Source organism: Meleagris gallopavo, chromosome 8 (assembly GCF_905368555.1).
Source record: "Meleagris gallopavo chromosome 8, MGAL_WU_HG_1.1, whole genome shotgun sequence".
NCBI classification, from domain to species: domain Eukaryota; kingdom Metazoa; phylum Chordata; class Aves; order Galliformes; family Phasianidae; genus Meleagris; species Meleagris gallopavo.
The window spans coordinates 7,958,172-8,173,341 of NC_139411.1; the positions used below are offsets into that span (position 1 = coordinate 7,958,172).

General features: G+C 37.7%; 2 protein-coding genes and 1 long non-coding RNA gene across 3 annotated transcripts; 2 read left to right on the plus strand and 1 right to left on the minus strand.

Annotated features, from left to right (window-relative positions):
* Window positions 1–82,190: 82,190 nt before the first annotated feature.
* Window positions 82,191–103,389, minus strand: TMEM26 (transmembrane protein 26). Its single transcript, XM_085229422.1, has 6 exons — window positions 102,784–103,389; window positions 99,342–99,420; window positions 94,615–94,728; window positions 93,920–94,140; window positions 92,811–92,887; window positions 82,191–90,607 (listed from the first exon to the last, which is right to left on the minus strand). The coding sequence occupies exons 1-6, from the start codon at window positions 102,972–102,974 to the stop codon at window positions 90,192–90,194; spliced, it is 1,098 nt and encodes a 365-aa protein (XP_085085548.1). The 5' UTR covers window positions 102,975–103,389; the 3' UTR covers window positions 82,191–90,191.
* LOC104911912 (uncharacterized) lies at window positions 96,289–152,885 on the plus strand. Its single transcript, XR_014884700.1, has 4 exons — window positions 96,289–96,417; window positions 145,352–145,511; window positions 150,287–150,433; window positions 152,750–152,885. It is a non-coding gene; the product is annotated as an uncharacterized LOC104911912 (long non-coding RNA).
* A 6,485-nt stretch (window positions 152,886–159,370) lies between these two features.
* CABCOCO1 (ciliary associated calcium binding coiled-coil 1) lies at window positions 159,371–214,764 on the plus strand. Its single transcript, XM_085229351.1, is given in 9 exon segments — window positions 159,371–159,522; window positions 165,573–165,685; window positions 168,486–168,655; window positions 171,734–171,878; window positions 177,325–177,397; window positions 207,453–207,575; window positions 207,964–208,068; window positions 208,070–208,105; window positions 210,225–214,764. Coding segments are annotated over 9 exon segments (921 nt in total). The 5' UTR covers window positions 159,371–159,405; the 3' UTR covers window positions 210,264–214,764.
* Window positions 214,765–215,170: the final 406 nt, after the last annotated feature.

Below are 215,170 nucleotides of genomic sequence, written 5' to 3' on the forward strand. Positions count from 1 at the left end.
ATGGGATTCTCTCATAAAGGTATCACTCTAACAAAAGCATCGTTTTTCTAGTGACTGTACACGTCAGTTCAAGTACTGCTTGCTGCAAAAGAGCTCTGGAACACATATTGGAGCTGCTGCGCTTGCTTCTCTGTGCCCCCATTTATTCTGTTTGTTAGTTAAAACAATTATGGATGTGAAATGAGATTTTGTTTCTGTCCTGACAAATATCTCACAATTCCAAAGAACTATGGCCAAAACAAGCCAAGTTTTTTCTCTACAAGAGTACTAGAAAAACAGTACCATCCGGTATCTCGGATATGATATGGATATGAAAATGGATACAGATATCTGAAAGCACAGCACTATTAATTATTCTTTGTTTTTGCAATGCCCTGTTTTTTGTTAGCAAATAATTACTGAGGGCATATGTCGCTGAAGTCAAGAAATTCTTTATTGTTTTTTATGAGATCAGTCACTGTGCAAGTTCTATCAGTGCTTCAAGTTATTGGTTACTACTCTGCTAGAACTTTCAGGAAGCACCAGATTGCTTGAAGAATCGTTTTTTTAAAATATTTGAGGAACATTCAGGCACTTTGAACTTAAAGAAAAGCACAGGACAGTTAGCATAAGCAGTGTTTTTGTTATTTGGCAGCCAGCTCTTCTCATGCACTGAAGTACACTTTTGACCCCTTGTGAAGAGTCTGTTTATTTACTCGTAAGTACGTGGTTCAACCTGTATAATTATAATTATCAATGATAGTACTTTTGTTTTTTTGTCCATAAGAAGCATAAAATGTATATCATTATGTATTGAACTTTTGAATATTATGTTTATACTTCTGTGTAGTTCAGAAAGCATGAACTCATTTGGTTTTTTAAGTATTCTATTCATTTATTGATCCATTTCTCAAATATTTTTGCTCATTTAATTGTAGTCTGTTGTGAATGTTTCATTTCTTTGTTCCTTGTTCAGTAGGCCTTTTGACTAATACAGTGCAGAAATATTTTTAAGGGGAGGGAAGATAGTAAAACTAAATCTGGCTACAAATTTTGAAAAAACAAAGTAACATAGGAGAGAGAGCACTGCCAGTTTAGAAGGCAGAAGACTAGATTTGCTAAGAGTAGTTGCTACAAATTATCTTTCATAAACCTGTTATTCCCAATTTTCTCTAAGTAGAAATTCTGAGATGTGAGATCGGAGTGTCAATGAATCTTAAAGTAAGCAGCCAGACTTCAGAGATGAAGGTCTGGTGTAGCAGAAATGCCATGTCATGGCTCGAACCAGTGAATGAGTACCTGGTGGGAAGGCAGGGCCAACCCAGGTGCATGCAATGCACTTGAGTGCCAGGAAGGGGTGGAACCAGGATCCAAATCTCATTTAAGGGTTGGCAGTGGAAGCAAGAGTAAGATCTTTGTTTAACTGAGGCCTTTTGAGGGTGAGTAGTTTTTTTTCTTGTTATTTGGTGGGATTTTTTTTCTTTCTCTTGGTGTCTGTGGCCACTGCACTTGGTCTTATTCTTACTTGCTGCAGCCTAGGGCTTTACCACCATGCTGTTGTTACTGTGCTTTTCATTGTACTGTAATGTTATACCTGGCAACTCTGATACTACAGTAGAGCCTACAGGATATAGTGGCTCTGCACTATAAAAATGTATTTGAGTTTATAGCTATGCACCAGTGCATATCTCTGCCAGGTATGGAGAAGGACGTATTCTATAAGTATGGTCTTTAGGAGTTTTCTTCTCATCAGCAGGTCAAATTCTAAGTTACTTAGGATCAAAGCATTTACAAGGTATTAATCTGGTAAGTAAGATAAAAGTAAGGAGTCAACATCAGTACTTCTGGCTATAGAAAGCTCTCTTTCCACCCCTGCATTTGTTTTTTCTCTGTGAAAGATAATGTAGCAATCCATACTATCATCTGTTCTGTCACTTGTGTTTGTACTGTGGCTCCTAAGAACAGAAAATATAATGAAAAAAGGTGTCAAAATCTGGAGTTAAAAGCCAGGTTCTCTTTAAATGTCAAACTTGTTTTGCAGGAGCTATGTCTGTCTTTTTTACTCTAAAGCTTGTCTCTGAGGATAAAAAACCTTCCAAAACCTGTAGCCTTGTTGACATGATTGACTTTCTGTGTTACTTGGCAAGGGCCAAGTGTGGTATTAATGTGGGTCATTAGGAAGAGAACTAAAAAATAGTTTGTGATTGGCCATGGTAAAATTGATTAATGAAGCACATACATTCATCTGGAAGTATTTCAATTTTTAGTCTGTGTTTTTGGGCTTTCAAGCACTCTTTAATTATTCATTGATAATTGATCCTGCTGAGGAGTAAAAGCAACGAGCACTGCTGACTGTACGGTGAAAATAATATAGATTCATATCTACTTTTTAGTACCAGAATAAGGCAATGAAAGCAGAAAAACCCATAACTCAAATAGTGGAAATCAGAGAAATTATGAAATACAGTGATTTGTTTTGTATGAAATTAGTATTTTTGATCATTTATCTTCAGTAGAACTGGAGTATAATAGACTGCTAGATCACAGTCCTGGATAATGAGGCTGTGGCTTTTGCAATTAGAAGGCTACCAGGAAAGGAAGTAAGAGAGCATTTCTGTGACTCTGCCAGGGCACCTTGTTTGTTTGTGTCTCTGTTGAATTCTGTGAGTAGAAGAACTGAGAAAGATCCAAGTTTTCAATAGCATTTCTTGGGGATCTGGCAGTGTCTGCAAAATTTTCCCTACGGTTGAGAACGAGAATTGATTGAGATTTGCTCGACGTTAGAATGAGGCTGGGTGCGTGTATGTAAAGAAACGGTCATGCCGTAAGACCTATTGGTTTTCAAGGGATTCTTTTCTCACTAGCCTAGTTTCTGGTAAAATACATTGTCTCTCATCTCCATTGTGTGACAGACTGGGGCTTCCGAGCTAAAGCCTGGTTTTTGTTGCCTGCTGCATTGCTGCAGCAGCCCCCTAGACAGTTTAGATTATCAGCAAGACTATTTCCACGGATTTACTAGCTTAAATGTTTTCTTAGGCTGATGTGGTTATGCTGCTTTCAGTTCTGGGGCAGTATGGGGGCTTCCTGCTTATGTGTGTGGTACAGATCTCTTCACCATGTTCTGTGGAGATAGTCGGCCCATTGTTAGTGTCTTTTTTTTATGCTGATGCACAATTACAGGCATTTTCTCAGCCCTAACTGACTTTGCAGGACAGGATCCCTAACAAAGCGTTTGCTAGTGAAAAAAAAGACACTAGATTTCTACGAATTTAGAAATGAGGTAGAATCAATTACTGTGGGTTGAAGGTAAAATAAGGTGTTTTGTAAATAAGTACTTTGCTGTTTACCAAGGCCTGCATACGGAACAGTTCAGTTCACTGCATTTTAAGCCCATTACTCTGCTGCCTTACCAGTCACTTTTTCCCCTATTTGCAAATCACAGGGTGACTGTTTGAAGAAGATCATGTGTCTCAGAGCGTGTGGGTGAATGGAAGGTTAAACATTTTGATTGGTATGCAGGTGAATCTTGTGCAATCAATCTTGGTGATATCCTGTGCAGACGAAAGAGTTGCCAGTTGTGGGGAGAAAGAAAGGGAGAAGGTGAAGGAAAGGCTGTTAAATATGTCTTTAATATTACACTGCGAGGGGGGGGGGGGGGGGGAAGACTTGGGATTAGATTCTTGTCTGTAGCTGGGTCCCTAGCAGATGTGTGGATATGCTGAGTGTTTGCCCAAATGTTCAGGAAGGCAAGGGGTGGGAGCTGGGACCCATAATCCTTCTGTCCACATTTTTCATGAGATGGCAGGAGGATGGACAAAGCCTGGAACTTGGCTGTATCCTATAAAATAGTCACTGTTTCTTTGAGCATAGAAGGGGCCAGATATTATTGACTTTATGCGTACTGTACTTACGTAACAAAGCAAGAACAGGAAGGAAAATGTTGCTTTCCCTGCAGAGAGATGCTGAAATGTGTCCAGAACTGTGGTTTCCATAAATAATATAGTCAGTGTTTTGAAAATCCAAAGATGATAATTATGACTGATTTAAAAATTCTTTTCTACGTGGAGCTTAGAGCTTAACTGATCAGAAAGTATTTTCATCAGTCCTTTACGGTCAGTCCTACCACTGCTTTCTGCATGGTTTCACTGTACAGTAGCTGAAAGAAATAAGTTTTAACAGTAAGCAGAGAGGCAGGGAAGCTTTTTACATTCTTACATTCACTGAATTTCTAGACCATTGCATATGATAAAAGGTTGTCTATTAGCAAAGGGCAAGAATTGCATGTTTTGGATATAGCTGGATATAGAGTTCCTTTTGAACATCTGGAATATGATGCTTGTGCAACTGGGCAGAGCTCAAGATGAGAGAAAGGAGCGGATCCTGTTGTTTTGTACAGCAGTTTACAAATGTATGCTTAACTGGAAAAAAATATCGCTTTGTGAGTAGTACAGGGAGTTAATAGGAAAGGGCATGGGACAGGAAACTTCTTGTCTGTAGGCTTTTGGAGGGATTCCAATAACGATTTAGATTCTGAGGTGTGGTAGGACATAAATTCAGTGAAACAGCTGTGGATGACAAAGCATTCCTTAGTAGTTTTGTGTGAGGAGGAGGAGGTACAAAAAGCAAGGCACAGAGGCAAAGGGATGTATAATCTGGTATATTATACTTCTTAAAATGAAGAGTAGGCTGGACACAGTTTTCTAGTGCACTGCAGCAGAGAGCACAGCTACCTGAGTACTTCTGCTTTCACAGCTGATAGTTACTGAGAGAATAGTGAGGCTCCAAGGTCATTCCACACCAGACACTGCGTAAATGTAAATGCAACTTATCTTAGAAAGCTAGTAAGGTGGTTTGCACTTCTCAATCTGCCCTGCCCCTCCCCACCCTCCAATAAACCACCTGCCTTTTTAGCAACTTTTACATCACAGAGAGAGGCCTCTAATTGCATTTTTTTTTTTTCAATTTAATTGCGCACAATAAGTGGGCGCAGCGTAGCGGAAATCAGCTATAAACTGACTGGAAGAATAACCTAATCTGCCTACGTATAGGTCTGGTCTGCTATAGTTGTTGCTGTATTCTAAGGTAGCACTGTTGGACACACAGATAGGGAGTACTGCCTCTATATACAGAAGCTTCCAGCCTCCAATAAAGGTATCTTATGTAAAATTTAATTTAGGATTTCATAGCCATCAACTGCTTCTTCTTGTACTATCATTCAAAGCACATATGTTCAGCAGATGCTGGCATGGTTTTAAAAGCCTCATGCAATATGTGCTCTTTGGATGTTTTCCCTTAATGTAAATCTTTCTTCTTGGAGTAATGCACCTTTTCCATGATCTACTGACTCATTACCTCTACTGTTAGTCATGGAGCCTTCTTTCTGTAGAGTGTGGAACACCTGTCCTTTTAAAAACCCAGTCTTTTCAAGATGTTTCAAATTTGGTTTCCCATAATTAAGGCACTGTAAGTTCATAACCACTCTTTCAAATTCTGCTATTGCTGTTACTCAGCCCATGTGACCCCATTTTTGCATGTTGGGGAATTTTCTTATAATGGATTTCTCATTAAGCCTTAAATCTCTGGTGGAGCTGTTATTACTGCTGTACCCAACTACTGCCAAACCTAAGGCAGTGCTGATGAATCCAGAATGAACATGGCAATTTAACTCCATAGGGTTGAAGTTACATTCCAAATCCATTTTTTTTTTCTGCAAATGGTACTCTGTAAAACAGCATGTAATTTGATTATGCCTTACTTACACATTTTGTACTTTGTGATCCTGGGCAGAAGAAATCTTACCTAGAAAGAACCTACCTGAGAGTGATGAGGAAAGAAGTGTTGCAGTAATAGGTCAGAAATTGTTTGTGACTGTTGGTATCTCTTATCTATCAGCCTTATTTTTTTTCTCAGTGTTATTGGTCTAGATAAAGCTAACTAAATATCTTAGACATGCTGGACTTGCATAGCAACACATGTCCTGTACTTCTGGTAGCTTTACCTAGCCCCTCACTTGTGTAATTATTAATTTTAGAGCATAATCCTTGAGTTAGATTCACAAAGACCATTTCTATATGAAAAATGTGATTCCTTTGACAGTGAGTGGAATACTATTTTACTCTAATATATTACTGTCTTTGGAATCCAAGGACGAACAGAAACATAAGGCTGAGAGGAAGAAAGCATATATTTTTGTTGAGGTTCAGGTGTTGCATCTAATTCCTTTTAGGACTTAATATGACAATCTTTTTCTCTGCCCTGTTTAGTGAACAGGTAGTCTAAAAGAATGTTGAATGTGGTCATATTACTTTCTTTCACCCCAGGGCCTGGCAGTATGATCCCAATACTAATATAGTCATTAACTTCTAGCTGTGATTCTGAGGTTTTATTCTATGTGTCTGGTTCTATCATTATTTATATGCGCGTGTATATACGTATATAATAGCACAGTTCTATATCTGCTAGCCTGGAATACCCTGCTGTATTAATTTGTAGTTTGACTACGTGTTTTTCCATGTACAGATAGACATACCAGATGATCACAACTACATTAAGGCTTTAAGGGAAACCACATGGAAAATCATAGGTCAGTGAGCTACACTGAGCTATACTATCAGATCAGAACTTGTTTTGTGAAACAGTGTAGCTTCAGCTGGCAACTTCAGGCACAACACTGCATTTAACATAATTATGTGAAGGAAACACACAGATACACAGTTTTTACCTGGAAAAACCACTAGCAATGGCACACTTCTCATATGCAGATTTCTATTGCTATATTCTGCTAATTCCACCTACCTTAATTAACATCAGCTGAGTATGAAGCAGATCTGGTCATTGTCATCTTAATGCAAATGCTGCAGTGGAATAAGTCTACAGTCAAGTTGAGTCTGGTAGAAAGCTCCGCTTTCTGGTTGCCAATCTGAGGCCATCCATCCCAGACTGGTCACCAGCATGCACAGTAACAGTCTTAGACCTTGGGATCTATATCAGCTGAGAGTTCATGCTGCCACTTGCAATTGAAGAGGGCCATTGAAGGAGATGGCAAAAGAGGTTACTGTGGCAGATCTGTACTTTCTGAGAATTTCCTCTGTACAACAAAGATCACTCAAAGTCAAATTCAGGAGACTTAAGGCGGCTTTGAGCATCCCAGAGAGCAAATTGGTCAGTGACCCATTTCTTCCATTTCATTTGATTGCTTTATTGAGCCAGAATTCCTGGTACCAAGGGAGACCCTGGGGTCTGATATGAAAAGAGATGTTTGAACCATCCCTTTGTGGATGAAGAAGGCATAGTGGCTTGAAACAGCTTTGGCTATTCTTCTTTCCATTAAGAAACTCTGGTAGTATTTGGAGTCTCCCTGCAGGATTTAAATGGGAAGATGTAGTTTTTCTGTATGGTGTTTAATACATATTGTATATTAGACATAACATACTGCATGTGTAAATCATCTTTTGTATGAAGAGCTAACTGAAATGTCCTCACTGCCATCGTGTTTGTAATTCAAATAATGCCCAAAAACTGAGAGCGCAGACGTGTGAGTGGAAGGTGGCTGTAGGAATGTGTTCTCCAATGGATAGGATTTGAGAATTGTTCTAGTATTTCAACAGTGAATGACAAATCTTTGCACTTGTATTTGTGATGCCCATAGTTACTGAAATGTGCATTTACTGGATTTGTTTCTGATGACAAATATTTGTCATCTTAGCCTAGTCCCCAAAGCATGATTTGTTCTTCATCAGTCCATCAATGATCTTCTATTTAAAAGACATTCTGAAAACCTCTGACATAACTATTGCGTTTAGCAGACTTTCTTTCGTTTACCTCTTTTTGCACTATGTCCAAATGCTCAATTCCAGTAAGTGCAGATTGTTGCTGGTATTCTTAGGAAGTGGTTATAGTATTGTGAATGTTAGTGAGAACTACTTTGAATGAAATCCTCGTTCAAATGCATGAGAAACCTTATATATATATATAAAAAAGTAAAGAAAAAAGTAGTTGTACTTCAGGAAAAGTGGGAAGTCACAGTAGATAATAATCTAGTGAGGTCATACACACGTAGGAAATTACTCGTGGTTAAATCTGGTTGTGATCCCACTGAACCCCAGCTTTGTCAGAAATTCATCATTCTCCTGTCAGAAGCTGTGAGTGCATCCATAGTACCTTTTGCAGCAAGCACTAAGAAGGCAAGCAGTTTACAACAAAGTTGGCTGGAAGACCTGTTGTGCGTTTTAGGAACGTAAGAGTTTATATCAGTCTGAAAGTCTAGAAGTTTCTGATAATTATACTTAACAGCTGGAAACAAAGATTAATGCAAGTCACATCCCAAATATACACTGTCACGCTGCCCTGTGTATTGTTTACAGCTTCCTCTAATTCTTCAGGACTTACTCACGGATGACTTATAACTCACATACCGTCTATGGTAAATTATGTAAGAAGATTGCACAAGGTGCCTGTCCTGTGACGTAACTTACATTAAATTGTTAATCATAAACCTAGGACTTCTCAGCTTCTAATAGCTCATACAGCTGTTATACAGCCAGATCGTCGTCTGCAGTCTGGTGAAGTTGCTCGGGTCTTAATAAATTTGCTGACAGCCATATCTACATGTAAACCAAGAAGAAAGTAAAACATTGTTTCAAAAAATGAAAGCTCTGTGTACACGTAGGATGCTGAATTTTGAAAAATTATTTTAGCAGAGACATGTATTTATTTGTTCTTTCCTGGACACAGGACAAATCCTGGCCCTAAGGGAAATCATTTGCTACAGCTCAGTGGTGTGTTGTGTTATTGTCTGAAGAGATTTGTTTGCTACGTCAGTTTTAAGAGCAGTTTATAAACCATTCATGTTGATCAAAACCAGAACAGCAAAGAGGTTCTTAAACATTCATTACAAGAGATGCTTTTGCCTTTAAACATAGCCTCCTTTTTGTTAGCTTGACTTTCATGAACTTTTCCTATACAGATGACTGAAAGAAAATTGTAATCTTTTAAGCTGAAGTTGTGCATGTCAGCTGAACCCATTCCCATAGTTATTAACCATAAACCAGCCTATAAAACACTACTAGGTTTCTCTGCATGTGGCTTGCTAACTAGCATTCAATTACACTGTTTTTTAGCCTGGCTTAGATTGACCAGTGACATAAATCTTCAAGGAATGTTTAAGCTTTCCTTGGAATGAAATATTATGTCTTTTGCTTTATTAAATCATTTTTCTGCTCTTTTGACGTTGTTATCCTACTAGAGATAGCTGTTATGCCTGGTAGAGAACTTGGCATTCTGGTCTTATTTCAGAGAAAGGTAAAGGGAGTGGGTTATGCCACCTCAGTTCTCACTTGATCTGGCAGGGTTGAGCACAGTTCCCTTTCTGTGCTGGGGGTACCCAAAGTAGCTAGATTCAGAAATGAAAGATTCTGGAGTTATTAGAAACTCCTGTGCAGTAAATGCTTGCAGAATCAATAAGGGGAGCACCTTCCTTTCCTGTTTGCTGCGAACAGTTGTTTATGGCTGAAGCTTACTTCTGCTTTCTGTCTACTTTGCTGGCACATCCTTAGCTACCAGCTGTTTGACCAAATAGCTTAGATAGTGCTGAGTCAGAGCTGAGCTGTGAAGCCCATGTTTGGGGTTGTTCTTTAAGCTCCAGCCTCTTTTGGCTGGCAGTGGCATATTTTGATGGGCTGCTGAACTCTGTACTTGATAACGTTCTGGAAATATGCTTAAAATGTTGCAGTAGGTGCAAAAGTCAATGTGTCACTGATGCCTGTGATTAGTTTACATCAGAGTAGTAATAACATGGCATGCCATTCTGTTTTCCTCCACTGCAGGCCATATATAGCCTTGTACACTTGAATATGGTCAACAAAACAGGATGAATTCCATTGTCTCTAAACAGCAGCTGGGTGAAAGGGCGGTGGATCCTGAAGGTATTTGACAGGCTAGTGCAACTTTGAACATATTCAGTATCAAAAGAACAACCCATATGTGTACTGCCAGTGTCAGTTTGCTCAGCACTCATTATTTCTAGAATGCAGTTATGGTCTGGACCAATCTGCTCTGATTTCAACGGGGGAAGAAAATGTGGTCTGACTAGACTTGTGTGGCATGCCTTTCTGTGACCATGTCATTAAATGCATTGCATTCTTTCAAATAAGACTACCTTTGTTCTTGGCAAAAACGACAATATATCCTTTGACAGATAGCTTGCATTTCCTGTTACTTTTGAGTTTGTATCTTCATGTTTTAGGAGTTTGGCAATGTGAATGGAACTGTTTTGTACCATTCACTACATGCAAAGCTGACTTGAAATGAGCATGCAGAGGCATATAAAGGGCTTGTATTGAAGTTGAATGTCTCTAAGAGTCAGGGAGGGCTGGCTAATTTACAGTGAGTACTTTCTTTTTAAGACAGCTGTTCTTGAAATGGAACAAGTATCATGAAACTTGGAAGATAGTGTCATCTTTTCTGGTGTCACTCCATATTTTCTAAGCAAGTGGTCATAATTCACACCTGGTTAATGTGCTACTGCCTGTCAAGTTTACTACATTCTTAACTTTTCTTTTTCTAATAAATAATATCTTTAGAAAATGTGGTTTGAAAATGTGATTATAATTCCAGGGCATTCAAACTTGTATTGCAATGAAGAAAAGCAAATCTTCCTGATTCATTTTGCAGGACAGAAATTGTTATCACATGGCTATATGAAGTGATAATAGAGCAAGTGATATTCTCTCTTTTGACTATTGAATTGTGTATTTAATAATGAACATGGGTTGTGAATGTGAAATTTCTAACTCTTGCAGTAAGGTGTAGAGGGTAAGATGGTCTGAAATTCTTAGCATAGTGCATGGTGTGAACTACATTTGAAAATCTGATAGTGATTTTTAACACCTCTTTTAAAATGAGTTAGATGCAGGAGAACCTAATCAAGATGTATATCCAAAGTATGAAATTAAATCTGCTATGAACACAACTTCCTGCATTCAGGGGCTACACATCCATGAAGTTATCAAGAATCTTTAAGCGTTGTAGAATACAGGCTTTCCCTTAGTGAGAAAAGGGAAGGTAGGATATTTAAGATTCTAATAGGCAAATGAGGTGTTTTGCAGAATCCTGCTTTAAAAGTAAATACTGAATGCAATTGAAAATACAAAGGCAAACATGATTACTCATGTGCTGTCCATTCATATCAAGTCAGCAAATTATGAGTAATTTTAAACATGGTTTTGAAGTATTTTCTAACCCTGTGAAAGCAAACAAGTTCTTCAGCTTCAAGGTAAGTTTGTTTCGATACTGGTTAATGCAGACTGAAAAAAGGTCAGCTCTTTCCTTAGCCACCAAAGTATAGAATGTTGGGGAGAAGGGTGGCATAGAAATGGTAGGATGGAAAGATCTTCCTTTCCCTTAGCAGGAAAGGAGTTGCATTACCTTCATTGCTTTCTGTCCTTTTCTGTATCTCAGATTTATACTATTGTCCTAAAAATCTTTGAACTGCACAAACTTTTCTATTTTTGCTGTGGTTGAAAATTTCTCTTCTAATTTTACTTGTTTCTAGACATCTACAGCTGCAATACACTGCCTAAACAAAGGCGCATAGTGCAGTTCGGATACTCTATAATGTCATTTCAGATGCCTGACTGTTACACGGAACTTAAAAGAAATCTTTGTGCTTCTGGAGCAGCAATGGTTATGCTATGGCATCTTGCATGAGATTAGACCCTTGCATTTAATCCAACAAATTATCTTGGCACCTTGTGTGGTTAGGGAAGAGAGAGGTTGACTTTCAGATGATGACTCTGAATACCTATCCTGAACAAGCCAGTTATCTCCTCAAATTAATAACCATTATTTTTGAATTGTAGGAGTTAGGATAAATCTTGTCCCTTGAAATCTTGTCCCTTGTAAACAAAATTGTGGACTTCTAATGTAAAGAGTTTAATAGTGTTGCTGAAATCATCACTTGTAATCACTCATAGATGAATTGTAGGAAGTCGTGAGGATGAAATTTTCTGAAAATCATAGAATCGGAAAATAAACTGAGTTGGCAGGGACCCACAAGGATCATAGAGTCCACTCCTGGCTCCACACAGGACCACCCAAAACTCAAGCTGTATGTCTGACAACTCCTTGATTATATGAATTCATATGAACTCATCTGAATTAAAGGCGCAACTGAAAAGCAGAATGAATTGGTATTGAAGGAAATACAGAAAGGCTTTCATTTGGTTATATTCACACACAGAATATTCCATATATATTATATATTATAATATATTCCATCTATTAAAAATGTTTTATCAACCAGGAGAACACTACAGTGTTGCTAAAAATATGTATATCTTTTAGCAATAAGCCATTCATCTCAGTTTCAAACTGTCTTGTTAACTCTTACATGTTTCAAGTATGTCTGTTGCAGATGTGATGGAGGGATGGTGCAAATTAAGTATGATTTCTCAAGGTAATGTATCCTATATTTTGTTAGAGCTGCTACTCTAGCAGGAGAGAACAGAAGAGTACTCATCTCACAATCCAATCCTTTGGGTTTGACAAGCTTTTCTGTTTTCTTCTAATAACTTCAGTGCAGCTATTTAAAGATATTACTCCCTGTACAAGACTAGCCTCATTTATTACTTAAGGAATGCAAATCTATTAATAGTGGAAATGAGGTAAGGAGGTCAGAACTACAAAGAGAACATGGAATATAACCTTTAGAGTTGTCCATGTCTCACTTCAATTAGACTTAAAATGATAAAATGATTAGTTTGACATTCTAAGCTGTGGGAAGTGTGGCAGTGAAGTTCAGTGTCACACAATTTCCAATGCCGAAAGCATGATTTTGAGGCCAGGCAGAGTTATTCAGCACAAAGCTCCTAGAGGGAGGAAAGGACTGTGTGTGTTCCTGCCATGCGTACCAACAGATTTATGCAGGATGTGGGATGGACACACACATCGTGTGCCAGAGAACTTGCCTTGTAGTGCTAGTGGAGTGCATAGTAGAATAAAATCTCAAATTGAAACTTGCCTATTTATACAAATGTACCTGTTTGCCTAATTTTGTCACCTGTAACTACTTTAAATATTTAGTCATCATTACTGATAAAAGTTCCGCACAGTAGTTTCAGGGGGTTCTGTCACTTTGCAACAAATAAATTTCTTAGCTTTGAATTTAAAAACCTAGAACTCCATTGTTATTTTTAGAAGGAGGTAAATGACCAGCTTCTTGGGTTAGAGCTGCCAGTAACAGCTTTGTGACTGAGAAGACTGAAGACATTACCTGGTGATGATCCTACAAAAGTGGGAAAAGCCTTTGCAAAGTAATCTTCAGGGTATTAGACCTTAAAAATGGAGTTTAATCAGGGTATAAGTGGCTTATTAACTGTCTATTGGGCTTGGTCTCAAAAGTGATTTCCAGACTCTTGGTATTTTTGCACGCTTGTATTTTAAGTATATGCAGATTCTAACATTGTTCCCTTGGTACTGGAAAAATCTTGTGGAATGACCACAAAGGTGCTGAATTCTGTATATTTACCCAGTGTTTCTTCCCTGAGGTTTTTTTAACTCACTTTCTTGCACGTGTAGGAGTAGATATGCATAGTATCTTTCTTTAGATTTCTTTTGTGTTCTTTTCATTGACTACTTAATGATGGTGTTTGGTTTGCTGATGATCTCTGGCCCACAGGGAGAAACACCTGCTCCAGAAAGGCTGGAAAACATAATTTGTTTTGTTAAAATGAGCTTATGACAACATTTGCTGGGATTCATTAATAAGGTGTCAAGGTGTGAAAAGTAATTAACAGATGAGATATACAATCTGCTGAAAATGACTCGTGTGAATACTCTGAGGGTTTTTTGGGTAATAGTGATGAGGCTAGGTAAGAGATCATCTATTGTAAAGACTGTAGGGCCTTTGTTGCTGGGCTGTGGCAGCAATTGTGTGAAAGATACTGGTGGCTGGCTGCAAAGAATCGCTCTTTCAGCAGGCTGCTCTGCATCCCAGGACTCTGTGTCCTATCTCTACTGTAGAGAGAGGGTTAACTGCAGCCCCTTATTTTAAAGGTTCATCTGAGAATGCTGAGTTAAATAACCATCAAAGCAGCATGGTGTTCCTAGTCATACTATGCAAAATAACTTGATTAATATTTATTTCCAGTGTAGATCTCAACCTGAATGCCTTATATAATGCATGATCCAGCAATGTATGTTACTAGTAAGATATATGGTGCTTTCCTGATATAAATTTTCAATCATTTTTCATTATTTAGCAAAGTGTCTTAGTAATACAGACGTTTTGTCAGCTCTGAATCTGCAGAGGTATTGATGTCCTCACATAGCAGTACTTTAGGTATGAATTGCCTGCTTTTGTTTCACAATATGCTAATTTTTTATCATGAAATTAATATTATCTGATATTACATACACTGATTTCTGACATTCAACATCCTTTGTAAGGTAAACTAGCAAAAAAAAAGATAAATTGTTATAACTTTTTGTGAAAACATAGAAAAATTAAAAAAATTGAAACAGATATCACTCAGAGCTCTCAAAATTCAAAGCATTCTGATTTCATTCAAAGCATTAAAGAAGAGAGTACATCCAGCTGGTTGAGGCAGTTGATCCTCCTCCTCTACCCTGCCCTGCTGAGGCCACATTTAGAATACTGTGTCCAGTTCTGGATTTTACTGTTAAAGGCAGGGATCTCCTAGGAGTCCAACAGAGGGTCACAAAGATGATGAAAGGCCTGGTGTTATCTTCTGTATGAGTAATCTGGGTTGTCTGTTCAGCCATGGGAAATGAAGACTGAGGGGGGGATCTGTTTAATGTTTACAAATTTCTAAAGAGAGGTGAGCAGTAAACAGGAGTCAAAGCTCTTCTCAGTGTTGCATAGCAATAGAGCAGGAAGTAAAGGCCTAAAACTTGAATATGAGAAGGTTCTATACTAGCATGCTGAAGAAATTCTTTATGGTAAGGGTGATGGAGCACTGGAGATATTGTTGGAATCTCCTTCTATGGAGATATTCAAGATCTGTCTGGAAACCTACCTGTGTGACCTATTGTAAGGAACCTGCTTTTGCAGGGGGATTAGACTCAATCTCTTGAGGTCCCTTCCAACCCCTGTGACTCTGTGAAATGCCTGACTTTTGTTTTTAATGTTAGTGAATGAAATGACCTTAGCCTTATTCAGCAAGGCTTTTAATATTTCAGGAAACTGTAACATTGCAGAAGATGTGTGTACAAATTGTCTGAGGAACGTGATGTTCTGGGGGTTCTGAATGTTCTCATGGTTCAGAAATCTTGAATTAGAGCATGAAACACAGAGCTCTATCTTCATGCTGTAGTTCTTTCAGTTTATTATCACTTGAAGGTTTTTTCCCTGTCATTTCCTACATTCAACTACTGCAGCTGAAAACCTGTTTTACACATAAAAGCAAACTTAGAGAGGTTGCAGAAGCCCGATGGTTTGATTCTGTTAAGGCTGAGATTCAGATTAACGCTTGTTCTGGGAAAGTTTGCTAATGTTTAGGAAAGAGATCAAATATAAAATTGCTTCAGTTCTGTGAATGAGAAATTCAGAGATTGCTCTGGAATGTACTAAAAGCTGTAATATTTTCCATTTTAAGAGTATGAGATTGCCTAATGGACTTTGTGGGCAGTAGAAAGATGCAGTTGAGAAGATAATACATAGCTTGATAGGGAAAATGTTACTTCTCTAAAGTTTACCCTAAAACAACATTATTTGTTATTTATGTCTATTGCTATTTCTGTTTGTTTATATTGCTGTTTCCGTAGAAGTGAGTTTGTTACCACATCTGAAATATAACCCTTGAGGACTAAACTCTGCTGTGGAAAAATTATAAGAAAAGTAATATATCTTTAGGATATATATGAAATGTTTTCAGGTGAGATCAGTGCTCTACATCTGAAATGTATTACAAATCCATTAAAAACAGTGTTGTATGAAAATATTTCAGGTGCAGTAATATGTAATATTTTCAATAATAAAATCATGATGTTTTTTGGTCTTGTTATTACTTCCACGTTTCCTGAGGCCAGGACATCTGATCACGTTGAATTTTCAAAGAATCTCCTCTTTCTAGTGAAGTCTCTCCTTCAGCATGTAGCTGGAGTGCTTCAAGACATCAGGAAACACTAGCTCTAGTCATGGGAATTTCCCTACAGTCACTTTAAGAGATGACTTCAGAAAAAAACTTGTGTGCAGCATGCATTGGGACAGTATAGTGCAGACTTGCTGTGACAGCAAGAGATTTCCCACTGAGTAGTGATTGCACTCAGATGGTTTATCTTATAAAAGCCAATAAGTTTTGACAGAAGGACAGTATGGCTAGTTGTATTGTGTACGTATCTAAGCATGTGCATATGCGTGTATATATATGTAGTGTAACCCTGGAAAACCTACTGCTCTGAATGTGTGAAGAAGCATATGCATAAACCTTTCCTTAGCCAGTGACTTTAGTCAGGTGAAAAACAGTGAAATCTGCAGAAATATTGACGTGAGTCATGAACTGTTTAAGTAATAATTGCTTTTTTGGGGAGTGGGTTATAAATTTGACCATTGGCCAGATTATCCTAATTTGCTCATAGACCGCGAGAGAGCTGCATGAGTACTTGGTGTAGTGCACACTTCTAATCCACGTTCCTGTTTAAAAATGGTAGAGTTGAGCAGAGGGTTTAAGTTTCCATGGAATCGGACTTTTATCATGCAACTAACGTTTTATGTGTGTGTTAAGTCGTATATACATGTATGTGTATAAGATGTTAATTCTTGAAACATGCTGTGGCTTATATAAATATAGTGGCTGCTAATACTACTTGTCATAAATATCTGTTGGAAAATAATCTTAATTCTTACTGCAATTTCTTGGAAACAAATGCTTCTGTTAAATCCTGGAAGATAGGGGAAAAAGTGTATTTCTTCTACTAACAGTAGAAGATAAGTGACATTAATGCTGTTGTTATCCACCATTTTTTGTTGAATTCTAATGAGTAAAGATGGAAAAGTTAATGACTTGGTAATCTGAAAACAAACTTTTTAAGAGAGAGTGATACAGTTATAGAAAAATACTAAATGATGGCTTCTTTTACTTCTTGGAACTCTTAAGTCTGGGTGCCTTTTGGAAAATATTTAGACAAAACAGTTCTCACTGATGTAGAGGTAGGATGGGAAACAATGTTTGTTTCAGAGGCTATATTAAGTGATTATTTATGAATATTGTATGTATCAGGTCAAGGAGAAAGTTAAAGCTCATCATGACTATTTTTATCCATATTGCATCAGGTGCTTGTGGTTTACTGCTTTGAGGTCATAAAGTTATCAAAGTAACCAAAGCACTGAAAGCATTCAGAACCACACCAGTTCTTCATCTGAGAGTTATGTGGTAGTCTCAGATGCCTACCAGTGATCACTGCGTGGTGCAGCAAGGGTGGATATGAGGAATGGGACTGGACACAGTGTGCCTTTTCATTCATGTTGTAGTCTGTCCATCAGGGTAGAACAGGACACAGCGTATGCGGGGCTAACTGAAATATTAGATTGGAGGAAAGCTTAAGCTGAGATCTGGGTTCAAATTGGAACTCATTTCTCAAATACAGTGTAAATGTGTAATATGTGGTTGCAGGCTCTGGAGAACCTAGACTGCTAGATCTGTGATGAAATATTACATCTCAGAATTTACAAACCATTACCAGAACTTCTCAGAGTTTAAAAAAAAAAAAAGATTCCAAGTAATATTACTTAAGCCATTCCCATGCTTTATAGTAGATAACTTTTTTGTTGGACTTGAACATTGTTAAGACAGCGTTCCCTGCTTAGATAGCTACTGCAGGAATCAACTATGCAAATAGACAATGTTCTATATAACTACTAAATTGAAAACAAATGTAGCTTAGTTAAGCAGGTCTTCTGTAGAAGACAATATTAATATTGGCTTTTTATTTATTTGTTCTTGTTTTACTGATCTGCAGAGAGACTGCACATCAGAGAGGTTCCATCCGTGTCCCATCTGTTTCTTTGCGATTGGGAATGATAGAATAGTTTTCTGAAAATTTGCTGACAAGATGTGGCAGGAGAACAGTAATCGATACGGATGATATTTCTCATTAAAGTCACTCAGCTCATCTGTGATACAGCAAACTCTTGATTTACACTGGCCACCTCTGGAGCAGGGAGGACAGTGACTGATAACATTTATTTTTATTGCACAGGCTAATGTTGAGGCTCTTGACAGGATCTGGGATTGCTGTCACATCAGTTTTCATGGCACAGACACGTTTAGCTAAGCAAGATTATTCTAGTTGGGTAGTTTATCAGATGCAGCCATAGATGTTTCTTGACCTTGGTTACTTCATGATGTCTTAATGTTGTTTGGCTATTGTCATATAATTCCTTGGGCTCTTGCTAGGCAGGGCAGGAGGACTACACAAGGTCCTTCCTGAATTAGAGCAGAGCTCATTTTTGTTTTCTCTTTGTGATAGAGAAGATTTTGTTTTCCATGGGTGCTCCTGGTCGTCTTTTAAAAACTGAGCCCAAATACAGATTGCTGTTCCTGCTTTTGTCAGTTTATGGCACATGGGCACACTTGGACATGTCAGCTATCTGACAATAGTTGTTAACAGACAAAGGAAATTGCTCTAGGACAATTTAAATATTATCTGTCATAAATGCTTGGTGAGGTGGAGAGAGAGCGAAGAATAATATGCTAGAAATGAGATGAAATCATAGATTGTGGTTGGAAGGAGTTCTGTGAGTCATTTAGCCCAGCTTCTTGTTCAAAGCAGCCCTACATACCTTGTAGGCTGAGAGTGTAGAGAAAAATATATAGCAGTGAGTATACCTGGACTTAAGAGAAACATGTTCTCCTCTAGTTCAGTATCCTTCTTCTTCCACATTAAAATGGAAGCTACTTCTAAGTTATGATCAGCACTTCCACACACCTGCCTACTGTTTTCTATACATCAGTATTTCGCAGCAAATGCCAGCTGTCTTTCAAGAGAATACTCAAAGTGCTTGAAAGTACAGAGTAAGCTAAGGCTCAAAGGAATCCATGATTGTGTAAATGGTTTGCTGGAATAAAGGAGTTATTTCTCTGCTCTGGTAAAGGACAACTGCTGTGGTGTTTTTTTTTTTTTTTGTTCACAGTGTATATGGAGCCTTGAGACAAATATTTTTGTACCTAATGCAAGTAAAAGTGAAGTAGTATAAAAACTAGTTAGCTTTCAAGCAGAATCATGTTTAGTCTTGAGCTGCCAGTATTACCAGATAGACCAGATCTGTCTTCAGATCTGAAGTTTGTCTGTAATCTTTCTGGTTTATGCATTGTTAACAAATGGGGGAAAAAAGTTGGAGTTTCTGTCCCAGCCTTTAAAAGTCTAAAAGATGTTTATTTTAATGTAAATTGATAGTCAAATGAACACAGTTCAGGATTACAGCTGAACTTAGGTAGATGCAAGAGTGCTGCCTTAATTATCCATACCAATGATTGGTGATAGGATGCCACACAGGAGTAACCATGAGTATTCTGCCATTCATCTGGCCTGACAAATCTGAAAAATAGTTTTTCATAATGTTTCACTTCAAGCTTTGCATTTAACAGTAGTTATTCTTCCCCTTCCTTCTCCTACCTGCTCAAAGGAAAATGTGAAACATGGCTGGACTTGGGAGGAAAACCTAAATTCTACCACAAGGTAGAATAACTAATCACAGTACCTGCTTGAACAGTAGGTTACATATCTTCAAGCAGCAGGGTTCATCAGTTAATACACAGACACATGAATGTGCTGGGAATGTGTAGCTTTGAATGGTGGTTTTTTTCTGAAACAAAAAATGTAAAACTGTACGTGAAGATGAAAGATGCATGGTTTAAATTGAAACCTGCAGAAGTAACACTGAAAGTTAAGTCAGTATACCTAAAAAATGAATCATAGAAAATTATTTTTGCCAATGTTTTTGTCTTTTTTCAGAAGTAGAAGGTATAACTAGCATTTATGAACACAGACTTCTAGCTTGTCCTTAAATGTAATAGCTGCCTATGTAAATGACACAAAGATAGTTTAAAACCATTTTTTTAAATTGTCATTCTCTTGCATTTGCAATCTTCAGTAGTTCCAGTGAGCAAAGTAGACCTCTGCCCTGAAAGGATGTACTTCCTATGTTCAAACTTGTAATTGTAAAGTAAAAATAAATTTAAAAAATGGTCTATACTTGGAATTTTATTAATAATCATTAGGTTTTTCATCATGTACACAATTTGAGAAGTTGCATGAGGTCTCAGCGGCCTTGAAAATGTCAGTCATATGGACAGAACTGTAACAGTAAAGCAGTGGTCACTGACAGTGTATCACCATGGGTCCTATTGCTATTTCTTGTCTTGCACTGGCAGTGAAGAGGCTGAGATGTGCAGGTAGTGATTTCATCTCTAAGGCTGGGTCCTTTATTGTGACAGAATTCTTACTACCCAGGAGGGGAGGCTGCCCCTCTTTAAATGTGCTCTTTAAATCTGGCTGATGCTTCTTTAAAAAAAAAAAAGTTTGCATGTGTTTAGGTATTTTTCTTGTTTTTTTGTCATCTTTGTTGGTGGATGCAGATGTGCAGATACATGTGAGGTGTGCTTAGGCAAATCCTACAAAGCACAAAGCATGCAGTTCGTGAAGGTAGGTGATAGTCTCTTATTTGACACCTAAAATTTTAGGTACATATTGATAAGCGAGGCACTCACATTGCTTTTGGTCTGAATATGGTCTATTTGTCCTACATGTGCAAAGACTATCAAATTGAACAAAATAGAGGCAAATGTTTGCTTTCTGAGACCATGCTGAAAAACTGATGGAAGAAAAGATATTCTTGAAAAAGGATTTGCAACTGAAAGGTACAGGGCAATATGACAACTCTTATGTACCAAGAGTAAGAAATTTGCTTTTCAAGGCTTCTGAGCCAAAGCTTACTATTTCTCTGGGGAATGCCTTGTGACTTGGCATTGTATTCGGAGGCCTTTTAAAATATGCAAAGACCTGGCATCAGTTAAGCAAAACTGTTTGGTCCTGTTGCTAATCAATAAGATGACTCGATAGTAATCTGAAAAATAGTGCCAGAAATTGACACTGGAGAAAGGAAGTCTAGCTTTTAATATCTTTTCACAGCTGGAGGATTCTGAATGTTACCTTTGGTTCTTACCAAGGTATTGGGTGTCTCCCACTTTGATGTAGACTGTAGGCAACTACGAAGAAATTTTTCCTGTGTTGAGGTTTTGCTTAGATTATCCCAATCCTTCAGATTACTTAAGTCCTAAAGAGAGACAGTTTGCTTTTACATAAAAAAAAAAAAATCCTGCAAGAAATTTTAAGAGACTTACAGTGCCTTTCTCAGGATTTTTTTTAACCATTTTCTAAAATAAGTGGAATAGATGGTGTGGTAGTAAGCAGTAAGACAGAAGACATTTTACCACAAGTACAGATTAAATACATCTTATTCATATCAGGTCTTGCCCCATGGTTAGATACTTGCTTGGAATGCATCTCTGTAAGTTGATCCTTACATCCTTAATGAATGTTTCCTCTTCAGGCAGTCTCCCCATTCTAGTTTGATTTTTGGGTCTTTGCACTTTGCATATAGCTGTAATTCTATTATACAAGGCCAGAGCTTATCTATAGTCTTTAATCATTAACCTCTCAGTGGCAGCCCCAATTAATCTCTTGTAGAAATACACTGTAGAAATGAATACACTGCTAAACTACAAGTGAGAAGTTACATGGCTGGAGCAGAACACTTAAATTTATTACAAGTGAACTTTTTGGAAAGCAAGCCTGTATGCACTTGTGAAAGGCACAGAATAAGGCAAAGGAGCAACCTCCTATCAATGAGCTTTCTGCACACTGCTTAAAATCTTATTTTCTTTGCTTTGGCAATAAAGTAATGGCATGTCCCTTTGAATTGCAGAACAGTAAACCATAGCATTGAATTAACAACCATGATCTGAATGATTTTGTAAAAAGTACTCTGCAGCTTGAGCCTTAGAACTCTGTAGTATTTTCTTTTAGTTATTCCACTGGGTGGCACAACTTCTTCATTGCCTTTTCAAAAATCTCACTCAATATTTGGATATATCAAGTTATTTACACTCATTTTATGTCTATTCTGACAGCTGCAGCCTAGAGTTCTGATCATGTTTCCTAGCTGCATGAAATAGAGACTTAAATGGGAGACAAATGTCATTTTATTCTCTCTAATCCACGACAAAAACCAACATGCTCCCCCTCCCTCCCGCCCCCAGCATCTGCCCTGCAAACACATGCATCCTTCAAACTGTGGTTATCAGGATTGAAAAAAAAAAAAAAAAAATGTTAGGAAAACATGTTGCTGAGGACTTCAGAGCAATGAAAGTTTTAGCAAGCAAAGCACTTCTGTTTCCTGAAAGAAAACAGTGTCTATTCCCTTTATATAAGCTACTTAATGAAAGCATTATATATAAAAAAATTCTTCTGAGATCCTTACCTTTCCCAGTCACTTAAGGAGGATCTGCATGCAGTCTTCTACTGAATACTTTTTAGCAACAAGCAAGAAGTCTGGACTTCTAGTCTGGACTTCCAAACCCTGTTTATTCAGAGAAATGTCAGTTAGAACTCCATGTAGTTGCCTTGCTGCTGCTGAGAATCTGGTTTTGGGCTTCAGTATTATAAAATGCTTGGAAAGGCTAATAAGACCTGACTGCATCAAAGGTCCCTCAGTTGTCATTTATTCCCCAGCCTTTCATCTCTTTAATGCTTTTTCCTTTAAAAAAAAAAAAAAATTAAATTGCTGTATTTCCCAACTGTACTCTGAAATGTAATTGATTCCACTGCAATCCTCATTTCAAAACCTTTGAAGACCTTCAAACACTAGAGCTGGTTGACTCCTGAAGTCAGAAGGCTATACTGTTACTTCAGCTCATCCTCAGGCAGAGGGCAAATGGTAACAATAACAGCAGAAACATCTCCTTTTAAGTTTCTGTCTCATGTATAATTATGATTAAGGAAATAGATTGTTTGCTTTTTAAGTGTTTTGTTACAGTGACAGGAACTCTGAGGTATTTCCAGATGTTTTCTCTGGGCATCAGACTTGCAAATAAAAAATAACATTTGTACAATTGTAGTGATTTTTCTCTATCAGTTCTGCCCTACCTCCATCTGTTTTTGAACCTTGGAGTTATTTTTCAGTGATATGTGAAAGGGATGTAGAAATGTTTAAATGGGTACAAAATTTGGGAGAACTGGCATGTGACTAGAGGAGAATCAAGCAAGCCAAGATTCCCCCTCAGAGAACTCCAGCATCATACAAAACATTTGGTTGTAGCTAATCAGTTGAATTATGCTTGACCATCCAATTAGCACTCATGCATTGTTAGATTGGCTACAGCTGCTTTCTGGCTGTCTTTTGCAGGATGCAGCTGGAAATACTTGCTGCAGGAATTGGGTCATGACAGTAGGGGACAAACTTATAAGGAAACAAGTTCATTAGTTATACTACTCATGTAACAACTCATTTTAAACCAAGTAAATGTCTCAGTGGTCAGATTCATACAAATCTTTCATGTAGGACCCATGCTTTTATCTTTCAATACGCTTTCTTTATTTGTCAAATATATTTGCTTTTTGTAGATTCATTTCTCTTTCTCATTAAGGTCTATGGTAGGTTTAGCTCATTTGTGACTATAAGAGGAGAAAGGCTGTAAGGGTATTCTGTATGGCAAATTTTGGATCCAGAGCAGTAAATCAAGACTTCTTTTAAAAGCTAATTAATTTGTCCATATTAGCAAAATTCTACACTTCATTTTTGTGTATAGTGCTTCAGCTTTTCTGCCTTTTTTTTTTAAGCTACAGCTTCTATGCCCCGAGTATCTTTAGACACATGGGATAAATTCCCCTTGACTTGAGTGTGGTTCTACCAGCCAGAAATTTTGCTTCTGGCTTCTTTTAGGACTTAAATTGTGTGTGCTGCAAGAAAATGTCAGATTCGACTCAGGAGGAAAAGAAATATAAAAAATAACCATGAGTCTAAACTATGGCCTGAAAAAAAGTCAGTTTTTCTGTACTTAACTCTCTCCTTCTTGTAGGGAAGCTTCAAGAGGCAACTTTAACAACTTCCTTTTATAGAATAATATGCTACAAATTTGAAATAGCCTGCAAAATAACTTTGATTTCTTAATTGCTCGTATTAGTGTTGCTTCTGCAGTTCTAATTGTGCTGAGGTATGCTAATGTCATGTGTGCAGAACATTATCTTCCTTGCTAGCACTTCAATTATTAGTTCCCCAGTTCTGTTGCTAAAGTGCATCTGCTGAAGGCATTTGGTTAGCTGGCCCTTGCAGATGGCCAGGGAGAAATGAGGTTCTGAGGAGGCAAACTGACAAACTGGTGAAGTGAAGCTGTTAGCACACACCTGTCTGTACAGTGGTGGATGAGTGAGTATGAGTGAAAGAGTGAGTATGGAGTAATGTGGATGACATGCAACTCCTATTGCATGCCTTTCAAGTAGTAGTTGGGCTGGGTTGCTAAGGGAATGTGTTAAGAAGAGTGTTTTCCCTGTGGGTACTTGGAAACTGTAGATACTCTGCACATTCTTGTACTTCATTGGAAGGCAAAATCTGTAATTGTTATGTGATCAACAAGGATGTTTGCTTGAAAAGGTGAGATTCAAGGCTAGGCTCTGTACGAATGAGAACCGACAGGCAAGGTGAGAATGTAAATGCGCATGCTAGGGCGTAGTGAAAACAGGAGACTTGTCTTGCTTTTTTTCCTTTCAGTTCTTCTCTCTCTTTTCTGAGAGGGGACAGACCTTCTTAGTCCTTCAGTGACCTATGTTTTATGAAATGTGCTTCATGCTGGCTGAGTATGGTTGCATGGCTGTGTCAATAGAAACCTTTTAGTGATATGGTTTCGCACTTTGTTTAGGAAATAGATGGAAGGTACAGCCAAAACACTTTCTAGGCGATAGTGTATCTCTGCTGACTTAAATCCCAAGGATTTCCACCATCAGCTTAATTTCTTCTTTGTCTGGGCTCTGTCTGCTACTTTAAACTTCAGATTTTTTTTAAAGAAATTAAGGCATTTTGTATCATTTACTAGCCAGGACGTTTTCTTTATGAACTACTATCTAAAAATAACCTCTACATTGTCCATCAGAACAACACTGATTGCTTATAATACGAAGTGACAGGAAGTGTGCCTTCTCATTAAGGTGAGAATCTAAACCTCTAAACCCTAAATTATTTATTTTTGTCAAGCTGTTTTTCTAGCTCTGATACTAGCCCGCCTAGCTAGATGTATAATTAGTTTCAACATCAGAAGGACTTCAAATAGAACAGTGCTGTGAACTGAGTGGTCTGGTTCCTTTCAAGTGCCCACCTACTGCAAAATAGATGTAGAAAGAAGTTTGGTTTTTGTTAGTGGTGGTGGGGTTTTTGTTGTCGCTTTTTGTTGTTGGTGGTGCTGTTTTGTCGGTCTTTCAGTTTTACACCCTTACTGACACAGGTAGCTATGGTATAGAATTAAAAAAGAAAAAGCAATGGACTTTTTTCTTCAGAGAAAATTAGAGTGCGAAACACGTTTTACAAGTCATCAAACTGCTTTTAGTAGCTATTTCCACGTAAGCAATACTAAAGAGGGGAATTTCCATTGGTTATAGATGTCTAGGGAACTAACAAATTTCATACAAGAATAAGTGATTATAGAGAATTTTCTGGTCTTAAATGAACCATTGGTAATCTCTCAGGCTTTTCTAGTGTGCTCTGTAAGGAGTAGGCCTTGGATTTAAGAATGTCTGTCATTAAAAGTGACCATTTAGGATATATCTGTAAGGTGTGATGGGTTTGCTCTTGGTATGTCCTGCTGTTGGGTTGCTAATAATGTTCTTTGAACTATCCAGCTGAAAGCTTGTTCTATCTGCAAGAAAGTTTGTTTCTCTTCAGTAATAGAAGATACATAAATAAGAGGAAATATAAAAGCAAGAAAGACAGGGAGGGGACACATAATGAACCTTGAAATAAATCCCAGTGCCTGTTGCAGCCAGCTATAAGCATTTAGATCTCTATCTATTATATTATATAGGATGTTTTTAAAGACTAAAGTTTAGTGGAATACATAGACAGAAGCAGGACCTGTGGTAAAAATGCCAGCAAACAAACAGTAAAGGATAATGCTAGCCATAAAGGATAAGGAATATGGACATTGTAGTAATTCAGGTTGTGTAAGAACTTGAAGGCAGAGATATAGGAAGGAACTTTACAAACATCAAGGGACAGAATATACAGAAGAGAAATTAAGTCTTGAATGATGAATTTGACTTTACTGAGCTTAGAGAGCAGAATCATTTTACTTATCCTGTAGAATTGACTTGCACAGTTTGTTGGGTTTTTACTCGTTTTAATTAAAAAGATAAATAAAATTATGAGGAATGTGAGGAAAAAAGACTGACATGGCAAGATCTTTGCTGATTGTCTGGGGAATAGTTCTAAAGACAATATTTGAAAGAACAGGAGACATCTTTATTGAGGTATGTTCTTTAAATGGATGTTGCCCCAAAGTACTTGCATTGGATTCTGTTTACTCACGAAGAGTGAAATAAATTTCAGACTGCTGAAGAATTCAAGGATGACTTTACAGAAAACTAGTAAAGTAGAGATCAGTCCCTGGAAGAAAAGGTAGTAGATGAAATGAAATAAAACAAGAATTTTGTGCTGGAGTTAACTCTTCCAATCCTGCAGTTAATAACGCAATTGTTGCTGCATGTGGATTCAGTAGTTTTACTGTATATATCAGCTTGCAAATATGAATGATGTGAATGATCTAATGCCCATCTTACATTTCAGTGTGTTCACATCAGTGTAACTGTGCAATAGTTTGCAGGAGATTTTCCTCCAGTGTTGTTCCCCAGTGGCATGTTGGCATGTGACATTAGATGTATGCAGTAATATCTTTTTGTATCTGTATATGAAGTAAACCTCCTACTTTGTTTAGACAGGGAGAGGTCTGAAAAGAAAAATGAATGAAAGAACCATGAAATCAAGAAGTTAAGGTTAATGGGTCAAAATCGTACCAAAATAAAACTCTCAATGAGAGTTGTGCCTGTGCAAGGGCTGTGGGATTTAGCCTTAAGAGAATTAACAAGGTACATCAGGTCTCCTGATTCTTCTGATTGCCAGAAACCTGTCTGGACTGTGTCCAGGTAGACATTCTTAATCACAGCAGATTAAAGAAGCTAGTACAGGAAATTATGTGTACTGTTTCATATTGTTTATTCTGCATCTACATAGACAGGTGAAGTAATAACTATATGAAAATGAGGAGAAAACAGATTATTTCAATCTGCTGGTGCTTTCCTCATCTACTTGTTTTCTGTTAGTTATTTTCAAGTAAGCTGAGGACTTAAAGATGCTGTTATAGTTCTTTTTTACCTCAGAAATACTTCTTGATTTTTTTAAACCTATTGTGGATCCCCCCTCCGTGGAAAAAGTCGTCTCATTAAATGTTTGCAAGTCTTGTTTATATTCCCATAACGTTTTTCATTACGCTATGACAGCTTCACTGAAAAATTATTTTAATTATCTCAAAATGAATCGCACGAAGAGTGAATATGGAAATATAAATCTTGTATCTGACTGTACTTTAATTGCTCTAGCTAATGAAAGAGGTGTGAGATAATCTGCTCAATGCAAAAGCTAAATTGCATGAACAATATAACCAGTATTAGAAATATGCTGAATCTGTAGTATTCACTCTCCTTCAGTGGGAAGATACGGGGACTGTACCTGTTCTGCAGTGTTTGCTTTCTGCTACTGATTTGACAAGCTAATTTCATTGGGAAATGGTGTTGAAAATACCTATTAACTATCTCCTGTTCTCTAGGTCAGCACCATTAGTGAACAAAACAAAATAAATGTGTTCCTGAAGCTGGGAGCTCTCTCCTGCCAACCTATCCACAAGAGTTCAGTTGTGAGTAGTTCATATGTGGCAGAGTAATGGGAGCCAATGCCTTGTATATGTTGCTAAAGCAAAATCTCTATTGACTGTAGAAATAGTAACATATTTCTACAAGTACGTCAATAATACAAGACAAAAATGTGCACCAGCAGACAAGAGGATGATTTTAAGTATATACACATGTAACAAATCATCTGTTGGCTTAATTTGTTTGTCTTTTTCCACAGTAGAAATCTTAGCTTTATCAGTTCCTAATCTTATAGTCTTGAATTTTATTCAACATTGCAAACGTGCCTTTTACTTTTACAGTCTTCTGAGCTTTCAGCTGTTAAGAATTTATTGGTTGAAGGTGAATTCAACAAAGAACAAGGGTTTGCTGGAAAACCTAGGTTAGAACTGTTAATTTGTCAGTGACTCTTCCACCAACATAATGCAGGAGAGCCGCAGGGTTATTAACCAACAAATCTCTCCTCTGTAGTCTAAGAATATCTCCCAATTGGGCGCCTCAGTGAAATGCTGTGTGTTATAAATGGCAAAGCTGATTTTGAACTTACAAGGATGGTAAGGAAGGACTACTGGAGCTTTGATATTTAGCAGAGTGGTAATGGACATGTTGCTGTACACGTAGCTATCCCTTAGTAATTGCTTTTCCCCCCACAGATTAGATGCTTCTTATCTTGTACTGATGTCATAATTCAAAATCCTGCTATTGTTTACAATTGTCTTCAGAAGGTTTGTGTTTACCTTTTTGTTTGTTTATTCTGTCTTTTGATAATAATCTTAAATAATCTTTAAATCTCAGAGGGCTTTTCCTTGGTTCACAAACACTGTACCAAGTTGCAAATCTGTGTGATTAGTGACAGGCATTAATGTGAGCTCGCTGACTCAGGAAGTTAGTAGTGATTAGGAGAGGCTTTCACTTAGGTCAAATCAGCAGTGACAGGATGTTTTTGTCATCTGATGGCTGCTTTAGGTTCTTGTTGCCTGTGGATGCTTTGAATTTGTATAGCACATTGAATCTTCTGCTACTATGTTTTTTACCTTCTGTATTTTTAACAATAACAGTTTTATCTAGAGTAGCAATGGGTCAGATTTGTCACTAGCATAAACTGGAGTGATGCTACTGTCCTTTATGCCAACAATTCATCTGGCTCAGTGTATCTCTAATCATGGCATGGAGGCATGAAACCAAAATTGTGGCACTGAAACTTTTTCTGGAAATGTTTTCTTTTTTCCTGGAAATATTTTTTTACAGGAGGGAAGATTTAGGTGCTTGCAATTCTGTCTTCTAACATGCAAAGAACCCAAGCAGAGTGATCTCAGATTGTTGCAGGTTCTAAGTTACCATGGTGTTATATGTGTTAAGAATATAGAGCATTTTCACATCCAGCTTCATTATATCAAACTGTTAAATACTTTTCCTCTAACAATATATTTTGCATCTAAGATCTACCTTTTTTCACTGCCTTGAACTTCGACTTTCTGTCACTTCCCTGTGTTACATTAACCTGTATTGGGCAGTGTGATAATTTGACTCTTGATAACATGAAATCTCTTCTTGCAGTGGGCATTGTTAACTTCCTCCCTTCCATGGTGATCTGATCTCTGGTTTGTAACTTCTCACATGTTACTGAAACTCTACTCAGGTTGCTAATGGATTTTCACAGTACTTTGCTGCTTTAAAAAAAAAAGTCCAGGTATTGCAAATATAGAAAATATATAAAGAAGTTAAATGAACAGTCAACAGTTTCACGAGGTTTTTTTGCAGACACCCTCTACAGATACATACCATAAACACCAGTTGAATTTTTAGAATGTCACTGCATGAGAATGAGTAAGTCTTCATCATTTGAATGTATACCAGGCTGAATTTGTTCCAGACTGTAGATTCACCTAAGGAATGTCCCACTAGGGAGCAGCACCATCTATATTCTTCTTTCTCAATATTTAAACTAACTGCATATTATTCATACTTGTCGAACCTTTCAAGGCATTATACTCTTTCTACACTGTTATTTGATACTGGTAGTTTGAAATCTGTTATAGTGTGTTCTTGCTACTAAATCTATTTCACCATAAATGTGTTTACTTAGCTCCCTCCAGTGACTTGATGAGCGAACAAGTCCATGGTGTGCTATCATTCTAGATATTGCAAAACAAATTAACACTAATAGCGAGTTCAGTTCTTTAGATGAAATTATATGTAGCGTTCTGCATCATAATGGCTAAATATTATGTGCTAAAGCCATTGTAGCTTATGATATTCAGCAGTGGCTGAGTTTTTCCACATAATTCTTTTTTTATTAGTAATGCTTTCTTAGCAGAATTAATGAGTGAATTTGAACATTAAATGGGAGCAAAAAAGCCCCACGCTTCTAAAAGAGTGTTAATATGTTTAGGAGAGAAGGGTGGATTCAGAATCTGAATTTTCTGAATTGTGTTAAAGATGCTACTTCAATACATATAATGCTATGCAGGGAAATACTAGCTATAATCAACGCTGGAAGTAAATACGCATCATATTGTGAGGAAAATGTGTGCTTTTATTTTTCTAGTGGTAGGATGAATTAAACAGAAAGAAGGTACATTTGTGAAAATGTTTCCATTTTTGATATGTATGAAGAACAACAAAATTACAGTAGTTTATGAGCTAAACTGAATCAGACAACAATTCTCTTCAAGCTGAAAAAGTATGGAGAATGATGTGCAGATAAATTGCTGTAGTATTTGTAATAGGAAAAGGGAAAATTACATGACAAAGAAAATTGATTAGATAATCAAAGGGAACTTTTGGTCTTACTGAAGTAAAAGAAAGTTTTGCAGCTGATTTCAGCTGTACCATGATTTAAATATATCTGAATGAAGCTTTGGAGGATATTTTTGTATCCATCACTGATAACACAATACTGAAGACTATAATTTTAGAGGATTGCATCTGCAGTGTAAGGACTTAATTTTTAATTTCTAATAACCCACCTCATGTGACAGCAAACTTAAATTGTTGTATTGAAATTATAGGAAGCTGTGAAAATTGCAAGGAAGAAATAATGTTTCCACAGAAATATGAAGAGTTTTAAACGACCCCAATGCATAGAGATTGATCTATAATGTCTCATTTGTGCGGCTGCGTGAGGGCTTCTGCGAGGCAGAGTGAGGGCTTTTACCTGACCACCTAAAAGGAAAACTTTCTGTAGTATGATTGTGAATTACCAGTAGGAGTACAAAGCCAGCTTTAGGTGATAGAAAAAATGTTAGTGTGCATATTCTATAAAAAGTGCATATTCTGTACTTTCTTATGAAGAGCTGATGAAGCAAATTCAAAACTATACTGGAAAAAAAATAATTGTTGAGGAAATAGAATATCTTTTATCTTAGAACTGGATCGTTGTTTCTTAACATTTGTTTTGTTAAGTGAATGTTAACATTTTCTGTTGGATTTTGTTTGTTTCTGTATGGAGGATGTTTCGTGTGTGTATGTATGTGTCTATAAACTGACCTCTAGTTTGCTGGAATACACTTAGAATACACTTAGTCATCATGTAAGGTATTTCAGTATAATTGCTGTGGGCTTGCACCATTTTTATTTAAACTCAAACTTCTGTCATTTCTTGTTTATGCATTCTCTGGAAAATTAAGCAGGAAAAGTTGGGTCAGAAGTTGGTTTTGTGCTGTGTTCTGAACATGGTGGGATACTGTTCATTTGTATCTCTGATTCAGCAGCGAGCTTTCTGTGTTTTGTGTTCAGTTACTGCTCTCAGAGCTAAAGAGGCACTGCAATAACACCAAGCTGAATGATGCAGCACATAAACAGAACGAAGGGACACCATTCAGAGGGACCAGGACAGGCTTGAAAAATGGGCACACACAAATCTAATGAGGTTCATTAAGGCCAAGTGCAAGATACTGCAGTTGAATTGGAGTAATCCTAGGTATGTGTACAGACTAGGAGAAGAACTTGTTAAGAGCAGCCCTGCAAGGAGAGATTTGGGTGTCCTGATGGACAAAAAGCTGGGCATGAGCCAGCAGCGAGCTCTTGCAGCCTGGACAGCCAACAGTATTCCAGGCAGCATCTAAACAGGGATGGCCAGCAGGATTCTGACCTTACAAGGAACCACCTAGAGTACTGCATCCAGGCCTTGGGCCCTCAGTGCATGACAAATGTTGGAATGGGTCCAGAGGAGGGCAATGAAGATATTTAAAGAGCTAGAGCACCTCTCTTATGAAGAAAGGTTGAGGAAACTGGACTTGTTTAGCTTAGAGAAGAGAAGGCTTAGGATGGATTTTATTGCAGCCTTCTTTACTTACAGGAAGCTTATTTAAAAAAAAAAAAAGGTGAATGACTTTTTTCATGGGCAGATAGTGATAAGATGAGAGAGGAGGAAAGGAGGAAATTTTTTACTCATGGTGGTGAGACACTGGCACAGGCTGCCTGAAGAAGCTGTAGATGCCCCTACAAACACATGGAGGTGTTCAAGGCGTGGTGGATGGAGCCCTGGATAGTCTGATATAGTGAGTGGCAACTCTGCCCATGGCAGGGCATTGGTATGAGATTATTTCTTCCAACTTATGCCATTCTATGATTCAATAACCAGAGTATTTTTTTTGTCTTTGAGTTCCTTATAGATGCAATTCTGTGGCTCAGTCTCCTGTACTGGCCAGTAACAGCCACTGCCAGTGGGATATTGGTACATATATTGCTATTTGGTGTTCTTAAGGGAAATGGCAGGAGACCAAACAGAGATCCTTGATTTCTTTTCTTCTCTTGTCAGTTTAATCTTTCAGGCAAGACACTGACAAGATGCTGAAGGGTAGCCGGCTGTTCCAAAGAGGGCTCAAAAATACAGAGAGAAAAGATAACTAATATGGCTTTCTAATCCATGAGGCACTATTCTGAAAATGATGTTAATAACAAAGTAGCAATGGCTACTCTGTGGGTCAAGAGGGGAGCAATTCTGTGCCAGCTCACACTTCAGATCCAGGACAGGTGGCCTTCTTGTTGGGGAAAACCTGTTTTGTATAACCAAGTCTGGATCAGGTGATATGGAATTATAGTTTCTAACCAGTAAGTGAAGAAAAATAAAAATGGATGTCTAATAGTAGGCCACACTACTTATTTTTGAAAAATGACATAAATGTGTTAGCTAATTTAGCCAGTGATTTAGAATAATTGTTTATACTGGTGTTACAGAGAAGTATTTAGGTATGTTTTTTTTATGTAGTCCAATCAGCAATGTCACCCATTGGAGTATTGCATTTTGATTACCAACTCTCAGAATATTGGAGTCTCTTTCCTCTGAAATTAGAATGCTTACACAGTTCCTAGTCTAAATCTCTGAATCCAGGTTTGTGCTGCTTATGTTATGGTTTGCTCATGATTAGTAAAATATTAAGTCTTACTTCCAGAGCAGAAGTGAACAGATGGGGGAATCAGCTGATCTGATGAACTCAGTGTGTACTTACACAGCATCAACAAATAATTGTAAAAGCAGGAAAGATCACATTCAGCTCTTACCCATTTAAAAATATTTATAAAACCACAAACTAAATATACTGCCAGAAAGGCAGATTGACTAAGGGAAGTTTATTAATGTATGCATTATTTATCTGCTGTTTCATTTATAATAGATTTAATTTTAAACTGCATTTTTTCCAAATATTTACTCAGGATGTTATTAAATGTAAATGTGGCATTTTACATAACATCAGTGTTAACTTTTTGAATTTAGAATTTTAAAAAGCAGTAAACAAGTCATAAGTATTTCTTAGGAAGCTTGTATGTGCTTCTCATTTCAACGACACGAAGTCAGCTGGCAAAATTGTGTAGAAAAGTATCTATGTGAGGTAAGAAAAGGCTCTGGAGCATGTTTAAGATTGCAAAACACCTCACATAAAATCACCCTGAGCTCAACAAAAGACAAAATACTCTTGAACTGATAAAGCAAACCTGCATAATTACCCAGTTTACCCTTTTCCCAAACAGTGATTCATGCCAGTGTTTGAGGTAAAATGTGTCACAGAGCAGAGTCGAGCCCCTGGAGCAGAACTGCCAGCCTTGGGGAATGTAACTGAGCCCAAGGGATGCTAAGAATGAGGTATTCCCAGACATCTCCCAGACCAGGAATGGCAGTCATTAATCCTGGGTAATTCTTATGTAAGCAGAGGCACAGTTGGTGTCTGCACTGAGGGAACTGGCCCAAACAAGATCTCTGAGAATACTAAACAAGGAGAGGATGCCCAAAGAGTCAAAGAGAACAATGCTACAACAATGCTGCAGCTCACATCAGTTTGTGTGGACATTCCCAGCTCAGTACTGAGGCTTCAACATCCAGTTCTGCCCCTGAAGTTCCCCACGTGCTGTGAGTGGCAGGTTTGAAGCCTGACCATGTGTAGATCATTGGGATGCAACTTTCCCAGCCTTGATGAGTACTCAGTATAGCAGGCATTAGAAAATATTTCTGTGCATCACTGGCGAGAGCATGTTTAGAGGATCATGGCTGAATAAAGGAAAGCTGTGTTCAGAGGACAGTTGTAATCATGGAATTTATACAACCCAAATGGCACATGAGGTTGCTTCTTAACCTTGAACAAGGACCACCCTCAGTCGATTGAATACTGACCAAAGCTGGAGATGTATAAAAGACATCTCTTCTTATCGGGTTTTTCTAACTCTTTGCATCAGCCCAGCAGTCTTTTACTGAAAGGTGATTTCCCTACTGAATGACAATCAGGTTGCATCACTATTAATAGAACAGAAGAAGTACACATCTGCTCTACCCTCCCCTCTTGCTGTCAAAGCTAAGCACCTATGAGACAGCAAATGGTTCTGTTTACTAATGGAAAAGTACCTGGACAGACTTCAGTTGCCCTGAGAAGGCTGAATAGTGGACTGCAGACACTTTCCAGATTAAAAAAGGCTGATTAGGAAGCAGGAGGAAAAAAAAAAAAAAAAAAAACAATACAGGAGAATTGTTATCTCTCTTCATCCCTATGAATTTCAGCTAAAGTGAGCTTTCGAGATGGCTTTATTGTCTAAGGTAACCCTTCCCATCAGAAGGCTTGTGATGGAGGAAATGTAGTTTGACCTTATAGAAGGTCAGAGTTTCTGGATTTGAGAAGCTGTCTTTCTGGGACAGAGACCCTGCCTCTATCCTGATAACATCTGCACTAAACAAACCCAATTCATTGATAGGGCACCTCATTTTGTGTATTCAAGGAGACAGAAGCCATGAGGAAAAGTGGTATAATAAAGGAATAAAATTTCAAGATAAATATCTAGCCCTTTGATAACTCTTTAGGAACACTGTTCAGAGCATATAATGAGTGAGATAATTTCATTGGGAAGGCTACTGAGGCAGCATTTTGCAGTGCCTTTGCAGAAAGTTGTAAGTAAAATCGTAAAGGTGCCATTAAAAAAAAAAAACAAACCACCACGCATGAGAATTAGTGTTTATGTTCTTTAGTTCCTGAGAGCCAGTGATAGACAGATCATTGCCTGTGTCTGTGTAAGCACTTAGTGAACTTACAAATGTCTTTTGAACGTAGTATACATAATGACTTGGTTTAAGGGCATTTTAAAGCTTTTACCAGCTTTGTCAGCAGTCTTGACTAAAGGTTCTTTGACCTTCCTAGGATAGGTAGGGTAGCGAAGAAAAGTTAAATTTAAAATGCCAGAAAACATTTAATGAGGATGTTATCCAGCATGTCCTTACTATGTCCTATTTGGATGGAAAAGTTTTTGTATTCAATACACAGACAGTCCCTTAGAGGGCCCAGTCTAATGCCTCAAATGCCTCTTTTCATGAAAAGAGATTTGTGTAAATAATAAAAAGACATTGTACAGGTATTGCTGGGTTTCGCTAAAGAGCGAAAGAAAGTATAAGAATCCTTTATCTAAAGTGCTTCAAGTAATTGCACCTCAAGTATGCTTTATAAGTATATAGATTGCAGCTTGACCAGCTTTTTTTAATATAGTAAAAAAAAAAAAAGCAATCTCATCTTCCTGAACATTAGTGTAACTTTGAGCAGTTCTATGCTGAGAAACCTCTCTAGCTTTCATGCAAAGTATGATTCAAGGAGTTTTGAAGTACCTTTGTTGAACAGATCTGGTGCCATAGTATCTAGTCTCTGCTTGACATACCTTGGTGCTGTCATAATTCTTGATTTTCTAATTGTTTTAAAATATGAGTGGTGAATATTGCAATAGTCAGAATTTAAATTTGCTGAAATGAGAACTTTCCTTTGATGCTACACAGAAGCAGTTTACTCTCAGTCTTGTTGCAGTTGCCTTTGTGGAGCCACAAAATGTCTGGCCAGGTTTGACTTCCTATCACCAGCCTAAGAAACACGCTTTGATTAAAAACTGCTTGGTATCGTATCTTGGAATATTTAAATGCAGCATAAACTGTGTTCATATGTGGCTACTATTTCTTAGGTACTGGATTTGGACACTGCACCTTTTGGCGGAGTGTAAGATGGAAAGGTTTTATTTCCTCATTGACTCTGTGATTTGCAGCCAGGCTTTTGGGCCAGATGGCTTCTGTGAGATTTGCTTTTCACTATTTCTGATTGTTGGGTAAGAACCCTTAGACGGACTTTCCAGAAGTCAAATATTACCACATGCTCAGAAACATCTTAGGGCATGGGAATTACTCCAGTCCTTCCACAAACTTGTGCTTGCACTTTGAACAGATGCTTCAGTATTTTAAGCACGTTGCTGAGAAACCGAATCTTGGAAATAGCTGTAATGGTGCCTGTTCATTCAGGGAGTGTCTCCTTTTCTATATGATATATCTTACACTGTGGAAACAATACTTACTACTGTTGTAATAACCAACTTAGTGCATCCCAAAACAAGTCCCTGTAATTTAAGAGTATAAGAACTATTATTTCACCTATTCCCTGTGGGCAAAGTATACTTCACATTTACTATCATTTTTAAAGATAATCTCTTATTTTGTTCCTTAATAAGGGAGCAAAAAGGTGGAAATTATCAGAGTGGCTAAATATCTCTCCTTGATTGTTCATGTGAATGGTTATGTTAACTTCTCATTTCATTTTACACAAATAGTTTATGCTCCCAGAGGAAATTGTTTGCAGCTGTGTTTTCTGTGTTTACTTTCTTTCAATTTCTAATTTGTTACACACAGCTGTAACTCACAGGTAAAGGTGAGAAAAGGAATGAAAGGAGAACAAACTGAACTTTTGTAACAGTTTGGAGTAAGAGAGATACTTGTGGAAAATCGTAGGCATTACCTAAGTCTTCCCTTTTGCCCACTGGGCTGAGTGGTGGCTGTTCTGCCAGATTGACACATCTTGAAAGCGCTTGTATTTGAATAACTTCCCCAGTATTTATAAACCTTCCTATGCAAAAATTTTGTGGCCTGTGTTACAGTACTAATTCCTTGTAGTATACTCTGATTTTTACAATTTTAAATGAGAGCTGAATCAGAGTTTAGTGAGAATATTACAATGCTCTTTGTCAGAATGTTGAGGCTGAGAGTTGTTGCTATCAGGGATTACGTCACTATTTTAGGTAAATTCTTTCAGATATTCTGCTTATTAGGAGAGTGAGTCTTTTTTAGAAGAATACAACAAAATAGTTCTTTATAAACCATGGTGGATTGGCAGACTACTGCATTTCTACATGTAAATATCATCAAAATTGCAGTTCCTGGAATGGATTGAAAAGGGGAAGTTAAAGGAAAAATCCATCTTTAATATCCAGAAAGGAAATGAACACTACATCTCTAACTGCTCTTACTTGAATCTGGGCAGAAAACTTGATCTTTTGTCAATGAGGGAAAAATTCTTTAGAAAACGGCTTGTCTATCCTTTGTATCACTAATTGGAATTTGTACAATACAAACACAGCATCAGGTTTTGTAATGATTGTGCTGAACGGGTACCCAAAATCAGAATCTGTTGTGCATCACAGAGAAAGACAAGCCTTAGAGTCATTCAAATGTCCAAATGACCTCACTGAAGTTAAAATGCTCTATGAGTAAAGGTATTAAAGTGCAGCTCAGAGAATTCTATAAGTGAGAACCCCACTCATCCAAGTCCTGCAATGTTTTGCAGTATTGTTTCTCAGAATTCTTGCAGGCGTGTTTTCCTTTTGAAGCGTTTAGCATCTATTAGAAGTGTTTTGAACAACTGTAGTTTGATGTATTCAAATTCTTAAATAATGCAATGGATTTCCACAACTGCACATAAATACTTCCTCAGCTATTCTCCAAGAAGAGCTGTTCTGTAAGAATATACTTGAGATGACACTTCTATCCAGGCACACCCTTGGTTTGACCAAAACTATTGTGAATGTTTACAACTTCCAGTTCACAGAAATGAACCATTTCTTCAAATGACTCTTACTGCTGTTACAGGTATTATAAGATTGTCAGGTTGCAGTAGCCCCTTCTACAGAATATAAGACTTTAATAGAGGGCCATATTAAATGCTGCATTTTGTACTAGGAAGAAAAGAATACTCACTTTGTTTATGCTGAAAATCTTCTAGGTTACTTTAGTTTTACATTCTCACAGCCAACTGTATGCCTAGAAAACATTTGTACTTCTGTGTCTTTTTCAGAATGGTGTGACATTTCAGATAATGCATTTTAGTTGCTTGTTTTGGGGCATGCAGGTCACTTTCATAGTTTTTCATGATTTTTTTTTTCTTTACCAGCCTGAGATACCAGTTAAGTTTTCAGTGGACTAGAATGAATAATTGATAATGAATGATTATGAATACTTATTGATATTCTTTATACTTATTGATATTATTGATGTTGGAAAGCAGAGAAAGTATTTGAGATCAACAAAATTCCAACTTGTGAGAAGAAAGGGAGAGGGAAAAGGAGGGAGGGAAAAAAGTGAAAGGGAAAATAAAGAGGTTTCTCTTGTGAGTAACAAACATTTAAAAAAAAATCATTTAATTTGTCTTAAGAAACTGAAGTTTCTTTCCTTAATTTGTAGTGATTTTTTTTGTCATATATAATAAGACTACAAGTCTTCTCTTGGTCTATGCAAATACACACAAATGCTGGTTTTAATTTTGACATGACTTTAACAAAATGAAAACAAGATCCAATCTCAGAACAATACTGGAGTCTGACCACCCTGGAGGGGTGGATTCCATGGGCTAAAAGCAGATTTTGAGAAGCAATATGATGAAAGTGAGCGAGGTACCTCAATGCAATTGAATGTTTGTAACCCTTAGAACCCAGACATCTGGCCCTCATTGTGCACAGAGCAATTAGCATTATTTATTATAGTGAAATCAGTGATGCCTAGGAGAGTTCCAGGAGTGTTTAACACATTTCAGAATCTGAATGTTCAATGTCATTTACCCTTAAGGTACTGAAAGAGTAATGAAAAAATCAGTGCACTGTGTGGAGCTACGCTTCTTTTCTACATTCTACACTTAAAGATGTTAATTCCTGCTGAATTCCTGTCAGCAGATGTAAAAGCAGATATTTCAGATAGCAATAGAAATACCTTTACAGCATTTGAACTATGAAGTTGAACCTGGAGGATAATGGCTTTGGTGTATTTCCTGCTTAATAAAGTAACCTTGTGAGATGGGTAATTGTTGCAGTAGGGCTCTCTGTTCAAAGACGTTTCTCTCTGCTCTCTTCCTGCATTCAACTTGGTGATCCTCAGCTTCCTGACGTCTAAGATGTTACTTTCCTTGTGTGAGATGTGATCGTGATGAGCGTAATTGCTCCATGTTACCTAGCACTGATTATTAGTAAGAGGCCCTGCATTATAAGTATTCTCTGCATGATTCCTACTGAAGTTAATGAGGTTGTAGGCAGTTTGTTGAGTAACGCTCACAGTTAAATAGAGGGACTGATCTTGCTTACAGGGAGATAAAAGGTTGAATTTCCTTTTCATTTGTTGGAAGCAAAGCATGGAAGAGGTAGTGGTCATATTGCTGCTGTTGTAATGAAAGCAACAGCTCTGCATGTTAATGCCTAGACAATATTCTGTTGTAGCACCATGCACGAACTAAATTAATGTTATGAGCAATTTCTTACCAGTGCTCTGGTTTACATAGTGAATAAAGAGTGGGTATAAGAAATTTTTAAAGATCTGTGCGTTATAGTCTACGTTCACATTAAAATGTCATGATCAGATCAGCTGAAGATATATATGCATGTGTATGTACAGGTATGTAGGTGATGAAGTACGTGAAATAGATGTCTTATTCTAAGCATACTGCATTCCAGCTAGGCTTTGACTTCATATTAAGCTGTAGATGAAATGGCATACTCATTTCTGTCTTCCTGCTCTTTCTCAGTACTGTCTAGGCACCCACAATAACTGAATGCTTGAAACAAACATTGGACATATTTATTCAGCTGAATTGTGTCCACAATTAATGTTTTTCTACAGAATATTTCAAATTGAATATTAGAAAATGAGGACTCATTGACATTTACATAAACAAATCATATTCCTTTGACAGGAGGTCAGGGGTCAGTCTCTTTCTGGAGTTTAGATTGAATGCAGTTGAGATTAGCCTCAGAAGAAAAAAGAGTTTGAAGTACATTTCAAGAAAATTAAGTCCATTCTTTTTTCATTTGAGTTGGTGCATTTTTTGAGAGTTTTGCTGATGCCATAAGTCATCTCCAATGACTTCTTATGGCACGAGAAGCCGTGTTTCATTACATGGCTGAAGAGTCAATGCTACTTTCACTTTGATTCAGGAACAGGGAATGGTTTTGGTTGGAAGGGACCTCAAAGATCATCTAGTTCCAACCCCCTGTTAATTGCTTGCTGTAGTAATACATGTGTTTGTGAATTCTGAGCTGGATCATTGCAATTTACCATGGCTTTAGGAATTTCACTGAAGATGAAAACAATGTGTTCTTTTACTTGGCAAGTAAAATTACTGTATATTCCAGTGTTGTATGCATTTTAGATTGTCGACACTTGGAATCATTTTTCCAAGGAATAATCTGCCACATCTCCTCAACAGTCCAAATTCTCTGGAACTGGGAGACTGGCCGTGGTGGAATGCTTGGCTTCCGCACAAGTGAGCATCATGGGAATGTGCAAAGGGGATTTTTCCTCCTCTTCCTGGCCTGCCTATATGAACCTCAAAAACAAAAAAGGACATCTGGCCACAGCTAAGTATTAAAAAAAAAAAAGTAAAGAAAACCTGTGCTTAAATGACCTATAAAGGATCTATAATGAATAAACATGTACTTTCAGGATCAAAATGTGGATTGTAGATGTGTAAAGAGAGACTGGATAACTGGATAGCTATAAAAAACTAATTTGGTTTTCTTACCATCTGCCCCTTGTTTAATTCTGGCAATCATCACATACTCTATATTTCCATTTTGGTGCATTATTTAATGATAAAGGGAGCCTGGTGAAAGAGAAGACAGTTTCACTTGGAAAGCAATCAGAGAATTTCTGTAAACATCTGGTTCTGTTTAAGACAGTTTTTACAGCATTTAGGTAAAAGGCTATTAGAAGGTAGCAAAATGAACACTGAGTGTTATCACTATGTAAGCAATGCATTTTTCTCTCCTGGGAGTTTGCGTACCATTGAACTTGGGTCAGGCTTGTAGATAGATTTCATAAAGATAACCTTGCATTATCTTGTGTAAGTGAAAGAGACGTGTAAGAACAACAGTTATTACAGGCATTAAAAAACCTCTCTAAAAAAAAGTTCGAAAGATGATAAAGCCCTACTGGATACACTTCAACCAGCTGGATTTCAGTAATTGAATGAACACAGTTTAATATGTAGTTAGAGATGAAAGAGAATAGCGAATAAAAATGGAAACAATGGAAAATTCATGGCACAGTGCTCTGGTCTTTTCTCATTTGGACAGGACTCAGTAGATAACTTGGAAATTTGCCTTTGTCTTTGATATTCATATATTAAGTGATAGATATGCTCAATTGATAACACCAAAGAGTATGTTTTTAGCACAATTCGTTTTTAGTACTATGTTTTTATTGCCTTTAAATACTTCAATCAGATATTTTGCTCACTAAAAAAAAATACTCCTTAAGATATAAGTAGGATTAATTGCACAGATGTAAGTAAATGTCTATGATTTAGAGATTATATAATTTAATCCTAAATTAAGGTCCAGCTTGCAGATGTAATGATGCTGATGAAACTGCACTTCAGGAATAACCAGATGCTTCCTATTTAGCTAGCTTGAAGATGTAGCACTGTGGTATTGCTGTCAACATACAGTCTCAGCCGTTGGCCATATTTTCTTAGCACTTTGTCTTCTAATTTAATTGAAGTTTTCTTTCATTTTAATTGGAGTCTGAAGTGCCAAATCAGGATTTTGTCACACAGTTCAGTAGCAAACAACAAGGGAACTACTGCAGTCTGTGTTAGAAGAGAATTCAGCTCAAAGTAAAAAGGGAAAAACAAAAGCCTCAAAACAGATACAACTGTCTTCTCTTTACAAGAGCATTGAGTTTTTTCTGGGTATTTATATAGGAGAGGTAACCCTATTTTAGGCTGTGTAGAAACGTATATTTGTTCTGGAGGCAGGAAATTTCACTTGCGCCACCTGTTAGATTAATTGTGTGTATGTTGGATACTAACAATCAAAGAAAACAGAAAAAGGAGGGCTGAAAATGAACCCCTCCTTCCTGCACTAGCACTGTACTTGTATTACCACAGGCTGTGGGACAGCATCTGTGTCAAGAATGCTACCCTTAGACTTGAGCCTAGCTTTGCCCAGGGCTCTGTTTTGAAGCTGAGGTTGGTGACAGAAACAGGCAGTGTTTCACATACAGTTTTGTTAGACATGCAGCCTTGTGATTGTTCAAAAGCCTAAGGGACAGTTACCTGTCTTATGAATGGGAGATGAAGGCTAAGAAGTGATGTAGCTTTGCTGTCTCTTATGAAGAGAGTCTTGGTCTATGGACCAGTTAACACGGGTTGGCTTATTTTCACACTGCTTAAGCTCTGACAAAATAACTTGTCTAAGCTGTACCATACTTGCCTGGGATCCTCGTGGAGTCTGATGGGGCATTTATGTGGCCCTTTGCAGGTATGTCCTTTCTTGGTGTTGTCTTTGAAGGGCTCAAAGGCATCTGATGTGGCAGGTCTATAATGCCATCCTTCCTGTCTGCCTTTGTGACCAGGTAACTGTTTCTGCCTCTTCCCAGTGTTTCTGAAGTGCACTGTTACATCAGTATGATCCTCTCTTCTTAGAAGGTAAGATTACATAAAAGAAGCCAGAAAGTAGACGTGCCTGAGTGCTATTTGCTGACAACTTAGAACCATTGCATATTCTAAGAAAGATGTTTTGCTAAACTGATATTTGAACTCTTACCAATATGGGCTCAGGGAAGTGAGATGGCCCAAGCAATGTTCCCTGGGACCTGTTATTCCACATTTCTGGGTGCTCATATTCACTTCTCTCTGCCCTCACCCCCTGGAAATAATCAAACAAAGTGTAGGGCTGAATCAGGAGATGACTGACCAGAAAGGAATTTGAAGCATAAAGGAGCACTCTGAACAGACTACATTTTTGTTGGATTTTAATGCTTACCATGTGGGAAGCCTGACAATTTAAAAAATTGACTGTTTACTTACACAAGGTGAAGGAAATGCAAGGAATATAAATTATGATACTTTGAAACTGCAAGACATGCAGTTGTCCAACATCTCTTGTATTGGTGTAGTAGTATTTGTAAGTTTTTCATAAGAGACAGAAGGGATTTACAAGACTACAGTTAAATTTCAAATTCCTAACTAACATTATTTCAATTAATTATGAGGATAATTTTGCAATTTAAAGGCACAGTAAACTTTTCTTTTACACTGTATTTTTCTTCTTTAACTGCAGTGGGGCTGATTTTGAATTTAATGCTGTGAGAACTGTGATGACCAAGCATGCTCAATGGCTTTTTTTATTTGCTCATTGTAATAATAAGCTCAGCCAGAGAAAAACTGTGCATTTGAGCACCAGGTATCAAGCAATGCCATGGAAGAAGATTAAGGGAATGCAACATATGCAGTGAATTTTGCCACCATTAAGGTACGCTGTAGATATTTTGCTAACAAACTGGTTAGTTAAGGGGGCTACACATTAGGTTATACATGAGAAACAGAGTGTTTCCCTTATGATGATATTCTCCATTGCCTACTGCGTGCAAAAAGATGGTACTGTCACAGTAGTCTTTTCCTAAAAAATAAATGTTGAACAGGTAAAGCTAGGAATGCTTTTCTATTTCTAGTTGTCTGGATCCATAGCGACAGGTAAGTTATCTCTGCAGGAAAATACACAAAAAACAGCAATGTCTCTCATTTTCATACCTGGTTTTGTAGAGATAACTACCTAACCTATAAGAACACAGATGGCTCTTGAGCTCAACCACAGTGACAACCCTGTTGCAGTTACAACTTCATTATCTGTGTTTGGCTCTCAGTAAAAGAAAAGACCAGCATCTGTCCTCCTGGATGTACTGTGAAATTTATTCTTGATTACATGCACTCTAGAGTTTATTAATTGTAAGGGATATTAAAGAAGCTAAAATTAACACTTTCAAGCAGTTTTTAAAATGTGTTCCATTGGTAAATGTTTGGCCTGCTTTATACATCAGTGTAAATATATCAATTTTAAACTTCAACAGCAGTTATTGGATGAGAACACATTATTTATTTAGAAGACTCTCTTCAAGTAATTACTGATTAATAGTTTTATTTAATGTGTTAAAAGGAGTGAAGTATCATGCATGGTTGAGTTTGAGCAAGGAAAATGGATCTGTCTTGTCTAGCATTCATGGCTTCCGGATCAGTACATGAACAGGCAAATAAGTAGAAAAGTGTTTATCTTCTATTTAAGTCTATTCCCTATCAGACTCTAAATGGTTCTTTTCAGCTTTTCCCTACAGATCTTATATACCTCAAAGTTTTAACAAGTCAAGCATGATGTTTTGAAAATTAAGTATACCAGAAATATTTTGGAAGACTTCATGAATATGGTTAGTAGTTGGTAGTGTCCTCAGAATTTTGTGTTTGGGAGTCAGGCTTGTCTTTGAATTTTGGAAACTGTGACCTCTGTAAGTCTGTGTATCTCCTTAAAAAGTGTTAAAGAATCTGGGCTATGAACTTCAAAGTTGTACTTAAGAACAAGGAGAGTGAAAGTCTTGAACTTCTCAAGATGGTTAGGAGGCTCAGCCCACATGCCTGTGAGCTTTGTGACAGTGAACTTGGAAGCCTCACCTCTGTAGCTGTGCTGGAGCACATACCAGAAAGCTTGGTGTACCCAGCAGACTGATGTGGTTCTATGCAGGATGTAGGAACTATGAATTTGACTTGCCAGAAAATCACTCTGATTACGATTAGAGAAAATTGCAAAGTTTTCAGCTTTTTGTTAGGACTTCGAGACTATTTGCTGAAAATTTTCTGACATTTCTAATATTCCTAGTGAATTCACTAGGATGACTGAGAAATCTGTGTCCCTCCTTTCCTCTCTCTATCCAAAGGTGCCCCATACAATACCAGATGTATGTGAACTGCTTTCTGTCACAATTAGGTTGTGATTTTGCAGTACTTGCACTCACGCTCATTCTGCACCTCTGTGTTTTAAGTCCTTAATATTAAATGCCTCAGGAATGTTTTCCAATTCTCCTCTGTTCCCTGAGGGTCCTCTTATTTGAAGGCAGATGGAGTAAATCTTAGGGTTTTTTAGTAGAAGGTGAGGATATATTTCACAGCACTGTATAGACTTTAGTTAGAGACAGAGTCCTGATAAACTAAATTATTTTCTGAATAACTGTAACTCATTCTTTTTTTCAAGCTTGACTGCCAAGCATAAAGTCTTGGTCCTATAAAAACTTCATGTATGCCTTCAGCCATGAAATATTTGCGATGGAATAGCCTTGCTGTCAGCAGCCAGCATTTGATGACAGAAGGAGAATAGTATTTTCTCTATTTGAGTCAAAGCCCACAAAGTTCTGTAGGAACCACAAGAGCAGCTTTGATTTCATTTATTTATTTATGGGTGGATGGGTGGATTAATTGATTGGTCCTCTCAGCTTGAAACTGCTTGAACTTTATTATAGTTCTATTATTTGAAACAATGGCTAATCATTCATCAAAACTTGCTGCAACAAGTTTGTATAGCTTCTAAAAATATTTTTTACATTTTAACCAGTTTCTGATCTAACTTCCACATCCTGTTTTCTTGCGAAACTTATCTGCTTCAGTGAAATTGTTCAAGAGAATCCCATAATCATTAACTGTCTGTCTGCATTTCCATGATGACTCTTCTTTCCTAGAAATGGAAAGAGGGCTGCAAAATTAAATAGATGCTGAAAGCTTCTCATTTTCTTGGCTACAGAAATGCATATAAAAACATAAACATTAGTGCTGGTATGTGCCACACAGGAAAGAAAGTAGCAATGTCAGCACATTGCTCATTTATCCCTGACTTCCTTGATACTTGCTTTTATTTCTGCTCCCCAAATGGAATGGAACAGACTTCAAAATTACATCTTACTGATACAGCACGGCATTTGTATCACACTGCCATATCAGGGGTGATATCTGATAATGATAATAGCAAATAAGAATAGCAGATAATGTTGCTTAGCAGCTGTAACTACAACTCCTAGGAGCTAGCCTCCAAGTCTATTTCAAAAGAGGCGAAGTGTTACCTTCTTAGTACAGTAGAGAAGTACTCATAAGAGCCAGAAAAGCCATGGAGAGTTTATTTTCACATAATTACCGCTCATTTCTTTCTTTCATCTAGTTCTTTCCTCTTTTCTGCTGACTGACCTATGCTCTTGTTTCTGGTTCAGATGTTGGAAGTTCCACATGTGGGAATGTTGAGCTGCTAAATTCACAGGAAATTCCTCTTTGTTACTTTTTCATAGAACTGATGAAGATCAAGTGTTATAAAATTTTGCTTCTAATCATGGAAATAAATAGTTCTCCCATTTAGAATCACATACCATAAAGAAAAAAGATAGTGCCTGTTCCTTTTAATAAAGATTATGATTGTTGTATTAGTATTGGTTCATGCTAAGACATGGTTCATGGTTAAGAGAGGAAAGGTTCTGTTATTTCTTGCAACTGACATAAGAATATTAGATTCTGAACAGAAACTAAAATAAATAAATTTAAATGTAATGTAATTCAATATACAAAATGTCACTCAGTTTCTTTTTATGGAGTAATTGGAGCAAATAAGATGTGGCGATGCTTTGGTTCTCATTTAAAATATTTGTGTACTAAGTAATGACATTAAGTAAAATCAGACTTTTTTTTAAAGGAATGTTTATATTAACTTTTAACAATGCCGTAACTGTAATAGTCTAATGTAAACATAATGTCAATCAATAAAATAAAAATACCGAGAATACTGTGAAGTATACTTGACTAATATTTACAAATGAACTTTAAGAATTATCTACTTTGAAATTATTTTTGGCTGTGATCTGTTTCTTACCTCTATTTTGTATCCAAAGAGGCAGAAGCAGGAATAAATAAATAAATAAATAAAAGAACAGGTAAGGCTTTGCTTTAATGTGAAGGCACATGAAACAAATGTACATAAAGAGCATTTAACAGGTGTATATCATTGATTTTTTTACTGTGCAAATAACTGATTTTTTTTTCCTGTAACAGTTTCCACTTAATGCTTTACATTGATGAATAAATTAAACAACAGACATTTGACTGGAACCTTTGTCCAAAAACTTATCAGTAAAGGATAGATTTTGAAAACTTGCATATTCCCCCAAAGAATATATTAGGAATTAGATAAAATTTACAAATAAGAATGGGCCTTATCATTCCTGTTTCTGAAACTGTCCTCAATTTATAGGAATACAAATTGTAAATGTATCAAATGTCAGTTGAGTCAGTTTTAACAAATGAAGCCTTACAGCCTTTGAAATAGCAATTACTTGGTTTTCCAGTTGACTAGTCTGTCCATTCAAGAGTAAACAGAAACAAAGGTGTTATTAAAAGGGAATAATTTAGACAAAGCTAGCAATGTTGGATACATTTATTTTTTCACTTCATAAACTCCAAGTTGGCATATTTTAACAGGAAATTTCTGTATTATTCTAGTTACAGTGAGTTTAAAATTAACTGTTGCTAAAACAAACAAACTCCACTGTAAAAATCACTGCATTTGTTCCATGCTGATATGTGAGCTATTATTTATATAACTAGTTTCAGTAGGGTCTACTTGTTACCACATAGGCAGTTTTCTCTTGGATGTAGTTGCAGCATTGGACTTATGGCCTGTATTTCTTCCTAGGGATGTTTTTTATACACTTATTGATAATCTGAGGTGAAAGAGCAGGGCTGGATTTGCAGTATTTTGCCACCTCCACAGAAGTGGATACACCTGGAAAGATGGCAGATAATAAAAATAGGACCTGAAATTCTTTGCCTTTGTCTTTTAATTGAAATAGACAAAATGATCGTTGCTTTTCTTGAGTGCACCTTCTGTCTTTGTAGATACCTTAAGAGTTTTTCTTGGTAATGCAAGTTCTCCCTTCAGGCATAAATCTAGATGATTTTTCCCAGGTTTGTTTTCTGGAGATATAGTATCTTAGCAAAAAAAGGCTGGTTGAAGAAATTTTAGATCGTTCCTGTTCTCCACTGGATCATCTTTTCAGAGCTAGAAAAAAGTATGCAGTGTTACTACTCTGGAATGGACTTGTTTTGTTATTCATATTATCCAGTTTTCTTTAAATTGTTTTCACTCAGAGCTGAAGTTACTGAAATATTACTTGAAGTCAGAAGTTTCTGGGAATATCACCAAAGATGGTGTGTTATTCTGGATGTAGATACTTCACAGGTCAAAACAAGCTAGAGTAGTTTCTATGGCCAAGACAAGGCACCAATCTATTTGTTTCTGAGTGTAAGTTTGTTCTTTCCACAACTTTTGACACAGGTCAGTGATTCCATTAATGTCACCTGATAAGCATGGCCTTTATAAATTAATGATCACATGCCCTTGGAAACCAAGTGCTTGTTTAATTTAAAACAGAAGTTCTTATTTCTTGGGGGTGGGTTCCATCAATCTGGAAGCAGTCAACTACATATTATCTTTATGCTACAGTAGTTTCTGAGTACATCCTGGAAAATATTTAAGTCCTGTGTTAATTGTTGGTATGACATATTTAAACATCGTGTCTTTTGGACTGGAAATATTTAGTACATTCTTCCAAATATAGATAAAAGACAACAAACACATGAAGAACAAGAGCATTAGAGTTGTCTTCAGAATAGCTCTGCTAGTGCATTCAGTAATGAAACTGCCCCCTTTTTCCTATTCTTACTTTATCGCAGATACTGATTGAATTGGAAAGATATTACTACCTAAGAAAATGTAAATATCGCTTTCTCCATTTTTTTCTCCATTATTTAAAACATTCTTTTATGTGCTTCATCTTTTCAGAAGAATTAGTAGCTTTGCTAAACTACCAAAGCGTGTGTCTGCTACTGCTTGAGGTGTGCTTGAGCCTTGATAAACTTATTGTTCCTCCATTAAGAACAAATATAAGCTTGCTTTAGAGGACAAACTTAATACGCGATTTCATTTTCAAATCTAAAACTTCAATTCCTTAGTGACTAAGGGGAATTGATTTTCCTTAGCCTTAGATTTTCCTTTTGCGTAAAGAGACAGTTAAGCCATGTAACAGGCTGGGAAGCAAAGTTAATGTTTTTAGCAAAAAGCTTTGACAGATTTTTTTTTTTCCCTCATCAAACAGAAACTGAGTGAGATTTTTAGGTCTATTTTGCATGGCTGTGCAGTATACAAGGCACTGCCTCAAATCCAAGTAACTGGTTGATTTGGACACAATTTACATAAGAATGGATCAGATTTGAATGTTTGCAACCAACTGAACAATTGTTGAACTTGGTAGGGGTCGTGTGTACGTGGTATGAGTGGAGCATAATGTTGAGAGCTATTGAATGCCCTGAGCTTACTCTAGGATGCTCAGCATCTGTTGAATTCTTAGTCTATGTTACAAGTAAGCATAAAGAATGGTCATTAGAAGAATACTTCAGCTGAACAGTTGCCAGGGACTATAAAAAACAAACAAACAAACAGCATGAGGACATGAATCCCATCCTGACCTCTTCAGGATGTGGTGGTGCTAACTTTAATCTTCCTGAAGTGCAAACTTTTGAGTTTAATTTTTTTTTTTACCAGTTAGTGAAGGGACAAGGAATATTCATCTTGGTTCTGACATGCAATGAAGTATTTGAAGACATCAAAAAAATACTCTTGTAGAGACAGTCCTCCTTTTTTTTTTCTTTAATTATTTTTCTCTTTCCAGGGTTTTTACAATTGGTAAGATATGGGGTGTAGTATAACTTCCTATTGTCTGTCTTCTGCTCAGTATGACTTAATCAAAAGGAAGTAGTGCTATGCAGCTAGATTAATCTGTTGACTTTTTCTGTCTGCTATGTTCAGTATCCTGGATAATGCTACAATTTTCCTTAATCATTTTGCTGATTGTATGTGAAAAATGGGCATCGTATGAGCTGAAGGTGCTCACATGCTTTCAAACTTGAAGATGTAAGTAATATTCTATATTTACAGGCTCTTTTAAAAATAATAATCCCAAGCAGATCTGAGAATAGAACAAGCTCAAGAATAAAATGATGGCTCTCATGTTTTCTAGGTTAGCCTCCTATTTACTTAAGGGACCTTCTATGCCTTCATGCTATCCATATTTATGCTTACCTATGCTTGACAGCACTTCATGAAAAACTTGAACAGTACTTGAGTTAATCTCAGGGCATAAACCTACTCTGTAAGCAAAGCAGTGAGTGAAACAGGCAGGATAAAAAGGGATGCAAAATCAAGCAGGTACCGCTCTCTTCAAGTGCTTCAAGTGCTGAACCTGGCTGCGTGTTAAAAAACGTCAAGTCTCGTATCAAAGAAATGAGAGGCAAAATATTTCTTCTTATGAAGAAGCTTCGTCCTTACTGCAGTTGTGGCCCTCATCACAACTAACCTTGTGAGGTGCACACACTTCTTAGATTTCACTGAAGCTGAGCTCTGAATACCTTGTACAATGGTCCACTACAAAGATGCTTTCAAACTGCACAACTGAGTTCAGAATACAGTTCCTACAGCAATTTTCTCAGTAAAGCATTGATGAGACAATAGATCCATTTGAGGCTACTGAAGTGAGCAAGTGATCATGTTATATTTAATAAATCCCTTGACACTCTGTTAAAAGGCCTTATGTTTAGCTGAAGTCTTGGCATGAATATACTACCAGAGGTTTAATGACCTTTTGCTTTTTTAGGTGTTTTTTATTTAAACTAGTGAAAATGAGCTCCATTTAAAAGGCTTTTAAATGCTGATTAAAAAATTAAATCAGCTGTTCATTATCCCCAGGTGGCTTTGTTCTAAGAGCAGTAATTTGGAGAGAGTCAAACAACCAGTCTTTTAATGTGGCTGTATCTTGGAATATGAGGGCTCTGTAAAGTTTATTAATCACCAAACTTTCAAATTCTATGCAAACGTCTCTGCCAGCCCAAACGTTCTCCCCTTCATTTGTCCATCCTGCTTATAAAAAAATGTGGAAGAAATTCAAGCTTGTTGCTCAAGATTCCTTGTGGTATGTACAGCAGAAATGTAAGCAGTGGAGGTGTTGTACAAGCAAACAAAACTTATATATCATCACAATAATAGCAGTAAACTGAGACATTAGCTTAGGAGGTCTCATTTTATTTATTGTTTACTCTGGAGTTGATGAAGTTTCAGAAGCTTTTACAGTACAAATCAGAATCAACAATTCAGACGGGATTATCAGGCTATATTCATTATGGCTGCTGAGAGAACTAGACTGGGATTTAAACTGTTAAAAATTATTTAAAATGTTAAGATAATGAAACTCTCAATCTTATCAACTATTATTTGGTGGAAAGACTTGCTGCTTGAACGCCAAGATTGTTTTACAGATTTTTAGCATATTTTCAAGTTACAGAATTTCACTTCATGATATAGTAATAACTGATCCTGAAAGCTTAACTAGGAATAGAGATGTTTGAACATAGCAAAGAGTTCATAATCACATTTAGAAAAGATAAGACAATGCATTTTTGAGAGTGTTTAGACAAAAGAAGAAAGGAAACAGTGTTATAACATGCAAAGCCCTGAGTTCCACCACAGATAACACTTCCCTTGTTTTTTTTCTACATGTTATGTGACTCTTTGCTCTTGGCTATTTGTGGTAAAAATGCGTGCCAAAAGGTTTTTGGGTGAAATGTGCTGCAGAGTACTAGGGGAGCTTTGCAGTTTTGTTACCTGGTTTCTGCTGCAGTAGAAAGGGTGAACAAAGGGAAACTTTGTGGCCCGAGTAGGTTTTAAAATGTTTGCCCTTAACAGGGGCCTGGACATTCCCTCCTATTCCTACTGACTATTAACTAGGAATGCACGAGAAGTACATCCTTGTATCTTTATGTTTTTTGTTGGAAAAGTCTGGCAGATGAGATATCCCACTGGCTCAGTGCTAGTAGCCAGCTTCTCCAGCTCTTCAGTGCCTGGTAGAACTTGTTGGTGGTCAATACTCTTACTCCCAGGTTGATGAAGGGGAGAAGAAACTGCACTGGCGATGTCATGAAGATAGGTCTGCAGAGACATAAATGTGTCCTCCTGGCTTTTGGATGGTTCATGCAGTCACACTCACGTGCCTTTTACCTTGTGACTTCTAATGAGTTTTGGAATTGGGCATGTGACACCAGGGAGTGCAGCATGTGTGTCAGAGGTAATGAGCAAACATCCCTAAATAGAGTTCCTGGCTGGAGAGTTAATCAGACTTTGTTTAGTGAAACTTTAATTTCCCTCTTGCCTCACAGGCTAAAAAGAAGCACTTCCCCACCTCCCCCTCCCCCCCCCCCCTGCCATTCTTTTTCTCCAGCCCTTGTTGGAGAAAGAATAATAATATAATCTTACTCTGAATTCAGTTTTAAATGTCAGCATCTAGGAATCCTGTCTGCTCCAGGGTTAATGCAGAACAGATTGCAATGCATGTCTAAAATAATGAAAACACTGATGTTTTGAAGAATATCCTTAGCTGATAGCTGTATTTAATTATCTAAAGTAATTGGAAGAATATTAATTCCCAAGGTAATGAGTATCCTTCCTAAAAAGTCCTGCTATTCATACCAATGCACTCTTTACTGTGTAAGAAATGTGTTTGTAGAAAGGGTGTTTGAATGGAAAAAGCAAAAATCTGTGGATCTGGAAAAAATATATTGAAAGCTGTGTGAAAGCATATGATAGAATTGATGTGCTGTTGTAGATGCAACAGAGCTAGGATTCTATTCTTCTATCAGTCATGTGGCATTATCACTTTTTAGTACGTGTATAGGAGCCTACAGGAAGACTTTGGGGAAAACTATACAGAAATGGCAGATATGTACACGCTAATTAGTAGAGAGCTGGGCATTACAATTTCACTTTGAATTCCTCTGCTTCCTCCCTGGCTGCTTTTGGTTTCATTAAAAAACTTGTAAGTTTTTAACCTTTTTTTTCCAAGGAAAAAAACAAACAATGAAATAATTGTTTTGAGTGACTATAATTGATTATCAATTATAATTATAATTGATATGACTATGATTATTTTCCAAGGGAAAGAGTATCTTTATGAAGGTCAGAACTGCATTATCAGGAAAATAAGGCTTACTGGGCTCTTTAACAAGCTCAGAAAGACTGGGTATGTGAAAATATCACAAGGACTTGCATTTTGCATAGCACATCTCTAGTCTTAAACAAAGGTATGATATTTTTTTTTCCTCTGACCTGCACCTCTGGGATTTTTTTCACAACTGAAGGACACTGTTGTTCTCACTGTTAGCCATGTGTTAGAAAAATAACTGTACATATGCAGAAATCCCTGCCAAAATGGAATTTTTCCTCAGTGGTCTAGACTTTTGTAGTTATTTGCAGTGTGCAATCTTAATTTTCATACATGGGAGCATAGCTAAATTAAAATAGTTCCTGGACCTCAGTCTACGTCCAAAGGTCTTGTGTTTTCAAGTGTTTATTGCTTCTATGTCCTGCTCTGATGTGCCTTGTTTGCTTACAGGAATAAATCACTGGCTCTTCTGAAGCATGTCAGCTCTCTAGATGATGTATCAGAGCAGTAAGGAGCTGGTCATATTTCAATTTAGTGTATTGTCAACCAATATCAAGCATTCTCAGTCTCATTTAAATGTCAGAAACAATCTAGTCAAAATAACAAGAGTCTGTTTAGATTTATTCGTACTTCAATACAGGGCAGATTATTCCAGTTAGAAAGTGGTGCTGCCCTTAAAACAGGTTAAGCTGGGCCTGAGTGTTTACGTGGGCAATTGTTACAGACCAACAGGTGCTGGGCCAGTTACAGCAGCTTTGTTGACAAGTGGTAATTTGTTTAGTGACCGTGACTTTTCTGCTTGCAACTGAACATTTCTTGTAGTTCAAGCCTAAAATGTGATGGTGTGTTCTGCATAAAGCTAGCATATTTTGTTTTTTTTTGTTCATCTCTTTTGAGTGTACTCAGAACTTATGTTGGAGTAGTTTTTACTTGGAAACAATTCTTGATTTTTCAGATTGTCTTCACTTAAACAGTACCAACATTTCTCTGTGGATAAAAATAACTTGATAAGCACATGCAATTATCAGAGCCTTAGAATAATTATTTGATTCAGATATCTAAAAGAAGAGACAAGACTCAGACTTAACTGTAGTCAAGCCTTCTGGTTTCTGTTGTTCCTATTTTGGGCAGAACACAAAATTCAACTTTATTTAGCAATCTTTTGGGAAATGCAATAAGCATAAGCAATATTCAAAAGTGATAGAATCTATGATTTTAATTCTAATTTTATGAAAGGGATTTAAAACTTCACATATCTGAGTTCTTTGGGGGCTTCCGCTAACTCCAGGATTTAAAAAAATAAATTTAAAAAAAAAAAAGTTGCTTCCGTAGATCATTTTGACATAATCTCCATAGAATGGCCATGGATCAATATCTTTCAGAATACAGATTTAAAACAACAGATTAATTTTGCCAAAAAAGTCTATTAGGTCCTAAACCACTGATAATTGTTGAGTTTCGTCACTACCGGCATGGAAGATAAAAGCCTTATTATGGAATTTGTTGACCTTTTAAAAAACACATTCCGGGAGCACAGAGACAGTCTTATGGAAGTGAAGAAACTCCCAAGTGAAGATGCAAGCAGTTGTGCCTGGAAGAACTGAAGAATGGTATTTGAAATAGGTCAAGCTATTTATATAGCCAGCGGGCAAAAACACCCTCATGTTTTCCACTGGGAAACTACAGAACACTAGATTTTGTTGCTGTAGAACAAGTTCAATCTCATGAAGTAATTATGACGACAAACTCAAGACCCTGTAAACAAAGAGGATGTAGAAGGAAGCTGCAAGCTTCATTTTTCAGAGAGGAAAATGAATGAGATAATGTTGACTGGATGAACGAGATAAGTACAGTCTGTTTGCCATTGTTGTGTTGGTCATGCTCCAGGTTTTCATAGGCATTCCAGGTTACATCGAACCAGTCTCATAGTTTGGAACAGGAGTATGCCTTTGAAGCTAATCTCCCACTTTGTACCACTTAATGTGCATCACTGACCACTCTCAAAGCTTACAAGTTGATTGTATATGAGGTGAAATTAAGCAGGGGGGTGTATCCAATACACTCCAAGCACTAACTTCCTTTAGGCCACACAGTCGGACTAGAACGTGGCTAAAATAATTTGCCATAGTACACACTCTGTGGTCATCAAGTCCTCTGCAATGTTTTGTTCTTCCCTTCAGCACTGGTTGATTTAGATATAGCTTGAGATACTCTGTTGGGATGGCAAAGAGTCGTGCCAGGAAGTATTCTTCTTCTTATTTGAGCATTTTAATATAAACCTAGAGTGCTCCTGCAGGCTCCACTGAGTGACTTACTGTCGCTGTTGGCTTCTTCTATGCATGTATGATCAATGGCAATTGAAAGACTTAGTAAATAATCTCTTCTGTCTGCCTATCCTTGCTAATGGAGGAATGTTTTACTTGTGTTTAGAAGAGAAGGTCCAGCCTATGTCCTCCAGGATCACATTCCAGCCATGCTGTAAATCTGGCTAATGGACAAGATGCAATAGATACCTGCATTTCAGCCAATCCACAGTTTGATCTGAATTTATGCTACAAAATTTCTTTCTTTTAAGCTCATGGGATTAATTCATTCAGGCACTGACTTGTTTGCTGTCTTTCTATTTGCTACTTAGTGTCAATATAAATTTCCAATACTGCTGTAGAAGCATCTATAAAACATTCTATGAATGTACAAGAATAAATCACTAAATAATATTATTTCACCCATCAATCTTCTGGTAGGTTCAGAAGATAGACTGCTGGTATCTTAGGCGATGCTAAGGCATTATTTTCATGAGGAAATGATTCCTGTCACATGTCAAACATTAGAATACAATGTCTGTACAAATGCAATAGAGGGGTTTTGTTGTGAGACAGTAAAAAAAAAAAAGTCACATGGATGAGTAATTAATCACTTGAAGACTCTAATTCATTTTGTTGCTCAATCAAAGCATGCCAAGCAAAAATGTGGCGAATCAGCCAACCTTAAAGACTGCTCAACATCAAAGAAGCAGGAGTATAGATGAAAAGTTTGCCCCTCTCTTTTTGTCAGGTTGGAGATGTGTTGAGATATAATCAACAAGTCCTCTTACATTCCAGGCTTTCACCAGAACATTTTAAGCCAATGTTCCATTTCTTTTTTCCGTGAAATAATTTGGCTTCTTAGGTTAGGTGCATACCTTTAGAACTGAACCCTTGAGTTCATCTCCTTTTTTTTGGTGCTGCAGTGAACTGATGCTCCTCGCTGTTTTAGTCACGCGTAGACCAAGAAAGCCAGAGGCCTAAGGGCATGTGGATGTTCACTTCTTTCACCTCCATGGTGATTCACAATTGAGGACTTGCAGTGGAGATTACTGTAACTACTTAGGTATAGGCAGAAATCAGAGAGTTCTTGATTTCATGGAAGATAAGGAGAAATACTAATTAATGGCTCATTTTCTAGCTTGTGAATGTTCTTCAGATATGAAAAAAATCATAACATGGCTTTTTTGTAAAAGAAAGAATTAGTTTTCTCAAAATCTTGCAAATGTTCTGGAATTTAAAAGTAATTTCTAAGTAGTGCAAAATGTTTTAGCTGAGACTTATTACACTTATCACTTCTTAAACATGATGTAAGAGTCTAGGCCTGTGCTAAGGCATAGTGTTAATGCTCAAATATTAAAAACATCTGCACCTAATCTAAAGGAAAATATTAAAGTAATAATTTTGCCTCAATCTTCCAAGATGCTTAAAGCTCTCTGTACTCTCTCTAGTAGTAAAATGTAAACTTGTGTGTCCAATCAAAGGTCTGCCAAGATGTGCTTTCATGGTACTTTCATGGTAGTTTCTAACATGTCATAGCAAGTCAGAGTAGCTTTATTAAATCTCCATAGGAAGTTCTTCCTGTAGTTACAGTCCCTGGTCCTTAGTTGCCTGATCTTCTTCTCTTAAACCAGAGGATTTCTATGGAACCAAGTTTTTTTTCTCCCTCACCTTGGTGGCAAACTTTTTGCCTCAAATGTATTCCTAAATGTATTCCTCCCTCAACATTCACCTGGTGCCTGTCTACAGTGAACAGAAATTAAGGCTGAGGAACTCATCTGGAACAGAAAGCAAAGAAAATGCAAAGCATTCGCTTAACTGTGGGGGTGGATCTGGGTCCAGTGGTGCTTCCCTATTGCACCCTTGCAGAAAAGTGCTGACTCCAACCATCTAGTCTACTCATTCAAGCAATTAACATGTTAGATGTTTATCTTCTCTCACATTAATTATTTAAGTTGCTGCTTGATGTGAAAGTTGAGACCATTAATGTACTGGGAATGTTAATATTTAATGATCGAAGGCATAGGGAGTAAGAGTGAAATCAATATTTGTGCAGTTTTTCTTCCTGCTAAGAAAGCCACAAAAAAAATTTGCTCTTCTATAAAGCTGTGGATAGTGCTAATGTTAATCGAAGCAAGTAGGTTTACTTGGTACTGAAATTGTGCTTTGCTTCATAGTTGTTTAATTCTAGCTCTTCCTACTGCTAAGTGAAAAACAGAGATTGCCCAACTTCTTAAACATAGACATATTAAAAGTGCTGAAAACAATTATCCTCTGAAAAAGTCTAATTGTTTTTTCTTATGAATCTTCCTGGGCTTGATAAATTCTTAAGTCTTTGAGGGTTAAAGTCTTTGGATTTCAAGGATTAGCATAACATGTTTCAGGAAGATCAGTTTTAAAAGCTGTGGAAAAAAGAGGTAGAAATCCAGCAACAAACAGGGAAACTCTTGAGGCTGAAATCAGTTGTATCTGTTCTCAGCAGTGCTGAACCATTACTGATCTGCTTTGAGAACAGCCTGTGCAGATGAGTTGAGTTGTTTTCTTTGTATGCTCCGCCTTCTTGTAACTGAGTTGTACACCAAGACTTCTCTTTTTCCTGCTCGTAAGAATTTATAGTACATAGCAAACTGGATGCATATGGATTTTGTTTTCATTTAGTCCTGAGGAACCTTGGAGTTAAGTTGGGATTAAATGTCTTTGAACACTGCTTTCTAGTAAGTGGGAATGGGAACAGATGCCATCACTTGACAAAGCAAAAAATCAATGAAATCTTATCTTTACAGCATTGTTTTGGGCATCTTTCGGCTAGAATGATCTCCAGAGAAAAAAGGAAGTTATTTTTCAGGTTACTGTAATCTTTGTAAATAATGAGCATAAATGTAATAAATAAATGAGCATAAACAACTGAGGAAGGAGGCAGTCATCTAGCTGCTATTCTTTGTGGGTTAGCAGTCTGCGTGAAAGAAACATCTGGTTGTGTGTAACTTGGTACCATAATACCACCAATATTCATGAGATTGTAGTTAATGGAGAAAAAAAAGAAAACAACAAAAAACAGAAAAACCCTACTGAAGGGACTTACAGAAAAATACTTATAATCTGAAAGAACTGCCAATCAGAGAATAGGCTGAAAAGGTTCCCAATTTAAAAAATCCTACAAAGCTGTGAAGGTAATAATTCTGTTAAGCTAATTTGAATTCTTTTTTTCTGCAATTCACAGTGAAAAGATTTGTCTTATATCTCATTGCCTACTTAACATCTAGAAAGCTAGCGGAACAGCTGTGGGGCAAGCTATTGTCTGCTTTGCTGCTTTTTGGGTATGGAGAATTCTGAATAAGGACTGAGCTAATCAGGACATTCATGGGAAATCAGCCAAAGCCTATGGAAAAGGTGCCTGAATACTTCCATAGGCCGGATTTACAGACACCAGCTGGAACATGTTTGTTGCTACTCTTTTATTTTATGATGGATTGTTGTGTGGCCAAGAGCTACACACGTACGTTGAGTACATTGTACACCAGTGGTAGGTTTGTTGCTATAACAATTGCATTCAGAAAGGCACCAATGCATCCTTTAAAACCTAGGTGTTAATATTCCTCATAATTAAAAACAGAAGGTTAATATTTAAAAGAAAAAGTGATTCAAGGTGGTATTGGAGGGGGTTAAGGTGTAGGGAACAACAACTCCGATCAGGGTTAGTCAATTATTCTGAGTACTATTGTGTCAGCATTACATTGCTGCAGTAGATGTGGACCTGGATTATCTTTGCCTTCTTTGTAGAAAAGTTAATTTGCCCAAAAGATCGGTTTTAGTGTCATTGGCTCTCAGGCATAATGGGAATCCTTAATCAGTTGCTCTCTATTTTTCTCTCAAAGCAGGACAGAAAAGTCAGTTGTTGAAAGAACATATTTTGCAATTTAGGAAACAATGTATTTTGATTGTGTTTTACTTCTCTGTAACACCAGTGGGGCTTGCCAAGGATCTTGTGTCCACTGGCCTATTAGCCTGCCTTTCCTTTAGATCTCTGTGGAACAGTTCTCTCATATTGCTGTGTAAATTTCTAGTAACCATTATAAAAGCAATCTGATGTTTGCATCAGTCTCTTTTCAGAAACATTGTCTTCGTTTCTCATCTACGCTGTTGCCTGCTCAGGAATTGCTTTTTGTTGCAAATGATTAGGCCTGTGACATGGGTATAACATCTTGGATGATGCTTATGAAAATTCTGAATAGCAGCATATGGGAAATGGCTTTTTTTCTCATTACACTGAGTCTGTGATTAAATTCCAAAGGAACTTTTCACATTCTCTTAAAATATATCTGGTTGCTTTTTTGGGGCATCTGACTTTGCTTCATGGAAGCAATCAAGTATCACATAATGATTAAAAATGATCCCTCCTTGATTTTCTAGTGTGTGTGATGAGACTGACCTGGGTAAATATGTAGATAAATGGCCCTTTGACATTGCGACTAAGAACAGAACTGGTTCTTTATTAGGGAAGCAAATCCATATTGATTCTTTCCTATCGAACTTGGCTGTTTCTGCTCGTCTCTGACAAACCCACTGCTTGGTCTCTTTGCTTCTAGGTTTGGCTCAGGGCTTTATGTACATTCAAGGCAGGGGCCCTTGGGAGGTCAGGTTGAGAGAGGTCCTTTTGCATCCTAGCCTGACTGACTGTACTGAGTAGCATTGAAGCAACCCCTTTCAGCATTGCCCTCATTCTGGAAATGAATAAATACAACTGAAATTAACAGGCTTTCCCTAGTGTACAACTGACTGTGGGACTCCATGGCTACGTAAAGGTCTGGTTAGAGATAGCAATCATGACAGTTTCTCACAGAAAGAGAAGAGGAGAACATATGCTACTTATGGAGCATTCACATATGTCAGATATGTTTTATATATTGGATTTAGGATGACAAGTGCATTCTTTTGTGTCTGTTGGCAGGATTTTATTTTAGGTATGTTGTACATGCTATCTCAAACTGTACATGACTGGATGTTAAAATACTATATACTGGTACTTGGGATCACAAACTTAGTACGTGACTGATTACTTTTTAATTACAGTAATTAAACATGTGGAAAATCACAGGAGTCCCAGTTTTGCTGTCATGTAGGAACAATAACGTTATGTAAGATATTACTGCTCAATATTTTTGTCAGTCCTGTTATTGAGGCTTAAGAGATAAAGAATATGCTGCTCCTACATCTAGAGTCTCAAAGAACTGAAAATAGTTTTGCTAATAATGTGGATAGTAACATAGGTCCCTGATTATTTTATCACTACTTTCATAGCTTTTGGAGCCATTATGCTGATACAGTTTTGAGAGTGGTTTCAAGAACTGTAAAACACTGGTTATTAAGCTTCATTCCAATATGTAAAACTCCTTTCATCATACTTTTGGCAGAAGTAATATGCTGTGCTCTCTACCCTGTCTTTCCTTCTCTACTGCTGTGTGTAAACCAGAGCAGCTTTTGGATGCTTCTGCCTCCCACTCTTACAGGTAAGTAGCTACAGTGAAAATACTCTATACAAAGTGGTTACAGTTCCCAGTGCCATCTAGTGGTTTTTTTCCTGAAAATAACTTAAGGAGGAGATGTGGAAAAGAATTTCCCTGTATTATTTCACATTAGCTTGGTGAAATATTCCTATGTGAAATGGTTTAGAAACTGTAGTAAGTATTGGTCCAAGCTTAGGAGGAATACTAAAAAATGTTGCACTGTGGAAGTGAAAAACTCTAACAGGTAAGTACATCCAAAATGTCAATTTGAAATAAAAGCTTGCTCTCTAAATCCTCATGTTTTAAGATCCACCCTTTCTTTGCCTCAAAGATGTTTGTAGAGGGGAGTGAAGAAATAAAACTAAAGATAAAGCGTGCAGAGGAAGAGCACAGGGCTGGAGAGCTGAAGGCACGAATGCAGGCTTTGTTCTGGAAAACAAAGTCGTCTAAACTCCTTCTCTGCTGTGGTCACCCCACACTCCAGCTTAATGATCAGGGAATTTCTCCTCAGATAGTTGCCCCAGCCCTGGTAACTGCTAAAAGGAGAGGCTGTCTGACTAGAGCACTGCTTGCACTGGGGATGTGGTGGAGATAGCAAATGCACCTGAACTGTGTGGCAGAGGCTGGGCCTGACACCCTGCCCTCACCCTGCCACGTTCCTTTCTCTTAGCTGCATACTGTTTCTTCTTCAGGAGAAAAAAATAACTGCATAATAACTGCATAAGTAATACCTCTTTTTATATGCCCATGCACATTCCATTTTGTGGGCCCTGAGGTAGAACTGGGACTAGGGAATGACCAAAGCCAAATTCTGTTACTGAAAAGGAATGGAAAATTGAAGGAATCAGAAACATATTGGAATGTCTCAGAAGATGTTTACTTTCTGCACTGTGGTGTGTTTCCATACAATGTCTTTCCATCCTCATCTAGTCCTTTGTTAGGAGCTAGAAAGTAAGCTAGCTGAACAAAAGGTGAGGGGTTGCATGTGTTCTTTTTACCTGAAAACTTCAGTGCATTCATTTAACCTGATGAAAGAAAACAGCAAGAAAGACCTGATTCTTTTCCTCTTGCTTTTATCCCCTGCCCCTCCCCTCTGCCCATTCTTCCAAGGCCTCTTAAAAGCTCCCTTTTATATCTCATAGGCATTCAATTTTCACTTGCTGGGTGTGATATTTGGTAACATAAGGGTGAGACATATTAATAACTTATTGAATGAAAACACAAACTCAGTCATTGTTAGATGTGCTGTGGCCTTTATTTTTGCAGTTGTATCTGTCCACTCTTAACCACACTGTGCTGTTTAGTGCACCTGGGCTTTTCTCAAATGCATTAGACCTAGAAACTTCATCAGTTTTAGCTTCAGCAGGTGTATCTCCCTGCTTTGATTTCTTGAAGTGAATTTTCATTTTAGCCCAGGAAAGATCTATGAAAACCCTTTAACTCAAACCAGCTGATAAATCTATTCTTTTAAGAGCAAAATGAAAAAAAGAAAGAAAGAAGAAAAAAAAAAAAAAAAGCAATGAAAACTGTGGGGAGGATCCATCTAAGTAACATTTTTACTTTCAAAATAAAATATGGGCAAGATACAATAAAAACGTTAACAAAATAAACACTGAAACATCTTCAGCATAGCCACATCTGCTGAAAGCAACATCAATGTTACCCTGTCTTAAATTGTAACAACCTTCCAGACCCTGGAACACCAAGAAATTTGTCTTCGAATGAGATCAGCCAGAAATCCTATCCTACAGTGCAGTGTATCATTCTTTCTACATAAAGTCTTCCTGCCAAAATGTGGTGACTCCCAACCAAGACTCAAAAGGAAATTTCAACCTCTTGAAAGTGTTCCTTCACTGTTTCTTAGCCAAAATGACACAGAAGAGGTACATCCTCAATAAGGAAAAATGTATTTAGTGATGACATACTAATATGAAAAGAAATACTGCCAGGGTAATAAGAGAGAGAATTTCATTTGTCAGAAAGACTTGCCTTCTGTTGGATTATGCATTACCTCCCTATTGAGTAAAGCATCCTCAGTTAGTGTTCTCATTTTCTTTCTTTCTTTCTCATTGGCAGTTTGTTTCCATAAGAAAATGCAGAGGAAGCCATACAGCACTTAGCTGGCAGGAAGACAAGAGCTGGGTGGTTGGTGCTTTAGTGTTTCCTGCAGGTTTGCTTCAGATGAGTTTATCTACTTTATTTGAAGTGGAAATTGCATGGAGATGCCAACATTCAAAAAAATGGTTTTTACCAAGCAAGTACTCCCTATCTCACATCATCTCAGCTATACCTTGAGAACTCACTCCTTTGGAAGTATCAGCAGCTGGCATCTCGGTTGAAGGACGGATGATCTTCTGAATGAGCAATGAGGAGATAACTTCAGTGCCTTCCCTATCAGCAGGGGACTTTCCTAGATGAGTAAAGTTTTGAATGGTCTTTCAGAGACCAACAATTAATTTATATAGAACCAGATTCATAAATAAAATGAGAATTTCTAATAAATGTGCCTCAAATCACTTGTCAACAAGTAATTGACTTTACCTATTGGCAGCATCTGATGTGCAAAAGTCTTACTTTAGTTTTGTCATGCTATGGTTGAACTGCTCACTACGTTACATTAAATGTCATGGTAGGCATATTGAGGAATTCAGCTGCAACAATTTTTTGCCCTCCTCTGGACTGATGTGCAGCCAGCCCTGAGCAGCCCACCTGAGAAATAAAGCATTTCACAGAAGTCACTGTTGAGAAGCAGTAGGAAAGACAAGAGGGAAGTGGAAATCGGCATCCTTCAAAGAGAATCCTCTTTGGTGGACAAATGAGAATAGAAAGCCAGGAAGAGCAGTGCATCTCTTGTCATAACAGAGATACAAAAGGATTTCTGGTGATGCTTCAACTGTCAAAAAGGAATACAGCCTTGTGCTGCACTGACTTGCATCTCACAGTCCCAATATTTATTAAATCCAGTTCCTCAGTGGAATAAAAATGGATTAATATGGTTAGTATCAAACTTATGATAATGAAAATACAGATGATTCTTTATGCAAGTGGTAGTTGCCACTGCCATTCATGACTCTGGTCTATCCCTAGGGTTTCTGTCTGGAGGTCATATTAAGTAAAGCTTGTGATTCACCTCCAAAACACCCAAACCCTTGGTTGTCACTAACATCTCCTTTCCCTGCCGTCTGTTATTTTCTCCTCTGTTGTGTAACATTGTAGTGCATTAGTAGTTGTCTATTCTGGTACCCATTGATGAAATCTGAAGGAAGAGGCAAGCAGACAATGGCAGACATAGATTCTGAGCCATTCTGTGTGACTTCTGATGTGAACTCTGCAATGTAGGATACTTAGCTTTAAAAAAAAAAAAAAAAATCGGAAAAAAAAGTTACTAACAAAAGGAAACACATCCACTGATGTCTTTTCACAGGCTGCTCTCCCTCCTCACCCTCTATCCCCCAAACTGTAAGCATCTGAAGGAATGTTTTGAGAAGTATTGCATGTCATTTCCCACCAAGAGGAAAATATGAAGCAAATAAGAAATACTTATTCTAGAACAGATTAAGGTATGTAGGAGGGTATATACAAACTCCTCGAGATCCTAGAAAGGCAAGCAGCTCTTTGGCAAGAGAGAAGCTCCTCACCCTGTGGGCCGGCTTTGCAGCTGACCCAGAAGAAAGAAAAGAGATCAAACATAGAATTGCTTAGATGAGGAAAGCTGATCTGAGAGGAACAGATCAGATACTTCTGTTCAGCATTCGCAAGCAGTTGTGGGTTATTGCTGTCCTGATTTTTTGCAAGGGTGGAGTTGCTATGTTTTTTTTATATGATGACAATTTGCACACCAAATAAGTTACAGTAATGTTTTACACAGGTTGTGTAATTGTGCTCAGTAGTTGCTTACTGTGCCTAACTGAACAGTACATTCTAACCAGGGTTAATACTTTGTTTCTGTTTCCCTTTTAAATGTTTTATTTGGAGATTTTTTTTTATTTTTTTTTTTCCTGTTGGCTGTTATAAAGCTTTGTTAAGCTGTGGGAGGTGATCATTGTAGTATCTTGCCAAAACATATCTGGGAATATATTTTAAGACAAAATCTTATGTTATCAATTTCTTCTGAATTGAGGTTTCCTTGTACTTTGTACTAGTAGAGGCAGTTCATGCTTTTATAAAGATTTTGTTCATTATCTAGAGCCAGTGGCGTTTAGTATTTTCATTTTCAAGGTTTTCTTTAAAGCTTTCATTTACACAAAGGGAAGGAGAACAATTTCTCTGTGGTCAGCAAAGCCATTTTAGCTTCAAATGAGGTCCTAGCCCTGGTCTATGAACTACAGTCTTTCCTGAGGAGAAATATTTTGCCTTTTTTGTGTAGAAGGGCACTCAGCCCTGACATTGGATACATGTTTATTCTCATTCAGTATAGCACAGATGTAAACCTGTTGCTGATTTAACTGTACTAGGCAGTTTTTCAGATGAGTCTAACCTTTATTCTGCGAAAGAAATTGCTAGAAATATTTATATCTCTTTTTATAACATCCGTGTTGTTTTTTGTTGTTGTTCTTTTTGTTTTGTTTTGTTTTGTTTTCCTGGGGGAAAGAAAGGAAAGAGAACCAAAAACACAAGAACAACATTCCTTTCCTTCCTCTTCTCTTTGAACTTGCTCTTTCCTGATAAAGTATTGAGCCTAGAATGTTCAACAATGCAAGCTCAAGCTCAAGAAATCTGCTCTTCTCTTAATTTACCTTTTAGGTATCAAGAAGGCACAACTAGATCATTTGGCAAATGCTTTCTTCATCAAAGAAGCCTTGTTTTAAATGATTTTTATAAAAACAATACAAAAACGAGCAAATAAAAAACAAACAAAAAAAAAAGAAAAAAGAAAAAAGAAAGAAAAACCACAAGGTTAATTTCCTAAATACTGAAATGCAACCAAAATTTCTTCTGGCTGGGCTGCTGAGGTATTCCAGAAATGTCATCAGAACAGGAGCAGTAAGAAACTATGAAAGATCACCGAGGTAAATACTTTTAAGCATTCCATGGCACTATAGCAACATATGTGGCTGCTATCAAGAGAATAGAACAGATATCCCTGTATGCTACTTATAGCCTATCAGAAAATCAAAATAGATGAATAAAGAAAGATAAAGTAGGTCTGGAAACCAAAGTATCATCCAGGAGAACCATACTGCCAGTTTCTGGAGAAGTGCTGCTGTGATCCTCCTGGCAGCACACCTCCATTTGGAAACGAGTAAGTCCAGGGCCAAATGCCAATACATACAGATTATTATTGAATACCATTACCACAGCATTGCCACACATTGGAGAATTAATCCAGCCTAAGAGAAGGCGTATCAGCTGTAAGGGAATAGACAAATGAAGCTATGAGATACTCTGCTGGCAAAATGAGAGTTTCATTTTTAATGATGAAATTCTAGAGTAACTGCAGCAGGTACTGATAGGATCTGAACCTCTAAGTGAGAAGTAAGTTTCAAGTATTTACTTCAATAGGCTAGTTCAGCTGTATTCACTCCAGGAATTTCCTTTCAAAACGCTCAGTTTTCATGACAAAACGCATCATCTGAAAGCAAGGTCTTAAAATGCCTTTTTTAAAATTATTTTTATCTAGCACATATCAGTTTATGAGGAAAGAAATGACTGCTTTCCTTAGGTTCTCTTGATGTATAATTGTATTCCATAGCAAAGATTGTGGTTATCAGTGTCTTTTGTTGAGGATGTTCGTTAGGTATTATGAGGTTCAAATGCAAGAAACAACCTTTGCTCTACTGATTTTTGTAGGAAAAATGGTAGCACACAATGAGTGCTGATCATCAGTATGCTTTCATGACAGTTCAGTGGTGCAGTATTGCCTTCAGGAGATACTTTTGCTTGAAGGAGAATTCAGCTGTATGTATCCAAGTGTGACCTATGGTATAGTGGAAAGTAAATAGGAATTCAAATAAGAGGTAGGATTTTCCAATTCCTGTTATGTCTGAAAGCTGTATGGATAATTAATGCTTTTTCAGGGATTGTATGTAAGTCTCTCCAAAAGTAATGCCTCCTATTTATTCCCGTAAAAATTGCATGGATGGAAAGAGCACAATAACAGTACTTGATACTGTTTTTATCTTCTGAAACTTCTTCTGGTAGCTAATAAATAAAATTCTACTGTTCTTAATTAGTGTGCTAAGGATTGATGTTAGATAATGTTAGTGTACAAATAGATCAATGTTAGACAAAATGATCTTACACGTAAATGACTTGCTGCAGTTTCAAGATCAGCCATTCCTTTTAAGGTTGTTCTGTTGTCTGTTCATTTAATCTGTACAGTGTAAAACAGCAATAATAATCAACAGGGTTTAGGTTAGAATGTGGTATTTCCTAAGAGGTTTGGAAAACACTGCTGAAGTCTGAAATAAGATACCCATCCTAGACGCAGTCGCTATAGGTAGACATTGAAGCTTTCAGTATTATTCAGATTTCCTAATTTTGTGTGTTTGGTTTTTGGAATGTCAATGTTTTGTGCACGATTAGTGAACAAACTCCTTTTTATTCTAAATTCTGCTTATTTGTTCCATTCATCTTAGATTGTTTTCTGAAAACCATATTTTAGTAGCTATGGAGCTGGAAAGGAAGTTAAGCTTATTGCAGCTTTAATGAAACAACTTCCTTTCAAATTGTGTTGTAAACAACATTTAGATTTTTTATCAGTTCGCCTTCTTTTGCAGATAAAATGTGAGATGTGGGAGAGACAAAGCAGGTGGATTTGTGTAAAGTACACCTAGAAATATTGCTACCTGGAGAGCATGGGGTCTTTCTCCTAACCCCCAGAGTAACAACTGTTACTTCAGTTCTACCTCAACCCTTATTCCCTGTTTACCTGCTCTTCCTCCTGTAATGTTAGCACAGACATATTTTTCGTCCACTCCCTTCTCCATGGAGGGATGAATGGGAATCAATAGCAAGCTTTTTATCAGTTACATGAATTTCATCAGACACAGTAAATTTACTTACAGATGGATGTTTTGTGGAAATTTTATGTGTCTCAGCAAGCTTGGAACAAAAGGCCAGGTTTCTAGACAAGACACTGCTTACCACCTGGCTTGCTCATGCTACTGGAAACATTCAGGTGGTCTGGTATCCTTATTCCAGCAAGCTGTGTTCCAAGGATCATGATCTTGTCTTTCTACTGAATAATCTGAGAGTCTCAACTTCATTGAGGGCCCTGGGTTCTTCTGGGCTCTTCTTACTGCACTAGTTTGCTATGTCCAAATATCATGAGTTCCTCCCAGAATAGACCAGCATACAGAATCCCTAGAAATGGGACAAATATGTCCTCTTTCACCCTCCATTAAAAAAATAAATTCAGAACAAATGTTTATTGACTTTTAAAATATACTCTTAATAATATTTTGTGTTCTTTGGAGTCTTTGAAATTTCAAAGTTTCATTCTCAGCTGGGATTAAGACTTGGAAGTTATAAGCATTGATAAGTATGGTTCTTGAGTACATTCTCAGCACATCATAATCTCTGCTCTTCACAGTCCGTGATGTTCATTTACAGTGGGCTATACTAGATAACAGTTGTCTTTCAGCTTCCATGGAACAAAACGTCTTTTTACAGCTGGGAAAGTGGCATTGTCTTAATCTTGTCTGACTCAGTGCCTTCCCTTTACTCATATTAGATATGTCAGAAAAGAAGGACACCTCCCCTTCTGTAAGGAACAATGCTGGTAAAAAATTGCAAAAAAAAACCAACACCAACAATGCTCTGCTTGTACTCCTTTACTTCTTCCTTCATAAGCAATCTCTGGAGCCTTTTGATGGCTTTGGAGCCTTTTGGTGGCTTCACCCTCCCATCACTTTAGTCCTGAGTACCGTTCCTAGAGAAAAGAGCAGTAGGAAAGGAAGGAAGGAAGGGAGAAAGCTGCAACCACATTCTCCCCATTGAAATAAAGGAAAATTGCCTTTGGCCAAGATATTTTTACTGTCATCCCAATTCTGTATTATGTTTTTTTCTGGGAATTTTGGTTTTGAGTGCAACTGGCAAAAGTTTTTGCCTGTGGGTTCCTTGCCAATGGTTGAATTTCTTTATGCAGCCATACTCTCAGACCTCACAATATAACTGAGCCTGTGCTAAGTAATGCCTTGTGGCCTCCTACATCTGCCTCTGTGGCCTTGATATGCAGTCGTGATGAGAAAGGCGAGAATTTTGTCCTGCAACACAAGCAGAGCATTTAAATATGTGTGATTATTTTTTTTTTTGTCTTTTTACTGTAAAAATGTTCAAGCAAACATACAAAGTAATGGCTTTATTAAAAGAGAAAAAATAAGTTTTTGCAGTCAAAGTAAGATGAATGTGAAAACAGCTGAAATTCCAAGCCACTTATGAGATGCAGAGAATAATAAAGGAAAATATTATTCATTACAAGAATAAGATGGTAGTTTTCTTATCTGGAAAATCACAGAATCATAGGGGTTGGAATCGATCTCCTAAGATCATCTAGTCCAACCCACCTACTAAAGCAGGTTCCCTAGAATAAGTTGCATTATGATTTGATGTTTGGTACGTGATATAGACCAGCTGTTGAGATGTGCAGTTGCTTGAAGTAGAGACCAAAGAGTGATATGTAAGTTAGATCTCCATGAAGATTCTCTGACATAAGACACCTCTTCTTTGGCCTGTTCCACAATTTTCCTTCTGACCTAAGCTAAAGAAATGTCTAAAATGCCTTTCCTTCATCAACCCTAGATGTGCAGGCTACTTGGCTTCTTCAGACAGTGATGAGCCAGGACTCCCTCCATCCACGTTTCTATGGAGTTTAGCTACCGGGTGGTGGAACTGTAGTAAAGCCAAAATGTTTCGGCATTTGGCATGAATTTCTGGAAAGCTGGCCTGAAGATTCAATTCTTGGCAGATTTACTATCAAAATAATTTTTCGAAATTCTATCCAGTAGCCCTGATTACTACTGAGCATAGATTGCTAAGTGGTGTGGAGAAGAGATGGTCTTTTTCACTCCGCCATCCAAGCATTCAGCTCATGTTGTAATGTAGTTCAAAGCACTTTTCATACCTCAGAATGAAGGTAAGGGTACCATGGCAGCAAGCATGCTAAAAGCAGACTAACTATCAAGTTCTGTGCCTCCTGCAATTATTAATTAATTAATTATATGTTGTTTAAAGAGGTATGTAGTTGGTCAGGTTGGCAGATAAACAGGACAAAAGTATTGTTGAATTAAAGAAAAAAATCTACATGGAGATCACAAATGTATAGTGAAAACAAGATCCTCCTTTGTTTTTTTCTTATAATCTGAATATTTGGTGATATCAAATTGAATAAGTATAGATCCAATCAAAGGAAGTACTGCTTTTATTTAATGTCTGGCAAGTATGTTTAATTCAATGTCAAGGACGATTACAACAATTAATGTGGATAGTTTTAAAAGGCTGAATAATTGTATGACCAATAACACTTCCTTAAAGTAAGTAAAAACTCATGCTTCAAAAAATATTTTGATAGCAAACCTCTTTTCACTGCTCTTTTCTTATATGACATGAATGGTTAGATTTTGATTTCAAGGTGCCTTCTGCTTTAAAGTACTAACTAAAAGCAGGATTTCAGGATGAGTTGCTGAAAACAATGTGGTACTTCCTTAGTTGCTGTATATTGGTTGCACAAGAGCTTCATACTATTGGTGTGTAGGCGGACAGTTGGACTGGAAGGTCTTGTAGGTCTTTTTTGAACATGGTGATTCTGTGATTCATTAGAGAGACTGTGAGTTCCATTCTACATGCAATAGTAACAGAAAGATACAAAGTTTTTTAAAACTCAGACATTTTAACATTATTAGATTCAGCTTCAGTGTTCTGTCAAGCTATGTAAAGGGTCGCTCCGAGTGCCTTACCTGTACAGCATATACAGTCCTTTTTTTGGACTACAATGTAAATTTCATCTTGCCCCAAGACTCACAGTTCTCTAAGATAATGGCTTGTAGCCTTATTTGACATGAAATAAAAATGGAAATCTTCTGTGATGCTTTTCGCACACCTATTTCCAGACAAAATCAGGAACAGAAATGTACTGTACCGAGTTGCTCTTTTTTATCAACATCTGAAAAGTTTCAGTTCATGTGAATTCTTCTACTTAAGTCAATCTTAACTCATTTCTTCTTGTTAAATCTTGGGTGCACAAAGCTTCTAAGTTCTTCATGTCTTTATAAATAGTTCTCTGACTTAAACTGTGTGACATTTGGTTTTGTAAGAGTCATTGGGGTTCTCATGTGCAGCCATGAAGGAATATGATAGCATTTTCTGTGTTAGAAACTTGAAAAATTTCATTCTAATTCTCAGATTGTGGTTATTTAATTATTGAGTTCAGGAAGGCATGTCAAAGATGGTAAACCTCTTAAAGTAGAATACCTCAACAGCTATTCTGTACCTATTGTAGCTGCACGTTATTGTGACTTTCACAGAAGTTCTTTTTTTCCCCTACATATGTCTCTGATATTTCTTTTCTATTAAGAAAGCTTGAAAAAGAAATAAATTGTCTGGTGTTTTGTGATTATATCCTTCAAAATTGTTCTGTTTGTAGAAAGCGTACCATAGCTGTGCAGAATTATGATATCAGATATGACTCAGAAATGGCAGTCAGCTGAGGTTTAAAATTACCTGTGATTTTCAATAACTAATATCAATTTCTGGAGGTTTGTAGGATCTTATTTTTCATTAAATTCACGTGTTTTTTTTTTTACATTTTTTTAGTGCTTTTGTCTCTAGGACTTCTGAAGTTGCAGTAGCAGTTTTGATTTCACATTTAAAAATAACAAAATTGCTTTGTTGCAGTCAGTTACTCTCTGGTTTAAAAATGCAGATACCAGCTGACTCTAAAATAGGTCATAATATTAAGAAATATCTGTCTCTGGTTATTCATTCTAAGAGGTTGGATTGGTTTGTGACCATCGTATTAACATAGAAGAAGGCAACTTTGGAAAGGATTGAATTCATAATTATCTCAGCTGCATTGATTTACCTGAGGTGGGGGAAAAGTTATGCTAAAGAATCTAATTTTTTGTAAGGTATGCAAACAACTTCTTAGATAGAGCAGAATTTCACCTTGTTACAGTTTCATTGGAATTTCTGTGAGCATTGCTTTTTCCAGGAATAATTTTGGTTTTGTGTCCAGAAGGATTTCCATTGTATTTGTGCAAAGGCAATAAGAAATAAAGTAAAAAAAGCCCACAAGGGTGCAATAGCGATAGGACTTTTCTTTGCCACTTATCACTGCTCTAATCTGATGATTTGGACTCTTAGGGCTTTTCTTCTAATTCTATCTGATTCTTTCTTTCCCACCTTGCTTGGCAAGGAACATTTCCATGCCAGGTATAACACGTGTGCATGTTCTACAGTGAAATGCAGTGCAATTTTTGGTTCCAAAATATGGATGTAGTAAGTAAGGCTCTTTGTTGCTTCCATAATAAAATGACAGCATTTTAAATAATAAAATGACAATACAAAGACTAGAGGGAAGAGCTGTCACAGCCTAATTGAAAGTTCGTTATGCTGCTTATACCATTATCGTAAAACTCTTTATCATGTGTCTGTAAATGTGCAAATTAAAAACCCAGAGGTAATTCTGTATTTTATCTGCATGTAAAAAGATTGTGAAATTATCATCTCTTTCATAGTTAAATAACTTTAACCTGTATGGTGACCTTTGAATATGCAAATAACAGAGCTTTGTTGGGTAGAATACATTTTGTTAATTATAAAATGATAAGTGGAGAAAATCTGAAAAAACAGGAATTCACTTTGAAGTAATCATAGTAGAAGGTTTATGTGATAAGGAAAAAGGAAATGTTTTATATTTATGGCTCAGAAGAATGATTTTCTACTGCTGTTCAAATCTGTGACTCTGCAGCTGTAATCAAAACCAGCAGGAGAATTTCTAACTTACATCACCAGCAGCAAACTTGGTGAATATATAATACATGGCCAGAGACCTAAAGAATTTCAATAGGCTCTTAAGTAGCAGGGCTTTTAATATTTATTTATTTATTAAGATTTTTTTTGTTATTTTCTGTTCTCAGTTTGTAAGAGGTCTTTGAAAATAATGCTGTAACTATGAAACTGAGTAATAATTAAACATTTTTCTGCAGGTCAGAATGATCATTTTCACGTAAAGAGGAGAGAGAATGTAATGAACATGGGGAGAGAATTAGTTGCTCTTAGGCATGGTGCAAGTTGTTTTTGAACAAATCTGTCTAGTCTCTTGCCAAGACAGGCATGCTAACTTGCAGCTTTGCCAACTCTAGGACTGCTTGCCTCTCTGTGCAAGTGCACACACGTTTTAACCATGTCTTAATTTGGTGATCTTTGGAATGAGGTGGGTCTCTGGAAAGTGTCCAGAGACTTCAGTTTGTCTCTCCAGAGTCACTGATGGGAATCATCAGCTGCTCTATTGTTCAAGCAATTTTGGATTACTCTCACATACCATTACACTCCTTGAGGTATCAAAACTTAAGTAAATTTCACCATTACCCTCAAGGGGAATAATTGCAAAACCTCAAGTAATAATGCCATTTATAACTGACTTGCAAGCAAAAGTAATATAATCTTAAGTTTGGAAAGAGCTGGCAAGTAAAACCTGCAAAATATAAAGCTTTACTCAAGGGATACTTACTTGAAGGTATGGTTAATATGTAAGGTAGAGGAAGTCTATGTGCTAGACCTATTTGCTGTTGGTATACCATTCATTAGCAGAGTTAAGAATTGTGCTTAGTCATAGTATATTTCTGCATATTATAATGGTGATTTCTAGGAATCTTGAGGTCTGTTGGATTATATAAAAAAAGAAATAACAGCATCAACTTCAAACTGTTAAGTCTACTGGGTGAAGTCTTTCTTTCACCCTCAGTAAATTTGCTGATGACACTAAAATGAGTGGTGCAGCTGATACAACAGAAGGAAGGGATGCCATCCAGAGGGACCCTGTCTGTATACAAACCTGGGATTGGACTGACCCAGCTGCAGAGCATTGCACTTTGGTCAGGGCAGTCTGAACTCTTGTGTACAGAATGGATGAAGAACACATTGAGAGCAGTCCTGTGGAGAAGGACTTGGGGGTTCTGGTGGATAAAAAGCTTGATGTGAGCCAACAGTGTGCTCTTCCAGCCCGGAAGGTCAACTTTATCCTGGGCTGCATCAAAAAAGGCATGGCCAGCAGGGAGAGGGATGTGATTGTCCCCCTTTAAGCTGCCTTTGTGAGACCTCATCTGGAGTACTGCATCTAGGCCTGGGGCCCCCAGTACAAGAAAGAAATGCAACTGTTGGAGTGGGTTCAGAGGAGGGCAGGTTGAGGGAGGTAGGGTTGTTCAGCCTGGAGAAGAGAAGGCTCTGGGGAGACCCCATGGCAGGAAGGTTGGAACTAGATGGTCTTCAAGGTCCTTTTGAACCCAAGACATTCTTTGATTCTGAGATTTCGTCTCTCTTTCTTTTTAATCAGAGTATTTGTTCTCAACTGAGCTGTACCTTGACCAATTCAGATTTGTGGCTTTGAGACTCTTTGCAATTCTGTTTTGAAAAATTAAAAGATAAAACCCTTGTCTTTTGTCTCATCAGATCCTGCAAAACTCACACTTTCCTGCAGTAGATCTTACTATGTACTTACTGCTTACTGTGTGAGTTTTGACAGGAAGTTAGATAGCCTTAGAATTAAGATTCTAAGAGGCTGCAAGCATGCTATGTTTTGACTATAACATATGAATATTTTTAAAGGCTGCAAACTATGCTGTCAGTCACAAATACATCATGTGAGCAAAATGTGGTTTCTCTGGCTAAAGCGTGAAGGGCTTTGCCTAGAGACATGGACATGTTTTAGGAGGAAAATCTCTAAAGACTTGGTTAATCTAAATTTCTTAAAGGAGCTGACAGTAATGTAAATAATTCTTGAAGATATTTTGCTGTAAAGACTCTGTTATAACATTCATGTGCTGCATGCTGCGAAGAGAAACCTCGTAGGTTATTTTGTTCCAAGAAGTTCAATAAAAGTATATGAAAGTAGAGAAAATTGAATTCTAACATGCAGGCAAGTTAAGGACCATTTGTTGAAAGTCTCTTATTTGTACTTGCCTTGGTAATATTTCTGATCTGAGAGCAAGTGCAGAAACATCAGTGCTGCCATCACATAAGTCACAGCAGTTGAATATTCTATCAGTTTCTCACAAACTTCTCCCAAAAGGTTTTCATGCTAGAGTGCAATACAAATACCTGCTTTTTGTCAGCATTAATTGTAGGCAACAATGCTGTAAAAGGACAGGGGCACATTTAAATGTAGGCCAGACTGTACTGAAGTGCAACTAGTTCTTTAGCTTAGTAAAAAAACTAATGAATGGGAATTGCTTAGCTTATATATTTCCTACTAAATTAAACCTGTTAGAAATTATGAAAACATCAAGGTCCTGAGGCTTGCTGTTACATACGAGTCTGTGATTATGCTTGGAAACTGTCCGGGCTGTGGATAATCTGGGATATCATACCTCTGACACATACCTTGGGATTATATAGGCAAATGCTGTCTTGCACAGGCCAGAAACATGCCAGGAATCATTCTGTTTGCTCAACCACACAAATGTTCACATTTGAGTGTCTGCAAGTGTTCAAGTATATTATCTAATTTGTTATTGCACTTTGGTGTGCTAGCTGCACTATGCTGAAGTGAAGAAGTACATTCCAGGTTCCTGGCCACTGCTTTATGTAGTCATGAGAGTACAGACTGATTTGTCTGGGCAAGAGAGAACTGTAGATGTATTGTGTCTTCTGGAACAGGATCCTGCAAATATCAGCCTCAGGAACCTTGACACCAAGTTATTTGCTGTGCTGGAAAGAGCTTTGGTAGATAAGTATCTATGTATTGTCTATTATTTAAGCTTCCTTGTTAAAAAAAAAAAAGTATTGTCTATTATTTAAGCTCCCTTGTTAAAAAAAAAAGAAAAGATTGCTGGTATTGTAATTAAGTTTTGATTGCTGTTTATGGAAAATAAACCTTGTACATCTTTATTAATTTTTGTGTTGCGAAGGCAGAAGGCTGAGAGAGTTGGACACATGAGCATCATAGCAACATCATTGACGTTGTGTTCTTGGGTATGTACGTATGCCACAAACTCATGTAGCCTCATCCTGAAAAAATACTTATCCCTTCAGGAAAGCCAGAGCCTGCAAATTTCCAAACCTGAAAGATTTGGACTCACTGATGTTGGTATCTACTGTTTCCTAGACATGTACAGAGGGAAAGTCTTCTGGACCAGAGTAGGTGCTTATTATAAGGACATCTGAAAAAGTCAATTTATTGTAGCATCCACCTGCCTTGTGTTTCCCAGTAAGAAGATATTAGAGGGAATACATTTATAGCTGGAGATGTAATGGTGAAAAGAGAAACTTTCCACATCTTATTCTTACTGTCTTCAAAGAATGTCAGACCTTGTTTGATTGTAGCTGATTTGGACAGTATTTTCATCCAGTAGGAAACAAAACAAACAAAAAAAAATCAGCACAAAAGGAATTCCTTCCTAACTTTTCGAGGAAGATATACCCCATTTGGGTGCTCATTTACCTTTTTCTAATGGTAACTGTACCTCTGAATCAGTATTATTTTTAATGTTTGCCATTATTAGCAATAATGTGTAGTATAGCTCTCGTTACAGGACTGAAAAGCAACTTCTTGTGCAGAAAGGCTGTGTTAAAAATGGGAATGAACTATTACAGAAACATCTTTTCCACCACCATATGGTAATGATATAACACAAAGCATATTCCTGCCAAGATATCCCATCACAATGGCAGGCTGCCAGTAGCTTCTCTCCTCCTCATTCAAAAGGCAAAAATATCCAAAAAAGAATTATTTGGTTGAATCAGGCTGTTGCTTATAAATATATACTATTGACTGGTACTCCATCTACAAGCTCAGTTTCTCTAGAGAGCCAGTCCATTTTACTTTAAAAGCACTGAAAAAATGAATTCTCTAGCTCAGCTGCTCTAGGACATTTCTTCCTATTCTAGCTCTTGGAGAGAAGAAATCTTGCATTGCTGCAGTCTTTAGTCTTCATTGCTAGTTCCTACTTTGACCCTGGTGTGGAACACAACCCATCTTACTTTTCTCTCCTTAGAACTACACTTAGAAATGTGCAGCTGGGAGAGGTGTGAGTTCACCATTCTCCAGACCCTGTGGATAACTCTATTTGTTCACTACAGCTCTAGGAAAAGCCTGCTGAACTAGGCCTGATGTGTGGCATATCAACAATTTGTCATGGATCTACAGCTCCTTCTTAAGACTAGACTGCCTTATGTGATTAATATATACGACATCAAATGATACTTTCTGTGTGTTATAATAAAGAGCCTTCTTTCTTGCTTAATTCCTACTAGTAGACAGCATAATTGTTTGATCACAGAGCCTGAGATGGTTAGTGATATCCCCAGGATGAAAAAGCAAGACTAGCTAGGGATACTGACTTTGCTTATGACAGTATCCCACGTTGCTGTTGTGTGTTCAGGAAGCATTAGATTGCGTCTAAACACTGCAGTCTGCTCCTCTGCCTGAATTATCTGCTTCTAGGAAGTGCATCTTTTAGCCTCGAGATGAAGTTTTTGAAGAGGATGCGGCTATATGTTGCGCCATACCTGATATATATTATCCACTACAGTTTTTTTGGCCTTTTTTATAGACACCTCCTGCTTTCTACTTCTCATCTGTACACATCTTCACTAAGTAAAGTGCCATCAGATGTAGTTACTGTGTGACGTTATCAATACCCATGGACATCTGGCATCATTATTGTTTTGTCTGCTTTTACCTTCACCTTTATTTCTTCCCTAGAGAGCATGGGAATGTATCAAACTGAATAAAAATCTGTCAGGGAGCAAAACAATATTTGCAAAATATTGAATGATTTGTCTTTTGGCAAAATCATTTCCTACTGTGTGTGCAAAGCATGCTGAGCATTCAGCCTTGTTGAAAATAAGAAATGGTCCTATTTTCCTTCTTGTCCTCACTTCCTAACCAGCTAGAGCTGAGGGCAGCCCAAATAGGTGTACACTGCACTACAAATCATTTTCTCAGTTTCATCTGTGTTTATATTGGTCATAGATAATTTTATTTTGTGCGGACAGACTAATCTGTGATTAACCACATTTAGATTTGTGTGTATGAAAAATAGAGCTTGCATGATGTTGTATAGTTCCTGGGTGCAAATGATATGGTTGTTGATGTAATCTTATGATCTAAATTCATATAAGTTTTTTCCTTTTACTAATAACACCAGTTCTTTTTTTATTTCTGTTCACTGAGGTGAAGATAGTTTACAAGTTCTTTTCCTCTGACAACAAATGGTGGTAACCTTTGTAAAACAACTAATGCATCATCTTAGATAATTCATAAATGTTTGACAGCCAATATTAACAAATAAGGAGTGATAATAAAGTAACAGAACACTGGAACAGGCTGCCCAGAAAGGTTGTGGGGTCTTCCTCTCTGGAGACATTCAAAACCCACCTGGATGCATTCCTGGGTGATCTGATCCAGGTGTTTCTGCTCCAGCAGAGGGATTGTACTAGGTGATCTTTTGAGGCCCTTCCAATCTCTGACATTCTGTGATGCATGGAATGATACATGAGATCCTCGTGGTTGTCAGTTAATCTGAGGAGTTACCATTTTCTTGTAAAGAATTTGAGGAAAGTGTGACCAATGCTGTTGTATGAGAGCTGTAAAAGGTCCCTCTATCTGCCAGTACCACAACTCTGGAAACCTCTGAAGTTGTTTCATCTGTGTAAACAGACCACCTCTCATTTGAAGGCTGCAGATTCTTTGCTCAATTTCTTCTTGCATGTGACTTCCAAGAAATTAATCTGTTAGTTACTGAACTTAATCTAACAAAACTGCTTTGTCTTGAAATGTACTGAACCAAGATTTAGCACCTAGTCTAACACCCCTAGTCTGCACTGTGACAGCTGGTGCTAGTATCATAGAAACCTAAGTCTAGAGTTAGGCTTCCCCTGTTAAGCACAAAGTAAAACAAAAAACAAAAAAATAACACATGCTGTCATTCCTTTTCCTTAGCATTATGCAAGCAATCTACCAATCTATCACAAGCTTGTCAGTGTGATTGTCAAGTCACTGTACACAATGACATTGGCATCTTCTCCATACCAGCAGATAAAATTTGATCTCCAGACTCAGATGACAAAAAGAAAGGACCCTGGGGGTGCGCCCTGCAGCCAAATACATGGGTCTCATGGTCCACTTGGTTCATCGTTAGCAGGCTGCAAGAGCCAGTGTGAAGCACAGCAGAGTAATGCTGGATAGAGAGATAATTATAAGATCAAACTCTGTCAAAACCAGAGAAGTTGGCAGTTGACAGGCACAACAATGTGTCCTTTATACAATTCATTACTGTCAAAAAACAATTTATCACTGATCTGCAGGCTGATTTATGTTTACCTGAATGTAAGGGTCTGCTCAGTATGCTGTTCTAGCTGTAGGGCAACATGAATAGGAAACTGGCCACAGCACATTACTCTGGGACTGTAACCCGACAGACTTGGATGATTCTAGGACACCCTGACTGCACAGCTGTGTTTACGCTCTTCATATCTTACCTCTATTGTCTCCCTTTTAATGTGGCTGAAAATGTGAGTATAAACAAATAAAAAACTTGCTGAATCACTCGGTAGTCATGCAAGCAAAGGAGCACTAAAGTTTGTGTCTTGTAAAAGCTGCCAAAGGAAAATGGGGGCATTAAAAGTTACTTGTTAAGTAACTTTTAAAAATTCCCTCACATCTCAGAGATGTCTCTAAAACAGTGATTTAATACAGGTTTTTTTTTCTTTTTCCCACAAGCCATCGAGACAGCACTAGTTGATCTTTTTTTTTTTTTCCCCCAGCTATGTTTGAATGCAGTCAGAGCCTTAAATGGATGAGGCTAATGACATCTGGACTGTCATTTGCATCTGGGATCTCGATTCTCTTTGTTATTACGGGAATACAGGGAAGTGGAAAAAGTAGCTGCCCTCTTTCGTTTTCTGCTTGCATAAAGGGTGCATCTCCTGTAGGTCAGTCTTCAGTTTCTTATCAATGCATTGGTTTCTTGTTTCAATTGCAAGCAGCTATTTTGGGTAGACTTGTTACACTTCAAATGGAAAGGATCCTGCTGCTGCAGCTTGTCCGTTCTGGGAAACTTTCCAAGTGCAGGCAAATTGGAAAAACTTTCTGCTCTTTGGTCCTTTACTGCACACCAGAGATACCATTGGTTTTCCTATCGTACTGTGGAAGTTGGTGACAGAGAAAAGAGATCTTCAACTCAGTAATGAACTGTTAAATGCAATTTAATAAGTTCAACTATTTTAATGTAGAAATGGTTCAACAATTATAGAATAATTGTTATATAGAAATAAAGAAACAGTTTCCTGGCCCTTTTCAATTAGGTTGTGTGACTTGTTCAGCTTGCAGTTAGGTATCACAGGTGAGTAGATGTAACACACAACATGGTGTGACTCCCTTTCCTCTACTTCTGCTTCTTTGTCTTCTGCCTAATTAGTACAGTGAATCAGGTGTTGTGGATTGCCAACAGGTGAGCCCCAGGTGCAGCGGGAAGGGAAGGAAGGGGCTTATTGAATGGGTGGCTGGTTACAAGCAGGGAGTGTAGTTCAAGTTTTACTGGGGCTTGTGAATGTTAGATGTGAAACGTCTGTTCTAATTTTGTAAGAATGTTGGTTTTTTTTTTTTTCCTCATTTCCTCTGTTGATAATGCAGAAGCTGGTTATTCTGTAAAATTTTCCTATGGCTTGCATCAGGGCTGGATTCAGAAACAGAAAGGATGAGGTTCTTAATTGTAATGCGTACAGTCTCTTAGTGAAGAAGAAGGAGTGACAGCAGATGATGGACTGCTTGTTTAAGTTGGTTGCTTCAGGAGATGTTGCTTGTATCTTGAATGTAGTAGAGGGGTGTTAGCCCTGCTTGAGTTTCCTGAAAGATTATCTGAAGGTTTTTCCTTCACAAGACAACAGAATATAAGGGTACGATTAGAGGAGGTATCAAATCCTACCTGCGCTTTGCAGTATTTAAAGTATGTAGTGTGATGCGAAGAGGTGTATGTTACTCTGTTGTTGTGCAAAACTGTGTTGAGATACTGGAGTAAGTATTCAAGTACAGTAACCCTGGAATTAACCAATTCTGCCTGCCCCAGAGTAAGGAACAAAATCAGACCTGTTTTAACTGTCCAAGTACCATCTTCTCTCCAGATGTCTGTGGCTATGTTCAAATAATTTGGAGATGCTTTGTATGCATGACTAGCTGTAGTACTGAAACAGTATGAAGCATTTGAAAAATACATAGCACCCCACTATGATATAAGCATGGAAATGGAAAGCTTAGTTGTACGTTGTTGAGTGAAACCTCCCTGCATTGCTGTCTGTTCTCACATGTGCCCCTCTGAATATTTGCGCTCCTTTCTAGCAGTATCTATACCCATAGTAATGCTAGCTTTCTCCAGGACAACAGTGCCTGTGGAGTATTTTCTGTTCTCCTTAATGAGTGTTCCTAGCTGTTATGACATGCAGTGGAAAGGCTGTGGTGCTTTGGCTCTTCTCTTTTTTTTTTTTTTTTTTTGTGAGTCTGAGGTCCATCTTTCAGAAATGACTGTATTTATTAAGGGGTCCTTGTCCCCTTAGTCTTGAGTCTTTTACTCCTTGGAACCAAGGCTGCATAGGAGCAAAAGGATGAGAGTGACCGCTCAGGACATAAACAGAAGGTAGAATGAAGAGGAATAATTTCTCTTGTTGCCATCATAATGCAGTAAATGAATTATTTATTTATTAGAAACTTGTACATGGTAAGATCCTGTTTCCTATTAAATCAATTTGCAGTAACTCATATTCTGGAATTAATCTCCAGTGCTCTAATTTGATTGGAATAGACCTTTAAAACTCATGTAAGACATTTTCTGGAAGAAACAGTGATGTTAAGGAAATATAAGTCTTCTTTTCCTTGGTAATTTTGAAAAGATATTTCTTGTATTCAGCTGATGAAGCAATGGGAAAGGCTCTCATTTCTTAATTATGTTATTGGTAAGTGTGTTGCCTGGTTATTTTCTTAGGAATTGCTGCATGGTGTTAAACACCACAGTAAATTTTCAAGAAATGAGAATAAAGCTTTTTTCAAACCTAGTTTTATGATGTTGACTGTCTCCGGTCCAGTGCACTTCTTGTGTTTCATTTCTTTCCGCAGTGGAAAAAATGATGTAGCTGTTCTGTTTTTATTAGGAAATCATCTGATGGAAGGTAGCGTTGGATGTAACATGGTTGGGGAAAATAAAGAGTCTGTTTAAACTCTATCCTCTCCTAATTGTGAGAGTAGTAGAAAAACTTATCCAGGCAGACTTGGTCTTACTTTCAAGCAGATAAAAATTGGTTACTGTGGAGCACAGGCTGATGTCAGAGTGTGAAGGTTGAGTGTCTTCTCCAGAATCCAGAAGGCTGCTCCTTCATAATAGTGAGCATAGGGCAAGCTTGCTAGACAGCCCCTTTACTTCCAGGGTTTTCCTTTGTGTTAGAACTCTGGTTTTCTGTTTGGATGTTTATTACGCCTTATTTCAGCTTTTGGTTGGACAGTGATATATAACTCTAATTCTATTTACTAGTCTGAAAAGATTTGCTGAAGTTTATCATCTTCTGATATAAAATTTCTTTCATTCTTCTCATATTTCAAAGAGATTGTCCTGTTCCAAAGATCTCTTTTGAACATGTATATTTACTGCAGGTTATAATTATTGACTTTATTTTATAATTATTTTCTGTTTGCAAGGTTTTTGGCCTCAAATCCTTACTACTACATTCAGCCTTTCTACATAGGAATTGGTGTTTCTTTGTAATGCAACCTTACAGTCAATATCTTAACAATAAAAGTAGTAGTCACTGAATCCTGAGAAGAACCTTGTATCTTTAGTCTCATTAACTTTCATTTATCAGCACCAATCATTCAAAAAAAGGCATTGAGATCTGAACCTCAGTTATGTGAATACATTTTCTGGAGTTTGATACACTTGTAACTTTGCCACATTTTATTAATTTATGAATTGAAGGCCATGATGATGGGGCTTTAAAAGTGTCTTTAGGCCCCTGCATTTGTTCATTTCTATTTCTCACACCTAAAGGTCCCAATTGCTAATTTAAATCAGCTTCTCTCCTCATCGCCTTTTTTGACAGGTTTGTGTTACAATCTTTGGTGCATATTCTGCAGCTGTGGTACTTAATTTATTCCTTTGTGTGGTCGGGACATCTTTGGCTGTCAGACAGTGTTTAGATTCCTTCTCAGCATTTCTGTCAATCCATTTGTTCTAATACTTGAAAAATAACAGTGCTTTCAAAAGAGATGGGAGGAACTGCCCAAGAAATGTGATAGAATTGGGATATAATATTTCATAGGAGGCATATACAAACTGAGTGTATTTAATAAAGATTATTATCCATGACTTTCAAACCTTTGAAAGAACATCGTACTTCTATTATAGTATTTGTGTCTTGAGAATGAAGTTTTATCCTTGTTCTGTATGTGCAAGTAGCAGCAGTCCCTACAGGGCTGTGTAACACTGTGCTTGAAGAGAATATGTTTGTTGTAATCAGCCATGGATGCTGCAGAGTGTTTGCAACACATTGAAATCAGCATTAGCATTTACTGATGGTGTGCTCTAAGAGGACCTCGGCTCTAATCCCGGCAGTTTAAACTTTGAAGAATATAACCAAAGGGAAAAATAATAGGGGAATCTGAGTCTCGTTAGGTCTGTTTTCAAGCTACGGATCACAAAACCTTCGCTTGATTTGTCTGAATGTTTGTGGATTTCTCTAACTTGGCATCTATTAGTCACTTAAGAATTCCCGAGCAGTCCGGACTGTCCTGTATAACCACCACTGTGCTATGACTCTATTTTGTTCTAGCTTTTTTTTTTCCTGAAGCCTACACACTGCAATGCAACACTGTACAGGGTGCAAAAATTTATATAACAGAGTTATGAGCGTATTCATCCTTCTAGAACATACTCTGCTGCAGCACAACTACCTTGTAATGTAGGAATTGCCATAGTAACTACTCATTTCTTATTGATTAGGTGGTTAAAAATTCTCATAATATACAAGCAGAGTAACTTGCTGGCATATGGCTTCAGGCTACCCCTGTGGCAACTCTTACTTATGCATTCTCTACTTTTTCTGTATGTAGGCGAATTTTTTTATATTTTTTTAAATGAATTAGTATTCCTTGGATTAGGTCACAAAGTAGCCTTTCCCACCATAATAGAGCTTAAATTGTAAATTAACTTGACATTGAAGCTTACAAGGCAGAATAGAAACCAGTATGAGTTAATTATTGGATTAAGGCAGGTAGATTTCACTTTAGTGTGAAATCTGGAAGGAGAAAAGGAAAGAAAGAAGAGGCTTCTCATTTTCCCTCATTTAGGGACAAAGCTAACCACTTTGCTGAGCTGATCCCTACCAAGTAAAAGAGAACACTATTGTTTTGCAGTCATGATAAATCTCTTTGGAAGATGCTTCTTTAGAATCAACTGCAAAATAAACTAAGTACTGTTTTTATGTTTCCTTAGTAATACTCTAGATGCGGTGATAGTTTTCAGCAGTGGCAGTGTGAATGCTTCCTGAAAGCAGATTAGGGCTGCAGTGAGTTGTGGTGGCTGACAGCTGTCTTGGTTCATGTACTGCTGTTGCTGAATGTACTGTTGTTTCTTACAAGCCTGAAAGATGCTCCAACAAAGCTTCTACCACGTTTATTTTGAAAGACAAGCTTTTTGTGAATTCTATCAGGGGACTGAAACTGCAAAGCACTTAGACAGGACGCCAGATAAAATTTAAGTCCAACACATTCTTCAAATGTGAAGTGTGAGTTTACTCATAATAATATAAAAAGAAAGAACAGCAACACTGAGCTAGGTTTTTTTATTTGTTTTTGAGTTTTGTTTTGTTTTGTTTTAAACTCTGTAAAGGCTATTCCAAAGCTGTCTGGGACACTTCTGTGATGCTTAGATGTTGGTTATGATTGTATCCATTCTGTCTGATTACTCCAGGATACTATTAGCTTAGTATATAGGAGATTGAAGACTTCAGAGCCATTTTCAGATCTCTGAAATTATTATTACAGGTAGTACCCATGCATGCCTGCTATATTTGACTCCAGCCCTCTCCCACCTTCCAAAGTTTGAAATTCGGGTTTAAAGTATTATTTCTTACATTGTACCACCTTTCTGCTCCTGTATTTTTACTTATGGTCTGACAGCCTTATTTCAAACATTGTATGACCATAAGAATGCCTGAGTGAGTTCTTAATCCATAGGGCTGCAGGAAATGACACTGCTGTTTCAATAAGCTAGTCTTTCAGAGAGGCTGCTCAGGAAAACACGCTTTTCTTTGTAGTAGGTTGCAAACAAATGGAGGAAGCTCTTTGGCAGCCACAGATACTTTCAGATCTTTAGCAGGAGGAAATAGGCTAGGCTGTTCTTAATCTTCGACTGACCTGAACTTTTGAGTGCTTTTGTAGAAGCTTACGCAGCCAGCAATAGGAAGTTCAGTGGTTAGTGTCCTTTATCTGTGTACCAAGATCTGGGAGACAGGCCCAGGACACTGCCTGAAATAGAGACGTATTAGGCATAGTCTGGTATCTAAATGCATACGTGTATTTGTGTGCTTTTATTCAATCTTCCCTGGGATTACCCTGTGATTTGCATGTTTGGAAGCAAAGGGTCTTTCTAGTGAAGACGTCTACCTAAAGTAGGGAAGAATTTACTGCAGTTAACTGTGAGTTTTCAAAGCGATGTCTGCAGTCAGAATCTGGCGTAAGTAATTAACTTAACGATGGGAAAGAAAAGCAGTGTGTGGAAAATATAATTAATTGAAACATATAACATTCAGTTCACACACAATAAATTGGCAGCTATGCCTGAGGTAACTGCCTTTTATTTTCAAATAAAGTTGGAATTTTTAAGAAGTAATTGAACAATTTCTTCTATTTCCACACAGTACCAGAAAATACAGTACAGTTAAAATACCAGCAGAAATGCAATAAAATAATGGTTATTGTTGCTTTTTATTTATTTATTTATTGGTTCAGAGCTACGATCTCATTTGAGCTGAACTCCAGAAGAAAGGAGAAGTACATTTTTAGCTGAGGAAAAGACAAGTGGCAAAACATTTTAGTGATTTTTAATATATAAGAGCTGGTCCAAAAGCAATGCCTCCTGTTTTATGATGTTGGCCCATGACATCAGAGGTGGATGGTGGTACGGCAGTAAGAGTTGAACCTCCCACCAGTATTTCAGTATATTTGATTGGTGTGTGATAGATGGCAGCAGATGGCAGTCTGACAGAATGGCATCTGATGTGCAAGTGCAAATGAAGTAAAGGGGTGGAATTGAATTCTTCTGTGTGGAAAAGATGGCACCGATTGACATTCATTGACACTTGCTGAATGTTTGTGGAGACCAATCAGTGGATGTGAGCACAATGAGGTGCATTTCAGCAGTGACAACAATGACAGTGTGTCTCCTCTGCTGCTGCAAATTTCTATAAGCACAGCATGCAGCTCTGGTTCATTGCTGGTGCAAATGCACAGCTACTGATGGGGACCATATTCAAAAATAGTGTTTTGTAGAATTTCAAATAGTGTTATGGTGCACTTTGTGTTTGTTGTAGTTTTCATGGAAATAAATAGAGTTACTTTTGGAACGACCTACATAGAATAATCTAGAAGGACAAAGCAGGAACAGTGAGAATAAATAACTGTAAGAGCTAGATAGCTGTTTGCCGAAGAGATTTAGGAATGTGATTCTCCTGACTCAGGAGATAACAGTTAAGATAGAAGTTCTGAAATCCTCCCATTTGGAAGGGTTGAATTTTCCCAATTCTGACAGTTTACTGCAGCATTTTCTGAATAACAGGCGTGACACCAGTTGTCAGATCTTCAAGAGAATATATTCTACCACTTACTTGCATAGCGTGGCTCTCTGAAAGGCACCACTATGATGCTATGGATCCCTGCACCCAGCTGCTGGTTCAACTGCTCAATTGACTCAACCTGCTGCAAAACAGCTCTGTTCTCCTCTTTCTCAAGAAATTTGCAAGAGGAAAGTGAAGATGATTTCCCACCGGGATTTGCTGCTGTGACCGAACATACAAATCACTAGACTTTTTAATTGCTATCCAGTCTTCTCAATGAATTAGAAATGCACTCCGTCAGTCATTCCTGTTGCTACCCGGCAAATGTGATTTCCCCTCTCTGCACAGGCAGGAGGGCAGGCTGCCTGCCACTTAAGTGCTTTGTTTGTCTATTTTTTTTTCTTTTCTTTCCCTTGCTTTTAAGTGATCTGTCTTTGCCCATAGTGGTGAGAAGGAAAAAGGAAGTCCAAATCTGTTCTATCCTAAGCATGAGGGTGTGGATCTAGTCTATTTTATATTTGCCTGAATAGCAATGGAATCTAATAATGAACCTAGCATTGCAGTGAGTTATTCTCAAAGTATGTCTGATTAAGAGCTTTACTGCTGCTTAAAATGAAACAGCCTGAAGACTAGGAAATATAGCTCCTTGTATAGCACATCCTGCTGTGATTAGTCTTTGTATTGTTGACTCCAGGGAATCTTACGTTTCCTGCAGGCTGAGCCTGGTAGGCAGCTTGTTGTTGAACTAAGTCCTTAAATAGGTAGCCAGTACTTGCAATTTTTTTGCTGGTGAATTTCAAATGATGTTCTAGGAAGATGAGTACACTTCAAATTAATTAGCAAGGATCCTTTTAACAGGTAATTATTATATCAGCAAGTGGTGAACTCAATGAATGTGAGTAGATCTGGTTTGCATCAACAAAGAAGAGATGTTACAGTGCTACCAGCTGATTCTAAATGCATCTTGGTGTGAAAGGCTTTAGACAACACAACAGTTGGTCAGTAGCAGCACTTTAGCTTCTTTGCCTACAAAAGTTGCATTCAACTCTAAATATTTCAACCTTACAACAGCACTGTAAATGGTGACTGACTTTTCTTCATTCTGCTGGAAAGAAGCTCAATGTGAGAAGAGCAGGACGTGTTGCATGTTATTACTAAGGTACAAGTGGTAGAAAGGGTTGTGAGTGTGTAAGACTTGTTTCTTAATGGCTGTGCATTTTGTTCTCTCTTAGTGAAGGGGCCTGATCCTACATGAAACGGATCACAAGGTTTAACAGCTCAAAAATTCAAACACAGGTTGGCGTGTTTGGGAAATTTTAAAATATGTTCATTGTTAAATAAGTACATCTTTCAGGGGATAAATATGTCGTTGCTTGTTAGTCTAATAAGCACATGACTGCTGTGGTGGCGGCAGGAATACTTCAATGCATTCCTAAACAGATTCTGTATTTTTAGATAGCTGAGGCCCTCGGTAAAACTGGGGCTGCTTAATATAGGAAATTGCCTTAATTAGGTCACTTCCTGTTTGTGAGATTTTTTTTTAATTAACATGCTTTTCTGATCTCATTAAAAGTAGATGCAGAAATCTGTAGAAAGTACCTGCCATTTTCAGTGAGCATATGATTTTGGGACGGATTTTCAAAACTTATTTATCTTTCGAGCTAAGCCCAGCAGGGTCATTGGTCTTAAACTGATGAAAAGAGTTCCTGGAAGAAATGAATCACATCTCATGTTATTCACCCCAAACACAGAAGTAAAAGCGTGACTAAAAGCCATTTTTTAAAAACAGACCTTGACACTAAATAGGCCAAATGATTCCATAGTATTTAGTGGTGCTTCATGAAATTTGAAGCTCAAGTCAGAATCCTTTGTCTAGATGGCACTGCTCACATTTGACAGGACAATTTTCTTTCTTATTAGATTGTACACCTGAGTCAGGACACTTAAAAGTAATAAAATACTATAAAATGCCAACACTTAAAATCTGCCCTCAATATCAAACGCAGTGTAGCAAGACATAAAAATTACAAAATTACAAGTTTGTTTTCTGTTTTTTTTAATATATATATATATATATTTTTTAATTTATTTTTTATGTAGGTGTTCTGACTGGTAGAAATATAAAGGCAAGTACCTCTGTAGAAAAATTACTAGGTGAAAAACAGGTCTTTGAGCATTTTCCTGTGTTTTTAATATATCTATTTATTTGTAAAGTTTAGATTATTCAGACTATGCAGGTCCTAAGAGACAGTCTTTTTTTTGTGACATTTCTTGGTGTTTTGTAGTTTTTATACTGAAAATCTAACTAGAAATGGGGCAACACTCAGTGACGCTTTTCCTAACTTTTCTGAATGAACAGTGTTTAGATGTCATGCTAACAGTAGGAATCTGTTATGTCCATTCCCTTGCATGTCTGCAATTGTCACTGCTGAAGCTGCTGCTTCAGCATAATGTTCATCTTAGCTGTAGAAGTAGGGCTAAATGCTTCTGTTTCCTCTTGGGATAGGCTTGTCCTTCTCTCTGAATACAGGCAAGTACATACATTAGCAAAGTGCCACCAAAGATTATAACCAACTCTATTAGTGTGCCAAACCTTTCTTGCTACTACAAACTATGACTACAAAATCCCTGCGAATAATATAGTGGGGACTGGCCAAAAACCCGCAAAAATGGGATACAAAATGTCCCACTTCTATGATTATTTTTTTTTTCTTCAGAAATTTCTCCTATGGTTTAGGAGAAATTATTAATCTCTTAGTGGAAGAGATGAATTGTGCTCGAAGTCAGTTTCACCATAGAAATAGGCCCTTCTGAACCAGCTGAGAAATGAAATTGGTCTTGAGTCAATCATGGTGCTTACTGCTCTTCCAATGGAACCTGGGATTCCTCTTTCAGTGGCAAAGCAACACACTCTTTCATTTCGGCGTCCTGCTCAGCAGTACCATGAGTAGTGGCTTCGTAAGGCTCACATGGGCAACAGCCAACTTCTCCCTTCCTGCTCTTTTGCAGAATAGTAGCACGAAAGTCTAATGTTATCACTGCCAAGCGATACAGTTGTAGGATCACAACTAAGATATTCTTAGCTGTAAAAAACACCAGCATCTGGTTGAATATTCGAAAATGGCCCATCAGGATTGAACGCACAATGAAGAAGGGTCCATCCTGTATGAACAAGCTCACCCCGATGTTCCACAGCTCTGCGCTATACCTGCACAGCAGCAGGCTAGGAATCTGCCTGCTCGATGCAGTTGGTTTGCAGCCAATATGCTGTACTGGAAATAAAACATATGGGTTAAAACAGCTCTCTTAAAACTTAGCTAGGATTGGGCTAAAGGGCAGCTTTTAGGTAGCTTGGATTATAAGTGCATTCAAATGTGAACAATTCAATGTAAACGTATCTCATTTCTGGGATCTTAAGTTAAGCAGGCATTTACATAATCTGTCAAAAAGAACCAAAACCCACTTCCCCTTTTCTGATCCACAAAGCTATCAGTATTTATACACTTTAAAACAAGAAGTTCACTTAATTTTTCTACAACAACTTTCCCAGATGCTTTTCTGTTAAATCAACATGCATTGTTAAGAAAGAGAAAACACCTTGAATGGGAAAACTTCAGCTGGTTCCAAGCTAAGACCTTGCTTGTAAGAGATTCAATTGCAGACTGTTGCCTTTTCCTTGTGTTATAATAAGTTTATGTCACGTTTGGTGAGAGGCAGCATCAAGCATTATGGATAGAAAGAAGCTGTAGTCCCTGCTTGCCTTGTAAGACTTAAACCACAGGTACTTGCTCTTAGCCTTCTGGACAGCAAATTGCATGCAACTCCTGGAACCTGTGTGGATGCACAGGTCTTTACCTATAGAAGCAGTGGTGGGCTGGAATGCTTTTGGTGGCATCTAGAGAAGGGTCATCAGACAGCTTTGTGTGTGGTAGGTATGGCTGCATGTTATGAAAATTCATGAAGCTAAACTAACCTATTTTTCTGGCGATGGGATTACGTTAGTATAAAACCAGTAGTTACTGTGATGCGGTACCAACCACCAAAATAACTCAATTGTTTGAGGTAGCACAGGGAAAAGGAAAAAAAGATGAGACTTAAGAGCGAAAAATGAGCTGTAGAAGGGGGAACACTTGTTCTGAATCCAGTAGGCAAAACTTCACCAGCAGCAGCTAATTTTTAATAGCTCTTACTTTTTTAATAGTCTTCATTGCTGTAGTTTTATATAGCATCTATGAATTGCTTTTTTAGGTTGCAGTTAAGTACAAGTAAACATTCTGATGTCTGAATGAAAAGTAGCATTTGTGCAGCTGTATAGTAACCTAAAATAAATTGCACTCATAGTCAACATGTTAAGAATTAAGTTATTGAGCAATAGTTAAATGTAACTATAGCAGAAAAATAAGTGGAAAAGCAATAGCCAGAGGAAAAAAAAAAAAAAAAAGCACAACACACATTTTGCTTTACTTAAATTAATGCGGGGTTTCTTTAAATAGCATTTGAATTTATTTGACTATGTGTAGTGGGTTTGGGTTTTTTTTTTTTTAACTTTGTGCATATTTAAGAGAATATATTTTACCAGTAACAAAAAAAAAAAAATTATCTGTGGTAAATTGCAACACTGTTTTTTCAGAAGGTGATGGGTGAGCTGAAATACTGAAATATTCTCCTACCTTCAAAATTGAAATCAAAGCCTAGTGCTGTCCACAAAAAGAGAGCTAATGAAAAATTTCAGGAATTATTTTTCATTATTACTTTATTTGTTCATTACTTTAGGTGAGTCAACCTAGTAGTCATCAGTTTTATAGAAGATGCTGTGTGGATAACTTATCTTCGGACTGATACAGTTGACTTGCAAACTTGGTGATATTGGAGGCCGAAAGGGTTGAAAGAAAAAGATTTTTATTATCTCCTTTGACCTTTGCCTTTCTGTCTGCAGGCAAATACCAGCCCGAGTTAGCTGGATGTTGGGCCTTTTAGTTTAGGATAAGAATATACAGTCCCAATACAGTGTGGTCTTGCAAGTTCCCTGTGCTCAGGTAATGTGTCTTGTGGTAACCCCTTGAGAGCCTGCGACATCTGTGTTTAGGCTGTGTTGTTCCCTGTGGCTGATATTTGCCTATTTCTCTGTGAGATCCATTCTCCCCAGATTGGAACCATGATAGATTCCATGGCCAGATCTAATCCAGGAGTTAACATAATGAAATTTACTGGAGTAACAGGCAACTAGAGCAATGCTTCAGTACTGCAGTTCCACTTTTTCTGGAAGTAGTATTTTATCCGGAAGGTAGAGTTTAGACAACAAGTGCTTCCTCGAAAGAGACCACAATAGGCTTTCTTCAGAAAGTGTCACTATCATATAAATTGCTCTTCAGCAGAAGCCCTGGATATAGCCTGTAGCCTGTGCACAATCACAAGACATGCCAGCAAAACCTTAAAGCACATGTTCTTATTTCTTGTCTATGTGCAAGTACTAACCTGCAAGATCAAGTGGAAACTGTAACATACTCCAGGTCCATACAGCAAGAATTGCATTTATGAGAATATAATTCTTCCTACGGGAGGAGAAAAAGTAGTAACAGTGAAAAAGCAGTTGTTTCCTTTTGTATTAACAGAAATGTTTTCTGTAGTATCTGGAATGTCATTTAAAGGGAAGTTGAGCTCAACAGTGATTAATGCATGTTTCCAAGTGATACTAGTAATACTGAGGAAAACAGAGGCACTTTTTGGTGTGGAATTTTTGCTGCTCAGTCCACATGTTCCAGCTGTGCAATTACACTAAATTCCTGATGCCGATGTTATAAGTATATGGAAATATCTCTACTTTGAGCTACAGAGTCTATCTTTATCCTTGTAATGATTACATATTCCCTGCAAGCCTGAAGCTTCTCTTCCAAGTCAGAAGGACCTCTTTCCCTGCTATAAAGCCTTTTCTGTGATATTAAAGCATGAAATAAAAAAAAGAATAGTGTCTGCAGGAGAACCTTTTCTGTGATTCTTTCTCCTTGTGATAGGTGTTCACAATTCAGCTCTCACTGCTGTGAGAGGGAGGTGGGCTTACATTCTCTGGGAGAGAGTGCAGTGTTGAAAATTCACACCAGAACTAGGCTGTTCCCTTTCTTCTTACTTTTGAATGCTGTTCTTCTAATGTGAAGAAGAAACTACAAATGAAGTAACCAAAGAAACAACGTGGATAATGAGTCACTAAAGCAAACTTGAGTTACTTCTATGTCAGTCTACAATAATTCATTAATCTGAGAAGTTCTGTGTGTAGCCAGAGTTCCAACTGCTATAGCTTTCCGACCTGATGCCACATGGCAGTTACGCTACTTGTTTGGCTTTTTGTACCCTTTTGCTGTGATGAATGTGATGTGTTTCTCTGTTAGCAGTGGATAAGTAATCTCTAACAAAGCTTGTAGGACTGTAACGTCTTTTACAGCAGAAAGAAGAGAATAGGAAAACAGAGCCCTTGAATGTAGCCTTCTGTTATCGGAGGGAATACAGTTCTAGTGGTCTGGATGCCACAGACAGCACAAACAAAGCTCTTTTGTAATGTGCAAATTATTATGTCAGCAAATATTCCTTACCGCACATCCTCAATGTCCAGGGTTTCACTAGCAAATTCAAGTATATCTGCTGCTGTTCCTACAAACATGAGAAGCAGCTGGGACAACTGGTCCCGGGTGATTTCAACCCCAATGGGGAGAAGCCATCTCCCAACTACTAGAAGTAGTAGAAAGGTCTGGTGGAGGGCCAGGGTCCATACAGTCTCACAGATTGTGGAGAGCTGATTCACAAAGACTTTAGCCTGTTTAAAACACAACAACAGTAACATGCTGTAACTTCAGGAGACTTAACTTAAAGATGGCATTAATCCTTCAGCCTGCCTTTGATCTCCTTCATGTAGCATTAGAGGAAATAATTTCTATGTGGTGGGTATAATTTGAAAAAGGCATGTTAACATTTTTGGATAATGAGTACTGATTCTTTCTCCATACTTTTTTTTCCTGTTATCATTTTTTAGCTATTATCATTTGCAGAACCATCATTCAGACACTCTAAATTCAGTTAAGTTTTGAGGAGAACGGTATGAGACTTCCTACCAACAAGTGTTAGTATTTGGTGACATGTTGGCCACTTTTACCATATGGCTTTCTGTAAGCTACATTTTCTTTTGGTCACTGTTTAAAGAGATTGCCTGTATAGATATGACAGTCCTCTCCAATTGCTTTTTCCCAACATTTCACAAGTTCACTGATAGGAACAGGAAAAGGTGTCCCACCGTCCGAATGATGTGGTGATCTATTCTCTCGCTTCCCTCACTGATGTCTGGAGGCTGACTGATGTCTTGATTGGTGACATTCAACTGAACAGCTTCAGGCTCATTACTGCAATACTGTTGTGAACAAAAACATTACATAAGCATTAATATCGAGCACAGGCAGCAGATGTATTCTGTGGCTGAAAGAGGCCTGCAGTCTTGATGGTGGATGATTAACAAAGGTACATGCTTGTTCTGAATGCAGTAACCCTCTTTCTCAGAAGGGAGGAATTCGTCTTCTGTAAACAGGAGAGATGTGTTGGTAGGCCCTTTGGAAGCTGCAGGATTGTTCTGCAGAAGCAGATGTAAATTCAAAGGCTGATGGAGCAGGTCATACCGTTTCTCTGCTAAAGCTGCACTCTGCAGCTCTCTTCAACAGGCTGCTGGGTTTCCTACATTGCCTCTTTCTGCCTAGAATGGTAGAGTAGGTAAAATTCGCTCAGTCTGCTATCTTATGTCTGCTATCTTATGCTTATGATCAGAGGCTCAGTATCCAAACTTGTTTTCCAAGTATCTGTTTTAAGCTTTTACTGTCCAAAATAAGTTCTCTAAAAATGCAATTGTTTTCTTCTGTGATTTCCCTCAAGGCTGCAATGAATAGAGCTGAGCCGCGGGGGCATTTGGGTTGTATTTTCCCTCTTCCTTTCCCTGCAACTTTGCCTATTTTGTAGAAAGTTCATAATGTGAGAGATGAGATTCAGGAATAACTAGAAAAAATGAGGCTGTGATGTTGCCTGCCCCTGCAGAGTACAAAAATTGGTGCTTTAGGTTTTGCAGGCATTGGATCCTGTGGGAAAGTAAATGTTGGCTAAAGCACACTGCTGGGTGCAGCGCAGTGACTCAGCGTGGGAGTTGCATTGCTTTCTGCCTTTGTCCAGCAGATGCTCCTGGGGTAGCTGGGGCCTGGCTCCTAACATCTGTCTTCATAACAGCCTTTAGCATTTCATTGTAATAAAAAAGGAGTAATTAGAAAATCAAACCAGGCTGTCACGAAAGTCTTCTATTCCGCTTTTGCATTTCTCCACTGGGCTCCCCACCATTTTATTGCACGAGGAGTGATTTTCTGCAACAATTGGAATGTTTGCGTGCATACTGAGCAGCTCTATTCAGCATAATGCCTGCCAATAGATGGGCAACATTTTCCAGCAAATGTCAGAGCCTAAAAAATTTCAGATCCCCTTTTACTTTGTCTCTGATGATACTGCTCATATCTGAGCAAGTGCTGCTTCTTGCCTGACAGTGTAGATAAATGGAGCAACTTCCTGTGGCCTGAAAAATCTGGAAAAAAGTCAATGCCTGTTCTTTTAGAATTGGTGATAAAGGCTCTGAAACTGAATGCATGGCTTATTGCACAATGGGTGTGACAGCATTGAAAGATTGTCACCAAGATGTTGGGGAAATATTTCCATTTGGAGAAGGGGGATCTTGAAGTTCTGGCCATGGAAACAGGGACAGATAGGGTTGGGGTTCTGCCTAGCCCTTGTGGGGCTGATCTCCCAGGTTTTCCCTACAGGTTGCTCCTGCACAGCCTGCTGTGGGCTTGTTTTGTTTTCTAGCTGCACATAGGCATAGAGAATGATTAAGAAAATAAGTTGACTTTATTTATGTCTTTCATAGGCTCCTAATACGCAATTTTTGTCACCATTCCTGACTTGATGGGAGATGCATGGCTCCAAGAATGTTGACCAAACAGTGTTCCTTAGAGCCAGATCTGAATCTCTCTGCCTGCAGGCTGGAAATGGAGAACTGCATCTGCAGAGTCAGGTATTTAAATCAACCTCCAATTTTAATTTCAGTAGGTTCCTCTCTTCTTTCGGTTTGTTCCTCTGAATATTTATTAAGTGGCAATTGTGGTGGTGATTCACTTGAAAGTTTGGAAAAGAGCCTTTATTTTACGTCATGTATATGCATGAAATAGGCCTGTTGGTGCCAGGCATATCTGCCTAGCTAATTGTGTATGCACAGTGACTTAATGGGAATGTGACAAGGAAGAAGCCAGTTCTAAGCTGCATAGGCAGATGAACGTAGTTTACCTGCTTAGCTCTACAGCCTTGTTACTCATAGGAGTCCGGATGTGTGTGTAGCTGAACAAAAGTGCTTAATGTTTATTGTGCAGAAATAGAACAGGAAGAAATTGTACACGTCTCACAGAAATTCTAGCTAGGTTTACTTCTTTTGTTTCTTATGAAATGAAGCTGATATTCCTCTGATCTATAAAACATCATCAAAATGGTAACTGTTTTGCATGACATATTTTCTTAGTGCCAGCCTGCAAAGATCTTGCTGGTAATGTAGTGCGACCCCCTGAAATGCTGAACTAATTCAGCAATTTTCTATTTGCTGCTTATTCAATGCCAGATAGAAACGAGGTCAGCTAAAACTTTTTGCAGCAGACCCAGCACTGAGGTGATAAAATTGCTGCTGGAATAGCAGGGTAGAGTGCCCTCAGCCCTATTACCGTGTGGAAGCTGACAGCCCCGGCTAAGCAACAGGTACCCGTCGCTCTGCATCACTGGAAGCAGTGTGGCCATCACTATGGCAACACACACGATGTCAAATTCAGTAGTGTGACTTTGCTTCATTTTGCTTCAACTAGAAAGCCAAAATGTAACATAGGAAGAAAAGATTGTTTAAGCTGTCTTCTCAATTGAAGAAGACAATGGGTGTGGGAAGGAGAAACGATGCACAGTATCTCTTCTGGAAGAGTGATACAGTGGAATTTTAGCTGGTAAGAGAATCTCATGTTAGAATGAGGCTGCGGGAATGGACAGGAAAACTGGTTATTTCCTTAGCGGTTAAATATATTTAAAGGTTCACCAAGTATCCATCGTACTTTTGAGCAGGACGCTTGCATGAATACTGTCCTGGCAGTCAGGTAACCTCTGCTAAAAGTGATCAGCTGGTGCTTTGTGGCACTAATATACAAGGTATTTGAAAAGCTAAGAGGCATTTGTTCATCTGAGGTTTTATGCATTTGAAGAATTATTATTATTTCTTAATGGAATAAATGGTTTTAATTTTCTTGCCACTCTGTTTTGCTGACAGCAATTTCTTTTGCTCGGTATGATTTAATTTATTTTACGGAGTCTCCCAAAGATGCATTTCATCCCCAAATGCTTCACTGCAAAGCAGCACTTTCTATGCACTCAATATTCCACTTTGATTGAGAATGGCACTACGGCACTACTTCTGTCCAGTTCTGCAGTACTCGGAGGCAGAATTGCCTCAGTCTTCAGGAGAAACTGTGCATTAGCACATGCCTGAAGTAACAGCACCAGCACATGTGGCTGATGTTCCCTCTTAGGTTTTCAACAAGAGATCAAAGTTCTGTTGCCTCAAAGACCACAAACTGTTCTGATGGTGTGTGAATAAAAAAGATGGAGCCATTCTGGTATTATTTTCATAAGAAACACTTCAGCAAAACTTTCACCAGAAGAGTAATACTTATCTAGGTGCTGTTTGATATTGTTACGAGGGCTGCTCCTCTTCTAGAGGTATACTGCTTTTGAATCTGTTTGATGGTGCATTTCTAGAACTCTCTATCCTATTTCTCCAGATATAAACTAAGCTGTTAACTTGATATACTCCCTCTTTAATTCATAGTAGCAGTATATCAATAAGAACAAAATATGCCATGTTCTAACATCGTTTTGGGAAATAAACTGCTGCCTCTGACTACAGAATTAGCCTGTTTTGTGGACCAGATTTAACTATGATAAATGTTCTCAATATCCACGTTACCTGTCTGTGACTGTTTAAGGAGATTTGGCAAAACAAGATGACAATAAATTCCTGCTGCTGTATTTAGAAAAAGCCTCAGGCATTTTCAGTGTAAACACAATTTTGAATATTTGATTATACATCTGTGGGCTCTAACAATATTTCAAAAGAGAAAATAAGGGACTGTGTCTCCTTAGTCTAATTAATGTATCATTTTCTATCACTTTCTCTTTTGCTCCTACCAGGTCATTTTCTGCCAAGGTTGTGTAAAAATCCTGGAGCATGCGAAATTCCCCTTTTCACTGCATGGAAGTTCTATGGGGACTTGCAAGCAGCTGGCACAGGGCAAGGGCTCACATGCTTGGCATGGGCTGTTGTCTTTGTCTTCATCCTAACTGGTAACCTCAGTTGCCACAGGAATCACTGTCTTTAAAATTGCTGCATTTGGATCCTGAAGTGGAATCCAGACTCCCCTTCCCAGTTATATAGCACAGAGAAATTACCACAACAGCTAATCTGTGGTAGGAATCTGTGAATATTCTCCTAGATTGCAGTAAACATGAGGTAATTTAAGAGCCTTTTAATTAATAGTTACTGCAATTTTGGCTTGCTTGGAGTTTGCCCGTAAATGCCATAAAACTCATATTTTATTTTACAAAGGCCTCTAAAGCAATGAAATTCTTCCACCATCCTGAGCAAGATTCAAGCTGGTAACCTGGGGCTGAAATGCTGTATTTCATACTCCTAGTCTTCAGTTTCTCAGCCAAATACAAATAGTCTCATTTTAGCTAGGAAAGAGGTTCATTACTTGATATTAGGAAATGCACAGTTGTCCATAGTCCCAGCCGGACTGGGAGGCCCACCAGCATAAAATGGAAAATTGGATCAAGGTCTGGCATTTTTATACCTAAACCCAGCCCATCAGATAATCAATTTCAAGCCATTCCATCATGTTTCATAATAAATACCTGTGTCCCATGGTGAATTTCCAGTAGCCATAATGATGGTACTATGCAAATCAGATACAAAAAGATTGCTGGGGAAAACCTGCAAAGGAAAAGATAGCTTGGTATTATATCACATTGTAAATATCTTGTATTCTCTATCATTATCTCAGTTGGACCTGGAGAATTCTACTTACATTACAGTTCACATTGGGCTATAACTGCAAATAAGAGTTGCAATTCTTGCTGAATTCCTCACACTGTCAATGTTACGAATTACACTTCTTTTTTTTTTTTTTTTTTGTAAGCCTAAGATTATATATAGTTTATTTAAAATCTCTTCTCAAAAACTATCCAAGTATTTTAGCTGTTTGTATTTCCACCGTGGCATTCTCAGTATTTAAAACAAACTAACAACAAAAAAGTCTAACTGATGTGCTCTTTTAGATTTCAGGAAGGATGAATCATAGAATCACTTGAGTTGGAAGGGACCTATAAAGGTCATCTGGTCCAAATCCCCTACAATGAGCAGGGATGTCTACATCTAGAGTCGTTCCACTGGATAGTGCTGGGATGAAGGCTGTTGATCAAGATCCTGGTGGCACAGAAAAGTTGGAAACAACATCAGTTTGTTGAAGACATTTCTTCAGTTAGATTTTTTCAGTGCAGACTAAAATGATTTATGAAAATGGGCCTTGCCCTTCTCCCCCACTTGTGCTTGCAACTGTCTAATCTTTTTAGGATTTCTTTCTCCAGTTTCTTTTTCTTGTTACTCTGTTCTATAACTTGTGGTGGTGAACCTTTATCATCAAAAGCTTCTTGATCTGAGTTTATTCAGACATGAGGGTGGTGAGACACTGGAAGAGGTTGCCCAGTAAGGTTGTGAATGCCCCCTGCCTTGGAAGCACTTAAAGCCAAGCTGGATAGGACCATAAACAACCTGTTCTAGTGGGAGGTGTCCCTGCCTATAGCAGGGGGTTGGAACTAGATGATCTTAAAGGTCCCTTCCAAACCAAGCCATTCTATGATTGTATGTTTTCCTATAAAACGTATGACTTTATTTTTTCATTTTGCAATTCTTATCATTTTGGATTAGGAATGAGGCTGTCCAGTGCCAGCCCTGCCATAGTATGCAGTGAGCATCACAGCGATGCTTCCGAGAGTGACAGCAGCCTCTGCACCACATGTACATCTCAGGGAGAAGAGTGAGGACAGCTTCAAGACACTTGTTTGGTTCCATCTGTCTTGTCAGCAGCAGACATGGCAGTGAACTTAAATTGCTTATAATTGTGTTTTGGTCAAATGTAGTTGGATGTATTATTAGCTCATATCTAGAATGTACCTTTATTTCTGTAATAATGACTTTTTCAGAGGAGATTGTTTTGAAAAACAACCAAAAATCCAGCTGCTTAGGAAAATAACTTGTTTGCTGAACTGCTCTGAAAAGTTTCAGTTAATCCCTCTAAATAAGGTGGTCTTGAGTTGTTGCGTGTTGTTTGGTTTTTATAATTGGTTTGTATTTCCTTTTTTACATTTTGGTTGTTCTTGGGGTTAGAAGATGTGCTTGAGTGTTTGTTTGTTTTCCTCTTCCTGAAGTTAGTGATTCTGTGGGGTTTTAGCCTAGTTATTTTGGGAGAGAACACACCTCTCAATTGAATGGGAGAACTACTTTATTTTACAGTATTTCCTATAGGACTTGAGCACATGAGAAATCCCTCCAGCTGGCAAGTTAGCAATGCTGAGCTAACAATAGCAGATCTGGCCAGGAAAGTTCAGAGCTTTAACCCTGCCTTTCTTTCAGAAGGAACACTGTAGAGCAAATATTATTTGGCCAGGCACACAATATTACTCTTTCTCCACATGCTCTATTTAATTATTTCTGCTGATGTAATCAACTGTCTTTTCTCAATAGTGTATGGAGAGCATGCGAGGCTTGTGGAGGCAGGAGAGTTCTGTGGTAGAGACTGTCCTTTGCTTGCATTAATAGACATGCATGGAGGCATTTCTATAAATGCAGCTGATGCTACTGGTTCTGAGTATGGATTTTTGCCACCAGAGCAGAAAGTTATCCTGTTGTGATTAGATGCTGCTCATTTGTCTGCAGTCCTCACCTACAACATCATTTACTGTGTTTCTTAAAGTGCTGGACTATGTCCATTTTCCTTCTAGCTAAATTTAGCCCTGACTTCTAGTACATGCTCATTAAAAAGAATCTGCTTTCTGTATCTGGTTGGTTTTTTTTTTTTTGATTGTCCAAAAATGGGCTTAGCAAGTATGCCTTCATGAAGTGTCTGCTGCCTCTTCCTCACCCCAGTGAACGGGCTCTGTTCACTCTGCCTATGATTTGCACATGTGCTCTGCTGTTGTTAAATTTTCCTCTATTCCAGAAAGAATCACTGCTTTTATTACATTTAAATTTAGATATAGAACACTTTTGAGAATTGTCATACAATGTTGCTTCTGTTATAATGAGTTTCACAGGTTGCAATAGACAGAAATATAAGGTCACGGAAATTGCTAGAGGTTTTTTTGTTTTTGTTTTTGTTTTTTTACCTTGAATTTGTCTTGGGGACACTGGGATAAAAAAACCTGCAGTTTGAGATTTTTACAAAGAAAAGGTCCTAATGAAACCTGGACAATTAGTTACGTGCCCACTTCCCTTTCACCAGCTATTTGTTTTTGGCTGACTGACTGTGCTGATGAGCTGTAGATGACTGCAGTCATTCCTTACATACGTGTAAAAACCCAAGAGCTTGGGCAAATTCTGCTATGACTAACTTATTTTGCTCATTTCTCAGGCAGTTTTTCCTGCATGAAGGCTTCCCTCTGGAATAGCCTCTTACATTCAAATCCAAACACTTAAACAACTCTTAGTGTAAGAGTTCTTGCTGCTCATCTTTTATTTGATGCTGAGCTTTTGTTCATGCACTAGCATGGAAATAGCACTGTTGTGGGTAGCAGGGACAGGGAATGCAGTCCCAGGGAATGAGATGCCTGCCAGGAAATGGCTGGCTGGGTGAGAGGTGTGGGGCCCCTGGCATCTCACTGCCTGTGCTCCTGACCGGCTGTGGCATTGTGGTGCCCAGTGACCCTGCCAGGGAATGCGTGCCCCCACTTCCCCTGCACCCTGGACTGGCAGCTCCAGAACACACAGCTTTTGGCTGCAGCAAAGTTCCTTCTTCTTGCAGCTGTTGCTGCACACTCACTATTGTACAAAGAGTGGTTCCCAAGTCATCTATTGCAAAGCTGCCCCTCCTGAAAGCCCTCTGGGTTTGGCCACAGACTAGCCAGGACTTCACCAATTTTCACCACCCCAGATGCTGCAGGAGGGAGACCGCAGCTCCCTGGAACTGTGGCAGAAAGGAAGCCAGGGCAGCTCTGCCCACAGGCAGCAGCCCCACATCTGCAGCAAAGTACATGCAAAGAAGCGAGAGGGGCTCCGTCGGAGCCAGCAGGATATGCTCACCATTTGTAGCCTCTGCCTTGCTTAAACTTGAGCGTGAGCCCTGTCTCCAGGCAAAGGAGAAGATTGAGCAGTGCCAGCAGCCAGTACTTGGGTTCTTTCTTCACTTCAGTCACTCTCCAGACCCCGATGAGGGAGTGCAACACGAACAGCAGGCGAGTAACAAGAGCGTTGAGCAGAACCATCAGCTCCATCCCGGCCCAGTCCCTCTCCACTCTCCCCACAGACAGGCCCAGTGCCTGTTAGGAGCACAGAGAAGCTGCCCTGGGAATCACAGCAAAGCCTGCACAACACAGGCACGCAGCTCTTTCCTCTCCCATCTCCACAAAGGGGCCCATTATAACAAAAAAGAAACGGTATTGCCCCTCCCCCAGACTTCCTGAAAACTTTTTGGAGAGAAGAAAAAAAAAATGCTCACGCTTCCAAGCTGTGGTGCTTTGCAGTGCTCTGTGCAGCTCTGACCACACTGAGCAGGAAAGGTTTCTGCATGTCCCCTCTCTATCATCTCAGGGACTGAAGGCCAGGGAAACTGCAGTCTCGCCCAGTTCCCATTTCCTTCCCAGCTCCACTTGATGTTCTTATCTCCTGTATGCCCTGCAAAGAGATAAAACATAAGAAATATGAATCTTCCTTGCTAAAACTTCCACTGCATTGCTGATGCTGCAAAAACCTCCTTACTCTCCCCTCCCCACAAAAGCTTTACTTCATATTTGGAAACTTCTGCAATTGTTCATTTAACAGTGCAATAAAGAAACCAGAGGCTATGTACTTCAGTATTGGAATCCCTGTGTGCAGACACATGGGTGTGGAGATTAGTGTTGAGCCGATTGATTGATTAAATTTCAGCACTGCTTAGCTTTTTTAACTTGCATTGGCTTTAATTTAACTAATGTATTGAATAATCTTCAACCTGCTTCAGGATGAAGAAGCAGCCCCAGTGTGAGGAATTCCATAAATCAGACTGAAATCTGGACTAACACCAGTGTTATCCAATAAGCCAATAGAGTCAGACACAAAAGACACATTTGAGTTTGTCTGTTAAGTCAGATACCTCTGGAATGAGCTTTAGTACCTTCTGGGGGCAACAGTTTATAACGTGCAGAATACAGTAAGAGTTGCCTTGATGTTTCTCATGGTAGTTACATTTTTATTTGAATTTATACTTCTGAAACTGAAATGTCACCTGCATGAGAATTGTTACCTGCTCCAATTTTGTGTTTGTTTCCTGCCAAAGCACTGAAGTTGAGATGTGCTATTGTAAAATACCAAAGCAGATTGGAAGACATGGAACCTACTACGACCCTCCAAAGGCCTAACTTCCTCACTTATTTAAAAGCATTGTTCTACTTTAAAGATAAGGAGATGTTTGTCTCAAATTTGTGACCCTTCTGAGAAGAAATTTTTCTCAAAGGTTTCTCATAGTGAAGCCAAGCCTCTTCTCTACAAACTGCTCCCACCAATGCCATCCAGCCAATATCAGTGGGGCTGAAGGATATAGTAGAATCCTGAAAAATGACCCTGCCCAGAAAAAAGAAGACCAAAGGTCCTTCATTCAGTGTAGGTCTCTCACTCAGGAAATGCCTGAGTAAATAAATGGGCTGTGCAGTGTGCCTCTTTGAAATAACAGAATCATATTCCCTATACTCAAAGCAAAATCAAGTCAAGAGCCTACCACTGATAATCACCTGCCAACAGCCACCCATGTGGTGTTGTGAGGGCTATAGGTTCATAGCCCTTCTGCTGGTGGTAAGGTCAAATGTAACTGAAAAGGAAACGGGAACAGACAGAACTGAGATAGCTTAAACAAGATACTCCTCTGTGAGTGCTTGTTGACGAAGAAATTACATGAGGGCAGCACATTCTAATTGTTCGTGGAGATTCTAACATCACAGACACATCATAAACTTGGAAAGATGATCGGTAGGATAGGTCAGTCCCATGACAGCATGTACTGAGGAAAGATGCAGTGAGATTTGCTGGTAGGTCAGTAATGCTGTGTGTTTAAAGATATCCTAGAGTTTGTTTTACCAGATAAGCCCATCAATGGACAATCCAGTCCTCATATGGATGGAAGTGCCAAACAAAAGAAGGAAGTTAATATTGACTTTATATTATATTTGTCTTGCTGACCAGTGGGCCATGCTGGCAATGGAGGGCTGTGTAAAAGGAGAAAGTTAGAACAATGTGACTCATCGGTAGCTGTTTAGAAAGGGCAATAATTACATCCAGTCATGACAGAGAATAGACTTTTAGATGTCTCAGTAGTTGTTTTGTGGAACAGCTGGTTTGGGAGTCCATTGAAAGCAACCTTTGAGAAGAAATACTGCTGAGGAAGTTAAAGTGGAGTACTGTGATTCAGTCTAGAGAAGAGAAAACTGAGAAGAGATAGAAGTGGCCAAATGAGCTGCTGCAGGGAGGCCAGCAATAGCCCAGATCCCAGAGGGGAGAATGCAGAAGGCTTAAGCAGCAAGAAAGATTACCATTAGGTGTCTTGAGATTTTTCCTGCTAGGAAGGACACGGAAGCCCTGAAACAGATTGCACAGAGATCTTGAATCGCCATTATGAAAGACACTTGAACACAGATCAGGGAACCATACATCAGGAATATCAGCAGTTTAGTTGATCATGCTTTGGGGCAGAGGGCTGACTGGAAGAGCTCTAGAGGTTTCTCAAAGTCTTACCTCTTATTTCTGTATTATCTAATCCTTGTCTCACGTCTTTGAAGAAGTTTCATGTTTAAATAAAACCTATTTTATTTTACTTCCAATAGAGGTTCTTCAAGAGAAGGAAACTGTTCAGTTTTCCAAATACTAGACTTCATGCTGAATAATTATGCCAGCCTTACAAAGAGATCGTAGTATGTGGTAGTTAACAGCTATGTTGAAACAAATGAGAATGATTCAGTTCTACACATGAAACAAAAAATTAAAAAGTCCAGTTTTGGAAAGGAAAACCTCACTCTTGCAACATGGGGAGAGGCAAATCTTTCAAAACAAGAGATGTGCTAGAAAGTACTAGCTAGATTAGTAAGGATGTGAAGGAAATGGATAAAGGAGTGAAAAAACAATATAAAGAGATTAGCTCTCCAGTAAAGAGCCAATACGACTGTAAAAGCATTAAAACCCCTGCAGGAGATATACTGAAGACACTGCCCTGGATTAGAATTTGATATAAAATAACTGAAGTCATACAGTTTCTATGCCATTTGTAGCTGAGTTAATAGCATATGTTCCTGGAGGATTACAGTCAATGATTAAGGAAATTAGGTTTTGTTTGAATTTAATTTAGTTGTATAAAGCTGCTACAATAATTTACAGCTTTGATATTTAATATTTAATAACACACACGTCTTAAAAGAATCCAAGATATAGAAGTGCCATTATATATTGAAATATTATCCCCATAAGTCATTCATATTTGCTAGCTGATAAGAACGTTCATCAGCTAGATGAGCTCAAAAGGAGCTATTTCATAAAAAAAAAAACAATGCAGTTTGATAGATAGTGGCGGGGAAATCTTTCTGTATCTATTATTGTGGTACAGAAATCATAATACATTTACAAAGAACTTTGCACTCAGTTATAATAATGAAAAGAATGCACCTCTGATGGCTTTCTTTCATTGAATCTTCAAATTTATGGCTTCATGAACATTATACACTCTTTTTCTTCTTTCTTACTAGTGTTTTCCTTGCCTCCATTCCTTTTTTTTTTTTTTTTTTTTAACTTTTAAGGAATATTTTCCTCACTCTAAATCAGTAAGCCATCCTGTCTCTGTTCAGAGGAAAAGAGGTGTGTGAAAGAACATCCTAGACTGAAAATCCGGCCTTTTAGAAAGAAAGGTGAAAGTACTTATTACATGGGCATGGTTCTATGATGAATACTCTGTCCCCAGCCACAGCATCAGGTGGTGCATGCTGGCAGAGCTCCATGGACATCAAAGCTCATCAGCCCCAAAGTATGGTGCAGAGATATTCATTTTTCCCCTTTTTAAAACTAAGGGAAAGATATGAGTAGTTTACAGCTCTTCACAGCTGATATATCTTTTCTGTTGGTTTTATGGTTTGGAAAAAAGCATTCTGGAAGGACTGTATTTTTCCTTAAAGGACTAAAAGAAAAGAGAGTTTCATTTATTTTATTAGGATTTGAAATTCTTTGCATGGTTTGGATTTTATTTCTGAGAACTCAAAGGAATTCTGTAGCAGTGCATATTTCAAAGAATAGAAGCAACCCTTTTCTGCAGGAACTATTTCATCCATGGTTGAAGTTACAAACACAGAAAAACTATGGTATTTGTCCTTGATAAAGAGCAACATTTTCCAACAATTTTGTTTGGCTAGGAATCCTTTGAATGATCTTTTTAATCATTCTCTCTTGTGCTTTCTAGCTTATGAATCGTGATGATTCAGGATGAATAAAATGGTGGCAGGCAGATGTTCCTGGTGAAGATATTGCTAGTGAAAATACCAGCTCCTCTCCCAGATGGAACATTAGGCACAAGGACAGAATATCTTAGGCTTTGTAAGACAGCCAGCCAAGATAAGTTTGTAAGCAAAAAACTAATGAGACTGCTTTTATTTCCACTGCTTACACTCCTCTTAATATCTTATAAGCAAGTCCTTTGTCCCTGTGATGAAGCTCCCAGGATAGTTATACGAGTGATTGTTATGGTGTAAAATTGGAGCTAACGGGTTTGAGATCAAGCGAATAGACCCAGTGTCTCACTGCAATTTGACTGCTCTGGGCATGGTCTCTTGCTAATTGCAGTCATATGCCTCTGATCAACTCATACCATAAGCAAAAAAGTTTGCAACAGTTGGCAAAATATCGAATATATAACGATCACTATAATGTTAGTGCTGGATCAATCAGTTCTGATGGAAAGAAGTCTCTTACAAAGTCAGGCCTCATTTCGTTGAGGGAGTTATCGTAGAACACTGCACATCTGTGCTTAAGAAATAGTGTCACTGATTATCTTTTTTGGTATTTTCCATGATATGAAGGTTGTGCGTAGGCCTTTACCATCGGCAATTGGCACAGTTAAACAGTGGTACTTGGCTGTGGTCATAATGAACCATTTTCCTCCTTGAGAATATTGGGGTTTGATGATGATCTGCGTGTGTGTGTATGTATATATCAGACTATGTATATGTACATATGCGTACACTATGTAGTCTGCCCCCTAATATTTGCATGGTGTTTGATAAATAGTACTGAAGCTGCCTACATAATTCTTTCATATTTCCATAAGCTTGTTTGTTCAGATGTTTTTTTGTTCTCCATGTTGGGAAGGACTGGAAGTCTGGACTGTACTGCACAATGCAAGTTGGCAGACTGGGGATTTATTGCATGAATGCAAAGAGGAGGGGAACATATAAAGGATACAATTCTCGCATCCACAAAAAAAAAAACAAACCAACAACAAACACCTCAGTTGCAATCTGCTAATCAGATTCACCATCACTGCAGCAAAAATGAAATGACACTGGTCTTTCTCTTCCATAAGGCTGTCAAGATGCTTAATTAATTCATCTCTTGGCTGCCACAGACCTAGATAAGTAAAAAAGAAAGAAGTATGACTAACCATACTCTTGAAATTGAAATACTGCACTGTCTTCTCTGCCCTCTTGTAATCACAGAAATCTTCCCAAGGACAAGAATTTCCACATCTTTGTTGGTCACAAAATATATTCAGTTTTACAACAAACTTCTTCCCAAAGGCTGCAGTTTCTGAACAAACCATCTGCTCAATCATTTGCTTTCCTGGCAAAAAGAGAGGCTGAGTGCCAGATTTATTTTTTTTTTTTGTGATGTTTACCCATAAGTTATTAATGTCTATCTGATACCCACAGAGATTTTTGACTTTTTTCTTTCATAGAGTAAAACAATATTGTCAAGTTGTCTGACAGTATAAAAAAATGAGTGATCATTGTTTCTGATCATCCTCACCGTATGGCTAACGATGGCAGCTTATTTATAAATAATGTCATCTGTTGCCTTCTCTTGAGTACTTTATCCCCTTGACTTGCCACATCCTTTATTTGAGACATCTGTCTATGCTGGTCCTAGTAAACATAATGACTTGAGAGACTTGAACAAAAAGAGCTTATATCATGTAATAAGCATGCACAAATATATTCAGGAGTTTAGACTCGGCAGTGTCACAGTACGTTCCTAATGATCTTTAACCTGTCTTGAAGTCAGAAGTCAATTCTGAGTATTGCTGATGGGAAAAGTCAAACACAGGAAAGCTAGCATAGTAGAAAGCCACACTAATGATCCCAGTGAATGGCTACTAGCTTTTACGAATGTGCTGAGTCTGATAAACTGTACCTGAAATAGCAAAATCTTACTTGACAGGAGAATCTTCAGCTTCTGACAAAAAATAATAATGCAAGGTTTTGGAGTAATTATCTGCTGATGTTTTTGTGTTTAGTACATACTAGTAACAGCACAGCAGGGTGTGAATGAGAAGACAAAATGAAAAGTGTGTTGCTAGAGGTCTGATATGTGTTTGGCTTTACCCTAAAATTCCTTCAGATGAAAGTTTAGGAGTTCATCAGAGTATTCACCATACTGAGCGCTAGGCAGAGGACAAAACCGATAGTCTTCTTTTTCACTGTTGTTTTGTTTTTAGAGCAAAGTTGACTGTTTAATCCAAGAGTTTATACTACAAAACTGAGTACTGTAGCCTCTGGTAACAGTTTGAATGGGGGAAGATGATCTTCTTTAAAATATCTGGTCTGATTAATACTATCTGGTACCTCTGCTGACTAGGAGCTGTTCTAGAAATGTGATTGGGATCTACTCATTTAGTGTTTTAATGTTAACTTTGTACAAGTCAAAGTTTGCCCAGAAGTCATGTTTTTAGAAAACTTGTTCTCTTTGCAACTGAATCAGAAAATGGAGGCATTTCTAGAACAGGAGACGTAGGATTCTGTTTGTTCTCTACTTGAAAGTCCATTTCAGCATCCTAAAGACAGACAGTGCAGTTTTGACATGCTTGCTGGAGGATTTGAGAAGGGAAGAGGTAACATGTTCACATATTTTTCATGGCAGGAACTTCCAGTGTTTCGGTTGCACTGAATGAAAACACAATCTCCTAGAATAAACTATTAAAATGTAGAGCTTGGGGCTGAAGTCCATCTTTAGAATTCTACAAAAGTGAGACATAGTTACAGTTATACCAGAAAAACCTTGCTTTACTAATTACAGATATTTCTGTGTTGTTTACTTTGTTGGTTTATTCTGTTTGATTTGTTAGGTTGTTTTGTGTATGTGTGTGTGCGTGTATTTAAAAGGATATGAACCAGAGAAAGAGAAGGTAAGCAAGGACATCAGAAGCTTGCTCAGGCTGTCCAAAACTACTTTCATTGCATAGAGGTAGTATAAATTATATAGTAAGGCACATTAATTTGAAATGCAGCACAAAATGCCCAGAAGATCAGGCTTCTGATTTATAGCACTTTATGAACTGAAGACACATTGCCAATTCTTTCATTCCTGTGGTGAGTCAGGAAATTTTAGTACATTTCTTAAATACTGGGAAATCTTGGACTCATAAAATACATGTCTAAATCTGATAGAGAAGAGCTTTGCAACTCTGAAAATCAGAAAAATCTTTAATTCACTGGAGCGAGGATCTGACTCCTCACCTTTGTAGCCAGGCATGTTACATTGTCTGTGACCCTTAATTGCTGCAACTGGTGCAGAAGTCAGACAGGTAGCGGTTACTCAGCTGTGGCAGATGCACAGGAGTGCTGAGCAGGGAGAACTGGTGGTGCAGAACTCGTGGCTGAAATTAGTATGCCAAAACTAAAGCAGTAGTATGAGAATGAATGGCACAGGAGCATATGATATGTAAACTGTGATTTGGTGTATCTTGAGGAAACATCATGTATGTAAATGATGTCCATGTTCTGTAATGTTGATACTACAGTATAGATATAATTTTAGCCTGATCCAGTTTCTGCATAAATTTCAGTACATATTTTACTGACTAATTCATCTTTGGGGGTTAGCAGATATTTTTTCTTAATTGTCATGTGTTTGTATGATGGCAGTAATTAGCTACAAGCCTGTGAACTGCCATGCACAAACAAAATCAATGGCTCTCAAATATAACACACTTTACAATGGAGAAACTTCCACCAAAAAAAAGAACACCACCAACCTACAGTGGTTTTTTGTGCTGTAATCATTTATCAATGCTTATTACATTTTTTTGGACTGTGTAATGCAGACTGTACCAGTACTTACATTTAGATGGTTCTCATGTTCTGTCATTTTACATTAATAGCTTTCTGGTTTTATTAAGTCTGATGTCAGAGCAGTGCACTGATGCCTCCCCATTCTCCAATATAAGGTGACACCATTTTAGTGTGTACAGTGTGTTTAAGGAAACTATATCCCCAAATGCTTTTCACTGCAGATTGCTCATTCACTGCATTAAAGGGTAGAGGGGCTGTGATTTGAAATAAGATGCAAAGTTGAATGCATTTCCTGTCTACTGTTACAGGCTCTGAGAAGTCAAGAGAGAATTTAGGGGTACCAGATGTAGAAACTGCATGGTGTTAACATGTCGCAGCAAGTGAGTCGTAGATGTATTAGAAGCACCAAAACAGACACAATTTGCTATAAGCTGAAAAGGGCATTTGTAAAGCAAAAAGTGAGCTTGGACAACTGAGGCTAGACTCTTGAAATGCCCAAGGTGTCAGTCTTCCAGCATGGTGGTTGGATGTGCATTCTTGAACTTAGAGCAACAGTCAGCTCATGAGCCTGACAAAACAGAAAAAGAAGACATGGGTGAGAATTCAGATGAAGCAGAATTGAAACTGTATTGGAGATGTTGATGGCCAGCGTTACAGATGTAGCATGGGGTGAAAGAGGACAGCATCGTTCCAGATGATGTCAGTACTGAAGCATGGGATAATATATTTAGCAATAAATACAGTACATTGTGCAGAATCCTAAAGAGTCATACTATGCACAGTGGAGGATGTGGATGAACTGTCGGCCCATTCTTGGCAAAATCCACGGTTTTTATATATCCACTATATACCAAGGCTATAAAACTAAGCATTTAAGGAATGAGACATTTGGGAACTAAAGTCAGAGCTGCATAATGCTTTGGATAAATATGTTTACAATCAAAGTGTCAAGTAAAATCAAGAAATAAAATACCTAGTCTTCATCTGAAGTCCCCATTTCTGCCTTTTGTATTCTTAAGCATTTAACTAAGGGAAACAGAGAAGTGATGGGATTACTGATTTAGTGGAAACAGAGATGTTTTACAAACTTAGATGTGGTGTGGATTTTTTTGTTTCTTTTATTTTGTTTTTGCCAGCAGCTTTGCCACAGGTTCCCACTGGCCCTTAAACTCATCCTTTTCCATCTTCTGTCTCAGTAAAATGAGACCTGACTTCTTTTCAATCGGTCACTGCATGTGTATTTGGCGGGAAGAAATTATGCGCCTACCCACACTTACTTTTGATGCTTTTTACCTCTTCATTTGCATTAATATCACATTTCACAAAAAGGATTGCCTTTTTCTTTCCTGTTCTTTTAAGAGCAAGGTATTTATTCACCATACCTGTGTGTACCCAAATAAAATTGGTAAGAGAGGAGATGACACCGTAAAGCAGATTAAGAATGGACATTTCATGGAGTATGGAAAATATCATTAGTCAAAATAATTAGTCTTAAAAACTATCAATTGCTTTAAACACAGCTGCTCCAAAGAAATTAAAGAGGTTTGTCCGTGGGGGTACATAAATGTATTTTAATACTTCTGTTAGCGCAAGTACAGTACCTCCAATTAGAGTAAACTCTTTCCATTCCAGGTTTAGTCCATCTGTTGCCTCCTCCAGAGGACGAGGCTGTACAATGAAGGTGACACATAAATTAGCTGTCTTTTCTTCCATAAGTCAAACACTGCCCCAATACCATGCTGTGCCACTGTAACATGGCACATTTAGCTTATGGTTGAAAAATAGAAGGTAGAAGCTAAATTTAAGCAAGGTGCCAATAAATCCCGTTAGCTGTTGAGGGCTTTGTAGATACCCTGGAAGTGAAACAGTCTGGTAAGGAAGCTCAGTATTACCTTCTTTTGTGCATCTCAGAATCTCCAGACACCACAGGAATCCCCTCACCTCCATGAGCTCCCTGAGCACATCAAGCCTGAATTCTCCAGTGTGCTGATTTGGATTTTGGACCGACTCAAGTTCAGCTTCTCAGCCCATCTCTTCAGAGACCCATGGCTTATGTCAAGGCCTGCTAAAGGGCAGCAGAGGGCACCATGATTGGAAATTTTCTCTTTAGTCCTAATGGAATTTTTTATAATTAATGAAAGCCTATGCCACAACTCAGACTTTCCAAAGAGGGCAGTGTAAGACCATGAAAAAATTTCACCGAGAACTAGGGGCCCTCACAGCTATCATATCCTGCTCCAACTGCAAAATATATCTTTTTGATCTTCATTCCTCTAAGATAAACAAGTAGCTGAACACAGTTTTTCTTCTAATTTCCTACCAAAACAAAACGCTTCACTGCATATGTTTCTCCTCTTGAGGGACGAGAGTACTAATGACACATGACAGATGTTAGTCATGGTTTCTTCTTACACCACTGGAAGGCACTTGGATGCTACATGGCATAGATGTTTATGGCATAAGAACAGTTTTAGAATAATGCAATTGGAGATTACATTGGTGTTTAAAGAAAAGTTAATTGCCTGCTTTCAGCCACTAAGTGGACAATTATTTTCAGGCCACGTGAAAATCTCAGTGTGCTTTAGTACTAGATGTTCAATGCCAGTAAGTAATTATGTTCAAGGAAATTTTAAATCCTGTCCTTAATGGTGAGGTATGAGAAGTGTGTGTGTACACAGGGATAGGAAATTCGAAGAGCTATGGAGGGAAGCAAGACTCCTCTTTCCTCCTCTAGCCCATTTGCTATGATGATAAAGATGCTAGTGGATCTGTATTATGTATGTATCTATTTTGATAACTATAATGCAAGGAAATAAACATTAAGCGGAAGTACTACTCTAGGGTATTTATTGAGCTATTCTACAAAAGCTAAACTGAGGTTCCTTGCTTAAACACTGGCTTTAGATGTCAAATTCTAGATATTATGCACTTAGCTTGACCACTGTCAGAGGGAAGCTTAGAGCTTCTAATTTTTACCAAGTCTTATGATCAGCTGCCAGTACCCAGGCTTGAGTTTATTTCTTATAGACAAGGTAAATGCAAAAACAGGTGAGATCCTCAGCATCATGAAGGGAAGTTCCCATTCTAAGATCAACAGTTCTTAAATTCAGCGTACTCTGTAATGGATCTCTCTTTCCTAAAGCCTTGCAAAAGATGATGGCTTAGCCACTAGATAGGGAGTTTGGACTGTCATTTTGGTTAAAGGTGCATAGCATGCCATTTTGCATGCCTCACAACATCTTTTTGTCAGCTTTTATATCAAATACCGCATCCTACCTTGACAGTGTAGGAGTTGGAGAGAGCTGTGGCTCTCTTCCATTTGTGTTGTGTGATCAGCTTACACACCAATGGGACACCCAGTAATGCAGAGTGCAACCACCAAGCTTGGCTGGAAAGTTCTTTAAGAAAATTCAGAATATGAAGGAAGTGTTTTTGAGATAACAACTCATGCTCATGTTTTGGGAAGATAGGAACTTATCCAGTACCATGGAAGAGTCTTGAACTTCTCTCAAATCTAGTAGGCACTGGAACAGGTCAGATACCTTGTGAAAATCTGCCTGCTTCTTTTAGCCATATGGGGTTTGTTCTAATTTACTCTTCGTAGGTAGAGCTAACCTCTGTGATATGGCATTGAAAAAAGGACTTGTTTGCTAGGTGTTTTGATTTTGTCCTGTTACTGCATTCATGGTGATCAAGGGATTTTCCACATAGCCTATGACAGCCTGTAGGCAGTCCAGGAAGAAGGATCACCCAGCAGTGCTGGAGGATGGTGCTGCTTCAGGGATTGCTGGTAGTGCAGTGCAGGAGCAAGCAGGGCACTATGGCTGATGTCCCTGGGCTTCTACTATGAGTCAAGCCTAGCTCCCTGCTTCAGTGAAGCTGTGGGATTGGAGAATGCTGTGGCTCTTCTCTTTGCTGTACTCCCAACATGGCTCCAAGATCTCTGTGCAGTGTGTGGCACTCAGCCATGCAAAGCTTTTGCTGCCCTGGCTTATACTGTCAGCAGTTATGACTGTTCTGCTGGTTCATTTTATCCTGTGTTGCCATATTTTCATGCATATAAATTGTATTTGCTGTAACTTTACTTCTGTCTCTAAGTACCACATACCTAGCCAGACTTTCAAATGCCTAATGTGAGGACCAAGGAGGAATCCAAGGCAAGGGGACTAGTAGGGAAAGGAAGATGGTTTGGAAAGGGAGGCGGGAGCTCTGAGGTGGATTCCCAGCATGTTTGCTGCTCATGGATATGAGCCCTGGAGCTACTGGTGCAAGGTTTCAGATACCCTCTTCAGATGGTGCATATTAAAATATAGTAATTCCTAGCATATACCACAGTGTTCAAAGAAGACAATGTTAAATGGTTTATGTAGTAATTGGAAATAAAGACTTATCTTTAAAGAACAAGATCAGAGATAGCTGATCCGTTCAAAGACCGATTGAATAAAAAAATTCCATCGTTCAACTTTCTGCCTGTTGTAAGTAAGTACTTGTTTGTCTAGTTTGCTAACAGTTGCTTGCTCAAAAGCTGGAGTTCATTTGTTCAGTCAGAGTTCTGAGTGCAAAGCAACTGCAGAAATGGATAACAGGTAGCTGAATGAGGCTTTTCCACTCACTTTCTCCATCCTCGTGAGAAGTACTTGCTGCTAAAAGGAAATTTCTGAAAAGATGGGGGATACAAACAACAGGATTAGATTTCAAACGATGTGAGGTTAGGATAAATGTTATCACAAGCACTTTGCTTCCAGAGATAGCTCTTTTTTAATTAGCAAGGGCTTTTAATTGGTGGGGGTGTACTTTTAAGGACCTCTTCTTAAATCTTTTATGGTAATCGGGCTTTCACATTTTACAATTCAGCAATGTTCTCCATACAAATAAGCAGTTAAAATTCTTAATTAGATTACAGTGACTATAGGAAAAAGTTGTTCTAAAAGTAAGATTACAGACTGTTATGACTAATGCTGTAAAATTAGCAGAAAGTAGCTCATACCAAATTATCCCTGAGACTTTGCAATTAGGAGCACCTGCTATTAGTGCATTTACTAAAATTTCATCAATTAATCATTATTTCTTAGAATAACAAGAACAAAACTAAATGTTGTGAATATTGTGAGAATGATTAATTGCCAGTGGTAAATTGCTGACTAGCTCCATTATTACTTTTATTTTAAAGATTATTAGAAATGTGTCTGTCAGCTTTTATGAATATATAAATTATGCTAATGTACTCAGCATCAGTCGGATTTTTTTTGTCCTTAGCTTATAAAATCTGTTCTCAAACTTATCAAAGTGTCAAGGAGACTTGAAGAGCATGAGCTGTATAACAGGATATTATTTTTAGCTTGATTTTATTTATTTTTCAAAGTGGATCCTAAACTTAGGCTTTTAAATCCTGATGCAAAGAGTTTAAAGGGAAAAAGTGGCTTTTTTCCCTTTTTTCAATTGCGGAGTATAGGTAACATAATAATCCAAAAAGAGTGACTTGTGACATTAGCAAAAATATATAACTTTATTGAATAAACTTATCTGTTTGTTCCAGTTTTATGGAACAGAATCGTTTTGCTTCTCTCTCAATGTATACATTTACTACACAAAGGACTGTCATCCTATGGGTGTGTAAACAAAATGGATGTTTTAGTCTCTCAATTTTAGAGAAAAAGCTGTACTTCCATGCTTCTTAGACATTCTGAAAAGGTGGCTGAAGTAGAATGCTCTTTAATGGCCCAATAAATGATGTCACTTAAATCTTTTCTTGTATTAACTGAAGGCTGGAGTAAATCTTAAATTTTGCCAATTCAGGAGTATGTGTAGTTCTATGTAATCAGAGGCTTTGCAGCTTTAATATAAGTTGGAAAATCTGAAATTGGAAAAGACGTCATGACAGCTGTTGAATGAAACAACAGCAAATCACTGAAATGCATAATACTCTTGATAACCAGATTCATAAGAAATAAAGGAAAGTCTGGAAATTATCAAGAGATACATGAAATACTATGAAATGGCTAGAATTGTTTATCTTGGCTGCCCTGAGATGAAGTCACTGCACGGATGGAACAACTCTGAAGTGCAGCTCGTGAAAACTGCCAAAATTAAGATTTAACAAAGTTGAAACTTAGAAAAAAAAAATTAAAAAAAAAATTGTAAATCAGCCAGCAAAGGAGAAAAAAAAGAGCTAGTATTTTTTACATGCCTCAGAAATGAAAATGGAGAAGGCATAGCTGAAAGACTCCTCATCCCCTGACCATCAGTGCTATAAGGAAGAATCCCTTTCAGATAACCATTTAGATTGCTAGAGAAAGCATACTTGTAAGTCAGAGCTACAGAATTTATCATGTTGCTGCTGAATGGGCAGTGCTAATACATATTGCTTGGCCTATTTAGTTCCATCAAGAGACAACAGCAGAGCAGCAGCAAATGCATAGCTACCACTTAACTCTAACCTACCACCAGAAACGTTCGCAAAACTTTGTGCTCATTTATTATGTCCATATAGTCTTTGTCCTAAGTGTCACAAGCACTTCTCTTGGTATGATGCTGTGGTAATTCCTGCCAAGAGCCTTTGGTGAGGCCAGCTTTGTGCGTCCCTGTGTAGAGCCCCTTCATTTGGAGCGCTGGGTTTCTGAGCACCTGGAGATGGGACTGGCAGGAAGGCAGGCAAGGGAAGTTGTGCCTTCAGGGCCTTGCTTGGCAGTGAGAGCAGTAGGTTCTGGAGTACATCTGTTTTGTTTTTTTTCAAACCTTAGCTTAGGTTTAAGAAGAAATTAAGAGCAATGAGACATTTCTATGCAGTTGCTATCACAGGTACAGTTGAAGTCTAAAGCAGTCATGATATTCAAAACTGTGTTCCCCTTCCCTATAGCTGCTCTGTGCACGTGTTTTTGTACCTTCAGTGTTCGTCATCTGAGGGTATGTGGCAAAGCAATTCCACTGTAATGGACTCATATTCACAATTAATTCTTCTATTGCATCTTACAACATACAAAGGCCCATATGATGGTTACTTCCAATGCTTATTGCGTTTCACTAGTATATGTGCACAAATTTCAATTATATTTCATAAGACAGTTATAGAAATTAATCTGAATTCAGGTATTTTACCCAGAGCTTAGACTTGAGGCATGTAAACCATGGAGATACAAACTGGATCCAGGGTGAAGCCTGACAGCCATGGGAAAAGAGATGGCCATGTAACGTGGTGTAATGAAATGCAATACTTATCAGAAGTTCCTCTGGATTACTTTCTCTGTGATTATACATGTGGCCAGTTTCTCAGTTTCAGCAAACAGCAATGAAAATTGTGAAACACCTAATGATGTTCATGCTCAAAAATGTAAGAATATTTGATGTCTCTTGGTGACATTTCCTTATCTCCCAGCTTAAAGGCGAGGGATTCTTGATAGGTTAAAATCTTCTCCTTGACCACATTATCAAACATAAGACAAACTGAATTTGTGTTTTTAAATGAATCATTTGTACAATGGGGATATGTGCCTGTCCTCTCCTTCTCAGTAGTCTCAGGGCCTGTACGCTTGGTTTCTGCCTTTCTTGCCTGTAGTGATTTCACGTTTTCACTGCACAACTTTAGCAAATGAAGACCTATTTTATGTTTAATGCAGCTATGAAAATTAGGGAGAATCTCCTTGGTTACTTTGATGTACCCTGGATCTGACTTATATTTGCACAGTGCTGTGAGTTATAAATAGCTTTGGTCAGGATGGCTGACTTGTCACTGTAACTCTTACTCACATGAAGATGATACCATGCTATAGACAGAGGAATGAGTGCTAGGGGTGCTGCTTAAAAGCAGAAACAAACATGAAATCCTTCAGACAGATGCTGAACATAGCAGTACTGACTAAGCTGCAGTGATTGACATGAATTGACTACATATGTATGACTACATATGTAACCACGTAAGGATATATGTTACCATGGACCTGATGCTTCAAAAACTTCTTGTAAGCATTCTCTTTGCCTGTCCTGTGGGCCTAGTTGGGAGTTGGGAGGAAAAACAGCTATTCAAGTGACCACTCTGTGGCACTTTTCTCTCCCTGCTTCTCTATATTAATGCAAATCATCAAATATTAGGTCTGATTCTCTCTTGATGCCTATTCAGTTCCCATTCTTCTAAACATAATGCAGGAAGTGTCTCGAGTAGATTTTCTCACGAGAATTGCAACCAATTAGACTTGGTTGAAAGTTCTACCATAAAAGCTATTCTTGCAATATTTCCACTAAACTCTTTGCCATCATCAGAAAGAAAACCAGTAGGTCCTTAAAAAATATTTCTTCAACAATGCACATTTACTTTGCTTTAGTTTTAATACCAGAAATGCAGCTGCTCTCACTTTAAGCTAATTCCCCTCATTCTAGCTTCTATAGACTTCTCTCTATGAACTGCGCTGCCATGTGTCTGCATTTGAGCTATGCTCATAGCTCATTTGGAATGAACAAATTGTAGTTGAGAGTACTAAAGTGAGAGCTGTGCTTTGTTTTTTTTTTATGCGTGTGAATCATATGCAAGGGGAAAAATCAACAGAAATGTTGGTGGGCATATACCCAAAAATCAACTGTGTGTGGAAATGTTTTTCTTGTTCAGCTCTGTTTCTACTTGATCTTGCAGCAAGTTGTGATAAGAGTTCTTATAGTTTCCTATTAGAAATAGGACTCATCTGCTTTGAAGCTAAAGAAGCACCTTCATTTCAAGTTGTGATAGAAATAAAAGAAGAATTAGAGGTGGTCACGATTCTCAGCTAGCTAGTGGTACAAACTGAAGCTAGTTGGCTTACATTAGAACAGCCCCATCTGTGCACTGGACTGCTCCAGCCCCATCTGCTGAGATGGATTGATCAGAACCATCAAGGCCTGAGAGCAAAGTCTTCTGCTTGGTCAGAGAACATCTGAGTATGAAGGACATATTGATCTATTTCAGTAAAGTGTTGAGAATGTTCCTGGTAGCTTGCAAGCAGTCACATGTACATCACCATTTGTATATATGAGTACATATGTTAACATTTTCTGAATCTGAATGTTGTTTTTCCTTCAAAAATTGCAGTGGTATGCAGATGTCTTTTTAGGTTTATACATTCAGGTTTATTCAACTGTTATTCCATTTTGACCAAATTGAATGATCGAAGTCAGAGCTCATCAAATTTTACATGTTTCACCAAACAGGAGAAAAATTGCCATGTCTCTTTTTAGATACTAGGGATAGCCATTAAAGCAGAAGAAGTGCTACAACCAATGTTTAATATCTTGAAGAAATCAGAAATCAGTTACCTTGGTGGTGTTTCTTGACTGAGTAAATTAGTTTCATGATAGTACCCTTTCTGATGTATTCCCTCTAATAATTTAATTGTCAAATGCTTCTTTTTCATGAAATATCTCTTAGAGATTTGTCAGTTGCTTGCTATCACTGTATCTTGTAGGAATTTGGGCGAATCCTTGAAATAGTGTTCTAGTTACACAGGATACATTTCAAAGAATTTCATCATACTGTAGAAACTGAAGATATAATTTACCACGTAAATATAACTCATGCTAATTGTCTGTGGACTTTAATTTTAGCAATATATTGAGTTTCCTGTTCTGAGAGATTGGAATAGTCAATAAAAGCCTAGTTTCTCTGAAAGCAGGAAATAACTGAAATCCGTAATTGGATGTCATTATAATAGATGTCGTAGGCACCCCGCAGAACAAATGAGATTACATTTTATGTACAGGCCATGTCTTGTTAGAGGAGACTGACTCTCTTCCCTTCCTTTAAAAGTTCTTACACTTGCACACATGCAGTGCTAAGTAATTGCCTTTTATCATTAATTCTTTTTTCAGTGCAAATTGATCCCATTAAAATTGACTTGTGAGAGTTAATATGGCGGTCTCTTCTATGGATATACGTTGTTGCGTGTAAGCAGGCAGTGCTAGTTCTGCCTTTCCTGGCTTGCAAGGCAAAAATCACGTTATCTGTTCCAGCAATAACAATTACACTGCATACCATGCAACAGTATGTCATCACTCCTTACTTTGAGCAACACGATAAGGCTTGCTGGCATTACTAGTCTTCGGAAAAATATCTTGGAAACAGTTGATTTTCACAAGGACAAACTCTACCCCCACTGTACCCCTGCAGGTCATCAACAGCAAGAAAGTTGTGATTTCTCAGGTGAGAGGGTTAAACTGCAACAAGGGCCAGCATGATGTATAGATACTGATTTGTTTAAGCAAAGGGCCATGTGTTTCCATGTAATGTATAGGTTGTGCATATCTGCAAGAGAATCGGTATTTTACTTTATTCTTGAGTAACTGCACTCAGTGCCATTTGCCTTTAACAAACATTCTTTGCTGTTTTGCATTAAGCATTTTCAGTGATTGATAGTTTTCTTGTTCAACGATTGATAAATGTGAATCTGCTTTTCATCTTGGCCTAGAGGGACCCTTGATGCACTGCAGCTTTTATGGTTGTTTTTTCTATAAGCTTCGAAAAGAAACTGAAGGACTTGATGTTGAGTCACTGGGGAATGCGAGTTGCAACGTGTGGCTCAGTCTATCACTCATTATGAAGCACAGCCAACTAAGCGGCCAGTTCTGGTGGGAATAAAAATGCTGTCAGTTTTCTCAGAGCACATCAGTGGGTGAATAGCCTTCAGCATACTTCTAGCCAAATTCCAAGCTGAAAAACAAACCATGCCTCTATGAGATGAGCAAAATCATGAGAGGCTTGTGAAGAAGTTGGGACAAAAAGGGCAGTGCAGAGAGGACATCTTCATGCAGAACAAAAGAACAATATTTGGAACATTTTTTGGCAGGTCATAAGTGGCTATGGCTCTTGAAGTCTTCACTAGAAGATCTTTACTGGTTCGAACTGGAAAAAAGCATAACTGCCAGGTGAGATAAGTGTGTGATATATGAATCACAACAATGGGGTTAGTCCCAACAGTATGTTACTGAGAAGGAAGCAGTGAGGAAATCCTGATATGTGATAATTCCATGCAAGTCAAGCACCAGCCTACAGCACACCCAGGCAATGATCCCGGTTCCTGCCTCTCCTTGGTAAGGTGCTTCTCCAAGCCTCTAATTGGCCCAGATCCTCTAACTGTACTCTGCTGTATTTGCTGCTGAGCTCCTGAGCTCCAGCCGCCAGTTCCAGCATGGGCTGCTGGCCAGGCAAGGTGCGCTTTGGGCAGGCTGGCAACATTGTACTGCTCCCCAGCATGGCCCTGCTGCTCTGCTCAGTGCAGCCAGCTCCTTCCAGAGGCAGCTGGGAAAAGTCATTCAGTGAAATAGGTGGAACAGACTTTCTAAAGTAATAGCAGTGTAGGTAATGAAGGTCCCTCAGTCCCTTGTCCGTAAGGACAGTTTGAGGTGTGTCACTACATTTGAGGGCTGTGGGCTTTTTATCTTCTGTAGAGTTCAAAAGTGAAGTCAGTGTTTCTCACAGTGTTAAGCCATGCCTTTAGGGTACAGTTTTATGTACTTCTGTGATTTCAAGGAATTGGGGAAAATCTAAGTCTTAACATAGTTTAAAAAAAGAAAAGGCACAAGGATTAATGTATGCACTAAAACTGAAACACGAAGGCCTTGGAACCTCTGTGTACAGTTTGGAAACTCAGCTCAGTATTAGGAGAAACAAGCAAATAAATAGATAGTAAAGCCTACTTTATTAAACAATTATTTAAACTTCAACATCCAGAAAAATTTTAGCAACGAAAATATTAAAAATAATAAATATGAAGAGACAGCACTAAGAAAAAAACAAAAATACCTTATGAAGTTACCAGAATAAAAAATCAAAATCTTTGGATGATCATACAGTAAATGGGGACTGCTTACTGCTATGTTGATTCAAACACCCAGCTGAACATTAAGTGCACTGTTATACTAACAAAAGGAGATTAGGCATTTTACTGGTGGAGAACAACAGCACTTCTTCCAGCTTAATATGCCAGCTTTGGCTATTAGGTATTCTTCTGCTTTCCCTGCTTGCAGGGAAACCTCATGTCTCTTATTAGAAAGAGAAAAGCAATCAGAGAGATTTTAGGAAAAAAAAAGTTTATTACATATATGAAACTAGCAGTCAGTAATGTACCTGATAGTGACAGTAACAACATTAGAATATAATAGAAGGCTTATTTTCAATATCATGCAAATAAATAATATAAAATACGTAAGCATGTAAGAGAGAGGGAAAGCAAGTGTTTGACATGTGTACTGTACTAGCTTGAACAGAAATATTCCCTAAACTATTTCCATTTCTTTTGTTCTGCTCATTCATTTTTATCTCTCTCCTTATCTTCCACCTTAAATTTATGTTTGCAGAGAGGTAATAAGTGGTATTCCTCACCTGGACTGTAGTTATTTCTGCAGCACTGAGACTACTTTCTAGAAAGAGTAAAGTTGCATATTTCTGCAGGAGATACTCTGGTCCAAAGGAATCATGGCTGTGGTATGCGGGAACAGACAATCACAGCAGTTGAGCCAAAATACTCTGCTTACATTTGTTTCTCATTTCCCACATGAACCAAAAGCTTTTTAGGTACTATTTGAATGGCAGCGATTATAGAGGATTTTCAGGTTCAATGCAAGTGCTCCAGTTACATGTATGTAATGGTGAATATGAATTTGCAGTGGGCATCTTGCCATCCATTAGATAACAAACTTGTTTGTTTCCTGCAGAAGGAATCAGCACCTTTTGAACTCTTTTCAGTGGTCAAATACATGTCATGATGTAAATAAGAATCAAGAAAACCAGTATTTACAGGGTTAATGGAAGAAATAACACATTAGGCATCTCAAAACACCTCAGATGCCACAGGATTTTTCTTATTGCAGTGGCATTTGAGTTTCTCAAGAGACAAGTTCTTTATCAACTCTGAAGAACTTTTGTGTGGAATTTTTAAAAATGTGTCAATTTTGAAGTTTCAGAGTGGATTTTCATTTGGGGCAGAGACATTCTATTTATATTGACTTGTCATGAAAGTAAGTGATTGGCTGGTTTTACTGCAAGGAGCAAACACTGTGACCCAGGAAAAGAAAACCATGTTTGCATTAGAACTACCTACATAGTAGTTGCTTTTATTGACTTCTTAAGGCCAACTTGTATGCCCTATGTAATGCTAGTAGGAAGGCATGTTGTATTTGCTGCTACTGGCAAGCTATGAAATAACTCTAAATAGAGATCCAATTTACGTTACTTCAAGCAAAGTGTTGAATTTCATTCCAGTGTGCTTTTTTTCCTCTATGCCGATTTTTGCGAAGATGTTTCTGTGGGGGTGAGAAGGCAGATCACTAAAAAATGAAAGAAAAAAGGGCAAGGTTTCATGTGCACACCTACACATAAAATCTAAGCGATTCTTATCAGGGGTAAGTTAAACACCAGAGAAATCAGGGCAGCCATATAGGATGAAACTGGGATGTAACGTCCAATATTTTAGCCTATGAATAGAGTCAGAAAATAACACGTGAGATTATGTCAGTCAGACTCTCCGCAGGGTTAAGGCGGGAATGGTCAGCTTTTTGCATGTTTTGAGACATCTTTTGCTCCCATGCAGATAATGCAGGGTGAACAAACTAAGTTGTCTCTATGCATCGTGGCTCCTGACCCAGTGATAGTACCAGTGTTTTATGTTACCAACAGCTGAACTTTGCTAAAAGTTTCCATATAGGTCTTCCAATTCTTGGCCATCCCTGATCTGAAGCAGTGCCATTCCAGGGATTTCAGTTGACTTTTATTTTTCCCTGTCGAGGCTGTGCCTCATTACTGATATACAGGATTAATGTGGGTTGCCTAGTATGCTACTATCCTAACTTTTTTTGCAGACTGAAATTTTATTATATTACTATAGAAAAGTGTAATCTAAGTCTGTTTTCAGGGCTTTTTTCCCCTTTTTCTTCAGACTCACCTTTTCCACCTTCCAGAGAAAAGAAGTTAAAATGACCAAAATTAATCTACTGAAACCTTTAATCAAAGTATTTGAATGAAAACAGGAAGTGTTATACCTGCAGGAGGCAGCTAATATAATCTATTCTAAGAAAAATCAAACTGTTGAAGAGAATATTCTTTAGAAAAAGATTTAAAGCAAAATAATAGCTTAGGACCAAATGCCCTCCTTTACATTCCTTGATCTTTGCAGGGCAGGCATGGCAAATGCGAAGTAGCTAGATAATTACAGAAGATGAGAGTAGAAGTGATTCAGTCTATGGCCTGCCATTTCATTTCAAAATCCAGGAAAATTGTCTCCTCACTCCTTCATCTCTGGTCTTTTCCAGAAACTGGGAAGCAGAACTGTGGTGAGGAAACTCAGCAGCCCATTTCTCTTGCAGTTCTTAACTGTGCAAGAGGCAGGTCTTCCTCCCCTCCAACTCTGCAGGGCCATTTTAGTCCCATGCCCTTGGAAGGGAGCAGAGGAGGGTTGGGGCAGCCCTGTGAGGCATGGCAGAGAACCCTATGGGCAGCAAAGCGACCTGGGAGATGGGAAGGACTGGCATCTGTGCAGAGTAAAATTGGAGTTGGGTATGCAAGTTGAGAATTTAGACTCGGTTTACCATAGTGATCACTGTTTCAAGGTCAGTAGCAGGATTGGCACACAGGCTGACAAGTTGGGTCTGAAGAGTTATAGTAAATGGATTTACATCAGGCTGGTGGCCAGTCATTTGATGGAGTTCCTCACGACTCCCTTTAGAGGCCAGTTCTCTTTAACATTTTCATAAATGACTCAGATATAGGACTAGAAGGTGTTCTGAGCAAGTTTGCTGATTATACTAAATTGGTAAGGAGCTGTAGACTGTCAAAGGTGGAGAGGCCTTGCAGAGAGATCTAGACAAATTAAAGATCTGGGCAATTACTGACTGCATGAAGTTGAAGAAGAGAAAGTGCTGGAATCTGTACCTGCAAGGGGCAACCTTGGCTATACATAACAGCTGGGAGATGAGATGCTGGAGAACAGTCCCACTAAAAGAGATCTGGGTTCACAGCAAATTGAACATGAGTATACAGTGTGCACAGGCAGCCAGGAAGGCAAACTGTATCCTGGGTGCATGGAACATGGCATTGCTACCCAGGCAAGGGAAAGGATTGTCCTGCTTTGCTCTGCATTTGTGCAGCCTCACCTTGAGAACTCTGTGCAGTTTTGGGTGCCACATTGCGAAAAAGAAGTAAAACTATTAGTGAGCTTTCAAAGGAGGGCTACAAAGATGGTGAAGGGTTCAGAGGGGAAGATGTATGAGGAGCGCCTGAGTCCCTGGGTGTGCTCAGCACAGAGCAGAGCAGGCTGAGGGAAGGCTTCGTGGTGGCTGCAGCTCCCACAGGGAGCAGAGGCAGCGGTTAGCTCTGTGGTGACAGTGACAGGGCCTGAGGGGATGGTACGAAGCTGAGACAGGGTAAGGTCAGGTTGGATATTAGGAAAAAGTTCTTCACCAGAGGGTGTTCAGGCACTGGAACAGGCTCCCTGGCGCAGTTGTCATGGCACAAAGCTGCTGGAGCTCAAGAAGCATCTGGACAACTGAATCATATGGCTGATTTTTGGGTGGTCTTGTGTGGAGCCAAGAGGTAGACTTGATGGTCCCTGTGGGTCCCTTCCAACTGGAGATATTCTATGATGAAATGTGATATTAAAGCAAATGCTATAACACTTTCAGCTCAATGTATTCTACATTTGAGCAGGGAGCACCATGCTGAGCTAGTTATCCTAAGCCTGTGTTTCATGCACTGCAGCTTAGGCAGGACAGCAAATAGCTCAGTAACACCAGCTGAAATATCTATGCATATATTTGACAGCTCATTGAGAGAAAATCCCTGTAAAATTGATGACCTGAGTCCATTACCCAAGAATAAAATTGAGTTGGTTTAGTGAAGTAAACATTAGTAAGGGTGTTTGGATGCTGTTAGAGGAAATGAAATCCTTTCCATATATGGTAATATTTATTTTATGTTTTGTGTGCTTCAGTGGGAAATGAGCTCATATTTATCTTCTCTCAATAGAAAAAGGAATAGAGCTCCTGAAAAACTGTGTGGTACCTGAATCACTGCTGCCTGGCCTTACACTTTTGCTTCTGCATAGCATGGAGAGGACAATGCCCCTTTCAGATTTCTACTTACAGAGTTACTTACAGTGTCCTTGGAAGAGAAAGAAGTGGGGGAAGCAACAGCACTGTTGTTGAGTAAGCAGTGGAGGCTCAGCCTGGATTCCAGTGCCAGTGGTACTGATGTTGTCTTGGTCAAGTTCTGCATCCCACCCGTATAGGATGGATTGCCCCATAGCAGTGATTTTTTGTCTCTAAGCAGCTTTCAGCAGGCAGCTCATTTGCCACACTCAAATAATGGAAAGCAGAACTGAAAAAAAACTAGATTTCATTTTGTCTGCAGTTGTAATGGCTAGTCTCCAGAAGGAGAGCAATTTAGAAAAACAAGAAAGAAAACAAAACAAAACAAAACAAAAACAAAAAAAAACCACAACCCAACATTATATTCATACGACCAGAACTAATTGTTTCTGCACTTAGCTGGGATAATTTACCCTACTGAGCCTCCTCAGACGTTTGGTCAATAGTAATTTTCTGGTTGCATCTTTAATGTCATCAGAAAGCAAAGTACCTCAGAGACATGAACTTTGGGAAAACTTGTGACATTTCTGGACGTCTTTGGTTTCATGAGTGAATCCAAATATCACGATCACTAGTTAACCCAAATAACACGATAATGGAAAAATGAGAGGGAGGGGAAAACATCTCTTATAACTTCTTTCATGTACACCTTAGGATCATTTTTCAACATTCGAGAATAGTATTGTTTTTAAATGCCTATCTTGACCTCATCTTCCTTAAATGGATAGCAATGTATAGACTGAAATGGAATGTAAGATGTGCTTTATTCCTTATGTTGAAAAGTTATAAGTGTACTGTACTTTTCTTCCCTATTCATATGATTGTAGGACTCATGGCCTAAAATCTTTTCCCCAACAACACACGATGAGCCTGTAGAGCAAGTTATGGTTGAGAAATGTGTTCAAGCTTGGACCTTGAAAGGGAGAACAAACAGTGGAATGGAACATGTTTATACAGATAATTCAGTAATACATATTTACCAGATATGTTAATTGAGTGTTCCTTTATTATTCTTTTCCTTATTTTAACAGTCAAATGATATAGTGGACAACTTATCTCATTTTTTATTCCAAGCTTAGTAATTGTTTGGATTTCACCAGTTAAAAAACTGTCTCACAGAAAACCACTTATTTAACATGTGGTCATCTTGCCTGCTGTGAGGAATGCTTCATAAGCATAAATGGGCTTAATTTCCACAACAGCACTGGGAAGTGAGAAGGTTTTCAGCCTTGCTGAAGAAGTGAGGAAGATGAGGAGAGGGGAAATTTAAGGGCCTGACCCATAGGTAGCTCAGAGACAGGCAAGAACCCAGTCCTTCCTCTTGTCCCTGATGGAGGTGTGATTTTCCTTTCCCCTCAGTTCCTTCTGTACAGTGGGGAAGGCTATGAGAGGCCAGCAGATACATGGAATGTAAAGCTCATCACTGCTACTTTAAGCAGTGATTTTGCAGCCTTGTGACAGTACAGGCAAATAGGGCTGTAAAACAGTGGGCCCTTGAAGCTTGTCTTGAAACTGGAAGTATGCCAATTTAACCAAGTTTACTGTTAATTTTAGATAGCTAAATGGGAGCTAAGGCAAAAGACAGACCGTGTTTCTTCTTACCACCCAGCAGCATCTGCTGGCCAGTATTTTTCTTCTAACACCTATTAATCCACCCCATTGCCTTAGTTGCCTCTGTGCCAGAAAGTTTACCCTGACTGTTCAGCAAACTGTTACCAGCACTAGGGAACACAGTGACTTGGTTCCAGGTGGGAGCTGGTACATGTCTCAGTCGCTCTTACCCAAAATGCTGACATAGATTTTGCACCCATGGACAAACCCGCAGAAATGAGACAGTGCGAGTAGAATGCGTTGTGCATCCTATTCAAATGGCTACTGAGCTCTTTTCATCTTTCCAAGCAACAGCTTTGGCCAACAACTTTCACATACAGTTTACCACAAGAGGTGGATCACAGCTAGAGCTTTCTTCTCGTTATGACCTGTGAGCTGAGTGCATTTGACCACACAGACTGCATTTTTGTACTATGTCATTTCTGTATAAAAATGTGACTGTATTAGCCACTGGCTTTTTTTAAACCAATGTCTCTAAAATGCATTAATATATACCTTCATCTATAGGACTATATATGTTTCAGTCATGCTAACATCAAATATTCTGTTTCTTTAGGACTCCCTTCAACGCTTTATTTTCCCTTTATCTGAGGTCCTAAACATAATGCAACACTGTTTCCCAAGCCGTCTAACTATGGCTTTAATATTTTGCTTCCTTTGTTAACATAAAGAAAAATCACATCAATTTCATAGAATTGTGGAATGGCTTAGGTTAGAAGGGTCCTTAAAAATCATCCAGTTCTAACCCCCTGCTATGGGCAGGGTTACCACCCATCACATCAGGCTGCCCAGGTCTACATCTGATGTGGCCTCGAGTTTCTCCAGAGATGGGGTATCCACAGCTTCTCTGGGCAGTTTGTGCCAGTGCCTCATCACCCTCTGAGTAAAGAATTACCTCCTAATGTCTAATCTAAATTTCTCCTCTTTTAGTTTAAATCCATTCCTCCTTGTCCTATCACTATCACACCGTGTAAAAAGTCGATCCTCCTCCTGCTTATAAGCTCCCTCCAATTTCATCAAACTGCTAGTGAAGTACATAACAGTTTACTATAATTGGGACGCTGCATTACAGAAGTGATCTAAAGAGTCCTGTTAAATGTCATTGCTCTTAGGAATGAAACTGCAGAAGTTGAAATTGAAATAAAATTTTGAAAAGGAGAGTTGAGTAATTTACTTAACTATACAGTCATGCTCACTGATGTGCTCATGATTTGTATTTTAATTTAACATGAGTTTTCTTTCTCCAGTAAAAGTTTAGGAGGAATCTTTGATACAAACCATGTAATCCTATAATAGCCTACTCTTTGTTTAGCAGCTGTTAGGCACCCTCTGTTCCTTTCAGCAGTTGGCACAATGCAGGTAATGATGTGGTGCATGATGACAAATGCCTTCATTGTTACATTTCCTATTGATTTCATATGCCAGACTCTTCAAAACACCGCAGAGTAAACCTAGTGCTGATTACGGTTTAAATCTCAATCCTTGTCAAGTTTATTTTGAGAGAATATAAATTTACTTCAGAATAAGTTTTACTGCAATCTTACCTATGTGGATGGAGCCTGTATTGTTAATTCATTGCAGGTAGGTGCCTATCCTGGATATAACTGCCGTGTGTATTGAGTTGCAAGATTGGAACCTAAATAAGAACCTCTGTACTCTGTGGAGAGGAAATATAATATGAGAAAGATCTGTTCATATATAGCACAATTTGAGAATTAACATTGTAATCTAACTGAATCCAGAATTTGTTCTGAAACCTTTTTCTTATATCTGACACATACTACACTAACTTGCATTTCTAAGAGCCAGGCAGCTCCTTCAGGAAAATGTAGTCACTGCTCAGCTGCTATGAGTTGGCAAATACACAGTAATAAAGACTTGGCCTTGGCCTCTTCTTTGCTTTAGAACTCGTGAGAGTAAATTTGGACTGTATTCAGGACAGAAATGATTAGATAGTTAATGTAATCATTCAGATACATTTTATTCTGCTTAGTTGTTCCTCATGCCTGCTGTAGGCTTGCTTGATTTCATGAAATCTTAGATATAAGTCTGAAACCCCCTGTTTTGGAGGAGGTTTGAGGAGGAAAGGAGATTGAACTTCTACTCTTTCTTTCTCTCCATGATAAGATTATATCCCTGAACAATGTACTGTGCCCCTGAACAGTGTACAGTGTAAAGCTGTGGTTTTCTTTTTAGGATATTTTATTTTGTGTCCCTTACAGAAACATTTCCTTAGGTGCAGAACTGTCTGTATTTTGTAACATAAAAATCACCAATTGTCTAACAAACTCTAAATATCTTTAGGTAGAGAAATGCACTGTAGTATTTTGACCTCATTTGAGGATAAAGTACGCTACGCAAAAGAAAGTGAGAAGGACACAAAGCCAAACTTTCAGGGGTGATCAAACGTCATATTTATGGATGGACAGATTGTCAGGATGAAATAGACTATGAAAGCATTAAGATCTGGAAAAGGGAAGGGGAGGGGAATGGAGTGGAGGGGAGTGGAGGGGAGGGGAGGAAAGAGGAAAGGAAAGAGGAAAGGAAAGAGGAAAGGGAAAGGGAAAGGGAAAGGGAAAGGGAAAGGGAAAGGGAAAGGGAAAGGGAAAGGGAAAGGGAAAGGGAAAGGGAAAGGGAAAGGGAGGGAAGGGGAAACGGAAGGGGAAACGGAAGGGGAAACAAAGGGGAAGAGAAGGGGAGGGGAGGGAAGGGGAAGGGAGGGGAGGGGAAGGGAAGGGAAGGGAAGGGAAGGGAAGGGAAGGGAAGGGAAGGGAGAAGGGAAGGGAAGGGAAGGGAAGGGAGGAGGGAAGGGAAGGGAAGGGAAGGGAAGGGAAGGGAAGGGAAGGGAAGGGAAGGGAAGGGAAGGGAAGGGAAGGGAAGGGAAGGGAAGGGAAGGGAAGGGAAGGGAAGGGAAGGGAAGGGAGGGAGGGAAGGGAGGGGAAGGGGAGGGAGGGGAGGGGAGGGAGGGAGGGGAGGGGAGGGGAGGGGAGGGGAGGGGAGGGGAGGAAAGGAAAAGGAAAAGGAAAAGGAAAAGGAAAGGAAGGAAAGGAAAAAGGAAAGGAAAGGAAAGGAAAGGAAAGGAAAGGAAAGGAAAGGAAAGGAAAGGAAAGGAAAGGAAAGGAAAGGAAAGGAAAGGAAAGGAAAGGAAAGGAAAGGAAAGGAAAGGAAAGGAAAGGAAAGGAAAGGAAAGGAAAGGAAAGGAAAGGAAAGGAAAGGAAAGGAAAGGAAAGGAAAGGAAAGGAAAGGAAAGGAAAGGAAAGGAAAGGAAAGGGTGCTTTTGATAGTTAAACACTGCAACTTTATTGAAAAGGGGTTGGGGTTGTAATGAAAACAACATCTGGCTGTGATTGCTAAAACTTGATTGCAAGAGGGAAAACTGAGTGATATTATCTCACGCTGATTGACATTTAAAAAAAAAAAAGCACTTGAAAAATGGACATAAAAAAGGAAAGTTAGACAGATGTAAAAAAGCAACAGCTGCTGAAGATGGACAAGCTTTCCCTGGGGACGTATTGCCAAGGAAAAATAAGAGTCTTATTCTGATTGCCTGCTGCTGCAAATCAGTATTACCTCTGCTGATGCCAAACTAGTTGTGCTAGAGTAAAACTGGCGTAAGATCAGAATCAGGTATTGAAAGCAAAGAGATGGGATATGACAAACTTCTGTTTGGCATTATTGTCACATGTAGCTGAGCTTGTAACCTTGGTTTGTTTATTTGTTTGTTTTTTATGATTGATGTACATACTCAAATATTGGCAGCATGGTCAGATTATTGCTCCAGGTGAAATACCTATAGGGCTATTATAGACATAGAAAACAGAGAAGTGGGTAGTTATGGATTCCTCCTGTTGTAGATCACCTTGCTGAGAGAAAATTGGTGCTTATCTATTCTCAGGGATACTTGGGGGTATGATGGAGGCAGAAGGATAATGATTTGAGCTTGCAATGTTCCTCTTCTTCTTGAGGACTTGTCAATGGCTTATGAGCTGGTTCGGTCCGGTTCCATGACTAGAAGGGCAGAGGGATCCATGGATCCGCGCCCCTGGAAAAGGAAAATAGGGGAGCCCGAAATAATTGAAAACAGCGGCAACAATCTGAGGTGAAACAAACTAATTTAAACTAAATATCGTATCAGCAGAATATAATGAGAGAGAGAGAATGTGTGTCTGGAAGGTGGATTGGCCTCACCACAACACTGAGATGAGAAGTGCAGTCCAGTTGAGCCGATGAAGAAGTGCAGGCAGAGAAGCGCAGACGGAGAAGCGCAAGCGAAGAAGCGCAGGCAAAGAAGAAGAAGAAGGAATCAGGCGACCTTGCCGGGAGTTATATCTCCTCGCTGACTGCAAAGCCCCCTGGGGAAATGTAGTTCTTCTCCTCCGGACAGGCACCCGGAACTTGAGCATCAGCAGTCAAACCCCCAGTGCATTACATGATGTTATGATGTGGAATACTGATAACCAAAAATCATGAAACCATGACAGAGCTCTTAAGCAGAAGTTCCTGCTGATGGGAGGTGGGTGTTCCTAAACCAGATGTTGTGGTTTGGACCAGCAGGTGGCTCAGCACCACACAGTCATTCACTCACTTCCCTCCTCCCAGGGGGATGGGGGAGAGAATGAGGGGAAAAAATGTAGAACTTGTGGGCAGACATAAAAATTATTTACCAAGACAGAGAAAAGGAAAAGGATAAAATTATAACTACATATATGTGTGTGTATATATATATATATATATATATATACATGAATGTGTATAGCAAGTGATGCGCAAGCAATTGCTTATCACTTCCCAACCAATGCCCAGCTAGCCCTCCAAGCAGCAGAAGAGAGAAAGCTGAGCTCCCACCCTCTTCAAAACTCCATCTACATGATGTCATGGTATGGAATATCCTTTTGGCCAGTTTAAGTTAGCTGTCCTAATTCTCCCAGCTCCTTGGGCCCTTCACTGAGAATGGCCTTGGCTCTGTACAACACTGCTTGGTAGCAACTATAAACATTGGTGTGTTATCAGCATTCTTTTTTCTCCTAGTACCAAAGCATAGCATCATACCAAACATGGAAGAGAACAGTTCAGTCTCAGCTGAAACTAAGACATTATCGGCCCCATTTTCCGTACCATTTTCATCATGTTCAGGTCCCACAACTTCTGTGCATCCTAACCAATTACCACCATCTATCTTGTTTTTTTTTGTTTTGTTCTGTTTTTGTTTTTTATATATATACCCACATATTATTTCCACAGTCTATCGACCATCCATTTATTTTGTCCCTGGTATTCATTTAGTTCATAACTTTAAGCTCCATTTGTCGTAACGGTCCTTCAGTGCATGAGGGATAATTCATAGCATTGGGTTACTGCATGCAGAAGCTAGTTCTGGTTCCATCAGACTTCATTCTTCTTTAACCTGGGCAGTTCTTACTGTAATACCATTAACAAGACATATAACAGCCATAATAATGATGACATACAGTATTATGTAGCTATTTAACATACACAATTTAAATTATTGTCTGTTCTCATCCAGCATCAAATGACCTTGAGGTACAAAACGGATGTCCTCATCCTTCCACATTACGCACCACATGCATCCAGGTCCTTGAGCAAAAGCAATCCCATGAATAGGACTGCCTTTGCCTGAGGAAGGAATAACCCAGATTGTCTTGCTCAGCATGTTCTTTACGTGCACCACCAAAACTTTATCCCCTCTTACAGTATACAGGAGATTTGATTGGGCAGAACTAACGTGATTGGCAGATCCTTGCGTGTTGACTAGCCAGGTGGCTTTTGCTAGATGTGTGTCCCAGTGTTTGAAAGTTCTAGCACCCATAGCTCTCCATATAGTCTTTAACAGTCCACTGTATTGTTCCATTTTTCCAGATGCTGGTGCATGATAGGAGATGTGATATACCCACTCAATGCCATGCTCTTCGGCCCAGGTATTTAAGAGATTGTTTTGGAAATGAGTTCCGTTGTCTCACTCAATTCTTTCTGGGATGCCATGTCACCACAAGTCTTGTTTCTGAGACCTAAGACAGTATTTCAGGTGATGGCATGAATCATGGGTTTCTAACCATCCAGTGGTTGCTTCCACCATTGTAAGCATATAGCATTTGCCATGGGTTAGGGGTGTGGGAGTGTGATATAATCCACCTGCCAAGCCTCTCCCTATTTATATTTCAACCGTAGTTATAGAATTATAGAATGGTTTGGTTAGAAGTGACACTTAAGATCATCTAGTTCCAGCCCCCCTTCTATAGGCAGGAGCACCTCCCACTTGACCAGACTGCAGAACAACAAGCAGCGCTGAGACAAACCCATCTGGGCCATTGCAGTGTGGAAGATATCATTGCTCGGGTAGAGAACATGATTGTAAACATGATTGTAAACATGATTGTCACGTAGATGCTCACATACCCTGAAATTGTGCCGCTGAAGAGCATGAGAGCAACCAGCAGCTGGATTAGGCAGCTAGGATTGAAGTAGTCCAGGCAGATCTAGACTGGCAACATAACAGTGAGCTATTTCTAGCTCAATGGGCCCATGATACTTCAGGAAATCAAGGAAGAGATGCAACCTACAGATGCACTTGGGATTGAGGGGATTGACTTGACTATGGATGCTATGGACAGGTTGCCCATGAATGTGAAATGTGCTGTAATTAAGCAAGCCATGCAGATATAACCTCTTTTGTGTGAAGGCATTATTTTTAGATCAGCCATCATAAAATATACATTGTTAATGCGTATGTGACAAAAGTTATTTTAATTTTAATGTATTTTTATTAAAACAAAAAAGAGCAACAAAAACGCAGAACTAGTGGGATACAGGACCTTGTATTTGTGAAACTAATGCATCTGACTGGTTTCATGGCAGTAGTTGCTATTCATAGTGTTCTCAAGGTGCTTGTCAGAGATTTTTAATGAAATTTTATTCTCCCTCTGTTTCCTTGGAAAGTTTGTTCATAAATGTACATACTGACAAAAGTGGTGACATGATTAAGGCGTGACTGTGAAGAGAGAGGCATTTCTCTCTGGTAAGAGAGGGCTTACAGAAGTTTGATAAAGAGACATGATCACATTTTGGATTTGCAACTCAATATACTCTGTTTGAAAATTTGCAAGTAATGTAATTATGTAGACTGAAAATGGAGTTACAAGTAAACCAGAAAATTGATGTTGTTCGTTTGTTTTTTGCAATCTTGAAACCTATTCTAACATTCCTTTATCAAAACGGAAAGCATGGCTGCATATTTTTTTGTTGTTCATAGGAGTGTGTTTAGCCAATGTATCAAAATCCATAACCTTCCATGCCATAACTTGAGCTAGCACTGCAGTGTGTCCCTTGCCCTGGTTTCAGCCCAGATGGGTTCACATGTTTGGTTGGTGCTTGGTGATGACTGTGTGCCTGGGGCTGGGCCGGGCCACTTAGCGGGGCAGAGCCGCTGCCCAGGGTAGGGGGTGGGCCGCAGTGTGAGCTGTGCTGGGTCACCGGGATAGGTATGCCTGCTCTGTCCTATACATCATGGATCAGCCCTGACTGCAAGACAAAAGATTAGAAATGAGTGTGAGCGGACCTGTGGTAGGGAAAGTGGGATATTACAAAAGTAGGAAGGGACAGATGAATGGAAAGTTAAAATGGATTTCTGAAATAATTTTTTAAGAGGCTGTTTGGTAATGTAGATGTTTTAACACTATTTAATCATCATGTGACTTAGAAAAGAATGAGATTACAGTGCTCTCATGCAATCCAGAGAGAAGGCAGGAAAAGAGTTGCGAAAAGGCTGATACTTTGAGAGAAATTTGCATTGTCTGCTTTAAACAACTGTCTTGCATTGGTAAAACCGAGATCAGGAACACACAGACACAAAAATAACTTCAGAGCAACATATTCAATGTCTTCTCTGATACTTGATGGAGAAACTTAAGGACACCAGAGAGAGTAATGCTCCAGCACAAGCGTAGAAGGTTGGCTTCCCAAAGCAGTGACAGTATCCTTTTAGTGCTGCCCCACCAGGGCAGGATAGCAGGACTGAAGATAATTCCATTTGATTTTATCTATTCTCGGAGAAAACAGAATATTAAACATCAGACCACCGCTAACAGTTGGCTAACAGAAAAAAGGATGAATGCTCTGCCTCCCATTCTCATCAGGCAGTTAACTGCATGCTTCCTTTGCCCACCATACATACTTTGTGCTTGAGCAAATTTCTTTAGCCTGACAGGAACAGAAGTAGTGTGTCTTATCAATTGGGCTTTCATCCTGTTTCATCAAACTTCTTAAGCTTTTTTTTTCCCTGGCTTTCTGACTTGCTGATTCCTCTCAGACTTTCTCCCAAGCATGTTGTACAGTGGTTTTCCATGCAGAAACTAATTTTATGGGATTTATAGCATAGGGGGACCAGCTTTACAGAGACCGTTTGTCCTTCGATATCAACACATCCTTTGCTAAGGCAAAGGAAGATGTATTTACTTTTTTATTTTGTGCTATTCACAAAATGTGGCTTTGAGTTCAAAGGAATCACCAAACTGAAGGCTATAGCACAGTAGTGCTTCCTTGCTTTACAGACAATAATTTGCAGACAAATTATTGGACATGTTAAGGAAGTGTAAAAGTGTCTGTGAACCCCCTTCATTCCATTAAACTAGCATCATCTAGGCTGTTCTGAAAACCTAGATGGTAAGACAATGGCAAAAATTAATTTCCTCCCAGTTTGGATCCATTTATGCTTATTGATTTTAAATCTGTTTTGTGGTATATGGACGCCTGGCACTTCTGTTTGATGTTTAATGATGTCTGCAAATATGCCTTTTCTGCTTCTCTAAACTCTTATCTTAATCATTATCACCTTCAGAGAAATTTGTTTTGATTTGCTGTTTTTTTTTTTTCTAGAGTAGAGGGAATGACGTTACTTTGCATTTGATACTGCCGATTGCAAGCTTATCATAGGGGAATTTACCTGTGTGATGATATGATCAGTATATATAAGTCTTCACTCCTTAAAACTTACTTCTAGCAAAAGCTATCCTTTTGTTTCTCAGCAGTGTCTAAACTAATGCATCCTTGAGTTGGACTGAAGTGCCTTGCACAGATTTGAACATTACTTGATAATAATTTTATGCACCACGTAAGTCTTTACATAACAAAGTGTTTTCACATTCATCTCACGTAGTTGTATTTCCTTTTTGATGACAAACTGAACTGTCACCGGTGTGTGCAGCATTCCAAGTGCCCTTTACCATTCCAGCTTGATTTGCTCTGAATTTGTGTGGTTGTATTTAAAATCAGGAACATAATAAAGCACTCATTGGGAATACCAACTTTTGAATACTTAATCTTCCCCAATGAGCGTACCTGGGTTAAGCGTGGTTTTGATGTAAAGAAGTGCTATTTTCCTGTTGTATCTAAAAGGACTTGTTCCCTGTCATTCCACAACTGAATCTGACTCTCTGCTTGTAAGTCTCCACTCTTCTTTCCTACTAATATGCAGTGATCTGTGATAATAGAAATAATGTTTGACCTTGTTTTGTCTTGTTAACAGCATGTGGTTAGAATATTGTACTGCTATTTCAGTATTATTTTTATGCTTGTCCCCTACCGTCTTGGCTGGTTGCCAGCACGGTGATTTATGTTTTGTTTGCCTCCAGATGTGATTATTGCTTTGCTTTCCTACCTGCGCTTATCTGAATGAGTTCTTCACAGATTTCAATGCCGGAGCACTCAAATCAGGGACTTGTTTAAACTAATTTTCAGTGAAAATGGGCATAGAACTTACTAAAGGAACACAAAGCCCCTGGACAGAATTTTAATTTCAATAGAAATGTTTAAATTAACTTTTTTTTTTTCAAATGATGATGGTGATGTAAGCTAGCCACAATTCAAACAATGGAATTTCTTCTTTTTAAATGCAGCCCTGGACTGCATTTTCCAGTCAGGAAACTTTTTCATGACACTTAACCTTTAGTTAAGACTTGTACTGTCGTGATGAAAAGACAGCATACATGGAAGATTTAAAAGCCTTTGATTTCTGTCTCCTTTCACATTAAAAAATGGCTTTAATGCCCACTTTAAGATATGTTGAACTTCAGGGAAGTTGAAATTTTATATTTCTAAACAGTGCTACATATAGAGCGTTTAATATCACACATATCTTCTCTTTCAAGAAATAATTCCTTTTCTCTTCACCCTCCCAAGTATCTGAGAACAGTGGTTTACCTAATCAATTTAAGATTGAGCATGTTGGAGATGAAAGCAGAACTGATCAGACAAAGTAAAGTATCTTGCATTACAAACTGTTAGCTTATCCTTCTATGGAGCCTCTCCCCACAAAATACAGAGGCTCTCAATTTTCTTGCCTCTGACTTTAGTATGAATGATACACTGGTATAGATTTTAGTAAGATGTAACAAGAAAATGCATTATTAATATGAAATACATATGAACACCTTTAGAAGAGATGTTTGAATTCAGAAATCTGAAAATGAAAGCATTATATATTGACCTACCATGATTTGCTACAATGCTAGTAATTTTCTATTCATTTGCTGCAGCATCACCAAAGAGTATAGTATTTAAAAGCAGAACTGCTGGTACTGTATTATTTAGAACAGTACTCCCCAAAGTGAAATGACTACAGAGAGCTACTGCAGCTAGACATGTTTCAGTTCTGTTGCCTTGAAGTATACAGGGTCAACATGTATTCATTTGCAAACGCATCTTCACTTCTGCAGCAATAGAAGGCAGGTCATCTGTGTAAAATGATACCAGTTGCTGCAGAAATGCCCTGCCAGCTACAAGAAATCAGAGCTTTGTGGTATCTTCTGCAGTAACTATACCAGTTATCCTTGAAATTCCCTGACCCAAGGAAAAAAGGACATTTTAAAATTAAATACGTAACTGAAGTAAAACATGAAGTAGTAATGTGCATGCCATGCTGACTCTTCTTTTTATTGACAGTGGAACTTGTGCACTGCTTGCTCTTTAGGATCTGTTTGTGCTACCTTCAATTACTGAGAGCTGTTCAGATCTGGCTCCAGTGTCATTGTTTGTATTGCACAGAAACATGAATCAAGTCTGTCAGTCTTTTGATGTATATATGCCAAGTCAACAGTGCAGTCATTGTAAGTACTTATCAAAACCCCTCTGTTTTCTACCAATAAAGACAGAACAATTTTTGCCCCTTTGTTTGTTTTTATTCCTCTCTGTGGAAGATGCCTTTAAAAGTGAAGTTTATCTGTCAGCTGGAAAAAAACAATCTTTTCAGGTGTTGTTCATAATTACAGATTTTCAGATTTGTGAAGTTTACATTTTACATTTTCACTTCAGGACTTAATGTCTCAAAGAGCATGAAGTAAACGTTAGATCTAACGTTGCTTTCTTATATTTTCTTACTTTGACAGTTACCCTGTAAACTACCTTTACTTGTAAGGGATCAGACCTAGCAGTAGCCCTTCAAGAAAGCATAAGTTTGGACAGGCAGACATTTACTGAATTCCAAAATATAGTTAAATACAAGCTAATCTCTTTATGGACAAATATTAAGCTGACATTGTCAGTTTAATTTATCAAGAGAATAAAAGTGCCTCGAGCCTCAGGGGCTTGAGGAAAAGGTATTTTGAGTTTTCATTATGCCTGGCATAATAGTCTCTTTTTTTTCTTTTTTTTCTTTTTTTTTCTGAATCAATTCTATAGTCTTAAAACAACAACAACAACAAACAAACAAACAAACAAAAAAACAGCAGTAGTATACAGGAAAAAAATATCAAGAAACAAACCCATACACTTTAATTTGGATTATCTGTAATGGCCAAAATCTCGAAGACAAGATAAATCTATAGTTAAATTCCAATATAGCGAATTAGGAGGTCTTTGTTTCTGTATCTGCTGTTGTTAATCTGTCAGCTTTCATTAGACCCACAGGTTTGGTCCTGCACTCCTTAAAGCTCAGAGCTGTACTAATTTGTGTAATTGATACAGGTGTCATGGTTTAAGGCCAAATGACAGTCCAGAGACTAACTGGATTTGGATACCAAGCACTTCAATCACAGATACATGCAATTTTCAGAATTGCACATCTTCCAGTTCTATTGGAAAAGTTGCATAGTCCAGGAGAGAAACTGATGAGATAGTTTAATCTTTCCTGCCATGTCATGTGTCCTTTTGTGTGTGTGTGTGTTTTGTGTGGGTTCTCTTTTTACAACTATGAGTATCCTCTTCTTTTTATGCTTTTAATATATTTAAGCAGCAAAAAAATGTTAATAATGTTGCTGTTAATAACACTTGCCATAAGCTTCAGCTTTAAGCTTACTGCAAAACAAAAAATACAAAACTCAACCAACAGCATCCCTCATGTTCACACTCCCTAGCAAAACAACAGCAACAAAAACCCCGTGGCTTTCTATAATGTAAAGATTTCTCAGTTGGATTTGATCCAATTTATTTCCAGTAAGATTCACAGTCAAGAAGAAAAAAAAAAGTTACTCTGCTTTGAAAAATAATGATAATAAAAAATTGAATAGATTCATTTGTATTCTTCCATCAGCTACCTATGATTCATACTTACATCTTGGAATACAATACATAGATGAGTCATACTGAGAAACAGCCTCTGCATAGGAAATTACACTGTCACTTTGGAGTAACATTCTTTCCCAAACTGAAACAAAGATGGGCCTGCAGTAACCACAGATAAAGCTCCACAAGGTTAGAGTACTTGTTCAGAAAGCCCCTCTGGGTTTGCAAAACCAGAGGCTGATCCAGAGCATACGAAGTCCACCCTCACTAATTCCCATTAGCCCTGGTCCTACTGGGAACCTCACAGGCTCACACTTTTAGGCTATGTTTTTTCTAAGAACAAGATATCGTAATGGACAGCTTGAACTTTATTCTTGCTGAGCCTCCCTCCCTCTTTTCTCTTTGAGTACTTGAAGGAGTGCAAGCCTTTGTCCAGCTCTCAGAGGGTTTGTGTACATCTGAGGTCAGAGTTAGGCATCAGACTTCATGTCTGGTAATGCAGACATTACAGTGCACACACTTACCAATGTTTACAAGTGGTTTGCTGAGAACAACAAATTCAGATGCATGTGCCAGGTCAGTGTCAGAACTGGATGTGCTGCTGTGATGGTCAGTGTTCTGTCCCTGCTGGCAGGAAGCTTAGTGTAGTATCTGCCTGAAGAACTCCAGCCACCGAAGCGCACTGCCTAGGGAGATATCAGGAGATTCACTACTTTGTGGAGGCTAGGACATCAACTTTGTCTTCTTGTTTTCTTCTGTACCTGGATCATCATTCTAGATGGAAGGAATGAAGCGTAGGAGCTTTCTAGCTTAACCAAGATCCTTTAAATATTTTTGAATGATGAAAATTGTAAATAGAGAGAGGGAGCTTCATACCAACTGCATTTGCTGACTGCCAAATGCACTGTAATTCCCTAGCCTTTTAAATAAATGCTATTCATATGCATTGCAAAGCCTGCAGGGGGAGGAGCTAAGCATACCAACATTTGAAGCTCAGTACTCAAGAGGCTGGATACCATTCAGGCTGTGGTTTTTGAATCCAAGTATGAATAAAGCACAAGCATTTTTTCCCAAATTCTGGAAACACAAGACTGGACACCTTAAATCTCGTGTATGTAGTTTGCCTGATTAGTGCTTTCAGAGTATTTGTAAAACTTAGTAAGGGCAAACAGATGTGAAAACTGGAGTATATGAAATATCAGTGATTATGTTATATATGCATCTGAGAATTGTACTTTATTCAAGTCAGGATCTAATCCAGCTCCCATTAAGTCAGTGGGAATGTTGCCAATGAAAACAATATTAACAGGATCTGGCCAAAATAATTTAATCCACCCTCTTCAGCTGCTGTGCTCACAGCAAGAATGTTGCCATTAAGAAGTTTATATGGACATAAATATTCACTTTAATTTCCTAGACTTTCCTATGTCTACTTGCATAAAATTGCATTTGTGATTAAAAAAAGAACAACATGGCTGCATTTTAATCACTATAGGTTCAGGAATAGGAAAAAAAAAAAAACAAACCAAAAAACAGTTCAAATATTTTGTACACATTAGATTGTGATCCTGAATTAACAATTCATGTTAGAGTTCTCTGTTGACTTATCTTTCTCCAGGCTAATATGTGAGGGTGGCTATGATGAGTTTGGGTTTTTTTCTACTGTAATTACATTCTGTAAAATTGTCATTATGCATGTTGTATCACTGAGTTGCATCTCACCTCAACTGCAATTTATTCCAAGAGGAAGAAGGGTTTAGGGGTGTACCATGCAAAGTGTATGACCAATATGCTGCTACAAAGTAGCCTATGCGGAGGTTGTAAGACATCAAGACATTGACAAGGGCAAGTCTTTACCACCTGAAGAGTTTTTGAAAACAGTCTCAAAGGTTTACAAAATCAGATCCTGCTTGTCAGTGCTGCTAGTTGTCCACTAACTTCATTAGGAGTTGCCCTCATTGAGAATTGCTCAGGTTTACTTCTTTGGCTTCCTTGGGGAGGAAGAAGTGCCCTCTTTGGAGACCTGGTGCTTTCTACTCCCTTCACAGAAGCAAACCAGACAGTGGCTGTCATTTAAAAGTAACGACGAGTTCAGTAATACCTGGTGTTTACCATGGTTGTTTCAACTGTAGCTAACTTTGGAGGGGAGGATAACCGTATCTTCCATGACTCCCCTGCCTTTCTTACAGGTTTCTGTTCCTTTTTTTTGCTGATGTCCCACAACCTTATGATATCATCCTATCCATCTTGTTACCAAAGTTAAAAAGTCATTAAATCAGCAACTTTCCTCACTCCTGTTTCCCCACTCTTCTTTTTCTGAATCTTTGGAAATCTTTGGAGGCTAAAATAAGGAGAAGTTGTAACGTGCATTCATATTAGCACCACTTTATGGCATCAGAACAATATCTAGAGTTCTGATCCTTATGAGGAAATCTCTTAGGGTTTTTTTTTTTTTTTTTTTTTTTGAATGTTTTTCTCTGTGCTTAAAACTATTTCTCAGTGAAGTCTAGGCCAGGCAGAGGGCAATTCAGAAGACAGTAACTCCCCTTCAGAATGGTACTGCAGTGTGCACAGATTTTGGTTGCCAAATGGCACCATTGAGAAATTGTGTATCTAGACCCAACCTCCTCACATTCCAGTCTTTAAGTTTACTTTTTGATTTTCTTTATGTTCCTTTCTTTTGATAGGGACTTGCTAGTGGTTTCTAAATCCAAACTCTTGTAGTCTTTTTCTGGTATTTGTGCCAATTTTCATTTGGTGTCTCACTTCTGCTTTCCTCTCATCACATAGCCTTGGCTTTTACTATCTATGTATTATAGATAGTGTACTATATAGTACTATAGATAGTACTATATGTGTACTAGCTATTTTGTTTTGGGGTTTTTCTCGTTTCTTTGTTTTTCTGTTTGCTTGCTTTTTAAACTTATAATATTAAACTACAGACAGTTAACCAGGAAATATTTGGATCATTTTCCAGTGGCTACCTGAATCCTATTAATGAGTAGTGACGGTTACAAATTTCTCATAAAAATATTTGGAAGGATTTTATATGTGTCTCTGCAAAATCATTTAATTATTTAATTTTATATTCCAACTATCTGGTTATAAAGTTAATAGTACAAGGAGTGCTCTGAAAGTAATGCCTCCAATTTTATTTTTTTATTTTAATTATTATTTTATTTAATATGCATCAGAGGCGGATGGTGGTGGTATGGCATCAGAGTCGAACCTTCCCACCACTATTCCATTACATTTTGTTGTTATGTGACAAATAGCAGCAGAGGGGCAGTCTCACAAATGGCGTCCGACATGGAAGTGCAGATAAAGCAAAGGTGTGGAGTTGAATTCTTCCATGAAGAAAAAACGGCACTCATCAATGCTTGCAGAACTTTTACAGAGACCAACAGTAGATGTAAGAAAGTGAGATGGCGGGTGGTGCATTTCAGCAGTGGCCACAAGTCACAAATATGAAAGACAAGTCACATTCCAGATGACCATGCAGACTTTTACTAGCATGGCATGCAGGCTTTTGTTCACTGCTGGCAAAAATGCAAAACTAATGATGGGGACTGTGTTGAAAAACAGTGTTTTGTAGCTGAGAATTTGCTTTGTCAAATAGTGTTATTGTGCTGTATGTATCTGTTGTAATTTCCATGGAAATAAATAGGAGGCATTATTTTTGGAGTGACCTACATATATTAGGCTTGGTTTCTTAAAAAGAGACAGTGAAATTCAATGGATTGCATTAAAATCCTGAATGGGAAATGAGATAAAAACATTCCCCCTGGATATAATGAGTTATTAGTTCTATGACAGAACATTATTTTCTACTTATATTTAGTGAATTATTCATTACAAAGAGATTAGTTGAAGAAATGACTAAAAAAGAAACAAAATCTCTCAACATATAGTTGCTTGACTTTTATTTTATTTTTGATTACCTAACCTATTGAGAGAATCAATGAATCTTTATTGTATTCCTTAATGGCATGGAAACACATTATAACAGCACAGTAGCTTATTTATAGCTATATAAAGTTGAATTACTTTTAATGAGACAGTTGCATACAATTATTGCAATCACACTGAAATGGAACTGCTACCTCAGCACGTTTTTGAGTAACTCTTAGAATTTCATTTTGCAGCTGGTGGAAAAAGTAAACTTCGTCTGATCTGCTCTCCTGGATGCAATACATGCACTGTGTGCACTACCACTGTTTCTGGAAGGAGGGTGCCCATGCTGTTCTGCTTTAAGCTGTAAACACCAATTCTTCTGAGAAGTCCGACACTTTGTGCAAAATATGAGTAAGTAATGTTTTCATGGATGTCAGCTCTCACAGTAAGTCTGTTTTCTGTTTCAATTAATATTTTGCATAAATCAGTATCTTAGTAAAATAAGCAATACCAGACTGAAAAGAACACAAGACAACTGTAATTAAGCCACATGTTTAGTAATGTGCAGAACAAACAATGGAAAAAATTACTCTCTGGTTAGTAAATCAATTGTAATCAACCTCATTCCGCCCACTCATCCACCTCTATGAGGGGATAATACAGCTGTAGATATCAAGAACAAATCCAGCAACTAAATTAATAAAACAAAATTGGTGGTTCAGCTACACGTGTTGGCATGAATGTATTACTCCCTACAGCTTTATCTCTACAAACATCTTTTTGTTCCCAGAGGGCACTTAAAAATACATACTATACAAAGAAGTATAAAAAATCGTGCAGCCTTATAATTACTACATCTTTTAAGAGTTTCTCTGCCTGTTGCCAAAGAATTTGAAATATGATGGATTACCATTAACAAACTGACTCCAACAGTCATATATAACCTATACTTTAATCTATATTGAATGAATACAGCTTTAGGAATATCTGGAGTCATGTTTTCAGGCAGCTTGTTAAGTTCAAAATAGTTAAAGAAGAGAGAGCTCAGTGGTACAGTGACTACCACAAAACGGTATGGGCTAACAAGATTCTGCCACTTTGATGTAAATACAAGAAGGTACAGGCTCATCATTCATCAAACTCTTCCTAATAGATGTAGCAGAAGAAAGGCGTTTCCTGCCTACCAAAGTGAGGAGGAAGATGCAAAGGAGGAGGTATATCATGTTCTGTAGCCTGAAGACAAAAATTACATACATGTTTGTTAATGCAGAAGGCTTGGCAACTGGTTCTGGCTGCTGGCTGTGTTGCTGTGGTTATCTCTTGTTCTTGCCAAAAAAGATCGGTACAAATAAGTAGGAAAAAAAAAAAAGTGTTTACAATAAGGAGCAAGGCAGCATCTTTTCTGCAGGAGAATTATGATGTTGCTTAGGGTACTGATACTCATGCACACGTGGCAATTGTGCTGCGCCTGTCCAACAGAACTGGGCTGAACCCTGATGTTAATTTTGAGATGTGTTGTAACACACAGATGTTGGTGGAGAATATGCATGAGATTTTATAACCCTTGCTAATTACCATGAGGGAAAGATGGTTGAGTTATCAATGACTACATTTTGTTATCAGTCAGTACAGTGTTCATGTATGGAATAAAGTTCAGGAATTCATCTTGGGTTTAAAAAAAAACAACCAAAAACAACACATAAAGAAAGTTTGTTTAATGATTTTATCTTACTGGCCTTCAGCTATTGCAACCTGTTCAAAAACCAAAGTACCATTTTAAAAATAAACTCAAAGTGTAAGAGATGAATTATGGGCATGGAAGACAAAGAAAGAAAAACAGAAGTTTGTAACTCCTGGATTGAAATTCCCCACAAATGCTCTTCAATATAGGAAGGTTCAGATCCCCAGATCTCATTCCTAAAGAGAAGATGAAACCAGATTTTTTTTCTATATTTCCTGTGTAAGATTTCACTAATTAGCATTTCCGGATAAATGAATGCCAGCTAAATATCAATTTTTGCAGGCTTCCAGCAGATCAGAGATAAGAAAATCCAGTAAATACCTCCCATCATACACACACAGACACATATAATGCATTACTAAAATAGTAATCCTTCCTGTACGGAAAAAAAACTTTATAGCTTTATCTGTGGCTTATAAATATTAATGAAATAATTGTTTGGTAGATCCTTGTGAACTTAGATATCTAGAAAACATCTAATTATTACATAGTAAAACCAAGAATTTGAAGGAACTTTTAAAAGCTGTTTGAGGTTTAAGTCACATCAGTGCCTTGTTGTTTTTGAAAATCTTGAATGCTTATTTTATGTTGAAACCACTTTTTAAAACTTCAATTAATAATGAATTGACCAAAACCATGAAAATGAGAGGCAAAAGGAAAAGTTGGAAATGGAAGTCCTTAATTTCATTTTTTAGATCATTCTGTCTTATTAAAAACAAAAAACAAAAAAACAAAACAAAAACAAAAACAAGAAAAACACCTGTGTATGAACTGGACTGATTTTTTTTTTCTTGATTCAAAAGATGCGTAAGACTTGCTCATCTATATTGAAATGCTAGTATGTTAAGCTTTGATAGTGGCCTTTAATTATCTAAAGGGGGACCATAAGAAGAAAGGGACAGACTGTTCAGCAGGATTTGCTATGACAGGACAAGGAGACATGGTTTCAAACTAAAGGAGGGGAAAATATAGGGCTATATAGTTTCTATATGGCTATAAGGAAGTTTTTTACAATAAGGTGCTGGCACAGGCTGCCCAGAGAGGTGGTGGATGCCCCATCCCTGGTAACTTAAGGTCAGTCTGGACTACGTTCTGAGCACCCTGTTCTGTTCAGTGCAAGAGAGTTGGATTAGCTGACCTTTAAGGGTCCCTTCTAACTTAAATGATTCTGTGATGCCACAAGATCTGTGGATGAATATCCACAAGGCATAGTCTTTAGTGGACCTTGTGATCATATGCATCTAACTTGGTTTATTGACAGTACAGCTTGTGCTCCCACATATCTGGGTTTGAACATTGTTTGGTGGCAGAGGCTACAGTAATAGGTAGACAAAGAAAACTGGAGAGAAAACACAGTGTGAAAATACTGTCAGTGGGCTTTTCTGGCTATCATGCAGACCTTGAGAGGGAAATGGAACAAGGCAGGTGCTCTACAACCCCAATTATTTCTTTCAATGCTGTTATTTTATAAAGTGGTTGGAATAATCTATAGTGTGCAAATAATCTGGGTCTGGAATGCAAAGCAAATGTAGAATTGTTCTTCCAGGAAAGGAATTGGATGCAGCAATGTAGATACTGCTGTACTAAGCCGAGCCAGATTGACCAATCAGAAGCACCTGATGAAGACATCCTTCTGTATTATATAGGCATTACAGGCAAAGGGTTCATAAGCCCAAATATTCTCACCAAACCTGAAGTCGTTGCAAAGTGTGTATTAGACTGCTGCTGCTGCTTGCATTCCAGCTTTTGTTTTTTGCTGGCTAAATGTAGAGTCTGTGAAATAAGTATTATTACCATGGGAAATAAATCCTGGTACCCTTATGTCTACAGACTTACCACATGGCAACTTGTTTGAATTGGTGAAAATGGTCACATTTCATTTGGTGTCATTAGCTGGCAAGAGGCTGAATGTACTGCTAGCAATAGCTTACTGTTACATTTACAAAGCACTGCCAAGAAGTATTTGCATGCAGTTGAAGGAAAGGAGGTTGAGTGGAATGTGAGTCAGACCCTGAGTCAGCTGTCCTCCAAACAGCCAAAAGCTGCTTTATCCTGTGTCACTGCCAGTGCTTGAGAGGCTCATACCACTCTAGAAAAACACTAATTTCTGCTAGGGAAGGGGATTCTGGAGCAGCTGTTACACCTTATGCTCTGGTACCCTGGTAGCAGGTGTGTATAGCCACTAAGCCACTGACACAGTTCTTGGCTTACACAATCTGTGGTTCAACCCATTTAAAACCTTTGAGTCTTATGGTGGAGTGCGAGATACCCGGGGAGTATTTGAATCCTCCCCAGCTGGATTGGCAAGCTGAGTTTGCAGAGATATCAGCCAGTTCCTAGAAGCAGAAGCACCATGCTACTGAAATCACGCAGCTCTCAGTGGCCTTACAGTGTGATTATCTGCATTTTAAATAGAGCAAATCAAACAGAAGTAAAGGATAAAGAGAATAAACTCTTCATCAAGATTTATAACATGTCAAAACCCAGGAGAAAAAATTGCAGTAATGATCTAGTAGATGAAAATCAGTTGCTTTGCATTACTAATGGACAGTTTACATTAGAGAGCCACTATCCCATATTACACAATATACATACTTCATATAATGTCCTCCCTATCTCAAGTGGATAAATAACATTAGCACAAAGCCAAGATGATTCATGGCAAGAACAAATCTCTCTATTACTCTTCTTCCAACTAAGTTTTTAAAGTATTTCTATTGCATATAAACTACTTCATTGGCCAAGCTAATTCTTGGAGTAACTCCCTTGGCTCTAGGGGAAGTGCTCCAAAGATGATTTTGTAGCTGTGCGCTACATTATGTCGTACATTGAATAGATGGATGTTATAAAAGAAAGTACTTGTGCTGATAGGCAATGACATCATCCTATCACTCCAGAGCAAGTGGATTGCTAGCTTCCCTTACAGTTATCTCCATCAAAGACCAATCATTTCTCTTTTTCTGTTCCTACTCTAAAGCAATTAGCTCCTTAAAAACTATTTTTCTGTTCATCCAGAGAATGATTCTACTTCTGCTTATGTTTTTAGTGTTATTAGAAGCTGATATGACTTATTCAGATGTTCAGATAGAAGTGTACCATTGTACTTGCAGTGCCTGTCTCCTTGCAGTTGAAGATCTCAGAGTTTATTACCAATCTTATGCCTTGTAACACTCAGAAGGTAAACAGGTACTCTTACTGGTATTTAATAGATAAGAGAAATGAAAATTCTGTCATGCCTTGAAAAACCCAATGAGTTTCGAGTGTTTGCATGTTGGGATGGCCTTTATATGTTCACATACTAGTTGTTTTTTCTGGTGCAAATCGGACCACAGTTTGATGAACTGTGGACATGTAAGCAGGCTGCAGTTCAGCACAGTGACAGTTTGCATACAGTCCTGGATCTGATACAACAAGCTGTTACATCTCTTCTTGATATGTGTTTCAGATCACTGCAGAATTATTGCATCATCATAAAAGTGACCAGTGCTCTTTGGAATCCATGAGCTAATCAAATAAGAAAGGAAATTACATATGCAACATTTGGGAGTTTTAAATTGGAGCTACTCATAGGAAAACCCCATTCCATACTGAGGTGAGAAAAAACATCTTCATAGTTGTAAAATTTCAGATCCAATTTTTCCAGAGAGATCAGTGGCATTAATCAAGACGAAAAAGAATGCAAAGTTGTATTACTTATTATGCATGTACAAACGTCTAGGAAATGTAGGAAAAGAGTTTGATTGTCTATTTGATATTTAATTTCACTGACATACACACACTTAGTAAAAAGCTAAATTGTGCCTAAGCTTTTTACAATGCATATGGTCTGGCATTAAATATGAACATTTTCAGTCTTAAAAGAATAAAATTGAGAAAATGGCAAGCCATCAGAAACAAAAGTTATATTACACCCTAACTATTGTATCTATAGTGGCCACTACTACTTCTATTGTAATGTACAAGAGAATTTGAAAGCATTTAGATTTGCTTTTCCAGCTGACAGTCTGCTGCAGGTGCTGTGCCATTATAAATAACTATTCAGCTGTTATGCATTATTATCTAAATCACCATTTTGAACCTGAAGTATAAGCTGTACAACCCGTAGATCAAATCTAAGAAATTGGCTCTTGTTTACAATGCAGTTATTTTAAAGGAAGAAAATACCCAGGAAATCAAACTCGCAAAGAATTTTAATTATGCTGCTTGTTCCTAGGAGCAGTATTACAGTTTTACATTCCAACACTGTGTGCAAAGGAAATAAAATACACAACACCTGTTAACAATACATACTCTGATGAATGCTTGGCCATCGGGTTATGAATATTTTTAATCACACAGGGTGGAGAGAAAAAAGATGCTTCAATTTTTTTTTCCACAGCCAGCCAAATATTATCAACTTAGTGTAACGATTTAGATTTTATTAGCACCAGAGGAAATCATAGAAAATTTTTTTGACTGATGCAGAAATAATTATGATTATTTTACCGTTATTAGAAGAGTAGAAATGGATTTATGAGTACAGCAATATGTGTAGGTAAGAAGGCAAAAAAGGCTTCCTTTTAATTATAATTAAAAGGGGATTATAATCCCCTATTTGCAGGCTCTGATTTTTTAGAAGTTCTCATTTGGCACTGAAAATTTACAGAGCTGAGTTCTACCTTAAGAAAGGAAAGAGAGAAAGAGAGAAAGAGAGAGAGAGAGAAAGAAAGAAAGAAAGGAAAGAAAGAAGGAGGGAAAGAGAGAAAGAGAGAAAGAGAGAAAGAAAGAAAGAAAGAAAGAAAGAAAGAAAGAAAGAAAGAAAGAAAGAAAGAAAGAAAGAAAGAAAGAAAGAAAGAAAGAAAGAAAGAAAGAGAGAGAGAAAGAAAGAAAGAGAAAGAAAGAAAGAGAGAAAGAAAGAAAGAGAGAGAGAGAGAGAAAGAAAGAAAGAAAGAAAGAAAGAAAGAAAGAAAGAAAGAAAGAAAGAAAGAGAGAGAGAAACAAAGAAGACTTTTTTTCTACTGCATTCAATTTCTCCATATTTTGTCCGTGTGTCTGCAAGAAAAAAATATACCTTGTATATGTATATCAAACATCAAGTTACAGTTTAGATTTTCAAACACAGCAAAGGCAGTTGAAATTTAAATAGTCGTTTGTCAAGAGTAATGTCTTTGTTGGCTTGGGTAGCATGGAAAAGGCAGTAACTAAAAACTAATGTATGATCCGTGGGACAGAACAAAAGCAAGAGGTAGAAGAAACATCAGACTGTGCTTGATGGGTCCAGGAGATAAACTAAGTTAGTTATGGGTAGAAAAGACTGTAATTATTCTTTCGAAGCCAAATCTGCTTTTGGAGCTTGTGCTTTCTTTGTCGAAGGCAGTTTTCAAAATCCATAGCTGAAGGGCATAGCAAGAAATCACAGTTGAAAAAGCATCCCCCCCATTTTTGGGAATTCACATTTTTACTTCATTTGAGTTCCAATTGCTAATAATGTAAGTAATGGCTCAGCTCAACCATCCTTATGTATTCTGAACTCCTCTGGGTTTTGGTGTAATGGGATAAGTTGCTGTTGTGTTTTGATGGCTGCAGGGCTGAGCTCAGGGAGCCACTAGTGGGAATTGCAAGAGGCGGGTGGGTTGCTGGGCTCCAAGCAAACCAAAAGGCTGAGAAGACTGGAAATACTTGTCATGCAACCTAAAAAGCTTTGTGCTTCTGAAGACAAATGCTTTCACTGCAGAGTTCCCAGGGAACAAAGGAAGTCGTGGCCTTTACAAAGTACAAAATTGGAAGAAACACTTGTATACAATGTCTGACTCACAACTGATGTAAAAAATATGACAAACTTCTTAGTCTAATTCATTAACTCTACCTTTCAAATCCTATCTCCGGGAGCAGTTTCTGTCTGAGCTATTTTGTTCTCTTCTTGCCACAGATTGTTTATAAAGAATTATGGGAAATGACAACAAAAGAATCAAAGTTCGATTTTTCATAGATGAAACTACAGAATGCATGGAGTACTGTAATCCTGTCAGACAAGTGAGTAAATTATATCTTGGTTGCAACAATACACCACTTACTGAATAACAATAAGAATATGTTCCCTTCCTCAGAGTAAAAATATTTGCTGTTAATATAAATAGTTCTGAATATCCCTGGCAGTATATGCATGGATGCCAAACAGCATTAAAACTCAAGCAGGATGTCACGTTTCAGCTGCAAGAAAAAGGGGAAGACTGTTAACAGATGTTAGAACAAGGAGGATGATTCACTTCTGGTATTTTACAGTAATGAAATTCCATTAACTTCTATCATCTTTTTTCACATTTCTCTTCAAGTAAATGACAAAAACATAAGCTTATGTTCAAGAAACATTCTGAAACACTGCACTGAGGCTTTCATTCTGCTTCTAAATTTCCTGTGATAAGCATGTGGGTAACTGCGCTTCCCCTGGACCAAAATACAGCACTGATCTTTATAGATCACATGTCACAAGTATCAACAGAGTATGTCTAGGTGCTCAAGCTGGAAGAAATACTGGCTGGCATGAGCCATCCTTGTCTGTCTTTAACTTTTGAGCTCTGGGATGCTGAAGAACTCAAGAAATGGGTTAGATTAGAGAAGAATAATTCATTAGACTTCCACTCTCTGAGAGCCTAATTTTAGTTTCTGTCTTAACTAAATCTATAAATTACTTTAGTAAAGACCTTATGGAAGCATTTGACCCCAGTTTTAGAACAAACCCATGAATGTTCCTCAAGACATCACAAACAGAGCTGGTTCGCAGTTAAAAATACAAATCTATGTGCTGGCCTCAGGTCCCCAGTTTAGTGAGTTTCATTTTTACAAGGAGTCATGTACTGAAGCTCTCTAAAGCTCTCCAAATTCATTTTTTACATGCAACTACATAATCTTTTCGATGTGAATATGGACATTAAGTCCTCCTTGCAGCTCTCTATAAACATCTGCTTGCACAGCAGATATTTCAAATTCAGAATCTCAGAAGGAAAGTGCTCCCACGACCGATTACTGAGATATATACCCTTTTATTTTAGTGTACTCTGCCAAGAGGAGTCCATAACCCCAAATGAGTCAGGGAAGAAAAGGGGCAGGGCAGTAATAAACAGCTACACTATAATTTTAACCATATTGCCTAGTTATCACAGAATAACTTTCATGCTTAAATATTTAAAGAGACTATTTGGACACATTCTTTCTTCTTGAGTGTGCTCGTCCACTCACTGGGATTTGTGCTCTGAGATTCCACGTACACCAAGAGAAGACACATGTACCATCTACCCCAAATTTACTACTTGTCTCTGGTGGAAGGGACTCTTAGAATTTTTGCTAGACTGCACAGTAACAAATTTTGCTCTTTCTGGAGTAGACCCCACTCTGTAAAGTGGTGATAAACTTGCCATACAGACTCTACAGGTATTGTTGCTATAGTTGGGATCTTGCTCCAAGACATTACTTAAGCATTATGATATATCTCAGTAATTCAAGTATGGCTTGCTAGTCCATATTAAATAAGGAAAAGAAATACAAAGAAACCTTGGAAGCTGTTTGTGTAGCTAACAAGCACATTGCTCACAAAAGCACAAAGGAAAAATACAGTCAGTTTAAACTGGAAATAGTGATGTGCTTTAAGTTGAACATATATTGAAGCTGGCATAGTAGTCACAGGGATTTTTTTTCAAAAGGTGTTTTCATAAGCTCCAGTATACAAGCCAACTTGTATCTTCAGTAATTATAGCCTCCCTATTGAAAATCACCCTGTAATTTCAATTGGATGTCATTTTTCACCTCCTGCCCTAGATAGTTATATGTTATTTTAAGAAGTAGTTAACATCATACGGAGAAAGTGGCAAAATATCAACAGAGCTACACAACAAAGACACAAAAGAAGTAAAATATGAAATCCCTAAAAGAAATGATGTTCCTATTTGGGAGCAGAAGGGCAGGAACCATGGAATCAGTGAATTTATATTTTTTCACAGACTTTGCTGTGTTATTAAGATGTAATAATTGTTTGAGCCCTTTACTTTAATGGTAGTGCATTTCTATCTTCTTTAGTTTACCAACAGACTGAAATAGTAATTCAAACTGAAAAGTCAAGTTTTGACTGTCTAAATGAAAAGTGAAGACAGATGTCTGGTCTTTTGCATGGAATTTAATATTCCAGTTCTTGCAAACTTGTCAAAATAAGTGGTAATTTATATCTTTAGAAAAAAATGTACAAGAGATGGGAATCTGTGATAAAAATTGGTATGAAAAAAGGATATATATATAATATGTACGTGTATAATATAAAACAATACTTTAATCTAGATTATACATATTTAATATTGTATGTATGTTAATATTCTATTTACTTGATATCTCTGATTATCACTAAGAATATACATTGCTTAATTTGGTACATTTCTTCGAGTAATTTTCCTTACTCCATTAATTGGCATGTTCTGTACTAAAAAGCTCTAGTCCCTGAAGAGCATAGCTCTTACAGTCAGTGAAACTATGCTTTCCTATGTATTCTTCATAAACTTGAAAGTCTAAAGTTGGAATTAAATCGTTTATTCCTTGTCACTGGTGTACAAATGGCTATGTAAGATGCAGAAAGCTGATTTCTGTCCCGAGGGGCTTAAAGTCACACAGTGGTCAGCGCTGTTCCTTTTGCCTCAGTCTTGAGTTTCGGAGTTCTTAGTGGATTAGTCTTATCTGAATGCTGACTGTAAGAAGTCACTTAGATGGACTGACATAGCTACCCACTAAATTATCCATATTGCTTTATCTTATGCATCAACCCTCACTGTTTAGATTCTTGAACTTAATTGTACTTGGAGAAAATCCTAAGTGTCCTTAGTTCATACTGATAGTATACTGAAATGTTGTATGCCCATTCACATTACTTCTGCAATCTAATACCTGGTAAGGGACTGTCTTGACCTACTGGCTTAAATAAATTCATATTTCTTCTTGAAGTTCTTGTTGGCAGGAAAAAGTATAAGTCTCCAGGAGATGGACTACATGTCCTTTTAAGTCTTTTCTATCTAATTTCTAGGATTCCTATGAACCTAAATCCAATTTCTTGGCACTAGATATAGCAGTCTTTTGGATAAGATCAAGAATAGAATCACTCTAATACTTGCTTTTATCCATTGAGCCACCTTTCTTTACAGTGAAAGGATAATGGAATCATTGATAGAGTATGTGCTTTACTTCTCTCATTGCTCTGCATATTGTTTTGAATAATTGAAGAACTATGATTTGCTAAATTTAACTTGCACTTTCTTTTTGCTGTGCCAAGAACTAAATTTACAAGTCTCTTAAAATCACTTTCAAATCATATGAAAATTTTCCCTACATATTAATTACATAGAGAGGAAGGAATTCTGAGATACACGGTAATGAAGATGGTGAAGCCCAACCAGTTTATCTCCTTAAATAATTCAGAATTCTGTCCATCCTTCTGCTGATACACAGAAGCAGTTATACTCTTGTAGTTGTTACCATAGTTCCTTTAATTAGACATTGCCTGAGAAAGGGCAGAATTACCTTTTTGTTTTCTCAGACAACCTAGGATTTATGTGCTTCTTTTTCTAGCACATAATCATGCCCTGAATTTTTTTTCTGAAAATATACAGTATGTAAAACAAAAGAACATCACCTAGAGGGAACACTGTTCCCTGGATAAAATATATGTGATGGATGTTATAAATGAGTCAGGAGAAGGTGATTAATTGTCACATTAATGCACCTATATACAATAATGCACAATTCATTATTAAGAGCCATGTAACACTAATGTATTGTTGCTTTCACAAATTATCCATTTATTACCCAGGGAGTCAAACTTGAATACTGTGTTCAAGATCTCCATGCATGCCTGTGTTTTTTTGATCCCTGTCTCACAGGACAAGAATTCAAGCAATTTGTTGTCATGAGAGGTGGCAGCAAGGGGAGCTGTATGTCCATCTAATGCAACAACAGAGCCTCCAATAGGAATTTCCATCTGCTTTTCATCATGAATTTGCCTACATGTAATTACTATGCTTACTGATGCTTAATTAAAGGTGAATAAAAACGTGTTTGCAACTGAATGTTTTCTAAGACCTCCATCACTATAAGGACGTGTGAATATGCTTGGAGTTTACAAAAACTTTGTTTTAAAGTAAGTCTTCTGAAAATCCATTCATTTTCCTGAACTCTGCATTAACTTTGTGTTCTGCTGAAATCCAAGGACCTCTGCTAGTAAAACTAGTAAAAAAAAAAAAAAAAAAAAAAAAAAAAAGCAAACAATCAATTTGGTTAGGACTTTGAGGAACTTAGTGCAGTATTTTGGAGCCCTGTTGCAACTACTGGCTTCTTTTTTTTTTCCCCCCCAGTTAAAGATGGCCTACCACTGACAAAGCTCTGCAACATTTAGTATGAAGCTTTGACTTATCCGGCCCTTCTGACATGGAACTCTGTGATCCAGGTGAGCCTGCTCCCTGATAAGCTGAGGAAGAAGAAAGTCTTTCTAGGAAGATAGCATGCTTCATAGCATCATTAGCAAAATGAACTGACAAAAGTTAAGGAGAGCAACCAGCTCTTCGTCAACCTCCTGTCAGGGCTGAATATAAGTAGGCCATGTGGTTATCCTTAATAGGGCCAGGCACTGTGAGCTGAAGAGGCTTAATCAAGGATGGAAGGAAGGAAGAGGGGGAAAGTGTACCCCCTGAGACACTGCTGTGCTGGGTGATACTAGCCTTGGCAAAACAATCTCAGAAACTTGAACTCTGGTTGCTCCTCAGATAAGTACAAGAGCTCTTACTATGTAATTCTTTGTAAGGGCAGGCTTTCAAATACGGACTGCTTAAATTATACATGCTGGAACAGACACTTTCGGGGAACTTTTTCATATAGCACAGCTACACAGAGGAGCTTTTCTTCTCCCCTGACCTGAAATGTCTGTGACCATCAGCAATCAGAAAATCTACCATGACTACTCATGGTAGTAAAGGACTAGATCAGACTTTTAAGACCACTACTTCTGTTGTACTTACAAGTCCTGAATTTGAAGGAAATGAAAATGAGCTGCCTTAAATACTCACACTTGCATATAAATGTGGGTTTTATAAACATAAAAGAGTCATCTTAAATTAGAAGGTACGGCCTAACGCTACTGTTGAATCTTTTTTGTTGGTGTCTCTTTTTTTCCTATATTTTTATAATTCTATCTAAATATTTAAATTGAAAATAGGAAGTTTAGGAGCTTACTGTTGGAAATGTGTGCTGAGTTTCCATCAGTGCTCAACATCAATGAACTTGCACAATGTGAGTTTTATGTAAGAAAGAATACAGTCCAGGGCTAAGTCCTTTAAAGCTGAATAGGAGAAACGGAGGTAGTTCCTTTTAAGGGTTTTAAGCCACTATGTTTTTGACATTAAAAATGTTTGTGGAAGTCAGTGCATATTTTCAGTGCCAGAGGAATGCGGGGTTAAATCCGAAATCTACCTGTTACTGACTAGATCATCAGTATGAACATATACAATGTTATACTGCATTCAAACATCAGATTTAATTCCCCAGTTTTTACACCTTACTGCGTGTGGTGCTTGCAGCTCTGAATAATGTTCTTATTTGGTTAGATTTATATACACAGTAAAAGGAGAAGTAACTGCAGCTGTACGGTTGTCAGCTACAGAGCATGGCACAAATTGCAGGAATTCACAGTGTGGGCTCTGCACAGAGCTGTGCAATTCTTTAAAATACTATGAATAATTCTACAAAACACTGCAGGATCCACCTCTCTCAACGGCATTCCAAGAGATTCCTGAGTCCTTTTGGAAGCATGATTGGTGTGTATGTGTCATTACGGGTCAGACTGTTGTGCAGGAAGAGGAGCTGCATATATGTTGAATCTCAGACATCAGTCATGATGGGTAACGGGCAGGTTTGAGTCTCTTGTGACACGGGTACGGTGCTCAGTATTTTGTGTGGTGCGAGACACCAACGATGACAACCTTCAGAAAGTGGAAAGGTGCTCAGAAACAGCAGCAGACCTCAAAGCAGCTGCAGAAATCCCAAGAGGTTCCTTTCTTTATATGGGGATGCTGCAAAAATGTTTTGTCATAGCAGTTCCCTCAGCACCTTCATAAACTTTGCAAAGTTAGTTGGCTTTTTCAGAACTGCTTCCGTCCAGTTTCATTTATTAGTACTCCACATTCAGAAAGAACAGGGCAAACAGGAGAAACAAAGAATATTGAGGTATACTAAACCTTTTATCTGCAAATCCTAATGAATGGTTTAGTTGCTAACTCATCTTCACCTTACTATATTATTCCTAAATCAGCCATAAAACATGACTGTATGAGTATATATCTGCCAGCGCTGGTCCCAGCAAAAGCCTGCTGCTTTACACTGGCTGACCCACAACACCACGTGGAGCGTTCCCGGGCTGGACTGAGGTTCCAACATGATGTATCAAGAGCTGACGTTGCGATGCCGTTAGGGTAACTGCAAGGTGCCATCCACAGAAGCCTATTCCCCTGCCCGCCCCGAGCCCTCGCACGGCTGCGGCCCGCAGCCCCGCGGCGGGGCGCTAAGATGGCGCCCGGCGGGCTGAGGGCAGAGGCCGGGGCCGCGCGGGCGGAGCTTCGGGGCCCGCCCCGTTCCCTGGGCAACGGCGACGCCGAGCCCGGCAGCATGGCGGCGGCGGGGCAGGTACCCTCGCTCACCTCGCAAGCCCCCAGCCCGCGGGGCCGAGGCGGGCACGAGGCGGGCAGCGACCGTGCTGTTCGTCTAGCTGTCCCCGCGCGTTGGGACTCTCTCGGTTCTTTGTCTTGCTTCTCCTTGATCTTTTAATTGAATTTAAGTGTCTTCACTAAGCTCCTGGAAGCTTAAAAAGAAAGGGTGAACGTTAGAATGTTTTTGGAGGATAAATGAAGGCAGTGTGAGCGTGTATTTCTGCGCGACCTTGTCACAAAGGAGCACGTAGCAGAGAGAAGGCCACCTGTCCGAAAGCAGCCAGGGCCCTTCCTGGGCACAGCCACTGCCAGAGCGTGTGCGTCGGTTGGCACCAGGCTGCCATAGCAACTGCTGGCACGAGAGCTTAATATTTAGGTTTCCTGAAATAAATAAATCCTCTTCTGTGTAGAATGCATAAGCGCTTTATGAGAAACACAAGTGGTTCTCGCTGTATTCTGTCTATTAGTGTTATCTGTAAATACTGTGGCTGTTGGGAGCGTTGAGCAAAAGGCCACAGGGTGTGCAGTGTGGGAAAGGACAGGCTGTCCAAAGGCTCAGGGACATGATTTAGCAGAGGGTTGTTAGTGTACTACAGTTAGGTTGTGGTTAGACTTGATGATCTTTAAGGTCTTTTCCAATCTGAACAATTCTATGATTCTTTGATTCTGTGATTTGAAAAGTAGCATTGAAATTTTCCTCTTTATTACTTCACGACTTTATAGAAGGATCCTTTATAGGATTTTTTTTTTCATGTATTTTCTGTGCTGAAGTTTGTGTGATACGTGATAGCACACCTTTCTGATAATTCCTGCTATCCCCTGTGGCTTATTTTTATTGCAAACTCTGTTGATTTCTGCGTTTTTATTATTATTATTATTATATAGCTTTCAGTTTTGGCTGAAGCTGGCATGTTCTGTGTGTAAGCCAGAGCAAACATGTTATTTTGCCACTGTATTTGCCTCTTGAGAAAATCTTGAGAAAATTCCTTTTGAATTAAAATATTTTTATAACTGCTCAGACTTCAGCAGAAAGCATATTACAAAACCTGAATGCCGATCTCAGCAATTCCTGCTGCTGCTGCTTTCTTTTCAAAAACGCTTTTTGTTCCATGTAGCAGTCTGCAGCAGTGAAAACATTAGTAAAGTCTAATGCCCTAGTAAATTTGATCACTCATATACCTGAGCATTTGGATTGCACATGTTTTCTGAAATGTATTTTGTTATTAAGAGGACACCATCAGCCTCTGTTGTTTGTAATGGTCCTCCCATATAGGTATTATTTTTTGCATTTGGTATATCTGCACTTTTCTCTTTTGAATACTGTTGAAATTAGTGTTGTGTATTTCCTCGTTTGACAACAAAATAAATACTATGACTAAAATAGCAACTATTGATTTTAATTTCTTGTTATGGGAGCAGACAAGTGGTTTGTTTTTTTGTTGTCTGTTTGTTTTGTTGGTGGTGGTTTTTGTGTGTGTTTTTATTGTTGTTTTTTAACATATAGGAACAGTGAATGCATTTCTGTTTCTGCCTTAACCATTAGGTAGACAGCTTCAAGATTTTCTGCTTCTGCTGAAGTATTTGACAGCTTGATAACAAAATGCATATAATAATACAAATAACAGCCTGTGTTGCTATTTTTTTAATTCTCGTTTTGATTAAAGTTGTAACTGATATGCAACACTGTTTCAGGATACATCTGTACTGCTGTCAGCAGTATTGCTCAGGCTGAGGTAGCTGAGCCAGCTTTAAATGAACCAGCTCAGTATGGAAACTATCTGTCTGTGGCAGCAGAGAGTTCAGTCCAGTTTCATTTCCCCGAGGTGAAGGCAGGAGGATCTCGTTCCTTACGCTTCAGGTAGCTGATATAATTTGAGAGAGCTGGCAAGGCATTCCTCTGTGAATATATTTTTGAAAGTCAAGATTTTGCAAAGCATATTGTTGTATTTTCAAACAGATGCAAATAACTAACGTCTTCAACCAGAGCAGAGGTCTCATCCCAAAGGACAAGCCAGCTTCCTTTCAGGAACTCTATTGCTAATTTCCATTTTTGTGTTTTAATGTCTTAACGCTCTGGAGAGGCCCTCACCAAAACTGCAGATGCTGGAGTGGTTATTTTTAGAATTCTTCCCCACCCAAATACAAAGATTTTTGCAGCTTGCTGTTTATTACTCTGCTGTTATTATTTTCTGTTTCACAGTGATTTGTAAACACTGGCTGAGGAATTCAAGGAGGATCTTGTTCTTTTGTTTCAAAATATCTGATTTGGTATTTTGATTTGATGATGTTGACAAGAGGTGCCCAAAGCACTTGAAGTGACATATTGAACAGCTTGAAATATATTATACATTCAGAACAGCTAGAAATTATTTGAAGGAAAATAAAGGATAAAGGGAACAAATAATTCTCTTGTAGTAGTCTATATTTACATAGATTAAATCTATTGCTGACAATATATATTGGCAGAGGCTTTTTTAGTTGTTTTTTTTTCCTCTCCCAACCCATGAGGATAGTATTATCAGAATGAAATCACCTTGTATTGTCTCAGTCAGTCACAGCTGCTAACAGTAAAAGGAAAGGTAAATTTATCACCATATCAGTGAACATGCAAAAAAACAATTTTCCTTTGATTTTTCAGTGGTGGTTAATGACAGCCATCAAAAGGCAAAGCAGTATTTCATCACAATGGTGATAAACTTTTAATGGGGGTGAGGTTCTGTCCCAACATAATTTTTCCATTAATACAGGATCATTCAAGTGAGTTTAGGTCTTTCTCTACTTTTTTTTTTTTTTCTTTTTTAATTACAGAGACACTTCTAATTTTAAAAATTTATCTTCTAAATAATGTAATTTCTCTCCCATAGTTGCTCACCAGTCCTTTAGAACTGTATTTTGTATTATGTGATACCTGCACTTACTATGGACAGTGTTGACACAAATGCACCCTAAAAATTAAGAACTTGAGGGTAGGAAGGGATGTTGTTGCTATGGAGTAGTTACAGAGAGTAAGTGATGAAATGTACAGTGAGCTTTCATCTTGCCATGTAAAGTGATGGATTTTGATGTGCATATTACGGAGCTTCATCTGCAATACTGAGTCACAATAATTCAAGCCTCTCTCTTAAGTTTAAACCACAAACTTTAGTTAGATAAATAATGTGTTTCCAAGGCTAAACTCTTTCAGTGTTTTGAAAGGAACTATAGGGGACTGTGTACAAGGTATGTGGGGTTTTTTTTAAATATTTTTTTGTAATCTTACATACTCCATATATTGCTACAATACAAATGTATATGCTAAGACTTCAGCAAATTTTCCTAAAGGCCCTTTTTGTTATTTGTAATTCAAAGAGTGAGATGGGCCTTAATGATAGCATGTTTGGTGTGCACAACCTATTGATATTAGTATAGGTGGGGAAGCTTCATGCTATAGTAAGCCAGCTGCAGGCAGGAGGAAATTACTTTTTGGTCAAGCATTTTCTGACGTGATGAACATGGTCTGATGCCTTTCAAGAAACAGCGAGGGGTCTTTTGTATAGATTCTGGAAATTCAGATATTTTCTTTTCCAGAATATTCAACTTTTTGCTTGCTAACCTGTTGCTTAGAGCACGAACATAAGAACTGAGAGGCAAAAAAAAAAGACTTCTGGTGAGCCTGTACTACTGGGCTATGACTGTGGCTTTGAATGTTGGAGATGTGGGGTGCAGGATCCTCCAATCCCTTTGTCCCTTCTGCCTACACCTGGCTTATAGCCATGGATGAGAGGCTGGAAGATGATCGGAACGCAAATAGTATGCCTTGAACTTTCTTAAACTTTTTTTTTTAATTTAATAGTGTCAAATGCATCATCTTATACTGTCCATCTGCGATGATTCTTGTGAAATGATAACATTTTAATCAGTAAGGTTTTAACTGACAAACCAGTGAACTGTAATGCTGCATATATAATGGTGCAAAAAGATATAGTGTCGTATCCTTGGACATCAGACATCCTGAGAGATAGAGATGAACTTGTATTAATTCAATTTCCTAAGAATCAGTATCAATTATTCTTTTAGTTCTGCTCCCTTTTTCAATGGATTTGTAACACCAGCAGTCACTTCAGTACAGCATTCCTGTTTTTCCTAATTATTCAAAACTAGCTTTCAATAATAGTATAATGTTACTATGTTGAGCTACTTATTCATGTTTTCCTAGCTGGGGCATGAAGCTTCAGTTATATAAATATTGCTGACTGCAAAAGTGTTGCTTTTTATACTGCATCAATTATTGCTAATAAAAACAAACTAGTACCATGTTCCTAACTGTCTGAAGGAAGCCTTCGTTTACTTGGTCCTTGTTGTTCACATGAGGCATTCTATCTGAGACTAACTTCTTTGCAGTTAGAAATTAAAACTTTTAATACTAAAGTGCATGGGATAGTACTCGTGCTTAATTAGAAGGAAAAACTAGTCTGTCCACTAAATCTCATATTGGTTGCTCTCAGCCTTGTTTCATCAGCCGTGGATGTAATTCAGCTTGTCCCAGAGTTTTAGGTATATTTTGCAGTTCAGCAGCAGCAGGGGGAGTAGTGTAGCTTTATTTGGGGGCTCTCCTTGACCAGTGCTAGATTTAGTTGACGATTAGCCCAGAACAATGCTTTTCAATCTAAAATCAGCTCATGTTAGGAAATCTTCCACTTCTTTCTCAAGATGAGGTAGAAATAAATGTTGTTCAGGCTTCACTTTGCTGTGCCTCTGTAGAGCCCCACAGGTTACAAATACACTTCCTGTAAGTTAATGATTTTTGGGTTTTACTCAGACTTGTAACCAACATCCAGGCAGGGTACAAACTGTTAACCTCTACTTCTTGTGCTTTATGTTGCAGCTAAATTTTTCACTCATCTTGTTGTCCACCTATGTAGACTGCTGATAAAGCCAGCTTGGATACAAGCATTTGGTGAAAAGTCATTTTGCATAGCAGTCCCTTCTTAAAACTTGAAAACACTTTTGGGTTGCTTTCCTTTTATATAATATTCAAAGCTAAGCAGGACTTAGTTAAAGTTGATAAAGTGATGCTATACATAGTTTTGAGCTTTGCTAGGATTGTGTCAGAGTGTAATTGGTTCTTCTTTAAATAGCTACTGATAATCATTATCAGCAAATATCATTTTAACAGCCTAGAGATTATCCAACAGATAGATGTCAAATGTAGTTTTGACTCTCTTTATAGATGATGATTTTATAATGTGCTTTCACACCTCATTCCAATACATAGATGTTATATAGTAAAAGTTATTTTTTCCAGTGTTTTATATATTTCCTAGATTTCTTACCAAAGTCCACGATGAAGTGATTTTGGCCAGTGACACACACTAAACAAAGTATTGTCTAATATTTTTTAGAAGACTACTGCATAGTTTTTTCAAGATCAGTTTGCTATCCCGTGTAACAAATGCACCATTTCCTGCAAGGAGCTGTTTTCTCTTTTCTACTCTGGATTACTCTCAGATTCTAATATGTGCATCACTGTATTGCAACAAACATGTTGGACTTTCTTGGCTTAAGGAAGGAGCAAATGTGGACAATAAATTCCCAAAGTGTAATCAAGAAGTATATGGTGAAGGTCAAATTGCACGGTAGTGTGCATGTATGCCCATAATGCCTTCAGCATAAATCGAGTATAAAATTCAGTTACTGTACTATCCGTCAAATCTAGATTCTTGGGCAGTTTTGTACATTTACATTTCTGTTGTTTTTACTTATAAGTTAGTGACATATTGTGAGCTGCACAAGATTGAATTACATTCCCACATGAATTTAAGATAGAAATACTATTTTCCATATATCTGCCTAGCACTATCTGCCTAGTGAAAATGTTTTAGGGCATTTTGTTGCCACTGTATAATTATAGCTATGTTACATTTTTGGCATTTGTTGAATTAATCCTTTGCCTACTGCCTCAAAAATCAAAATGTTATTTAGATAAGTTACTGACATAATTAAATACAACTTTCAAAATTATACTCATATATATGTATGTGTGTGTAGGAAGAAGATCAAGATCAGGATGCTGTAGGTGGACAGAAGATTATTAATTATACCTTTCTTTCTTTTTCGCAAATTACTGCTTTGTCAGAACAAAATGTAGAAGGATTTCAAAAGTAAGTGGCAACTGTAACAATACTAGAATTAATGTTATGAAATAAAATTTGTATACAAATTGTTAGATTTATTTTGTGATAGCTACCACATTAATTGTTCAGTTTAAATATGTGATTTTAAATGTTTCATGAAAGGTGGGAAGAAATGTCATTGATCTCATATCTACTTTGTTTTAGTGTGTTTCCCATATCTTTTGATTTTTCTACTTTTTTTTAGTTATTATTTGGTAGGTACTTTACACTGTTTTGGTTTGTGGTTTTATATTCTTTCTAAGTATTCTATAAATGAAATACTAGGATGTAAATAAGCACAGGCCAATACTGAGCTTTTCCATAAGTCTCACTTCGTTAAGTCTTTTGCTAAAGCATTTAGGATGCTTTAATACAAGCTACTGAAAAAAAATCAGGAAGGTTTTAAAAGTTTAGAAAAGGATGGAAATGTTAAGAGGTAGGTAGCTGTTATGGTGCATTGGGGAAATAGGAGGCAGCCAAAGACATCTGAAGTAAGCCCATGTTGTCTTCATTGTAGTAACACTCTCTCTTCTTATTAATACTTAGTAGGAGCTAAGTTTAGGAGGCCCAAGTTCAGCTTGAAACCTTAGACTTATATTTTTAGGATGGGATTTCCAGAAATGCCCAAATAATTCAGGAGCGCTTGTCTCCACTGGCAAGTTCTTACTGAATTAAAAGCAAAGGGCTGGTGTTCTTAATGGGTTTTAGGGGAAAGAACAAAGCAAAACAACAGAACCACACTGTCCGAATACATTGAATGTTTGAGAGATTAAAATATTATTCTCAAAATATAATCTTTCTCTGTTTTAATGACAAAAAATTCTTTACCTGATGAGATATTTTTTTTTTTAAGAAAACTGGAAAAATAATTTTTCCCTATAAACAGTAAGATTTTTATTTTTTTATTATTTTCTCTTGTCTGATCACCCATTTATTCAGAGAAGATTGAAGCATACAACTCACAGGAGACTAAATGTACTTAGTGATGCAATTTATTGTGAAAATTTCTCATTAAAATTAAAAAGGAAAGCATTAAAAGATCATACGTTCCTTTTTTTTCTGTCTCAGCTGATCAGATGAAGATGTATATTAATTTATATACACACTGTACAAGTGAATCATGAAATATGTGTTGCATCAAATGGAAAGGGATAGTTCTGTGGAATTTTAACACCAGAACTGAAATTTTGTTAGTTTATCACAGTACATCATTTCTATACAAAAGGGCAATTTGGAGGCCACAGCAAAGGCTGGAAAATCAGAAGAGATTATCTAACTGAGTATGAGATTTTTGAAGTCTTGTGTTCTGGTGTATTGGAGTTCTATACTCCGTAGGATTTGAGAGCCTCCATGGAGGAAGAAATAGCAATCAATGTAACTAAGAAATCTAAGTCACCCATAATTTCCTGATCATTTATAGATACCGTTGTCAGTGACATGCTTTGCAGAATGTTGAAAAGATGAGTTCTGGCATTGTTAGCAGCATCACAGAAGATCTAAATCCCTGAGAAGTTCTGATTATGAAAACACAGAGTTGGCAGAGGCTTCAGAAAGAGAGGATATGGACTTTTTCAAACCTTGGAAAGTTCAGCTGGCCACATTCCATTTCTATTTCAGTACATAGTTAAGTGTTTTTAACCAGCTTGAATGTGTACAGCCGTACAAATCTGTTATGCAGAACAAAAGAATACACGATTTTAAACAAAACTGATTGGATTATATGCTTTACTTTCTTAGCTATTCAGACTTTAATTAAAAAACAACAACAACAGTCATTTTATTTGACAGTGTATCTCTACTAGCCTGGTGAAAACTCTGAAAAACTAAGTTCCTTACGAGTAGGTCTGAGATTAATACTGTTATTAGGAAGGAATGAGAAGCAGGAATGAAAACGCTCTTATATGGAAGGAGAAACTGTGATCATAGCTGGAACCTGTTTTGTCAGGTATTGCTAAGAAACCAAAGGCTGCTCTAATGTAAAACTTCGCTATCTAACAACATAGCTAAAGTTATACTGGAAGAATTGCAAACTGAAGTCCTAGCCCTGATCCTCTATAATCTCTTCATGTGGAAAAAGGCATATAATTATTATAAAATACATGTTAATTCCACGATTGGACAGAGCAACATAAATTTGTCAACAACAGCATGGTCTCCTAGAAAGCAATGTATTTTTCTCTAATCATGGCTTTTTTTAAGTAGGTGAAAAAATTTCCAGAGTTTACCAGAAAAATAGGATGAAACTTTTCCCAAATGCCTTGACAATTATGAAAGTGGAATACAAATTTCTAAATATGTTAGGTGCTTTAAGTAATTTTATATTATTTACCTTATTTCTAAATCTTAATTTTACTTCACAATCTGCATGAAAAATAATGATTAAAAGGAAACAAGATCTTTTTAACATTGTAAACTTATCTCAAAACAAGAGCATGTGACTAATTGTGTCATTTCACTCACCAAACCCCTTCTTCAACACTTTTCTTTTTGTGTGCATTTTGCATGTATCTCTTTGGGTTTTTTTCATCTCTTTATTTTTATTTCATTAGTGATATCTTTACATTTAATTATTGTCTGTTGAAATTTATAGTCGCTAATTTAGTTATTTCAGTTGTGTTTTTTTTCTTCTGGTCAACAGTGTTCATATCTAGAAATAGATGAAGCAGAGTTCCTGGAAAATATGTACATGTATACATGTAATATGGTAATAATAGATATATAATCATACATTAAATTTTGAAAGTTTACAAATAGAAACTCCATTCTTTTACTCTGATATCTCTTTCAGAAAGCTGGCAGAGTTTCTGAATTTTAAACAATTAAAGACATCTTTGAAGGAAGCTATTCTGCTAGATTATTATACTGCAGGATTTTGTTGGGCAAAAGAAATGAATTTCAGTCTTATACAGCTGTCACAATACATGGGTCTCTTAAACTTCCTGTTGGAGAACCTCAGTGGTAAGTATAGCTAAAAGTTATAAAATAAATACACCTGAAGTGGAAGGCAAAAATGCTTTCCAATCATTTTAATGAAGTGGTTTTTAACTGCAAGTATTGGTAAAATGATTCGTTTTCCTCTTGAATACTGTACCTTGTACTTGATAATAATTTTCCTCAAAAGACATCAAACTTCGAGAGGACTGTAGTCTGTTGAGCAGAATGTCTCTCAATCTTTGTACAGTATGTGCTACAAAAGGGAAAGGCCCTGAACAGACCTAATCATTGGCTTGTTAAAATAAATAATAATTGCAGTAAAGCGAGAGCAAGGAACATCTAAATTCCAGTGCCAGCTCTCTCAGTGACTGACTCACCGTAGCCTTGGGCACATTTCTCTGCTGTTTGAGATATTCAGTACATGCTATAGAATTACACCAGGTGAATAATATGTATTTTATCCTTGGAGGTGTACTCTCAGGCAGCTTTCTATATGGCAAATTCTGCAATTCGGGCACAAAACGTATGGGTTAACTAAAGAATGATGAGGGAAGTATACTGTCATCACTGCTGAAGTTGAAAAATTACAATGGAAGAAGTTTTAGCTCTTGTGGCTATGAGGAAATTTGTAAAAAAAAGCCTGTATCTTGGGTCTGGTGGGAACAAAATAGCCAGAAAAAAAAAAATAGCAGCTTCCTCTCAAAACCCCTTTTTCTGAGATCACAGCGCTTACTTTATATTCACTTTGAAGGTAATTATGTTGAGAAGAGTCCATCCCAAAGGAAAAGTGAAAGGACTCAGTGGATCCATTCAAAGTAAAGATGAATATTTAAAATCAAGCCCTTAATAATTGTTATACTCTTTCATTGTAGTTTAATTCAAGGACCTTTTCATTCTTGGAATTTTGACAGAATATGTTTTATGATCATTGGAATTCCAGTTGTCCTTCCTGTCTCTAATGAGAAAGTATCTTAACATGTGCTAACTATATTAATATAACAATGGAGAATAATGGAAATACGTCACAATTTAGTTTTATGAGACTGAAATGCATGTGTACTAGACTGGCTGGTAACACAATGGGTTATTAAAGATGACCTACATTTTTCAGGATCTTTACTCTGGGAAATCTTTAGGTCTTTGAGCTAAAAATTTTCCATGGCAATGACTGCCTCAGATCAGTTCAGTGGGCTTCAAAACAAGACTGAAGACAAAAAAGTAATGCCTTATTTTGAGGTTGGTTATTTATGTATGTATGTATTTATTTTCCCAAACAGCTCCAATACCCCTACACTTCAAAGTGTAAAGCAAGTATTATGAATTTGGTTTTTGCTGGCCTCTGAAAATCATTCATGTTTAGCTAAGATTCTAAGGAAAGAAAATGCAGTTTGTAAATGCTTACAAGAGGCTTCTAATATTTTTTTTTTTCATAAAATTTCCCCAAGTAATCTATCTTACAAAGTCTATTGTAACCCACCTAGGGCTGAGATGAGTTTCCTTGCGTTTACTGTTCTCAGCTGGTGCAACTAACAGTGAAATGCTAATGTCTTCTAAATTAATGGCCATTTTCTTTCCCTTTGCTACAATGTACTCAAGCAGCCTGGAAATTTAAGCTCATTTGAATGTAATAGCATGGAATGGAAAGAATGGATTTAGGCAAGGAAAGTAGTGGAAACTCATTTGAGTCTGGTAACAGAGAAAGTTTCTAAACAGATGTTTAGAAACTTAAGACTGTGGTTGATTGGGTGAAGAGAAACAGTTCAAGAGCCAAGGCATCTTTGCTGCCTGTAAAAGGGTTTCTTATGGAGAAAGAGGGACAGAATAGGGACTGAAAACTGGACCCAGATGAACTACTTATGTGATTTGGTCTACCTTCTATACACCGTGGATAAAGTGCTCCTTACTTCACAGATGTGTTGTGAAAGCCTTCCTAAGAGAAGCAATTGGGCCTGAAAATCAGATGTACAAAGAAAGAAGAAATTTTAACTAGCTGGAGAAAGGATCTGGACCTACATGCTGTGACATCTCATGGTCTTGTTATCTGGCTTTAATTCCCCACTAATTGTGATAGTTCTGGTTCTTTTTCTCAATTCCCATGGCTTAGTTTCCCTTTCCTTCACATTCTCTGTATTTCTTCCTAGTTATATTCTGCTGCCTCTGTTAATGAAAACTGAGGTGAAATTTTCAGGGTTTTGATTGCTGTACCACCAAAGGGCAAAACTATAAAAACCAGAGTGTTGTAATTTTTTTTAATTTGTTTTCTGTACAAAGAACCAAGGAGCAGATCAGTAGAGAATTAAAGCAATAAGGAAAATAAATCTGTTTCACTGCTGGTGGATATTTCCCCATCTTCCATTCTAGATGTTTTAGACTTAAAAAGAACAAGTAAATTGTGTTTATAACTTTTTTTTTTAACTTCACAATTGTTCTAGTGATGGTATACACTGTACATATTAGATAAATGAATCCTTTATCTTTAAATAGAAGCATCAGCAAACACTGATGTATTTCAAGATTTTTCCCAAGGCATTTTATAAAAAGAATATAAATTTTAGTTCAGAACTGTTTTAGCATTTGGTTTTTATTTTCAAGCTAAAACTGTAAGGTAATTATCTATGTTGAGAGGTGCAAATGATGGAGCATGAAGATTAAGCATATTCATATTTAATGATTTATGACTGTAAGTATTTAAAAATTCACTATCCTTTTAAATAATCTATTCCTATATTACTGTTTTATACTGTAAGGAACATGGTCAGAAGAACAATATTTTACAGCACAGAAATAATAGTTAATTTTAAATAATGTTGCTATATTGTAGTAAATGCATCTTGAATTCACGTACTAATCTGTGGTTGTCTCTGCATACATAGGAGACCAACCTCTGAAGTCTTAAACATCTATTGGAGGACTCATCAGCGATTTTGTGATGGAATTTTAATTCATTTATTAATAAGAATAATGGCAACAGACAAAAATGTTTGCTGTTATTTTTTAAGTTTTCACATCACTCATAATATAAATGCTTAAACTTCATAGTATGCTTTAAAAGATTCTACTGTGTTTATACTTGGTTTTTTGTTCCTTGGAAATACATTGCAGACAAACATATGACCTTAGAAGATAACATAAAGGAACTTGGAAGAGCAATGGCTGGAATAGGAGTAACTGATTCAGAAAGAAGTGGTGACTTGGATGTCTTCAGCATTGACCAAGCCAAAGCAATCATTGATTACATGAATATCAGGTACTACTCCAGGATATATTGTTTTTTATTCAGCTGATTTAATGTTGTGGGAAATCTGATTATGACATAAATTACAATTATTTAATTGAATATGGCCATTGTGTGCCAATATGCTGCACACACAAAACTTAAAAAGTGGAAAGGAATGAAAAATTCAGAGTTTCATCTTGATGTAGGATTATGCTGAAAATATTTGATCTGAGTTTTGATTTGAGAAATTTAAAGGAAAGGAGAAAGCGATGTATGGAGACTATTATTGCTTTTAAAGCTATTTAATTCTAGATACCAACATGCTGAATAATATTCTAGGTCTCATCTACAACTTTCAGTATTTCTGTGGTCTTGTTAGATGTAGTGAACTTGTTAACTGGCGTAAAGTTCTGTATTTTATAGAATTAAAGCCATGGTAGATCTGTATGAGCAATAAAAACGTATTTCAAAGTTAGCCCAATTCCATTGTCTACATGAAGAGATTTCTTGACAAGTCTCAATTTTTAAGCAGACACAGAAAAATATATAAATTCAGAAATCATTGGTGGTAATTAGAAAAAAATGAGTGGTTAGAGGGTAGCCAATCATGCATCTCTTCATATAAGGTGTTACCTCTCTAGTAACATATATATAAACTTTTCTCCTTTGAAGTACCATGGTTAGGAAAGTGACTATAATCCTATACTACTGTTTCCAGTTTGGAGTAACAGAATGGTACCTCAATTTATTGTATTGCCCATGAATATCTGCAGCCAAGAAAAGATGGAAAATAGAAAAGATATGATTGTAACGCTTACTTATACACCATATCATATTATAGCCATTTAGTCTATTTCCTGAGCAGAACGGTGGTACTCTGTTTGTGGATTTTTGATGTTGCTGGCGGTATTTTGGTTGGTGATTTTCTTCTTGGAAGGTAAAAAGATCTTCAGAATTTTCCCATATGAAACGAGAGCATCTTTTTAAATGTCAAGTTTCTATATCAAGGCAAACCAATGTCCTGCCAAGAACAAACCCTAAACTAAAAGGAAAATTGGCATTTAAGATGTCTCACTCAACTTCTTCTCCTTTCCTGTCTGTGCCTTTTGTATATTTATTTGGAACAAATGTTATTTCCAGATAGTTATTTCCATGACTCTTGCATAGATTATCTATTAAAAGAGATCTTATCCATAAAGTAAGTCCTTCACAGACTCAAGAATTTCATCCAAGAGGTGAGGTGCTCCATCCTACTACTGCTGAAGTAGTGAGTCAGCAAGAATACAATCAGAATGCAATATTTTAGCAGCAGCAGTATTCTGGCCACCAGGCGTGGTATGATGTTCAAGCTGCTCAGAAGTACATGCTGTTGCAAGGTTATGGATATATGCACATACACATAAATATATATATATGTATGTATGTGCACAAACTATGAAATGTATTGTATATATCCACTTTCTATACTCCATTATTTGAGTCATTTGAATACTTTTTTCTAAAGAGAAACTGAATCAGCATGATTTTTATGTAATCGCATTTTGAACTTTATGAACTCAGTTGAGTGAGTTGTAATAAAACTCAAATTAATGTATTACTTCAGCATTTTTTCTTATTCTTCACTTTTTTTTTCTTTAATTTGAAATGATAAGTCTATAGCTTTCTTCTTCTACTCAAGATAGTATGACACGTTTTAGTTCAGATAACATTTTTACAGGTGAGCTATAAACCCATGGGATTTATAATGGAAATGGGAACAAATGCTTAACCACATCAGCACAAACTGTGTAGCAACTCTAATGATACCTTCAGGTTTGGTGGAAGGTGACAGTTATCATCTTTTTATCTTGTATCCTGCAGCAAACACACATCATCGTAGCTCTTGACATTTTCTTTCAGGAAGCATTGGAGCTAGGAAAATATGTCATCATTAATCATCTTCATATTCTCATATGACATCATAAGTGGTTCTATTCTTAAAGATCTTACTTTGCATGAGTAAAATATTTTTTCTTTAATTGCTGAAAATATTGGCACAGGCTCTTAATTATTTGCAACTGATACAAACAAAAAGAGAACATTTTACATAATTCCTGATAGAAGAAAGAAAACTACACAATGGTTTTAAAATAAATACCGATGTATATTCGATGTGATTTGATTTGAAGGGCATTAAAGGGAGGAATTATCTCGTTTATATAGAATTAAGGGGGCCAGGTCAAAACAGAGTTGTTTGAAAAAAATAAAAATATATTCAGAAATGTCAAAAGCAAAGATTTATATTTTTGAAATACTGCGAATTATCTCTACATGTAACGCAGTCCATAGAGAATATCATAACACAGTTAGAAAGTCCAAGGGAAAGTACTGATTTTCAGATGCTCTCAAGCTGGCTTCTTTCCAAGGCACTGGAATAAATAAAAGAAATAATTTTAAAATGTTAGGTTCTGTCAGTACAGTTTGAAATACATATATCTTATTTCTTGTATGTCTGTGATATTCATAATTTTTTTTTTTTTTTTTCCCAAAGAATCTCTATTAGATTTTTACCAGAAATAGGCATGTGAGTGCAAGGTCACATATATTTTCATGACTTTATCTGAGTCATTTCCACACAAACATAGTTCATAATCAAATTCCTGTATTTCCACTGAAACATGGCAGGAATTATTTGGTGAAATACTACAGTAAATATATACTGCAGGTGAAATGTCAAATACTGTAGCAACTTAATTACCTGTGTGCTTTGGGTTGGGGGAAGGTAACTTGCAGTTTACGATAGCCAAATTTCTTATTCAAGGTAGAGATCAAATTTGTTTTTTTAGAAATGCTAATTGGCTGAATTAAATGCAACTGTAGAATAAAACTTTTATATGGCTCTTAAAGAGCCAAATGTTCAGTGAGGCTGCCGTAATACTTCACACAAAATTAAGAAATGCATCTGTACAGATGTTGAAAAATGTCTGCACCCATTTGGGCACAAATGTATTTGGAAGTTTCATGGATGCATTTTACTAACTGCGCTGCAAAATGTGTAATTGTCATGTAAGATAGAAAGGCAATGCCACCTTTGTGCTCTTTGAATTCTGAGCTGCACTCCAGGGCTTCAAGGAGCACTGCTGTCTGTTAGTTGGCATTTCAGCACTGCTTACATTAGAGCAAATCATCTCTGGTCTGCAGCGTTTTGTGGAAGCTCTGTGGTACTGTGACAGTGGTTGGCAGCACCGTGTAAGTAAAGGTGGTGACTCAGGGAAGGACCCTCAGCTAGAACAGCGCGTGCTGAACACAGACTCCGCCAGTTGGTTTTCCCATTTCCTTCCAGAGCCAGGATTGGATTTCAGACACCTACATCCCAGCGCAACAGCCCCTCCCTTTGCAAGGACAGGCTGATCCAGCCCTGCCATCACCTGGGCTGGGTGCATGGCTGTGGGGTGATGGAAGAGCCCTAGCAGTGTGGGGCAGCCAGCCAGGGTGGCAGCTGCGGGGGCTGGTTCCATAAGAGCCTCAGGGACCATCATGTGTCGAAGAATGGCCCATTATTAGTTTTGTGGCTGGATAGGATACTGTAAACACATTTTCAATGTGAAAGCATGTATGAGCACATTTTTAATAGTATATTTCTGAAGTATTTCCCTCAAAAAAGCTTTTAACTACTTTGTAGTTAACAAATGCTTCAAAATACTTATTGTTGACTTGGAGATGTTCTACCTGCTCTTCCTCCACTGCTTCTACTTCTAATACTTTGACCAGGAATTTGTGATAACTTTTAAAACTACTTGCATTATGATTAAATTACTGCAGAAACTTTACTCTAGAGATCATATTTTTCTAGCATGTACTGTGCCTATCACAATATTGACTTTGATCTTTTGAAAGAGGAAAAAAAAAAAAGGAAAAACTTGGAAACATTGTATTTGAGCATCATACTTATGCTCCCAATAAAATTTGAAATTCACATATATTTCTGACCTAGCCAGGATTATTCTGGCACTCTATTCAAGAGACATAAGGCAAAGCAGGGAGGAGTTTCTCTAAAAGTATTCAGATAAAAACATAGGTTTAAAAATGTTGGTAGAAATGCTCTGACAAGGGACTGTCAGTGCCCGTGTATGCTGTCTCTGTACTGGCAGTTAACTTACAGACCAAAGGACTGTAGAAGCAGGACACTGTCTTCCTTTTTGAGAGGTGACATATAAAATATAACTTAAAAAAAAAAAAAAAAAAAAAACTTTGAAGGGGCATATGAAATTAATCTCCTGACCCAGAAACAATGGAAAGCTTAGATGTGCAAGTATAGTCTTAGCATGGTATCCAGTATCTAGAAGCAGTGTCATTAGTATTAGGTAATTGCACACATTGTTGTAATAGTTACTTGCACAGACTAATAGAGACAATGAAGTTGGAAGGGATGTGTGGAGGCCATCTAGTCAAAACCCAAACTGAAAACATACCTCAGTATTCCAGATGTGGCCTTGCAAGTGTTGAGCAGAGATGTATTGCCATGCTGGCTAGAAAAAGCCATACTGACTCTCCTGGGGAAAAAAAAGAATCAAAATGAGCCCATGACCTATCCTTAGCCACAAAGCATAGGAACCAGTTACTGACATTCTATGAAAAGCTTGCCATATCCTTCATGGGTATATCAGAGGAGTGTGATAAATTTAGAATCATTCTTCAACCTGAACTTGCTATGAAATTGTAGAGCTGTGTTTTAAATCATATGTCAGAATGACATGACAGAAGCCAGAAGTTCTGCATTGTGATTTTAAGAGAAAAAAGTAATTGTAACAGATGGACTGTGAGAAAGTGAGCCTTTGATTAAAATCATACCATATCATTGATCATAAAGAAAGGAAACAAGGAGTAATATTTAAAGCATGAAATGGAAAGCCATATATGTTTTAAGGAAAATAAATATTTTAGGCCATTGAGATGGTCTACTTTGTTATTTTTGTAGTAATATGCAAAACTGCAGCATGCCGTATGCAGTATGCCGAAAATTATACGCTGATTTTGAAACATGATCTTGAGAGAATAAATGCTTCCATTCTTTTTTGCTTTGCTTTCCAACATCAAAATTGATTGCTGGACCAGCAGCAAATCTGCGAGGTCATTTGGCTTTGTTTCCTGCTTGTTCACCATCGCCGATATTAAAGGCATGAGTATCCTGGTGATAAGTGTTTCAGAGATTACTTTTTTTCTAAGTAGATCTTAGTGTTTTCAGAGTTTGACTTCGTAAAAGAAAGCAGATGTATTGTACTGTATTTCCTACAGCAATCTAAAAGTAAATCCCATAAATTAAACACACTGCATATTGTAGCTTGTAGAAGTTAAACAGCAGTTTGCTGAACCTCTTCCTAACATTTGGAGTATGACTGATTTGGAGTGTGACTTTTAGTGTAACAAAATTTTACGTAATATTGCCTTTATAAAAATTTAAAACTGTACTAGTATTACTTTATCTCTTGTTTTGCAGCTTATTTCGACTCTATAAATTGTATGAACATATCTTCCACAGTCCTAGAGAGGAATATGTGATAAGTAATGAGGTAAATCATTTATATAGATGGAATTCATTATGTAGAGTTATTTAATGAATGCACTCTGGCATATGTTTTGTATTGCTCAAAGCAACTTCATGTCAACATTACTTCATTACTAACATAAAATGGCTGATTAAAGAATATGAGTTAGATATTTTGATCCTCAAATTCAAAATTAATTTTGAATTTCAAAAAAGTGTAAATGCAGTGCTTGGTTAAAACATCAGCAATACTTTTGTGAATGTGTATTTAAGTTAGTGCGTGTCACTTGAATTAGCAATGCATGAGTCTGACTTTATGTTATAATCAGCAATCAAAATCAGAAATGTTTGTGTACCAAGCGTGAGCCTGACCACAGTCCTGATATTTGTGTATCCACAATTTATCCATATTTATTTATCCATCCACATTGGTCACCAATAGCTAAATATACCCATTATAGAGAAACAAGCTAGCTAGATATCCTGCATTTTGAAAATAGTGTTAACAGTGAATTGGCTTGACTCTAAACTTTGTCATATTTTATAACTTCTTTGTGAAAAAATGCATAGAAAAATGTGTTGACTCAGGATGTGGTCTTAAATCAAACAGACAGGTTCAGTTCATCAAATGCACCTTCTTTTAGTCTGATGGTGTGTTTTGATGATATATCTTACCATACATCAGAAAGAATTTACATTTGTAATTTAGGAGACAAGTGGTTGCTTTGAGAGGTATGGTAGTGTAATTTCTTTTTTGGCACGTATTTTAGCTTTTCAGTTCATAGCGAAGTTGAAGTTAATGTATCCGAAAATGTTTTTTTATACGGTAAGCCAGTGGATTGGGTCTAAAAACAATGTGGTATAATTTCTTCTGGTATCACTTTTAAAATAGTTTTTTTTGACATGTGAGTTATTCTGAGGTTAGTTGTAAAGTGGCTTAAAATTCTAGCTCTTCTGAAATCATCAGCAAAACTCATTGAGTAGAGCAAGACTTCATCGTTGTACTGCTAAGGTTGTTTAGTTTTGTTTTTTCCATATTAACTAAAAAGATCAATGGTTGGCTAGTGCTTTCCAATTGATAAAAATATTTTTAATGAGGCTTTGATTACATAATTACATAATTACAGTAAATCTGTGCAAAGTATCTGTTGCAGATATGCTTTTCTCACTGTCTACAATCTGCATACAGTGGTACAGCTTTGAAGCCATAAAAAAGTTACTGCTCTGACCAGTTTGAAAGTACCACCTCTACTGAAGGTAGAGCTTCTGCTGTCGAAAAACAGAAATGTGTTTCTGCGAAGGATTTTGGTGGTAATCCATAAAGGAAGAAGCACAATTTAAATAGAACTGTTACAAAAGCCTTCATGACAATTTTTAGCTGCTGCTCTCTTTCAGCTTTTTTTTTTTTTTTTTTTTGTGCATTGGTTTGGTTTAAACTGTTTTGTATTTTGAGTCCCATGGTGGAGACTCTCTTAAACTGTCAAACCACCATGCAACATCCAAAATGAACCAGTTCTTATATTTGTATAGAGTTTATTTTGATAGGGTGAATATTGTTCTTCAACAAGTTACAGTTTAGCACTTCAAAGCTACACGAATCTATACAAATTTATCTGCATTATCTGCTCTTGTTTAATATGCTGAAATGTGATGATTGGTGAACCCAGCATAGACTTAAAGCTCTCTTTCTATAGAAATGCTTATCCATAAAAAAAGGAGTGTTATCTTCTACATTTGCAGCCCCTTAGATGAAGAGGTCAAACCCTGACAAGTTAGAGGGGCAGATGTTGTTTGATGCATGTGGCTACAGCAGGAGCACGCCTGGAGTCATGTGCTCTGCAGTGCTCAGCAAGCAGAAGGGACTGGAGATTTGTCTGGGAAATCTGTGTGCTAAAAGTAGATGATAAATCTGTGATGAAAGGTTGACCGTTGTCTTGCTATATAAATCACCATCTTTGCCATAAATAAATAAAAATAAAGCCTCTGTAGACATACTGTGGCAAACAGCTGGATGTTTTGTAACTCCTAAACTCACTGCTGCTAATATCTGAATAGTTTTCCATTACCTTCAGCAATGAAAGCTGTTCTTTTGGAATGAGAGACAGTAAACTGTAACAACCATATTTGCCCAAGTCACAAGTACCATAGTGTTCTAAAAGCTTAGTCAGTATTATCTTATTTTACAAATGAAGACTTGGAGACAAGTCAACAAAGATTTGCTCAACTGGGATGGCTTGCTTTAGCAAATTGTGTTCCATGTGTGCTGAACATATTACCTACTGAATAAAAGTCCACTAGCCTAATAAGAAGACCTGCATCTTCATAAGAGATTCAGCTACAACAGATAAAAGCAATCCTCAGTGTTGTAATGAATATCCTTTCATGGAAGCCATGGTATGTGTTTTCCAGATAAATCTTGCAGCAATGGATTATACGCCCATTGAATTTTTTTTTTCTCTCTCGTGTGGGCAATTATACAGTGTTTTCAATCAGATTTCCTTTTTGATCTTTCACTGCATTTATTTCCAAATGACCCTGTCATTTCCTGTGTAGAATAAAATCAGACAAGAAAAGGGAAATGACTCAAAACTGAGTTAGATTATGCATACAATATCTATGGGCTTGCCACTTAACAAAATCTAAGTTACTTAAATATGGCACATAATTAGTGGAGCTTCACAGTCTGATTAATATTCTGAGTTTGATGCAGCTAGCATAATAAAGCCCAACTTTGTGAAATATAGACAGTATTTAAATCTTTAAAAAAAAAAAAGGAACAAATGACTGGCTAATTTAAATATATTTCTGCATCGGCTAAAGCCTTTAAATCAAACTGCCTGAGGTGATCATACTGCCTAGGAAAAAAAAAGGTTAATACTGAAAGAAATGAAAGCTTACTTAGATGATAAAACACACATCATAAATCTAACCTAGTTTGGCAGTCTTTAAAATTTAAAATTGCATTTCCAGCTATCAAATCCCTTACTTCTCCTTCACTCCAGATCTACAAAGACCTATATATTACATATGCACAAATACCAGTTAGAAAACACAATGGTATAAGAAGATAATAAGATGTGTTAAGATTGCCAAGTAAATTCATTGCTTTTTTTTTGTTTGTTTGCTGTGTTACTATTATGAGCAATTCCCTACATTTAAATGGACAACAGAAGAAATAGAGCTTTAGTGAGACTGTGACCATAACCAAATTAAAATGCATGCAGGACTAACATACTGCAGATCTTAAAGAATGCTATTTTTAAAAATAATGTTTCTACCTTTTATCCTTTCTGGAGGTTTTGCCCTCAAGCTGTGATTTTAGTGCTCTTATATTAGCCTGCAAATTCAAAGAAAACAAACAGAGTACAGACTAAATCTTGATGTGCAGGGATTCAATGGAGCAACACCCATTAACATGTCAGATCTTATAACAAATGTTTAAATTGCTAATACATGAATTTTGTAGAAGTTTTTATTATTTCCTATTATTTTCTATTTTCAGCTAGTTTTTTTGCTTTGATAGGGTGAGGCATTGCTGCCCCTTTTTTTTTTTTTTTTTTTTTTTTCCACATTCACGAATTGTATTTTATACTCCAGTTCATGTTTTTTTTGCTGCTCTCCATTGTGTATTTTTGGATGGAATGAGGCTAAGGTCTTTTGGGATTATGTCTGCTTTGAAACATTTCCTAATAAAAATAATGTGGTTGGTAAATCTAGTTTTATTCCTGGCTGCTTTAGCCAGCCTGATGGAGTAATCTGCTATTTTATGGCCCAGATGACTAGCTAAGTTTGACTTCTTGAAGTAGTAGTGTACAATGTAATTTTCTTTAGAGATGTCATATTGGGTCAGGTTGCAATAAAAATATCGAAGATTAAGTTTAATGGCAGTGCAGACTCAATATTATAGCAGTCACTAAGTATCATCCCCTGTACTTACAGCTCCAAAACAGTTTCCATTAATGCTCTCTTTCCATGTACTCTTACTTTCTGAAACATTAAGCTTTTGGAACATGTCTGGGCTTTACACAAATGTGGGTGGGTTTTATTTTGTTTGGTTGATTGGTTGGGATTTTTTATTTTTTTATTGTTAGTTGATTGATTTTTTTGTTGTTGTTATTTTGTTATTTTTTGGGTTTTAAGTTTGAACCAAAATCCCTTCCATCAGTAGGAAGAACTATTTGAAACTATATACTCTTTGAAAGCAAATTAAGCTTTCTTCACGGCAAAAGTCCTGAAGTCTGGGACTTCACTTTGATATATAATTCTGATTCGGTGTTGCACATTTACTTTGGTTAACCAATCATTTTTTTAAACAAATTTGCTCAATGATTCTTGAGAACTCCATTTTAAGGATGTGTGAAACCAGAACATTTCTATGAGAATCAGTTCACACTAGAGAGACCCATTCCCCAGCTAATAGAGTGCATGCTTTTTAAAGCTTGAAGGTTTCAAATATTTGTAATGCTTAAAAACCACAAAGTTGATTTACTGTAGCTTTGTTTTGTAAATATTAGCATAGCAAAGATATCAAGACTAGTTCAAAGGAAATAAGAGCATACTACTGGAAAGGACCTCTGCAATTTTCAGATCTATTGCTGCCTTCTCATAGGCAATCGTATATAATCCTCTTCAGAAATGTGTCTAACTGAAGCTTAAGAAGTTAACTTTTTTTGTCTCTGCTGTTACAGTTAGAAAACTGCTCTGGAGCCTGGTGGCTGTAATGATTCAAAAACTTTTAATTTCCAGTCTAAATGTATTCACAGCAGGCTTATATGCACTTATCCATGTGCCAATTTGTGCCAGTATTGACCTTTAGATCTTGTTCGGTTCATAGTGTTTATTTTTCTAGCATACAAAGAGACAGCAATCTTATTGTCAACCTTCATTTAGCTAAACTTGAAAAGCCAGTCTTCCCTAATCTCTGCTTTTAAGATGGACTTTTTTATATGCATTCTTACATACACAGCAGCCTTTAGTCATCCTGTTGGTCATTTTCTGTAATTGTTCCATTTTAAATTGGTTTTGTTTGAGCATAAGTGACCAAACTGCACATAGTACTGTTGCTGAGATAAAAGCAAGACCCTGTACAATGATAATACTGCTTTCTTTTTCTCTTTGGGAATAATCTACATGTGTCCTAGAATCAGTCACACATTTCATAACTGTATCATGTGGTTCTCTTGTCATAGATCTGCTATTCTGCTTTTCCTTTATCACTGTGTTTTCCAGCTGAGGTACTCTCAGTGCACTGCAGATTTTTAAAAATTGTGCCCCAACAATGTCACCTCACAATTTCTCATTAAATGCAAGAGTGAATATTCTTCAAGGTCATTCAGTCCCATCTGTATGATATTCCTTGCCTCCCATGCATTCATCGTGTCTCACACATTCTTTTTGTCTAGAAAATAGATTATCATATTAAGTAAACTCTGAAATTAGTCTGGCATCACGTATCTTTGATAATCCAATGTTGTGTGATATCCCATTTTTCTTTAATTTCCATGTCCTTATTTATTTTTTCTTTCAAAAATTGTTCCTCGAGTCTTTACTATTGTAAAGATCAAAACTACAGCTTCAGGAGTAGGTTTATTATTTTACAATTATGAATGTTTAAAACTAGCAAACTGGTCCTTGGACTTTTGATGTCTGAGGGAAAATTTTTGATGTCCGCTAAAGAAGTGTGTCGTACCAGAGACCTGAAATAAGCAGCCGGAGAGCCAGTGGTTTTTGGTGACAAAAATAACTGATATTTGGTCCTTTGATCTTTAGTTTTGCTATGGCTATAACCAGAGGGATCTTGAAGGACTTGTGATTACACTGAACGAAAAGCGAAGTCTGTTGGGATTGTATGCATTATTACTTGAAATATTTTAAGCGTATCTTGCACATTAGAAACCTCTCTTGTTTTACAATGACTGAATTTGCTATACTCAGTTACCAGTACTGAAGATATACTGAAGTTTAAGAGTTATGTTTTCGTATAGGTCACATGCTGATGGTCTTCTTACAGGTATTTTAACATACCTGTGTTTTGGTAGCTGAACTGTGCTGACTTGAAGCCAGGAGCAGCTCCAGAGAGAGAGTTGGTGGAATTTATAACCACATGTAGAGTCTCTTTGCAAATCCTGCTTTAGAGAATGATGAACAAAAGGCTTTTTAAATTATTTTCTTAGGAAACATCGAATACAAAACAAGAATGCTTTCTAATTCAGTACCATGTAGGAACTCATCATAGTAAAAATTCAGGCAGGAAAAATGCAAAGTAGATGCTGTAGGCTACGCCCTTCAGAGCACTGTGGTTCTGACAAGCCAGTGTTAAAACAAATGCCTCTTTTTGGGTACTTGTAAAGTTTTATTTTGGTGGATCTATTCATATACACAGAGTTAAACTGAGAATTGACTGAGGTCATGCTGCTTGTCACTCTGAAGGATGAAAAGCTGAAGACACCAGAGCAAATATGTATATATGGATTTGTGGCTTATCATCGTTTTTGTTTCAGTTGTATAGTTGTCAAATCATTGCATTTTTTATTGTATGATGTTAAATAGGAGAGAGAGGAAAAAACCTTAAATTGCTGGTGCTGAAACATTTCTGGAACTGTGCAGGAATTTACATACACACAGATATGCTGTGTGGCTTTTTTAATTATTTAGAAAGTGACTTGATTTCTCTTTGTATGTGAGTATTAACATGCGTGGTTCTGATAACAGCAATAATGGTTTATTAGAAATTGTAGGCTTTGATTTGAAAGATAGAACAGCAGTAAGGGCAGGTTTTTTGTTTTTTTTTTTTCCCCTATCGGAGTGTTTTAAGATCTAGAAGACTAAGTGCTGCATTGCAAGACTATAACATGTTAAAAAGTATTTATAGATGAGTATTTTTATTTATGTAAATGTAAGGCAATGAGATTGGCTGAAATGCAGACTTGGGTGAATTTTAAAGTTCTTGAGCAAAGTACCTGAGGACGGACAGGTATCATCTGGATACTTGCTGATCCAGAGTGAAGACATTGGTGACTGGTTTGCTGGAGCAGTTTCCCCTATTTCCCAGTTTTCCAGCATCGTTTTTTATTAACTGGTGAGTAGAAATCCATGAGCTTACACTGCAGGACACAATTATTTTTGCACCCACTACTTTCATCTCCAGGTTTTCATCATCTTAAAGATTAAATTGTGTTCTTAAAAGTATCTGTGGAATGGACAAGTAATGTAATATTTCATGGGAATGTATCCCCATGAGTGAATCTGTATGTATCAAATGCATACATCTTGTGACCTTATGTTATGAATAAAATTTTGGCATTATTCATATAAATAAATAGCGTGGCATTTCCTTACTGTGATGATTTATAATCAATATACATTTTAATAACTTTTTATACTTTTGGTTGGTTTTATGAGAATATGAATGTATTCAACAGATAAGTTTTAAAGATGCATTTTAAGTCTTCTACTTTCATCTTTAATTTTATAACTTGTCATAAGATACAATATGAAGAATTTTAACTAAACATTGATTCCAATGTATTTGAATATTTAATTCATAAAATGTTATTTCAATTTCCTATAAATATGCTACCCTCAGCAAAACGCAGTGTTACTAATTAGAAAGCTGAGTTTTATAGGCTGTGTGGTTCATATGTGAGGTAACTTATATTGCTACTTAGGCTTACATTTAATAAACCTCAGCTAGGAAAATTGTTTAAGTATCAAAGAAAAGATAATAAATAAAATAGAGGCATAGAATATTAATGTGAACTCTGCCTTTATTTTTTTAAAGCATTCAAAGTTAAATAGTGGTGGTCTGTTAACAATCTTGGGCTATTTGGCAAGTCTTTAAACTTACTCAATAATCAAAACATAAAAGGACAGTGGAAACTTTTTACAATAAAAGAAAAAAAGGAGTTGAGTACAGAAACCAAACAAATTATTCTCTGCTTTTTCTTGGTAAGGAGGTGAACTTTATAGGAAGGGCAGCAAGCTCTGAGTTAGGGTTGCTTTTTCCTGTCTTTGTTATAAATTACATCTGTCTGTGTAGAATCCTCTCCAGTTACTTCGTACTTTGTGGCTACGGGGGAGGCATGCGGGTGCATGGGGGATGGAGCCGAGAAAGATAGATTAGGGGGAGCCTTCTTTTTTTAGTTTTTTTTTTTCCTCTTATAAACTGGCACTTTACATTAATCTGCCTTGCTTTACTGAACATACAGATAGATAAAATTCCCGAGATCCCAGCTGTGTAAAAGAACATTAACAAAACAGCTGTTTTCTTCAACATATGTATTTATTTGTTATTTGTAACATATGAGGCTTTTGGAAGACTTCTGGCACCACTTAGATTCAGAGTAATCAATCAGAATGTTTTCATTTGGGTTCAAATGGGGGAAGACATTTGGCAAAGAGACAGACTTTATCCAAAGCAATGCCTGATTTTTTCACAAAGGGCAAATACACTGCAACATCATCAGAGGGCACCAGAAATATGAAAAGAAACTGCCAAATGGTTCAGGAGAGAGAGCCATATGCCTTGGCTAAGAGTTCTCCTCCTGTCCTTTCCTTGTACCTGCTGAGCACCTGAAGAGAAAATGTAAACCTGAGCATAGTCATGAGTCTGAGCAGAGGTAACCCATGTGCAGCTATGCAGAGAAGAGTCAGAGGGGCCACAAGCAGTGAAAGGGACCATGACCAAGTTCCTCTATTGTCATTTGAAACTGAAACAGGACTCACAAATAGGTTGCTAATGACAGGGGAGAGAGAGATGTTTTGACATTCTGTTCTTCTTCTGCAATAGGGGCTGATGACCAGCTCCAGCCCACCGAGTTTCACTGTCTCTTGTTCCACTGTTTTAGAAAACAGGTTCTTAATGATAACTGTAATCAGCATTAACTTAACCTCATGTTTTGGAGGTCTCCCACCAATCCACTGTTTTCTTATAGAAGCTAAGACATTACTATGTACCTCCAGCTACTGCACTCAGTAAAACAGCATTGGACAGGTAGACTACTGTATGTCCTCAGGGTGTCTTGGAAAGACAGCAGCTGGAGTCTTTAAGAGTGTTTTACGATTAAGAGTATGATCGGGAGCATTTTATGCTTTGGCTTCCCATTGCATTGTTGGAAATTCAGTAGCCAAGTAACCTTGAGTATCCTCTTGACTAACCTAAAACAGCTGAGGAGGAATGCTTAACTGTTTATACCTGGTTTTTGCATTCCCTTACTTATAGAAATGGGCAGCATCTGTAGCTGATATTAATCACAGAATGTCCCGGGTTGGAAGGGATCTCAAGGATCATGAATTTCCAACCCCTCTGCCACATGTAGGGCCACCAACCTCCCCATTTAATTCTAGACCAGGTTTCTCAAGTCCCCATCCAACCTGGCCTTGAACACCTCCAGGGACGGGGCATCCACAACCTCTCTGGGCAGCCTGTTCCAGCACCTCACCAGTCTCTCTGTAAAGAACTTCCCCATGACATCCAACCTAAATCTTCCCTCCCTCAACTTCAAACCATTTCCCCTTGTCCTGCTGTTATCTACCCTTTCAAAGAGTTGATTCCCCTCCTGTTTGTAGGCTCCCTTTAGGTACTGAAAGGCTGCAATGAGGTCACCCCGCAGCCTTCTTTTCTCCAGGCTGAACAAGCCCAGCTCCCTCAGCCTGTCTTCATAAGGCAGGTGCTCCAGTCCCCTGATCATGGCTTTCCTCTGGACCCGCTCCAACAGCTGTCTGTCTTTCTTGTACTGGGGGGTCTAGGCCTGGACACAGTACTCCAGATGGGGCCTCACAAGAGCAGAGTAGAGAGGAACGATCACCTCTCTGTCCCTGTTGGCCACCCCTCTTCTGATGGAGACATCAGAAGAAGCTAAGGTGGTATCTCTATTAATTTACTTTTCTTTAATTATTTATTTTTCACACTGATTTAACCCTCAAAATCCGTCTTAGATTACAGAGCCTATGCAAAATCTTGCAGAGGTTCTTCAGAGCTATGCTACATGTGATGCTGAATCCAAGGTAAAATCCCCCAAAAAAATGGATGATGTTTTCAGCTGAAATGTTAACATTTTTGTTCTCTTTTTTTATTTATTTATTTTTTATTTTTTCCTGATAAATGGTCCTTCTGATCTTTTTGATTTCTTCTATGGGAAGGTCTAGCCATATTATAAAAACGTCTTTCAGAAAATATTGTTACTACTTTCAAAACAGAGGGCATCTTGCAAGTATTGCATGCTAATGCTCTATTTTCTTCAAGTTAGAATCTGCGTACTTGATAAAACTTTTATTGTCGGTCTGTTCTATTAAGCTAACACTACACAAGTAACAATATCTTCTTTGCAATTGCTCAGTAGTTTATTTTGACATTATATATCAGATTTGGCTTGTGAAAACAGTCTAAGGCAATGGCATAGATTCTAAGTGATAAAGATGAATGTTGCATGCTTCATTTACAGCAGGGCTTTCCAAATATGGTCTCAGAGTTGTGAAAACATCCTGCGCTTGAGAAGGCTTGAATTTTGACATTATCAAGGCTGTGGAGGAAGTTTCAGACACTAACAGTCAGGAATTCGGGTCTATATCCTTTAGATTCACTGAATGTTGTGTGATGTGAATAAAGATACCTTGCAACCAATTGCAATGTCTGTAAACTCTATGTATTGCTCTTGTTTTAATAAAATTGAGGAATGATAGGAGTGTTCCGTAGAATTTATTATGGTTTGAATATCTGCCTAACATTCTCTCAGAGTTTTTCTTTGTGTTCATTTTGTATTCATGGCATCCATTTATCATTTTCATCGCTATCTGTTGTACATTTAGGACTCGTAATGATTTTCTTTTGTTCTAAGGAAGATACTTTGCCAGCTTTTTGTGCTCTCCAGGAGTTAGGACGAAGCTGAAGATTTACATTTGGAGAAATGTTAAATTACCTGTAACGATCATATTTCAAATGAGTACTTAAAGATTTTACCCTCACTTAAGCTTGTTGCTGGAGACTTTTATCAATTTTAGCATTACTGTTATCCCTCTAGGCATAGGTTAAAAGCAACTAATAGCTAGAGGCTAGGTTGCTGACTTGTCTTTTCCTTTCTTTGTTCTTTGTTCTTTTTTCTTTTCTTTAATTCCTACCAGTTTTGCATTGTGGTGAGCCCCATGGGATTTCTAAAAACATCTTTATGTTTCTGTCTATTTTGAGAATGACTCTTTGGGTCTATTGATGAAGTGCAGTCATATTTGTTTCTGTTTAATCAGATGTTGTTTGAGAAATCAAGAAATTGTCGGGATAGAAGTAGAGGGGCAAATGTGGCTCGCTTTGCCAGTGCAAAGGTTTTATCTTTTGTCCCTCCCTGCTGTGCTTGCAAATATAGCTCTCTGAATTACAGAATGTTAGAGTAATATCCTTCTGTTTGGAACCCTGGCAAAGCAAAGCACAAGAAAATAAGAGAATTTAAAGACAAGATTTCAGCCTTATCTCCATGCTTCCTATCTGCAGCTGGTTTGACTTCAGTTCCTGCTGTTGTTATTCATACTGGGTTTATTGCAGTATATTTAATTGAGTCTCTTTCTTCTGATCAATCCTCAGTTAAATGGGTAAATAATAATAAAAAAAGAGGGTACATAATCAAATTACTATAAGTAATTGGTCAGTCCAAGCATTACCGGAACTTTGCAATGAGCGGAAAAAACAGGGCTTTGGTATCAGTCAGTAAAGGCCAAGCCTTTAAAACTGACAAGGAAAACACATTGCTACATAGGCACGTTTTCTGTGAATTTAAATTACAAATTATTATATATAATCAAAATCAGAGCAACTGAAAAACCAAAAAACCATACAGCGTGGATAGACTTTGTTAATTTTGGGTACAAATGACAGACATTAGACAAGCTTACAAGTCTGACAGAGTAGGAGAATCTTAATATGTGACAAGTTCAAGATAAAATGAGAACTTGTCTTGTGGATTATTGCTTTCTCTCACAGTGGAGAGAACATTACACAAACTAGTAAGGAGGAAACCATATGCATTACAATAAAATGTAGAAGTCTGTGTTAAAGAAGCTTACTTAAGAATTAGGAAAGTTTAAAGACTGTACATTGAACAGCCAGGAAGATATGGTGTATTAAATAGGGAACTGTAGGTCGCTCTGGGAATGGGGAATTAGATGCTAGAATTTTTCTGTGCTGGATTGCCAGTACAGTTACCACTTCGCAGACTAACACAAATTGGTCTTGTTGCACTGTCTCAAGGGTAAACAATTGCAAAGAAAACCTGCTTTTCTCCTTCGCACTTATCTGTTAGAGTACAACTGAATTTAGATGCAAAAGTAATTGCTTAATCAGGTGCCAATAACTGCAATATATACAGAAACATAGAAATTGGCTTTTAAAATTGTTGTTTTCCTCTTTCTCTTCCTGCCAAATCTAACTGGGGAAGAATGGGTGAAGAGAAAAAGAGATAGCATGAATGTTAACTAAACTTTGCTCTATGATATTTAGTTGTATAAAAGGCCCTCTTTGTAGAATGTTAGAGTATTCCATGCATCAAGTCCAAGAGGATCAATATAGCTGGAGAAATAAAGAAAGGTTCTCACGAAGAGTACCCAAATTTTGCCCAATGCTGTAATAAGCAGTAGTGGTGCTGCGAGTACATTGCAGCTTCATTTTTAGTTGGGGGTTTGATTAACTTTTTCAAATCAGCTCCCAGTTAAGACCCAATTTATGTCATTGCATTAAAGATCGCATAGAGACTCCAGTGCGATTATAACATTGACTTGAACTCTGTCTTCAAGTAACAGTAACTTCTGCTCAGCAGACATTTTGAATGTGAAAAGTAAAGGAATTGTTGAGAGGAGAATTTTGGATAAATTCATCATGTGACACATATGAGAAGGTTTTTAATGCCTATGCTTCTTTAACTGCTCTCTGGTATAAATTCTGAGTATACTATTATGATTTACAATCCAATTTGTATATCTTAAATTCACAGCGCCCCGAGTGATTTCAGGGCCCCCAATGCGATTGTATCCAAAAAGGGCACTACGTCAACCTAGTGTATTGATAGCAAAATTGGTCCTCAAGCTGTAGGTGATTAAATGGGAAAGCATCCTTGCAAATTTGCAAACATCCCATGTTTACAGTTGTATAAAATTCTGCTATAGCTTTGTGGTATGTATATGTGTGAATAGAGCAAAAAGTGCTGCATTTAGTTCATCTTTATGGCTTATTCCTTAGTAAAGAGTTCATATTCAAAATGTTTTAACTGAATTTGGTTAGTATTTCAGTAGTAAATTAAGGAATTGCTTAGTTTTCAACATAAGGGAGGACTGCTACAGTATTTCTGCAACATAACAGGAATTATATTTGTTAATATACTTCAGAAGCATTTAAATTCTAATCACACAGACAAAAGGAAATTTCAAGTAATGGAAGTAAATTTAAATTGCACAACAGTAAAGACTTCCATACCTTTGAAAATATTTTAATGCTGGCTTTTTTCCTCCTTGCTTTGATTATCCGTGATCACAACAGCAGAATTCTATTGCTGTTGCCATAATTTTGAAAGCATAACTGTGTTAACATGAAATTTGCATATATAAGTATATTTGCCAACTTCTTTTCATTTTTTTCATTTCCTTTCTACTTCTGTTCTGGGAGATGCTGTTGATCAGTGCACTGGCTGAAATAAAATGCAGCATCATTGTAGGAGCGAATGGAGTCATGCAGGCAACTTTTGCAGAAAAAAAATGTAAGCTTTTTTTTTTTACCAGAGTGAAGAAAATTAGATTTCCATCTCCTAAAGCCTATCTCCTGGACTTCTGAGATCCTTTCATATGCTAGCCAGCATTCATTAGCCATGTGCTGTCAAGCATCTCACACACACTGTGTAAGAGAGAGATTTTTATGCAGTGTAAACTTTACCAGCTTTGCAAACATTGAACATTATTCTGGATTGGGCCTTACAAGCTAAGCTTTATTTAGTCTGATACATATAGCTCGGCACCTCCTGCAAGCTGGTCTTGGCTGATTGAAAACTATAATATATGACATGAAGTGAGCATGGAAGGGAAGAAGATTCTGTCCATGGAAGCATTTTCCTACCATTCTCCAGCTTGATGCCCTCCAGCCATGAGCTTTCCACCTCTTTAGCATCACCTGCTTATGGTAAAACTGAGAATGGGGAACATACTGCCACTGTGACCAAAAATACAATTCCCAGATTTTATCTATTGCTGCATTTAACCTCTGTACTTTTAGCCATATGCACAGCAGGAGAAAAGGGGATATGCTTTAACAGTTTGTCAAATAGTAAGCGGTGCAAGAAATCATGCTATCAGTTGGAGGTAAACAAAAAGGCCACATATATTTAATTTTTAATAAATTTTGAGTTATGCTGTTCCTTTAATTACATTAATCAGGCAGGCTCCAACACTGCAAGCCTTAGGGCTTGAAGTGCAATTTCAGTACTTTGTAATAAATTTGCCTAAGTTTGGAAATAGATGAAATGGCTTAATATTAAACATTTGCTTGATTTAAATTTTACTAACCCATGCACTGTATAATTCATATTTTTTCCAGAGCAATGTACTGCCACAGCAGAATGATCATAATAGAAATTATAAGTGTTCCTTTTGAACACAGGTTTGGCTTATAAACTGGACAAATAAAGGAGCCGGGAGCGTCAAGGGAATGCTAAAGACCTACAGAGCCTTTCACTTCAAGGTCGTTGGTTCAAGTACACATCACTAAAGACAGAAAGTTAGCCTCTGATTTGTCCTTCATAATAGACATGAATTTAGTTTGTCACTTGAGACAAGGAAAGGGTACAATGACTTTAATAACATGAAAAGAGGTAATGCAGAGGTCCAAAAAAGAGGAGGAAATAGGAGAAACAAAAATTACCAGGCAGCCATCTTCCCTGATGTGAGATCCTAAGGGCCATATTCATACTTTGATCTGGAAAGTTTAAAAAAGCTGTAGGCACCTTATATAGTCTCATAAAATCATAGATTGGCTTAAGGTGGAAGGGACCTTGAAGGTCACCGTGTTGCAACCCCTGCCACCCAGCTGGGCTGGTTGCCACCCAGCAGAACAGGCTGCCCAGGGCCCCATCCAACCCGGCCTTGAATGCCTCCAGGGATGGAGCATCCACAGCTTCTCTGCGCAGCTTGTGCCAGTGCAAGTCTCATTTGATTTCATAAGCTTGATTGAATTGACCTAGGTTAATACTGGGTCAGGAGCGATCCTAGGAAAATTCAGGTAGAAAACTGTTTGATAATGAAGTAACTAATTAACCTGGTTTGATGATGCTAGGGCACTACTCTACCAGCTCTTTGAAAGAATATCCAAAACTGATATCCTGACCACTTATCTTTATCTCCAGCATATAAATCACAAAACAGAAAACTGTGAGCAATGGTGTCCTCCCAAGTGCCTTCCAAATTAGTAATTGCAGCCTGTCAGTGTTAATTCCTCAGCAGATTTAATCAAATGAGGTACTCATTTGATCAGTTGTGTGGAGATACTGCTCTTTGAGACTTCTTTAAAGAAGTGATTGCTTTTCAGTGATGTGTTTCCTTTATGTGAGACTCTAAGATTAGATGTGTCAAGAGGAAGGAGTGTATTTTACATGGTGGTGATTTTTATTAGCCATTTCATATTTAGTTGTCAAAATGAAGTCAATTACTTCTGTATTGTAAAAAGTGCATCATTTTTCACTTTCATTTTGAGAACAATTGAAAGTTAAAGCTATTCCACAGCTGCCTTTTCTCTTCCTTTTGTCCTAGTTGTTGCTGTTACAGTTTGTTTTGCCATCAGGGCTGAGATTGGACCTAGAATGCCCAAAAAAATAAACAAAATTTGAAAGTGTTACATAAGTGTTTTTTATTAATAAGCACTCTTTAAAAACAGTTTACCAATAAGAAAGGAGAAAGTGAGAGAACAGAGAGAGAGAAAGAAACTCTGCTTCTAAATAATTGGAGATACAAAGGAGTTTATGGATAAAATATAGGTATAAGCAACCTGGCTTAGATTTTTTTTTCTTTTGCCCTTTAGCCCTGTTGTTTGTATACTTAAAACTTTTATATCTTTGAAAGAGATTTAAGTCACAGTTTTTGTTTTTGTTTTTTTTATAAATATATGTGTTCACTAAGAATATTTAGTCATTTTATTTTTAATGTAGGCTTTACTTTTTATTCTCAACACCTGTCTGAACCAGAAAGCATTTTTTGAAGAACTCTTCTCTGAGCTATTGAATTAATCTACAAGTAATACAGCAGTTGTTAATTTGTAGGTGGTTTCAATGAACTGTAATGGGGAAATGCCACAAGAAGATTTGGTAATAAAATTTTATGAATTATATTATGCTGTAAATAAGTACATGATGCTTAATAAAAGGAGCTCTGGAACTTTCCTCAATTTTCAATGCAATTACCTTAGCCTGTGTTTGTTTTTATGACAAAAATGTAGTTCAAAGTATTTCGTTGAATAAGCGAGTTGCCTTTTTGAGTTAATATGGCAAGAGCTTATTTATAAGAAATAATACATTTCAGGCTCTACTTATTCACACATTTCAAAAACCTACTATTTCTTTTCATGAAAGATGACATCTAAATTCACATCATAACTTCATATTTGGCAGTGACAATTTAAGAGATACTTGGGGTCAAAAAAATGAAGGAGTTGAAGGTCAAAAATAATATATTTTTGCTGTAGTCCATAGGAAAATGTGTATAGTAAATGCTCTTCCTGAAAGAAATCATTGTATTTAATTATTTTGCATCTTGCGTTTTTCTTCTCCAAATTCAAATACAAAACTCTCTTGATATAAAAACCAAATAGGTTTTCAAACTTGTTTTCATTTCTGTAGAAAAAATGACACATGGCTTCAAGCAGTTTTGAAAGTATTCTTCTGTCACAAGTTATGGCAATCTGCAATATTTGGTTGCAGGGTTTTTAGAGTTTGGGGGGGGGAAAAAAAAGGATCCAACAAAACTTTTACATTTCAAAATATTATTGCATCAGCTTTATTGGTAAGAACTGAAATTGTTCAAATGACCTCAGTAAAACAATTTGGACTACAATTCCCGGAATGCTCATGAAGCTGACATGCCTGCATGTTCCTAAAAAGTCATAATCCATCATTCTGATGCTAGATCGATGGATTATGACTTTGTGATGTCAAGATCTGTGAATTAAGGCTTTTTTGAGTACAGCCTGCTATCCAATTATTGCCTCTATTCGTATATTATAAATCATTATTCCTTCACCAGGTAGTCAGCAGTTTCTATTTCCTAACATTTCAGAGCCTTCTTTTTTTAGCCATTGTTGCACCCTCATTGAGCAATCAAAAATGGAGAGTGCTGACCTGAAAAATAAAGCTTCTATCACAGCAAATTGTGGAGAGAACAACATTCATTTCTAATTCTTGTAGTTTCTATTGAAATAAAGGGAATTAGAATAGATTGAAACAAATCCCATCTTCTTCCAGCACAAATGAGCAACGTGATAAATTGGCACAAATGTTGTTGGCATGTATTGACTTCATTTTTAAGCGCTCATGCCTGAGTTTCGCACAAATGATGTTTGTTTTTCTGATAAGTTGCAGGATTTTTTTAATATGAAGATAGATCAGCTTCTGATTTAAAGCTGAAATTTGCCAGCATGCTACCTTAAACGATCGTGTCTATTAGGCACTGTTAAACTTCAGTTCCTTTGAATGAATTATTTATAGAATAATAAACTTGCTTCTAATGCAACGAAGTATATGATAAAAGCAGAATATGCTTTACTGTAACCAGTTTAGGTGTGTCAAATCAAAACGCTCTTTAAAAACAACTTTATTAAAAGATATTCAGAAAAAGAAGAGCTATTTTAGGACCTCTCATGAACCCAAGAGAAGTCATTAAATGAAATGTAATCATGCCGTGTTGGAGAGTTATTTCAAAAGATTTCTCCAGCTAAGGGAATTTAGGTTTAAGTCTGTATGGGGATGGAAAAAAATCAATAGTATGATCTTGTTGTTTTTTACTTCATTTTGCTCTACTGATGGTTCTTCATTAGGATGCAGTTTTCACACTAGGTGGCTGTGCATAAAGTGCGTCCAGTCAGTACATTGCTAGCTGAATTGTTGTCAAAAAAGATGGTAATCGATGGAAGGGAGGTTGGTATAATGACTGTGGTAGAATTAGTCTTTTAATAACTACTTGTTCTAGTCCTCTGTCTGTCAGATAAGAGCTGTCACAGCACTGTCTTGTGCCTCAGTTTCACCTTTATTTAAACAATCACACGGATTCTAAAATCTGTCTCCCAAGGACGATTTCAATGTCACTTTTCTGAAAAACAGATTTGCCTATCTTTTGTTGCCTGTTGCTATTCACTCTGTTTTGCAAGTCAAGGGTGATATCTGAAACTACATGAGAAAGTTAATGCAGTATTTTGCCTGTCTTGCTATCCAGGAGCTGAGGTAGTGCTTTAATATGATGTAGTTCAGTTCTTCTTAAAGAAAGATGTTGTCTTGGCATTTTTATCTCATTCCTTGTTATTTATTTATGGAGCTCTGGGTGTTAATGGCATCCTTGCTCTCGTGTACTTTTTCCTTTTCTCTCTTTTACACTTCCAGATTTGTTTGGTAAGTCTTCCAGGCTGCTGAGGAGTGTAAAAGAGATTTGTTAGCCTGCTGGGAGAATCAAAAGGCTTTGGTTTTTGTTTTAGATGATATCCAACAGGACACAGCCTTAGAGCCCAGTTCTACTGGTGGGAAGTCCACCAAACCTCCTTCTGTCTTCCATGAAAGTAGACTCCAACCCATTTTCAAATTTCCTGTTAAGTGCAGTTGCCCACTAGGTGGAGACATAATATGTTGTACATCAGTGGATATGCAGATGGTAATCAAATCCACCAGCTGCTGCCTGCTCTTCCTGGGCACCTTGCCAATTCACTGGCAGTATGTTGACTGGGAAGCAGACAGTGACACACTTTGATCGAAAAGCTTGTATGATGATTTTTTTTGTTGTAATATTATTGTTTTTTAAAAAATGATAAAAGAGATCAAGATGTGTATCTTGATCAAAGGGTATTGCTGTCTGCTTCCCCATCAGCAGCTTCTAATTTATAGAAATCAGATTGTGTGGAAAGCAATCAGCAAAGATTTGAGGTCTTTCTTCTTCTCACTGCCAGGAGATGCTGACAAGTGAGAAAATTAAAATCGGAGGTGGGGAGAGAACTAGTAAAACACTGGTTGAAATATAATTATTTTAAATCAACAATTTTAATAATTTTAAGGCTTAAAAAATCCACTTGAAGTGCTTCAATTGGCTGTTGGCTATCACTTGTGTTACAAGCGCACTGTGGAGTCTTTCAATGATGGAGGATGTTGCTTTGAGACTAATTTACCATTTAGACAGATATTTCTGCAAAGCTAGTTGTTATCAAGTAAAAAGAACCTGTCTGTATTTTGGGGGCCAAGTTTTTAAGAAGTATCTCCTATCAGCTTTATTTCTTCCACATGGAGCTGTGCATCCAGCAAGATTTATTAGGGTGTCTGAATGATTTAATGAATACCTGCAAAGAACACTTAAACCAGTCAGTGCTTTAAATATGGAGTCAGATTTTGCAGAATCAGAGGACTTATTCTGAAATTTGTCTATTATGTTGGGCAAGTAGGGTGTCGGGTTTTTTTTTTCTTTTTTTAAAGTCATGTTAATGATTCCTGCTTTAAAGGCCATTTTGTTGTGATTATGTTCTTTGCTTTACCTTCCCCCCGCCCACCCCAGCCCTTCTAAACTTAAACGACAATTAGCAATTACAGATATATAAGCATATATGCACACAAAGATGGATTGTGTCAGTTGTTGAAAGTATGCACAGGTAAATATTTCTGGCCAACATAAAACCACAAACCTGGGAGCAGTGGTGAGAGTTGCATTACATTATGCCAAATATAAGAATCAAAATAATCATATAGCAGGAGGAGATAGATAGGATACGTGACATTTTGTATAGATGGAACAAGTGATTGTCAAAGGGAAGCAGTCCGACATTGATAAGGAAGTGATCAGGGACCATGTCCAGGAGTCTCCAAGAGTGCTATCTTTGTTGTGATCTTTGGGTTATGAATTCTTTTGGAAAAGTTAGTTAAAATCTTGGTTCAGTAGAAATAAGCACTGATGGAGGACGTGCTGGACCTTCTGCTGCTTCACGGCAGTTGTGCGGAGAATAAATTTGAGACTAGAATAATGAATGTTCAGCATTGCACTCTGCTCCCAGAGTGGTAACAATGAATCCATTTGGCCAATCTGCCCTGTGCACTGAACAAGTCTCTGCACATTGAATAGGTCTCTCCTACACAGGACCGGTTTAGATCCATGTCTCTATATACCCCCTTGTCTCTACTGCCAGCTGAGTTTTGCCAGCTCTTAGTGATTTTTCCACCCTCTCTTCAACTTTTCTGCATGGCACTCCAGACACGTGGTGTCCCTGATGTTCCTCCAGAGGTTAGACCAAAAGAGGGCACTTCCAGAGTGGGCAGTGTCAATTTTCTGGATAGTGCTGGATGTTCTTAGGAGAAGGTGCTGCTGTTTGGCACTGGCTACCTTTGAGTTCTTACAATGCTGCTGTGATACTTAGGGAAGCTGCCAGGGAAAAGGTGTGGCTAAAATGAATAGATAAATAAAGCCTTTGACATCATTGCATCATTTCCTTTTCCATATTAAAATCTGACCATCACAGCTGTATCATTCTTGTCTCGGGCATACGGTATTCAGACTTTGTGATCACAGCTTCTGCACCTGTTCTTGTAGAATAGTTTGAAAGGACTAAATACAAGGGAGGAGAGAAAAACACATAGAGTGCAGTTGAACTCAGTACCCTTCATATTCATGTATGGGGCCATTTGGAAATTCTTGCACTGTTTTTTGAATATCGTGATAATGCTGACAAAAAAAAAGTTCAAGCTCCTTTACTATATTAAACATGGTGTAATTAAATATATTACTAAAGCAAAGTGTAATTGGTGTAAATGAACGTTTTTCCCCTTATATAACTGTAGGCAGCACTCCTACTCAGGTGAGCCTTAAACTTTGCAGAGTGTTTGACATATAACTGATACAGAAATGTTGGTATTTGGTAACTGGAATGATATGAATGTTAGGTAGCATGTAAGTATGCCAGTAACAAATTCTTTGACTGATATTTGCTTAGAAATCCATGTAGGTCAACAAATAGTGCTGAAAAACATTTAAATGCCACATTCTCTGTAAGTGACTCAAGAATTTCTGTTCAGTGCTAATTCAAAGTTCTAAATGTTTCCATGCAATCCGGGCTTGTGTTAAAATTCTGTATGCTTGTGGAAATCCCCTTTGAGCAAATCTCAGATTTATATTGGGTTTGTTACCTTTGTTTGTGCTAATTTTCTAGAATATGAAGTTAAATCAGAGTTTATAAGGAATAAGGAGTTAAGTGAGTGGTATACATTTTGTTCTTCAGAGAGAAATTATTTTGCTTAAACAAATGTTGATATGTCTACATTTGATTATATGATTTGCTATGAGCTTCCTAACAAGTCAAAGCAGAACGAGATTTATATGCTTTTTCACCAGAAACTATTTCATGCCCCAACAGAAATGACTCCTTTTCTCAGAAACCTTCCAAGTTGAAGTGGGAGGAGATAGATTGTAAGGAGATGCTACCTACTCAAAAACAACCTCACATTATCCAAGGTGTGGTTGGCTTTGGCAGCTAACCAAGGGGAAACGTAATAGTTTTCATATCACCCACCAAGCCAAGCTATGCTGAAATAATGCTTTGTTTAACTCTTGTGTTGACCGGACTAACCCTGCCTGTATTCACAGCTGCATTTTCAGTGAATATGAATGACAATATTATGTATAAGATAGAGTTAAAACTAACCCCAACTTTCAAGTTGAGATCCAGTATAAACAGCGTTATGAGAATGTACTGCAGTAAGGAGAGCCTGTTTACAATGGAGTATGAAATTTAAGTATGGTATAAGGAAGTAATGATATGTTTTGACTAAAAGACTGGCTAGAATACTTCAGATTCAAGTTATGTAGAAATGCAGTTGTAATACTGATAGCTTTGATGTGTTTTTGTCTGCATACTGATGAAATATTCTAGTGTTACAATAGGCTACTTTCACATAGAGGTAACCAAAAGCTGCCTAACTCTGAAATTCAAAAGAAAAATTGGCTTACTTCTGCACTCCCAAATTGGAAAACGTATGTTAATAACTTAATTTGGATGATAAAAACATGAAAAATAAGTGCTTAAAATACTGTCTAGTCAATTTTCTGATAAAGTAAATTTGTTTTCCCATTTGTGATTAAAATGACCTACAGTAAGATTTTTTTTTTAACTAGGTGTTAATTAAAAATATGGAAATGGATTTGAAAAACATTGCAGTTCACAGTGGAAGAATTACCATAACTGATTTGTTCTCACAGTTGTGCCTGTTTTGAGATGTTTTTAAGATGTCTGAGTTACCGGTTCTTTCTCTGCATGGTTGTTTCCAAAGCAAAATGTGATTCCAATAAAAACAGTAATTGAATTTACAGTCCACAGGAAAAATTGTTGTTTTAACAGAAACTTACACATTCAGGCAAAGACTTCATGGTTTAGATCTGATAATAAACAATACAAGCTCACCATTTTATGTGGCTGTCTTAAAAAGTTTTCTAATGTAGCATATTTTTTAAAAAATCTATATTCTAGTTTTTAAATTATATAAGCAATTTTTTTTACTGTTAGCTTGGAATCAATATTGTTTAGGTAAAAATTTTTTAATGCAACCTTTTAGATGTTAGAGCAGCTTTTTCTGTACAATCAGCTCAGAGTCAATCAATACAATGGAGCCTATTCACACAATGCACCTGATGTCTGGGAGGAGGGTAAGGAGAGCTGGCCTTGTCCTTCGGTGTGAGGGTGCAGAGCATGGGGCACTTGTGTGGGAGGCCTGTCCCCAACATGTCTTGTATGGAGCCAGTGCCGTTTGCGGAGCAATGGCTAGGAAGAGAGGGCTGTTCAAGAGCAGCTGTGGAGAAAGGCAGGAGGTGGGACCTCTGTCCAACTTGAGGCAGTGAGTACACTTTGCAGAAAAATATTCTTAGGGCTGACAGAAAGCACTGTGGAGCTGTAAGAGTTGGTGGTACTGTTGCTGCATGTGGTAATAGCGCTGCATGTAGGAAGTAACACCCCACAAAAACAGCACAGGATATGGCCAAGAGCTGCCTGACTTTTGCCATAGGCACTTAGGACTGAAGAGGTAGTGCTGTTGGTTCCTACTGAGTTCCTACAGCACTCCATTCAGCAGGAAAAGGAACACCTCCCAGCTATGGGCAAATAGGGGTGCCCTAGTGAAGAGCCTGGTGTTGCCATATTATCAGTGGGAAATGTAACAGGCTCCCCTTGCTGTGGTTCAAGGCAGGTGTATTAAGCAATTATTAGGCTTTTAATCTATCTTAGTGTCTCTGATTTTCCTTCAGGAGATGCTCAGTGCTGACGATGGGAGTTGATAAAGCACCTAGAGAGGGTGTGAGGAATACCATTTCTCTAAACATTTTAATTCCTTTAACCCACTTTGTTGCCAAAGGCAAATACTCTGTCACAAATAGGTTTTCTTTGAGCATGAGACTGCAGCAAGTCTTCATCTCCCAGAAGGAGATACCAAAATGCACCTGGTCGAATATGCTTTCGCTTTTTTATTATTATATTTTCAGTATTCATGTCAGATCTTTCCTGATTAAATGATTTGGAAAAAGGGATGCGCAACAAGGAAATGTGAATCTCTGGCCTAATCAGTTGTGTGCCACCATACACCCTCTGTATGCTAGTTGTGCATTAAGTTCAAAAGAATGTACTTTTACTTTTTTTCTCAAGTGATCACGTGACTAATTACAAAGCAAACAAATGAACAACAAAAGAACAAAACAACAAGAACCTCCCCCCCCAGATTTGTTTTTCTGATATTTGTACTGTGGCTACTGTGGAAAAGGCTCTTGATATACATACATGTAAATATATATTTTTTTATTTCTCATTTTTTTTTAAATTAAGGCTTTAGGTCTCCACTGAATAAAGCAATACAGCCACAGTGGGAGCTGGCTGCAATTTCCTTGTTGGGTGCTCTTGAAGTGGAAAGGTGGGGCTGGCACTTTAAAGAGTCCTGATGTACTTTTAGGGACTAAAAAAAATCCTTCATACTTTCTCAAAATCTGTATGCACTGCTTTCAAAGGATTTTGTTAACCTCGGGCATTTAAAATGGTGAGCAAGATTCCCAAAAATCAGGAGACTTGCTTAAAAATAATTTTTGTTTGGTTCCTTTTGCTTACAGTCTAGTTTTTGAGCTTTCAAGATTTATGTTTTTCATCTTTCCTCTGCAACCGTAAAAGCTAGACATGAACTTTATTTTTAAATGAAAGTTGAGATTCTCTTGTAATCCCTTGACTCTAGGAGATTTGGCAATGCTAAATGCAATCTGAATTTAGAGTGACCATTCCAAGGTGAATCATTTAGTGATGTGCCCTCAGTGTGAAAGCCAAGTGGGGATTTTTTTTTTTTTTGTCTCTTATTTTGTCTTTCTAAATAATCTGCAAATTGGCAGTAATAATTGGAAGCTTAGAAGCATATGACTCCAGCTCAGTAACATCAGGATTTTTGTGTTTTTTTTTTCCTGGGACATGAGGATATTCTTACAGAATGTAGGTATTAAGGGCATTCTGCATTAAGGTGTCTCTAGAGAGAGGGGGGCTTTGGTTGCTATTGTAGAAGAACCCTTTTCTACTCCATCAAGCATTAGTTGGCAGCAGTTCTTGGAGCAGCAAGAATATCCTGGTTGTTGCCCTTATACAGTTACTGAAAAGAGCAAGAGGATATGTAAAAGCTTCAACTCTGAGGAAAAATATTTATAACTATGACAATGTGCTTCCTTACAATTATTTATGGGCAAAATGTAGAAAAGGAGGAACACAAACTATAAATAATATTCCGTATGTAAACATAATGGCAGCAGCAAATTCTTTTTATTTAAAAATTAATATTGATGTTCATTAATATAAATTACCACATTTCAGATGACTCTGATGTCCTTGAGGCCAGATGTCACTGACTGATTTACAGCTTCCTGGGGGGAGGCGTAGATCCTGTTTTGTCAGTGTAGGCACCGAATTGCTTCACATAGCTATTTTGAACTAGATTAATTGCTGATGTATTGTCAGCAGAGTTGATTCACATCTCAGCTCAGAAATATGGAAAACTGTCTTTAAAATGTATTAACTTGAATTCTGAAATACAGGAAAAAGAGCATAAAAAATACCTTTGACTTACTGAACTTTTGTCTCATTTAAGGAACAGTGGTTAGAATACTCCTGCCTAGGAACATGCACATGGACTTTCCATGTACATCATTGGCAACTGAGGAACATTATTCAGAGGCCAAGTTTAGTCCCTCCTTAATCTTAACTCAGATTTAAATATTAATACAAATGTGTGTAGTGAAGGCATTCAGAAGCTAGTTCTGCCATCTTAGTCACACTGCACGGGTCATGTATCTGGATTAAGTTTCTGCGTACCTCATAACATCCCTCAGTCCTTTGGATCTTGTAGACAGTATTGTTACAAAACAGGGCAGCAAATGTATTTGAAGAGCTGTCAGCAGCTCCCCAGAAACCTCGCTGGTGAGAACACAGTTGGGTGATACGTTAGGAGGCTGGTAGAGTGGATTCAGTGTGTTTGCATCTGTTGGGAGGCTAAAGAGAGAGAAAAGCTTGGTTTGAATAAGGATGCAGCAGTGCTTCTCTGACCATTAGTTATTCATTCAAATTTAACCACGTGAAATACAGGCACCTAACAAACCATATCTTGTAAATGCCTTTTATTCCAGCAACTGAAATTCAGAAGATCAGTGGGTAAACAGCTGGGCATGCTTAGCGTGAATGGCAAAGTAATGTCAACTCTATATTAAATATTTTGTTTCATAACAAATATCACATATGAGAAATCTGTGCAGGTCTCTGAAAGCGTGAGGCCCTATGACATCCAGTCAGAAACTACACAGATGATAGGAATATGGAGAATAACACACAAACACATTTTTAAATGCATCTGTCATCCATATAAAATCAAATCCGTATCCCACTGAAGGACATTGAAAAGCTTTGAAAGATGTTGCAAGGCTTTAGAAATGGTCCATGCTGAACTTGGGATATTTTTTCCAATCCTTATAAATAATTATTTTCTTATGTTTGGTAAGATTAGCTACAGAGAATTTGTGTTAATTCTCTGTGGACAGGGGTACGGAATTTCAGATTATACCGAGCTGAAAAGGTGGTTTAAAAATGTCTCTGTGATACAAAAGCCTTGTATCAAAAAGCAAATACACCACCACCCCAGTCTCTTTTCTCATTTAAGAAATAAATAAGCATACACTGTAAATTCTAATTTTCAGCAAGTATGTTAGCAAATCCATACTGACCTTGACCTCAGCTTTGCTAATTTTCAAACCCTGACATTTATTCCCTGAGTAGATTGGTTCCCTTCGTGCCACATGCATAAATACTGCAAACCTTTCCAATGTCTCGAATTAGAGTGTAAGTAAATAGCTGGTTTTAATCTACATAATATTTTGAGAGCAGACGTTCTGTGCTATGACTATTAAGATATACCCAGCAGCCATTTGTATAATACTAAAACCTCTTACATATATTATTAAAAGTAATGCTATCAGCCAGGGCTTGTTTTATGCCACAGAAACTTAAATAATAAAATACAGTGTGGATAAAATCTGCAATAATAGTAACTTAAGCAAAATTAATTCAAGTAACAGATAACATCTGGGGAAAAATGTAATGGTATATTGGTAAGTTATGCAAAGCTAATTTTATAATAACTACCACATCTGTGGAACTCATTTATTAGAATGCTTTACCAATCTTCTTTCCTGCCATTACCCTGTTTTAGAAATGTTCCTGTATGCTATTTTACTCATTGCTCTGCCTACATTTGTAACAAGGTAATTTGCTAGCTCTCAGCAAAGAGGAAAGTCTGCAGGCTTCTGTATTGCACAGCGTGACACTTTGCTGCTTTGGCCTTTCTAATGCAAACTTTTCCTAGAAAGAATTCTGGGAAAAAATGGTGGCATGTGGGCGTAAAGTGCAGAGCGGTGTTTGAACAGGGGCTGCAGCCCTCAGCTGGGATTGTGCTGGGACTGGGTGGAAAGTAAGGGCGGCACTGAGCGATGCTTCCCACGTGAACCTTTCTGAGGCCGGAGCAGCCTCCAGCCTGTGCTAGACGGCGTGGTTTGAGGGGCCTTTTGGCACCCAGGAGTTAGTGCTGTGCGCATTTAACTCCTGCTCCTCTGATCCCTTTCAGAGCATCCCTTTCTCTGCAGCTGACACCAATGTGTCCTCTCCATTTGTGCTCTGCCTCACCGTTTCTTTCTGCCTGAATTCTCTTGGACCGCTGGACTGCAATGTGCCTGACAATATTGCCAATTAATCTGAAGGCGTTATCATCTTGCCAAACTGTTTCTCACTTTTCAATAGTTACATTGATTCAAAAGGACGCTCTGAGTAATACATCTTTGTCATAGTGAATAATGCTCAGATAATGACAAATCTTCAGGAATTAAAAAAATGGAGTATGAATTATTTAATGTAGGTCAGTGGAAGTAATTTGCCACAGATTTACCTAGACTTCAAAAATTAGCAACATTTTTTTAAAAGCTGGCTTTAACTGTGTAAAACTTACCGTGTCTCCTTCCCAGTTTTTAGATGGATTTCACTACAGCGCCATTAGTGCTATTAAACATGAGGTTTTGTTCAAAGGAAATACAAAGACTTAATTGTATTTTTTAAAGGAAAGTATTGCATCAGAAGGATTCATTTAAATACGTTGCTTGGCTTCGGGCTCTCACCGCAATTCATTTGTTCAGATTTTCCCCTGGACTTGTTAAGGACACAATGTATAGGAGGAACAATGAGGAATGGCATTTTTAGGTCACTATATTTTGGCTGTAAAATGTAGTACTGCTCATAAACTTACTACTAAACAGAATATTTCATATTCTGCATTGCAGTTTCAGAGACTTTTGAAAAACTTTTGGCTGACTATTGAGACTATTATGGCTCATTAAAGAGCCTAGTTCTGCTGTAATTTAGTTATTTCTTAATGATCCAAGGGTTATTATTAGACACAGAACAGATGAGTAAAGAATGACTCTCTTTAAAGGGATGCACTGAAGTAAGAATATTGTTCTAAAACTGTATGTCTGAAAATCCTGTCCATACTAAAGAAATGTATTCGAATAGCTAGGAATTGGTTTTAAAAACCTCACCTATTAATTTTTATTTATTTTTATTTACTTATTGGAGACCAAAGTGAGTAAGTTGAAAATGTTTGGATCTAAATAAAGACAATAGTAGAAGTGAATAGTTAGCTAAATGACCAAAGGAAGTAGTTATAAGGAAGCAGAAACTACTTGTGAATTCTCATACAATTTAGCAAATATTTTTCAGTGAGAAAATACAGGTTGAGAAATCAGAGAATGTTGAAATGCTTGCTAAACCAAAAGAGCTCTGGTTTTAAAAAACACTGGAATTTGAAAACAAAGCTTCTGGTTCAGTTTAGAAAGAACAGCATTTAGTTCAGCAAAGGGTTTTTCCATTTTGATGAAAAAACCTAAACTTTCTATTTCCTTTGTCAGTATTTAGACACTAGCAGAGTGCTGTAAAATTTTGGGTCACAGGTGTTGCTGGAAAGGATTTTGGTCTCTATAAAATCTATCTTTTTCCTCACTTAAGTTCTTCCTTCCTTTTGGGTTCTTAGAAACCTGGGATAGCAGTATCTTTTTTGGGCTAGCTGATACATGGCAGAGAATCTTGAAGATAATGGCAGTGTCCAAACATCACCTCTGAAATGCTTTTAGGACTACGAAATAAGCTTTTAATGCAATAAATTAAACTGACAAGGTCATCACTGTTTCTTTTTTCTTTCTTTCTTTCTTTTTTTTTTTTTTAACCATAAAAATTACGGAATCTTTCATATTTTTTTAGCATATTTAACTGTAGCAGGTAACTGTAAATGAGCCAAACACCAATCTAGCTGTGATTTCCGAGGTATGAGGAAATTTAATTTATGGGAGCTGCAATTACCCTGATGTGAATTAATGCAGCTGACTTGCACCATGCAAGCAAAATCCTGTTTTGTAATAGCTGACTCAGAACTGGAACATCTGCCTCGTATTCTCAGTGGGCATTTCCCTTTGCAGAGGCCCAAAACATACCATTAGTATACCATTTCTTAGTCATTCAAAAGTGCCTTCTGTCACCCTGATTGACATGTCGCACACACACACACACAAAAAAAAAACAGAAACACAAAACCTTGGCCCCCTAGAGGACTCGAGGCAACATTCTGCATCACTTGAGAGAGACCAAATGAGGATGAAGGACAAGTGCTACATCCAGGTACTCCAGGAGAGAAAATGTCCTTTCCTTACCTGAGCGTTCCTGGAGCAGCAGTTCAAACACCAGCATAATTCCAGCGAGGTGTTCCCATGAGCATAGGAATGAGAAATGGGAGCAAGTTGATCTAGCAACGAAAATTGGACCGTCAGTGATTCTTAAATTACAGTCACATATTAAAATGTTTGATGCAGTGTCACTGTAACTTTACTGCAGCATACTCTTGCCATTGAATGTCTGGATGGTCTTTTCTGAAGGTCAGAAGGGTCTTTGATTCCAAAAAGCGACAAGATCCCTGTTCAGGAATGAAATTTGCATTGTGAAGACTGCACATTATCTAGGCACTGTGTTTTCTAAATGTAATTATCCATATGAGTAAGAAGCTGTAGTGTTATGAAATTATGAAAATCATATGTTCTTTCCAAGTGTTTTAAACAGGTTCTCTTGAGATGCAGCTAGAAATTAAAGTTGATTTATAATCATTTTTGGTATGCTTTCCAGTTCTTAGCACCTGGAAAGTAACACACACACAAAAAGATATTATTTTTTGTAATTTTGTAATTAAACCTGAATTACTTTTTTTTTTTTTTAATTTTATTTTATTTTATATGTATATTGGCAGTATATGGTTGAACTTGCCCCACCTGCAGTTACCCCCTTCCCTGCTCCATCTGAGGAAGGTACATCTTCTGATATCTATGCATCACTCTCTGCATCACCAATAGCTGCAGATATGGAACCTAAGGTATGGAGTTTTGTTCCCTTTTTTTTTCCCCCAGCTATTATTCTGTGAATCTTCCACCATGTTTATTCCCTTTGGTGCCCAGTACTATTTTCTCCAGAATGCATTCACTTCTAAAATAAGTGCTTGAATGAAATTGCTTTTATTGCATTAACCAATCAGCAGAGGAGGACTTTTATTTGAGTCAGCACCTCTGGGCTGTCATCCCATGCAGCTTCATGACCTCAGCATCTGCCTGGCCTGGGCAGTGAAGGAGTGATGCTGGCTGTGTCAGTAAAGTTCTCAAAAGCAGGCTTTGAGTATCGTTGCATGTCTTTGAGCTCGACACTGGTCCTATAGAAAATGTGAGGATGTTCTTACTCACATATTTCTTATCGTTGATTACTGCTAGGGGTCTGATCAAGAAAGTCTCCTGGGGGAGCCCAGCCCAGAGGCAGAGTCCTTCGAGGCAGGTGCTGTGGCTGGTTTGACTGGTGAAGATCAGAAGCTCACAGTCTTTCCGAATCCCAAATGAAATTATTGGCAACCTTGAGGTACTATTGCTAAAAAAGCTTTTCACTAATTCTATGGTAATTAGCTAGCTCAGCTTTAATGAATATAAACTGTATTCATGCTAAAGCTGGCAAAAAGCACATCCATATGCCATAAGAATGTGAATTAGCCTCTATAAATAGCTCCTAGTTTAGTCAGCTTACATGTGATAAGATAAAAAATATTCAGTAATATAACAACATATATCTTCAGCATCACCATGTGTTAAAGAAACATGGGCCAAATCCTGCTTTGGGAGATGTCAATGATAAAATTCCTTTTCCAGAGTTCAAGATCAGCTGCTGGGATGGAGCATATGCAATGTGTGCTTAATAAATAAGTGGTTAGATGCACCTATGTTACACATCCTGCAATCCATATAAGCAGTAATACACTGATGACAGTTCTAGACCTCAGTTGGTTGATTGTAAGTGTTCAAGAGCTGTCTTAATGGAATGGATCAGGTTCCAGTATGTGGTTTGCAGACTGTGAGGAGTCTGTGAGTTTCTTCTTTAGGGTTCATGAAATGCAAGTAAGCTATTGTCAGTGGGCTTAAATTGTGGTACGGTAACCTGCTTTTCTGTAGAGAGATCTGTAAATTGAAACTTCTGGAAAGCCAGAAGAGTAGACCATTGTTAATTTTGTAATTTTGATGTACCTCCCTCCAGCATGTGAAATTATTGAAAGGAAGCCAACTAGAATGTGGCTAGATCATGGAAATGTTATGTATGTTTATTTCAGCTACCAGGTGGCATTAAAGACTTTAAACTTCATACATTGTTACAGTTTTAGATAGAGCACAATGAACACTGTAGGCTGAGCAGAAATGTATTAAATATATAATATTATCTGGAAATAGTGTTTACATGGATTTATATGGATTATATATGAACTGGGAATATCAGTTGGAACAATGATACCATCATTAGATCTACCTACTTGATTTCACATTCACTTTCAGCGTGTGTTTATAAATGAGAGAGAACCTAGCCAGTGTTGTATTTTTCCTGTCCTACAGAACAAACGAAATGAATGATTTTCACTTGACCTTGATTTCATTAACATCACTGCTAAGAGCTTTTCTTCTTTACAAAAGCTGCGGAAATTAGAGAAATGCATTAATAAGTAATAGCAGAGATTTCCAGGATGCGCAAGCCAAAACATTCCTAAAGTGGCAAGTTACTGCAGGCTTTTCTGGGACAAATCCATTTACTGTATCAAAATTATATGAAACATATTGACAGTGTGTCTCTAGACTCAGGATCAGATTTTGTGGAGCCTTTGAAGGACCTTTCAGCCATTTCCAGTTGTGTCACCAACTTTCACAATTCTTGGAAGGACTGTCTCATTTCACTCCTGTTTCTCTTGTCTCTTTGCAGTGATGTATGCTGATACTGAAAAATGCACATAAATTCCCATGAAGCTCCAATATTTGTGGTCTTTGTTCTAGTGATCCTGCATTTCTAAATGCTATCAAATCAAGGACAGCTACACTTTATCACTACTATAGATTTCCCTAAAATGTCTTAGAACCTTTGTGCCATCCCCCACAAATATTGCATTGCAAATTAAGTGCTCAGAATCTTCAGCAGTCTGGATTTCCAGAATATGATACACATTCATAATTGTGTTTGTAATTAAGAAAGACAAGCAACAACACAGGAATATGTTTTTTATTGTTTGTTTTCAGCAATGCTTTCTAATTCCAGCAGTTTCAATAAAGTGTATTACACTAGAGAACAAGCATCTGCAGCAAAGGAAAACAGTGAAAACAACCAAATCCCAAAGCAATTTTTCTGATTTGGTGTTTATTGGTAAAGGCTGTCTGAGAACACAGGCAAATTAGCCTATCTCTCAAGACAAGGGTATATGAGAAATGGCTGTCCCAGATCACTTCCTGTCCGTGGCACACATACCATACTTTGGGGTCGCACACAGTAGTACGATAAAGTGTTATCACAGAAGTACAGGCTGAAACACCGTTATGTCTGCAGAACACGAGAGTGGGTAGGATAATGTCTGTCTTACTGCACCGCACTGTGTCAAAACCACAAAGACAATGTGCAGCCAAAGATAGCTCCAGCATAATCACCTTTTTTTTTCTTCTGATTTTCTTTACAGGCGGACTTAAATGAAAAGCAGCAAATGCAAGAAGCTTAAACTTTGAGGACAGAAAAATTAAAAGGTCTTAACTACCCAAATGAGAAAGTTGATGTTGTATTTTTCAGAAACTGAGGTTTGGTAGGTGATGCACCAAACATCATTATTTTGGTGTACAGGAAAATGCTTCACTTAACTGTTAACTAGGAATAGTTAATTTCATTTCCCCAAATTTACTCTCTTCTGCCAGTGTTGTTGTTTAGCTTAGACGTAAGTGGGAGGCTGTAAACAGAAAGATATGTAATTCAAGCATGTTGAAGTTCAGTTTATTTCTGAAGGGAAGTCTAAATTAAAAAAAAAAAAAAATCTAGTTTCATTCTCTTTCTTTCTTCCAGTTGTGAAATATTTAACAGTTTCTGCTTTTTCAGGATACTTTGCTAGAAGGAGAATACAGACAGAGAAAACATCATTTGAGGTATTGCAGATGCAGTAAGGAGAGAATTTAATTGATGTGTAACTAAACACTTTCCACTATAGTTATTCATCAGCTATATTTTTCATTTCATTTTAAATTACTTCCTAAGCTTTCAAACTAATTTATTTCTTTTTTTTTTACTTCCACCAAAGTAAAATTGCGTAAAAAAAGAGTTGGCACTCCTACAGTTGTCCCACAAAGACTGCCTTTTGATTTCCTTGGAATGTTTTCTGGAATGCATGTAACCTTTCATCTGAGAATGCATTTCCCACCCCTCTGTATGCTAACATGCTTCCGTATTTTCTCAGACACAGAAATGCTTTAAACAAAAGAGGAATCTCACTGTAGCATAAATCACATAAGAAGAACTGCTTTAATGTCTATGTTTCTAAATAATAGACTCTACAAAATGTTACGTTACAAAACTCTGTGCCCTAGAAAGCATGTTGAATACAAACCATGCTTTCAAGTGGGAAGGCTGGCCCACATACCTAATGGAATATTCGAGAAATAGAATGTTACATTAATTACAATTTCATATTTTTTCCTCATTAAGTAAAACGTTAGGTTTTGTTTCACTTCACATCCATTTTTAGGATGACAATGAAAAAGGGTTGCAAGCCTGACCCATCCCAGGCAAAAAACCAAACCACCCCGAAATAGCATACCTGGAGGCCTTGTTTGCTGCTGCCTGCCCTGCACAGCCAGGAGGGGGCATTGCCTGCACGTTGTTCGCCAGAAGGAGCTCCAACGCTCAGGGCAGTACCTGCTTGCTGCATTTGGGTGCCAATAGCCTGGAAATAGTCTTCAGAGGACATGTTAGATGTGGGCGCTGAACTCTCGGAAGCAATTGTTTGAAACGTTCAGCGGGCAGAATATTGTGTTTGGTCTCATGAATTGAGGAAGATCCTTCTGTTGCTTTGTGATCAGGAGAAGTGGGCTCTGTAACAGGCTCTGTAACAATGCACTTCAAGTTTTCTTAATTTTTCTATCCGCTGCTGACCAACACGTTAATGCAGGCTTCCTTTCAGCTACAAAAGCTCACTTCCCATTGGAACACTGAAGTAATTCCTGAGGAATTACTGGTTTACCCTATAAAAATCTTCATAAATATCTAAGATTCGTTATTATGTTCTATGTTTCTTTAGTGTTTTGGAATATGATTCTTTTTTCCATGAAAATTTTCTGAAATCAAGATGTCCTTTATTTTGATATGTATATTAATTTCCCAGAGCATTACGCTTATATCATAGGTTTTTCTGGTTTTCAACTCAAAGGTAAGAACAGAGTTTCTGATAAGAGCCATCTGTATGGAGGGGGAATTATTTCTTAAAGTTTTTGCTGAGAATGTTATTGGCAATTTAGCACTTCGGTCAAATTTGCAGACTGCAAAATTCTTTCTATACGGTGAAGCATAAAGGGGACTAATGGTGGTTGTGTTAAGATCAATGCTAAAGAAAGGCTCTTGCCTGTATCTCTTCCTCCCTCTCCCAGATTTTGTAGAACTGGGAAATTTTGAAGTGCTTTGAAGATGAGATTTTGTATATAAACATCAAGTATTACTGCAGTGATTTGTTAGCATTCACTCTTAGTACATATGCATAACAGCTGATGTGCTGCAGAAATCCAAAGTGGAGTTCAAATCCCACAAACTGTATTTGTAGCTCTCTTCCTGCTGAGCTAATGATATTTGTAGCGCTCTTCCTGCTGAAATAGTGCTACCAATAAAAACAGCCCCAGGGTTTTTTTGGGGAATAGGAGGAGGGATGATTGGAAGGCGGAGGTGAAGGTAGGGACATGAGTAAAAAGTGGACATGACAGCTCTCTAAGCAGTCAGAGTACATGCTCTGACATGGCATATGAGCATCGGTTTGAAGAATCCTTTCATGTCTTCAGAATGCTAATATGAAATGCAAAACGTCATGCTTTGGATAGATTGGTAGGAACAAAATGTTCAGATGCAATATGGTGCATTAAGTACAGTCTCCAGTCTGTATTTCTGGATTTTCCATTGGTTTAAATCAGACTTGCTGTTTTTAAAGTCTCCCGTGTCATGTTGAGTTACTGCTATAGTCGTCTCTAAAAATAAGTATACCGTCATTTCTGAGACCCACCAAAAGCTGAGGCTTTGGCATAATAATCTTCAATTTTTGTTACACTGTTGATATGACAGAGTCCTTTACAATATACATACCTAGCATGGTTCTTAACAGGTTCCCACCCTGCAAAGCCTTTAAATTAAATCAGGCAGATGTTGTAGAAAAGGTGTATTACACTGTGCCATATCTTCCAAATAAGTGCAGTTTTTCTAGGGAAAAGTGGGTAGAAGAAACACTATAGTTTTTCCTATATAATATTGATGATTTTTAGCATCTACATGGTAAAATCCTGGTCTCTGCAAGGATTTTGTAATGAGATAGTAAACAACTAGTAATTATCTTATAGTACAAGCAAAGCTTTTCCAGCAGTACTTTCCTGCACCACACTGACAGAGGATGGAAGTTTTGAAAAGATAGAAAGCAGTTATTCAAATAAGAAGCTGGTGTGAAAAAAGATGAGAAAGGAGGCTAAAAGAGAAAACATGTTTTTTTCACCTGTTCCACAATATTTTGCCACAACTCAGCTCTCAAGCTTTTCTTCTCTTTCTCTGCACCAATACCTCATTTGAATTTTAAAATTACCACATTGTTTCCTTCCTAAAATTGTAACTGACATTCCTAGAAAATTTGCTTTCCCAGAAAAGCATTGTGCGTAGGCTGTAAATTTAGCTTTTCACAAGTGAGGAAAAGACATTTTCTTCAATAACCTACACTGCCAGCGTGACCACAAAATGTGCGCAGAGTCAGCATTTGTCCATTTAAATCAGACTTTTGAGCACGATTCACCACTAAAATTCATTTATGCAGGTGTGGGCATTGTACTTATTTGAAAGGATTTATTCAGTTGAGTAGATTATTATTTTCATTGAGGGATTTGGTTTCAATTCATACTGTGTAACACAAAACTTCTTTGTATTATACACTAACATTGTGGGATTTTGTTGGCTTTTGTTTGGTTGTTTTTTTGTCATTGTTGTTTGTTGGCTTTGTTTTGTTTCGTTTCCCCCAGTGATATATTTCAAACTTTCTCAGTTCCTATTTCTGCCTCTTAATCCTATAAGGTGCTTGGACTCTCCCGACGAGGAATTCATAGAATCATAGAATGGCTTGGGTTAGAAGGGACCTTAAAGCCCATTTAGATCCAACCCCCTACCATGGGCTGGTTGCCACCCAGCAGACGAGGCTGCCCAGGACCCCATCCAGCCTGGCCTTGAGCAGCTCCAGTGATGGGACATCCACATCTTCACTGGGCAGCCTGTGCCAGTGCCATTCTCATGATACCACTCTCATTCTAGAGAAATTTACACAAGCCACTGTGAAAGAGTGTGCTCTGATGCTACTTCTACTATGTAGACCCTCCATAGAGTAGGTTTGATCCCAGGCTGTCATCCAGAATGTTCAGAAGGGGCTGCTCAAAAGAAAGGATGTGAATGTGGACTATACCTTCTCCTCCTCAGCTAGCTGCTGTTTATAGCAGTGTGGATATGACAGGTAAGCTTCAGCATGGCTTCCATGCATACCAAAACTGTAAAGAATTCACAGCTAATGTATGTGGGTATAGTGGTGTTTGAAAGGGATGTTTATACTCTCATTAGCACTAATCAGTGTGATGTGCCATCCTGAAGGTGAAAGATACTGCAGGTGACTGGGCAGTTCACCCTCTCCTCTCTCACTTCCCCTCATTTTAGGATGGTGTTATAGCTGCCCCTGCCATGATTGCAACCACATCATTCTCTGCCCTGCTGGAGTAGGGAGGGGTTGTGCTGAAGGTGAGATCACCTCCACCTCTCTGCCACAATTTGCAAGCAAGTGAAGCAGTGACAAAACACTCAGGCAGCAGTGCTTGCCACGAGCAACTCAAAACTGTATGTAACATTTCAACCCACTTTGTCATGGCACTTCAAGTGTGCAGAGAAAGCTTCAAACTCCAGCAGTTATGGATTCAGATTACATGTTCGTGACAAGAAAAGAAAAAAAAAAAGAAAAAGAAATAATCAAAGGATAGTTGCAGTGACTCATATAATTGGGAGTCCCATTCAAATGCAGAACATTAAGCAGAAATTGGAATTAGTAATACTGCAGAAAGAACAGAATATAACATATTTACAGATTGGAAACAGCTTGGCTTTTTACACAGTAGAATTAGTAGCCTGCTGCCTTAAAGCTTGCACTGTCACTGACGCAGCAAAGATGGCTTTAAGTATGAGCTTTCTGGTTGCACGGAGTTCTGCGCTTGTAGTCCTGGCTAGGTGTGCTGGTACAAAAAGGGAAGGGTCAGCTGCTGCAAATGCCCTGGCAAAGTGGGATAGGGGAAGCAAGAGGGGAGGCCTGTGTTCTGGTAGAACACAGAGGCTACGAGGGAGAATGGTCCATTGAAGTCATTCTCCTTAAAT

Coding starts and splice junctions, on each gene's coding strand:
- TMEM26 (XM_085229422.1), bottom strand. CDS start 102,974: ATGGAGCTGATGGTTCTGCTCAACGCTCTTGTTACTCGCCTGCTGTTC. Junction 92,888..93,919: donor CTGGACATTGAGGATGTGCG/GTAAGGAATATT, acceptor CTCCTCCCGTAG/GAAGAATTATATTCTCATAA. Junction 90,608..92,810: donor GTTTCCACTTGATCTTGCAG/GTTAGTACTTGC, acceptor TTTTATTTCCAG/TACAGCATATTGGCTGCAAA.